This window comes from Dunckerocampus dactyliophorus, chromosome 17 (assembly GCF_027744805.1).
Source record: "Dunckerocampus dactyliophorus isolate RoL2022-P2 chromosome 17, RoL_Ddac_1.1, whole genome shotgun sequence".
Lineage (NCBI taxonomy): Eukaryota > Metazoa > Chordata > Actinopteri > Syngnathiformes > Syngnathidae > Dunckerocampus > Dunckerocampus dactyliophorus.
Window position 1 is genome coordinate 4,746,499 of NC_072835.1, and position 281,537 is coordinate 5,028,035.

Below are 281,537 nucleotides of genomic sequence, written 5' to 3' on the forward strand. Positions count from 1 at the left end.
TGGAAACACAATCCCTCCTACTATGTGTTCTTCTTGTCTGGAATTCTATTCTCGTCTATAAAAAGCAGAGTTAGGATGCCATCGACTGTACAAAGGTGGAACGACAGTTGTGTTTATGACTGAGGGCCAACAGCGAGGGAACCATTCATTCTCTTACTGACTATGTTTGGTCAGTTAAGCCGACGCTTCTTATTTTGGTCTCACGTTTCCGCTGCCGAGCGTCTCATCTCTCCCTTTCCCCGTGGCGCCAATCAGAGATGAGACGAGCCCCTGCCCCCCACACACGTAATGGCGAGTCGCTGCTCGATGGTTAGACCCGCCACAAGTTCTCCTTTTTTCTTTTACTCAGATGATGTGGGACGGCGACAATGACTCAGCAGCACGCAGGCCGCTGTGTCAGCAAAAAGACAAAAGGCTTTATGTGAACACTCTCAAATGAATATTAATGCAACGCTACACTTTGTGACGGTGACTGCCGTGCCTTCGGGTCACACTTTCAACTCCAAATCCACTTCCTTTTTTTTTTAACACCAAACTTGCTGAAACGCCACCTGACATTTCTTCTAATCATCTTCTCGCCCTGCACTCGATGCTCAAACCCTGCAGGCGGAACGGCGCCGTCACCCACATTAAGATCCAGAACACGGGAGACTACTATGACCTCTACGGCGGGGAGAAGTTTGCCACGCTGGCTGAGCTGGTGCAGTATTACATGGAACACCACGGGCAGCTGAAGGAGAAAAACGGGGACGTCATTGAGCTCAAGTATCCTCTCAACTGTGCCGACCCGACCTCAGAGAGGTGAGCTCGGCTGGCCATGTAAAAGTGAGGCCGACGTATTCATCGGTATGGTCTCATTGGCCACTTCATTAAGGACACCAGTGAATGCCCATACAGAGATAATAATGCTTGTTTTATATCAGATAATATTAATTGTATTTAATTCTGGCTGATCTGTTCTTGCGTCTGTCCTAAGGTGGTTTCACGGTCACTTGTCGGGTCGCGAGGCAGAGAAGCTGCTGACGGAGAAAGGGAAGAACGGCAGCTTCCTGGTCCGGGAGAGTCAGAGCCATCCCGGGGACTTTGTCCTGTCGGTGCGCACGGGCGATGACAAGACGGACACCAGTGACAGCAAACCCAAAGTCACACACGTCATGATCCGCTGCCAGGTGAGCGCACGCCTAATTCCTGCTATACATGTTCTTCCCCGGTCACAACCGCCCTAAAGGCTGATGAACGAGTTAATGAACACCTTCACCAGCGCAGTGAAATGAATCAACAAGCGCCCCCTATTTATCCACCCCCCACACACCCCACCCCCACCACAGACACACACACACACACACACACACACACGTTGTATCGCAACACTGACTATGTACATGACAAAAGTGACATCCCACACCCGATCAGATGCAGCTCATTAGCGTCATTCTGCCTTCTGAAGCATGCGTCTGTTCCCTGCATGCAGCTGCTCATTGCTCACACCAAGATTGTCTGTCTGTTTGTGACAAGATGCATCACTGTAGCCACCGGACAGTCTCACAGATCATTTGGGATTCGGCCCCAGTCATTGGTGTGCATTGTACAGGGTGTCCCTAAAGTCTGTATACAAAGGAAAAAGATACTGTAGATAGTTAATGTATTAATCTCCAAGAGAAGTGTACCGAATTGAAATGTGGAGTTATTGCATGTAGTTCACAGAAATCTTGCAAAGCGCGTCAACAGTGTTTCCCAAAGGACTGTACAGTAGTCCCTCATCACTTCGCACTTTTTGTCACAATTTTCTGGCTTCATTCACTTCAGTTTTAAAAAAAAATATGTTAATAATAGTTAGTGGTTGAATACGGCCTACTAGTAAGAAAAAAAATGCATATTTAAGCAAATTTAATGTATTATTATTATTATTATTATTATTATTATTATTATTATTTTTTTTTACTTTAAGTAATTAAGCATTTTCAAGCATCCATTCATCCATCTTTCACTGCTTTTCCGAGGTCGGTTTGTGGCAGCAGCAGCCTAAGCAGGGAAGCCCAGACTTCACTCTCCCTGGCTACTTTGTCCAGCTCCTCCTGGCGGATCCCGAGGTGTTCCCAGGCCAGTTGAGGGACATAGTCTCTCCAGCATGTCCTGGGTCATCCCCGAAGTCTCCTACTGGTCGGATGTACCCTGACCACCTCCCCAGGGAGGCGTCCGGGAGGCATCCTGACCAGATGCCCGAGCCACCTCATCTGGCTCCTCTCAATGCGGAGAAGTGGTTCTACTCCCAAGTTTCTCCCGGGTGACAGTGCTTCTCACCTTATCTCCTAAGGGAGAGCCCAGCCACCCTATGGAGAAAACAAATTTCGGCTGCTTATACTCACAATCTTGTCCATTCCTTCACTACCCAAAGCCCATGATCATACGTGAGGGTAGGAGCGTAGGTAGATACAATTCTAGGGCGCTATGAGTTTCGGAATGGCGGACAGAATCGCGGAATTGCCCGAAAAAAACATAATCTACTGTTAAACGCAGACTCTCGCATAAATTCACATAAAGTAAATGAAATGCTGTCATCAAGGGAAAGAACATTTATGTGGGGAAGTATTTCCCTGGCGGACCCCTCAATCAGGACAGAATCTCATCACAAACGCTAACCATCCTCCCGAACTAAACATGCTGATACGGCGGCCTGAAACACCGGCGAAAGTTGGCAAAAAATCTTTGAAACTCCTTTCTTACAGAGCGTGAATGGAAGCTAGCGGGGTCAGCCTAGTTTAGCAGAGCATGCAAGCGCGGCTGTGTGTGTGTGTGTGTGTGTGTGTGTGTGTGCGCGTGTGTGCACGCGCTCGTCTCAGTTTGTATGAGGTGTTTACACCGTGTTCGTGTTTTACCGCTTGTTAATCTAATCTTTTACGATGTCCGCTGACATCGTACAAGTCCTGATTGAAATAAGGACGAGAGGCACGTTTATTCTTGCACCCAGCTCATCTTAACCGTCAACAGACATTCTCTACACACACAACACACTTCCGGCCTTCAAAATAAGAGTGCTGTTTGCCACATGCTCTCTGATTGTGTAAACAAAATGAATCTGTCATAAAAATACATCACATTAATGACGCAATTGGAATTGCATTCCTGACTGCGTCTTCCTTAACCACGAGGGATTTTGTAGCGATGTGAGCAGAGGCTGATATCCTATTAGAAAAGTTAGCCAAGCTACATCTGTCTCTGAATCACTGTGCAAAATTGGCCCATGATGTATATTGCATTAATAAATGTAGGAGTTTATGTGCATTTAATGTAGACATTTTATTCACTAACCCAAAACGCACGCACTCTTTGCTGGTAAAACAAGTGTAAAAGGTAAAAAAACGGAACTCTAAAAAATGTAAATGCAATTTAGGAAAAAATAAAACAGATTTCATAGGGCGATATAATTATAGTTGCCCCTCGCTAGATGGTGTTTTTCCAAAAGTTATTTAATAAATCATCGTTGTTTTGTGGAAGAATACAACCTATTATTAGTACAAAATGCATTTTTAAGCAAATTGTACTTATTGGCCTAAATTAAGCATTTTCAAGTATAAAAATGGCTAAATGATTTAACGAATTGAACGAAAATACAAATACAAGGCATAAGAAGCATTCTTTAATTGTGAATGTAGTATTTCTACATTGGCCACTAAGTGTCAGTGTTCAGTGAGACAGGCACTAGAATCCTCACTAAGGTTCCGTCAGGAACACATTTACTGTGACACTGCTCAAGCAGGAGTTTTATTTACGTCTTACATGGCTTATTTACTGTTATTTTTTCCACTATATTGTGTAAAACGAGTGTTAAGTCATTTAAAGCCGCAAGGAAATACGCTGCAAGTACACTGTCCAGGAAAAAATGTATCTTGTTATCGCAAATATGTCTTATTTTTGCTGATTATGTCTATTATTTGGGGTAATACAAATCTAAAGGTGACTATAGGAGTGTTATTTCATATCTTGGGTGCTCTAATAATGTTTAAAACCATATTGAGAAGATTGTAAACAGGTTTTCTACGCCATAACTACGAAAATAATAATATGAAAATAATATTTATTAATATTGAATCATACTTTGCGGAAATTCACTTATCGGGGTCGGGTCTGGAACAATAAACCATGATAGATGAGGGATGACTGTATAAGGCATTCAGAAGATTCATGAAAAGACATCTGGGTGATATATATAGTAAAGTATTCTACACTGGTCACTGGGTATCCATGTTGCTAAAAGTGAATCAAGGAAGTGTACAGTATATACAATTGAGCTGCATTGACGCACAATGTGAACTTCGAAGTATTTGCGGGTTCTTTTCCAGTTTTTTTTTGTGTGTGTGTCAATAATCTCGCCTCATTGGAACGTTTTTTGAAATTATTGGTTACCTGCGCTATTTTTAATGTTATCGGTATGACGTCGTAATTCCTCTCTTATTGGTCCGATAATTATTGTATCGATAATGTGCACCCTTATTAATACTGTTGAGAAATTAAAGTTTATTGCTTTTGATATGGTGTACTCGAATTATTATGGCATATATTGTCATTACATTAATGGAATAAATGGTCTCAAAATAATGTTTACAGTAACATTGTTTATATATAATTAATTTGTAAGACAATTATCATCCAGCAAAATTTGTTATTGTGACAGGCCTAGGTGAGACACACAAGCACCAGACTTAATCGCCGGAACAACAGGCTTTTATTGCAGGTTTGAGGTATCTCACAACAGGCACAATAATCCCAAACACGGACTGCTGTTGACGTAACTTCCTGTCCTGAATGGGACACTGATGGAGATAATCGTGGTACACTGAAATACCAAGTAGAGCACTTTGAACTCAGGATGTTATGTATTTTTGTATTATATATGAGCTCCCACATTGACCTTGATGTGTCCTCCTCCAGCATGACCTCAAGTACGATGTGGGCGGGGGCGAGAAGTTTGACTCCCTCACGGACCTGGTGGAGCACTACAAGAAGAACCCCATGGTGGAGACACTCGGCACCGTGCTCCAGCTCAAGCAGGTACTTTTTGTTTGAGGCGTTTTGAGTCCCCCTAGGGACTTCCCAGTGGGTTCAGTGTCCTCCTTCCCGCCCTCGCAGCCCCTCAACACTACTCGCATCAACGCCGCAGAGATCGAAAGTCGAGTTCGGGAGCTGAGCAAGCTGGCAGAGGCCACAGACAAGGTCAAGCAAGGCTTTTGGGAAGAATTTGAGGTGAGTTTATTCTGATTAAGTCTCTCTGGCGTGTCTGTGAATGTCTTTGACTGTCCTGTCCACTCCCACACAGACCTTACAGCAGCAGGAGTGCAAGCTACTCTACAGCCGCAAAGAAGGCCAGAGGGCCGAGAACAAGAACAAGAACAGATACAAGAACATTCTGCCTTGTAAGTCTGACAATCAGGACTCATTCTGAATTGTTTTTTTTTTTTTTTTTAATGGCTCCTGATCGTTTCCTCCCCCCAGTCGACCACACGCGGGCGGTACTGAACGACGGCGACCCCAACGAGCCCGGCTCTGACTACATCAACGCCAATATCATCATGGTAGTATCGACTAGCATGGTAAACGACCTTCAGCCCCACGACACACACACGATCGCTACCATTGACCGCAAAGGCATCAATGGTGTGCTTTTTCTTAAGCCGGACCTGGACTCCAAGTGTAACACCACCAAGGTGAAGAAGTCCTACATCGCCACTCAGGGCTGCCTGCAGAACACCATCAGTGACTTCTGGAGGATGGTGTTCCAGGAGAACTCTCGAGTCATCGTCATGACCACCAAGGAGGTGGAGAGAGGAAAGGTGAGAGAACTAGTTTGGACCCTGGACAGGTTCTACAGTGTCAGTGTTTCCCATACATTGATTTATCTGTGGCGGCCCACCACAAATAGATTGGGCGCTACCTGTTTGCCCTCATATTGACATTATAACGTGAATGTAGCTCTGTCATACGAGGAGTGTTCCAACTTTTCACTTCTGATACAATGCCGATGTCAACCTGATCTGATATCAACATGAATCATACATACTTTCATTACTCATTTTGTATGAGGTATGAGGAAAAAGTCACTTTGTCACTCACAGGCAGTTCCATCTTGTTTGTGACATTAAAAAAAAAAAAGCGTCTTTTTTGCTCACTCTTTGTCTCCCACAGTGTCCATAAAAATGACATGCACATGCACCCTGGTCTGTTATGCCAATTAGACGGCATCATCTCACCCCCGCTACCACAGATAGATTGCAGTCCTGTGGGCAACACTGAGTGTGCACCTCCAACATATGACAAGCTAATTGGAATGTTCTCTCTGCTAGAGGAAAAAAACGTTTATTTTGCGCTTGATGTTGCGTCCCAACAGAGTAAATGCGTCAAGTACTGGCCCGACATGTCGGCTCTGAAGGAGTACGGCGCCATGCGTGTTCGCAACGTCAGAGAGACGGCGGCACATGACTACATCCTCCGAGAGCTCAAACTGTCTAAAGTAGGCCAGGTAACTTCTTCGGGTTTTTTATTTTTATATATATATATATATATATATATATAAACATCACCACTGAGATTTTGATGACGTTTGCAGGGCAACACAGAGCGTACAGTCTGGCAGTACCACTTCAGGGCGTGGCCCGACCACGGCGTCCCGACGGACCCCGGCGGCGTTCTGGACTTCCTGGAGGAGGTCAACCTGAAGCAGGAGAGCATCCTGGATGCGGGGCCCATAGCGGTTCACTGCAGGTACACAACAAACACACACTTGACCCACCCGGACGCCACACGGCGGGCGCACTAACATGCCGTGCTTCTGCCGGTCAGCGCTGGGATCGGGCGGACGGGGACGTTCATCGTGATCGACATCCTCATCGACGTCATCAGGGAAAAAGGTGAGTCTCGTGCGGGCATCAGGCACGACGGCTTGGGTGTGAGGCGTGACACGGTGTTGTCTGTGTTGTGCAGGGGTGGACTGTGACATCGACGTGCCCAAGACCATCCAGATGGTGCGCTCACAGCGCTCGGGGATGGTGCAGACGGAGGCGCAGTACCGCTTCATCTACATGGCTGTGCAGCACTACATCGAGACGCTGCAGAGGCGCATCGTGGAGGAGCAGGTGTGTCACCTTTACAAATACCACAATGACTTGATTTCAAAGAAGCCATTTACCCAGCTAAGGTCCACAACTTTCTGAATTGGTAATTGAGTATCGCACAGGCTCCCTTCAAGAGTCTTGTCACATGACACTGGTGTCATTCATCTTTGTTTGGATGCAGAAAAGTAAAATCAAAGGTCGCGAGTACACCAACATCAAGTACTCGTTGTCTGACCTGACGGGAGGAGAGCAGAGCCCGTTGCCTCCGTGCACGCCTCTTCCAACGCCCACCTGCACAGAGTAAGTCACCTCCTGTCCGCACGTTCCCCCGTTCTTCACGCTTTGCTGACGGGCGTATCCTTATGTGTGGATAGGATGAGGGAGGACAACTCCCGAGTGTACGAGAATGTGGGCCTGATGCAGCAGCAGAAGAGCTTCAGATGAGACTCGCCTTCGACCCTTTCCCGGTCCTTCTGCTGGTTCCACGTGAGTGCTGCCGTCGATGCCGCCGCTCTTGCAGGACATTTCGCAGCCGCCGTGACTGACCGGATTCTCCTCGTAGGACCCTGACGCCCCGACCGTTTCTTCGATAGTGACGGAACAACGGACAAACACGACAACAGTACAACGCCGGAGAGCGCCTCGTCCCGTTCTCGCTCTCGCCAAACCACTGTGATCCTCACGCCGGCCTCTGAGAGGCGCCAAATCCCCAACGAAAGAAAGCGCAGTCTGGATTTAGCTGTAGTCAGCGCTGGGAAGACCAAGCGCCGAAACATCAACTTCATCCTCCATTTTTTTCCCCCTTTTTTTACGAATTAACTAAAGCTAAATATGTAGATTGTAGAGTGACCAGAGAAAGTTTTGTGCCAACATCTCATCGTCCACTTAAAAGGTCAATGCGGGTGCTGAGGGAGACGTTTCCGAGGCAAAAGTTTGATTATTGGCGTCGTAGAACGTAAAAACACGCGTACGCTTTCACTGACATCGCCGCAACTGCCTTGACGAGAAACATGCGTCCTCTCGCAACGTCGCCGCCTCAACTCGAATGTCCTTCATGTCGCAGCGGTCACGCCTCGCCTGATTGCCTGCGCTCATCGTCCAATTAAGAGTTCTGAGATGTCCACATTGAGATTCCTCCTCGTGGCTGCCAAAACAGCACAAACAAAACAAAACAAGTTTCATGTTAACTTTGAAGTGCAGAATACATGTGTCTTGTGTTAAACAACAATTGCCTTTCGTGAACTGTTGCCTCCTTTGAGCACCGCCGCGTGGTCGTCACAGGCGGGGTCAAAGGTGAACGAGAAGCCTGATATCACTGGCGATTAGCTTAGCTTAGCATAAGCCCGAGAGATAACCGTTTTGAAGATAACATGAACATGGTTGCAGTGTGCTGCAGGCGTCGTCCATTAGCCGCAATGCTGTTACCATGGAGATGTTTACTGCCCCGGAAAAACACTAACCCTATAAGACCATGAACACTATTTTTAATAAACTCTATCAAGTGTGTCATGTTCAAAGGGAGACTGGAATATTCACTCCAGGAAGCGTGGAGAAATCTCTGTGGAATGTAAAATGAAAGGTTGTCTTGTTGGCGTCTGAGCATAGCCAGACAGACGAGGGATGCAAACTCTGCATTTCCTGTTTCACAATAAAAGCCCAGTGTCTTCTAATGCGACGCTGCAGCTGCCATGTAGCTCCATGGCTCACCGGTGCCTCTTAAGGAACTTCATGGTATTACAAGATGTGGCAATCAGGCTAAAATACCTGTACATGGTGGGGGGGGTGCAGAACTGCTTTATGCTAAGCTAATTTAACTGGTGCTGTCAGTTTTCTCCTGTAAAGGTCTGACCAGACTGATGGCTTGGACTTCCCGTCCGCCATCTGATGTTTCCGCTCATTTCAAACGTGGCCTCAAGATTTCTCATGTCGAGCCTTTGCGACGTGCTCACGTCCGCTCACCGTCACCGCACCTTGGAGTGCGGCTGAAGCGCCCCCTCCCCACCGCCGCCGTACGTTCTAACCCCCATCAACGGGGATGATTACACGTGTCGCGGCGTGCTATAGCTTGTAGATCATGATAGGCCCCGCCCACATTAACCATAACACGTCGGTGCACAGACGTGCCTTTTGTGCGACCACACTTGTCTTTAGTGCCCCCTCCGCCCAACCCCCATTCCATCACTCGGGCGTGACTCTTTGACCCCCAGAAGCAAACAAAAGTCTATTTTTGAAGGTGTATATTGTACATGAGCAGAATGTACTTAGCAGAAATAACATATCTACTTGCCAATAAGATAAAGTGTATGTATATGCATCGTGTCCTCTCTTGGCGGCACGAAACAGAGTTTATAAAAAAAAAAAAAATGCAGTTAACCACGTTAACGTCCTCACTAAGAATAAATGGCGAGCTCATGCCTCATTTCACTACTGTGTCTTTTATTTTGTTGTTAGCAGCAGGAAGATTTCTTAATAAAACAATGCAGTGTATTCCAAAGGTGGTGTAATGATGACATTGTCTAATGTGGATAACTAACTGGCCATGATGCGTTTGCGTGTAGTTGGAATGGACGCCGTAGGAGAGAGGAGTCACGTTGTGGGAGACACAAAGTGAGTAAAAAAAAAAAAAAAACAAGAAAAGCACAACAAATACAGTCGTCCCTCTCTACATCGCGCCCTCACTTTGCGTTTTTTCAAAAATGAATTACTAAATGATCGCTGCTTTGTGGTTGAATAAGGCCTATTCGTACAAAAAATATGCATGTTGAAGCAAATTGTACTTATTCTTGGTCGACAGTAAGCATTTTCAAGCATGAAAATGTCTAAATGAACTAAAATACAAATACAAGGCAGAAGAGGCGTTCTAATTGTGAATGTAGTATTCTACATTGGCCTCTAGGTGTCAGTAATTGTTCGGTGAGACGAGCACCACCAGACGTGATCGCCAGAAAAGGCATTTATTGCAGGTTTAAATGATCTCACAACAGGCACAATAAGAACGTAATCACAATAATAACATGGGCTACTGTACTGTACCATAACTCATGACAACCTAAAACTCAACGACGTCACTTCCTATTCTCCACACATCTGTCTGCCCGCCACTAAGATCCCCAACCTTTTTTGACCCACAGACCAGCTTGTGTTCCCACAAATCTCCCGCGGACGGGGGGTCCGCACATTATAGCTATCTACTTTATCTTATTTATGATGTATTGTGTAAAACTAAGACATGAATAACATCAAATTAAAAGCACAGAATGAATGCCGACCCACCATCCACCAGTTCAAGTTCCAGCCAAGTTTTTCCAGAGAGATGATTACATCGTGTTTGACGTGTGTGGTAAGAGGCAGTGTTGCTAGCATGAATTAACTTGAGACAAATGTGCACATTAGCACTCAATAAGTCATCAAAACTTACCTTTATGCATTCCCACATAGTATCAGCATTTGACACCAAATATGAGGTGAAAGAAAAATGGTAAAAATACAGTAGTAGTCTATCTGTGCGGCATGAGATAAAGTTAGCACACGCACAATGGACATGCGTCAAGTGAGACGGATGTAACAGAGAGAATCCGGCCACTTTTCAAAATAAAACTAAATTAAAAAATGAAATAATGGAATTATCTTTTCTTTCTGTGCGGCCCGGTACCAAATGACCCACGGCCCAGGGGTTGGGGACCACTACCCTAGGGAACACATTTTGATGGCTTAAATGGCTTACAGTATTCACCCTTATTATGTCTACTATAATGGTTAATAAGAGTGTACAGCCATTTAAAGCAGCCATTACAATACATTGATGAGGCGGTAGCCACTGCAGGAAGTACACTGTCCAGAAAAAAACAACACGGAACTGCTAACTGTTGTCTTATTTATGTCAAATATGTCTTATTTTCTCTTATTTTGTCTACTATATTGGGTAATAGGAGTGTAAAGGTAATATAGGGGTGTTATTTATTGTCTAGAGGGCTTTAATGTTTAACATTACGAAAATATTTCATATATTAATATTGAATCCTACTTGACTCATCACCAGTTAACCGCGATAAACGAGGGACGACTGTATGTTTACAAGTACAAATAAGCTTTCTTCTGCTGCTTCTTTTTGTGCGTATGAGGTGTTAACAAGCCAACTGTCCTGTTATGTGTTTATGAGTGATGTGGCGGTCCAAATGTATTTGTGGCGAGCCGCCACAAATAAATAAATGAATGTATGGGAAAACAATGCAAGGAGAGCAGATGTCGCAGCACTAAATCCTATTTTGTGTTCCCCTCCTAATGCCGTTATCTTCATGAAAAGGTCTCGCCCGCGTCGCTGCTGGCCATGTCTCCTCTTGTCCAGTCACCCGGCGCCCCCAACCACCCCCTCGCTTGTTATTTCTACCCGACAGCTTCCTTTGCAACAATGTCAAACTTAAATCTAACATGAGCTCTCTTTGCTTGTTTGTTTTTGCTTCCACTGGGAGCTCATTTCAGCTCTCAGGTCCTCCAGGGAGGACACACGGAAGTGACGCTTCACCAATTACATACAAATATTGGTATAGGAAATAATGTAAGTCAAAATCATCTGTTCCAGTGTCAAGCTGTGGCCTTCATAAAAGCAAAGAGCAATGTTTTCAGTCACATTTTAAGATGAAGTGTCTGTTAATAGTAGAAAAATGTGTAACAAGTGAATTCATGTATGAACTCTGCTATGTTGACGTATTTCTAATATTGTCATTGTGCATGTGTAATCTGGTGGCCAGTGCTTGGTTTGCTGCCCCCGGGTGGCCAAAAGAGGAAGTCTGTTTTTAAATCCGCTGCATTTAATTCTTCCCGTCCTTGCACTGGTCTCGAAAGGCCCCCCAGGAGAGTTTTTGTTGGATCGGCCAAAGGACAGTGGCAGGCCAACACCACGGCCAGCCGAGATACGACTTGATGTGTTGTGACATCCGCGCAGTCCACACACACACACACACGTGACTGACCTCCCGCTGGGCGTGCACGTCATTAATTTGGCATTTATCCGTCATTTGTCATCAGCTGCGCTACCCGTCTCTGTCACTTTTCCGTCTTTTTGAAATGCTGAAAATGGCGTTTGCTGAGCTGCAGCGAATAAAGACGTCAGCACCTTTTCGCTAATGGCCTCTATTGATGACTTGATTGACTGATTGATGTGCCAGCTGATCAATACGTCCTGGTGCGGCGAGACAGCAGCAGGCTTTTGTTGTACTTGCTTGTTGTGCTAATGCTAACCAGCCCAATTTTGTGTTTAGTTACGCATCTAACAGTGTTCCGCTTCTCTTTATACTTGTATGACATTTAAGAGTATTTGCAAAGTAAAGCAATGTAAGAATTTCCCTTATTTTTCATCAAAATGTCCCTTGTTTAAAATGCAAACGTCAACATAGACATGTCCGTGCCGCTAGGGGGCAGCAGCAGCAGTCTTTGGTGGTGACCGTCAAGTGTTTTTCATGTTTGCTCAAGCTTTAATGGCCTGCTGGGTCACGTTAAAGTTCACTTCATGCATCAAAGTGCTGCTCTTAGTCTTTTTTAGGGACCCAACATAAAGACTAACAGCTCGTGTCTTTGTTGCTCCACTGACCCTCATTGAAGTTGGCTTCAGGTGAACTCGGCGATTTGCTGAATAGCAACAATGACATCATGGTTAAGACCAATTGGATTTGTATTGTACTGCACATAATACTCACACGCAGCTGTTCGCCTTGGGGCGCCAACACGAAGCAAAAATAGACGAGGGGAAAAGTATTGGTGTGCGCACGCACTGGACACTCCATTAGGTACACCTTTGACAGACAGACACTAAAAATAATGACAACTTTTGATTGACACTCTTTTTATTGTGCTTGTACAAGTACTCTATCACTCGCACAGATGGTAGGTGGCCGCACCATTTCATTACAGTACTTGTGTATTCGCAGTGTATTACTCGTGGAGTGGCTGTGTACTAATTATTCAGGAACTGTATACTACTTGTGTAGTTGCGCTGTGTAATAGCTATTTACTACTTGTGTAGTAGTGGCTGTGTGCTACTCATGTAGTCGCTGTGTACTACTTGTGTAGTTCAATGTGTAATAGCTGTTTACTACTTAGGAAGTAGCTGTGTACTACTTGTGTAGTTGCTATACGGAATAGTTATTTACTATTTAGGTGGTAGCTGTGTACTGCTTATGTAGTGGCTGTGTACTGTTTGTACAATCGCTGCGTACTACTTGTCATTGCGATGTATAATAGCTACTTACTACTTGTGTAGTCGCTGTGTACTACTTGCATACTAGTAGGCTGTGTACTTGCGCACTGGCAGTGTGAATACTTGTGTAGTGGCTGTGTACTACTCGTGTAGTCGCTGTGTACTACTTGTGTAATAGCTATTTACTACTTAGGTAGTAGCTGTGTACTACTTGCATACTAGTGGCTGTGTACTTGGGCACTGGCATTGTACTACTTGTGTAGTGGCAATGTAGTACTTGTGTAGTGGCTGTGTACTACTCGTGTAGTTGCTGTGTATTACTTGTGTAGTGCTATGTGTAATAGGTATTTAATACTTGGGTAGTAGCAATGTACTACTTGTGTAGTAGCAATGTAGTACTTGTGTAGTGGCTGTGTATTACTTGTGTAGTGCTATGTGTAATAGGTATATAATACTTGGGTAGTAGCGATGTACTACTTGTGCAGTAGCAATGTAGCACTTGTTTAATGGCTGTGTACTACCTGGTAGTAGTGGCGGTGTAGTACTTGTGTCATTACTATCTGTAATAGCTAATTACTACTTGTGCAGTAGCAGTGTACTACTTGTGTAGTGGCTGTGTAGTACATGTGTAGTCGTAGCTGTGTACTACTGTACTTATGTCGTGGCTTTTTAACTGCGTGTGTATCGGGTATGTACAAATGTACTACAGTATTTGTATAGTGGCTGTGTAGTACATGTGGAATAGCTGTTTTTGAAGCGGCTGTGTAGTACTTCTGGTGGCTTGAAAACATGAATATATTTTTATTTAAAACATTTCTCAATTATGATTGGACATTTTAACATATTTAAGTTTTCATGAACATAATTAATAGTTAATTATGTTTTTATGATTTGTGTTTGTTTGTTTATGCTCTCCCGTGTAAATAAAATATTAGAAAGTGCTGTCAGTGTGCTACAGTGTTTTGTCCAAGCACAATAATCCACATATTTTTGCACAACTATGAATAGTGATCTTTGTAAAGGCAGCATATAGTTTGCGTCATGTACAGTAACATATCAGAAATGTCTTATTGATAAGCCGGTTGGTGTGAAAAGGACGAAGATGGAGGCGGATCGCTGAGAAAGAGACGCTCCTCATCGCCTCGTCCGCTGATGAGATGTGAGCGGACACGTTCGGTGAAAGTGAGCGTGAGACTCGGAGGAGGAGGAGGAGGAGGAGGAGGAGCCAGGATGCTACTACGGCGAGAGATGCGAGGAGGATGCGAGCACACGGCAGCGAGCGCAGGATGCTGACAGCATCACACTGAAGCCAGCAGACGTCATCTCTTTTTGACAGGTGAGCCAAGCTTTCATCGTTTCGGACGTTTCCCCCTCATTTTCTGACGCCAACCCGTCAATATTTCATTTCTTCTCACTTTTTAGCGGGGTGGTGGGGATTGCAAACTTTTTCCAGCGAGGGATGCATGCTTAAAAATTAAATACAAAGTGATACTTTTTGTACAATCTAATTGGTTGAATATCCAATGTGTGTCATTAATAATCAATGCACTTTATGTTTACAATATGCAGAGGGACAAAAAAAAAAAAAAAAAAAGCCGTAGGCTGTAAGTCGCCCCAGGGCCACACTTTGGACACCCTTACAAAAAGCATATGAGATGACAATAAATGATCACAAGAGCAGCTTTTGAATGAAATGGAATGATGCTAATTATAGTACAGTAATTAGTTGTGAGCATAGCATGTAATGACTTTTATTGATCGTTATTTGTGTAATTATATTTCAGAACACAGAACATCAGTCAACGTCTTACAATTCTAGTAAAACTATCAGCACGCTTTATTTACAACATAAAAGTGTCGTTGCACTCTACTGCTTTTGATTGATTAGGCAACATTAGATGAAAGTGCAGGTATTTATGAGCCATAAAAATGCTTGATATTTACACTGTAATTGTAGAAGAACGTTTAACATTTAAAGTACTGTGCGTGTGTGTGTGTCTGTGTGTGTGTGTGTGTGTGTGATGAGTGAGCTTTATCGATGCTGTCAGCCGCATTCAACCGCCTCTACAGTACATCTTTATGCTAAGCTACGTTAACGACAAAACAAACCAAACTCTTTTGTGCCATTAGGGAGCAAAAAAGGCGACGAGGAGGCGTTGTGTCACCTCCTTGGCCTCCTCGTTGGGGTCACTGACTGCCTAACGAGCTGTGGCAGCACTGAGGAGGAGGAAGGGCTTAGTGGTATCAATTAGCAATAGTGACTTTTTCTTCTTCTTCCAACAGAATCACCTTTATTGACTTCTTTGTCTTTCCCATGCTCCTTTAATCCGCCTCTTTGCCCTCAACACTGCATGCACACTACAATACACACTCTACTACTCACATACCTGTACTGCATGTCTACTACTTGGGCACTGGCTGACTACTACTTGTGTAGTGGCTGTGTAACTATGTAATACTTGTGCATTGGCTGTGTAGTACTTGTGTAGCGGCTGTGTAACTATGTAATACTTGTGCATTGGCTGTGTAGCACTTGTGTAGCGGCTGTGTAACTATGTACTACTTGTGCATTGGCTGTGTAACTATGTAATACTTTTGCATTGGCTGTGTAGTACTTGTGTAGTGGCTGTGTAACTACGTAGTACTTGTGCATTGGCTGTGTAGTACTTGTGTATTGGCTGTGTAATTATGTAGTACTTGTGTAGTGGTTGTGTAACTGTGTAGTGGTTGTGTTACTATGCAGTACTTCTCTATTGGCTGTGTAGTACTTGTGTAGCAGCTGTATACTACTTGCGTAGTGGCTGTGTACTCTGTAGTACTTGTGTAGTGGCTGTTGTATACTACCCATGTAGTGTTTGTGCATTACTTGTGTAGTGGCTGTGTACTGTGTACGTGCTTGTGTACTACTTGTTGTGTAATGATTTTGCACTGTTCTGTAGTATTTGTGCATTGGTTATATAGTACTTGTGTAGTGGTTGTGTAACTATGTAACACTTGTGTATTGACTGTGTAGTACTTGTGTAGCGACTGTGTACTAGTTGTGTAGTGGCTGTATACTACTTGTGTAGTGGCTGTGTACTCTGTAGTACTTGTGTAGTGGCTGTGTACTCTGTAGTACTTGTGTAGTGGTTATGTATTAGTTGTGTACTGTGTAGTACTTGTGTAGTGGTTGTTGTGTACCACTTTTGTAGTGTTATGTAGTACTTGTGTAGTGACTGTGTGCTACGTAGTACTTGAGTATTTGTTGTTGTGTACTGCTGTTGTAGTACTTGTGTAGGGTCTTTGGTAAAGGACATTACATGTTGGTGCAGATCCAGATACAAGGTCCAAGGTACAAATGGAGAAGTGATTGTTACTTTTGGTGGTTACAGTCTGCTTGCATGGTGGCCAAGTGGGGCAGTGACCCAAAAAGCAAGTTGTGTACCGTATGCCAGTGTGCAATGTGTATTACTGCCACGGAGAGGACAGGAGTGGAATATGTCATGACTTGGAATGAAATGGGTCAGATGGACATGTTTAGGATTGTTGGGCCTTGGTGGAGGTCTTCGTTCTTTCTATCTTGGCAGACAGAAAGATGAACCAGCTCTCTCATTGGATCTCATGAGATGTTGGACCTCATGAAGTTTCTTTGTGGCTTTTTTGGGGGTCACATTTGTAGGAGTGGTCTCTGGTCCCAAGCAGGTCCGTGTGGGGGTTGAGCAGGATCAGATGCGCGTGTCATAAGTGGGCCGTGTTCTCCGTGGGAGCGTTCAGTGAAGCGCCGGAAATGCACACACAGCTGAGGCTTCCTCGCTTACCTCCTTTGGGAACGTCTCCATGCGGCAACAACAGCAATCTGCTGGAGCCACAAATGTTTGTCTCCCCGTGCATCATGGGAAGTCTCGCATCCTTAGTCTCGCAGTGCATCACGGGAAGTCTTTGTCTCGCCGAGCATCATGAGAAGTCTCGCATCCTTAGTCTCGCAGTGCATCTCGCATCTTTTGTCTCGCCGCACATCATGGGAAGTCTCGCATCGTTTCTCTCGCTGTACATCACGAGAGGTCTCGGGAGGTCTTGTATCCTTAGTCTCGCCATGCATCGTAGGATGTCGCGCATCCTTTGTCTTGCCGTGCATTAAGGGAAGTTTCGCATTGTTTGCCTCGACGTGCGTCATGGGAAGTCTTGCATCCTTTGTCTCGCTGTGCATCACAAATCTTTTGTCTCTCCGTGCATCATGCGAAGTCTCGTATCCTTTGTCACGCCGCGCATCATGAGAAGTCTCGCATCCTTAGTCTCGCCGCCATCGTGGGAAGTCTTGCATCTTTTGTCTCACCATGCATCATGGTCTTGTACTTTCAGTCTCGTCATACATCATGGGAAGTCTTGTATCTTTAGTCTCGCCATGCATCTTGGGAAGTCTTTGTCTCGCCGCGCATCATGGGAAGTCTTGCATCCTTAGTCTCGACGCGCATCAACGGAAGTTTCACATTGTTAGTGTTGCCGCAGTCAAGCATCTTTGGTCTCACCGCACATCATAGGAAGTCTCGTATCCTTAGTCTCGCCATGCATCTCGTATCTTTTGTCTCATCTTTCGTCTCATGTGACCTGCATGGCCTCGGGACAAACATGGCTGTGGACCAAGCCTTCTTTTTTGGGTACCGAGTCCAGTGGTAGGGTACCTAAAGGGATGGAGCTAGACAGTGCAGCGTGGCGATTGGTGGACAGAGAATGGTCACTTCCTGAATGGGAAGAAGACAAACAGGAAAAGACAACCAAGGAGAAGAAGGTGCCTGTTTTTAACAGGAAGTTACTTTGGAAGGACACAGACAGCCGCTCGTCACAACCCAGACATGAAATCACGCACTGTGTCTTTAATGTTTACGTCCTTCAAAAAAAAATCCATGTTGGTTTCCCTCCATCACTCCTCTGAAGGATTTTCCAAAATAAAAGGATCTGACGTTCAAAGCTGTCGCGCCCACGTGCGGCACAGAAGATGAGGAGAAAGTGGGCGCTCCAAAGCGCCTTTAACCAGCCAGGTGACTGACAGGCAGGAGGCGGGGCTTAGGAGTGATGGCTGAAGATGGATCTATTGGACAGATGTGTGCGCAACTCCAGGTTACACCTACAGGAGGCTTTACGGCATCCCATAATAATCCACAGGAATGAAAACAGCTATTAATATGGCTCCACCCCCTCCTCGAGACGCTTGTTTTTCTTGGACTTCAAGTCAATTTGCAACGCTTGCGTCTGATTGTGTTTGACAATCAGACCCCCCACACCCCCCACCTCACTAGTGTGTGTGTGTGTGTGTGTGTGTGTGTGTGTGTGTGTGTGTGTGTGTGTGTGTGCATGTCAGTGTGCATCAGTGTTAATTACACAGCAGGTCCCTAGCCCTTTCTAGTGCACGCTGAAATAATGGCACATGTCAAACCTGTAGACCTCATGTGTCAAACTCCGGCCCGCGGAACTGTGCTGCCAATGTTTTGCACGATCAAGTGAATCTTTTAGTTTGAACTATTACTACGGCATTCGTGAATTAGAAGTGGCCACACTGTTACAGGAATCCCTCGTTTATCACGGTTAATTGGTTAATTGGTGAAAAGTGAATTTCTGCCAAGAAGGATTTCTTCTTTATAAATAAAACGGTTTGGCATAGAAAACCTGCTTACAATCTTCTAAATACAGTTTTTAACATTATTAGAACCTTCAAGACATGAAATAACACCCCGGAAGTCACCTTTGCATTCGTATCACCCAATATAGTAACGATAATAAGAGAGAATAAGCCATAATAAAGACCATAAAACCTGTGCTTGTGTGTCGCAGTAAATGTGCTCCAGTGCTGTTAGGGGAAGCAGAATGGGTGGCGGACAGGAAGTGATGTCGGGTGTTCAGAGTTGGGTTTTAGCTTGTCATTGGTTATGGTCGTGTTATTATGACGATGATGATTATTTTATTAATATTGTGCCCGTTGTGACATAATTTAAACCTGCAATAAAATCATGTTGTTCTGCCGATCAAGTCTGGTGCTTGTCTCACCGAACAATTACTGACCAATGTATTATAGTACATTCACAATTTGAATTGTTTTCTTACTGGCTTAAATTTGTGTTTTAGTTTTATGCTTGAAAATGCTTAATTTAGGCAAAAAATACATACAAATAGCTTAAATATGCCTATTTCTTCACGAATAATAGGCCATATTCAACCATGAAACGGCATGATTTATTAATTAGTTTATGTTTGAAAAACCGTGATAGAATGACGCCACAAACGGGGCGGACTTACCATTTGGTGAAAGCAGGCAATTGCCTGGTGCCCCGTGATGTCATCAAAAGGCATAATCGATCATAAAAGTGCATAATAAAAATCCACATTTCACTGTCTGTAGCTGTTTGATCATTTGATTACCCGTCCCTGGAAAACAATCGTTAGTTACGTTATTTTTACGCTGTTACTCCCCATACAACAGAAGTAAGAGGACGACCTTACAGGTGGCCCCCTGCCTCCATGACGGCTCCGATGCTACTTCAGAAGCCAGAAAATTGACAGGTAGACGCTCTCTCTTAGCTAGCGTAATATGCATGCCAGGCCACTAGGTGACGATGTCGCCTTGTAAAGAAACACGGCACATGCACGAGTCAACGACAACGTTGCTCAATTTTGGTGCAGATCCAGATAAAAAGTGCAAATTAAAGAGAAACGTTTCACATTTTGGTTGTTACAGTCAGCTGGTATTGGGTCGGGGCCATGTGGGGCAGTGCCCTGCCAGATACGGCTGATGGAGCTGTGTTGCAAAAAAAAAAAAAAAAAAACCTTGTGCATTACCGCCACCTGCAGGATTGGAGTGCAACACACCGTCATCGCAAACAAGCCAGATGATATTTCGGACCTTTTCCCACACTTGACGCTTGCTCGTTGTATTTTTCTTGCGTGTGCTCGTCACCTTTTCACGGGAAAGACGTGATGACAGATGTACTTTTGATGACAGCAGCGGCGCCGTGATGCCCTTAATGCTGATGGATTTACAACAAGTGTAAGTGGGCGCAAGCAAAGCGCTCCCGTGCTCGCCACAATCATCTCTCAGAGCCGTTTGGAAGTAATGACCTGTAATCTCACACACACACACACACACACACACGCGCACACACCCACACACACACACGCGCACACACACACACACACACGCACAGAACATGTAGGAGGTCGCCGCGTCCCCTCAGTCAAGTGCAGCCATATGAAGCATGTAAATCACGCCGTGATGAGATGATGACGCGTCCTTGGCGGCGTTTGTGGAAGTTCACGGCCTTCAGGGCGGAGCATCATGTTTGGAACATGTGACCACTTTAAGGATCAGTCTTCTGGGAAAAGGGTCATAATGGAACATGTTGGCTTGCTTTTATGCTAAGGCTTTAAAAAAGCAACACGACTGGTAGATTATGATGGCGGCCTACACGGGAATAATCCAACATCTATTTGTTTTAATGGTGTCATTTAGCAGCACAAAACACAACCAAGTATGCTAATATTTGAGTAATTCTAGTCAATCTATGTTTCTTTTAAAGGTAGGATTCTTTCAGGGTGTCCAAAGTGTATCTCGGGTGCCACTTGCCACCCACAGCTTGTTTTTTTTAATTTATTTTATTTTTTTATTCTAAGTATTAAATTAAACATTATGAAGCAGGATTAGGGGAGAAAAGCAATAAAAATCATAAGAGAAAAAGCCAAAATGATCAATGCTCTAATGTGGGGGACGGAGCGTGCCGCAGGTTGGATCCCAAGATGCGGGAGGCGACGTGGGATTTGGACAGATGTTTTATTTCCAAATCAGCAAAGAGTGTAACAAAAGCAAAAGTACAACAAAGATGCAAAGGGACAACTAAAGAAGTAGCAACAAAAGGAGACCCGGATACTACACGGGAAAAAAGGGTAGAACGGAAAGAGCTACCAAAAGGGTAGGACGATAAACAAAAAACACTGCTGAATAATCAAAGCAGGAAGGCACAGAAAATCGCTAACGCTACCGGAGTGGCCGGGCAGGTAATAAGGTAGGCAGAATGACGAGCAGACAGAGGGTTACTGCTGAGCGATAGGAGCCTGAGTCGGGAAGCGAAGGGCAACGATCTGGCAACGGCGGAAGGTGTGCTTGCTTCTTAAGTGCTGCAGTTGCCCATTAGTCCCAGGTGTTGCTCATCTGCTCATTAGGGTGGTGTAGAGCGTGTACTGCAACAGAAACACAGGAGAGGGCAGTATCGCAGCACACGAGACACCACAGTATCCCCCCCTCTTATAAAGCGCCCCCTGGCAGTGTACCTGGCTTGGTGGGGTGAGACGAGTGGAAGTCACGAAGGAGTTGTGGGTCGAGGATACAGGAGCGAGCCACCCAAGAGCGTTCCTCAGGCCCATAACCCTCCCAGTCCACCAGGTACTGCACCCCCCTCCCCCTCTTTCTCGCGTCCAAGGTGGCTCTCACTGTGTAGGCTGGCTGGCCATCGACGATGCGGGGCGGAGGTGGGGCCACAGCTGGCGGACACAGCGGACTGGTGTTGACTGGCTTGAGGCAGGACACGTGGAAGACGGGGTGTACTTTGAGGGATGATGGCAGTTTAAGTCTGACTGCGGACTGGTTGATGATAGGCTCCACCTTGAATGGCCCCACGAATCTCGGCGCCAATTTCCTACGTGTGCCAGCCAGAGGGAGGTCCCGGGAAGAAAGCCAAACCTCCTGTCCTGGTTGGAATGAGGGTGCAGGGATGCGGTGACGGTCTGCCAGTAGTTTGTTGCGGGCCGCCGTGCGGTTGAGGGCGGCGCGGGTGTCCCGCCAGACACGATGGGCTCGTCTGAGGTGCGACTTGACGCTGGGTATGGCGATCTCCGTCTCCTGTGAGGGGAATAGGGGGGGCTGGTAGCCGTACGCTGCTTTAAACGGGGACATACCTGTGGCCGTGCTGACGAGGGAGTTGTGGGCGTACTCTACCCATGGGAGGTGCGCCGACCAGGAGGAGGGGTGTCTGTGGCAAACGCAGCGGAGCGCTGCTTCCAGGTCCTGGTTGGCCCGCTCTGTCTGGCCGTTGGATTGGGGGTGGTATCCGGATGAAAGGCTGGCTTGGGCGCCCAATGCCCGACAGAAGGCTTTCCACACCCGGGATGTAAATTGGGGGCCCCGGTCCGACACAATATCCATGGGGATGCCGTGGATGCGGTACACGTGTCTGACCAGCAGGCGTGCGGTGTCAAGTGCTGAGGGTAGTCCTTGTAAGGCAATAAAATGAACCATTTTAGAAAAGCGGTCTATAATATTCAAAATTGTAGTGTAACCATGGGATGAAGGTAGTCCGGTAACAAAGTCCAAAGCAATGTGGGACCAGGGCCTGGATGGTACCGGGAGTGGCTGAAGCAAGCCCGCAGGAGGTCGGTGAGATGATTTACTCCTGGCACAGACAGAGCAGGCCGCCACGAATTCCTTGACGTTGGAGGCCATGGACGGCCACCAGAACCGCTGCGACACCAGGAACAAGGTACGTCGAAGACCCGGATGGCGCAAGACTTTGGCCGTGTGGGCCCACTGTAAGACTTCAGACCTGAGATTAGGGGGAACGAACAGTCTACCTTTGGGGCATCCCTCCGGGATGTCGGTGTCTCTTAGTGCTTTCGTGACGTGCTCCTCCACCTCCCACAGGACCGCACCCAGCACCTTGGCCACAGGTACAATGGATTCCGGGCTTGTGTCCTCCTCTGCTGGGCCGTGGATCCGGGATAGGGCGTCAGGCTTAGTATTCCTCGACCCGGGTCCGTAGGTAATGGCAAACTCAAAACGGGTGAGACCAACGTGCCTGCCGTGAATTTAGCCTTTGTGCTGAGCGTATGTATGAGAGGTTCTTGTGGTCAGTGATAACGAGGAAGGGCTGGGCTGCGCCCTCCAGCCAGTGCCTCCACTCCCGCAAAGCCAGGACGATGGCCAGCAGCTCCCGATTCCCCACGTCGTAGTTCCTTTCAGGTGGTGTGAGGCGGCGCGAGAAGAATGCGCATGGGTGCAGTCTCTGGTCGACCGGGGACCTCTGGGAGAGGACGGCGCCCACTCCTGTATTCGACGCATCAACCTCCACTATGAACTGTAAAGATGGGTCGGGGTGAGTGAGTACAGGTGCAGAAGTAAAAAGTCTTTTAAGTCTTACGAACGCCCGCTCCGCCTCCGGTGTCCATATAAATGGTAATTTAGTGGATGTGAGCCTTGTCAGAGGTTCCGCTTTAATGCTAAAGTCGCGAATGAACCTGCGGTAGAAGTTGGCGAAGCCCAGGAACCTCTGCAAGTGCTTCTTTGATGTGGGAGAAGGCCAATCGACCACCGCCTGAATCTTGGCGGGATCGGCTCGCAGTTTGCCCTTCTCCACTATGTAGCCCAGAAAGGTGACGGAGGCGGAGTGGAATTCGCACTTCTCGGCTTTCACAAACAATTTATTTTCCAGGAGCCGCTGGAGAACCTGTCTAACGTGTTGCACGTGTTCCTGCGGAGAATTAGAAAAAATCAAAATGTCATCCAAATAAACGAAACAGTATTGTCCAATCATGTCGCGCAAAACGTCGTTGATGAGTGATTGGAACACGGCGGGGGCGTTAGTAAGCCTGAACGGCATAACCAAATACTCGTAATGCCCCATGGGTGTGTTGAAGGCCGTCTTCCACTCGTCTCCCTCCCGAATGCGGACCAAGTGGTACGCGCTTCTAAGGTCCAGCTTGGTAAAAATGCTGGCGGTGTGTAAGGAGGAGAATGCGGAGTACATTAAGGGAAGTGGGTATTTATTTTTAACAGTGATGTCATTAAGGCCCCGATAGTCAATGCACGGGCGAAGGGAGCCATCCTTCTTAGAGACAAAAAAGAAACCGGCTCCCAGGGGAGAGGACGAGGGTCCAATAAGACCCGCGGCGAGCGATGAGATATAGTCCCGCAGCGCATTTTGCTCGGGCTTAGATATATTATAAAGTTTAGCGCTGGGGAGTGACGCATCAGGGACAAGTTTGATGGCGCAGTCATAAGGTCGGTTCGGGGGAAGGCTTAACGCGGAATCCTTGCTAAACACGGCCTCAAGGTCGTGATAAGCTCGGGGAACCCCCGAGAGGTCGATATCAATAGTGCGCCTCTTAGGTGGAGAGCTCTGGGGCACCGCGGAGCATAAACAGCGAGCGTAACAGTTACTTCCCCAGTTAATTACTGTATTAGCTGTATTAGTTGAAAGTGGGGTTGTGGAGGCGCAACCAGGGAAGCCCTAACACGACCGGGGCAGATTGTGAAGGAATGACGTAGAATCTAATGTGCTCGTGGTGGTTGCCGGACAGCTGTAAAGATAGTGATTCAGTTTGGTGAGCAACTATGGCTAATAACTTCCCATCCAATGAGTAAACCTCCTTGGGCTTAGGTAGCCGAATAGTAGTTAGCCCGTGCTTCTTCACGAGGTCTGCATCTAAAAAATTGTCGTCGGCACCCGAATCTACAAGCGCGACCACGGAAATGCGCCGCCCCTGCCCTGTTATGATCCCCGCCAATTGGAGCCGTAGCTGACCCGAGGAAGGCGTCTTATTGGCTGGCGCCCTCTCCACATACTCACGCAGCGGCGATTTGGATCGATCCCCTCCCACAGATCGATCCTGCGGGGATATTGGACTCTCGGAGCTCACTGAGCCCGGGGGTGAGTCGGGTCGGCGTCTCGGCCTGTCAGGGCACCTGGACAGCTGGTGATCCGTTCCGGCGCAGTAGAGGCAGAGTTGGAGGCGTCGTCGGCGTGAGCGTTCCGCCGAGGAGAGGCGTCGTCCCCCAAGCTGCATCGGTTCCTTGGTGGAGGAGGAGTCCCAACCTGAGTCCGTCGCGCTCCGGGCGTCCCTCTCGAGGGGGGTAATCCTGGTCCGGCGTAGCGTAGTGGCGGTGGATCCTTCGTGGGAGGTCCGTTCCCGATGTTGGCGGTCCCTCTCTCGGAAGCGCTCATCCAGGCGGATAGCGAGGTCGATTAGTTCATCGAGGGAAGTGGTATCGTCTCTAATGACCAGCTCGTCACTGACACGGACATTCAGTGCCTTGCGGAATATGCCGCGGAGGGCGTGGTCATCGTAGCCGCTCTCTGCCGCCAATACACGGAAGTCTACTGAGAACGCAGCCACCGATTGGCTTCGCTGTCTGAGATCCAAGAGACGGCTACCCGCCTCACGGTCCCGTACAGGATGTTCAAATACCTTGCGTAAGTCAGCCAAAAATAGTGGCAGGGAGGAGCGTATTGCTGGCTTAGCCCTACTCAGTGCAATCGCCCACGCCGCTGCCTTGCCAACCAATAGGCTCATGATAAAAGCCACCTTTGCTTGGTCTGAGTAGTAGGTTTGGGGCTGCTGGTCAAACACCAAAGGAACATTGGTGGACGAACTGGTCACAGGAGGCCTCGTCACCTGAGAAGCGTGGTGGTGGAGGAATGTTTGGCTCTCGACGTGAGGCGGGAGGTGAGCGTGTGGGCGAGGTCTCGCCGGCAGAGGTAGTGTCGGGGGAGGGGCTGGCATTCCCGGCACCGGTGGCAGCGAGCACCTGCTCCATGCGTTGGTCCAGTGATTGGAGGTTGGCGGACATGGCGGCCAGTGCCTCCATGATCTCCCTAAGGGATCGAGAGTGTTCCCCTACGAGCTTTCCCTGCTGTGCAAGGGCGGCTCGGACACGGTCGAACTCCGCGGGATCCATTTCTTTGGCCAGATCGTTCTGTGAGGGACGGAGCGTGCCGCGGGTTGGATCCCAAGATGCGGGAGGCGACGTGGGATTTGGACAGATGTTTTATTTCCAAATCAGCAATGAGTGTAACAAAAGCAAAAGTACAACAAAGATGCAAAGGGACAACTAAAGAAGTAGCAACAAAAGGAGACCCGGATACTACACGGGAAAAAAGGGTAGAACGGAAAGAGCTACCAAAAGGGTAGGACGATAAACAAAAAACACTGCTGAATAATCAAAACAGGAAGGCACAGAAAATCGCTAACGCTACCGGAGTGGCCGGGCAGGTAATAAGGTAGGCAGAATGACGAGCAGACAGAGGGTTACTGCTGAGCGATAGGAGCCTGAGTCGGGAAGGGAAGGGCAACGATCTGGCAACGGCGGAAGGTGTGCTTGCTTCTTAAGTGCTGCCGTTGCCCATTAGTCCCAGGTGTTGCTCATCTGCTCATTAGGGTGGTGTAGAGCGTGTACTGCAACAGAAACACAGGAGAGGGCAGTATCGCAGCACACGAGACACCACATCTAATACGTTATCAGACTTTGATGAAGGGTTTTTTTTTTTTGAGAACTACAGTGTATCTCCACACGTTTGTTTTGACGCAGCATATTTGGCCCTGCAAATTTGCAGATTTTTGGTCAAAAATTTTTTTTTTTTCTCAGAAAATAGGCCTTTTTTCATCTCATTCACCCTAAATCGGTAATAATTTATAAATATGTGGTAATATATGTGCTACTGCCAAAAAAAAAGCCGTCAATTTTTACGTGTTTATGTCTTCATGCTTCGCTAATGTTTTTTTCTCAAGTGTTGCGATTTCGTATTTTATTTGGCTGTCCTTCAACATGCTGTAGCTGCTGTGACACGCAACAGTGAAACAATTTTAAGACCAGTTAGAAAATGGCAGGATTGTACATTTTGCACTGTTGGATCTTAAGGAGGTTCTAAGCAGAGCTTCAAAATGCAAAAAGAAGAAATGGGAGTGAGATTTCAAAAACAATTTATGTGTAAACAATTTATTGCAAACAAGCATTAAAGTGTTCATCAGCTGATCAAAACTTGACGAGCACAGCCTTTAAAATCCAAAATCTTGCCAAAAATGTGGAGTCAACGTCATTTTCTGTCAGGTATTCTCACTGCCGTGATCTCTTGATGGCAAAGGCAAAAAAGCTTTCTCTCTTTGAAGGCGGTGCGATTGTTGAGCTGCATAAGCAAGGCCTCTCGCAGCGCGCCATTGCCGCTGAGGTTGGACACTGTAAGACAGCCATTTGAAACTTCTTCAAAGATTCTGAGGGTTATGGAACAAAAAAAATCAAGTGGTCGACCCAAAAAAATGTCACCGGCCCTGAGGCGGAACATCTAATTGGCTGTCCATCAAGACACGGGATCATCCTCAGCCCAAATGAAAGATGTTACTGGTGCCAACTGCATCAGTGGACATCTGCAAGAGAAGTATTTTGAAAAGAACAACAAGAATGGCGCAGCTCCTCGTCACTGAATATTTTATTTCTCTTGTAGAGGGGGGTTAAAATGTAAATTCTTGCCATTTTTCAGCTGATTTTAAGATTTTGATCAGGCGTGGAGAACAATCCGGCCTCACACCTGCAGCCAGGTGAACACAAGTTAATATGCGACAGGTAGAGTAAGTCGTAAGCAGTGTGGATTACTTGAAGAAACTCCGTCTCTGGCCTGCTCGGCTGCTGATCTGACAACCAAGCTAAAGGCTAGAGCGTGACTCTGATTCCGTTTTGTACTTTATTTATTTTATTTTGTACTTTAAATGCTTTCCATAAGTGTGTGAGGCATATTTAGGGCTTAAACCTGGATTTTGTCGCAAGTGAACAACGGCAATTGAAGAGAGAAGAGGAGGGTTCTGGAGCTGAATCTGATCTAGTAATTCCAGCACTCCCTTGTAGTGTAAATGGTGATCTGAAATCGGAGGAAAACATCAACATCAAGCTAGCAGGAGGGTTTGGCTTAAAAATCAATCAAAAAGTGGGGATCTCCTGTGCGTCGGATTCATTTTAAAAAGCTGAAATACATCAACAAAATTGATCATCCTATTGTGTTTGTACAACTGCACTGCATCACTGATTGTTTGTCATATTTCGAGCCTCTCGTGCGTCTAAATAAGCCGTCAGTGCGTTCACATTCATGCACCACGTGACTGACGGCGAGGTAGCGAGCAGCTGGTGCTCGCTGACGGCTCACGTTAGTTCTGCCGCGTCTGCCGCGGCCTTCCAGACATTTCCCTGGAAACACAAAAGCACCTTTTCATCATTAATTATAACACGGTGGTCAGCGGTTAGCTTCCCAAAGACGGTCAGCGTCATTCTTTTGACTTTTTTGTTTTATTGGCTGCGAGCCTCCAAAGACACAAATTCTGTGCTTGTGTGTGCGTGTGTGTGTGTGTGTGTGTGTGGGGGTGTGTGTGTGTGTGTGTGTGTGTGTGTGTGCGTGCGTGTCCATGAAGTGGTGACTCACGGACATCTCTGAACCTTTTCTTTCCCGCTGACCCTACCTTCCCCTGCAAAGCCTTCGAGGCGCACGCACACACACACACACACACACACACGCACACATCAGTCTGTCAAGTTGCCGCAGCGACAGCAAGCTCCTGACATTTCCAGCGAGGAGGCGGGAAAAAGATGAAGGTCACCGAGCCGCTAACGTAGCGAGGCTCTAAAGTATTTCTCGTCAGCAGGCGCCCCCTGACGGTTAGCGGGCGGCGGAGGGTCGGGCGACACCTCCCGTGCGCGGGTGACAGAAGCAGGCCGAGCGGCTTCTTGAGGATCAGAGTGAAGCGGGCTGTGTCGTCGCTGACAGCCAGCAGGCAAGCCCATCCTTCCTTTTAACAAGGATCCTGTCAAAAAGCTAACGAGCAGACGCCGACGCTCCATTGTCAGCGGCCGGGGGGCGGGGCCACGCAGATGTCTGCGGATTTCATCGAAAGGCCGCCGCCAGCAGCAGAAGAGGAATAAATGAGTCCTGTCTAATGAGCTCCTCTCAGACCTTTACCAGGAGTCGAGGGGGTCCAGCTTGTCTCATGGAGGTTGTTAGAGTGAAATATGTCACGTCTGCTTTCCATTCATCATGTCACTCGAAAGACTGAAGACCTCCACCAAGGCCGAACTGTCCGAAACGTGTCTGACCTGTTCCATGACTCCCGTCCCGTAGGTGACACTCATGCACATTAAACACACACCTAGCTTTTGTCACCACAGCTCCACCTGCTGGAGCCTGTGGGTCACTGCCCTCATGTCTTTTTTTTACTCACGGCTCACACCTCCCCCTCCAAACTCTCCTGCTGTCTTGATATTGACGTTTTCCTTCGATTTGTGCTCGTGTGTGTGCTGCATTCAGGGTCCACCACATCCCTTGGACGATGAGCAGGTCTGGCTGCCCCCCAGGGGATGAGCTCACCGATGAGGAGAAGGAGATCATCAATGGCGTGTTGGCCCGTGCCGCCAAGATGGAGGCCGCGGAGCAGCAGCGCATCGAGTGAGACGTCCATCACGTCGGAGACGTCGGACATGTGTCTCATGTGTTTGTGTTTGCTGCAGTCGCCTCTCCAGCCGCCTGGACGACATCAGGAGGACGGCGTGCGGGGACGGGCGCTCTCGCTGTTTTCTCTGCAGCTCGTCTTTCGGGATGGGGGGGGTCACAGCCGTTCTCTGTGTGCACTGCACAAAAGTACGTGCATGAATGTTTTATTCCTGCGTAAATGCTCGCAGCGAAAGCTCAGCGCTCGTTTGGACACAGAGTAGATCACATGACGAGGACGCACATTCATGGATGGAGTCATCATTAACTTAATGATGCGTGGAAATTCAACGTAAAATGAATTGTAAAAACACAAATTAGAAGAGTTGATTAACAAATAAATAAAATGCAACCAATTAAGAAAATAATTGAAATGTTTTTTTAATTTAAAATGTAAATATTTTAAAAATAATTTCACTAAATAATTAATTATAATTAATTAAAAGTATTAATTTAAAAACAAAATTTAAGGTGATCATGATCTTTTAAAATGATTTTTTTAATTTTTAAATTAAATAATGACATATATAATTTCATTTAATTTATAAATTAAAAATGCAATTTAATAAGTTTTTTATCTTTAAAACTTAATAATTAAACAATTACTTTAAAATTAAAGCTATTAATCAAAAAATGTATTAACTAATTAAATTTTTAAATATCATTGTGTTTTATTTTGAAATTAAATAATGAATTACACAATTAATAGTCAATGTGTTAATTAAAATTGTATTAATGAAACAATTAATAATGTAAAAAAAAAAATAAATTAATTAAATACATCTTAAAATATAAATATGTTATTACATTATTAAACAATTTAATATGAATTTAAAACTATTATTCCAAAAATACAATTTATGAATTACTTAATTATTAAAACATGAAAATATATTTTTTATTTCAAGATTAAATAATTCATTTAAAATTAAATTAAAAGGAAATTCATCAAACTTTTACGAAAGATCAAACTGTTACATTTTATAAAAATGTCTCCTCATCGGTTTATTGCGCTTCTCTTTGCAGCAAGTTTGTCGTCCCTGCGGCGTCCAAAGCAACAGCGGCTCGGGTTCAGTGTGGCTGTGCAGAATCTGCAGCGAGCATCAAGAAGTGAGTCGCGCGTCGACCAGAACCGCAAACAGAACCCAATCTCCATCTGGCTGACTGTGTGCGTGCGTGCGTGCTCCCGCAGGTCCAGAGGCGTTCGGGGGCGTGGTTCTTCAAGGGGAGAGGGCAGCATCTCCTTCCCGCCCCTCTGCCTCTATCCAGACTTCCATGCTCCGGCGCTGAGAACAGTTCTGATGGACTGGTGGCGCCTACACAAGCTCCTCAGCAGCTTGGTAGATCAGTACTACAGACATTTATTGTGAAAGAACATGTTATTAATGCAATCATATCTACGATAATAACATACAGATCCTTAACAAGGGTTTTTATTTCAAATAGATACAGTTAAAACACTAAATACTTTCATTATTTGGTAAGTAAATGTCAGTGGTGCTTCTAGCTATGGGCCGTATGGGCAATTGCCCAGGGCGGCATTCTCTTGGGGGCCCTGCGAGGAGGGTGGGGGTCCCATTGTGTTCATCCCTCATCAAGTCAGGATGTGGCAGATGTGCGCCCTCTACAGGCGGGATACTTACGCCCCCACACGGTCATTTCACTGTGCCTCATGCCTGGCTGGGGTGAATTATACACTTAAAAAAAAAAAAAAGTAAATTACAACAGTAATTGCTCAAAAATTAAACCTATTTCATTCTCCACGCTATATTATATTCATTATATCAAAGACCAAGAGTCTCAAACATGCTATGTCGGTACAAAAGTCTGACATAAAAAGAGGCAATCGTGAGTCAGTGTGAGTTGGATTGGCCTTGACTGCGAGTTGAGTGACGGTGGGAGATTGCAATTAAGTGTCGTTATTTTTGGAAGGGACTGGAAAAGAGAAAGTCAAGGCCATCAGGTGCACAATTTAGAAAGAAGAAGAGGAAAACCAGGGGCCAAAGATAAAGGTATAACTTAATATAGTTACAAAAAAATAGTTTTTGGAAAGAAAAACTAGTAGTGTAAATGTGTAAAAAATACATTTTAAAAAATTGGTGAGGGGGGCGCCACAGCGTCGGTCCGCCCAGGGCATCTTTCAAGCCAGAACCGCCATTTTGTATACTGTAATAGAATAAATACATACTGTAATCATTCAACGTTATTTGAGAACAGAAAGGGGCTAAGAATGGCGCCTTGTGGGACACTGCAGCTGAACCGGTAGCCCAGATTTATGTTTTTGTGTGCTTTTCTGTGTCAGAATCGCAAAGGATTCCAAAAAGTGGACCACAGAGCAGCCAAACAGCAGCAGCCAATCAGGTTGTGTCCAGTGGAAGCTCCTCAGGTGAAGCCTCCCCTGACATTTTGACAACATGTCAATCAGAGATTCACCATCACGTTGCTCTGCCGTAGACCACATCGCCACCTCTGGGGATGAGACCACGCCCCCTCATCCGGCGGCTGTCCAAATGTCTGCCAGTGGTATCGAACCAGCAGCCAATCTTCCCCCGGGACCCCCCGCTGATGGAACACAGCAGCAGGAGGAGGACGACTCCGATGACGCCAGTGAGATGGATCGTTTCAACAGCCGATATCCCACACTGAGCGTCTTGAGACGACTGTCCTTGTCTTAAAACTTGTCTTTATGCTTTTATTGTGAAAGCCACGCTGGGGTGTCTGGAGTTCAGCGTCGTGTACGAGCAGGAACGTCATGAGCTCCACTGTTGCATCATCAGGGCGAAGGTCTAGCAAACATCAGTGGACACAACAACACAACAACACAACTTATTTTCTTCTTCTGCTTCCTGTCTCAGGGCCTGAAGCCGATGGACTCCAACGGGCTGGCTGACCCGTACGTGAAACTCCACCTACTGCCTGGCGCCAGTAAGGTACTACCATTGTTGCCATAGCAACCATTGATTGTGGCTCTGCAGGATGTGTATGTAATTAGCAGGCAATAACTTTTAACAATGCATGTACTCGTGATGGGAAACCCGATTCCTTTTCCAAACTCCAGTTTTTATGAGTCACTCACTGAAGTGAATCGAGTACTCAAGGCACTCATCACTCGTCATGTCGAGCACCTGCGAGTCAGTGAAAGTTTACTCTTCACTGAGTACCTGTGATTCAGCAGAATTCAAGTCTTCGTTGAGTACCCATGAGTCGTGAAACTTGAGTCTTTGCTAACCTGTGAGTCAGTGAAACTTGAATCTTCATCAACCAGTGAGTCAGTGAAACTCGACTCTTTGTTGCGCACCCATGAGTCAGTGAAACTTGAATCTTTGTCAAATGCCCGTGAGTCAGTTAAACTGTTAAAGTGTTTGTCAACAGCATCTGTGAATCAATGAAAGTTTTAATTGAGTACCTATGAGTCGTGGAACTCGAGTCTTCTCCAATCTGTGAGTCAGTGAAACTTGAGTCGTCATCAACCAGTGATCATCTGTGAGTCAGTGTAACTCGAGTCTTCATCGAGCACCTGTCAAGTCAGTAAAGCTCGAGTCTTCGCCGAGCACGTGTCAGTCAGTGAAGCTCGAGTCTTTGTCAAGGGCCTCTGACTCAGTGGAAAGCTGAGTCTTCATTAAACACCAATGAGTCAGTGAAACTCAAGTCTTTATTGAGCACCTGTGAGTAAGTGAAACTCGAATCTTTGTCGAGTCCCCATGAACCAGTGAAACTTGAGTTTTTTGTCAAGCACCTGAGATTCAATGAAACCTGAGTCTTTGTCGAAAACCCGCAAGTCAGTGAAACCCGGGTCTGAGTCAAACCGTGAGTCAAAGAAACTTGAGTCTTCATCAACCACAGAGTCAGTGAAACTCGAGTCTTTGTCGAGCACCCGTGAGTCAGTGAAACTCAAACTTTGAGTACACATTAGCCAGCGAAACTCGAGGTTGTTGAGCACCTGTGAGTCAGTGTAATTCGAGTCTTCGTCGAGTACGTCTGTGTCGGTGAAATTTATTGAGGACCCATGAGTCAGCGATACCTGAGTGTTTGTCGAGCCCCCCTGATTCAGTAAAACTCAAATCTTCATCGAGTCAGTGAAACTCGAGTTTTTGTGGAGTATGTGAGTTAGTGACACTTGAGTACTCTTCGAGCACCCATGAGTTGGTGAAATTTGAGTCTTTGTCAACTCGTGAGTCAGTCATATTCAAGTCTTCGTCAAGTACCCATGCGTAGGGTTGGACAGCGTTTGAATTTGAACGATTCCGGTTCTGATTCCGGTTCCTCTTTTCGATTCAGATGCTTTTAAAAGGCAGGGTCTTAAAAGTTTGAGAGCGCTAACCAGAGTTCTTTTTGGATGAAATGTCTAAACTTCTCAATGAATTTGAATATGAATTTCAAGCAGTAGATTTATCAAACCATTCATCTTGAATATAAATGTTCTGGACTTTCTTTTTACAGGAGAACACTAGAACACGAGCTATTTTCTATGTGTTGTGTGAGGTGAGAAGGTCCCTTGGCTGTTGCTAACAGAGACGGAATGATTCATTTGCCTCGCCGTAGCCCAGTGTTGCCATCTTCTTTTCTCCATTTAGCGAGTGATAGTGATTAATGAGTGAATGACGGCGAGTACTCGTGAATCGCACTTCAGTAAAAAAAAAAAAAAACTCGCACATTTCTAGCTGTACCACCAGATGGTGCTGCTGTTTTCTTTCCACACTGTGTTTTCTATTGTATACAGAGTGGTGTTGCTTTTGCTGTCCTCGTGTCCTTTAGTCCAACAAGCTTCGCACCAAAACCCTAAAGAACACCCTGAATCCAGTGTGGAATGAGACGCTGGTCTATCACGGTATCACCGATGAAGAAATGTCCAGAAAGACTTTACGGTACCGTCCCAAGTTTCTCACTGCCAAGCTATTTCCGATTGGTCTTTGGCTTTAAACAGCAGGGTGTGTCTTCAGGCTGTCCGTGAACGACGAGGACACATTCGGGCACAACGAGTTCATCGGAGAGACGCGGGTGGCGCTGAAGAAGCTCAAGTTCAACCAGGAGAAGAAGTACAATGTTTGCTTGGAGAGGGTCGTACCGGTAAGAACACTTCAGCATCACTCAAACCACCTCAAACAATCTCAAATATCTTTGAAATTGGACTTGACTGCCACAGATAGATTGAAGTCTTGTGGGAAACACTGTAATTCATGTTAGCACACAACTGTGTCTGCCCACCTGTCCTTTTATGAGCGCTCATTTTTTTATGGTGTAATGACATTTCTGGCCACTGTGGGGCAGTGGAAACAAGTGGACGCTCTACTAAGGGACAAAAAAACGGTCAAATAATGCGGTGGGGGCTTTTTTGATATGTTCTTTTTTTTGCAAAAAGGCTAAAACCAACCCAATATGGTGAAAAAATATTTAAATATTATTAAATATATAAAAAAAAACAGCTTTGTTAGCGGCATCAGCATTTGAACCTTTTTCTAATTTGGTATTATTATTATTATTACTTTGTCTTTTCCCCCCATTTTTTTTTTTTTTACCATTTTTACCAATGTGCCATTGGCCCAGAAAAATGAGCTGCAGGCCACACTTTGGACACCCTTGTCTTAAATTGCTTGCAAGAAACTCGCCATGCTTTCCATTTGCTTTTCTTTTAAGTAAGTATAATGTTGTGAAATATTCTATCATAATATTTGTTATATTTGTTATTGTTTTTTTATTGTATTATTAAATATATTTAATGTTAATAAAATATAGAACATGTGATTAAAAAAAGTAAAATACAATAATATACATACAGTATAAATATACTTAAATCTAAAATAATATTGTTGAGGAACTTTGTGCTTCAGATGAAGGATTTCTTAGTGTAAATGTTTATAGAATTAAACAAGTGAGAGCTAACTTGGTTTGTAAACTTTGAATTTTGTTTGATTAGCAGGTGAAAAAAGCAGTGGGGGGTCAAACACGAGGAATGGCTCTCTATGAGGATGATGTGAGAATCTTCTCATTTTCTCAACACTTTCATCTTAAAAATACAAAAAAAAGTGTCTTTTAATTTAAGGAAAGCCATAATCGGACACGCATGACCTGTGCTAGCGTGTGCGTTAGCCTCCATTGGGGTTCTGTTTGCCTGCAGTTAAATGGGGACGAGGACTCCGAGGAGAGAGGTCGCATCCTGGTGTCGCTGACATACGACAGCCAGCAGGGGCGTCTCATCGTGGGCGTGGTCCGCTGTGCCCACCTGGCCGCCATGGACTCCAACGGATATTCGGACCCTTTTGTCAAAGTGTACGTGCGCTGCTGGAACCATCACTTGGACCTCCTTCACCCTCTCATCTTCACCCTCTCATCTTCATCAGATGTCTGAAACCTGACATGGGAAAGAAAGCCAAGAACAAGACGCAGATCAAGAAGAAGACCCTCAATCCAGAGTTCCAGGAGGTGTGTACCTCACGTTCACGTTGACGTTTTTACATCAGTGACGTCATCACGGTGTCGTTTCCAGGAGTTCAGCTACGAAATAAAGCACGGAGAACTGGCCAAGAAGACGCTGGACATCTCCGTGTGGGACTACGACATGGGAAAGTCCAATGACTTCATTGGTGAGAAGTCCTCCACATCCATGCTTGGCTAGCGTGCATGGCTAGCATCCAGCAAGAGAAATTGATGTGCTTGTTCACTGTTTAGGAGGCTGCCAGCTGGGCATCCAAGCTAAAGGCGAGTGTCTGAAGCACTGGTACGAATGCCTGAAGAACAAAGACAAGAAGATCGAGCGCTGGCACGTGCTGCTCAACGACAACAGCGTCCAGTTTGACGACTAGTGGCGTCCCGGACGTGTAGCGCTACTTGTGTCTTCTTCTCTTCCTGCGCTTACTTCTTTGTTGTCTTCCTGGGACACTTTTTGGTGATGTGATGACACTGTTTGAAGCACTCAATTATTGTACTCATTTTGTCATCCATGTTATGTCCAAAATGTTAGCAAATCCTCAGCTTTTTCCAGCAAATAACGAGTTAGTTATGGTAAGTTAGTTTTAAATAGTAGTCTTTAGTCCGTTCTGTTTCTGTTGGAGCTAGCAGCTTGATTGACAGCCAGCCAGCCAATCCGTACACTCCATCCTGTGCTTCTCACGGTGGAATCACACGTGTTGCCAAGGAGACGGCCACGAGGGGGCACTGTTGTTGTTGCCACGAGGGAATCCCCACTTTGACCCGTGTCACATGACATCACATTGATTGGTCCATTATTAGCAGGAGCGCGCACGTGTCCATGCATGTGTTGTTGTGAATAAATGACTGACACGAAAACGCCTGACTGTGTTGTCACGTGATATTAGCTCTCCGCCAATGAGCTGGCAGAGAGGTGAAGTTTGACCTCCTCCGATAAAAGTTCCCGCCCCTCCAGGTAGGTCAAAGTTTCAAACAGTCGTGTGGGACAAATGAACTTGACCTCGTGTCCCAACATCTTCTCAGATGTCTCCTGCTGTTGTCCTTCACTTCTCCCGCCACTGGGGGCGTCTGTAAAATCAAATGGTGGGAAGTTTGATTCTGATGAGCAGAAATCAATGTGTCATGTCCTCCACTAGTGGGTGTGCGTGTTAGTCAGGTCACATGATTTAATTTGGGCTGTGGCCCCGCCCCTGCCCTCCTTTAAAGCCGGTCATCTCCATCAGTCCATCATTGAAGCGCGTGTACGATGACCCGCGCGATTGCCCTGCTCGTACTCACGTCGTCTCTCCTGAGATGGACTATGGCGGGAGAATCCAGGTCTCCGTGCGCGCGGGCAACACTCCTACCTGGCGGGGGCGTTCACGTCACGTTCGTGTCCTCTGCGCCCGCCCCCGCGCGCCTCTACCACAGCGCGTGGTCGCGGGAGCGCGCGCTGCTCGCCTGCGCGTGGACAGACGGCGCGGAGGCGGTGCGCGAGCACGTTTCCGCGTGCGAGCGGGAGCGCCACCAGCTTCTTCGTCCTCCTCCCCGCGCGCTTGTCGAGGCCGTGCTCTCACGCGCTGATGCGTGCGTGTCTCCACGGGTCTCGAGGTGGTCGCCGGAGGTGAAAGGTCACCAGCGTGTCAAGAGGGGCTTCATCGTTCCGGGAACTCTTTGGTGTGGATCAGGAAACAAGGCGCCCTCTTATGACGACTTAGGTACTTACAACTGCTATACCTACTACTTTACTACTACTAGAAGTATTACTACTTCTACACTAGCTCATGGAACCTTTCATGGAGCCACAGTTTGACCCTGGAATGGATCATTTGTGGTTCCGTTGTTCCCCATGGGGAAAGTCTTAGAAATGATCATGATCGATTATGACATTTTTCATCGTGTTCAACTTTAGAGGTTTGACTGTACTGCAGAGTTGAGCTATGAAGGCAATGTTTACATGGCAAGCGCGTGCCAAAGTAGCAGATGGCGCCGTCGCTACCATGAAGTCCAGTGTAGCCTTTCAGAAGGAAGCCATTCCCCATGAAGGAGTGTGAGCGTGTGGAAAGGATAAGTCGTATGTCACGAGTGAGTCGTGTGACTTCCGTGTCGTCCCCAGGTGTCTTTTCGGACACGGACAGCTGCTGCCGTGAGCACGACCAATGCAAGCACACCATCCTGTCCTTTCACTCCCAGTTTGGCGTCTTCAACTCCAACATCTTCACCATGTCCCACTGCGACTGCGACAGCAAGTAGGCCATCCTGCATCCTGCCTCCTAGCTACGAGCTCCCAGTCACTAGACCCTACCGCCCTCCTTCTGTCTTCTTCCTTATCTCCTAGTTCCTAGCTCCTAGCCACTTGGTCCGAGCTTCTATCTCCTGGTTTCTAGCTGCTGTATCCTAGTTTCTAGCCCCTATCTCCTAGTTTCTAGCTGCTACACACTACAACCGAGCTCTCATTTCCTAGTTCCTAGCTGCTACACACTACAAGCAAGCTCTCATTTCCTAGTTCCTAGCTACTGGATTATAGTTCCTATAGCTCATATCTGTAGTTCCTACGACCTAGCCACTACCATAGTACTGGCGCCTAACCATTAGATCCTACGTCCTAGTTCCTTTCTCATAGTTCCTAGCTCTTAGCCACTACATCCTACCAGCTAGTCCTTCCCTCCTAGCCACTATATCCTCGTTGCTATCACCTAATTCCTAGCTTCTTAGCACTAAATCCTAGCTCCTAGTTCCTAGCTGTAAGCCACTGGCTCCTACTTCCTAGCTCCTAGCCAATAGGTCCTTGCTCCTAGTCCTTCACGCTTAACCTGTAGACCCTAGCTCCTAGCTCCTACTTCCTAGCTCCTAGCCACTTGTTCCTAACTCCTAGTTCCAAGCTGTTAGCAACTAGGTCCTAGCTCCTAATTTCCATCTCCTAGTTCATTTCTCCTAGTTCCTAGCTCCTAGCCACTTGGTCCTAGCTTCTAGTTCCAAGCTCTTAGCAACTAGGTCCTAGTTCCTAGTTCTTATCGCCTAGTTTGTTGCTCCTAGTTCCTAGTTCCTAGCTCCTGGCCACTAACTCCTGGCTCCTAGCTCCCCGTTCCTAGGTCCTAGCTCCTAGCCAATAACTCCTTGCCACTAGCTCCTAGTTCCTAGCCCCTTGCCATTAGCTCCCAGCTTCTAGTTCCTAGCTGCTAAATCCTTGACACTAGCACCTAGCTCCTAGTTCCTAACTCCTAGCCATAAGTATTATCTCCTAGTTTTTCACTCCTAGCCATAAATCCTAGTCCCTAGCTCATATCTCCTAGTTTGTAGCTCCCACATCCTAGTTCCTAGCTCCTAGCCACCCAGCTTCTAGATCTTAGCTCCTAGCTCCTAGCCTAACTCCTCGCCACTAGCACAAATCTCCTACTCCCTAGCTCCTGCCACCCAGCTTCTCGTGCTTAGCTCCTAGCTCCTAGCCTAACTCCTCACCACTAGCACCTAGCTCCTACTTCCTAGTTTTTGCTCCTCACCGCTAGTTCCTAGTTCCTAGTTCCTATCTCCTGGTTTGTCGCTCCCAGCTCCTAGTTCATTGTTCCTAGCTCCTAACGGCTAGCCCCTTGCCACATGCCCCTAGCTCCTAGCTCACAGCGTGTCTCGTCTGTGCGTCTTGTCTGACCTTTGACACGCTGCCACAAGGTTCCGCCACTGCCTGCAGGAGGCCAAGGACGGCATGGCTGACGTGGTTGGCTACACCTTCTTCAACCTGCTCAGCATGCACTGCTTCTCCTTGTCTCACAGGCTGCAGTGTGCACAGAGGAACTGGTTTGGAATGTGAGCACGCGTCATGCTAGCTAGTTTTTAGCCTTTTTAAGCTAACCATCTTGCGTCTTCCGTGACAGGTGCAAGGAAAGCAAAATGGCGTTGTACGCCGAGGTCCACCCACCCACGCTCTACCAGTCGACCAGCGCAACAGCACCGAGCGTCAACATCTCTAACGTGTCCTTACTCATGGAGGACATGCCCTCAGCCATGATGTCACTCACCACGCCCCCCTCAGCTTCGCGTTTGCCGGCTGTATCGTTCCCCGCGCCAGACAACACCAGCAGGCGGCAAGCGGACCTCCTCGGTGCGTTACGTCCGCCGTTTTGGTTTAGTTTTTCCACATTTGAGAAACAGCTTTGACTCCCCCTGCAGGCCAGAACGGGTCCTGCAGCGCCTTCAAGATCCTGGATGAGTGCAGGGAGAAAATCCCGCCCAAGATGACGAGGTTTGGACTCTTCAACTCCGAGTCCAAGACCGTGTACCACTGCAGCTGCACCAGCAGGTACCGCTACCTCCTTCAGAGCACTGTTAGCATTTGTAGCTTAGCATAGGTGCCCAAGAGCCCCTCATGGTGGGTGGCGCATTCCTGCATTCTTTGACATGTCCACCAGATGGTGGCCACACTCCGAGGAAGTCTTTCTCTTCATAACTCGACAATTGTTACCAATTTTGCAAGGTTATATGTAAAAAAGAAAGTTATTTGTATTTGTTTATGTGCATGACCGCCACCTACAGGCCTGGAGTAGAACACGTTTGTATTGCACACGTCAGGCGGCCATGTTTAGTGTTCCAGCAGCTGCTCAGCTGTGACATAATAGTGCACGCTGCAAACAGAGCAAACATTTCATAACACAAAAGTAGGACACGGCTTGCATAACGATGTGCATCTGTGACATGTTTGTCTTTGTTCGTTTCTGCTGACTCACACGTTTGTCTGCTGCCGGCTCTTCTAGAACCTTCCACACCTTGACTCAGCAGCACCAGCCACTGACCCCGGTGCAGAACATCTTGCTGGACCTCATGTCCCAATCGTGCTTCCTGCAGAAGAACTGCACACGAGACCAAACGTCAGTACAAAGGCACACACACGCACACACACGCACACACACGCACACACACACAGGCGCGCACGCAGTAACAGTGGTTCCTGTCACTGTCTGGGCCCAGCAGCTGCGGGTCACCTGCAGTCTTGCTGGAAGCAGAACTTCCCAGGCTGCGATCCAGCGCAGATGCGGAGGAGCAGCGCCGCCTAGAGGCCGTGCTTGAGAAGGTCAGGAGGTCTAGGAGAAGACAAGGCGAGGTCAAAGTTCACAAAGTTTGCGTGAGGATGCTGAGGCACAGAGTCAACACGGCAGGAACTCACACATGAAGGAAGGACACATTTTATGATATTTATTTTATTCATAATAAAGATTAAAGCTCAGAAACATCGACTACATAAACATTTTGATGTGGTTCTGCATGAATTCACGTGCTTTGATAGTATTGTTAGAGTAAATGAATTGTTGTTTATGTAAATATTTGTACATAAGCACATTTTTTTGTTTCCAGGAATGACATGGCAGAGTGAGTTGAATTTTTTTGATACGACATGATTTGTGTATGCAAATGAAAAATGACAAATCAGATCAATAAATTGCCTACTTGTCCTGACAAAAAAATGTTGTAGTGGTGTTATTACACATGATAATAATATTAACATTGATAATAAATTAATAATACATTATTTTATTAATTAGTACATTAATACATTTATATATTATGGTGTGACAGTTCGTGCTTCTGTATCAAACCGTTCATTGATAATAAATGAATTAAAATAATTTTTGCGTTAATTTTTTATAATCTGTGTGGACGATGCCGCCATCTGTTGGACACTAAAAAGAATGCAGCGGCTGCTTCTCGTATATACTGTACATTGTACATCAATGTAATGTATTTATATTTATTGCTGTTGATGAATGAATGAATTAAACCTTTTTAATGGGAACTGTAATAAATAATATATGATATATTATTAATATTATGTCATATATTGTATTGACGACCAGTCCAGGGCGTACCCCGCCTGTCGCCCGAAGTCAGCTGGGATAGGCTCCAGCATGCCCCCGCGACCCTAATGAGGATGAAGCGGTATAGAAAATGGATGGATGGATATTGTACTGAACATTGCTTTGTATTTGTTTTCTGTGGGCTGCGTGGGCGATGTCGCCATCTAGTGGACACTACAAAGAATGCGGCAGCTACCTATGATTATATTTTTACATAAATGTAACTTATTTATGCTTACTCCTGTTGGTGTATAAATATATTTAGAGCCCATTTTTATTTATTGCTGCTGTTTGCTGACCACACCCAATGAAAAGTTTTGTGTTTTAATCAGTTTTAACTCGTCTGTGACGTCATAAGAACTGGGTCTGAGAGGCTCCGGATGCCGAGTGGACCGCCGCCGTACCGGATCTCCATGCCCCTCCGCCCCCCTCGGCCACAAGCACCTTCCTTTAGCGGGACAGGAGGAGGAGGTGAGCTCCTGGAAACATGGCGTGCTGGTTCCGGATGGACTTTTGTGCCGGAGAAAAGGACTCGAACCTCTTCGAACTCTTTGCCGTGCTGCGTCACTTGTTTGACGAGACATGAAAGTTGTGATGGAGAAGAACCGGGCTTCCAGGGAGAAGGTGAGTGACGCTGGAGTGCTTTTACACGTGAAAAAGTTCATATTGAGGATTCTTTTCACCATGTTCTTGCATGCCAGCAGAACATTCTAGAACTTTGAAGTTGTTGTTGTTTCCTGCTGGCAACTGCAAGTGTGCTCAAGCTGGATTTGTGACGTCACCGGTGGCTTGTTGTTGTAGAAAGTTGACAATGGACTGTTTGAGTGTTTGGCTCAACCCAACACAACACAACGCAACACAACGCAACAAAAAGCATCTTGTTTAAACCGGCCATTTCATTAGGTACACCTGCACTTTGGTCTTTTTTTCTGATTTGCTAAAATGAAAAACAAACAAATGCGTTTTATTTTTAATTTATTTTTCAATATTTTTGAATTTAATACGTAATATTTTTACACGTTTTTATTACACTATATTCATAAACACACATTAAAAAAATAGTTGAAAGTCCTCCAGGCCACTAGGAGGCGTCATCTCTACCTTCTCCTTCCACCTCAGTTCTCTTTGTCGGGCTCTCGCTCCACCGCTCCATCCTGCTCAGCCATGATGGCCCAAAAAAGGGCGGGGTTTCCATCGGGGTCCAAACCCGGTTCCAACAAAGCCGAGTTCTTGGAGCGGGTGCGCTGCAGTAACCAGGCCTGCCAGCAGGGGGACTTCGCCCTGGCAGTGCGTCTCTACACGGAAGCCTTGACCTTGGACCCCCAGAACTGCGTCCTGTACAGCAACCGCTCGGCGGCCCACCTCAGGCTGGGTCGGTACAGCTCGGCGCTGGAGGATGCCAACAAGGCGCGAGACCTCAACCCCAAATGGACCAAGGTAGGACATGCTACTGACACGTTTAAATTCAATAAAGAATTTACGTTTCTATCGTTAGCGTCACCATCATTGGAATAATTAGACACAAGAAGTGTGTTCACATGATAAACTGGAGCAATTTTCCACTTTAAGAACTGAAATTGTCTTCTGTATTTTCTTAAAAACAAATTTCCCTGCAAAAAAAAAGTTCCAAAAAGTGATTTATGAGGTTTGCGGCTAATTTAGCGCTAGCATTAGCGCTGACAAAGTGGTGCACCTTACACTTGGTCAGCACGTTTGATGCTAAGCTCATTAGCCTGTGTGCTGTGGTGTCAATCACAAGGTAGCCCCGCCCTAAAAGAAGTAACACACGTGTGTTGTTTTTCTGTAGCCAAGCGTACAAGATGGCGCTCGCTGGGAAGCGAAGGATGGCGAGGGCAAGAACAGCCTCTTTTGTGTGTGTGTGTGTGTGTGTGTGTGTGTGTGTGTGTGACTTCCTCCTGCCTCTGTAAGAGAGAATGGACGGAAGTTTGTGTGTGTGTGTGTGTGTGTGTGTGGTAGCTTTGCACTGCTCTTAGTTTTTTTATACGCTGGTGTTCGGCCTTGGCCTCCGTTTGGCTCAACAACAGAAGCTGTGTGTGTGTGTGCATGTGTGTGTGTGTGTGTGTGTGCAGCGTGAGAGTGTGGCCTGGCCTCCTGATTGGCTATGGGTTTGCCGCTGAGGTCAGACAAGAAGAAAAGGTCCAAAGAAGAACTTTTTGACATTTTTATTTCTGCTTCACTTCCTCCTCCACGCTGCCACTGACACACACACGCATGCACACACACAGCTGGTCATGGGAAGAGATGGGCGTGGCCGCTTTAAACTGGTTAGTGTGTGTTTTTTGTGCTTTATTGTCTTTTGGATGTCTCCATTGAGATTTTAATGTGAATGTGTGTTGGCTCAATTAGCTACTGAAGCTAGCGTAGCATCGTTTAAGTGATAAACAAGACTTTTGTTGTTTGATTTCTTTATTTATTTTATATTTACACATTCCAAAACGGAGATGAAATGTGATGTACAAAGCGGACGCAGCAATGTGGAGCAACATGCTTCTTGTCTTGTTGCTAGGCAGAGTTCATAGGGCGCAGTCATGACTGCCCCACAGGCTAATGGCAACATTCTTGGAAGGCCATGTCCACTCTAGTATTTTTAAAACACGCATTTTTCTATGCATTTCCGCAAACGTAGGTTTGTGTCCTTGAAATGCACGTTTTTTAAAATTTGTTTGCCTTAGTTAGACTCGGGGCAGAAGGTGCTCTGCCCCTGATGTCCATGCATGTGTTGGTTCTTTAAAGAAGCTAAGTTAGCAGCAGATGTCTTCAAGCTGCAAGGCCTTGTGGGTTCGGCCCTGTCATTACCAGCGGACCAGTACCAGAATGGCTGGCTTCGTCAGGAAGGTGGCCCACATGAGATTAGAGAGCGTTGGGTTTCCTCCCCTTGAGGAGAACCAACATGGCAGGCTGCGGCTCAGACCTCAGTCTGGGTCACTGGGCTAATCCTGGACCTGGTGCCATGGACCATGTGAGGGGAACCACCTTGTACACATGAAACACTCTTAGACACTCATGAAAGATTCACTTTAAGCGCAGTAATTTGATTTATTCGCAGTCATTTTTAAATGACGAAAGATAGAAATTTTCAGTGCGGCCACTAGAGGTCAGCATTTCGCTCCCTTTAGACTTTGCACCCACGGAAGAAGAAAAAGAAAGATGAATGTAGATGCACAGGTGGTCCTCAGTTTACGTACGCACTCCCATAAATAAATAAATAAGAAACAACTCGAGACTCGCTCTAGAACTGGTTACAGTGCGGCGCGGAAGGATACAATTTGTGAGGTTTGCACGCAGCCAGGCTCTGATCAACAGTCGACAGCTGTCAACATAATTAAGGGTAAAGGTGGTATTTTAACGTCTACCCGGACGTTGTAAGGGTGACAAGGAGATGGTCTCTCTTCAGATCTCTTCAGTGCAAAAACTCAACTGTCCTCCAACTCCCGCAGCCACATACAAGCGTCAGGACTTATGTCACATTCAAAGATGCTCGGAGATCACAGAAGCGGCAGGTCGTTGACCCTCTGAAAGCGACAATGATAACAAGTGTAGGGGTTTTAAAACGGCTGCTAGTGCTTTGCCTTTTTAAAATGTATTTTATGAATTATTTTATTATTAATTCTGTTTTATTTTGTTTTACTACTATGTTTTATGTCCTTACATGCGTGTGAGCGTGTGAGTGACCTAGGAGTTCATTTAGGTATAAACGCCACTCACGTCACAGTAGGACCACCTGTAAATATGTCCAGTCTTTCTACTTTCACTTTTACACGTCAACAGCAATGACAGCAGACTTCTATGGAAGCAAAGAGGTGATGACATCATCATCCAGTCAGCCTATCAGCACTCACCACCGCCTCAGAAGCCTCCTGTGTCACACACAGCTGGCCAGATGTGATAGCTCAATAGCGTCCTCCTCGTGACGTTCACTTTGACCTCTACCTACCCCCCCATGATCGCTAACATGACCTCTGACCCTGTGAGGATGAGCGTGAACGTGTGTGACCTTTAGTTTATGAGGCCAGAGCACGCAGGCCGGGTTCAGAGGTCAAATGCGCGTGTTGTTGCATGTCCTTTTATGGCAGAGCTTGTAACATGAGCACGCTGCCACCTGCTGGTGTGATGCGGTACTGCTTCTCGGTGCTGCAATAAATAAAAGGTCAAAGTTGATATACTGCTTTTTGGAGGTAACTAGGTGTGATTACACATGAACTGATAGTTTGTGTTGCTGTGGACGGACAAGTGTGGTGTGTGTGTGTGTGTGTGTGTGTGTGTGAGTGCATGTGTGAGAAGAAGTGGAGGACAGGGGGAGGGGTCAGAGTATCAATGCAGCCTATCATGTGTCAGCGTCGTTCTCAGTGAGCGGTCAAAGCCTGTGAGGCTGATGAGTGAGCAGGTGATGCTGTGATGTCAGGACGACGCTCAGGGACGTCCCGGTGGCGTTGGAGGCGGATGGCGAGCGTGCAGGCCAGCTGACGTGTTGTAAAGTTGTTGTTGTTGATGAAGCTGCTGTGTGGTTGGTCAACATGATGAAATGGCAGCCTCGCAGGAAGGTGAGTCAACGTGTACTCTCAGGAGTTGGTGTACTGCAAATATACATAATATGCAGTGTTTCCCACAGGACTGCAATCTATTTGTGGGGGCTCTAGGTGACATCATTGCCTAATTTGCATTTATGAGAGAGCCCAAACAGGGAAACACAAATGAATGTAAGGGAACCCTTATATATGTAGATGCAATTTAAGCATGTAGGGTTATTTATTGTTATTTGTGCGTGTCCACCCTGCTGAAAAAAACAGCACAGACCAGCATGGAAATTATGCTGGTCTATGCTGGTTTGTTGCTGATTTAGCTGGTGGACTTTGCTGGTCTATGCTGGTGGGCCATGCCGTTATGCTGGTTACCAGCACCAGCATACCAGCATACCACAACATATGCTGGTCTATGCTGGTCATGCGGGTAGCTGGTCTATGCTGGTCATGCGGGTAGCTGGTCTATGCTAGTCATGCGGGTAGCTGGTCTATGCTGGTTTTTCCAGCAGGGCAGGTGAATATCTGTGCGATTGACAGTAGCCGAAGGGGCGTGTCAGCGTTTAATGAAGACGTGTCTGTGAGTGACAGCAGCTGGCGTGTGAAGCGCGAGCTGTCAGTAAAAAGTGTCTGCACTTCTCGTCGCGATGCTAACGTTAGCATGGGGCTGAACCAAAAAAAGTATGGAAACATGGGAAAACAAAACATTTCATGTTAAAATATATTTTTGTGTGGGAAGATGAAGTTTCAGAAGTTCAGAAAAGTAAAGTTAATGCAAGCTAACTAGGTAGCTTAACGTCTACTGTCACTGCGCAATACGTACCGGGAACGCAATTGGTTCAACTGGGTTCAAGGCATGTGCAGAATGCGTCTCCATCCGGTCGGCCTATTTTCCCGCAGTCACATGTTAGACATGTGTCATCTACGCCATCCGTCAATCTATTTTACAGCAGCAAGCAATATATGCCACCCCCTACTCCCAAAAGCGTTGGTAAGATAGATCATAACATCATCGATCATTTTTTTTCTTCCATCATATCCATGGTGCAAGTGGAACATTTATAAGCTCTCTGTTCTTTGTTCCATAAATTATTTTAAACATTTTTTTCGCCATTTCTCCGTTTAGAAAAAAAAACTTGATCTAGATGAATCCATCATTGCACACTGCTTATGGTTGTTTACACTGAAATATCACTGCATTTTATGTGTTTTATTCTATTTATTCATGTGTGTTGTACGTAACCGGATATGACGTTTACGTCTGCGCTAAGTGCATTGCGTATGTTTTTACATAGCTCAGTCTTGGTGGATGTCATAAGACGATAAAAACATCCGCACGCTAACAAAGTATTTTAACAACAGTCACTTATAAAATAACATCCCAATAGATTACATATACAAAGTATGGTTATTGACCATTTATGTTCATACGTTTAAAAAATAATAACTACCACAGCATGTGACGTAGTCCTCGGCGTTCCGGGCACGTATTGCGTAGTGGCAGTCACTGTGTCTAAGTAGAGGCAGCATGGTCTCATCCCCCACAACACAAGTCATGTCGCCTTTGTGTGCCGCGTGTCTGAAACACATTCATCTCCATGACGTCCACTTTACGTTGGCATCGCCATCTGTCCTCCATCAGTGTGACGTCACCATTGCTAATCGAAGCATCTGCTCTTGCTAATAACACACTACTGCGCATCATTTATATCCTAATTTCAGGTTAACTTCAATTACTTGCGACCCACCTTGAACTTTGACCGTCTAGCTTGTGCTTGACAAAGGAAGTGTCAGGCGGGACAAGTAATCTGATTACTGTCATTCACTATCATGGCAGATAATTGGTAAAAAATGAGGAGAAAAGACACATTAGCACGCTGTCAGGTGAAAGAAAATCTGGCCAACAGGGGGTGCTATAACCCCAGACCACTGAAGAAACTCATTTTAGAGAGTGGAGAATAACAACAAACAATAAATAAGACACAAAAAAGTTTCCAAAACCTTTTTTTCCCACCATCTTTAGGCATACTTTCGTCAGGCGGTGGCTCTGCAGTACCTCGGTCGCCATGGAGACGCCCTGGCAGCGTTCGCCTCGGGCCTGGCTCAGGACCCAAAGAGTCTGCAGCTGCTGTCGGGCATGGTGGAGGCCACCATGAAGTCCCCCCTCAGAGGTAATAAGCTCATCTTGTCATTGAAAGTTTCAGTCCAACATGGCCGCCTGCTCATCACCTGTGTTGGCCCCACCCCCAGACACCCTGAAGCCCACCTACCAGCAGCTCCGTTCCATGAAGCTAGACAGGAGCCCCTTCATGGTGGTGTCGGTCATCGGCCAGGAGCTGCTGACTCACGGCTTCCACGCCGCCGCCGCCGCAGCGCTGGAGGCGGCGCTGAAGATCGGCACGTGCTCGCTGAAGCTGCGTGGCTCCGTCTTCAGCGCCCTCAGCGCCGCGTACTGGTCGCTAGGCAACACGGAGAAGAGCCTGGCCTACATGCAGCAGGACCTGGAGGTGGCCCGGACTCTAGGTGGGTCAGCTTTGTAAGAGATTTGGAAAAGATGAAGAATGAATCAATGCTTCATCTGATCCGCAGGCGACCAATCAGGTGAATGCCGCACCCATGGCAACCTTGGCTCCGCCCTGTTCTCCAAAGGCCGTTATCGAGAAGCGTTGGCCAATCACAGGCAGCAACTTGTCCTGTCCATCAAGCTCAAGGACAAAGAGGTTTGAATGCCACGTCATGCTGGAGCACCAATATGGCCGCCGCCTCGCTGTCATGGCCGCGTTTCCCTTCTAAATACAAATAGTAATGCTATTGTGCATCAAAAATTTCTTTTCTTAGTGTTTGAAAGAAAAATGAGAAACAAAAACTTAACATTTGACAGCTGTGATATGCTAAAAATGGTTGTTAAAATGTTACCTTACGTTAGCCGATTAGCATCCTGCTAGTTTAGCTGCTCAGGTTTGTTTAGAATGTTTCCTCAGTGTGGATTCAATATCTAAAGATTCAAATCAAAGACATGTGAGTCAGTAGAAGACTAGGACGTAGCTGAGCAAACACGCTAGTGTGTCCTCCTAACCTGAGTGAGAGATCATGACTTGTAAAGTTACAAACGTGTGTCCTGACCTCAGGCTGCGTCCGACGCCCTCAGCAGTTTGGGCCACGTCTACACGGCCATCGGCGACTATCCCAATGCGCTAATGAGCCACAAGCAGTGCGTTGCGCTAGCAACACAAATCGGATGCCGGCTCTCGGAAGCACGTCAGCTAGGGAACATGGGCGCCGTCTACATCGCACTGGGAGACTTCGTCAGTGCGGTCCAGTGCCACGAGCAGCACTTGGACATCGCCAAGGTGTGGCGCTGCTTCACAAGCCGTCGTCTTGAATGCAGTTGTTGCAGCTTCTGACGTCACCATGTCTCTTGTCAGGCTTTGGAGAACCGCCACGAGGAGGCTCGGGCCTACAGCAACCTGGGCAGCGCCTACCACTCTCAGCGGGACTACGACAAGGCCGTGTCCTACCACACCCGAGTCCTGGAGCTCGCCCAGGAACTGGTGGACCGAACCATCGAGATGAGGGCCTTTGCCGGGCTGGGCCACGCGGCTCGATGCACGCAGGTCGCTGTTTGAACAATTGTACCACCAAAGTTCTCAAGAACATTCGTTCATGTGTATGCCTGGTCTGATCCTCAGGACCTGGAGAGGGCGCTGCAGTACCACCAACACCAGATGGACATTGCTGAGGAGCTGCAAGACGTGGCAGCTCAAGGCCGAGCCTCCTCCAACCTGGGTAGATGCATCTTGAAGATAATACGAGAACTTTGCAGTGCACGGACCTTCACTAAGATGACTTTGCTGGCACAGTCTTGAAACCTGACTTGAAGTGGTGAACCAAGATCACCTTACCACATGATTGCTGCTGTGCCTCTCCAGCCAATCAGCACTCATCTTTTATTAATTAAGGTTTAAGTTTCTGCCGTCACTGCGATATCGAAGAACCAGTCAACATGACACCATCGCTGAGTGTACATTGTGTGTATGTAGGTGAGGTTGTTGTAAAAGAAGTGGACATAACTTACTGTATAGAGTAGCCACCAATAGCCAGTAGGGGGCAATAGCTGCTCAAGAGACTTCTCTCAGGACATTGAATCAATTACAACTGGACTATTCAGGTTGTCTTAGAAGATGTTTCGCCTCACATCTGAGCATGCCTCATCAGTTCATTCTCAAAGAATAGATAGGACAGCTCTAGTCCTATTCTAGTCCATGGAAGACAAAATGTCTTCTAAGATAACTTGAACAATTCATTTGTTAGCTAGGACAGCTCAAGTCCAAGTACTGTCTAGTCTTTGAGCATGAACTGATGAAGCCTGCTTGGATGAGAGGCAAAACTTCTGTTTATAGTCAATGACTACTAGAAAGGACAGCTTGAGTCATATCCTAGTTCTAAGACAGCTCTAGTCTTATCAGCTCAGAGACTAGTCAGGGCAGCTCTAGATTCAGATTCAAGATTCAAGAGTTTTATTGTCATATGCATAGTAAAACAGGCAGTTATACTATGCAATGAAATTCTTATTCTGTTCATTCTCCCAAGAAAAGAAAGAAAACACAAGAAAAAGAATAAGAACATAATAAACATAAATACCATCATAAGAAACATAAATACCAATAAATTAAGCAACAACAACAGAAGAGACATTAATACAGATAAATAATACAAATAAATGAATAAATAAATAAGTAAATAAATAAAAGTGCTATGAGTGTGTGCGTGGGTTGCGTGCGGCGTGTGTGAGTGCTTCGTTGAGAAGCCTGATGGCCTGTGGGTAAAAGCTGTTTGCCAGCCTTGTGGTCCTGGACTTCAAACTCCTGTAGCGTCTGCCTGACGGTAGGAGTGTGAATAATGAGTGTTGTGGATGTGTGCTGTCCTTGATGAGGTTGTGTGTTCTGCGTAGGACTCGAGATGTATAAATGTCTTGCAGTGAGGGGAGGGCTGCCCCAACAATGTTCTGTGAGGTCTTGATCACCCGCTGGAGTGCCTTCCTATCACGTGTTGTACAGTTACCGTACCAAACAGTGATGGAGGCGGTAGTCTAGTCCTATCCTGGGACAGCTCTAGTCCAATCCTAGTCCGATCTACTCTTTAAGCATGAACTGATGAAAACTGCTTTGATGAGAGGCGAAAAGACAACTTGAATAGCCCAATTGCGATTGGTTCAGTGCCTTGAGTATACAATGACTTGGATGAAGGAGAATACTGACAGGCCTATTTGTCTCCAGTGTTTAGCAAAAAACATACATTAGCTTCATCAGGTAGCATCCCCGCACAGGATGTGGTATAGAGCTTTCTGCATGGAGATCTGTCTGTTAAAGCTCAGTGTTTCTTCTCATTGTTCCACCTCAGGCATCATCCACCAGCTAAAGGGTGACTATGAGAAAGCTCTGAAGCTCCACAAGGCTCATCTGACCTTGTCCCAGGAGCTGGGTGACTACGCCGCCCAGGGGAGAGCTTATGGCAACATGGGCAACGCCTATCACGCTCTGGGCCTCTATGACCAAGCTGTGCATTACCACCGCCAAGAACTGCACATCTCACTGGAGGTGAATCTCCTTTTAGCGTCTCTTGCTGAGGACAGGAGCATTGTGGGAATGTCTGATGTGTTTCAGGTGAATGACCGATCCTCCCAGGCCTCCACGCATGGCAACCTGGCAGTGGCCTACCAGGCACTGGGTGCTCTGGACCGAGCCCTCCAGCACTACTTGCACCACCTGACCATCTCACGGGAGCTTCATGATGCTCAAAGTGAAGCTCGAGCTTTAGGCAAGCCAGACCAAAGAGAACAAGACACTAAGTTTGTGTTTGTACTGACAAATATAATGCCTTCTTCCATTCTCTAGCAAACCTGGGCAACTTCCACAGCTATAGAGGTGAATACTCCCAGGCTTTACAGTACTATCAGCAGTACTTGGTCCTGGCTCCTAGCCTTCAGGACCTGGAGGAAGAGGGCAAAGTTTGCCACAACCTCGGCTACGCCCACTTCTGCCTGGGACAGTACCAGGACGCTGTCAGGTCAGAACTTCAGCTCACAAAAGTCAATAAAGATTTGCCTCAGATCAATAACACACTTCTTATGAGCTGTCTTGTACTTGCCAGATACTATCAGCAAGACCTGGCCTTGGCCAAAGACCTGCAGGACAAGTTGGCCCAGACTAAAGCCTACTGTAACCTGGGCTTAGCCCACAAAGCCTTGGGGGAGTTCAGCAGAGCAGAAGAGTGTTACAGTTACCTTCTCTTGCTAGCACAAGCTTTAGACAATACACAGGTAGACGTCCATGTTGGCCAAACGGGCCGTGGAGTCTTCACAGTTGAAGACATTGATGAAAGACTAAAGAATGTGCTGTTGTGTTTGCAGGCAGTCTTCAGGGCTTTGGGGAACCTTGGAGATATCAGTGTTTGTCAGGGGGATCTTCCAAGAGCAGTCAGCTTCTACCAGCAGCAATTATCTCTAGCTCAGGAGATCTCAGATCAGAAGATGGAGGCTGACGCCTACTCTGCTCTAGGATCAGTTCACAGGTAAGGTCAGTTAAGCTTGAATTATTCTCCTGGTCAGATCTTACTCTCCATCCCCCTGACAGGATGCTTGGCCAGCTGGACGCTTCCTTGTCCTTCCACAGCCAGGAGCTCACCCTGCGAAAAGATCTGGGCGACCCTCAGGGAGAATGCCACGCCCTGGGTCACCTGGCTGCCGTGCACATGGCCCTGGGAGACTACAGCACGACCCTGCAGTGCTACGAGGCTCAGCTGGGCCTGGCTCAGAGGCTCCACGATGCCCGTCTGGAGGCCCAGGTTCACGGGAACATGGGCATCACCAAGATAAACATGGGGCTCTTTGAGGAGGCCATTGGCTTCTTTGAGCAGCAGCTGGCCACACTGCAACAGCTGAGTGCGAGGGAGGGCGTGTCAGATCGAGGAAGGGCTTACGGGAACCTAGCTGACTGCTACAATGCCCTGGGAGACTTTGAGGAAGCCATTCAGTGTTACGACAAGTCCCTGACCGTGGCTCAAAATTTCAACCATGTCCAGGACCAGGAAAAAGCCTACAGAGGACTTGGCAATGCTCACAGGTACTGATGGTTCACCATGTTATTCGTTAGGGTTCAGTTCAGTTGGGAAGGTTAACCGTTGCTATTTTTTCCTGCTCATCTGTGCAGGTCTGTCGGCAACCTCCAGCAAGCGTTGGTGTGCTTTGAGAAGAGGCTGGTGGTGGCCCACCAGCTGGGCGGGGCAGCGGGAGGCAAGGCGCAGGCTTATAGCGAGCTGGGCGCTCTGCACAGCCAGCTGGGAAACTACGAGCAGGCCCTGTCCTGCCTGGAACATCAGCTCAACATCGCCCGCTCAGCTGGGGTGAGCACTTGACTTTCTTGGTGCAGAAACACTTCAGTCAGATGTCAACAATCCTGCTTCTCCTGTTAGGATAAATCCCTGGAAGCAGAGGCCAGCGATGCACTTGGTGGCGTTTATCAGCTGATGGCTGACTACGAGACGGCAAGACAGGTGTGTAAGGTTTTTCATTGACACACAAACAAGTCCAATGTTAATCAAGCTCTCCCTCCACAGTGGCATCAAAGAGCTTTGGACATAGCAGAGCAGACAGGCTGCATGAAGAACCAGGCCCGAGCCTACGGGAACCTGGGCCTGACCTATGAAGCGATGGGGAACTACGAAAGGGCCCTGGTCTTCCAGGAGCAGCACCTGAGTGTGGCAGCGCAAAACAACAACCTGGCAGCCAAAACGCTGGCCTATGCAAGCCTGGGAAGGATCCACCATGCTCTGCACAACTACACACAGGCTGTCATGTACCTGCAAGAAGGTCAGGAGCTCGCAGATCTGTATTAAGTAATCAGGTCGGACTAGAGCCCTTACTTGTCTCAGCATTGCAGGTCTGCGCCTGGCTGAGCAGTTAGCTCACAAAGAAGATGAAGCCAAGATACGCCATCGCCTTGGCTTGTCTTTGTGGGCTGCTGGAAACATGGACGAGGCCCAGCACCAGGTGTGTGCACGTGTGTGTTTGCTTTGTTTGTACTGCCCCCAGTGGTGAGTGCTGTAACAGCATGTGTCAGCTCAACATTACATTATGATTTATTGTGTGAACGCTGCTAATGCTATTGTAGTGGATTTCCACATATTCGTGATTCAGCATTCAAATTTGAGGGTTTTTGGTTAAAAGAATATTTTGTTTCATTTTTTCTCCAAAAAATAGGCTGTTTTTTTTTCCTACAGAGAACACACTCATACACCATAAGTCAGTAATAATTTATCAATGCATGGTAATACAGGTAACATGTACAGCATACACTGATTAGAAAGCAACTGGTCACATGTCCCAATGGGCGTAGTACCTAAAGGGTGTATCCAATGTATGCGACCAAATATCCGGTTTGACAAGCAAAAGGTGTGGCTGCATTGGTAGCAGCCTCTTGGATTGATAAGAATCAGCCATACATCCTTAGTTTAATCGATTAACATGCATCGGGTATCGCAAGACTAGCAACCGGTTGATAGCCCATCTCTTAAACAACGCGAGAGCGAGAGCCGAAATGATTGTCGCACATGCCCTGTAATTAATTGGCAACTAAAGACGAGAATGGATCTAAATAGCATTAGCAGCGCTAGCATTAGCAGCGCACTAGCTCGTCAAGATTTTCAACACTTTAGAAAAATATACATATATAATTAATATAATTGATCTAATTTATTATGTATTGTCTAAAACTAACACATGAACAACATCAAATAAAATGTATTAAATGAATACAGAGCCATCATCCACCAGTACGAACCTGGAGTTTGTTTTTCAGAGATGTGCTGCAACAAATATGCACATTAGCACTCTAAGGTCATCAAATCTTACCTTTATGCATTCCCACATATGAGGCGAAAGAGAAACGAGAAAAACACAGTATAGTAGTCTATCTGTGCAAGTTAGATGGTGTGTTCAGGGACCGTCGAACAAAGTGGGACAACTTAAACATGCAAAAATGGTGGGATTTCTATCTGTATATTATTTTTTGAATAAAATAATGGGCCATATTTCCAAAATTGATATAATTTATGTGAAATGTTATGTAGTTATGTAGTTACATTTTTTAAAACTATTATTATTATTATTATTTATTTATTATAATTGCGCCTGAATGTTTTCTGTAGCCCGGTGGTTGCGGAATGTGGCCTTACAGCATGCTTGGGGATAGGATGTGCTCTTTTGCACGTTTGAAAATACTGTAAGAATGACACTTTTATAAAACTGGCATCTTTATTTTAAGATTACATCAACAAATGTAACTTTTGAATTGTTTTGAATTGAATTGTATCGTTTGTACACTATATCGAATCATATCAAATCGTTCTGATTTTAAAATGTATGATTTTTTTGGATGTATGATCGTATCGTAACCTGTGTAAAACGTAGAGATTCTCAGCTTGGTGGGATATCTCCAAAGATGCGCTGGTTTAGAGCGGTCAAAGGTATAAATGTGTGTTCAAGTCAAAGCACACGGCAGGTTGTCCTCTGTTTGGTGGATTTATTTCAATCAGTGGTAACAAGCGCTGGTAAACTGCTCTTTATAAGGCTTTCTGCTGTGGTACTGGTACAACATACAAAGAATACAAAAAAAGTCACTGAATAAATAATCAGTAAATGAATGTTACTGATGTTACACATAAGCATAATGATTAGCCAGTGGCACATCAAATACAGAATTCAATGAAGAAATTAAGTCAATATGATGTTTATTAGTATAATAAATCGCCATAGAGTTAGCTTGAATGCTAATGTTAGCCTTGATGAACACAAGAATTACACTGAAAAAAAAAAGTGTACAATAGAACTCACACAGCTCTAAAAACAGAATTAAAACCTCACCTTTATGCATTCACGCACAGCATTAACTTGGGGAAACAAGGATGAAACACTACTGCATTGCATTCATTGACGAACACAAAACAACGGCCAAAGCCAAACATCAGTGGAGCATAAACTACACAAAACATGTTAAATCATAGGCTTTCTAACACGGTGTATCCAGATGCGTATTGAATCGTCTACCACAAAGAGATTTACATCTCTAGTAAATATGATGTGTGTGTGTTTCAGTTGTACAGAGCGTCAGTTTTATTTGAGACAATCCGCCACGAGACGCAGCACAGTTCAGACTACAAACTCTCGCTGTTTGATCTTCAAACCAGCTCCTACCAGTCTCTCCAGAGAGTCCTTGTCAGCCTGGGTAGATCATCTCCTTTGCCAGTCACTGATCTTCACCATATTGACCAAATGTTTATAGTTTGCTTCCTGTGCCGCCACAGGCCGCCAAGAGGAGGCGCTGGCCATAGCGGAGCGAGGGCGAACGCGGGCCTTCGCAGACCTACTGGTAGAGCGTCAGAAAGGACGGCAGCCGGCGGCGGGCTCAGACCCATACACCCCCGTCACAGTGGAGCACATCCTGCAGACCGTCAATTCCCAGAAGGCCATGGTGCTGTACTTCTCTCTGGCGGGGGGCTTCCTTTACAGTTGGCTCATGTCTCCTGGTGCAGGTACCAGAATAATCACACTTACTGGCCCGGGGCCGTTTCAAGCGTCTCACCCTGCTGCAATGTTATGACAGGTATCATCAAGTTCCACCAGGTTTGTCTCGGAGAGGCCGGAGCTGACACGTCAGAGTTCCAAGATGGCGGTCTGAGCCCGCAGGGTGGTGGTCCGTTTTCTCTGGATCAGTACGTCTTCAACGTCAGAGAGGTTCTGGGTGTTGATGGACATCTCAGCAGGTGCCACTGACCACACACTGCAATTCATACATGTGACCTAATAAGTAGACATGATTGACATTGGCTTTCTTACCAGTATCCAATACTGATATCAGTTGATACCGATGGTAATGGGTCGGTCGATAATATCCAACATCCCTAGTTGTAACGAATTAAATCACTTAATCAATCTGAAACCTGTGTCTTCTTTGCAGGCTTCATCAAGGCAGCGAGACTGAGAGTGAAGCAGGAGATGTTCTGGATCAACACTTTGATGATCTGAACATGAAAAAGAGTGAAGATGACGACCCCAAAGGCTACCTGCGCATGGTGTCACGGAACAACGTCTTTAACAGGTTCCTGCTAGCAGACTAGAACCAACGTAGTAACTTAGAGATCATTCTAGCAGACGCTATAGCAGTAGCAGATGCTTTCCACTTCCTGTTGTGTTGCTGACATGAATGTTTGTGACGTGTTGGCAAACAGAAGCTGTCGGAGCGTGAGCAGCCTAAACTCAGTGTCTTCATTGAAGGATGGATCATCTTCTCCTTCCTGCTGGCTGGCAATCAAATCTCCTCTGCGGGCCCTTTACGACTTACTCATCGCACCGATGGAGGCGGTACGTGTGTGTGTGTTGGTAAATGCATTTCCTCCTTGGATAACTCCACCCCCTTATGTCCGACTCCAGGCCCTGATGCACGGCGGCGGGCCTGTGGGCCGACACAGGCAGCTGGTTCTAGTCCTGGAGGGAGACTTGTACCTGGTGCCCTTTGCCTTGCTCAAAGGCAGCTCCTCTAACGAGTATCTCTATGAGATGTTTAGTCTCGTTTGCGTGCCGTCGTTGGCGAGTCTGCAAGGCTCCATGAAGGTGAGACCTGGAAGAAATGCTTTTATGTCTGCTAGCAGCTCATATCCCTTGTACTTGTTGTACTGTAGCCACGCCCACGCCTTGAAGGCCCCTTGTCATGCTGCGATGGCGGTTCAGTGGCCGCCGTGGTGGGGGCACCACGCCTGCCCCCTGGCCTGATGAGGCGCTGGCTGTGGGGGCCGCTACCTTCCGCCCAGGACGAGGCTCTGTGGCTGGGGGAGCAGCTAGGGTGTCGCCCGCTCACCGGAGTCAACGCCACAAAGGAGAGGGCCCTCGCCGCTCTGACGCGGGCAGAGTGCGTTCACTTGGCCACTCACGTCTCCTGGAAGCTCGCCGCCTTGGTCCTCGCGCCCAGCAGGGAACACAACACTCAGCAAGAGCTGAAGATGGCGTCAGCTGGAGGCCAAGATGGAGGCTCGTACGTGGTGAGAGACGAGGAGAGCGTCTGTGAGAGTACGCCGCTTCAAGACATCCTCCTCACGGCAGCAGACATCTTGGAGCTCAACCTCAACGTCAAACTGGTGGTCCTCAGGTTGGTACTTTCCACTTTCAAACCGTCCTCCTGATCTTCAACCTCGACTCCCCTCTCTCTCAGGTCGTACCCCGAGTCCAGTGGCAGAGTGACAGCAGATGGCGTGGTGGGCCTGACGCGAGCTTTCCTGACGGCGGGGGTCCACTGCGTTTGCGTGTCGCTGTGGCCTACGCCGGCCGCTGCCTCCAAGCTGTTCACACAAACCTTCTACGCTGCCCTCCTCAATGGGACCACAGCCAGCATCGCTTTGAGTGAGGCCATGAGGACGCTCCAGACCTCCAAGAGCTTCTCGCACCCTTCCAACTGGGCAGGTGAGCAAACAGAATACATCTTACACAAAATATCTGCACTTTATGGAATCTAACCACTGGAGGAAACAAGTGTAACACCACTAGTGCTTGGGCGCCCTCTGGTGGTTTGTTTCACTAATATAATATGTAATACAGTGGTACCTCGCTTAACGTCCGCCCTGATTAGCTCGTTTTTCGGTTAACAGCCATAATTTTTGCTAAAACTTTGTCTTGGCTTGCGTTCACCCGCTTGTTCAGCATCCAAAATACAATTACACCACCATCTTGGATCACGCATACGAGACGAAATCTTGTGATACTTGCATGTGATTACGCAATGCATTGTGGGTGCCATTTTAGGATGTTTGCAACAGAGTTGTAGAGAGATACACAACATAACAAACACATGGACCGTACAAAACAGAAAAGTGATGGACCATACTGAGACAAGGGTGCAGGTCCTTCGAATTTTACGCCTTAAAGAGAAAACCATTGTCGCTTCAGGTATGTAGATGTGACGGCGAGGCTCAGTCATGGGCTGCGTGCACACGCACACACACACACACACACATACACACACACACACATTCATGCATACACAGCGTCTCGCGTACCAACCCGACAGCGCATCGAGGGTGACATTTGGTGTTTCTGTCTCATTTTAGACCCATAACACTAATGTCTGCTTCCAACAATAAAACATAACGTCGTACATGTTTATTGGTTCTGGAATGTTGATATTTAGTTTGATATATTTTTTACATTTTTGCAAATTGTGGTTGCAGCAGGATAATGTGGTTATTTTGTGTTATTTTGTTAATTGATGGTTTTGTGGGGGGGGGTTTCAACAAAACTAGGTAAAAGTTCAGTGGTCCATTCATTTGTCATTTATAATTATATTTGCACCATGTAAAACTATAATTATTGTTTATAAAATGTGTTTTGCGTTAACATTTTTGGGTGTCTGGAAGGGATTAATTGGGTTGACATTATTTTTTATGGGAACATTTGCTTTGGTTAGAGTCCGTTTTGGTTTGAGTCAGACCTTCTGAAACGGATTAAGGATGTTAACCAAGGCACCACTGTATATATAATATATACAGTGGTTATATATCAAATCATAATATGCATCCATTTTCTGTGCCGCTTTTCCGCACTAGGGTCACGGGGGTATGCTGGAGCCTATCCCAGGTGACTTTGGGCGAGAGGCGGGGTACACCCTGGACTTGTCGCCAGCCAATCGCAGAAGCCATTAAACTTTTAACGAAAACTTTATTCGCAATTTATGTTTATGGGTTTAATACAATATAACAATTATATAAAAATAAAAAATTAATAAGAATAAAATTATAAGTATTATATTTTTATATTATATATTTGATAATAATCAAAAGATCAATAATAAAAAGAATAATAATTTATATATGTCTTATATTGTTAATAATACAATTAATTAGATGACTATATAAATACGTAAATTAAAAATATGTAATAATAACAGTAATATATAATTCACTGCCTGCACCTGTCTCAGTCTTCTATTTACACTAAATGAAATGAAAAACGACAATATTTGTGTGTTCTTCAGGCTACCTTCTGATTGGCAGCGACGTCAAAGTGAATAGTCCCATGTCTTTGGTCAGACAAGCCCTGGCAGAGATCCTCCAGCACACAGAACGAGCCAGGGACGCCCTCAGAGTGCTCCTCCACCTAGTGAGATGCCTTGAACAGTTTTAGAAGTGCACCACATCACGCTAAGAGCGCTTTCTAATACTGCAGAGTGGATATTGATGTTCCTCTTCAGTCTTAATGGTTTCTTTCTTTGCAGGTGGAGAAATCTTTGCAGCGTATTCACAACGGCCAGTCCAACCCAATGTACACATCACAGCAGAGTGTGGACAACAAAGTGTGTTTGTGTGTGGGTGTGTGTGTGTGTCTGTCTCTCTGGACAACCTTCATGGCTCCCTCTGCTCATGTCCTTGTGTCTGCTCTGTGTCAATTAAGGTGGGGGGAGTGCCCGGGTGGCGAGCCCTGCTGTCTGCAGTAGGCTTCCGCTTGGACCTGGGCAGCGCTGGTCTCCCTGCAGCTGTGTTCTTCCCCACATCAGACCCAGGAGAGCGTCTTCAGCAATGCAGTATCACTCTGCAGTCCCTGCTCGGTACCAGCACTCTGCTTCCTTATACAGTGGATCCCCGCATATTCACGTTTCAGCATTCGCGACCCTGCAAATTTGCTGATTTTTGGTGAAAAAAATATGTTTTTCTCCAAAAAATAGGCCTTATTCCTCTCAATGAAACGCTGAGATTTCACGCATTATTCAGTGGTCCTTGAACGCACCATAGTCGTGTGCTGAGATGCAAAAGTGAAACTTAAACTGTATACACCAGGTCCCCAACTTACGAACACCCGACTAGCGAAAATTCGCAGATACGAACACAAGCCGACTGGTCTATATTTTATTTTATTTTGCCTTGTAGTCGCTCAATCAGTATTTATACTGCTACTGTACATGCTTGACCAGTAGAGGGCACTGTGACACTGCTAATGGGACCAACAGAGGCAGCGTTAGAGCTAATGGGACCAACAGAGGAAGAGTTAGAAGCTGGGGAAATAAATCTAAATGGAAAGCTAAATTATACAACCCAGACAGAGCGTGTGATTAAAGTTTATGAAGAGTTAATAGGCCTGCTTAATTCTACACCACCCACAGAACACTACCTCTTTTAGAAGAGTCTAATGACGATGACGATTTGTTCTTTTTTTCAATATCTCCTCCTCCAACTCCACCGCAACGTATGCTCGACCACTTCTTCAAAGGTAAATAACATTTATCATTACGTATTATTATATCATTTTTATTATTGTTTTTTTCATTAATTATCCTCGTTTAATATTACTACTGCATCCAAACTCATATTTACATACATACACATATACTGTATATGTATACACGTACATGTAGTACCTATATCACTGGTGATATTACCTTTTCCCCTACTTAAGAACAATTCGACATAAGAACGGTCGTCTGGAACCAATTGTGTTCGTAAGTTGGGGACCTCGTGTATAACTTTCTCAGATGCTGCCCGAGCCTAATAAATTCACCAAATAGAGGTGGTGAGGACCTATACATTTTATTCTTTAAATCAGAGGTCACCAACGTGGTGCCTGCGGGCACCAGGTAGCCCCCCACGACCACATGAGGTGCCCGCAAGCCTGCTTTTCATTCAGGTTTTCAGTTAATAATGAAAGAACAGTAGAAAGAAATGCATTCTGAAATACAAAATGTGAGTTGTGGACACCAGCATTTTGCTCATGTTCTGGTAAAACAAGCATATTCGCTTTGTTTGGGTTTAAAATAAGCTCTGAAAATAAATGTTACAAAATTAGTAGCCCTTGGCCATTTTCATTTGGTAAAAGTAGCTCTCACAAGGAAAAACGTTGGTGACCCCTGCTTTAAATAGTAAGTGAGGCCACCTAATCTAATCATCACAACAGTCCTGGAAGGCAACTGCTGCGAATAGCCAAGCTTTCTGGTAGTTCCCATTAGAGCAGGGGTCGCCAACCTGTCGATCGTGAGCTACTACCGGTAGTCGATCTTTGGTACTTTGCCGGTCGATCGTGAGAACATTTTGAAAAAAAATTATTATCATATCAGTGACCTCACCTCCCGGAGAGCGACCAAAAGGCACGCATTTTGTCCACTGAACACGCCCGTACGCCTCGCTGCTATCCAGGTAGCAACCCGTGAGCCCCAGCAAGGAGCCCATTCCCCAAAACCCGTCCGGAAGTACACTAGTCCACCGCCTCGCCTCCTACACCGACTCAAACTCCCGCACTAGCAAAACGGTCGAGCGAGAGAGGGGGGGAGTGACAGCGCTTCAGCGATGTGCTTGCGCACACAACAGTAATTATTGCACATTAATATGGCTCAAAGTCTGCCTTTACTACTTCAAAGTTAAGGCACAAATATAAACCCACAGACGTGCACCTCCAAAAAATCTTTGAGCCACGACGACGCCGCTCGTTAAGGGCTGACTACTGTAGCGCATTGACCAGCCCGTCTCTCCTCAATCTGCATCGCTCGTCCACTACCTGAGCCAACAAGCCAAATAGTTGTGTTTTTTGTCATGAAGCCGACGCCACAAGCCCAACCCAGACCAACAGCCACAAAAGTAGGGTGCCCAAAGCGCGGCTTAGGGGCCATCTGCAACCCGTGGATCATTCCATCACTGCAGAAACAAAATAAAAATTTTAAAAAAGAGCAAAAATGATTAAAAAAAAAAAAAATACAGCAAAAGGGACAATTAGAAAAAGCTGAAATGTTGAAACCAACAACTAATAATTACGCAAAGCGTATATTATATGTATATATATATGTATGTACAGTATATATACACAGTATATATATATATATATATATATATATATATATATATATGTATGTATGTATGTACAGTATATATGTAACAGATGCCAGCCTGTGAGGCTGTGCGAGTATACGTTGGTAAACTTCACTCCCTCTGCATCAAGAGCTGCGCTGAACACACGGCCGGCTGTCTGGGCTTTTAGTCGCATGGTCAATGCCCTCGCCTCCCATTACGAAGGTCCTGTGTTCGAGCCCCGGTGGGGGCAGGTGCGAAACAGGGTGGGTTACATATATATACTGTGTATATATATATATATGTATATATACTGTATATATATATATATATACAGTATATATGAAATTTTCTCTGCATATATATATCATATATATATATATCCCGCTTGCTTGGGGGTTCGGGGGGGGTATATCTTGTGCAGGTTCACCACCGAGACCAGGGATCTTGGTCCCCAAAAGTGACCACTACATTAGAGTTACTAGAGGGAGCTATGTGACACATCACCTCTAGTGAAGTCAATACAAGCAAAACAAGGCAAAAGTGTTATTCACTCATGTTTGTGTTTTCAGGACTCGGTCCTGCAGCTCTCCAGGCTCTCTGCAAAGTGGTGACAGCACCTGAAGCTGGAGAGCAGCTCATACACAAGGTAGCTAAAATTGTATTGTATTGTATTGTATTGTACTTTATTAATCCCACAACAGGGAAATTCACTTGTTACAGCATACTTAGCAACTTATCTTACGAGGCGAAGTCATTGCGTTTATGTTTTTGTACATGCATACAGTGTAGAGTACATTTATTTGTCGTGCATGGATGACAGTTCCGTGGCTCAGACTTAGAGTTGGGAAAGATGACTGAGTGTGTTTATCCGAGCATCGTTCTTGTCTGTGCTCTGCACAGCTTCACCAAGTGCTGGTACAGCTGCAGTCAGCTGACAAGGAGCACGACTTCTCATTGGCTCCCATCCAAGTGTCCATCAGCGTGCAACTGTGGAGGCTGCCGGGCTGCCACGAGTTCCTCGCTGCACTTGGTGGGTCTGCAAACAGCATGCAAACATTTTGGTTGAACGCTGTGTGATATTATTCTTGTCTGGCAGGTTTTGACCTTTGCGAAGTGGGTCAGGAGGAGGTCGTGCTGAAGACGGGGAAGCAGGCCAGCAGGAGGGTCATGCACTTTGCCCTCCAGGCTCTGCTGGCTCTCTTTGGTAAGTAAAACTTTAGCGTTTCACCGTGTCCCAAAGGACATTTGTATGTTAATGATGACAAAGGTTCTTCATAGCCTACAAATGAGGCCCAGTGAGCTGCTGCAATGTGTAGACTACATAGGACTGGTCCTGCAGAGAATGCAGCCCCTCAGTTAGTACATTCAACATGAGGTATTAGTCTATGACAGTGGTGTTCCAAGTGTGGTCGGGGGGCTGTTTGCAGATCTGAGCTCATTTTTTATTGGCATGTGGCTTATTCCTAATCTTAAAATTAAACATGACCCACATAAGAACATGATACAGGAAAAGGTTGTAAAAGCTTGATCAAACAAGAAGCTCGACTCATACGAACACAGCATTTGTGCCCTGCACATATTGATGGATTGTAAATAATATGTTTTTTTTTAATGGTGACTTAAATAGAAGGTGATTTGCTTGCTCAAGTTTCAGTGAAAAATTAGTGCTGCAGCTATAAATCAAGCAGAGGGTGCTGTTTCACAAGTCAATTCAATCAATACTTTCCAGCAGGAAGATGCTTTGACAAAACGTGACTGCACATTTTATACACTATATGCATGCAATTGTTTTTTAATGTGAACCACTCAATTTAAAATGTGTGTAATAACTGTGAGAGGCACATTATAGGGTTGAGAGCAGGACTCTCAAACTCTCAATCTCAAACAATATACAGCTCATGAAGCAGCTCGAGAAGAGGCTCTAGCAATAGACGACACTGTAGTTGCAGTGAGTTTGTCACTCAGTGAAATGAACAGAGGTGGTCACTAGACCTGAGTAAACACACTGCACACAGGGCAACTACTACGACTATGGGGAGTAATAAACAACACGTAACTTTAGCAGCTTTTTACAAAACAAGTGCAGCAAGACATGCTAGAAACCGGAAGTACAGTAAGAGGAGGCAAGAGAAGCTTATGTTCTGAAGAACCGTTCATGTTCTGAGCTCTTATTCATTAATAAAGATTGAGAAGATTGGAACCCTTGAAACACTTGAAACCCTTTATATGTGAAATACTAAAATGTATTATTCCTGCAGCTTTCAGACTCCATAACAAAAACTGCTCCAGAAATCCTGTACAATAACCATGTAATAAACCATGCAATAACCGTGCCGTAACCATGCAATAAACTGTGCAATAATCCGTGCAATAAACCTGTGGATTGATCAACATGTACACAGCTGTAAATAGTGTTTTCCCCTTGTGGGACTAATAAAGGCATATTTTATCTTATCTTAATATAAAATGATAAAAGTGACCCTTGATATCTGACATTATTGTTGTGTGTCGTGGTTCAGACTCCACAGAGCTTTCCAAGCGTCTAAGCATGGACAGCTCCTCCTCTCTGGAGTCCCTCTCCTCCTCTTCGCAGTCGACGCCCCAGCCTCCATCTTTCCCCGCCTCCCTCAGCTGCTCCCCGCCTCGGCCCTCCTTGCCGCCTCCGGTTTGCCCGGACGCGCTGTCCTCTGACGCCATCTCAGTCTACAGCCTCAGCTCGCTCACCTCCTCCCTCAGCTTCCTATCGCGGCCCGAGCCTGCAGGAAGTGACATCATCAGCCAGCGCTCGCATCCACAGGAGTCGGTGGAGGGGCCTCGTGGAGGGGCGGGGCTCTGCCCCTCACACCGTCGCCCAGGAGGCCAAGCGAGGCAGCTGACCAATCACGGCAAAGGAGAGGCGGGCAACGACAGCTATGAGGGATACTCCATTATCAGCAGCGAGCCTCTGAGGCGAGGGGGAATGGAATGTGACACTCTGCCGCCACCTGCAGGGCACCACCAAGGCAGAGGTGGCGCTGGGGGAGGCTCCATCACAACGTCCTCCAGGGGAAGCGCCAGCATGCCAACATCTCCAAAAAAGGCTCCTCCACCTCCAGTTCCCACCAAACCCAAACAGGAATTGTGAGTTTTGGCGTTTGAAAGGACATTTTAGTCATTCATTACTACTCTCTCACATGTTGCTGTTCCCTCCTGCTCATCTCTTCACAGGATGGGTAAAGCCAAGATGAGCAGCTCTGAGTCGGAGCACTCCAGTACGGAGACAGACAGTACCATCAAGTCCCAGGAGGAAAGACGCGGGCCTGCAGGGCAACTGGACCCACAGGAACTAGCACGAAAGATCCTTGAGGAGACCCAGAGCCACATGAAAGCTGTGGAGAACCTGCAGAGAGCTCCAGGGAGGGCCCCCAGAAGGGACGAGGGGAGGCAGCACTCTCTGTCCACCCCCACCACCCCGATCCTCACAAGGGGGGCACGGACCTTTCAGGCCTCTGAGACCAGCGCCTTCAGCAGACCTCCGAGCAGGGCGAGTCTAACAGTTCTGTCCTCCCCTCATCCCCGCCGAAGTCCGCTCTCGCCCAAAGCGTCCCGGCCAAAGCCGCCAACCCGCTCCTCCTCCCTGCAGAAGCTCGCACCTTCCTCGTCACCTGTCACAGCGTCTCAGCTCAGACTTCAAGACGCTACCTCACCTTGCAACACCAAAGGACCCGCTCCCAGCCCAGCAAAAACGTCCAAAGTGAAGCAAGATGGTAACGTTCCTCAGTCAAAAAGTTTCAAGATGGTCCACAAACAGGAGGGGGCTTGCCCTGCTTGCGTACTTCCTGGTGGGGGGAAGAAAATGAGCACAGTGCAGAAAGATGTTTTGGGTTTGTTGAACCTCTCGCCCCGACAGGACCCATTCGAGCGTGGCAACGAGGCCAAACCTCCTCCTGCCTCCAAAACTCCACCAAACACTAAGTTTCCTTCTGGAAAAAACTTGAAGTTTCTAGCAGGACATTTTTTCCCTTCTTCTAAATGTTGACACTTCATTATACAAGTCCTTCCTCTTCGGTTCCTGTGGTGATGCTGGTAGGACCTAATGGGCTGAGAAGGGTTAGAGTAGAAGGTTCTTCTAAAATACCTTGGAGAGATGTGATGAGGATGTAGCTTTGGTTGTAACGAATGTTAAGCGTGTCTTAAAGGGGAAGTAAGACAACACAGAATGCTGAAGTTAGACTTTATACCCTCTGCTTTTATAAAATACAAACTCTGTCATGAACTGTAACGTGAACTGTAATGAACTGTAATATTTCATATTAAGTCTTTATACTTTGATCATACTTTGATTTAAACTATCCGACGCCTGCTGAGACCACAATAAAGATTTATATTTCATTTTTTCACTTGTCTGTGAATGACAACTGCTGAGAATCATATAAACAGTAAATGTATTTCATTTATTGCGTGTCCATGTTTGCTCATGACATTTTCCAGCCATTACCGTATTATTATTATTACATATAACAGTGAAGAACAAATTGAATTATTTGGATATTTTTTATATTATCTATAACTGTGATAATGTGTACTCTTTATTGAATTTGCATATTTGAATGACGGTGAGTAAAATGTTCATAAAGAATTGCGAACATTGTCAGCTTTGACGGTAATGATTGACTAGTTGACGAAAGGTAGTGATTGATTGACAACTCTAGCCAATCAGATTTGGCTAGGAGGGCGGGGTCAACATGTTGATCGTGCTCAGTGGTGTTGCCAAACACTGCGCAGGCGCAGACCGGCGGATGAAGATGGTGCTCATCAAGGAATAGTGAGTCTGACGTGTTTCTATAAATTATCTTTTTGGCGCTTTTCGTGGCGTATTTTCATCCAATTCAGGTGTTATTACAAAGCACGAAATACGCATCGTATTTTAATAAGTGTCGCTGGCTGGATTTCCCTGTTCGTAGTCCACAAAAGGATAGCTTTAGAGCGGGGTGTATAACGGGACACCGGTCTTTCTAAGGCGTTGCTAGTGGAAGCTGGCTGGCTAGCTAGCAGGGTGGATAATTAGCCTCGTAATGAATAGTAAAATAAAAAGACACACTTCACATTTAGTATGTTTAACTAACACCGCTGCTTGCAAGTGGTCTTCCATTAGGTGTAGCTAGCCAGTTAGTGTCCTGTTATAGCCACAAAGTGTCGTAATGTTAAGCTTTGAGTGACAGATTAAGGTTCCGTCGGATTTAGCCGTAATGCTAACAAGCTAAGTTAGCTGTAGCAGCCGCCTTGCCGCTAGTAGGACACTTCCCTAGCTCGACACAGGCTTTTCGCAATAGCTGACAATGTTATTAACGCACGAAAGTTTAGGCCTGGAGCCCGAAGCCGTAAAGAAATGTTGACGCTGTGGAAGAAAGACGTACGCCTTTGCTGCTATAATGCCCGGACTAGCGTGACACTTAATTGGGCTGTTAATAATACCAACTGTTAGCATGCTGGACCAGGTCATCTTTAATTAAGCACGACGACGAAGCGTTCAAACTGACATTTTGGTTGATTATCCCTGTTGTCGCCATGGTTTGTGTCACGAGTTCAAATAACTGCTTTTTAACACTACATATTGCTTATAGAGAAATGTAAAGCAGATTCTACATGTTACTGTCACTTCTGTACTGTAATTTTAAAAAGTGTCATACAGAGATTGCTAGTCTTTTTGCTACCTCCTGGCCCCAAGTAAACATATTTTAATGCAGCCCATACAAATAATAATCACTGCCATGTAAAGAGCATCTTCTCATCATGTCATCTGCCCCCACTCCCCTCTTGTTTTCCCTACTCTAGCCGTGTGGTGTTGCCCATTTCAGTTGAAGAGGTGAGTACTTAACCAGTTTTTGTATCGGGGGCTTTTTGGTGTGACTTATGCGGCGTTCCATGAAAACCTGGAGATTTTAAGTGATGTATTCTCTACATCTCCGCTGTCCTAAAAGCAGCAACGAGTAATAATCAACATGACATTTACGTGTTTTTAACCCCCCCCCCCCTCTTTTTTTTTTTTTTTTTTTAACTCCCTGCCACCGCCCATCCCAAACAGATCACATGCTAAGTGTTCCCTCAAGATGTATAGCCTGAAGCAGTGTGGGCTTAACAAGCTTTAATTGTCACACTGAGCTTGTTTTGGTAGCGTGAGAGCATGAATAGGAGCCCAGCAAGGTGGGATTTTTTCCCCCAAAAAACCATCAAGGCAAGAGCTTTATCAACTGGGTTGCCTAAATTGAAATTGGTGTGATCAATTTGAGCAAAGATGCACTCTTGTAGAAAGTTGTTCAAGCTGCTAAGGAGGGTATGGATTTTTTGTCGCTATATATTTAGCGAGTATTCAGACACTTCCAGGTGCTAGCGACTTTTTCGGGACTTTTTGGAGACTTTGACATGCATGGAAGCACGCATTGCTCTTCTCAGCAGGGCTGTGGGTCCCTCTTCCATCTAAAAGCTCTCACAGGCGGCTCCGTCCTGTTTGTGACATTTAAAAAAAACAGACAGAAGAAAGTTCATTTGTATTTTTCCACATATTTTTACAGCATCCATTGCAATTATGTGCACATGTATCATCGCAAATTATGCAAATCACATAATGATGTCATGTAGACCCCTACCACCAAGACTTAATCCCTGAGTCTTTTTGAGCTTTTTATGGATGCACGTTGATTGCGTCTCGCTTGTCTTCCTGCCAGTACCAAGTGGGCCAGCTATACTCAGTGGCCGAGGCCAGCAAGAACGAGACGGGCGGGGGTGAAGGCATCGAGGTGCTGAAGAACGAACCCTACGAGAAGGATGGCGAGAAGGGACAGTACACACACAAAATCTACCACTTAAAGAGGCGAGTGTCTCTGCTCACTTTGACACAACTGAATGAAAGGGTTTATACTCACTGGACTCTTACTTGTTGCCCCCGACAGTAAAGTCCCAGGATACGTGAAGATGATAGCGCCAGAGGGAGCGTTTGTTTTTCACGAAAAGGCCTGGAATGCCTACCCCTACTGTCGCACCAGTGAGTTCTGCTGCAGTCAAACTGTCACACGCGCGCACACGCACACACACACACATACACACAAACACACACACACACACACACACACAGAGTTCATACGATGGCGTCGGGATGTAACCATATAAAAAATTAATGTCACGATTGAGACCAAAATTATCATGGTTATCATTATTATCACCGTATTGTGATAATATGTTTTTAAAAAGTACTGATACACACAACCCACACTAAAGTCTAACAAAGTTTTATTTAAAAAAAAAACAAAAAAAACATACAACACACACAATATACTTTCATTGGCCAAGCACAACATTGCCAACTGCGCTTGTGCACCCTCTTCTGAGTGCTCGCCGCTGAAAGGGCTTGAAAGGGCACGTGATCGCACAATGCATTGTGGGCGGCGGGCGCCACTTTTGAGAGCAAGAGCTTTTGTTTACATCAGAGTTTGTGCTTTGAGAGAGATGCAACGGAATTAATGGCTGCTTCTCCAGGAAACAAGCTGTGTCGCTGGTCCATGAGTCTATCAAAGTACGGTTATCAGTCATGGTTTTAGGATTATTTTAATTTGAAACGGTAATACTAACCATCAGGGGCTTTATCGTGGTTAATCATGAATACCAGTAATCGTTAGATCCCTACAATGCCGCTTGCTGATCTGAGCGCTCATCTGCTGAGAGCAAACTTTTTCCACAGGGGGCCGGATACTGAAAAATATAATGCGGGAGCCACTTTTACATTTTGTAAACCAAGATCGATATGCAAGGCTGTTTATGTTTCAAGAAGAAGAAAAAACGGCCTACATCTCAGCTTAGTGTTATTGGTGACAAAGCATATTATTAGTATGAACGAACGTTTTCTTCTTGCGTTGCATTTTTTTGCATTTTGCGTTGCATTTTTTTGCTTGCTTTTCCATTTTTGCTGTGTTTATTTTATTTTTGCAAATATTTCAACTTGTACATTTTTTGCTGTTACACACGCACACACACAATTATTTTATTATTGCAATTATGTAACTTTTACCCAATCTAATTTTCCTAAAATTGCAACTTTATTCATTGTTTGGATTGTTTCTCATAATATCTCATAATATTTTTTTAAATTCTATGTTTTAGTCTTTAATATTTCAACTTTATGCTTTTTTTTTTTTTTAGTATTATGACCTTGTTCTCGTAATATTGCTGCTCCCCCCCCCCTGGGGGCCTATAAATGGCCCCCAGGCCACAGTTTGGACAGCCCTGGCTTACATCGTGCATGGCGCTGGTTTTATCTTTGAAGTTTTGTCGGTGTATTTCTTTCAAATTTAGGTCAGATAATGATTATGATGCGGTTTCACTGTACTGTTAATACAATATCTATAAAGCAGTGTTTCCCATGCTTTCATTTATTTGTGGGACCCTACTCTTATATAAAGGCCTAACACATATAAAGGCCTAACGCAAAGGCCCATGCGATCTGTATATAATTTTTTTCATGTCAGTATGAACACTACAATTCAGATTTTTTTTAAATGCGACTCAGGCCTCATGCGTGTGTAGATATAAATCCGATATGTATCCGATCTACTGCAGTTGAACGGTCGGTCGTATATGTCCGACCTATACTTCATTGAAAGGCGTAGTTTTGGAACACTTTTTTTGGATAAAGGTACTCACTGATGTAGGTTGTTCCTGTCATCTGAAAATTATTTTGAAAAAGTGTCAGTGAAGGGGCTCCACCACTCCTGCCACCCACACACTCCTCGGAACAGACGTCCCCACAAGTCCCCCACGAACTGCCATAGCCAAAATTCCTGCCCTCTTTGTTCGTAATCTCCCATGCAGAATCATTTGGTTCAGAAATTCTTGACTCCTGTTGCACAAAATTCTTGAAACTGCCCCCAACGCGTTTAAGAGCGCACACTAGTGATGTGCGATACTATACCAGTCCATTCTCAAATCAAAATATTGATATTTTTGATACCTCATTTTTGTCCTCTGTTTTTTGTGTTGCTTTATATTAGCTTGGCTATATTGTAAATCATCCAGCTACCTCAATATGCTTCAGGGTTTCAAATGAATCAATGAATTATACTATGATCGCTTGTATTTTTGTATGCCATAATCTAACACAGCTTTTTAAAATTTACCAGACACATTAGCTGTGTTTGCACAAAGTGTCAGTATCGGATCATTATCGCTGATAACAGCCTGAATTTTACCCAGTTTCTTATCAGAAATGAAATCAGTGGCACCACTGCAACAATCTTTACTTCGTAAACACATGGAAAAGCATTTGACGTCCTGCTTTTGGTGCATGCACGTCCCGGACACTTTGCGTTCACATTAACAAGTTGCATTTTTTTGGTAATGTAAATGACCACAGAAAATCAGATTTTAACAAAAAATCCGAACTTGGGAATCATACCCTGTAGTGTGAATGTAGTGTTAGTTTGTCTTCTATTTGGGGGCTTTATTAAGCTGAAGCAGACTCTCATAGTACATAACTGTGGTGCGTTGAAGGATTGCCGAACAAAGTGTGAAATCTTAATGCTTGAAGAAAAACATTATCAATGAAACAAAGACAAACATGTAAAAATGGTGGGCTTCCTAACACAGACGGACATGACGGCACGTGTCTCTCTTCTCAACGACCAGGGGGTGCTGCTGTGGGCTCCCGCCCCCCCATCCCAAAGCACTCACAGGTGGCTCAGTATTTGTAAACATATTTGTTTCGTGTTTTTTTTTTTTTTTTTTACTTTTTACGTCACCCCCTGCAGCACCCCACCGCCACAAATTGATCGCACTCCTGCAGAAAACACTGAAGAATTTTTTTGTGAAGACGTGTGCTTTGAAAAGTGTTTATGATGAATGACGCTAACATGAGTTGTCTCTTATGTTTGCTTTCCTCCCTCCTGCCTGCTTGCTGGCCGCCGCAGTTGTGACGGTGAGTTTCAGTCTTCTCTGTGCACCACGCATGTTCATGATAGCGCCGTCTGCCTTCCGGCGAGTGTTAGTGCAGGCTCACAGTGTTTGGAAGCAGAAAGGCTGCTATCTAAACGTCTGATTGGTTTATTGGATTTAGCGCTGAGCGCAGGCCTCCATTCATGGTGCGCACACTAAATCACTTGGCTGGGATCATCTGCACCTGTCAGCGCTGATTTGGGAATAATAACTCACCCGTGCTCCTCTCCTGCTTCTCAGAATGAATACATGAAAGATGACTTCATGATTAAGATCGAGACGTGGCACAAGCCTGATATGGGAACAGTGGAAAACGTAAGTGTGACTTTTTTGTCGGAACACTGACAATTTCCAGAGTCACCACTGGAGCCTACATTTTCCATAATTCATCACTAAAAGCTCTCTTGTTGCCCCCCCTTTGCCTGGCTGTACTGTTTTATGTCTTTATGCTGGAGCTCCAAAATGTCACAAACGAATTCCTTTACTGTCTCATGGATGTACTACTCTCCTGCATGCAGGTGCACGACCTGGATGAGCAGACGTGGAGGAGTGTGGAGGTGGTTCCCATAGATATCGCAAACAAAGATGAAGTGGCGCCAAGTGTAAGTCCTAAACCTCTTTAAAAAAAAAAGTTCAAACCTTTTTTGTTTGTCGTTGCCGAATGTCAAGGATGATCCTGCAACACCTGCAGTCATCAATGTCACGTGACGCTGCAGAAGCGCTTATTTGTGTCTCTTGTGGCTTTCAAGATGCACAGCGAGACTGACTTACACACACTTTCACCCTATCCTCTAGTCTCCTACCTACCATCTAAGCTTGCTTACTAGGCCTGTCACGATAATCAATAAATTGATGAACCGCATGATTAATAAAAAAATAACAAGGTGATTTTGCTGGCCGCGATAAATTGGCATGTGCATGCGTGTTTGTCGTGAGGAGTAGCGAGCAAGCAAACGCAAAAGTGTGAGTCTCCTGAGGGGGCTACCAGCGAATAAGAGAGTTCACAGGCGTACTTAGCAACGGTGCACTGAATTTCGAGTGTCATGACCCACAGACTACAGTGATTTGAAGCCATAGTCATGTGAAAATATACTACAAACATATTGAATAAACAGAGGAAACAATATGGAATACTTTCTTCATGCCGGTTATAAAACCCCATCTGATGTCAAGTTCAGCCCGTTTGCGCATCGTCATTTTGTGACATGAAAAGGTTTGTGACAAAGACAATGAAATAAATAATACAAAACGCTGGAACTTGCGTTTCAGCTGCCGTGATTCCTGAAGTATAACACCTCGCTGTGCACAAACGCCTTTTGGTGCATCCAAAATATTTACTTTGATCAAACTCCTACAAAACGTTACACCTCATTAAACGTAAACAGCATATTCCACACACAATTGTGTATGCAAATGAGCTGACATCTGCATTGACACACAATGTCAACTTCAGACTATTTCCGGGTTATTTCTCCGTTTTTCTTTTCAATATTCAGACTATAATAAAAGTGACACTTTCAAAACCAGAAATACTGTGAGTGATTATGATTTTTATTTAAGTGCAATTTGCTAAAAGAGACACTTAATTTCATTGGGGTGATTTTGTCTTTTTTGTTGTTACTTATTTTATGTTTTATTTAAAAGCGCTTGACATTCCAATTACAATGTTAAATACTCTTCAGAAATTAAAGTTTGTTTTTGATACGGTGCACTCATTATTATGCCATACTGTATATTTACATTCATGAAAAATATTGTCTTAAAATACTGTAAACAATGATACCGTTTATTGGCAATAATTTGTAGGACAATTGTCGTCCAGCAAATTGTGTTATCGTGACAGGCCTACCTGCAGTCATCAATGTCACGTGATGCTGCAGAAGCGCTTATTTGCGCCCTGTGTGGCTTTGAAGACGCACAGCGAGACTGACTTACACGCACTTCCACTATCCTCCGGCATCCTACCTACCTTCTATGCTCGCTTACTGTGGACCACCAGCACTGAAAGCATCACATCCGTGCTGGTTGAAATGCTACAATGAGGCATGATTGTGGTGACTCCCACTTCTCCCAGTTTCTCACACAAGCTTCTGTACAATAATGACTTAAGTGGATCAGCAGGGAGGCCTGGCCTTAAGCTGAAAGTCCATCTGCTCCAGGTGCTCGCCTCCCACCCCCCACTGACCTGCCGGATTAAAACGGCACCGCACGGCGCTTCGGGGCGGGGGGGTTGTAAGAATACACCCTTATATCTTTCTTCATCTTTCTCTTTTCTTCTTTGAGTCTGCAAGCTTTTAAAAAGCTTGAGTTGAAAGTGCAAAGTCGTCAGTAAGTTTTTGACTTTTGCTGCCGTGAGGTTGATCGTTCATGCAAAGAAGAAAGAAACAGGAAGTGAACCTAAATCGGGACACTTTGGTTTAGACTTGATTGGCTTGAGAGGTCGCAGCAGTTGATGTTCTGGTCATAAGTCAGGTGCTTGCATGCTAATTATATCCTGTCGCCAAACATTGGACATCACAGCCGTGTATTTGTGAAAGGCAGTTTTTGTATAGTCGTCCCTTGCTACATCGCGGTTTTTAAAAAATTAATAATTGGTCGCTGTTTCGCAGTTGACAATGTCCCATTACACTACGTCCCCAACTTACGAACACAATTGGTTCCAGACGACCATTCTTATGTCGAATTGTTCTTAAGTAGGGGAAAAGGTAATATTACCAATGATATAGGTACTACATATACGTGTATACATATACAGTATATGTGTATGTATGTAAATATGAGTTTGGATGCAGTAGTAATATTAAACGAGGATAATGAATGAAAAAACCAATAATAAAAGTGATATAATAATGCGTAATGATAAATGTTATTTACCTTTGAAGAGGAGTGGCCGAGCATACGTCGTTGTGGTGGAGTTGTAGGTGGAGATATTGAAAAAAAGGACAAATGGTCGTCGTCGTTAGACTCTTTTAAAAGAGGTAGTGTTCTGTGGGTGGTGTAGAATTAAGCAGGTCTATTAACTCTTCATAAACTTTAATTACACGCTCTCTCCGGGTTGTATAATTTAGCTTTTCATTTAGCTTTATCTCCCCAGCGTCTAACTCTTCCTCTAATGCTGCCTCTGTTGGTCCCATTAGCAGTGTCACAGTGCCCTCTACGGGTCAAGCATGTACAGTAGCAGTATAAATACTGATTGAGCGACTACAAGGCAAAATAAAATAAAATATAGACCATTCGGCTTGTGTTCGTATCCGCGAGTGTTTGCTAGTTGGGTGTTCGTAAGTTGGGGACCTAGTGTATTCTAAAGGACTGAAAGACAAGTGATATGTAGTATTCTGGCCACTAGACTGTCAGTAATGACACAAAACATTGATGAGACATGACATGACATGACATTATTACAGAATAACAGATTTTGCTGGTTGATAATTGTGGTAAAAATGATCGTCAATAAACGATTTTATCAGCATTTTTTAGACCATTTTTTCATTAATTATATAGCATAATATATGCCTGTGTGTGTGTGTGTGTGTGGCATCACCCCCTCAGCTCACTGTGATCAGCTTTATCTTTGTATTGTTTGTTGTGAGGACTCTTACCTGGCAGCCATAGTTCCTGCTGCGGGGAGTGCCATTTCTTCCCAGGAAAACATAGACGCAGAAGTGGTAGACTTGGGAAGCTCAAAGCCTGGCTGGCACATTATCCCGAGGTGGTGCGGTTCCCACATAATGTTCGGCAGGACTACGAGGATTGTTTTTGCCGCTTAGTCTCTCGGCGCAAGGTGGTCGTGTTCCCCTTTTTCCTCGTCATTACTTTTGAACAAATGCGCTCATCTTGTTCATTCTGTTTAAAACTAGGGTTGTCAAAAATAACGCATTAAAGGTAGTAACTGATTTTCATTCATTAAGTTAAATTTTTTGGTGTAATTAACACCAGAGCAAGCGTGCTCTGTTATGACGGCAGACGGGTCCGTCGCGATAAGCACAATGGAGCGTCCTCACACAGTCACACAGAGCCTGACACTGTTTTATAACTTCATTCTGACCTGAACAAACACAGCAGTACAATTCCAACACCATATAGAGTATGTATCTCCAACTCACACACGTCTCTAGGTCATTCAGTAGTTCTCATTCTCATTACAAGAACTCGAGATGCATTCAGGGACACTCCCAACATCACAAAAACGGCTTCATAATGCGCGCGTGTGTATAAATAAACAGGAAGATGAAGAGAAAACATGAATTGGATATTCTTAGCACTCACTTCGTAACTCCTAAGGAGTTTAATTAGTTTGAAGTGCCGCTACACGGCTGCTAGAGGCAGCGCGTCTGCCAGCTGTGACAGTCCACAAAGCAGCACATTTTGGAGCTTCACTGCGGGGGTCACAGGAGGTGACACCCCAGAGGATCCATATGTTTCTCAGAAAAGACGGTGCATGTAGGACGGGTGGTCAAAACACCACTATGTGACGGGAGGTAGCGGGAATGTAAAAAAAAAAAAAGAAAAAAGGCGGAAATAGGGATAGTCGCGTCCACTTCTAATAGCGGCAAAGGCAGCAATGGTGTTCCCACTGCAAATGATGATGATGATGGCTGTGTTTGCATGAATTGAGGAAGAGTATCACAAGTTTGGTTTGGTTTGGTTTAATTTAATTTGAACATGCATGAAGGTTACCCTGGAATACAGGTCATGAATCATCATTTCACAGTTCCACACAGTTCCAAAGCTTATGTGGATTAGACATTTTGATGAGCTTGTTGGGTATCGTGGAGACGGGGATCTGACAATTTCTGATCCTGGTGATGTCGTCATATGCAAATTAGATGAGTGAATTTAATCCCATCACAAACTTTGGGTCATTTTGATGATTTTTTCACTGACAGTATGCCTTTATCTCTAACCATTTTCAAGCTACAACCGTTTGAAACAGTGATATCAAAACTGAATATTGTCTTGGGGTTCATTCAGATGTACAATTGCTTCATTTAAGTATGCTGGAAATTACACTGAAAAAATTTAATTGACCTTAAATTACATGATGTCTTTGAACACAACCCCTCATTGCTCATCATAACATGGTTTTAAGTGTGATTCAAATGTTCTACTACTATTAAAGACACTAGTGTTCGACAAATAGAATTTTTTTTTGGTGGTATCTTTTAGCTTGACATATTCAGTTCATTTGGAGCTGTTAATACATACAAATATATATTATCCTGCCCTGTCATTGATCTTCATTAAATACAGTAAAAAAAAATTATATTTCACACATAGTTGTGAATGGTGATTAATCATGATTAATAAATTAAACTGTGATAAATCTGATTTAAAAAATTAATCCTTTGACAGCCCTATTTAAAACCGAAATATTCCCACACTGGAGCTGTTGCGTTCGCCTTACAAACCATCGCTTCTGTGCATGCATTCATGTTAGCATATGTTTTCTCAAAAGGCTTGTTTTCTCCAAGGTTTGTTGCTAGCACCCTTGGTCCGCTCACTAGTAGCCCCGCCCCCGCAAAGAGGCTGAATGAGACGACAGGAGCGTTCACTCTCTCCGTTCATTCCACTGTAGAACCGATGCGCACAGACAGCGGAGTGAACCCTCATGTCATCCAGCCTGTGTGGAAAAGCAACGAGCAGTTGAAACGCATACGCATACATACACGTCAATTTGAGGGCTCATAGTTATCAACTTTTTTTTTTTTTTGATCCTTCAATAAATTGATTTATCTATTATCATGGCAGGCCTAATTATTACCTTAAAGGTATAGTTTGGATTTTTTTGACATGATGTTGTACGGCATCCCCATTGTCAGTGTAGTACATAAACAGTGATTTACCCCCACACTTGGTCCCGCGATTTCCGTGACGTGACGAGGAATGTAGTTCCGTTTAGTTGCTGGGGCCATTTAAGTAAAGAGTTTGGCTTTTCAAAACGATATGCGTTCAAAGGAGTAATACATTTGAATCACAAAAATGCCTCCTCGAAAAAATCAGACCTCCCCTCTCTGGAGTATTACTCTTTTGAACCCATTGTTTTGAGAAGCCAAACTCCTTTTGGCGACAAATCTAGCGACTCAACTTTTTCTGGTCTTGTTGGACACTTTTAGAGACTCTAGCATGAAAGCATGCATTGAGAACATTCTAAAGATGTCTGGTAGGATACATTGTGGTCATCTATACAGTCATCGCGCATTCCTAGTATGCTGGTATTTTCATCTAATTTCAGATATTATGGAGTGCATAAACCAGGGGTGTCCAAAGGGCGGCCGGGGGTTATTTGCGGCCCACAGATTGTTTTTTTTATTGGCCTGCTGCACATTGTATAAATAAAATTACCCCCCCCCCCCCCCCCCCCAAAAAAAAAAAAAACAACAAAAATTGGTAAAAATTGAGTAAAAAGTGGAAAGAGAACGAAGAAGCTGGAATGTTGATAGTAATATCTAATATTTAAACAAAGCTTTGTCTTTAAATATTTAGTGCGGCCCTAGGTGGAAAAGGTTTGGACACCCCTGGCATAAACCTTTGGACTGACTGACTGACGATCTTTTGATGCCTTTCAGGACTACAAACAAGAAGAAGATCCTGCACTATTCCAGTCAGCCAAGACAGGAAGAGGGCCTCTCGGCCCCGAGTGGAAGGTACGTGACATGAGCGGCAGTGATTGAGGCTTTTGCTCGCCTTTTCTTACATTTTCTTTTCTTACGTTTTCTTACATTTGGTCCTCCACAGAACGAGCTGAAGACAGACTGTCCGTACATGTGCGCATACAAACTGGTCACGGTCAAGTTCCGATGGTGGGGTCTTCAAACCAAAGTGGAGAACTTCATCCACAGGGTAAGGTGTCTCACGTCCGTGTGGCTCATACGCACAAGGCTGCCGTTGACTGTCGTCCTTCCCTCCCCAGCAAGAAAAGCGCATCTTCACCAACTTCCACCGCCAGCTCTTCTGCTGGGTGGACAGGTGGGTGGGTCTGACCATGGAGGACATCAGGCGTATGGAGGAGGAGACTCAGAAAGAGCTGGAGGAGGTAAAGAACCCCAGAGGATTTGCCACTTTGTCCCACCCCCGTGCTCCACAAAAGACACCACTAGCAGAGTTGTGGACGTTCTCTGCAGGCTCAACAGAGCATGAGCACCACCAACGTGATTTAACCCTTTACTCCTGGATGTCACATTAGATGCGTCAGAAGGGCGACGTGCGAGGCACCTCAGCAACAGACGAGTAGAGGCCGTCGCTGTAGTCAAACACTAGAGGCAGGCTGAGTAAGTCAACCGTGGAGACGCAATCACCTGCATGGACCCGTCACCATGCGCCTCCGCCGTCCGTCCCCCCCCCCCCTCATAATCATCTCAGGCTTTCTTCTTCTTCAACCTCTTTCACTCCTCCATGCTAACACGACACTTGTTTACGTCCCACTGGGACACTTGTGGGATTTATAGCAGAACAAAGGTCACAGTGTTATTTGCTAACACAGGATGTCTGCAGTGCAGCCTGGGGGCCATTTTCAGCCAGCAGCTCTTTTTTTTAAATTTGGTTTTTTTCCCCATAATTAAAAAAATTATAATTTTTAAAGTTAGTTTTATTTATTTAGTTTTACTTTTATAGTTTGTATTATTTATTTTTGGTAAAAAAAATAAGAATTATTACTGAGATGAAAGTTATTAGCTATTATTAGATAATAGCTAGTTATTAGATAATCAAATGTGTAATAATATCATAAGGTGATGATAGTTGATTTCCCGAGTGACAGGTGGCCCTCTGAGGGTAACCGTAACTGCGATGTGGCCCACGGAGAAAACGTTTTTGACACCCATGTTCTGCATGAGAGCATATTGTGAGAACTTTGAATGAGCTGTCCTCTGTTATCATTCTAATTCATTCACTTTCACTCATTTGTTTCTTTTCCAGCTCCTCCACGCTGTTTTCTTTATTTCACCACCTTGTGCTGAAACCGTTCCCCTGCATGTCCCTTGCATGTCGCTAATACTTATTGTTGCCAGCATTTTGAAATTTCATGTTCAATGTTTGCACACAGGACTACAATCTGTGGGTGGTGGGTTGTGGGCGATTGAGGGAATGACGTATTAGTCAAATTTTAATAATTGGTCATTACTCATTTGTAAAAAGTGAGTTAAAAAAAATATATGGAAAGGAAAACAAAAATGGACTTTCTTCTGTTACTACTTTTTGACATTTTTTTTATGCCCTGCTTTACGGGCACCGTCCCGCACATTTTAATAGCTTTCCGTATTTTTAACTTTCATGGGAAAAAAAAATCCTCTTAGGTTCTGTGGAGCAGCACAGCTTCCGGTCCGCTCTGCCGCTCTCTGGTAACCTTGGCATGCTACATCCTGTAGCCCAGTTATTCTCAACTGTTTGGTTGCAGCTCTTTGCCTGGGTCAAAAAAAAAAAAGTGTAATGACTCGATGTCCGTGAATGCACCTCATGTTTTTGTCTGCGTTATTCACTTGCTACACCGCCACGAGGTGTGCGCCTAGGCGGCTCTGTTTCTATTGCGAGCAGTCCATTTTAAATGTAAGATATTTGAGAAGTTTGAAAACCCAGTTGAGAACCTCTGCTGTAGCCTGTGTAAAGCCAGGACTTCAAAATAAAAGTAAACACGGTTGCACCACAGAGTCGCTAAGTTGGCAAAATTAACCATCCTGCTACATTTGTGGCAGTCCAAATTTGTTTTTTGATGTTTTTTTTTTTCCCTTCTTCCTGTCCCTCCCCCAGCTGCGTAAGACGGGTCCCATTCGAGGTACCAGTGCTGCTCATGAGCAGTGAGTCAAATCAACCCAACCCTGTCTTGATGATGTCATCGGAGACACGCCCACCACCACCACCACCACCACCACCACCACTACCACCGCTGGAGGAAGTGGCCGTGACGTCGCCTCCTCTCTTCCTGTCTCACATGATTAATTTGGGGGCAAAGGGGGGCGGGGTTTGACACGATTGGATCCCACTGTACATACCCCTCTCCACCACTCTGCTCAAACAACAACCTGGTTTTGCATAAATGTATATCTACACAGAAAGAAAAACTCTTTGCACAGATGTAATTTGCCTGAAATGTAAATGATAGTCGATTACGTTGGATGGGCATTGTTTGGTTTCAGCTGTGTCAGCAGTGACTCCAATGCCGTTTGAAATTGGTTATAATTAGAAGAATGTGCTTTTTAGACTTAAAGGTCCCCAACAAATCGGTTGACTTAGCAGCTGTCGGACCATTTCTTATGAACTCCCCGTGTATTATATTGTCTATCTGTATCTGTCTTATCTGTATTTGTCCCTCCCCCACCCCGCCTCACCGTCTCCTCTGCCTGGCACGCTGCAGCGTTAACCACCGGGGCCACTTGGCGCTCGCGCATGACACGCTCACTTGCATGCGTTTAGAGCCTCACAGGCAAGACCTGATGCGGGCGGTGCGGTGCGGCGGGAGTGCGTCTTTTACGTCGCCGCCGCTTGCTTGTCTTCGCGTAGCTCCTTCACCGTCTGCTGTGCGAATGATCTTAGAGCGTGGCCCGCATTGTTGTTTTTTTTTTATCACGTATACTTTGATGGGCTTTTAAGAGAAACGACTGCAGTGTGTGTGTGTGTGTGCGCGCACACCCGGATGGTTGCTGCAGCACGGCGGTGTTCACTAACTAAAGACTTTTTTGAGGGTTTTTTCATGTTTGTGTCGAGTTCTAAGTGTACTTTCTCGTCAGCCCGTCGTAGGAACTCGAATGGGCTGCTAGCGTTTTTAACATCTGTGGTTTTATACTGTATTGCATTAATGAAGTACATGATGTATTCACGTGTGTGTGTGTGTGTGTTTATGTTCATTCATGCTTTGGCTGTCTAAACACTGCAGGGCTTTTTTTGTTTTTCAACCTGTTCAAACCTCACACGGCGACATAACGGCATTTTAGGGATATTTGGATCAGCATGCGCGGTATTTTCTCAGCTGCTTCCCAGTTTTGTCTCTTTTTTTTCCGAGTCTGATGAACTTCATCAGACTGGAAGGAAATCCTTTTCATGGCGTCTCTTCCTCAGCGTCTCACTGCACTCAGTTCCACCTCTGACGAGTCAAGTCTGAGTTATTGTGGTGATGATGGCGATGATGGGGGTCACCCTCCAGACTGGACCTGACCTATTTTGTGTGAGTGAGTGTGCGTGTGTGATGCCAGCCAGAGTGTGACTGTGAGGGGAGGAATAGAAGCTTAGACGACAAAATCCCAAATTGTCTGGTTTCTTCTTGATTGTCTTCATGAAGAAGCGCTTTGGAAAGATGGAAGGACTCAAGTTTGTCTCATCATGAAGACAACATTCAGGGGTATCAGTAGTGAATGTACAATTAGTTTTTTTTCTTGTTCACAGTTTGCAAGCTGTGACTGAAGGTCTAGACAATGGAACACAACAGAATATCTAATAAATTTGAACAAAAAAAAATCTGCCCACTGCTGCTTGTTTTCTTCCTTTTTGCTTTATGTTCACATGAAAACTGTTTTGTTGTAATGTTGGAATTTTGTCAGTGTTGTCACATACATTCATTTGTGGCAACCTGTTTGTCCTTGCTCATTAGCAATACAGTTGGTCCTCGCTTTGTGGTTACGCCCATAAATTAATAATTTTACTCAAATGTATTTTTAAAAAATGGTTAAAGAATAATTTTAAAATGTCGCTCAAGAGAGAGGGTGGTCCTCATTTTGTGGTTAAAAATAAATTAGAAATGACCTTTTATTACAGTTAAACTTATTTTTTTAAAGTTTTTTTTTGTCAATGTCTCTAAGAGAGAACAGCTTGCGCCTGTCACTTAAATCTTGGTTAGGTTTGCAGTAAAGGCAAGGTGGTTGTAAATGTTTTATTTAACTGTACGATACACTGTTTCAATATGTGCACGTGTAAAAGTTTGCCTGCAATATGGTTTTAATATGTGTTGTTGCCACTTGGGGGCCGCACGGTGGCCTAGTGTTTAGCATGTTGGCCACACAGCCAGGAGATTGGGAAGATACGGGTTCCAAGATATGGGTTTGGGCGTGTTCTCCCAAAAATATCCATGTTAGGTTAGTTGAAGACGCTAAATTGCCGATAGGTATGAATGTGAGTGTCAATGGTTGCTTGTCTATATGTGCCTTGCGATTGGCTGGCGACCAGGGTGAACCCTGCCTCTCACCAAAGTCAGCTGGGTAGGCTCCAGCATACCCTCGTTACCGTAGTGAGGACAAACAGCATAGAGACGGATGGATGCTGCCACTTGGCCCAGGTCGTGATAGAGATTTTGAATCTCGATGAGTTTTAACCTGCTTAAATAAAGGTAAAAAAAAAAAAAAAACAGTTTACAGCACGTGCCGGCGGAAGATGCGGTTTGTGCCTTTTGCTGCAAGGAAAAATATAATTTGTTCCTGCGTAGCCACACTGAAGCGATAAATAATATATAAACAATATAATAAAATGTAATTTTCTAATCATGCTTACACGAACAAGGAATTTGACTCCAGTTAAATTAGCTGTCACTGTTCACAAACACTTAAGAAATACACAAATCGTGAAAAAGTAAGTAATGGATAAATAAAATAAAATAAATAAAAAAATCATGTGATATATTTAAATATACAACAAAATATATATAACATTAGTTAATTACACTTCATTATGTCTCCCAAGGGCAGTGTGCCAAAGAAAAGGAACGCCATCACTGTAGAAATGACAACGTCATAAAAAGGTCACAGAGAGGAGAAACGCCGACCAATATTGGCCGCTCTTTTGGACCCAACCCCTCGACTGTCGACCATCATTAAGAATACTTGTAGAAGAGGAGGTTATCCTTCCAAACCAGACTATATAAAGAACCGCAGGGGGGAAAAGTAAGGAATGTTTTTCTTTGTATTACTCTTTTATTTCATATTACTTATTCGTTTCAGTGTGACATTACCAAATAACATCAAATTAAGATCCATTTGTTTTCTATGCCGCCTATCCTCACTAGGGTCGCGGGGGTATGCTGGAGCCTAAATAAATAAATAAATAAGCACAAAGTAAAATTAAGATTCGAAAGATGTTTTGAAGTGTACTTTGGTCGTATTTTGCACTGAATGATCTTGCAGCGTTCAGCAGTGCTGCTGGAGTTACTGGAGCATAGTGCGCATGCGTGCACACTTCCCATAGCAGGTAAACTCCACCATGGCGGCGAGAGGCCATGTGCAAGACCCCAACGACCGGAGACTCAGACCCATATATGGTGAGCGCTCGTCTGCGGGGTGACTTATTGAGTCCACTTCGAGACTATGGACCACATTGTGGTTCCGTATATCCGCCCATCTTCTTAAACTTGACTGGGTCCGAGCTGGAAGGCAGCTTTGCGGCCCCTCCATCAGTAACCACGGGCTCTGCTGTCTGCTGCGCCCTATGACAGTGCACCTTCCCCGAGCTGCCCACAGCCGGGGATGCGCTGAGCGGCACCGGTTCTCTGATCGTACCATCCCAGTGATTTGGCGGACGTTGTCGGTTATGTTGGCTCAGAGAACAGTCTAGAAGGTGATGTGAGGAGGCTCATTGTCACCGCTGAGCTGTTTTCTCCTTCGCTAACGGCGGCTGTTTGACAGCTAGCTTCCAGGCTAACGTGCCAGCTAGCATGCCTTTCAATGGAACCGCTGGCAACTCTTGGCTTGTTTTCAAGAAAAGTTGCAAATTTGTGTGTTTCTTCCTTTGTGAGGCTGACGACTTTCATGATAGTCCTCGCACTTGCATTGTGAAAGTGTCAGGAGTGCAATGCTAACCTTTTAGCCTCTAGCTAGCATTCAGAGCAGGTTGAGGACAATGCTCCATGCTAACCCCGGCGTATTGGTGCTAGCTGCTTAGCTAGCATGGTGCTGTCACAGCTTTTTAACGCCCTCAGACTCTTGCATATCTACAGCATAAGCACTTAATAACTTCAATAGAAAACTTGGATTTATGTCACTACTGGAGACCTTTGGTTTAGCAGCTCTTTCAGTGATGCCACAGCTCGCTCACTCAGAATGAACACTTATTCATCTTCCGTGCGTGTAAACAAAGTTTATACATAGTTGAATTTAAGTGCAGATTAAATATTTTGTTTGTGAGCTTATTGTTGATGACGGTCAGGACTTGTTCAATAAAGTTACCTTGACAGGTTTTGCCCATTCATGGCTTGTTTGATTACATCTTGTAACATGTAACATTCCATCTTGAAATGTCAAGGTTAGATCGGGACTTTCTTCCTCACAACGTTTTAGTTCATATTTGCTCCTCAAACCGAGAGAAGAGACATGACACAATCACTGTCTGCTACAGTTAATTTTGGCAACCAGCTGTCCCCGAGAGGCTCGCCTGTTTGTGTACACACACACACACACACACACACACACACACACACACACAATGTAATGTCATTCCCTGTACAGTCATAGTGACACACATCTTCAGTAGTCGTTGACTTCTAAATTGAAGTTTATAAGGATAATCCTCATGATGTGCTTTTTTTGACCCTCAGATTACCTTGATAATGGCAACAACAAAATGGCCATACAGCAGGCTGATAAACTTCTGAAGAAACACAAAGACCTGCACTGTGCTAAGGTACGTCCCTCTTGGCTAAATATCCTGCCAATGTTCCCCTTGTTGAAGCCGCCCTGCCGTAAAAAAAAAAAAAAAAAAAAGCCAAAGAGAAAGCTTGCATGCACAGTTAATCCTTTGTTGCTCACAGAACTGCGGTCAAAGTTTGATGTGACTTTAGAGGTGTATCCTCCCCAAAATGTGTTCGCATTCTTATCGGCCGGGAGGGTTTGATTGGGGGTGATGTCAATATAGATTTTTATTTGATGATGTCCTGTGTAGCTTTTGTTTGTTTTTATATATTTAACTTCCCCCTCACTCGTCTTCACCCTTCCCTTCCTCATCCCTGCAGGTGTTAAAGGCCATCGGCCTCCAGCGGACAGGAAAGCAGGATGAAGCCTTCTCATTGGCCCAGGAGGTAACCTCTCTGGAACCCACCGATGACAACTCTTTACAAGCCCTCACCATCCTCTACAGAGAGATGCATCGGCGTCAGTAGAAACACACACACACACACGCGCACAGTGGAGTGGTGGGGGCTACATGTTAACTGGTGTGTGTGCTCGTTACAGCCGAGTTGGTCACCAAACTCTACGAAGCTGCCGTCAAGAAGGTTCCGCTCAGCGAGGAGTACCACTCTCACCTTTTCATGGCGTACGCTCGCATTGGAGAGTACAAGAAGATGCAGCAGGTCTCACACACGCTCATATGCACACAATACAAGACGTACCGTCCCGTGCAAACGTGTTAGTACACCTCTAGTTTTGTTGTTCTAATGAGTCATGCTGACATAATACTACAGTGCGGCCGCCACAAATAAATTGGAACCGCCACAATGCATTTTCAAACATAAAAATGTTCTTAATGAACTACAATATAAATCCAGTTTAAGGCATTGTCGATGAATGTCTAGGTGTCACGAGTAGCACGCACCAGACTGGATTGCCAACCACAGGCTTTTATTATTTGATCTCAACACAGGCACAATGATATCATCGTAGTCATCATCATCATGATCATCATAATAACATGGGCTACTGTTGTGGCCGTACTCCAGCTAAAACTCAACTCTGAGTCCCCGAAGTCACTTTATGTCCACACAAGACAGGGCATTTGTTGAAACACACACAAGCAAGAGTTTTATGTAGGTCTTAAATGGCTTATTTTCTCTGATTTATATCTACTATATTGGGTAATAGGAGTGTAAAGGTGACTACGGGGGTGTTATTTCATGTCGAGAAGGCTGTAATAATGGTAAAAATTTTATTTAGAAGAAAGTGAACAGTTTTTTATGCTCTAACTACGAATATATTTCTATTTTTTAATACTGAATCCTACTTTGTGGAAATTGACTTATCGCTTTCGGGTGTGGAACCAGTTTACTGTGATAAACAAGGGATTACTGTCTAACGCGCAAGGGCATCAAACTTATTTTTACTGTGGGCCACATTGCAGTTATGGTTACCCTCAGAGGTTCACCTTTTAACAGTGAAACAATATTCATGTATAATTGCCTCATGATATTTGATTATCATCACTTTCACCTTGTATTGTTTTACCAACAAGCTTATGTTGATACAAGTGAAGGTGCCAAGTGCAAATGTGAATATACAGCTATTCTATAATTCTGATAATAGTTTTATTAGTAATTATTATATTAATTATTCATTAATGAATTATAAACAATTAAAATTGTATTTGACACCAAAAAACAAGATCTTTTCTGTTAAAATTGATAACAAATACATTTAGCTAGAAAGATTCTTTATTTTATTATTATTTTTTTTTAACTTAATATAATATGAATATATTTTAATAAAAATTTTTATAAAAAAATAAATTCATAAAAACTTTAGCAGTAATGTTAAAAATAATAAATAAAATTTAAAAATATTACTATGTTTAAAGTTAATAAATTATTTTATTAATAAAATATTTTAGAATAATAAATTAAAGTATATTTACAAATATTTTTCAAAATAATATTAAAATAAGTTTCTTTTTTTACGTGCATTATTTCCCGGCTTTCTGGGCCACATAAAATGATATAGCGGGCCTAATCCGGCCCCCGGGCCTTCAATTTGACACCTGTGGTGTAACAGGACTGTGACTTGAGCTTGTCCTTCTATGTCCGTACAACTCTGCTTCTTACCACACCTCACACACACCTGGTCTGCCAGAGAATAAGTAGTCAAAACACTCATCCGTTCATCGCCACGAGCCGGGAAGCAATTCCGCTAGCCAAAACTTGTGTATTCATGATAGCAATGCTAAAACAACTTTAGTGCTGGACTAAGACTGTAGTGTACGTATGAATAAAGCTGATGTTGTTGTTTGCATTTCTCCAGGCGGGAATGGCCTTGTATAAAATTGTTCCCAAGAATCCGTACTACTTCTGGTCTGTCATGAGTCTGGTGATGCAGGTATGTCATCATCTTTACACACACACACACACACACACACACACCCATGTCCCATAAACTACGTTGAGAATCCCACGTAAACTCATTATGACCGGACTGTCTGTGAATGTAGCTTGTCGTTCTAACGCTCTACAGTAGGTGCTCTGCTTCTTAACACATCATATGCGTCTGGTCTGCCAGGAAATGAGCCAGGGTAGTCCAACGTTTTTTATTGGCCTGTGCCACATAAAATTGAACAAAAAAACCCAGCAAAAATGGGGAAAAAAACAAAGCAAAAATGCACAATGTAAAGCGAAAAATCTGAAATGGTGATACTTGTACATCAAAATAACATATACGTAGATTTACATGCACGTGAGTCATGGCCAGTTATGCAAATTAGATGGTGACTCTCCCACCACAAATAGATTGCAGTTCTGTGGCAAACACTGCCTGGCCTAATGTGTCATGTACTGTGTGATGTTGTCCAGGCCATTTCAGCACAAGATGAAAAGCTTTCCCAAACCATGTTCCTGCCCCTGGCCGAGCGCATGGTGGAAAAGATGGTCAAAGAGGACAAGATTGAAGCAGAAGCTGAGGTGATTTTGATTACACTCAAAGTACACACGGCTCTTTATCAGCGAATGAATGCATCAAGCAGAATTGTGGAAGATGTTTGCTGTAAATATGTCCACTTTTCACTTCCTGTAGCTATCCCAAAATTATTGCTGCGTCGTTGTCAGTCCTAATGGCTTCTCATTGTAGGTCCAGCTGTACTTTATGATCCTGGAGCGTTTGGGAAAGTGCGAGGAGGCTTTGGATGTGATCAAGGGCCCACTAGGAGGTGAATGCACACAAACAGGCAAACAGGTCTTGTTCCCTCTTCCTGCCCGCTTGTCCTCACTGTGGCTGCGTGACGTCCTGACAGAAAAGCTGACCAGCGAGCTCCAAAGTCGAGAAAGCAAGTGTATGATGCTCTACAGGCGACTGCAGCGCTGGCCCGAGTGCAACGCTCTGGCCCACAATCTGCTGCTGAAAAAGTGAGGCTGAGGGCTCACGTCAGCGTGTGCCGTTTGGATTTAACTGCATGCAAGTTTACATGTCATCTCTGTGTGTGCAGTCCTGATGATTGGCAATTCTACCTGGCCTACTTTGATTCTCTATTTCACCTCATGGATCAATCGTGGAGTCCGCCAGAGGAGGGCGAACAGTGAGTAGAAACGCTTTCAAGACTGTTACGTCATACAATAGAACAGGAGTCCCCAAGCATGTACCGGTCCATGGGCTGGGCCGAACGGGGCCACGGGAAACTTTTTTTAGGTGCAATGATAAAAAAAACTTCATAAAAAAAAGCGGTGACCCCGTCCCAATTTGTTCGACGGTCCTTGAACACACCATAGCTGCGTGCGTGTGCTAACTTTCTCCCACGCTGCACAGATAGACTACTACTGTATTTTTCCTGTTTTTCTTGCACCTCATTTGTTCCCAAATGCTGATACTATGTGGGAAGGCATAAAGCTATGGTTTGATGACATTTTTGAGGGCATATTTGTTCGATGCACAACCTCCGCTTAATTCATGCTTGCATGTTACCACAGATCAAACAGTGATGCTCTAATCTCTCTGAAAAATAACCTCCAGGCTCATAGTGGTGGATGATGGGTCTGTATTCATTTTGTGCTTTTAATTTTGTGCTGTTCCTTTTCCGCAATACATAATAAATAGCATTAGATTGTTAGAATGCACGACCCTCCCCGGGTTTGGGCACCACTGCAAGAGAACACCTCAGAGAAGCATTGTTGTAATTCCCAACATAGAGCACAAGGGGGCAGGCTTGTCCGATGTTTCTTTTGCAAGAAACTCACAGTACAATATACAGTAAGCCAGGGGTCACCAACACAGTGCCCGTGGGCACCAGGTAGCCCCCCACGACCACATGAGGCGCCTGCAGGTCTGCTTTTCATTCAGGTTTTCAGTTAATAATGTGAGAACACTAGAAAGAAAAGTATTCTGAAATATAAAATGTGAGTTGTGGATACCAGCATTTTGTGAATGTTTTGGCAAAACAAGCATATTTGATTTGTTTGGGTTGAAATAAGGTATGAAAATCATTTCTACAAAAATGAGTAGTTCGTGGCCATTTTCATTTTCTAAAAGTAGCTCTCACAAGAAAAAACGTTGGTGACCCCTGCAGTAAGCACATTAAATACACAAAGAAAAACTAGGTCTAAGTTGTACAACTGGACTGTACTGTATTATACTGAGAGATGTTTCTAATAATTTGGCTCCCATCATTGAGGTTTTTTTTTTTTTTTTTGTCTTTTCATCAAACAACCTGGTCTGGTCAAACAACTACAACAAATATGTTTGTGTGTGTGTAGCTGCTCCGAAGGCACGGTGCATCACACGGTGGCTGAAGTGGTGAGGTTTGTGGAGGATCGGATCAAGGGCGAGGACGGCAAAGATTCACGCTCACTGCGGGGTCCTTACTTGGCTCGCTTGGAGCTGATGCACAGGCTGCGCGAGAGGGGCTGCCCTGAAGAAAGCCTGCTGGGTAAATAACAAACACACATTTTAAAAGACATCCAGTGTTTCTCACAGGACGAGGGTGGGGGGGACTAGATTATGTCGCTCATTTGCATAATTGGACACGAGGAGAAACAAAATGTAAGCAAAAAACATATGTTTAGAAATTAGCTTTCTTCTGTTGCATCTTTTTGTGTACAGTCAAACCTGTCTTAGCGGCCACCTTTATAGAACGGCCACCTGCCTATAGCAGCCACTGAAAAATCCCCCCCAGCAAATTTACATGTTATAGACCCTGTGTATAGCAGTCACCTGTCCAACACGGCCAGCGGCCACCCATTTTGTCTCCCTTGGTCAATATCTGACTGCATATAGCGGCCAAATTACCAACTCAAGTAGAAGCTTCATGCACGAAAAAGTTTTGTTTTTCAATCAATGAAGCCGTCGTGTGTAGACTTTAATTACTGAGTCCTAGCTCAGTCACAATCATTCACAAGATCCACACAAACTGTCAGTTGTTCCACATAAAAAATCCGTCTTCTTTTGAGCTTGCTATTTCCTGGTCAAACATGTAACTTTAAGAGCATTTGCACCAAAACATTACCGCAAATAAGGCTGGGAACAGGACGTGCTCCCAGCGATGCTACAATAATAAAAAAAAAAAAACATACGCTAGCATGCATGCGGCAGCGGGAGCAAAACTGAGTTCGGTTGTACATAACTGAAGTATTTCAGAATGTACTCACGTTATTTTTCATCAATCCTCATCCACAAATCCATCAAAGTCCTCATCTTCTGTGTTCGACACAAAAAAAGCCGTCTTCGTTTCCGTTCGCTACTAGTCTGTTAACTTGTCAGTGTTATTCAGCTCCGAAGCAAAGAAGGAAACTTCTCCTGTTGCTTCTGCCAACTTTATTTATTGAACACGGCCACCAGACAGCAGCTCAGAACACACACACATCTCTCAGCATCGTCTCTCCTTCCTGCTTGCCCACAAGGCAAAGGTTAAACAAGCCCCAACAAGACATAACTGTCCAGCCAATGCCTGTAAGAAATGACACCGTTTATTTCCTGGTGTGCACTGGTCAATACTGTAATGCCGCTTGTTGTGGGGAAGGAGAGACTCACGTCGCCGATGCACTTTAATGGCTTTATTAACAGCGGAGAACACTGCAGGACTTTACATCCACGCCAACATAAACACACTTCCCAACTCTCTCCAAACTCACAGCTAGCACTGAGCCTAGCTCTCCTGCTCGGGACGCTGATCGTCACTTCCTGTCACTTCCTGATGAACTAAAGCTGTAAAAAGTAAAATATTAAAAACAAGCGTAAGACATTACTAGCACAGCTTTGTTCTGTGGGTCGTGGATATATTCTATCAGTTATTATTAAGCCTCTAGCTTCCTTTTAGTAAGTAAAAACCTTGACTATGATTGCACTACATTGTCATGTAGACCTACAAAGTACACTTGGAAGAACAAGAGGTGAATAAATGTATTGCAACTGATGTGAAACTGATGAGGGGTAGGATTAAATAAGCTTTGCTTCTTCCTACTCCTTTTTGGACATGCAAAATTGTGAATTGTACTATGTGATGTGCTACTGTTTGACTCATGCATGTTCAGGATTAAAACCATGAACCATGATAATAACAAGCCTAGTAGTGCTGTACAACTTTTATCCGCAGTCCGCAGTGCCCTCTACTGGTCAACATTATTATTATTATTATTATTTTTTTTCCCCCTTTTTTGTTATTTTTTTTTCTCTACTGGTCAACAATCAAACTGGACGCCAACCTGTCTATAGCGGCCACTTTCGCAGACTCCCTCTAGTGGCCGCTATAGAGCAAGTTTGACTGTATGTGCTTTCTTTAAGTGTCATAAGCAAGACAGCGCCACCTGTGAGTGCTTTTATAGCAACACCGGTTGCTTGTTGAGGAGAGCAATACGTACTTTCATGGCAGTCTCCAGAAGTGTCCAGTACGACCAGAAAATGTTGCTATATTTGTCGCTCTGAAAAAGAGAATCTAAAGGGGTCTGAGTACTTGCTAAATATAGCAGCATTGGTCCCTCCTGCTACGTCTTTTTATTCTCTGGCAGAACAGGTGCGTATGACGTGTGTTAAGAAGCAGAGTTACGATGCCATCTACTGTACGGAGTTGGAACGACACGCTGCATTCACAGACAGTGCCATTATAATGTGTTTTTGAGCGATGGCGAACAGGTAGCGGTAAATTTGGCTCGCCACAAATAAATGAATGAATGAATGTATGGGAAACACTGGCATCTTGACATCCTCCTCATCCTCATGTTGTTGTTTTGTTGTCCAGGAGATCCTTTAGAGCTGATGGTGCAGTTTTTTGGCAAGTTTGGAGACAAGCCTTGCTGCATCACCGACCTGAACATTTACCTCCACCTGCTCTCTCAAGACCAACACGTGCAGGTGAGTGACAGCTCCGACGCCATTTTGTTGGCCCACCGAGCCGCCCATCAATCACGTTTCTTCCCCCCCCCCGCTTTGCAGTTCATCAACCGCCTGAGCGAGGCTGCCCCACTGGGCCAGCCGGGCCCCGAAGGCTTCGCCTTCCCCGACGACACCAAAGCGCTGCAGAGACATTTGTGCCTGTGTCAGCTGGGCCGAGCGCTCGGCCTGCATCACGCACTCGATGCCGCCGGAAAGCTGCGACTCATCACAGAGCTGAAGGCTCATTATCGCCACGGTCTCAAGTTTGGTGAGAACTCCTCAACTGAAATGTATTCGATTTGTGCATGCTGACCCATCGACGTGCACCACAGACAGTCGTAACTTTTTTGCTTGTGCTCTCACAGGGAAGAACTCTCTGAAGACGGAGCTCCAGTTTTCTGACATGTATTGTCTGATGGCGGCTCACGTTTATGTGGACTTGTGGACAGAAAGCGGTGAGTCAGCACCCCCATGTCTGTTTTCTCTGTGTGAGTTGTGACGTGTGGCCGTGTGGCGTGCAGGGGACGAGGACATGGTGTGGCAGTGTCTGGGCCTCCTGCAGGAGGGCTTGTCCAACAGTCCCTCCAATGCTCAGTTCAAGCTGCTGCTGCTGCTCCTCTACTGTCGCCTCGGCGCCTTTGAGCCCGTGGTGGACCTCTACGCCAGCCTGGACGCCAAACACGTCCAGCACGACACCATCGGGTTTCTCCTGACACGTTACGCAGAGTCATTGGGACAGTTTGCAGCAGCATCCCAAGCCTGCAACTTCTCTCTCAGGTTTTTCCACTCCAACCAGAAAGATGTGAGTCAGCCTCGTAGCTTTCTTCTTTCCGGGCGTCCTCGTCCACTAAATCGTCTAACTGGTCTCCTTTCCACAGACCTCAGAGTACATCATCCAGGCATACAAGTATGGAGCCTTTGAGAAGATCCCGGAGTTCATCGCCCTCAGGAACAGGTTGAACCAGTCGCTGCACTTCGCCCAGGTCCGCACAGAGAGGATGCTGCTGGATTTGTTCCTGGAGGCCGACATGTGAGAGAACATTCTTCACTCAAGCAAGCACACACATGCTCACCAAACAATGCACCCGCACAGTTGTGATGCCTTGTTTTAAAATGTTGTTTTCCAGTGTATTGAGTCTGGAGGAGAGTGTGAAGGCCATGTGTTTGTCTGCAGAGGAGGATGACATTCCCTGGGACAACATGAGGGACAACAGAGACCTCACAGTTTTCACCTGCTGGGACCCCAAAGAGCGGTACAGCAAATGCACATGCACACACCCTCACACGCTCACGATCCCTACATGCTTGTTCAGCTGACCTCTCGTGAGGTATGCTGATGTGTCACTTAAGGGTGTCCCGATCCGATATTGGTATCGCATATCGGTCTGAATCAGCAAAAAAAACAGTGTCTGATTACATCTGTCAGTATCTAAAATCTCGTTACAAGCAGGCCATTCCAGACTCCACTCCCAGATAGAGCCCATGTGATCACAACAACAGTGTGTGCTAACCTAGCACAAGCATCACGAGCAACGTCGCAGCCAAGTGCAAATCCCGCCATGCACAAGTCTCCCGCGGTGGCACAGAACCAAAGAAGTGCAACATGATCAACTGCACCGAGCATTTGAAGCAGCACGACAAAAAAGGATTGTTGCATAACAAATAGGGATGTCCCCATCCGATATTGATATCGGCTATCGGGCCGGTAACAGCAAAAAAAAACAAAACAATATTGGACTACATCGGCCTTCATCTCAAACCTCTGATATTGGCACTCTGATACAAGCAGTCCATTCCAGTCTCCGCCCCAGCACGTCTAGCAGCAACCGAATAGAGACCACGTGACCACAAAAACTGTTTACTAGCGTGCTAACGGAGTAGCAACGAGCAGGACTCATGTCAACCGTGTGGCAGTAGAAAGAAGTTGCAGCTGAGTGCAAAACTTGTCATGTACAAGTTTCCCGCGGTGGCACAGGACCGGGGAAGTATGACCAACCTCATCATGGGACAGCAAAAACTCATTAGCTATTACAGAAAAGAGAGCGCATGAATAATGTCTGGTTTAAACGCCGCATTGAGCACCTCAAACCTTGCTATATTATGCCTAGCTGCCACTACATTGTGGATAAAACTATACCCCACATGCTTAAAGTGAATGATTCACTTTTTCTTCATACCTACTGTTGCTGACTATTCTTTGTTTGAATAGTATCACTTGATCAGGCCTTTTCAAACATTCCACACTACAAAATAAGTCGAAAAAGCATGTCTAAATCCTGCTTTTCTTACATTCCACACTACAAAATAAGTCATAAAAGTATGCAATGATTTGTGTTAATATTGGCTCCGTATCAGTATATTCAAGGTTGCAATATTGATATCGTATGCAAGAAAAGCAAAGCAAATACATTTAGAACTACAAACAAGCTGCTCTGCTGTCGCTCCCTGATTTTCCTTGAAATTAAATATTGCTCATATATAGGCGTGACAGTAATGTTTAACATGGGATATTTACACAAAGACGCACTATAAAACTTGCAGTCCTCCCTCCACTCTGTGTCCCTCGCTACCTTTGATGAGTGAGACAGGAGATGCTTTTTTTTTGTTGGCGTTTGAGTTCTTCCGTGGTCCAAGCAGAAGCTGTAGTAATTCTACACTTGATCAAACTTACTTAAGATTTGTCAGATCAAAACACGATCGCTACATGAGACTTAAAAACGTGATATTAGCGTTATTTACTCTAAGCATCATGGGAACTGTAGTTATTTTAGCCACAAATGAACAGCATCATTGTTTAAGCCGCAGGGTTCAAAGCATGTGGAAAAAGTAGCGGCTTGTAGTCGGGAAGTGACGGTATTTATTAGTATCGGCATTTTTTTTGTTTGTTTTATTTTATTTCTACAATGTAGTATGTGCTCGTTAAAAAACGGTGGACCCCGGGCTGCACTTAGTTGACTTATTTCACCGGGATGGCCAAGTGTTACCAAACTATATCACTCCCGCTAATCAAAGGCTGTGCTGCACGCTTGTGGATACCGTTTCATGTTTGACAGACTCACAGCGCTAAGCTATGTAAACGAGTCATTTGTATTTCATCTTGCCGTCACAGGCGGTTAACTGATGAGCACCGGCAGCACTCCCTGGAGGAAGAGTGCATCTGGCTGAGGATACGCTCCCTCACGCTCCGCCTCCTCGCCGCACTGGCGGCGTTGGGACACAAACCCTCGCCACAAAACTCCGAGCTGGCCACCGAGAACGGCGTGGGGGACAAGGTGTCGAGCCTGGCCGGCCTCTTGGCGCAGCTCCACCAGACGCTGCAGACGGCCTCTCAGCTGGTGGAGAGACGCACGCAGGTGTGTACGGGAGACGTGTGGTCACCTGATGATGTCATGACGCCAACACGTCTTCTCCTTCAGTATCCCTTGCTGGGACCCCCCTCCACCCGTCTGGCCACCGCCCTGTCGAGTGGGAGCTGCCACTGCCAGGCGGCGACGCTCCAGCTGTCGGCCCACATACATGAGTTGGATGGTGTCGGAATCGGTAAGCACTCGCTCCTTGAACGCCTTGGCGCCATCTTGTCCTGTCGGCTGCATTTTAACGCTTTTCTGCCTCCTCCCAGACGAGTCGTCGGAGCTCCAAACACAGATGTGCAACACCTTCAAGTCAATAGCTGTTCAACTTCAAGGTGAGCACTGTCGGCCGCAATTCTTCTGTGACCAAATGAGCCGATTTTTGATGTCCTCCTCCTGTCTGCAGAAATGCTGACAAAATGCAAAGGAGATTTACTGGAAATGAAAGATGGCAAATTAAAAACGAGGCCACCTTTATTAGAAAACCTAATCTTTTTTGTGGAGGTGAGCGCCGTCTGTTCTCATTGTTGTCCAGCCTTGTGGTCGCTCTCCTTTATGTTCACCTTGTGGTTGCATGCAGACGGTGTGCGTGGTCTTTTGGGTTGCTACCTACTGTGCTAAGATTCTGCGACCGCTCAAGACCAGCCTACAGAAGAAAAAGAAGAAGAAAAAGGATGCGAGCACTGTTCAGGTGTAGTTTTTATTTATTCATTAAAAAAAACAAAAACATGACAACACAGCCAACGCTGACGTCCCACTGTGGTTTGCAGCCGCCGGTCATGTGCGGCTTCCAGGAGCTGACGGCGAGCTTGCAGGACCTGCTGGCACAGGCCTTGGAGCACATAAAAGGACAGGAAGTTGTATTAACGGCCATCAAAATGTCCACTTTAAGCTTGGAAGGATCCACACAGGTCAGTCAATGACACTCTGTTAGACAAGGTATCATTACAGTGTTTACCACGGGACTAATTTGCGTACAGCCGTCCCTCGTTTACGACGGTTAATTGGTTCCAGGCCTGACCGCGATCAGTGAATTTCCACCAAGTAGGATTCAATATTAATAAACAAAATATTTTTGTAGTTGGAGCATAGAAAACCTGTTTATGAGTTTCTAAATACTAGTTTTAACATGATTAGCGCCCTGTGGACATGAAAGACACAGACGGCTGCTGCTAGCATAGCAAGCTACCATGTTAACTAGTTAGCCTCTCCAATTTAGTTATTCTAAACTTAAAGTGTTTCAAACGGAGTTGAGAAGGACAAAGAAGCCCAAAACTTACCACTTCCACACAGAATGAGAGGAGAACCTTTTTTCTTCCCCCCACTCGACCCCAGCCATGGCATGTCTGCTCATCTCTGCTGGCTCAGTAGCCAATCTCCACGCAGTGTGAAAGGTCATGTAATCGATTGTCATGACTCATAACATTACTGATGCATAGTGACCACAATGCTGCATACAACTTGTCTTTCAATATTTTTTGGCTAATAGGCTATAGTCAACCACGAAAAAGCGGCTGTTAATTAGTTATTTTTGAAAAAACGCAATATAGTGAGGGAGCAATAGTCAAACCGCGATCTAGCGAGGGATGACTGTAATTGGCCATGAAAAACTATTTGTGGCGGGCCGCACAAATATGTGATACACTGCATTGTTAGCTTCTCACTGAAAGTGTACTACACGCTGCACAAGTCAAATGGACAACCTGTAGGCATGAATGTAAGCTGTAGCGGAACATGCGAGCTCACGTGACAGACGCGTACTTCTTGTCTCTGCAGGAGGAATGGTCGTTTACGAAGGCTGCTATGGACAAGCTGCAGAGCAGTCACCTGCGCTCGCTGCAGGAGGCGGGAGACCTGCTCAAGAAGAGGGCGGAAACGCTAAAGAACCTCAAGATCTGAACGCCATCACGTTCACCCACCCACCCCTGCCCCCCCAGTGGCTTTTTTTCCCCCCCTCTCACCTGGATTCTTTTTGTGTCCTGTCAGCACATTTCTGGAACAGTTTCAACTCACACACACGCTTTACGCCTATCATGAACTCATACTGTGACGTGAGACGTTCAGATGCTAATTAGGCCCTTTTAGACGAACTAGTAAATTATTGTACATAGCTAAGAGCAAGCCAATATGAAACACACAATAAACCACTATGCTTTTTGTCGGTTAGTCACCTTCCCTCGCTTTGTGTGCAACAAACCTCATAAGTCGTCTTCATCAGACTGAAGATTCCGTTGGACATTTATTTAGTTGATGTTTTTGTTCATCTTTTGTGTGTCAGTATTATGAAGGAGTTGGGTTTATTCAGTTGCAAGCAGGATCAACTCCCAAGGTGGAGTGGTCACACGACATCCTCACCAACCAGCAGATTGTTTTACGTCTGGAAAACAATCCTCAAACCGTGTTTTTGTTTGTAGCCTGACAGCTGCACCGTTTTAAAATGATGCAGCATTTTTTAACATGAGCCGCTTGTGAGTGAGCGTGTGTGTGTGTGTGTGTGTGTGTGTGTGTGTGTGTGTGTGTGTGTGTGTGTGTCTGTATAATCTGTGAGTGGGCCCTGATGGCACTGAAGTTTATGCTGTCCCATCGTCTGTGCAGTGTCCACACTTCTTGTCTCTTACAAACATACACTTTGGACCTAATTGTAAATAACGCAGGACGCTGCCGTTCCAAGGGTGTGTGTGTATGCGTGCGAGTGTGTGCATGTACTGTATGTGTGAAGGTTGCTGCAGTAGATTCTGTTAGAGCTGTGCTGTGTTTGCGTTCCATCATTCCCTCTCACCTCACAATCGGTCAATCCAAACTCCTGACACAAGTCAACATGTTGACCAGTACGATGGACGTTTAGAACACAACCAGCTGTTAAAACACTATATTGAACTTATCTCTCCATAGATGTACAATGAATAAAGCATTTGAATGGAGTTTATCTGGAAACCCTCCGCCTCGCCCCCCAAAAATGTTATCGTGGTTTTGATCACACAGCGCCCTGAACTTTGACGAGAAATAAGACAAATCTTCTAGTTTTACAGTAAAAGAGCTGTTTTATTCCATGAATACAATCATATATACTGGAAGTTATTTCACGCGTTCATCTTTTCATCCGAGTGGCTGCAAAGTGTTTGAGCGCAATGATTGACAATCTGGAGTGTCATCTCATCATCCTCTTTTGTTAGAAAATGGGAAAAACAGAAACACTGGAATGTCAAAGCTTTTTTTTTTAAGAAAAAAAATAAAATAGTAAATGTAAGTGTTTTGAGTTTTGAATTGTGGTTCAAGCACGTTTAAAGGGAATCTTGCTGCTGTTCCACCTCCAGTCCAGTAGGGGGCGAGAGTGCTTGGTTGAGTCATCAGTATTCAACGATTAAGAAATAGTGTAAACAGCTTCGGATATTTCCTGAAGTTTTTTTCAACTCCCGAGTATTACACTTAAAAACAAATATGTAATATTTATGTTTATGAGTGGCTATATTGCCAGGTTTGTGTCTCTGGCGTCGGTGTGATCGCACATCCTTTCGCGGCCCGTTGTGTTTGCACGCACGCTAGTCGGCTAACTAGTTAGCTGTTAGCTAGCCGTCGCTAGGCTTGTTTTGGTTTTGTGTAAAAGTCGACATTTCCTCAGGAAAGACACATGAGTGTGTCTCTGGTTGTCATCCGTCTGGAAATAGCTGACCAGTCTCCATCCCCGCAAGGCTTCCAGTACTCTGCTGGTGAGTTCATAAAAGCGGTTATGTTGTTCATGAAAGAATGTTGTTAGCCGGCTAGCTAACTAGCAGTGACGAAGAACCATCAGCTGTCATTGACTGTCCAGGATTTTTTATACTGTGTATACCAGCCTATTCTCTGTCCACCGATTGGTAATGCGTTGTATTGTCTGTCGCTGTTTCTGTTGAATGTCACTTATTGTTTCTTGCGTCCAGTGGAGGGCATGTCAGAGGAGCAGCTGCAGGACAAATGTTTGGGTCTGGCCAGGCTGGCTCTAAGTGGAAAGACGGAGCTGGAGAGAAGTGCAGTGTTGCACCAACACATGGGAAGCAGAGCCATGGGCGACATGGTCATTGAGACCTTTGAGCCCAGTCCGGGTAAGAATATACACACACATGTGCTTATGACAAGTTAAGCAAACCGGCCAATCAGAGATGAGCTGACAGTCAAAGGCTCAACCATGAGGCAGAACGTCCCAGTGAGAGAATTCCAGTGTCTTCCTAAAGCTGTGTGTCAATGTAGACAAAGGTGGGGGTGAAAACCCGGGAGGTTCTACGGAGCACAAAAGGAGCGATGCGGACACTGAGGGCAGCGCCGCAATGGCCCCCGATTCTCCCTCCAAACAGCTGCCAGAGCAGATATCCTTCTTCAGCGGGAACCCCTCTGTGGAGGTGGTCCACGGAATCATGCACCTCTACAAAACCAAGTGAGGATCATCGTTAACCCCCTGCCCACATTTTCTCCACCCTCACCCTTAACATCTTCTTCTTGTAGCAAAATGACGTCGCTGACGGAGGACGTTCGCCGCAGCGCCATGGTGTGCATCCTGACCGTGCCGGCCACCATGACCAGCCACGACCTCATGAAGCTCATGGCGCCCTTCAACGACGTCATGGAGCACATGAAGATCATTCGAGACTCCACCCCCAACCAGTACATGGTGCTCATCAAGTTCAGCACGCAGGTCAGAGTCACCTAACGCCGCTTTGTTACCTCCGCCAAGTTTGTCTGACAATTAGCTAGCCGTTAGGAGGATTATACGTGAGGGGGGAAAAAGTATTAGTTAAATGTATTTCCACATACATTTGCAGTATCTCACAAAAATGAGATAACGTAGAGTCTTATAACTTAGAGAAGAGAGACAGTGTACAGCTTTTATAGCAGTATAGATGTACTATCCACTGAAAATGAGTCAACACAGAGCCCTTTTTGTCACAATTACCTTGATACCCACTTGTGTTGCGAGATATTTAGGCAATCACGGCGTGTTGATAGTAAATATACTGCTATGAAAGCTGTACACAGACTACTCTGAAGTGCATCCAAGTTTCACTGCTTAGCGGCTTAGCGTGATCACGTTTTTTTTTCAAAAATATTCATCAATAAATCATGCTGTTTTGTTGTTGAATACGCTCTGTCATTAGTCAAAAACATGCATATTCTTGCAAGTGTTAAGTATGTTTTGCCTAAATGAAGCATTTCCAAGCATAAAAATGGCTAAATGAAGTAAAATACAAATATAAGGCATTCACAACACATTTAAAGACGTTGCGATGATATGTAGTATTCTACACTAGTCACTCGGTGTCACTAATGTTACTGTAATATTGGGTGAGACACACAAGCACCAGACTTGGTCACCGGAACAACAGGCTTTTATGTCAGTTTTGAATTGTCTCACAATAATCCCTAACACGAGCGACTGCTGCGCCCGTAACCCACGCCAAGCTAAAACTCAACTCAGAACCCCTGACGTCACTTTGCCAGAGGAATACAGTCAAACCTGTCTTAGCGGCCACCTGCCTATAGCGGCCGCTGAAAAATCCCCCACAGAAAATTTCCGTGTTATAGGCCCTGTGTATAGCGGTCACCTGTCTAACACGGCCAGCGGCCACCCATTTTGTATCCCTTGGTCAATATCTGACCACATATAGCGGCCAAAATGCTGACTCAAGCAGAACCTTCATGCATGAAAAAGTTTCATTTTTTAAGCAATGAAGCCGTCGTGTGTAGACTTTAATTACTGAGTCCTAGCTCAGTCACAATCATTCACAAGATCCACACAAACTGTCAGTTGTTCCACATTAAAAAAAAGACGTTTTCTTTGGAGCTTGTTGCACACAGTGACACCGTTTATTTCCTGGTGTGAGACAAGCCTAGTAGTTCTTCACAACTTTTATCCGCAGTCCCACAGTGCCCTCTACTGGTCAACATGTAACAGTATAAGTACTGTATATGTATCTGCAAACACAAGCTTCTCATCACAGACATGTTAATGTGTGTGCGCACAAATTCAAAATGGCCGCCAACCTGTCTATAGCGGCCACTTTTGCCGTTTCCCTTTAGTGGCCGCTATAGACAGGTTTGCCTTATTTTCTCTTATGTCTACTGTACTGGGTAGTAGGTGACTATTGGGGTGTTATTTCATGTCTTGAGGGATCTAATAATGTCTCAGCATATTTAGAAGGTCGTAAACAGGTTTTCTAAGCTTTAGCTACTAAAATGTGTTTTTTTATAAATAAGGAATCCTACTTTGCGGAAATGTACCTACGACGGTCGGGTCTGGGTCGGGTCTATAAACAAGGGGTTGCTGTAGTAGTTAAAAAATGGTGAAATGTGAGGGGTTCACTCACTTTTATGAGGTATTCTATACTTGTCGAGTTGACACAAAAAGTGCCAAACAGATTCTCGTGAAACTTTGAAACGGTAATGAAGCTTCAGTGTTCCCCGTGGGAAACCCAAATATGTTTAAAAGTTGAAATGAACTTTCTTTTTTTATGTTTTTTAACATTACAAACCAGAGAGCCGCATATGTGTGCTTTTATTTTTAATGCGAGCTAAGGCCTATTAAGAGCGTTGAGCCTTGGGGGAGCCTCTGCGTTCTACGAGTATCCTTGTCGTGGTACAAATGTGACGCACGTGTGTGTCGCGTTCAGGCGGACGCCGACAGCTTCTACACGACGTGCAATGGCCGCCAGTTCAACTCCATCGAAGAGGCCGTGTGTCAGCTGGTGTACGTGGAGCGAGCTGAGGTCATCAAGTCGGAGGAGGGCGCCAGTTTGCCAGTGATGGAGCTGACGGAGCTTCCCAAGTGCACTGTGTGTCTGGAGAGAATGGACGAGTCGGTGAACGGCGTCCTGACCACGCTGTGCAACCACAGCTTCCACAGCCAGTGTCTGCAGCGCTGGGAGGACGCCTCGTGAGTCTCGCACCTTTTAGATGCCAACGTGTTTCCCATACATTTGTAAACACTCACAGGTGGCTCCGTCTTGTTTGTGACATTGGAAAAAAAACAACAAAAAAGAGACGACAGGAGAGAGTCCATTGTTTTAAATGTATTTGTTTTGCTTTTCATGTTTTGTGCTTACTTTTTTCGAACGTTTCGTGTCCAATTATGCCCACCCCCGCATCCCACCACCACCACAAATAGATCACAGTCCTGTGGGAAACACTGACGTGTGTACCTCCACTCCATCGAGCCACTTTGTCTATAAATGCAAATGAAAGTGTCTTCATCTGACTGAAGGAATCAACGTGTGTTTGAATGGCAGGTGCCCCGTGTGTCGCTACTGTCAGACTCCAGAGCCCGTGGAGGAGAACAAGTGCTTTGAGTGCGGCGTGCAGGAGGTAAGGCGGGCGCCATCTTGCGTGTACATCTCACTCCCTGTGTCAATTTAACCAACATTTCATCGCCCTCAGAACCTTTGGATCTGTCTGATCTGCGGCCACATCGGCTGTGGGCGCTACGTGAGCCGCCATGCGTACAAACACTTTGAGGAGACACAGCACACCTACGCAATGCAACTCACCAACCACCGCGTGTGGGACTACGCCGGAGGTACATCGTGTCTCTTCTTTGGGCTTTCAGTGAGCCACGTTAGCGGCTAATGTTAGCATGTGCCGCCAGACAACTACGTGCACCGGCTGGTGGCGAGCAAGACGGACGGCAAGATGGTGCAGTACGAGTGCGAGGGCGACACCTGCCAGGCCGAGAAGATCGACGCCCTCCAGCTGGAAGTAAGCCTGTGTGTTGCTCACTAACCTCCTGTTACGCCACGGCACTAACGAGTGTCCTGCTCTGCTTCCTCAGTACTCGTACCTGCTGACCAGCCAGCTGGAGTCGCAGCGCATCTACTGGGAGAACAAGATTGTCCACCTGGAGAAGGAGACGGCCGAGGAGGTGCTCGCCGCTGTGATGTCATGTTTCTGTGGCTCATCATGTACTCACTCAGGTGTGTGTGTGTGTGAGACAGATAAGCAACATGAAGGCCAAGTTTAAGGAGACCTTGGAGCGCTGTGACAACCTGGAACGCCGACTTGGAGACATCAGCAAAGACAAGCAGGGCGTGGAGAAAAAGTAAGTTGAAAAAGACTCCATTTCATCAACATTCATGGGTCCTTCTCAGAGAAATGAAGGAAAATGTCTGGAAAACGTGTACTCCATGTCTACTCCATGTCTACTCCATGTCTACTCCATGTCTACTCCATGTCTACTCCATGTCTACTCCATGTCTACTCCATGTCTACTCCATGTATACTCCATGTATACTCCATGTATACTCCATGTATACTCCATGTATACTCCATGTATACTCCATGTATACTCCATACTCCACTCAAATCAATGCTTGTGTCATCCCGCTAACTTACAAACTGCTCACAGCAGCGCTGTTCCACTCCGGTTCCAAACAATTGACATGTCTGTCCTGTCTCAAATGGAATACAGTCGTCCCTTGCGACATTGCGGTTTGAACATCGCTCGCTCGCTCTATTATGTTTCTTCAAAAATTAATAAATGATCACTGTTTCGTGGTTGACTATGGTCTATTAGTAGTAAAAAAATATTGAAAGACAGTAGTATGTTGGTCACTACAGGGTGTATCCAAAAAAAGGTAACCACCAAAGTTACAATTGAATATAATCGTGACATTTCTTTCTTTGCATATGTTAATCCTTTGGTCCATACCAAGATTTATTGCATCATTGCATGCAGGACTGAACGCAGACCCGTTTTCCTGTGGGCAAAAGGAACGGTCTTAAACTGTGATGCAAAATGAGAATGTTTGTTCTTCTACGCTGCCATACCCAGATTAACCCTTAGTTTCACGCTATTTGCACTGGGGTAATAGATGTACGTTTTTGTCAACTTAGTCGTCAATATAACCCCCATTTCTTTGGACGCATGCTTCACTCTCCTCCACATGTCCTGCACTGCTCGCCTGATCAATCCCCTGTCCCTCAGGAGGATGTTAACTTCAGCTCTGATTCACTGCTCAGTGTCGTCAAGGTCATGTGTCATGTAAAAGAAAAACGTAATAATTTCTCATAATATTAAGTTATTCTCATAAAACAACACCTTTTTCTTTTATTACAACTTTTATTACAACCTTTTTCTCAATATTAATGACTTTATTCTTGTAGGATTACTGCTGATTTTTCCATTTTTGCTGTTTTTCTAATTTTCTTGTCGAATGATATTTTCAGAATCTGTGCCGCGGGCGCAAAAAAAAATAACCGCGGGCCGCAAATGGCCCCCGGGCCACACTTTGGACACCCCTGTTCTCAACCTTCTGGTTTTCAACATTAGAGTCCTCCAGATATGAAGTAGCACCCCTATAGTCACCTTTACACTCATATCATCCAATATAGTAGACATCATAAGAGAAAACAAGCCATTAAACACATAAATATGGCTTGTGTGTGTGGGTTGCTGTAAATGTGTTCCAGTGCTAGTGGAGCTGGACAAAAAGTGACGTCTGGGGTTCAGAGTTGAGTTTTAGCTTGGCGTGGGTCACGGCCGCCTGTGATAGGGATTATTCAAGCCTGCAATAACAGCCGATTGTTCCACAATCAAGTCCGGTGCTTGTGTGTCTCACCCAACATTACAATAACATTACTGACACTTAGTGACCAGTGTAAAGTACTACAATAATCACAACATCTTTAAATGTGTCTTTTCAATGCCTTATATTTGTATTTTACTTCATTTAGCCAATTTTATGCTTGAAAATGCTTAATTTTGGCAAAAAAAATGTAACATTTGCTTAAATATGCACCTTTTGTAACTAATCAGCCTTATTCATCCACGAAACAGCGTGATTTATTATAATATTTTTGAAAGCGCGCGAAGGTGTAGTCGTGAAATAGGAGGCATGAAGTGGCGAGGGATTACTGTCATTGCAAAGGTTCAAGCAAGCAAATTGTGTAATCATACAACAATTGAATTGGCAATTGTGTAATCTAAAAATACGTTATCGGCACCAATGCTGATAACAACAAGCAATCAAACGAGCGCATGATCCTACCTTACGCCCACACACCAACCGCAAGTTGAGACCTGGTGAGCTCATTTCTGTGAAGTCTTTTTTTTTTTTTTTCCAAGCAGGCAGCCTTCACACCTGCGGGCTGACACATTAAAGGTGTGTCTGCGCCGACGGCCATCTTTAATTAGCACACGCCTGCTGACAAGACGATCAATCAAAAATAACGTAAGAAATGTTGAGCGAGTTCATGTTGTTGTGATCTCCCCGAGGTGCACACAGCTGAACAGTCGGGTGCTGAAGCTCGGCCAGGAGCTGAAGGAGGAGCAGGAAATGAACCGCTGCCTGAGAGCAAATCAGGTACAGCTTCAGACCCAACTCGCCGACGAGGAGCGCAAAGCCAAAGAAAATGGTGAGAAGGTCACAAACACATTGCATAACAATGCTTCTTCATACCTATGTGGCCCCAATGTAAGCAGACTGTAACCACTGGTAGTTTATCGTTAAGAATGAGTTGGTGTGAAATTAAATGTTGAAGCGATGAACTCGAAATGCAACCAGGAGAGGTGAGGGGTATACTGTGGATTTTGCCACTGATTTTTGATCAACATTGTTTTTTATTTGTGGGAAAAGCCACCATTTTGTGTTTAGAATCTCTATAATTTGGCAGTTTATTTGTAGAAAACATATTTCATTTGCTCTACGTTGGTAAAATATATAAGTTGCAAAGAAAGAACCCAAATGCCTGCTTCACTCAAGGTGCAACCAAAAATAACAAATGTGGAACACACTATGTTACATGTTATGTACACCACATGGACAATGCAGGTATCGAAATTGACTCTTACAGTTGTCCCTCATTTGTCCCGGTTAATTGGTTCCAGACCCGGCCGCAATGAGTGGGTTTCCGCGAAGTAGGATTCAATATGAAATGAAATATTTTTGTAGTTGGAGCATAGAAAATCTGTTTATGACCTTTTTAGATATGGTTTTTACCATTATTACAGCCCTGTAGACAAGAAATAACACCCCTATAGTCACCTTTACACTTATATTACCCAATGTAGTAGACATAATAACAGAAAATAAGCCATGATAATAAATAAAACATAACTATTGTCTCATCAATGTAATGTTACGGACACCTAGATAGGGCTGCACGGTGGCCTAGTGGTTAGCATTTTTGCCACACAGTCAAGAGATTGGGAAGATCTGGGTTTGAATCTCCTTTGGGCATCTGTGTTTGCATGTTCTCCCCGTGCATGCGTGTGTTTTCTCCAGTACCCCGGTTTCCTCCCACCTTCCAAAAACATGCATGTAAGGTTAATTGGCGACTCTAAATTGTCCATAGGTATGAATGTGAGTGTGTTTGTCTATATGTGCCCTGCGATTGGCTGGAGACCAGTACAGGGTGTACCCCGCCTCTCGCCGAAGTCAGCTGGGATAGGCTCCGGGATAAGCGGCATAGGAGGTGGATGGATGACACCTAGATACCAGTGTAGAATACTACACTACTGCCACTGTTTGTGGTTAAGAAGAGACTCAAGATGCAATTCAATGGCTTTATTAAGAAGCAGAGAACACATGCAATGAACATTCACACAGGAGCTGCTGTCGGCCACTCTGTGCACTGATAACCTGCTGCTAGCACTCAGCTAACAGTCAACTCTAGCTAGCTGACGTCACACACACCCAACAAGACACAGATACTTTTACACTTCATATCATGTGTCATGTGAATGCCTAATATTTGTATTTTTGTTCATTTAGCCATTTTTATGCTTGAAAATGCTGAATTTAGGCCATTAATACTTACAATTTGTTTAGATATGCATATATTTGTATATTTTTTATGAATAATAGCCCATATTCAACCCCGAAACAGAGATAATTTATTAATTAAATGATTTATTAATTTTTGAACAACCGTGAAAGAGTGAGGGGTTGATGGTCGAATCACAATGTAGCGAAGGATGATTGTCCACGCGACCTCAGGATATACAGGATATAATGCGATTTTATACTCATGTAAAACCCTCAAGGCAAGCTGGGAAGCCCATGCGCCTTCTTTCCCAGACGGAAATCACCCAGCATAACTTGCGGGTTACACAGTAATATAAAATAATATTGTTTTGCATGTGTACTAGTGTGTAAGCGTTGATTTCAATACCCGGATAGTCCGCGTGGTGCAGTTGCATTGCGTGTTCTGCTGTGTTATTTTTGGTCGCACCGTGAGAGAGGACAACCTCCTGTTGGTTTGAGTTGGCGCATCAAAAATAGACATTTGTGTCATTGTGTTTTTTGCCACTTGCGGGTGGTCTTATAAAGCAGCCCCTGCAAGAAGCAAGGATGTACCGTGTTCATATGAAAAATGTGGTTATGATTGATGACATCAAGGAAATTTAGTCGATTGGCCAGCTGCAATAGAGACAAATACCTTACGCCGCACCTTTTATCTGGATCTGCACCAAAAATGTGATAATTACTTGGCCCACGCACCCCCAGGTTGCGTCATTCAATCAATCAAAAGTCATCCTGATCTTTGTCAAAGCAGATTGTTTGATAAGGGTGATGAGGTGTTTCTAATGAAGTGTCCAGTCGTAACACTGTAGTCACATGACATTTTGGTGCAGGAGAGCACAAAGACGAGACCATCAGCGAGCTGCAGGAGCAGTTGCGCGACGTCATGTTCTACCTGGAGACGCAGCAGCACATCCAGCACCTTCCGCCTGACGCCCGCAGTGAAATCCAGGAAGGTCACATCAACATCGCCGCCGCCGACCCCCCGGACGACACGGGCTCTGACGCCGCCACGTACGGCGCCGCCGCCTCCATCAGGGGCAGGAGGGGGCGGGGCAGGAAGAGGAAGTAGGTGGCCTCTTGTTTCACTGTTGAACGTAAAGACTTGACAAGAACAGAAACGTGTCACTGAAGGCACAGCCGGTACGTACACGATGTAACTCACGTCTGTTGCTGTAAATAAATTATTTGTCACAGCTCATCATTATTTACATTATTTAGACTCCTCCCCCTTCTACCATCCGCCAACCACAGCTTTCATGACCCCGAAACACAAATACCCTCCAATAACATTTAGTGGTTAGTTGTAACTTTTAAGGAAAACTGCACTTTTGGGGGGTTTTGCCCATCTACAATCCTTATGTGAGACACAACAGTGGCCAGTTCTATAGAATGAGACAATCTTTGAGGGGGGGTGTCAGGGCATTGTTGTAAACCTAAACAGAGGAAGTAGTTTGTGCCATCACCTACCATCTGCTTACAATATTCTGACATCACTCCCTTCCAAAGATGGTCTTATTCCACAGGACTGGCCACTGTTTTTTTACCACCAGGAGGGGGAACACCTTATTTTTATGCACAACAGCCACACCTGGCCATCACCACCACAGCAGCAACCCTATTGTGACCACCCCCTGGGGGCAGGCCCAATAGGGACATAAATAGGGAAACGCTACACCCAGTGTTTAGAACTGAAGAAGCCATTTGGATGAAAGGTGAAACCTTTTCAACAATCAAGCAGAGCCTCGTTAGGTTTTTGATTTTGAAGGGAAGGTGCCAGAGATTTGCCACCCACACAACCCCTGCTAAACTGGGGATGGGCTTTCCAACGGTACCAAGCTGGTCTTTCTACACCCACTGGAAGTTGGCATTACTTTTGAAGTTGCGGCATAACACAACTCTTTTTATTGCCTTATTGCCCCATAAGTCTGCAACAGAACGTCCGACCTTTTTCCATCGAGGGCCGCATACTGAAAAATCAAAGAATGGATGGGCCACTTTGATATTTTGTTTTGTGAACACATGTAGGTATGCTAAGAAGTTATACTCTACACCGCTCAAAAAAATAAAGGGAAGACTTAAACAACACAATGGCGTTGTAGGGAGGTCATGTGGAGGTCACACACACTGCTGAGCCTCATTTTGACTTGTTCTAAGGACATTACATCAAAGTTGGAACGGCCTGGAGCGTTTTATTCCACCTTCATTTTGAGTATGAGTCCAAATTCAGACCTCCATGGGTTAACAAGTTTGATTTCCATTGATAACTTTAGTGTGATTTTGTTGTCAGCACATGCATCTATGTAAAGAACAAAGTATTTTATAAGAATATTTCATTCAACAGATCTACGATGTCTTATTTTAGTCTTCCCTTTACTTTTTTGAGCAGTACACTAAGTCCCCAACTTACGAACATCCGACTAGCAAACATTCGGAGATACGAACACAAGCCGACTGGTCTATTTTTTTATGTGTTTTGCCTTATAAGTCCATATTTATTTATATTTAAGTCCATATTTCACATGCTTGACCAGTAGAGGGCACTGTGACACTGCTAATGGGACCAGGCGATGAAGACCGGGGGGAGGAGACGTGAAGAAAAGCTAAGTTGTAGCTGTACGATACAACCCGGCACAGCGTGTGATTAAAGTTTATGAAGAGTTAATAGGCCTGCTTAATTCTACACCACCCACAGAACACTACCTCTTTTAGAAGAGTCTAACGACGACGACCATTTGTCCTTTTTTACAATAACTCCTCCTCCAACTCCTCCACAACGACGTATGCTCGGCCACTCCTCTTCAAAGGTAAATAACATTTATCATTACGTATTATTATATCACTTTTATTATTGTTTTTTTCATTAATTATCCTCGTTTAATATTACTACTGCATCCAAACTCATATTTACATACATACACATATACTGTATATGTATACACGTACATGTAGTACCTATATCATTGGTAATATTACCTTTTACCCTACTTAAGAACGGTCGTCTGGAACCAATTGTGTTCGTTAGTTGGGGACTTCGTGTATATACACTATTTCCAGACAAAAGTGAAGAAGTCTTATTTTTAGGAACAACTTTTTCTCCTGAAATTACACTTTTTTTGCACGTATTTCCGTATAACATTTATTCCCATAATATTTGCACTTTTTTTCTAATATTATAACTTTTTGCCAAAATTTGCGACTCTCATATATTGTATAATATGATGACTTTGGCAACTAACATCTTTTTTTTAAAATAATATTCCAACTTTATGATTGTAAACATTAAATGTTTTTCCCTCAGAATATTCCATCTTTATTCTCAAAACATTTTTTTCCCGTAAGATGATTTTTTTTTTGTCATGTAATATTATGACCCTATTCTCATACATATTTCCCAACCTAATTTTCCAAAATTTGCAACTTCAATCTTTGTTTTATTTTGTCTCTCATGTATAATATGCCGACTTTAGAAAATAACATCTTTTTTCTTTAATATTTCAACTTTATGCTTCTTAACATGCTTGTTATTTTCCTCAGAGTATTCCAACTTTTTTTTTCCTCATAGGATGATTTTTAAAAATATTATTTTTGTCAATATTGTGACTTCATTATCCTAATATCATAACTTTTTCCCAACCTAAATTTGCAACTTTATTCTTTCTTTTGTCGCTCATAATATTGTGACTTTCGAAATAACATCTTTTTTCTTTCAACAAGGCCGCACGGTGGCCTAGTGGTTAGCATGTTGGCCACACAGTCAGGCAGATCTGGGTTCGAATGTCTGTTGGGCATCTCTGTGTGGAGTTTGCATGTTCTCCCCGTGCGTGTGTGGGTTTTCTCCGGGTACTCCGGTTTCCTCCCACATTCCAAAAACATGCATGTTAGGTTCATTGGTGACTCTAAATTGTCCATAGGTATGAATGTGAGTGTGAATGGTTGTTTGTCTATACGTGCCCTGCCATTGGCTGGCGACCAGTCCAGGGTGTACCCCGCCTGAAGTCAGCTGGGATAGGCTCCAGCATACCCGCGACCCTCGTGAGGATAAGCGGCATAGAAGATGGATGGTTGTTTTTCAACAATATTGGCAAGTTTTTCCTGATAATGTTATGACTTTATTCTCGTAAAATTATGACCTTTTTGTCTATAAGATGACAATTTTTTTCATTTACTTCCCTGATATTTCAACTTCGTTCTCGTAAAATTACAGAATGTGCTGCTGGACAGGATTTTTTTTTCTTCCAAGTTAAAATATGGGAATCTTAATTTTTAAAGAAAAGGAAGGAAAACAGGAGGGTTGGCAGCTGTGAGTGTACACCCTTAAAAGTCACCTGTATGGGGCTGTAATTCGGGGTCAGGGTACACACCTTAGTTGGAACAAAGTGTCTACAACCTTCTGTTCTGGTCATACGGCTGTTCTAACATTTTTGTTACGGGTTTGAGTCGCTCCCTTAGTCGTAGCCGTAGTCATATGAATGGAAGTTGGTTCCGAGTCTCTATGACCTTGCGTTCGAGAGATACCGTCCTCCCTCGCAATATCGCATTTCGATTATCACTCCCTCACTGTATTGCGTTTTTTCAGACATTAATTCATTGATAAATGATGGCTGTTTTCTATTATTAGTCAAAACATAGAGATATTAGTGATATGTATTATTTTGGTCACTAGGCGGCAGTAATGACACGGAACATTGAGACATTACATTACCTTACATTACATTACCTTAACACTGCATGAAGTCAGCCATGGCATGATAGAGTGAAAAAAAGTTCTCCCAGTCCGTGTGGAAGTGGTCAGTTTTTGGCTTAATTTTAGAAGAAATAAAATTGAGGCTTAGTGGTTAGCTTGCTTACTCGCTACCTAGCGGCTGCCTCGAGTCCCTGCAGCAATGTGTTGTAAACAAAGAATAATAAGAGTGTAAAGGTGACGATATGGATGTTATTTAACGTCTACAGGGTTCTAATAATGTTTTTAATAAAAAGCTTTTTTAGAAAGTCTTCTATGCTCTAACTACGAAAATATTGACATTGAATCTAATGTCACAGAAATGAATTTATTGCATTAGCGTCTGGAACCAATTAACTGATATAAATGAGGGACGACTGCAAACATGGAGAATTTACATCGTCTTCATCCTTGACGTCCTCCGTGGTGATTGAAGGGTTGAGTTCTGGTGCACAAAGCAGCTCCTGGGCTGCATGAAACAAGACTCTAAGGACAGACCAGACCTTGTTTTGTAAACTTTGGATGCTCAGAGGGTCCAAACAGGAAGTGGACTCTTCTCAAGGACCGTCACGTACCTCATGGAAGAACTTGAAAGGATGATTTTCTTCAGTTCATGATGGGCACTTCTTCTCATGCGTAAGCACCTGTTCATTGTTTCCCAGTGACACCCAAAACATTTACGGCAGGGGTGTCCAATGTGCGGCACGGGGCCATTTTTAGGAAACAACTCCTTTTTTTATTGGCCCTCGGCACATTTACATCCAGTTTAGTTGATCAACCACAGATGACCAAAGTGCTGTACACAGCACCTGCACGGCAGCTAGATATAATGCAATTCACTCATTGCCAATGGAGTGTTAATGAGATGTGTTATTAGATATTACACTGATTAGAACTCAAAGCTAAGATGATAGCTTAGCATTTTTTGTACACAGCCCTCACCGGAAAAAGTTTGGACACCCCTGCTGTTAAGTCTGAAAGTACTCCCACGGCACACATGATGTACTTTTTACCGCGTGTGTTCCACTGTAGAGTACATCTGAGCGTGTGAATGCTTGGCAGTCGAACATGCAAATCATCATCTTCCTCCTATTTCCATGAATGAGGGGCAGGAGTTCACCCAGTGGACGTGTGTCGGTCAAGCCCTGATGATCTTTTAGTGTGTGTGAATGGTTTTTTTCCAGCAGAGAAGAAAAGGGAAGTGGAGCTGGCTGTGGTGTCATGGAGGAGGAGGAGGAGCCTCAGAGAGAGCGAAGCCTTGCCGGAGGTGCGGCACACAATGAGCACAACGCCGCGCACGCTACGACAGCAGAGGTGAGACGCTCTTTGTTGTTTTCTCACGCACGTTCCTCCTCAGCTGCAGATCACTGCTTCCTTCCTCCGCTTCTTGTTGTGGTAGAAGGTGGCATGTTTCGTTTAGCTTTCATTGCTCACCAACAGGAAGAGCTGTGAAATGTTTGGAATGCGGCCGCCTCGTCAGGTCTGTGCTTGCGAGGCGGGAACTGGAGGGATCATGTTTGAATTCTTTACTGCTCTAGTCTTTACTGCCTCATGCCTTTCTTTTCCTTCTCATCGATCTCAGCGCCTCACACGGCACACCAGTGGTTCTCAGCTGGTTTGGCTGTGGGACCCCCAAATTGCGTACATTTTTGGACGTAAACTTCCCAAATATCTTATTCACATACAGTATGTAAAAAGATTGTTCACGGCGGTTCAGTGGCTCCTTCGAGGGTGCTAACTTTTGAACGTGTTATATATCCCGCCCTCTTCCTGTAAGGAAGCATGTAAGCTGCGCCCCAGGTAACCACACGTGCAGGAGCCTTTGCCAAGATGGCGGTGTCTCTTTGAGACCGTTGCAAACAGTTTCAGAGTTCATGACTTTTTGTCTCGTAAATTAGAATGTTATTCTTATGAAATCACAACTTTTTTAGTCATAACAGTTGGACTTTTTTCTCCTAAAATTGTGACTTTTATTCTTGTGAAATTTAGACTTTTATTCTTGTAAAATCACAACTTTTTCTCATAATAGTTGGACTTTTTTTTCTTGTAGAAGTATGACTGCTATTCTTCTCAAATTCAGGCTTTTATTCTTGCAATAGTTGGACCTCTTTCTGGTAAAATAATGACGTCTATTCTTGTGAAATTCAGACTTTTATTCTTGTAAGATCACATTTTTCTTGTAATAGTTAGGTCTTTTTTCTAGTAAAAAGTATGACTTTTATGACATTTTTTTTTTGTAATATGACTTTTTCCTTGTACAATAATGATTTTTTAAATCAGAAACTACAGTTACTTTATTCTTGGAAATTTTTTGTCAGAAATTGCTATTTTATTTTTGTAAAATGACAGCAGCTTTCTTGCAATCTTGCCCCACATTCTGGTCAAAGTAGGACCTTTTTTCTCATATTAGGACATTTTATTCTTGTAAAATTACAACAGTTTTCTCGTAAATGACCACCTTATTTTATGACTTTTTTTCTTGAAAATTACAAAATTACAAAAATGTTGACTTCTTTGTAACATCGTGACTTTATTTTGGTCAAATTTTAGCTCACAAGCATTCGTCCTTGTTTGTGTAAAAAAAAAAAAAAAAAAAAAAAGAAGTCAACATTAGATTTGGTGGTATTTTCATGACATTATGGTGGCGTCTAAAGGCAATATTCTAGTACATTCTATGTCATGTATTCTATACATACAGTATATGATACATTCTATATAATATATTCTATATATACAGTATATGATACATTCTATGTCATATATTCTATATATACAGTATATGATACATTCTATATAACATATTCTATATATACAGTATATGATACATTCTATGTCATATATTCTATATATACAGTATATGATACATTCTATAGAATATATTCTATATATACAGTATATGATACATTCTATATAACATATTCTATATATACAGTATATGATATATTCTATATAATATATTCTATATATACAGTATATGATATATTCTATATAACATATTCTATATATACAGTATATGATATATTCTATATAAAATATTCTATATATACAGTATATGATATATTCTATATAATATATTCTATATATACAGTATATGATACATTCTATATAACATATTCTATATATACAGTATATGATATATTCTATATAATATATTCTATATATACAGTATATGATATATTCTATATAATATATTCTATATATACAGTATATGATATATTCTATATATACAGTATATGATATATTCTATATAACATATTGTATATATACAGTATATGATATATTCTATGTATTATATTCTATATATATACAGTATATGATATATTCTATATATACAGTATTTGATATATTCTATATAACATATTCTATCTATACAGTATATGATATATTCTATGTATTATATTCTATATATATACAGTATATGATATATTCTATATAACATATTCTATATATACAGTATATGATATATTCTATATATACAGTATATGATATATTCTATATAACATATTCTATATAACATATTCTATATATACAGTATATGATATATTCTATATATACAGTATATGATATATTCTATATATACAGTATTTGATATATTCTATATAACATATTCTATATATACAGTATATGATATATTCTATATATACAGTATATGATATATTCTATATAACATATTCTATATATACAGTATATGATACATTCTATATAACATATTCTATATATACAGTATATAACATATTCTATATATACAGTATATGATATATTCTATAGAATATATTCTATATATACAGTATATGATATATTCTATATAACATATTCTATATATACAGTATATGATATATTCTATATAAAATATTCTATATATACAGTATATGATATATTCTATATAATATATTCTATATATACAGTATATGATACATTCTATATAACATATTCTATATATACAGTATATGATATATTCTATATAATATATTCTATATATACAGTATATGATATATTCTATATAATATATTCTATATATACAGTATATGATATATTCTATATATACAGTATATGATATATTCTATATAACATATTGTATATATACAGTATATGATATATTCTATGTATTATATTCTATATATATACAGTATATGATATATTCTATATATACAGTATTTGATATATTCTATATAACATATTCTATCTATACAGTATATGATATATTCTATGTATTATATTCTATATATATACAGTATATGATATATTCTATATAACATATTCTATATATACAGTATATGATATATTCTATATATACAGTATATGATATATTCTATATAACATATTCTATATAACATATTCTATATATACAGTATATGATATATTCTATATATACAGTATATGATATATTCTATATATACAGTATTTGATATATTCTATATAACATATTCTATATATACAGTATATGATATATTCTATATATACAGTATATGATATATTCTATATAACATATTCTATATATACAGTATATGATACATTCTATATAACATATTCTATATATACAGTATATAACATATTCTATATATACAGTATATGATATATTCTATAGAATATATTCTATATATACAGTATATGATATATTCTATATAACATATTCTATATATACAGTATACTGTATGATATATTCTAGTCCCCTAACTGCATGTAAATATTTGTTTCTAATATAAAACATGAAATGTTTGTACTCTCGTGCGACACAAAACAAGTTTCATCCACAAATCCCAGAATGCTGTAGAAAAAAGAGTGTGAGTAAAGTGTCGCATCCGGGGAGGTGAATCCGAGTGTTTGCACAAGGACACGGATGACAAGTCAAACAAGAGGTTACAAATCAGGCGAGTCCAGTCGCTGTGATTCAGCAGTCAGTAGTTCAGGTCCATCATAGTCGGAGGACCATTGCTTCTGTAGACCAGCCCTCTGCCTGCACCAGCAGCTCGACGTGAGCATGAAACAGGACCGCCGTGCTGCAGCTGCTGGTCTCCATTTCCCCCACGGGCAAAGACCCAGCGACCCACCGGAAACGGCTCCAGGTCGCGACCCACTAGTTGAGAATCAGTGTCATCCAGCGTGGCCTCATGTATTCATGTATGCTCTTATGCACTGTGGCCTCAGTGTCTCATGGACTGGAGTCTCAATATCTTATGAACTGGGGTCTCATGCGGCGTGGGGGTTATTGTCTCATGCAGTGTGGTTTTAAGGTCTCATCTACTGTTTTTAGTGTCTCGGTGTCTAATCAACTGGAATCTAATTTTCTCCTACTGTTATCTCATGCACCGTGTTGCTAGTGTCTCATAACTTTGGCCTTAATGTCTCATGCACCATGGAGGGCTCAGTATGTGGTGAACCGGTGTCTGTGTCTCATGTACTGTGACTTTTATGTTTAATGCTGTTTTCGGTGTTCTCATGACTTAGGCCTCAGTGTCTCATGCACTGGGGTCTCAATGTCTTGTGAACTAGAGTCTCATGTACTTTGGCATCTGCGTCTCACGCAGCATGGTTGTATAGTCTCATGCAATGTTTTCAGTGTCTCATAACTTTGGCCGTAGTGTCTCATGCAGTGTGGTTTAAGGTCTCATGCAGAGTTTTCAGTGTCTCATGACTTTGGCCTCAGTGTCTCATGCACTGTGGTTTCAGTATTTCATGATGTTGAGCCTCTCACACGCCGTGGCATCTGCGTCTCATGCAGTGTGGTTTTAATTTGTCATGCACTGTTTTCACTATCTCATAACTTTGACCTCAGCTTCTCAAGTTCTCGATCTAATCTTCTCATGCTGTGGCCAGAATGTCTCATGCAGTGTCTTCAGTGCCTCATGACATTGGCTTCAGTGTCGGTTGCACTGTGGTGGTCTCAATATGTGGAGAACTGGAGTCTCAGTGTCTTTGAATGTCTCATGCAGTGTTGTCATGACTTTGGCGTCATTGTCTCATGCACTGTGGTTTCCATATTTCAAGTGCGTACTCTCATGTACCGTGGCATCTGTGTCTCATGCAGAAGGTCTCATGAACTGTTTACACTGTCTCAGAACTTTGGCCACGGCTTCTCATTTTCTCTCGGTGTCTAATCGACTCCAGTCTCGTTTTCACATGCTGTCGTCAGTGTCTCATGCACTGTCTTGAGTGGTCTCATGACTTTGGCCTCAGTCTCTCATGGACTATAGTGACAGTGTCTCATCCGGTCTGGTTTTAAGGTCTCATGCACTGCCTTCAGTGTCTCTCATTGTCTCACGATGTGGTCAGAATGTCTCATGCATTGTGTCGTATAACTTTTGGCCTCAGTGTCTCATGGGCACCGTGGAGGTCTCCGTATGTCTTGACCTGGAGTCTCAGCGTCTGGTGTGTCCTCCACATGGTGGTGATGTGTGTAGTGAGCAACAATGTTGTCATTGTAGTTTGATGAGAAAGCTTATCAGGCAGGAAAGGCATGTTTTTGTTTTCCGGAAGCCGAAGTTTACGCCTTCCTCCAAAAAAAACCAAACTAATACTTTAAGTGTTAACAGGCAAAGTTTCTATGCTTCTAAAATTACATTAAATGTCCTCATATTATGAGTTAATCTCATGAAATTTCGACCTTACTTCTCATTGTGATACAAACGTTATTCTCGTAATGTTTTGACTTTATTCTGGTAAAATTACGGCTGTTTTTTTCCATTTCTGATATGTTTTTATCCATCCATTCATTTTCTATGCCGCTTATCCTCATTAGGGTCGCGGGCATGCTGGAGCCTATCCCAGCTGGCGACAGGCGGGGTACACCCTGGACTGGTGGCCAGCCAATGGCAGGGCACATATAGACAAACAAGCATTCACACTCACATTCATACCTATGGACAATTTAGAGTCTCCAATTAACCTAACATGCATGTTTTTGGAATGTGGGAGGAAACCGGAGTACCCGGAGAAAACTCACGCACGCACGGGGAGAACATGCAAACTCCACACAGATGAACCCAGATCTTCCTGATCTCCTGACTCTGTGGCCAACATGCTAACCACTCGGCCACCGTGCGGCCTGATATGTTTTTATGTTCTTGTAAATTTCCTTCTCATAATTATGAAATTCTTGTAACATATCGTTTTCCGCAACCTAACCTTCCAAAAATTACAACTTTGTTGTTTTTTTTGTTTGTTTCTCATGATTTTTATGTTGTTATTTTTTTGTCTTTTCTTTAATAATCAAACTTTCTGCAGCTAAAATCGTTATTTTTCCTCACAATATTACAACCATATTCTTGTAAAATTGTGACTTTTTCCCGTTAGATTACTATTTTTCCTCTTAATATTTTGACTTTATTCCGGTAAAATTGGTGATTTTTTTTTTTCATTTTTGCTGCTGTTTTTTTTTTTTTTCTTGTTAAATTATATTTTCAGAATGAGCCGAATGCAATCAAGTGTTGAATAATTCATGAATAATAATGTTTTATTTGTGTGCTGCCTTCGCAAAGTAAACCGTCTTCAAACCTCAACTTTCGGTCAAAAATGCTCATCCTTTATGATTCGTCTAACTTAACTCTGCCAGTACGTGTGTGTGTGTGTGTGTGTGTGTGTGTGTGTGTGTGTGTGTGTGTGTGTGTGTGCGCGTGCGTGCGTGCGTGTGAGCGTGAGGAAGTTGATGTCGCAATGTTGGAAGTGGAGAGGCCACGTTTTCAAGTGTTTGTTTTGAAGTTTTGAAGCGTTGAAATTGCCCTTCAGTCAGTGAGAACCATCATCGTCATCATCACGTTATGATTTGACGGCATTCCTGTCGGTGATCGTGACTGGCAGGCCAGAAAGGCAGAGGGCAGCAGAAAGGACAATGCTTGCGTTGACCAATGAGAGACGACAGCATGTTCATCTGGCCTCACGGAGGGTCCGCCCCGCCAGAGCAGAGGAAATAAGTTACATGAGCTGATGATTACGCAACGTCCTCAATGTCACGTGACCCGGCTCATGAGCACATTATCATCACTTTTCTTATTATAGTGTATAATAACATTTCATAATTCATTTGATATGAAGTTTGTTGTAGTAATTGATTCGTACTGAATATGAATCTACCATGTTGACAGAAATGGACAACATGTCTGTCTTCTTGTCCTCTACAGATGAGCGACCAGGACAGCAGCTCGTCAGCCTCCCACACAGAGGAGGAGGAGGAGGAAGAGGAGGAAAAAGACATGAAGGGTCCGCCCCCCAGCATGTCCAACTTGTCGACCACGCTGAGCACCGTCATCCGCATCAAGCAGAAGTACCAGGCCTTGAAGAAGCGGCGCCAGGAGATGGCACTGGTGATGGGGGGCTTGACGGGGGCCCCGGCCCGCGCCAGTCCCAAAATCTTCACCTTTGACATCACGACCTCCTCACTGGCGATGTCTTCCGCCCCGTGTCAGCGCAAGAAGAAGAAGAGGAAGAGGAGGGTGTTGTTCCCCGACAGGAAGAGTCGGAGCCGAGTGCCCACACGGGAGCACAGTCCTGCCGAGTATTGTCTCTGCCTGCTCAGCGTCATCGTCTTCTTCCAGGTCAGCACCGCAACAGCTCATCACATATCAAAGCACATACTTGTTAAAGACATGACATCACAGCAATCTGATTGGATGCTTGGGAAGTGCTTTCTTGAAAGGTCCAAAACCTCAGAACCAAAAATTGTTGAAAAAATAGCAACTCAGTCCTGAACAAGCTACACATTTCCTTCTTGGCTGAGGTGGAATCCGATGAAACGCGCCGTTCAGTTTTGACTCTTTGCTGTAAAATAAGTGAGAATGTGACTGACTGATGGAAGCCTCTTGTGGTCTAAGGTGGTATTACATGTTACCTGACCAGGGCTCCCTCTTGTGGTGTAAGGTGGTATTACATGTTATCTGGCCAGGGCTCCCTCTTGTGGTGTAAGGTGGCATTACATGTTACCTGGCCAGGGCTACCTCTTGTGGTGTAAGGTGGCATTACATGTTACCTGGCCAGGGCTCCCTCTTGTGGTGTAAGGTGGCATTACATGTTACCTGGCCAGGGCTCCCTCTTGTGGTGTAAGGTGGTATTACATGTTACCTGGCCAGGGCTCCCTCTTGTGGTGTAAGGTGGCATTACATGTTACCTGGCCAGGGCTCCCTCTTGTGGTCTAAAGTGGTATTACATGTTACCTGGCCAGGGCTACCTCTTGTGGTGAAAGGTGGTATTACATGTTATCTGGCCAGGGCTTTCTCTTGTGGTGTAAGGTGGCATTACATGTTACCTGGCCAGGGCTCCCTCTTGTGGTGTAAGGTGGCATTACATGTTACCTGGCCAGTGCTAGCTGTAAATATGTGAAGGAATAAGTCATATATTTGCATGTTAACATATAATACACTTGATAAAAATAATATATAGATTTTTTTTCACAATGTTTTTGGTGGATATTTATTACATACTGTAGTACTTAGGATACAATAGTACAGTCGTAGACTGGGGTGCCTGTACTAACCCATAGGTCATGTAAGTCAGGGATCTCGCAAGGCCAGGAACAGAGACTGTGAATCTGGTTTATTCATCCTTAAATAAAAGTTGGGGGAGTCACGTTATTGCAGAAAATTCCAGAATAAGAACGAGGAGATGAAAGGATACCCCCTCTTCCTGCCCTGGGGGGTACCAGGACTATAATTGCATGGAAACAAGAGGAGGTAGACCCTTTTGAGCTCAACCATGATGCGCCAAGATGTCTCCCCTTCTGATAAAGCAGCTTGAGATTGTACCGTTTTGATTGCTTCGATTGGTCACGTGGTGAATCTGATAGTGGCTTGTTGAGTCTTTATTAGATGTTTAATGTGTTGTTTGTGTCAGGTGTACAACGCCATCGAGAACCTGGACGACCACGTGCTGCGATATGACCTGGAGGGTCTGGAGAAGACCTTGAGGAGGGAGGTGTTTGGCCAGCAAGGGGCGGTGGAGGATCTGCTGTCCCAGCTCAAGGACTACCTGTCGACGTACGTGCACAACAAGCCTCTGGTTCTTTCATTGCACGGGCCCAGCGGGGTGGGCAAGAGCCACCTGGGGCGTCTCCTGGCGGGACACTTCCGCTCGGTGGTGGGCGAGCCTCTGGTCCTGCAGTACTACGTGCTGCACCACTGCCCCCAGGAGGCCGACGCCCTGCAGTGCGCCCAAGACCTCCACGCCCTCATCTCGGCCTTGGTAGAGCGAGCGGAGGAGGAGGAGAAGATCCCTCTGTTGGTGTTTGACGAGGTGGAGCACATGCAAGGGGACCTCCTGGATGTTCTGCACGGCCTGGTGGCGTCCAAGCAGTCCAACCAGTTCCTCAACGCCGTCTACGTCTTCCTCAGCAACCTGGGCCATCAGCACGTCACCAAGCATGTGCTGCACAACGTCTCCACGGCCACCGCCACTTCCTGTTGTAACGAAAACCCGCTCAGAGACCTGACCCCCATCTTGCGGAAGTCTCTGGAGGAGCTTCACGCTCTGTGGACGCAGGCGGACATCTTGCCTCTGGGCCTCTTGGAGAAAAGTCACGTGATGAAGTGCTTCCTGGATGAGATGACCCAGGAGGGCTTCTACCCCGACCGCACGCACGTGGAGAGGCTCGCCAGCGAGGTGGAGTACTACCCCACCGCGGGAGGGCGGGAATATTCCGTGACAGGCTGTAAGCAGGTGGTGGCCAAGGTCAACCTGCTGTGAAGGTCAACAAGAAACTTGATGCTCACAAAAACATGGAGACCAGGACACATCTCAATACCACAAAAACATCTTTTGAGACTTCCTCCAGCAGCTTCGTTCCCTTCACAAACGGAGATCTGAGCTCAGAGAACTGGACTAGAGATCATGGAGTCGTCATGCTTCCACTCAGCACCACATGTTCAGATAATGTTCATTTCACTTCATCAGGCTGCTCCACCTAATCGTGACTTTAAGGCAATCTGAAGAACACAACTTTTACAAGTTAGCAAATTAGCTTGCAGCCTGGCTAACAAGCTAGCTCAGTGCATGTATATGTTTTTAAATCATTTTGTAATTACTCCACCTCTACATGCAGGCTCTGTCCACACGGAAACTTTCCTGGGAGTTTGTTTTTTTTTTGGCCAGGTTGAAAAAAATTGGCGTCCACACTGTGCCGGATGAGTAAATAGCCGCATCCAGACGGGAACGGATCACTGGGTGAAAAGCATGGCACACCTACGCCTGCCGCTGTGAACAGACACGCCGACAGACCCAACGACACACCAAACTATCGAAGAACAAAGAATGAATGCGCATAAGTCCGTCGTCTTTCTCTTTCCGAGGCTCGTCGAAGGATAAAATGAACTTTGGCCAACAAAATATCAGAAGAATTGTCGACTGGGGTGAGTCATGCCAATGGAAATATTCAGTTGTTATGCTCACTTCACCGTTTTCAGAGAGAAGAGGGTTGCTTGTCGACACGGAAACAACAAGCCTGCATTTTCAGATTTTCCCCAGGCTGGAAGGTGTTTTAAAATAAATAAATAAGTAAAATACAGTTTCAGGTCACCCAGAAAGCCATTTCTGTGTGGATGACAGGCTAAAATACTTTGCTATTTTGACCTAACAATGTTTCCGTGTGGATAGCCCCTCAAGGAACACGAGACAGTGTTTCTCACAGGACTGCAATCTATTTGTGGCAGTGGTGGTGCGGGAGAAAGGCGTAATGACGTAATGGAATTTGCAAAATGACTAAATCAGACATGCAATATGTGCTTTCATGTGAGAGTCGCCAAAAGTCTCTTTGCTAGAATTGTCGTTGGGCGCTGTTAGAGAATTGGGCCGCCACAAATAAATGAATGTATGGGAAACACTGCAAATTTAAGGGACGTTTTTCTGTGGCATTAAAGCATTTGAAAGGAATGAATGAGCTTGTCTTGACTTCCTGTGCTGACAGTCAAGCATTCACCAAAAGAACTCATTTTAGGGATGCACTGATCCACAGCTCTGTTTGCTTTAACATGCAAAATGTAGTTAGAAGAGTATCAGCGGACGGAGCCGTCTCCACATATGCACGCACACAAGCGCTGAGCTTCAACCTACAAAAAAAAAAATCGGACAACACGGAACTTCTGTGTAGTGTTCAGTGTAGTTTGTGTCAACTGCCATGAACGCATCAGGTGCTGCATGTGTGGACAATGCTACGCTTACCGACACATTTGAACACAGATGTGGCTCAGAATTTTCTGCAGGTGATCTCGTCAATTTCTGGTATGCGAATTACGCTGGTGTCAAAACCCAATACAGTTACTGGATGGTATCTACCCCATCCCTAACGCATTTCTCTACAAATTCACTTGTTGGGAAGAGGAAACGTATGATTCAGACTCACGTTTAAGACACTCATCGGTCTGAAACGGGGGGGGAAAAAAAGACGGGGAAGAAAAAGACAACCTTGTAGGCTTTAATTTAAATATTTAATCTTAGAATGGTCCTAGTTGACATTGTAAAATGAGGTGATGAGTCTAGATGAGAAAGGAAGGAGTGCAGCGATGGACACACAAAAAGAGGAAAGCTGTTAGGACAACCAGGAGATGTTTTGGATGAAAAGAATCGTGTAGAAAAGCAAAGAGTCGAACTGGAGGATTCCACCCCGGCGACACGACGCGCTCTCACCTTTTGAATGTCCTACCTTTGGTCGGCACGGCAACCCTCAACATTGAAACTTAAAAACACACACACAGCTCAGAGTGTTCAGAACACGCTAGAACGCCGCTGTCAATGTGCTCGCGTGACGTGGGGGAGGAGCTACATGATGATGGTGGTGGTGGTGGTGGCTGTGTCTTTTCTTCTCGTCCTCTTCACGCCTCCAGCTCGAAGCCCATCCCCACTTTGTGACCGCCGGCGTTGAAGTTCTTCCCGTCGATCAGCGCCGACAGCGTGACCTTGACACCTGCAAGGATGCCGGGATGTCTTAACAACATGCTACGCTAATCGTCAATCAGACATGAATATGGAGGATAAAGCATTGCCACATGGTACTGCAGCGCAGGTGTGACCAAGGTAAGAACTTCTGTTCATCATATTCCATGCATGGATGGACCCACCTGGTCGGAGGCTCTGAGTGTAGCCGACGCCGATCAGACTGGCGTTGTTGACTTTGGCCTGCAGGATGGGACACGAGGCACCATGAGGACATGGGAGGACAGTGGTATCAGGAAGTCCTACGGACCAGCCACTTACAGACAGAGACGTCTCCGAGTCTACTTTGTACTTGGCGGCGATGCCGAAGCGAGTGTTGTTGCTGCCGGCGGTCCACGCCAGAGTGACGGCCGTCTCCAGCTGATTGTTCACCTTCTGGTAGATGGAGCCGCCGAACTCTGTGCCGTCGTTGCTGAGATGCAAATCACAACAATCGGCATCGATGGACTGGGAGGTGTTTCCCATCCGTTTAACCACGGTGGCCCCACTAACGCATTTTGACCACCACAGATGGATTAGGTGCTACAAAGTCAACCTTGCTCAAAAACACGTAACGCACTTGGTCTGCCAGAGAAGAAGACTGGCACAAAAGCACATATCGCTCTTCCGCCCCTCCCCCATCTAAAAGCACTCACAGGTGGCTCTGTCTTGTTTGTGACATTGCAAAAAGAAGTAACAGAAGAAGGTTTGTATTTCTAAATATATTAGATTTGGTTTTAGTCAAGTTTCTGCTATTGCGTCATTACGTGAAGCAATCCGCCCGCTGCCACAAATGGATTGTGGTCCTGTGGGAAAACTGTACGGTCTGATTGGCCGAGTGTGAGTACCAGCTTTCATGGCCACCGGAACCACTGATCTGCACCACTTTTTGGAAGCCCCCATAAAATGACCAACACAGTGGTAGGGTCGTTAAAGGGGTGGAGCTAGACACAGTGCCGTGTGTCGATTGGTGCATGGAGAATGGTTACTTCCTCCATCGTTCACTGTGTACAATTTAGGGGGTCGGGTTTCCAGAGTGTAGCTTGGAGGACTCACACATTGGTGTGCAGCTGGAAGTCTCCGGCTTTGTACCCCAGCGCAAAGTTGTTCTGGGCCAGTTTGGACTTGGCGGTGTCAAACGCCATCTGGTATCCTGCCAGCCAGCCCTCGTAGCCCAACACGGCGGCGGCGTGGATGATGGGGCCCTCGAAGTCCACGTCACAGCCCAGGTTGATGTAGTCGCGCTTGTAGGCAGTCTTCAGCTTGCCGCTCTTCTTGCTGAAAGAGGGCACGATGGCGTTACGGTGTGTGTGTGTGTGTGTGTGAGACATCATGACGCCGCTATCACATGTCAACAAGCTGACGTGCTCTCACCCCGTGTTTGGAACAAAGGACGTGTCCAAGGCCACCTTCAGTCCCTGAGTCAGCTGCAGGTGAAGAAAACCTAAGTCAACACTTGTCACCATATGCATACGCACGCACACACACACACACACTGACCTGGTCCTCCAGCGTGACCTCAGTAGCCAGCGTGTTGTCCGTGTTCCATTTCTGGTTGACACTCAGACCCAACTCCTTCATCTTGTATTTGGTCTCCAGGCTGCCCGAGGCCTTGCCTGTGTCCGTGTTGCTCGAGCCTGACGTGTTGAACTCCTGTGCACGCACACACACACGACACACTTTAAAGCCGTGTGTAGCTAAAAGACAACAAGTATCATACAAATTGTAATTGTCAAAAGTTTGGACCCAACTTCTCACTCAATAGCATGACAAAGTTTCTCCAAACTTTTGACTGGTACTGCATGTGTGCAGCAGTGCACTCCCTTTATTGCTTTTTGATCATTTGCTGCCACAATTGACATTTAAAAAGAGAATTATACAGTAAAACAAACATAATGCCTGAATATTATGTATAAAAAATGCTTGAAGAACAGGATGAACACAAAGGTGAAGCATGAAGGCAACAGAAAATGAAGACGATGCAACGAGAAGGACAAGAAAAAATGATGGCACACGAAAATAAGAGCGGAAGCAAAGGAGCAGACGAAGATGTGGCGATGGCGGCCTCACGCTCGTCTTACCATCTACGCCAGCGCCAGACGTCCGCGGCAGCACGGAGGTTCGAGGGGACGGAGTCAAGGAAGGTCAAGAAGGGGCGTTAAAGGGTAGGGGACAGAGAGACAGACACCCTCAGACATTCATGCACGTTGGAAGTGCTGAGTGACAGCAGGAGGTCACAGGTCATTGACTCATTGATTGGTTGCTTAGCAGGAGGGCGGAGTCACTTGTTAGAAAAGATGAAGCTAAGCAAAGAAGAAGATGCTCACCACTCCACTTTGTGATTTGGTCTTCAAGTCCAGCTTCACAAGTCCAAAGCCTGGAGGGGAGGGGTTTAGATGTACAGTAAGATAATATTTAACATGAAAGTAGTTAGCGGTTAGCTAGCTTCTTTATTTGAGTTCTGCTTCCTGTTTGTCACGTTAAGTCACCCTGACCATGTAGAATGATTGACTCACCGTAGCCTTTGCTGAAAATGTCCTTGGCAGCTTTGCCCAGGTCTGCGTATGAGGGGGGGACAGCCATGATGCTGCAGAACACAACACAAACAGTAAGCACCAACACCATTTATATTCTCTCACACCGGAAGTACAGATATAGCTGATCCAAATACTGCAAATAATCAAAGGGGTCTAAGGTGTACTTTGACAAAAGATGTGTGGTTCGCTGTAAACATAACGGATTCCACGTTAAGCCAAATGCATTGTCTACTTTGAACAAATGCTTGATGCAGCATCTTTAATTGTGGACAAAGGACACAAAGGGACAAAGGTATGTGTGGGGGTGACAGCTGGGCTGCACTAACAAGCTATCGCGGTAACGTACATTATTTTACAAGTATCCACATCCACCTCCGGCAGGCTGATAAATATGCTCTTTGTGGTGAGAAGAAGACGATAAAAGCCGGGATTAAACTATGCATACAAGGCTAACCATCATTATATAATGCCAGCTACCGTTAGCTAAAACCCTCGACATGCTAGCTGGCCGGGGGTCCAACCTTGGACGGACATACTATCGAAGTGGAGTTAACGCAGTTAATAAATGCACAGCAGCAGATGTTTGTGCCTACGAAGACGTTAAAGCGCCTCACCTATGCAAAGCAGCGTCTGTGGGGTCTGGAGTGATGTTAGCGTGATGCTGCTGAAAGGATTGACAGCTAGCTTATTTTAGCGCTGTCACCGAGCAGGCAGGACACAACCAAGGAGACTCAGTGCGCATGCGCGGCTGGCCAGGGCAGCAACAGCGGAGAGTAACAGTACGTCAAGAGACAAGCCCTCCCAAACCTCGTCATAAGTCTGGCGAACGTTTCCGGAAGTACTGCACAGGAAGTAAAGACAGATTGATAGCTTGTTAGCTTGTTGTCACTTTAAATGAGGTTTTTATTTATTATTAACCTTATTCAGCTGCACAATTGCATTTACTATTATAAAAGTTATAAGTGTGAACAAAAGGTATATCATAAATACTTTGATATGTACATAAAGTAAACTTAAAGTGCATTTTTGCACAAGTTTACTTTACTTTTAAGTACAATTGTTAGGTTCCACATAAACTACTGTACAGGTTGCTGAGCTGGCCCTCCTTAAATATTTGTGTAAACGTTTTGAAAGGGGTGAGGGATGGTGTGAGGGTGCCACGCCACGCCCCGCCCCGCCCCGCAAGAACCCGACTCGACGTTATCAGCCTGCAAGCACTGCCGAGCCAACTTTTGACTGTCAAAAGTCCACAACGAGAGCGATACAAGTCCAATGGTCAGGACCGCCTGCAAGTCCGGACGTCACAGTGTGGACCTCGCCTGGTGCACAAAGCTGCGGGACCGCATGAAGCTTCATCCAACTCCTGCGTACTGAGCACAGCAGCGAGGCCGGGGGGAACCGCAGTCATGTCAGGACAGTCGAGCTTTGTCAACCCGTTCCACAGGACCCACAGCCTGGCTGCAGCCGCCCCTGCAGGCAAAGCTAAACTGACGCACCCCGGCAAGGCCATCCTGGCAGGTAACAAAACTTCTGTGTGAACTCTGTTTGACTACCAGACTCTTTGTATGGCGCTCCAAATGTTCACGAAAGCAAACTTAAGCGCAGATCATCAAAAGCTTCACGCAAAGAGAAACAGAAGTGACTATTTATGGAGATTGGCTCAGTCAGTTAAATACGTTTTAAAATACAGATGTGTGTAGCATTATTCATCTTGCATGTGTGTGACCAAGGCCAATGATGTCATGTCATTAAATTGCCATTTAAAAAAACAAATGTTTGTCCTCCTCCAGTCCACGAGATGGCGCTGACAGACAATGATACATCCGTGAAGGCACCCACTTCGTACATTCTTCATATCATCTTCATTCTTTTGCTTCTTGTTCTACAGCCACAAGCATCAGCACGGATTAAATTGTATATTTGTATTTTTAAAACCATACCTTAGTCATACCCTGTTTTTTGTATTATTATCTTGTACACGTGTAAACATTAGCACTCTTGGCTCAGTCATTACTACAATGTCATTATGGCGTCACACACGCGCACAAACAGTCCAAAAGTTCGTAGCCTACTCGTTTCATCTGTGGTCTCCATGACCTTTGCGCTGTGTGCTTAGAGGCCCCTAACGTCTGTCAAACACACACACACACACACACACACAGTAAATGTTTGAGCAGCAGCAGGTTTCCTAAGTGGAATACAGCGGCATTTGTTTAATGGTGTCATAGTAGAATTGTCACGTGTGTAAAACGTCCACATGGGACGTGGTAAAATGCTTCTTGTGTCTTCTCAGCTGTGTGTGGTGTGGACCAGGATGCAGGTCACTGATGTTCAGGTGTGTCCTCTCTCTCCAAATCCCAAGTGTGGAGTGGAGTTGTGGGATGGACGCATGCACGAGCGTCTTGAGTTTGCATGAGCGAGTGTCATCAAACGTGTTGACTGTCTCAGCATGGGGTAATAATATATTACATTAACACACCGACATCATCATGTCCTTTTAAGTTGAACTTTAACGAACTTGACAACATTGTTCACTGTCAAAGACCCACACCCACCCCTTCCCCAGTTGAATGGGGCCAGGGGGCGTGTCTTCAGGCCACCATGCGGCCATCTGCTGAACCAATCAGCTGCAGGGCAGCTTGTCGCTGCTCAACTGAAGCGGAGGGGTTTAAGGTGGTACTGGGTGAGGCGAGGGATCGAGTTCAGAGGATGATGTTGACTTAAAAAAAACAACAAAAAAACCCCCCACCTCCTCTACCTAAATGCATAGGGACTCATAATCAAATGTTTGATTTTGCCTTTATTTTTCATGCTCACTGAACACTTCACGAGATACACGTGCAGAGAGAACGCGATTGTCGCTTGCACTGCATCGCACTCACAACTGTTTGTAATGTTGTGACCCTGTCGTTTTTGGGTCTCGTGAGTCCAGGAGTGTCCAAACTTTTACTAGTGCGGGCCACCTTGAAACATTCGATGCTGAAAGCAATCCACAGTAGGTCAATATACAGTGTTTCCCACCACAAAGACATTTGGGGAGCTGCCCGTTTGCATCATTATTTATATATATATATATATATATATATATATATATTCAAGAGAGACAATAAAACTCTCTTGAATATATATATTAGTAATTAATTAGATTTTTACAATATGCCGGGAGCCGGTAAAAAATGAAAATGGACCCTGGGCCGCACTTTGGACACCCCTGCATTAGACTTTGGAGGTGTACCTAATGAAGTTATGACAAGCTGCTTGATAATTCTTCCTTCTCCCTGTGAAGTGTTTGTTGTGTTTGATGTTTCAGGCGGGATCGCAGGCGGCATCGAGATCTGCATCACCTTCCCCACAGAGTATGTGAAAACACAACTGCAGCTGGACGAGAAGGCCAACCCCCCCAAGTACAAAGGCATCGGTCAGCTGTTCACTTGCTTTTTTTCCCCCCCAAAGCAAATCTTTATGTGTATGTTTCCTCATCTGAAGCTCTGCATGCTTTTTGCCGGTTCCTTAGCTGACTGCGTGAAGCAGACGGTCCACAGTCATGGCGTGAGAGGTCTTTATCGAGGACTCAGCTCGCTGCTCTACGGCTCCATTCCCAAAGCTGCCGTCAGGTACTAGCCTCTCTGCACATCAACCAAAAGCCAACGATATCAAATAGAGGAAAAATATCAACTTTTGGGGCAAAGCTGGAGTTTACAGCGGATCCCCGTATAGTCGCAATTCTGCATTCACAACCGCGCAAATTCCCTTGATTTTTTTAAAAATCCAAACAATGTTTTGATTGTGGGATAACCCACCCATTTGTGTTTTTCTCTCCAAAAATAGGCATGTTTTGTGCAGAAAACACATCTCACTAATCTGAAATTGTTATAATTTTTAAACACAATTTTTAAAAACTTCATTCAGCAGAATCGACCACGCGTTGGTGACTGGGTCTCTATGAAGAGTGGATAGTGGTTCTTTTAGAGTTTGCACACTACAGGCAGATTCCAGGCAGGAATCATATTTATTATGTGTGTGGGTGGCTTATTTGGTCATAGCACGCGCACAGAACGATGAACAACTCTGTATCAATCTCCTTTCTACCTTCTATTAAGTGCTGTGCATCTAGTGCTGATGAGGTGTTCAAGTGCTGGAGTGTTAGACGAGTAGGCTTTCAGGTTGCCCGTGTCTGCGTTTATCTGTTCTAAGCCATCTAATCGCAAGGATCTACTGTATTCCGTTTTTTTACCGCCTAACTGCCAATAAATATAAATGCTGATTTGCCATGTTTGGTTAGCATTAGCTGACGTGAGTGCGACTCAAAATCATTGAAGCAGGGGTGTCTACAGTGCAGCCCGGGGGGGCCATTTGTAGCTCCTGGTTGTTTTTTTATTGGCTCACGACACACTAAAATAATTCTAAATATTATGAAAAGAAAAACTTACGATGATTACCGTAGTAAAGGAAAATGTTGAAATATTTGGAAAATAAAATTAAAAAAGCTAAAAGGGGGGGGGGGGGCAAAGCGTGAAGTTGATATTAATACAGCAGTCCCTCGTTTATCGTGGGGGTTAGGTTCTAAAAATAAAAGTTGACCACTTTGTGGATTTCACCTGTTTTTTTACAACTATTATACTGTATATGTTTTGAGGCTGTAAAACCCCTCACGATACACTTCATACACATTCCTCAGACAGCCATTAACATTTTCTTACATTTCTCTCTTGTTTAAAGACTCTCAAAGCTCAAACCTTTGTTTGAATTTTAATGATCAACCTACGAGGAAAAAAAAGATTGACTCACGCGTATTTCACTGCTGACCGTGCCTCTTTGTCCTGGCGCCACACCGCTGTAGCGCTTTTGCATCCTTGTTAAAATGTATTGTTGCTGTCGTCCTGTAACGAACCTAAGATTAATTTATTCCGTAATGGCGCCCTACAGCCGCGTAACTTCTACCCTCCATCAGCGTGTCCAGAAGTCCAACTTTTTGTGTGATGGTTAGCATCTTCCTCTGTCTTTTGGGTGCGACTGCAGGTGCCTTTGTTGGTGCAGACAGTTTCATCGACATTGTGGATTTTGTCGGGGAGAAAACTTGCAAACATACGGCACCTCAGAGCCACACTGCTAGCCAGCGAACACAACGGCACGGAGGAGTTTGATTAACAATGGTCTACGGTCCCTTAGCCAATCAGAACGCAAAACACAATGGCCAGGTTCTCCCTTAGCCGATAAGGACGCAGCACACAATGCTGTAAAAAAAAAACAGCATACGGTACAAAATTGCACAAAAAAAAGCCTGTGAAACAGCGAGGCTGCGAAAGGTGAACCGCGATGTAGTGAGGGACGACTGTAATACACTTTTTCACCGATATCACAAGGCGGAGATGCAGTTTTTTCTTGAAATGTGTATAACTTCTTAGCATATCTACATGTGTTGCTTTAGAAAATACCAAAAAGTGTTTTTTCACTATGGCTCTCGCTGGAAGAACGCTTGGACACCCCTGAATTGAAGTATCGTCAGACAAGTTTTCTCTCTTCTTCCTTCTTTGAAAAACAGATTTGGAGTGTTTGAGTTCCTGAGCAACAAGATGCGCGACGAGAGCGGGAAGCTGGACAGCAAGCGCGGATTCTTGTGCGGCCTCGGCGCCGGCGTGGCCGAGGCCGTGGTGGTCGTGTGTCCTATGGAGACGGTCAAGGTCAGAAGCGCCGTAGCGGCCTTTTATCAACACCACCATCACATCTTCTGTCTTCTTTGCTCTGCCAGTTTTGGACACACGCATGTTGTCGTTTTTAGGTCAAATTCATCCATGATCAGACGTCAGCAAACCCCAAGTACAGAGGATTCTTCCATGGCGTGCGGGAGATCATCAGATCTGAAGGTGTGGCACACAGATCTACTTCAGGGGTGTCGCGTTAACCTTTTCAGTTAAATTTGAATTTATTAAACATGCATAATCATAAATATTTCTGCAACTAAATTGCCCTTGTCAGGGCTTTAACATGTTTTTTTATATATGGTGCAATTATTATTATTCAGATTTTCATATATTTAATTATTATTCTTTATAAATATTTTTTTACTACATTTTTGCAATACAATTCTGACAAAAAATTGGCATATTTTAGGCATACCTGTCCACATTTACATTTGAAAATGAGGTAAATTCTGTTTTTTCACCAGCACAAATGATAAAATGGGGAAAAAATACGGGAAACTATTAAAACAGGAAGATGCCTTGTTTAATTTTGTCAGTCGAATATGCTAAAAGATGAACTGCGCGGGTCACAAGTGGCCTCTGGGCCTCACTTTGGACACCCCTGATCTACTTGAATCGTAAACGTTAGCTTATTCCTTGAAAGTCCTGTTCGGATTGAAATATTTTCCACTCTGTTCTGGATGGGTACTGCCACATGTATGTATCTATCTAGGCACCCTGTTCTAGTTTCTAGTTTCGCTGTAAGTCAGCCTTATGTCTCCTGGCTGGGACGCCAGGAGACATTGGTTGAAACCAGATCTGACCAATACACCAGCAAAACAGTTACGCGAGGTTTCCTGATCATTGGGACTGCCTCCACAGCAGGCATATGTGGAGGAGGAACTCGGATTCACTTTAGAGACTGCTTGGACCTTGCTAGACCTTGGCTGGGGGGCTGACGGTTCTCTCCAGTGCTGGCATTGCAATTGTTTGTATCTACTCCTTTTTAATATAACATTGTAAATGTTTAGCATTATTTCACAGCTGGTAGAAGATAAGAATCTGCTAAAAGGGCAGCTCCTAACAGTCCTCTCCTGAAAGTCTGATAAAGATGAACAATGCGTGCAGGACTCAGAGGGACCTATCAGGGTCTGACGGCCACCGTGTTGAAGCAAGGATCCAACCAGGCCATCCGCTTTTACGTGATGACCTCGCTCAGGAACTGGTACAAAGGTAACCGCATGATTATGTACAGTAGTGGAGCTTTTCTATTGGATCTCAGCAGTGCCTAATATTATGGGAGTGTACGGTAGAGGTCATTTGAAACGGTGACTTTCGTGCACCAAGGTGACGACCCAAACAAAGCCATTAACCCTTTGATAACGGGGCTGTTTGGAGCTGTGGCCGGCGCTACCAGCGTGTTTGGGAACACTCCGCTGGACGTCATCAAAACCAGAATGCAGGTCAGTTAATCACTTGAAGCATTCCAAATATGAATAATGATGTAGTCGACACCTTTTGTGTGATGCAACAGGGTCTGGAAGCACACAAGTACAAAAGCACATTGGACTGCGCCGTCAAGATCATGAAGCACGAGGGTCCCATGGCGTAAGAACTCTGACTCATTTACTACGTTTTGCATTATTTTACTTGCATCAAACTGCTTTCTATTGAGGATTTGAAGTTGACAAACGTGTCTACAGCTTGATGAGCACTGTGGGATACCTCAGGGTACCACCCTAGAACCACCTGTCTTCTCTTTATTGTTTATTGTAATGAACTTTACCATGCAAATACAAAGACTATTAGTTTGTAGGCTTTTCTGTGCATTCATTTCATAAACACATTTGCATTGGGACTCTCTGTGTGGCTACACATGTTAACACACCTCATACGCACCTGCGTCTGCTCAACTTAGCCACCAGTTTAGAGAGTAATCAGACCCCTTAAGATTTTCTTAAAAAATAATAATAATAGTTTGCGACAAATATCTGTCTTCTATTTAGTGGATTTATTAAGCTGTGGCAGCGTCACTTTTCATATTCTGACCTGAAAGCATGTACATTATTTCATAAATCAGCACTGTTATGTGGTTGAATACAGATGATTTGTGAAAAACATCTGCATATTTAAGCAAATTGTATGTACTTTTTGCCTAAAGTAAGCATTGTCAAGTATAAAAATGACTACATGAACTAAAATACAAATATAAAGCATTCAGAAGATGCATTCAAAGACGTTGCGGGGTATATTGGGGTAATAAGAGTGGAAAGGTGACTATAGGGGTGTTATTTTATGTTTAGAGGGCTGCGATAATGTTAAAAAGCCTATTTAGAAGGCCGTAAACAGGTTTTCTATGCACTCCAAAAATATTGCTCTTCTCAATGAGCAGCAGGTGCTGCTGTGGGCCCCATTCCCCATCTCAACTCTTTGTGAAATTTAAAAAAACAACAAAAAGAGGCGACGCTTTTCATCCCCCACAGTGTTATTCTTCTCGCCTACGATTGCATGCAACTACGTCATGGCCAGTTATGCAAATTAGCGCCACCACCTGTAGACTGCAGTCCTGTGGGAAACACTGCTTGCTAAGCAGGAGAACAATGTTTTAGTCAAAGTGGGACTTGAAAGCCAATCAGATGACATTTCTCACTGCCTTTGTGTCATCCAGGTTCTACAAAGGTACCGTGCCCCGTCTGGGTCGGGTGTGCATGGACGTGGCCATCGTCTTCATCATCTACGAGGAGGTGGTCAAGGTCCTCAACATGGTCTGGAAGACGGACTGAAATTCGCCGCCCGCATTCTGCACAGGGGAGACGAGTCTGGACAGGCGGTGGGCTCTCTCCCTTGAGTTCCAAACTGGATTGCTCGTGATTTTATTTAAGCTCCATCAAGCAGAAGCACTATGTTTTTTTCCATGAAAGGGGCTCACGCGAGACTAGGGTGTGGAATTCTGCAAGGAAGGGAAGCAATCTTCTTAACGTGTTCTAGAAAAATAACTGATTCAATCATGACAACAAAATACTTGAAGATGAGGATGAAAATGTTTTACAGCCTTTACTTATCACTTATGCAATTCTAACTTCGCTTTTACCTTAATGATACGCTGCCACGGTACTCCAACTTATTGAAATAGCTGTTTTTATGCTACCCATTTTATGCTGAAATATGCTAAACCTCAAGACAAATGCTATAAAAAGTGCCTACGTATGTTATGAGTGGGTTTTTTGGGTTAAAGAATAATGTTCTTTAAAGGATTACTTTAAAAATATATATTCCATTAACAGTGCCTTCCATGTCATTCCACAAAAGACGATGCTTTGACATAGATTTTATATCAGATGAACTATATAATTTCTTCTCTGAAGACTGTATGCAATGTGCCATGCCAGAGGGTGAAATATGCAGCTTGTGATGACATGCAAGATGTTCAGTGTTTACTTGATGCTCTCAGCACCACCGTGCACGTGTAAATTCATTTATGTCATAACAGATTTTATTTTCCCTCCTGTGCCTTCAGGGTAACCGATTTTAATGTGAAAGTAAACATCAATGTGACTGGAAACCTCGTTTGTGTGTGTGATCTTTGCTTCGTGACCTTGCTGCGCTCTCCTTGCACCTTCTCGCTTGCCGTAGATGTCAGCGCGTCAGCTTGTTCGGGCCAAACTCAAAGATGCTCGTCGCCTTCTTCCTGCTGGTGCTGCTCTAAACGTGGAAGTGGAAACATGTCTCTCAGTGGAGAAGGCAGCCGGGGCTTCTACTTCAGCACTGTCTTGTCTCTGGCTCGCTCGCTGGCGGCTCACCGGCAGGCGCCGCTCGACAAGGTAGCTCTCCGGCTAGCATAGCGGAAGAAGCTAGCTGTCAACAGCGGCGATTGTTAGCTCAGGATTTTGGCTTCTCATTTACTTTGTGTCACGAATGTGGACGACCTCTAGACTTGTTCACACAAAGTACTACGGTGTTAGTTTGTACATCGTTGGCGATATAATGTCGTAGGTGGAAGGCTAATGTCGCCGAAAGAGAGTTAGCCGTTAACCCCTAATCCGCCACCTACCTACCTGGGTGTATGTCGAGTTTGACGTATGATTTCAGGCTTGTATGTCAAAAAACCGGCAATAGTTTATAAATACATGACAATACAGGTAAAATGCACAGCTTAGATGTACCACATGTTTATTTCTTTATGCTTTGCTGATGTTTTTTGTTAAACATTGAGATTTCGCACTTTGTTTGATGGTCCATCAACGCACCACAGTGCAAAAGTGAATGTTATACATAACTTCCACACTTCTGACTTAAATTCCATCTGTTCATTGACAATCTTACATGACCATGTATTACTGATAAGTACCTATATACTGTATAAATTGCATTAATAAGTGCGTGAGCAGCCTGCATTGTGTTTCTATATGCATTTAGCTTGTTAGCTTCCATTGCTATAGTGAACAATGACAATTTACGAGAGGAGAGGAGGGTTCTGGAGCTGAATCTAACCCGATGTAATAATGCCAACAGTTGCTTTTACTGCAATTCGACTCAGCTTGTGTGTCTCACTGAACATTACAATAACATTACTGACCCCTAGTGACCAGTGTAGAATACTGCACATCACGTCTTTGAATGCATCTTCTGAATGCCTTATAGTTGTGTATTATTTCATTTAACCATTTTTATGCTTGAAAATGCTTAATTTAGGCAACAAATATGTACTTTTGCTTCAGGCTGAATTTAACTACAAAACAGCATATTTCTTAATCTAGTTCTGAAAAACGGATAAGAGTGAAGCCGTGAAATTTGAAGTGGTGAGAACAAGCAGAGATTCTCCACACAGAGATGCCCAACGGAGATTCAAACCCAGATCTTCCCGATCTCCTGACTGTGTGGCCAACATGCTAACCACTATGCCACACTGATCTGTACTAATAAGTCTGGATAGCTCATACGTCGCACGCCGCCGTGGAAGCCGCTGAAGCCACAGAGACGCCATCTTACCACTCACATCTCGACTACATTGGCACAGCGTACATAGGCACACATAGGCTCGCAGAACATCTGTATTTTAAATTAAAAAGCGGGGAGATTCTCCCATTCCTTCAAGTAACGCAACCTTCGTCCCTTAAAAACGATTTGATACGTTAAATGTACTTTTTCCCCTTTCAATTCGCATTGCCTTTGGGACAAAATTCTACTCTGCACCCTGGCTCAGCACTCCCCTATAGCAATGATAGTTCTACTTGCTAACTGCACTGTATACAATGCCTGGTAAGCATCATGGAAGCACTGAGATTCTCCCATTCCTTCAAGTAACGCAACCTTTGTCCCTTAAAGAAATACATATATCATGATATAACAAAAAAGTACATACATTTCCTCTTAGTTATTATAGAGCTATATAAACGTATCAATTGTGGACATACATTTAATCAGAGGAATTTTACATGATTGAAAATATCTGAGAGATCAACAGTGCAAAACCCTTAAATGATCAATCATAAATCTACATTTCAATCTTACTTACAGGTGAAATGTTCGTCCACAGTCTTTGAACTGGCGATTTGTGCAGTTAATAGCTGCACATGCAGGCATCTTAAGGCAAAATTTGTGTCCAATCCGAATTAATAAAAGAAGTTCACTACGAATGCAAAAGCTTGTCCGAGAAGTGTTTCTTGTGAGTGGCAATATGGCGGCCGTGTGCCTTCACAAGTCATCGCCAATGAGCTATCCAGATATATAATACAGATCATTTTGAGTAGCTCACCAAGGAATATTTCCTTCAAATCTTAGCATATTTATAACTCTTAAATTCAGACATTATGCCTGTATTTAATGACAAATGAGCACAAAATAGCATAAAGACGATGAGCACACTTATGAAATGTTGGCAGTCACATAAAACACAAAAAGTGCACCTCTACTTTCTTTATGTCACAGAGCTGTAGGAGACACGTTATAAGTTTGTGTGTTGTACTTGCGCACACGAAAGCCATAAAAGGCGCACTCTTGCTTGTTCTGGAGGGGAGGAGAGAGGAAAGGCTGTTGACCATTTTGTTATGCATTTAGTTGTCACGTCCCATACAGTGCTGCACGGCATCTGCCATCACTTCACATATCTGTTATGCCACGCCAAATGCTATCCTGCGTCCCCGTACAAGCGCGTCATCAAGACAGAGGACCCATTCCGACCCTCTCAGCGGCTAAAAGGTACAAGGGGGCCGCAATAGTACTTTTAATAGTGCTGGAAGTTGGATACACCTGCGCTATCATAAACCTGCACACTCAATATGTATGAGAAATGTGATATGAGAAAGATACTTAAATAGTTATTTTTAGGGATGCTCCAATCAGGGTTACGATACGATTATCCATGAATGCAGTTGGCCGATACCGATCACATAGATTAAGGGTACATTTTCTAATTTACTTATGAGTGCTATAGGGCAGGGGTGCCTTACAAGGGGGTAAAGTTAGGACAAAATAGGTAACTAGTAAAAAATAAAAAGGAGGGTGTCCAATGTGATTTTTTTCCTTTCATGGGGCCCAGAATTCCTGCTATTGGCTATATGATATGAAAAAGGGAACCATAAAATTACCTTCCTTTAGACAAAAACTTATTTGACTTACTTTTTCCAAGAGAACATACTGTATATCACTGGTGAAACGTATACAGGATGAGACGCCTTCTTTAAGGAGAGTTTGGATGAGTTTGGATGGAGTACATAGTTTGATGGCGTTCTAGCAGGACTTCCAATTATCATTTAACGGGGCTCCAGGTGAGAGAGCAGTCGGCAAACCCGGTGTCTTCCACCGCTGAGAGAGGCTGGTCATCTTGTCCGATTTATTCAATTATTTTTGGGGTTATTTCCTTTAGAGTTCTGACTGTCAAGTACATACAGGCGAGTGTTCCGCGTTGTGGTTACTGTACATTAGCTGCCGTTTGACTGATGATCAAAAACTCACCATACTGGGTCAAGTGTTTGTTCTTCAAATGCCGTGTTAAATTAAAGCTTTTTAACGTGCTACCTCGGCGAGATATTTTTCATGGCATGTTTTGCAGGGTGCAACATTTATATCACTCACAAACGACAGCTAAGTTCCACACGACAGATGTGATTGTTTTGGGTTTGGCACGCCTGCGCAGTCTAAAGGAAAGTGGGCGATAGTACAAGCCGTGTTCGGCGTTGAAAGGCATTTATCGCCATATACCAATCGCATGCTTTTTCACAGAATTCAGACAATTTTGATTGGTGGCTGAGCATCCTTACTTATTTTATTCTGTTAATTTTGTTATTTTTAACCAAAAAAAGCTATTACTGAACAATTAATTTCCCATGTAGTAGTATTACTCTAAAACAGGCATCAAATGAAATTCGGGTTTGTTTCAAATAGTACAGATGAGCTAGTTTGCCAACCAACATTGACTCTTGGAGAGTAAGAAGAAGAAGGCGGGCTGATGTGTGTGAAAAGAGGCAGGTGTTGGAGGTAATAGTATTTATCAATAATGCAGTGAAAATGAGAGGAAATGTGAATGTTTACTTTGCAAGTCGATTTTGATGTGCGCCCCTACATTTTCTGCTTGCGCTCCTAAAATTTTAAATTGGGGGCTACTGTGCTCCTAGTAAAAAAAAGTTAGCCTGGAACCCCGAATTGGAGGAAAATGTCAATCTAGCAGGGGGTTTTGAAGGGGGAGGAGCGAGCCATGTGTTAAGAATAGACAGCTTTATGAGCGTTCACTCTGGTGGGCCTAAAATGTAAAGCCGAATCTACTGTACGTAGAGTATACACAACATATCATATGTTGTATTCACAGGTGCAGAAGTTGCAATGCATGTGTCCCGTGGATGTGAGAGGAGTGTTCCAGCTGGATGAGAGGCGGCGAGATGCTGTGGTTGCTCTCGGCATCTTCTTGGTGGAGTCCAACCTGCAGGTGCACGTAACAACTGCTCGCTTCTTCTCCGTCAATCTGACTTTGACTGATCTAAAAAGTATTAACGCTGCTACGCTTGTTTCAGCACAAGGATGCCATTGTTCCATACCTTCTCGGACTTCTCAAGGGACTTCCTCGAGTTCAGTGGATCGAGGAGAGCTCGGAGCGCAAAGGACGAGGTAACGACCCAAGAGTTTTCAGCGAGGCTGAAATGAAGTACGAAGCCAGATCTGAATCCAGAAGCTTCTAGCGATCCTAAGCGCTTTCCCACTGTGCTGTCATGAGTTATTCACAACACTTCCCTCTCCACAGCAACACTTCCTGTTGCAGAGAACTTCAGCTTCTGTCTCGTGACGCTTCTCTCGGACGTTGCCCAGCGAGATGAAACATTACGTGGACAGGTGTGTGTCTTAGTTTGTGTGAGTTGCTGTTAGTTTAATGTGATGATGTCATACTTTTGTCAGATCCTGGAGGCCATCATGGATGTCATGCAGGTCCTGCAGGAGGTCTGCAAGAATCCTGAGGCTCATGATAAAGGTGCGTGATGTACTTCGTGTTCCTCATTCAGTTTCTCTGTATATTTCCTTTATATTGCTCTTATTTCCTGCCCTAAGAGTACCTGTGTCGCTACACGGTCCCCACCCTGTTGGGTGTGGCCAGAGCTTTCGGCCGATACAGTAACACAGACGAGCCGCTCCTGACCAAGCTCTTTCCTCGGCCGGTGGCGCCGCCTCTTGCTGCCGTGGATGACAGTGACGCGGCACGCCGGCGCTCCTTCAACGACTTCCGCTCCATCCTTCCCAGCTCCTTCCTCACCGTGTGCCAGGCGGACACGCTGAGGCGTAAGAGCTCCTCCGTGTCGTCCGTGTCCCAGCAGGTATTTGACCTCGCTACCGGTCAGCGAACATGTTGCCCAGATGTTCTCACACGCAGCCCTTGTTGTTGTCAGGCCAGTCCAGAGAGGACGGGTCTGACCCCCAGCTCCCCCGCTGACCCCTCAACACCGTACTTTGAAGGTGAGTAAAATGTGTAGAAAAGAACATGTGTGGGGTATCCTGCAATGAGGCTTCCGGATGTCGGGCGGTCAACCATGGTGTGTGTGTGTGTGTGTGTGTGTGTGTGTGCTGGTGTGTGTGCGTGCGTGCATGCTTATATTTATCTGTTTATTGATTTTATTTTATTCCTTTTTAAATGGGGATACACAGGGGTTTGCTCTATGGGGGCTGGTGCTGGGTGTTACATCTCTGCCACTGTGGCCGGGGGTGTCGTGGGGGGCTGGCGCTTCTGCCGTGGGCGGGCTCCTTTCTGGTTGCCGGGGGCATCTCTGGGCCTGCTGTCTGATTGCTCGTTAAATATAGCAACACAGTCACTGAGTCGGCAACAGTGATCCCTCCTGCTGCATCTTCTTTTTCTCTGGCTGTACGTATGAGGTGTGTTAACAAGCGAATTTACAGACAGTCCCATTATGGTCATCCTTCGCTACATCGCGGTTCGAACATCGCTTCCACTTATAATGAAGAAATCCTACTTCGCGGCAATTCACTTATCACGGTCGGGTCTGGAACTAATTAACTAATTTGTGCTCTTATTGTGACATGTGTGTCTGTTGTCCAGGCTCGTACCTTCCTGACGGCAGCTCCGTGGACCCCGACTACTACTTCTCCACCATCAGCTCCAGCTTCTCCGTGTCGCCTCTCTTCACCGGCAGCAGCTGTGGAGAGTTCCATGTCCCGCTGGACACGCTCAGACAACTGCTCCACATGGTCGGCACGCGCCACGCTCCGCTTTGGACCACGCGCCATGTCAGCGTGTCACATTTGTTTTCTTCCAACAGGTTGAACAAATTGTGTTGGAATCTTTTTTAAAGTCACTGGATGAGACCTTGGCAGAACTGTTAGAGGTAAGACTGGTGCTTTACTGTTAATACCACCATCACCAAGTAAAAACTGCACTTGAACTTTATGTGTGTCTTCTGGTTTTAAGCAAAGTCCAGGTCTTCATTTGTACTACAAAACCTTCAGTGACTCCCTGTATGTAGCCGTGTTTAAAATGCTCAGAGACACCCTGTACAACCTGAAAGGTACAGTAAGTCGTCTTCACCTGATCCACCTCCTACCGTGAAGGTCTGTCATTCATCTTCTACCCCGCTTCCTCCCAACCAGAACTCCAGACTGACTTTGTCAAGGAGGTCCACGACTTTGTGCTGGAGCAGTTTAGCAGCAGCCAGTCGGAGCTGCAGAGGATCCTGCACGACGTGGAGTACCTGCAGAGCGAGCTGAGCCCGCTCAAACTGCGCTGCCAGGCCAACGCCGCCTGTGTGGACCTCATGGTGTGGGCAGTCACCGAGGAGCAGGGTGAGCCTTCAACAGGCCAAGACGGACGTGCAACACTTTATGACATGTAACGCCGCATCCTTTTCCCTTTCTGCAGGAGCGGAGAACCTATGCAGCAAATTGTCAGAGAAGCTGCAGTCCAAGACCTCCAGTAAAGTCATTATCGCTCACATGCCCCTCCTCATCTGTTGCCTGCAGGTATCAAGTTTTACCCGCCCCCCCTTGTAAAGATAACATTCTTTATTTCACATGCCTAATGTGCCATGTTCAAACATTGTGTGTGTCCAGGGCTTGGGTCGCCTGTGTGAGCGCTTCCCGGTGGTGGCCCACTCCGTCACCACATCGCTGAGGGACTTCCTGGTGGTTCCCTCTCCGGTCCTGGTCAAGCTGTACAAATACCACAGCCAGTGCACGCCAGCAGGCAGTGAGATCAAGATCCACGTGACCAACGAGTACTCCCAGTCCACCCTCAGCACCAACCCGAACAAGAAGAGTCAGCCCTCCATGTATGAACAGCTGAGGGACATCTCCATAGATAACATCTGCAGGTGATGGCACACGCGCACATTTACGCACAGTACATGCCAAAAGTTTGGACACACACAATACAACCCCATCGTCCCAACCCATTTAATAAGGCAAGAAATTCTACTAAGTAACCCTGACAAGGCACACCTGTGAAGTGAAAACCATTTCAGGTTACTACTTCATGAACACCATTGAGAGAACACCAAGGGTTTGCAGCACTATCAAATAAATTATAAGACATAAGATATACAGTATACAGTTATTCCACACTTTTTTGCTAAGTACAGAATTCCACATGTGTTCATTCATAGGTTTGAGCATCTACAATGTAAATAGTCATAAAAATAAAGAAAACACACTGAATGAGAAGGTGTGTCCAAACTTTTGGCCTGTACTGTATGCGTCATTTCTACTCTGTCATTTCTCTCCCAGGTGCCTGAAGGCGGGGCTGACTATGGATAATGTCATCGTAGAAGCTTTCCTCGCCAGTCTATCCAATCGTCTCTACATCTCACAGGAAAATGACAAGTATGTGAAGAGCAGCTAGTTTTTTGGTATCATTTCATTTGAGGAATCTCAACTCATGTTCTCCTGTGTCGCTCAGAGATGCTCACTTGATCCCGGATCACACCATCCGGGCGCTGGGCCACATCGCCGTGGCCCTGCGGGACACCCCCAGAGTGATGGAGCCCATCCTGCAGATCCTGCAGCAGAAGTTCTGCCAGCCTCCTTCTCAGCTGGACGTTCTCATCATTGACCAGTTGGGCTGCATGGTCATCACGGGCAACGTAAGCACTTTCACCTGGCAATGCGACGCTTCGTCAGAGAGCTAAAAACACGCTAACATGCTACATTCACTGTTGTTCCCCCGCAGCAATACATCTACCAGGAAGTGTGGAATTTATTCCAGCAGATCAGCGTGAAGGCCAGCTCCATGGTCTACTCCACTAAGGACTACAAGGACCATGGATACAGGTTGGTGTCACTCTTTAGCCCTGTGGGACACTATTAGCTTTAAGTGTTCGCTGTCCTGTGTGCAGACACTGCTCGCTGGCCGTCATCAACGCTCTGGGCAACATCGCAGCCAACTTGCAGGCCGAGCAGATGGTGGACGAGCTGCTTGTCAACCTGCTGGAGCTCTTCGTCCAGCTGGGCCTGGAGGGGAAAAGGGCCAGCGAGCGGGCGGCGGACAAAGGCCCGGCTCTGAAGGTCTAATACAATGGATTATTTAAATATTCAACAGTTAATGCAAAGAACAGACATGTGAACTACTGATAATTACCAATATTGATTATTTTCTTGCTTAGGTGTTAGTAAATTGTGTTTATTTGTGTACCTGTGTGTGTGCAGGCATCGAGTAGTGCCGGCAACCTAGGAGTTCTCATTCCTGTCATTGCAGTGGTGAGATGTTAAAATATTATGAATAGATGGATAATACCAAATAAATGTTGACCATTGTTGCTAATTAATTTTTTTTGTGCTCAGCTGACTAAAAGGTTGCCACCCATCAAGGAGGCCAAACCTCGCCTGCAAAAGCTCTTCAGAGACTTCTGGCTCTACTCAGTAGTCATGGGCTTTGCAGTGGAAGGTTCAGGTAGAGTCGTCTTTATTTCTCTTTGGGGTGGCTTCCTTAGAGCACGTCACACACGGGGCTGTCGACGCTGCAGGTCTGTGGCCCGAAGAATGGTATGAGGGCGTTTGCGAGATCGCCACCAAATCTCCGCTGCTGACGTTCCCGAGCGGAGAGCCTCTCCGCTCCGAGCTGCAGTACAACTCCGCTCTCAAGAACGACACCGTCACGCCGGTACGACCACACACAAACACGCAACCGTTGTACCCTTCTGATTTACGCTTCGGTGTCGCATCTCAGGCGGAGCTGAACGACCTCCGCAGCACCATCATCAACCTGCTGGACCCGCCGCCAGAGGGCGCCGCGCTCATCAACAAACTGGACTTTGCCATGTCCACATATTTGCTGTCCGTCTATAGACTGGAGTACATGAGGTGGGCAACATGATGCTGCAGAGATGTCGTCAGCCTCACTCTGATGGTCACTGATGGTCTTTAACGCTTGTCACTCAGGATGCTGCGTTCCCTGGACTCGGATCGTTTTCAGGTCATGTTCCGTTACTTTGAAGACCGAGCCATCCAGAAAGACAAATCTGGTATGCGGGGTTAAAAAAGTATGAAACATTTGCGCAGACGGTCTTTATTTGTTTTTATCGTGTACAGGCATGATGCAGTGTGTGATCGCTGTCAGCGACAAGGTCTTTGAGGTCTTCCTACAAATGATGATCGAGAAAGTAAGCACACAGAATATTTGCAGACCTGCCAACATGTACGCATTTTGTTGCATTTCGCTGGTTTCAGTTTCGTGGTCAGTCTTGTGCACGTGCAACTCCAGAAAAATCCTTGAGCTGCGGTAATGCGCACCTTTATGGCTGTGAATGGTCGGCTTGCAGAACACTTTCCTGTGTGTATACGACTCAGATTTCAGACCAACATTTGCAATAAAAATGACTGCATGAACACATTGATTAGTTCCAGCTGCAATAACACTCCCCATCTCTCTTTAATGACCATCGTTTGCTCACAACATAGGAAGCTAACAAGCTAAACAGTCGAGGAGAGTTGTTTGTTCAACCCTGACGAAGAACTATAGCCCATGGCTTGTTTTTTTATTGGCCCGGAAAAGAAATAAACAAAAAAAAACTGGAAAAAAGGCAAAATGAGCAAAAGGGATAATGTAACGCAAAAGAAATGAAATGTTGACAAAACTGACTAATTCGACTCAGTGTTAACTAAAAGCAACACAGCTTGTGTGTCTCACTGAACATTACAGTAACATTACTGACCCCTAGTGACCAGTGTAGAATACTACATATCACATCTTTGATTGGGTCTTCTGAATGCCTTATAGTTGTGTATTGTTTCATTTAACCATTTTTATGCTTGAAAATGCTTAATCTAGGCGACAAATGTGTACTTTTGCTTCAGTATGCTTTTTTAGTACTAAAATTAGGCTGAATTTAACTACAAAAGCATACAGAATAATTTCTTCATCTATTTCTGAGTGAAGCCGTGAAATTTGAAGTATGAAGTGATGAGGGATCCTTTGATTTTTCAAGTTGGAGGGAGTGGTGGGTACCCATAAAATGTAAAATTTGTACAAGGTTGCCAGGTCTGCTTCAACCTTCTCATGAAGCTAATTCAGGTAATGTGCAGGTGCAGGTCACGTCTACTGCACTGATCTTTATAAATGTTGCCCTGTCAGGCAAAAACCAAAGCGCACGAGGAGGAGCTGGAACGCCACGCTCAGTTCCTGCTGGTCAATTTCAATCATATCCACAAAAGGATCCGCAGAGTGGCTGATAAATATTTGTCTGGCCTGGCGGAAACGTGAGCATCACCGCACTGACTTCTTTGTTAACTCGCCGCCTGCGCTAACAACCTTCTCGCTCCATCATCATCAGCTTCCCTCACTTGCTGTGGAGCGGCCGAGTGTTGAAGACCATGTTGGACATCCTGCAGACACTGTCGCTCTCGCTCAGCGCAGTAAGTGATGACCACTGAGGACACTAACACGTTGCCATGTTGCATCACACTCACTTTCACATCCATGCTGCAGGACATCCACAAAGACCAACCTTACTACGACATTCCCGACACCCCTTATAGGATAACGGTCCCGGATACATACGAAGCCAGAGAGGTGAGCTTCTCCCCGTCACCTTTTCACTCATTCACCGCTTTCCTCCTGATGTTTGTTTCTTATTGTAGAGCATAGTGAAGGATTTTGCTGCTCGTTGTGGGGAAATCCTCAAGGAAGCAATGAAATGGGCTCCGTCTGTGACCAAATCCCACCTCCAGGTAAGAATATGGACTTGTGATCAGATGTTCAGCACCGAATGTTTTATTTTCTCATCTAAAGTTGGTACAACCGTCGCCCACATTATCTCTTTTCAGGAGTATCTGAACAAACATCAGAACTGGGTGTCGGGTCTCTCGCAGCACACGGGCCTGGCCATGGCCACGGAGAGCATCCTGCACTTTGCTGGCTACAACCGACAGAGCACCACGCTGGGGGTGGGTCGCCAGCCGAGTACTTTTCAATTGCACACTAAACTATACACGGCGTTCCAAATTATTATGCAAAAGGCTTTAGTATCGTCAACAATTCCGTTTTTTTCAATGAAACTTAAGGATGGCATTGTGTCTCAGGGCTCAATCTTGGACACCTGTCATGATTAGTTTTCCAGGCAAGCACAATTAAAGGAAAACTACTTAAAAATGATGTTCCACATTATTAAGCATGCCATAGTTCTCAAGCAATATGTGAAAGAAAAAGTATCTCTCTGCTGCCAAAAAGCGTCAAATACTGTAGTGCAATGCCTTGGACACTGTTGCCAAATCCTCAGTCATAAAAGTAGCTAATAGCTGTCTTAAAAATCACTTGTTGATGTCATCAGCTAATTAGCATATTATTTGTATATGATGTAACTGTAGGAAAAAAGCATAACCTCGTAGGCCATCACTTCATCAAAATAAAATAATTTCAATATCACCAACGTTTTTCCTTGTGAGAGCTACTTACAAAATTGAAATGGCCAAGAACTACTCATTTTTGTAACATTTATTTTCAGAGCTTATATTAAACCCAAACAAAGCGAATATGCTTGTTTTACCAGAACATGAACAAAATGCTGGTGTCCACAACTCACATTTTGTATTTCAGAATGCATTTCTTTCTACTGTTCTTTCATTATTAACTGAAAACCTGAATGAAAAGCAGGCTTGCGGGCACCTCATGTGGTCGTGGGGGGCTACCTGGTGCCCGTGGGTACCACGTTGGTGACCCCTGGTCTAGACAGCTTAATAATTACATCCGGACTCGCCTCCAGCCTCCACCCTCCACCCTTTATCTTGCCGTTAGGCCAACTTTATCATTTATCACACATCGTTTTCCCATTACACATTCTGACGCACAGGTAAGTGACCAAGTCCAAATGATGCTTGAGTGTAATTAGCAGCAATTTTAGATCCCGCTCTGTAAAAGTGAGATCCACCCCTACAGCAACATGCCTCACGCAAGCGTGATTCATGGGTGCGTAGGGTTCCACTATGCTCTCAGTGTGCTGCGGGAGCTGACTGTGCAGTGACTGGTTTGGGGCGGACCTCTCAGCACCACCCGCTGCTGCTCAGTGAGAACAGAAACTGCAGAACGTGCTTTCTCTTTTAAGTCCCCCAAATGTCAGAAAACTATTCAGCGACGCCAGAAAAAGTGGCTAGATTTGTCGCTAGTTGGCAACGCTGGCCTTGGACAAGGAATGAAAACATTTGATATTTCACAAAAACATCAACATGTTTATCTTACTGTGAAGAAATTTGGGGCTGATTCAGAGCACAGCCAGGATTGCTCTGAAGGCATAATGAGGATGGTTTCTGCCAGACAAAGTCATCAGATCAAGAGAGGAGCTCCTAAAAATACGCTAAAAAGCAGCAAACAGGTATTTTGAAGCTTCTGGTACCTATGGCATCCCAAGAACCTCAAAGTGTAGGATCTTCCAGAGGCTTGCAGTTATGTGTAAACCTGCTATATGGCCATCCAAATAACCACAAGCAGAAATGGCAAATACATGAAGATTCATTTTCAAACAATCTGGTTTACTTGTGAGGGCCGTGCAACCCTGGATGTTCCCGATGGATGGAGTAGTGGATGGTTGGTGGATGGCCACCATGTCCCAACAAGGCTGTCAGCAAGGAGGTGGTGGAGTCATGTTTTGGTTCAGAATCATTGGGAGAGAGTTGGCAGTTTCTGACTGACCTCTCTTATAAAGAATACCTCCTTGTCATTTGCTGCTATGGGCATAAAATTTATGTGTGGACCCCATTTTCCCCTGACCTCAACTCAACTAAGAACCTATAGAGGATCGGCAACCAAAAAAGCTATGAAGTTGGGAGGCTATTCTGACATCTTGCAAAGAAATTCAAGCAGAAAGTCTTCAAAAACTCACAAGTTCAATGGATGCAAGACTTGTTTATATCAGAGAAGGGATCTTATGTTAACATGTAACTTGGCCTGTCAAGGTTGTTTTTGATTGAAGTAGCTTTTGCTTACAGTAAGTATGACCTCCTAATGCTGCAAATTCAAATGACCATTTTCGCTTCTTTACAACCAGGGAAATGTTTTGAAACTAATGTGCATTTTCAGTTTTTTATTTTTGGAAAAAAAAAGTTGTTGGGAAGTTTGTTCAGTAAAATTTGCATTATACTTTAACGATTTATGACTTGAAAATTCTACTGGTTGTCATTTGCATCAACTATGTAGGAAAATCAGCGACAAATATCATTTGCGTAATAATATGCAACGTGGTGTGACTGCTCAAGAAGAGAGCCCTGTGGGGCGCCACACATGGCAGTTCAATGTAATGTCCATAAAGCTCCTCAAAGGGCTACTTCTTAATTGTTTGGGCGCCCTCAACTGTTTCAGTGGCCCATGCTGGTCCAGCATGACTTTACTTTTTTTCCAGTAGTACTTTTGACCGGAAATGTTATTGTCATGTTCGTTTTAAATCCGATTCCTCATATCCTCATGTCTGCCTGCAGTCCACTCAGCTGACTGAGAGGCCAGCCTGCGTGAAGAAGGATTACTCTAACTTCATGGCTTCCCTCAACCTGAGGAACAGATACGCAGGAGAAGTAAGCGGCCACCCACGGTGACAATTAATGTTCTACGTGAAACAACACAGCACAGCTTGTTCCTTATTTCCTGTCTGTAGGTGTCAGGCATGATCCACTTTGCCCAGGCAGTGCGGGGCCAGTCGGATTTGGGCCGGCTAATGATCCAGCAGATGGGGGAGGCTTTGGACTTGGCCCAGCCTGAGGGATTCACTGAGGCCATGTTCAAACTGGCCGCCTTGCTCATCAGCACCAAAGGTACCGTACACGCAGGGGCGATGTATGTTCTTCCAGTGTGTATTAGTAAGTGTTATTGCGTTTGTGTCCAGAGTACGACCCTCAGCTGCTTCACCACCTCTGCTGGTCTCCTCTCAAAATGTTCACTGAGCACGGCATGGAGACGGCCATCGCCTGCTGGGAATGGCTGCTGGCCGCACGAGCTGGCATGGAAGTGCCGGTAAAAACATCGTCTGTGTGTCTTGTGCTGGTCCTCGTGCGTGTTTATTTTTCACGCAGGCTGTGCCTCTCCATGTGTTCAGTTCATGCGGGAGATGGCGGGAGCGTGGCAGATGACAGTGGAGCTCAAAATGGGCTTGTTCTCCAACGCACAGCAAGAGGCAGACCCCCTGGCGGCGTCCGAAGAGAGTCAGCCCATCCCCTGCCCGCCAGACGTCACACCTCACCACATCTGGATCGAGGTCGGTCGCAAGTGTCTTTATCACTCAGGTTCTGCACTCACCTAAAGCCTCACCTCACACGCCTGACACTTTCTTTCCAGTTTCTGGTGCAGAGGTTTGAGATAGCCAAGTACTCCAGTGCAGATCAGGTAGAGATCTTCTGCAGTTTGCTGCAACGCTCGCTGTCCCTCAACGTGGGCGGGACTAAGGGTAGCCTTAATCGCCACGTAGCCGCCATCGGACCTCGCTTCAGGTACATTCGGACAAAATCACCTGACGATTTCTGCTGAAAAGCTGCCATGTGCAGTGAACCTTTTTTTTGCGAGCGCAGGCTGCTGACGCTGGGCCTCGCTCTGCTCCACTCTGACGTTATCATCAACGCCACTGCAAGAAACGTACTAAGAGAGAAGATCTACTCCACGGCCTTTGATTACTTCAGGTACACAAACACGCAGTGCAGACAAGCTAGTTTGCTGGTACTCTTCATTCATCCATGTTTTATCAGCAACAACCACACAAATACAGTAATCCCTCACCACTTTGTGTTTTGAATATTGCAGCTTCACTCAATCGCGTTTTTTCAAAAATATATCAATAAATCATTTTCTTTTGTGGTTGAATACGACCTATTTGTCAAAAAAGCAGATACATATTTTTTTACTTAAATTATGCATTTTCAGTCATACAAACGGCTAAATGAACTAAAATTTTTAAAAAGTAGTATTTTACATTGGTCACTAGGTGTCAGTAATGTTTCTGTAATGTACGATGAGACAAACAAGCAACAGAATTGTTCGCAGTAACAACAGGCTTTTATTGCAGGTTTGAATGATCTCACAACAATAATCCCTAACACGGGCTACTGTTGCAGACATAACCTATGCCAGGCTGGAAGTCAACTCTGAATCCCCGACGTCACTTCCTGTCAGCACCACACTCAACTCCCCTAGCAACGGAACACATTTGCAGCAACACACACAAGCGCAAGTCTTATTTATTCTTTATATGTCTTATTTTCTCTTATTATGGATAATATGAGTATAAAGGTGATGATAGGAGTGTTACTTTATGGCTATAATAATGTTAAGAATTGTATTTAAAAGGTGGTAAACAGGTTTTCTATGAAAATATTCCATTTATAAATAAAGAATTCTACTTCATGGAAATTCACGTATCACGGTTGGGTCTGGAACCAATTAACCGCGATAAGTGAGGGATTACTGTATGTGCACAATGAAGAAGATAACTCACCATTTGCTCCTGTCTGCGGTGCCGTCTGCAGCGTGTCTCCAAAGTTTCCCACCCAAGGTGACAAGCGTCTGCGTGAGGACATCAGCATCATGATCCGCTTCTACGCCAGCATCCTGTCGGACAAGAAGTACCTGGCAGCATGCCATCTGGTCCCTCCCGGTGAGCTTGGTACCACCCCGGCCCCGAGCACGCTCTCAGCCGGGATATTTGGATCGCTTATCGTGTCCAGCACTTCTCCAATATCGATCTTAAGTAAGCCTAAAGCGGCGGAGCCCGGTGTGCACTGCAGCAGGTGCACGCTTGTACGCGTGGCAAATTTGTGGCTTTATTCAAACCTCGCCGTGCTGCTCATAGATCTACAGTATGTAGACTTCTACATTGTTCTGCCTGTCTTTTGGTTCTTTTTCTCATGACAATACAGCAGACGGCTACATCACATTTCTTTCATGTAATGCATGCACAAATCTAAATTGATGTACCATTACGCCTAAGCGCCTTCTCTCTTTCTTCTTTCACGTTATTCTTTAAAAACCTTTAATCAAATCCAGCAGTCATGAGGAAGAAAGCACAAATTTGCCACTAGAGTTGAGATGCACTACTCCTCATCATGTCAGCCCACCCTTCAGCCCCCTTTTCCTCTATTGATAATTTGCAAAGCAGACATTGAACTACTACTTTCCCTCCACCCGGAATATCCTTTTATCATTCTCGATGACTCCAAGGGAGACCTCATCGTTTCACACATCAGACCGCTTGAGGGAGACGAGTCCCAGAACCGCACATCCTGCCTCTGAGCCTGCATGTGTGGTTTCGGACAGGTTCTGCCAACATGTAAACCCTTGCTGGGGTTGCATGACATCACAGCCGCCAATGACCGTCTGACGCAGCTCATCCCGGTCTTCCCGAGACGCCATCGTCATCTCCATCATCATTCATGTTCATGTTCAACTACTCCTAGTGTGTTGTTATTTTGTGTTGTCTAAATGTGTGTGCGCGTGTCCACAGACAATCAAGACCCGTCCTTGAACAGTCTGTCTGTGATGAACGCCGCCGACCTCCGGAGCAACGTGGACTCCAGCACTCGCTCCCAGCAGAGCGGCCAGGGATGGATCAACACCTACCCACTGTCCAGCGGCATGTCCACCGCCTCCAAGAAATCTGGTATCATGATACTGAAGTAAAAATATTAGAGGGTCTGCTTTGGAAGTAAGTAAATTAAGTCAAAGTGACTCCACTTGTCTTGTAGGTGTGTCCAAGAAGAGCAACAGAGGGACACAGCTTCACAAGTACTACATGAAGCGCAGGACTCTCTTGTTGGCTCTGCTGGTGAGTGTCCACCTTCACACTTACCCAAAGCGCTAATCGTTTTCTTCATGTGTCCGTTTCATGTCTTCAGGCGAGCGAGATTGAGCGCCTGACCACGTGGTACAACCCGCTGTCCACTCAGGAGCTGGCCATCGCCATGGAGCAGTCGGTGGAGACCAGCATCGCCAACTGGAGGTCCAAGTACATCAGCCTGACGGAGAAGCAGTGGAAGGACAACGTCAACCTGGCCTGGAACATTGCTCCTTACCTCGCCATGCAGATGCCAAGCAGGTTTGCTTGATGAAAACAACTTAAAAAAAAAAAAAACACCCTGGTTCATTCGTTCCTTTTCCAGGTTCAAGAACGACGCCATCACTGCTGAGGTGACCAGGCTGGTTCGTTTGGACCCCGGGGCCGTTAGCGATGTTCCAGAAGCTGTGAAGGTCTAAACACATCTTCCACTTGAGTCCACTTGTGTTCAAACTGTGTTGCTGTCTTGACTTCGTAGTTCCTAGTGACGTGGCACACCATTGATGCCGACTCTCCAGAACTGAGCCACATCCTTTGCTGGGCCCCAGCAGACCCACCCACCGGCCTGTCCTACTTCAGCAGCATGTACCCGCCCCACCCGCTCACCGCTCAGTACGGCGTGAAGGTGCTACGCTCCTTCCCCCCGGTAAGTCGCAGCAGCTCACCGAGGACATCCACACAACCACCTCCTCGTCATCGTCATTGTTTCTTCTCTCCCTGCAGGACGCCATCTTGTTCTACATCCCTCAGATTGTACAAGCCCTGCGCTATGATAAGGTCATTAGCAGCATCCTTTTGTAGTTGAAGCTTTTATAAAAGTACATCCGATGCACACTCAAGTTGTTGTGACACTCAGATGGGCTACGTGAGAGAGTACATCCTGTGGGCGGCCCAGAAGTCTCAGCTCCTCGCCCACCAGTTCATCTGGAACATGAAGACCAACATCTTCATGGACGAGGAGGGACACCAGAAGGACCGTGAGTATCATCATTTATGATGCTCATCTTCAACAGGCTGATTGATTATTGATTGATTATACTACCTCAGTACATTCCACCAAATCGGTGCCATTTGCTTGCAAATCATGTATTTTCTTTTTTCCACTGTAAATCTGATAATACACATATTGAACTACTCATAGTGTGTATTGTCCATCTCAGGCAAGCTTTATTTCATATTTGTGTATATTTCCTAAGGAAAGATGACTCATTTAAGTAACAGGACAAAGTAACAGGAGTGAGTTTTTAAGCATAGTTTAGTTTTTTTGTTTAGTTTAGTTTAGTTTATTTGAACATGAAGGTTACAATGGAATACATCTCATGAATCATTTTCACAGTTCCACATGTCCAAAAGGAGTAGGAAGAAGCAGAGCTTATTTAATCCTACCCCCCATCTATTCTACATCTAGTACAGTGCATATTGTTCACTTCCTGCATTCCATATCATGTTTTCTGTGATAGTCAGAATATTACATAATCCATATCAGTAAGTCCCAGAAATAAGTAAATAAGTAATAATAGTAATAATAAGTGATAATAAATAAATAATTAGATAAATATGAGTAAAGATTTTTTTTTTTCTTTAAACAAAACAAAACAAGAAATAGCAAACCTGACAGAACAATCATTGTGATAATCAAGACTCTTCTGCCTTGTATTTAGCAAACACCAACTGCTTGTATTGTTTTTTGAATTTGCTCATCTCTGTACTTTGTTTGAGTTCCTTACTCAATCCATTCCATAGTTTAATTCCACACACGGAAATGCTGTGGGTTTTCAGCGTAGATTCTTGCATATAAGTGTTTTAAGTTTTGTTTTCCTCTAAGATCATATTTCTCCTCTCTGATTGAGAAATACTGTATGAGGTTTTTTGGTAATGAGTTATTATTAACTTTCTGCATTATTCTAGCGGTTTGAAAATGAACTAAATCTGCAAATTTTAATATCTGTGATTTTAAAAGTAAAGGGTTTGTATGTTCTCTATACTTGGCATTATGAATAATCCTCACCGATCTTTTTTGTAATACAGTGAGTGAGTGAAGATTACTTTTGTAATTATTACATAGAATTAGCAACTAAGCACTTTAAAGCGATTCAACAAAAAAATGTATTTCAAAACAAATAAAATCAAAAAAAGAATTTAGGTAACAAGACTGTGCTGAGATTGCAACCCCCCAGTCATAGAAAAAAAAGTAAATGAGTGAACTTAATTTTGGCCTTCCTATGGCCTGCAGAGGATCTGAGGGGTGCAACTTCTTGTGGACCATGTGACCATGTGACCATGTGAGAGGGGCTACTGTGTTAGGGTTGGGCATCGTTTGAATTTGAACGATTCCAGTTCCGAATGACTCTCGATTCCAATGATTTTATGAGGCAGAGTCATAAAAGTTTGTATGGTTTAAATGACGGCGTTAACGAGAGGTTCTTTTTGGATTATCAACTTTACTATGAATTTCTCACTGATTTTCACAGGAGTACACTTTCACAAAAGATGTTTCCGTTTAAAAAGCTCATGACAAAAACATTTCCTCATATGTTTATGTGTGAGTGTGTGATGCTGCAGGCACTTAAACATACACTAACCTGGGTATAGAATATCAAACAAGTTGTAAAAGGTTTGTCTGTGAGCTATGAGTCTTCAGCTGCCATGTTAGCTCTAGTATACTTTGCTGCCTCAATGTTTGTGTAAGCTATTCTCTTTGACACCCTTATTGTGTGAGCACAAGTAAACAAGATGTAGTATTTTGAAGGCCGGAAGTGTGTTGTGTGGTTTGAGAAGGTGTCTTGACTTTTTCTAAAAGAGACGTGCTGTGTACATGAATAAACCTTGCAGCCGTGGCTCCCATGCTTTATTTACACCAGACGTCTTTATCAGCGGGCTGCCTCGGTTACATTGGCATGAGTCAGATGTATTTTATTGTTTCACTTCCACGATCCTGATTTCTTAGAGGAAGTACGACATAGCGTGTCGAAGAAGGGGCACTTTGTTATTTCTACACCATGAATCTGGAGGTGTTTACACATGTTGGTTGTGCACTCTCCTCGCAAATGGCACCGACGGGGTGGAGTGGTCCATCAGCCTAACATGAACATGATTCATATAGCTCTCTTGAAACAAACAAGCTGTCCTTCCTTACAATGATATTGGTTCATCAATGTGTCAGCTGACATTGGGGAGCTGCTGGAGCAGATGGTGGAGGAGATCACAGGATCACTGTCGGGTCCGGCCAAAGACTTCTACCAGCGCGAGTTTGACTTTTTCAACAAGATCACCAACGTGTCGGCCATCATCAAGTAACCACGGAACAGGTGCCTGGAGGCCTCGGAAGGCACATTTTCCACCACTCTGTCTTTTGTGTTTTTTAGGCCGGTTCCCAAGGGAGATGAGAGGAAACGGGCCTGCTTGAAGGCTCTGTCAGACATCAAAGTTCAGCCAGGTAAATCCAGTGGTGTCACTCCCTGCTGGCCTTCAGGGAAGCTCCACCATGATAGTGACAAGTGTCCCTGTGTGCTAGGTTGTTACCTGCCCAGTAACCCTGAGGCCATAGTTCTGGACATTGACTACAAGTCTGGCACCCCCATGCAGAGGTAAGAACTCTCTCTCCTGATAAATCAACTTCCTGCATGAGTCACTTCTGTGCATGTTGCGCCCCCTGTTGGCCGCAGTGCCGCCAAGGCACCCTACCTGGCCAAGTTCAAGGTAAAGCGCTGCGGCGTGAGCGAACTGGAGAGGGAGGGGCTACGCTGCCCCTCTGACTCCCTGGACGACGGCGAGGACAATCCTGATGGGTCTCGTCGGGTCTGTTGGCAGGCGGCCATCTTCAAAGTGGGAGACGACTGTCGGCAGGTAACTGTCACTTTCACACGAACAAAAGAAAAAAACATGCCTGGCTGCTCTGACGCGTTCTTGTGTGCAGGACATGTTGGCGCTGCAGATCATCGGACTCTTCAAGAACATCTTCCAGCTGGTGGGTCTGGATCTGTTTGTCTTCCCATATCGGGTGGTGGCCACTGCTCCCGGGGTGAGACTTCAGTGCTCCTTGCCTCCGTGTTTGCCATCCATGTGTGTCGTTTAGCCTTTACTGACCTCCTCATGTTCCTCAGTGCGGCGTGATCGAGTGCATTCCAGACTGCAAGTCCCGGGACCAGCTGGGCAGGCAGACGGACTTTGGCATGTACGACTACTTCCGAAACCAGTACGGCGATGAGTCCACGCTCGCCTTCCAGAAGGTGCAGCATTTTACATGAACTCATGGAAATGCTTTCACTTTAGAGTAGGCGTGTGCAAACTTTTTTTTACCTGATTGGTGGCCCGCATACTGAAAAATAAAGGCGGTACAAATAATTCATGTCTCTCGCCACTTCACGCTTCATATTTCGTGGCTTCACTCTTATCAAAGTTTTTCAAAAATACATTAATGGTTGAACACAGCTTATTGCTAAAAAGAATGCATATTTAAGCGAATTTTATGTATTTTTGGCCTACATTAAGCATTTTCAGGCATAAAAATGGCTTAATGGACTAAAATACAAATTAATAAGGCATTCAGAAGAAAATAGCCACTGCAGGAAATACTGTCCGAAACAGGAAGTAAAAAAACAAAAAAGTCCCAATGCTAACGTATGAGTCTATATTACGTCTTATTTATATCTAATGTGTCTTATTTTCTCTTATTATGTCTATTATATTGGGTAACGGGAGTGACCTTCATGTCTAGAGGGTTTTAATCATGTTAAAAATGTGCTTACAAGGTCAAACAGGTTTTCCATGCTCTAGCTACAAAAATATTAGATTTATAAATAAGGAATCCTACTTCCCAGAAATTCACTTATCACTGGAACCAATTAACTACTATAAACAAGGGATTACTGTACTGTACTGTCATTAGCATCAACATTTGAAGTTTTTCTTGTTACATGTTGCCTTTTTGTTAATTTTTTTATAGTTTTGCTGTTGTTTTTTGTTGAATTCTATTTCTGCAATGTGCCACGGGGCAATGCACCCCTAACTTTAGTGTTTACTGTTGGCGTGTTTGTGTACTTCCTGGTTTTAATTGCTGTCAATGCTCGTCAGGCTCGCTACAACTTCATTCGCAGCATGGCGGCGTACAGCCTCCTGCTCTTCCTGCTGCAGATTAAAGACCGACACAACGGCAACATCATGCTGGACAGCAAAGGGCACCTCATCCACATCGGTAAGGAAGCAGCATCACAACTCATATGATAAGTTACATAATAAAATATACATACATTTTTTTGTCCAGACTTTGGCTTCATGTTCGAGAGCTCTCCTGGCGGCAACCTGGGTTGGGAGCCGGACATCAAGCTGACGGATGAGATGGTGATGATAATGGGAGGCAAGATGGAGGCCACGCCCTTCAAGTGGTTCATGGAAATGTGCGTCAGAGGATATCTGGCTGTAAGGTAAGAAAGCACACCAGGAAGTGTTCATACCGGCAGTGAGACTTTGCAACTTGAACTTGGGTTTTCCCCCCTTTTTGACATGCAGGCCCTACATGGATGCCGTGGTCTCTTTAGTCACGCTTATGCTGGACACGGGACTGCCGTGCTTCCGAGGACAAACCATCAAACTCCTCAAGTAAGACATAACAGTCTTGCCCACAGGACTATGGGCAGTCTATCTGTGAGATGTCAAATTTTCACAATTGGCCGTGACACAAATCTCTGGCTAGAGTGGACATTTTCATTTGGCTTCTGTCATAAGTATATTATGTCATGTTTTTATACCTTATTTCATAACAAAACATGAAGCTAAGAGTGTTTCATTTTGTGCAGCGGTAGATGGGTATGTGTGCGTCTTATAAGACACACGCTGTTAAAAAACAGACATTCATGGTGTTTTCTGGGCTCCATGTAAGTAAGTGTGTGCTGATTTGAAAGAAAATGTACACGTCTTTGTACATCTCATATATACAGTATCTATATTGATGAACAGATGAGTAATGTACGACCAAGTCAGTTGTGGTATGTGTGTATGTGTGTATATATGTATGAGATGTGTTAAACAGCCATTTTTCCAAAATTCAACCCCTTCAGTCCCGGCCATTTTAGACGATTGTAACAGATTTTTCAAGGCACAGAATATTGTGTTCCATGGCTATATAAACATGGACCCTACCAAAAGAAAGATTAGACTTTCATCAGCAAAATAAGTTTGTTTCTCCCTTTTTCCATTCTGTAGTAAGTAGCAGTAGAACATAGGTAAGTTTCAGGAAAATATCAGTTGTCATCAAAAAAAAAAAAAGGAGAAAAACTGCTTTTTGTGAAAAGATACATTTCAAGCGTAACTTTCACTTTGACACAATGTTTTTGCTCTTGTGACAGCTCAAATATCTAAACAACTGCACCACAACATAAACAACACAAAAAAGGGTTGTTTTACATCCAAATAACAATTTGTTTACAAATATAAGACCATCAACTATTTACAATTTTCACATTTTAAATGAAACTGTGTGCTGTGTGCGCATGTGTTAAATTTTCCCTACAATGTGTAACCTTCTACACGCTATCCTCTTTGCTGTCAAGCATGTTAATACATGGAAAAGAGCCATGCTGAACTCTTATCAAAATGCACTTCTGCCATCTTGTGGGCGTTTTTATGGCTTAAAACTGCATGAAACGTGACCTTTTATTGTGCAGTTGCGTCATCACCTTTTTTTGCCTCTCGCACAGAAATGTATGTCTTTGGGAGCGAGCATTTGGGTTTAAAAGAACAAATAAATACGTCTTTGGTATTGAATGAGTTAAAAAGCAAGATTTACTATGCCATCTGCTTTACGAAGACAGTCTCATTACAGGCGTCCCTTGCCATATTGCGTTTTTCAGAAATTAATTAATACATGATAGCTGTTGAATGGTAGACTATGGCCTATTATTAGTCAAAACATATTGAAATACAAGTGATATGTAGTATTCTGGTCACTTGGCAGCAGTAATAACACAAACTATTGATGAGACATTACCTTACATTACATTACTTTAACACTGCATGAAGTCAGCGATGGCATGTCCGACATGATAGAGTGGGAAAAAAAGTTCTCCTCCCATTCTGTGTGGAAGTGGTATGTGTTTGGTCTACGTTTACAATAAATAAATTTGAGGCTAACTGGTTAGCTCGGTAGCTAGTGGCTGTCTCGAGTCCCTGCAGTATAAGAGCTGCACAATGTGTGTAAACAATAATATTTCATGTCTACAGGGATCTAATAATGTAAAAAAAAAAGTTGTAAAAAGGTTTTCTATGCTCTAACAATGAAAATATTTAATTTATTAACAATCCTAATTAGGGTCGCATACAGTGAATCCTATGTCACGGAAATTAATTTATCACGCTCCTGTCTGGAACCAGTTTAACCACTATAAACGAGGGACGGCTGTATAATGTGTTGTGTGAGCAGGGGTGAACAGGTAGTGCCAAATCTAAAAAAGGTTGCGCCAAATGTATCTGTGGCGGTCCAATATATGGGAAACACTGTATCACTTACCATGACTTTCCCCTGCATGTATCCACTTGCACATCACTATCCCCCAGTGGGCAAAAGCGTAATGACTGCGGCTTTCAACATGAATTTGTGTTGTTTTTCCACCCTCAGAGGAAGGTTTAATCCTCAGATGAGTGAGAAAGAAGCAGCGGCGTTCATCATCAAGGTGATCCAAAGCTGCTTCCTCAGTAGCAGGTACGGCTGAAAGTACAAGATGAGAGGAAATGTCCCGTTCTCCTTTCTTGACATCGCGTTAACTCATCTTCTTTCACTTCCGACAGGAGCAAGACGTACGACATGCTGCAATACTACCAGAACCAAATTCCCTACTGAGGTTTTTCCTACGGTGCGAGTCCAGTACGAATGCTAATCCCAGACGAAATGGCGGAGCTACTTTCCCTCTGAGAGCAATAACTCCAGTTTTATCCAACATAGGGTTTAAGCAGTGAACCACTTTTACCAAAAGAGCTCTTTGAAATCACCCTTTAAAGTATTTGTTAGCAACACTCGAGTGGCGATGCATAAAGAGCCATATTCACCCTCTTTGTGTCGTCATCATCGTCATCGTTTACATGCTGCTCCTCACTTCCAGTGCACTTTATTTCTGGCAGTATTCACACATCACATCCGAGAAGATCGTATTGGTGTGATATTCAAACAATCTGCAGTGTTTTTAAATGTTTTAACCAATGTTGCTGTAGACTGAAAGACACATTTTATGGTGCGACAAGGACAAATGGTCATTCAGTATTCCAGTTACATTCCAGCGGCAGCGGGATGCATTCTGGGAACTTTTAGATTGTCAGCGTCAAAGAATCAGGAGACGTGTAGTGGAAATGACAAGCTGCAGCTCTCCGTGCACACCAAATCCTACACGTTGTTTGTGTGTGCAAACCTGTTTGGAAACATTCCTTGTGTGTGTGTCATGTGACCTCGCTGCCGCTTAGGACAACTTGACCTAAAAAGCCATTTCTGCGACCCTCAATATGCAATATTCCCGTGTACTGATGCTGTATTTGTGTTTTCACGTCCACTCCAGTGTGTCGTGTTGTCATCACACAGCTGAGACTGCTCTGGTTTTAAACTTGAAGGGGCTTTTATTGTGTGATTGTTAATTATTCTCACCCCTCATATCCACTTTTAACTGTAAAGCAAACACGCTGGTTAAAGGTTCAATTTGTAGATAATTGAGCATACTGCATTTGAAACTCCAGCCAGTAGGGGGCAGTATATTATAAAGGCATTTTAAGCATGAGGGTGAAACTAGCATACTAACAACCTCTTCGTAAACAGGCTTTGGATTGTGACGTGTTGTTTAATTCCACATTAAATTGCCATTTGTACCACGTTGTCTCACTGTTGCCCGTGGAGGAAAAAAGTACTACAATATGGCGTGTTAGCAGTTAGCATGTCAGGCTAAAACTCTCCTATTACAAGTTGTACCTTTAACCACAGAGGATAAGATTGTTAGTGTTTTTGTTTGTAAGTTTCATCAGAGTCAAATGTATTTATTTTTGAATGTTTTGGCTCATTATACAGTCAGCTGTACACAACACCCTGGTTAATTTTCAAAATAAAAGCCTAATCTCAGTCAGCCAAATGTTTCTAGATGCTTTTGTTGACGTCCGTTAATTGCAAGAGTTTGCAAGTTTCGAGTGCTTCCGCCTACAGGTAGGTTCTTCCACCGGGAGGTGACGTCACAGGGATGGGCAGGTCACGTGGTGTCTCGGAGGACGGGGGAAACCTGTGGTGTAAAGTTTCTGCTATGGCAGGAAGAACAAGAGGAGGAAAAAAGGACAAGACCTTACGGTAGGACCGATTTCACCCATCCGTCACGATCGAAGAGGTTCGGTTCGGGACCGGTGGGTGGAATCAACTCTGTGGTCGTCGTCGCTCAAGCGGCTAAGCCAGGAACAAACCAGTCAAACTGGACAAGTGCGATTTAATAATTTAACTATTGTTGGCTTTCACGTTACTGCTGTCTTCCTTTTAAATTGTTCAAGCTACAGCCTCCAACGGCGTTCTCATGTTTTTGAAAGGCTAACGTCTAACTTGTAGACTCAATATGTTTGTTCGTGTCCTAGAAGTACGGAACACCTTACTAGCACATACACATTCACTTACCTAGTGTGACGGGGAGGGTGAGGGAATAATGAAGCTAAGGCACCCAGGTAAGCTTACCTTGAATGAGGCGACAGAGACACTGGCTCCATTTACAATATTTATTATGCTTATTATAAATCCTTAAAACAGACGTTTATTTCAACTTGATTAAAATAGTGGCTCTTGTCTTCTAAAACATTTGGCGCCAATAAACTCACACGCACACACCCACATACACTCACCCTCAAAGAGCCAGGGAGCTGGAGTTAGGCTGGACGGATGGAGCGAACTAAAATGGGGCAACCTAAATAAAGCAACAAAACACAACAAAACCACTACAAAACCAAAATCAACTGAAAGTGCTTTGCAAATATATACAAACAAAGTTACCACCACCGAACGACCACCACCACCACCACCACCATTTGACCCGCAGCTCCTGGGAAATAAAACACAATTTTTACAACATAAACATTTTGGTGCAACGTAGAGCAACAGTTCAGTCAGTTCTGACTTCACTCAAGTCAACGCGAGCGGCACAGTTCGTGGTTTGGTGAGGGGAAAAGCGTTCCGTAGAGGGGAGTGGGGTAGCTCCCGCAGAAAGCCCCAAACGTAGCCCCCAGCTAGTTGTCGACACTGGAGGGTCGCTCGCATCTACCAAGCGTGCCGTAGCCGCGGTAGAAAAGTGGCATTTACAGCAAGCAGATGGGACCGGCGGACATGCAGAACCGGCACAACAAACATGCAATATATGTCAGCTCGAAACTTTGCACACGGGCAAGACGGCAGCGTCACCAGACATCAAGCTTGTCGCTCATTGAGAGGCGAGAGGCGCAGACACGGGAGCCTTAAGTTCAGTTGCATGCGGCATGGGTCCGCGAGCGGCATTAACCCCGTTTGCGCAGCAGCTGTCTGTGCTGCCGAGAGGCACGAAGCGGACGCGGAAGTGAACGCCGAAGGGCACCCAGCGAGAGGTCAAAGGGCAAAAGACAAAGCAGCAGGCACTCTTATAGGACGCCACCTAGCGCTATCAACCAATAAGAATCGGTCCAACAAGCAGTGCACGCGTCTTCTCATATCACCACACTAGTATGCACCCTACACCATTATACATATACGCTGTGAGTCAACTACTTTTACACTACCACTCAGTTACCCCTTACACTAGTAGTCTCGTGCACGAGTGAACACCTTACAGTAGTATACACCTTACATGAGTAGTCTACACTTTACACTCGTAGTTATTTACACCCTACGGTAGTAGTCTCGGTGAATGGTTGTTTGTCTCTATGTGCCCTGCAATTGGCTGGCGACCAGTCCAGGGAGTACCCTGCCTCTCGCCTGAAGTCAGCTGGGATAGTCTCCAGCATACCCGCGACCCTAGTGAGGATAAGCGGCGTAGAATATGGATGGATGGATGGAGTAGTAGTCTTGTACGCTAGTTTTCGCTTACAATTTACCCTAGTAGTTAATTACACTTTATACAAGAAGTGACGTAAACCCTACCCCAGTAGTCTCTTAGGCTACTAGATCACTTACGCTAGTACAGAGCCAATTACTCTTTACACTAGTAGTCACCTGCCTGAATTAGTCCCTAAGTACTTGAGCCTATCTCAGTGGTCTCAAACTCGCGGCCTGCGAGCGACTGGCATCAAAGAGTAGTGTAACTGCAGCCCGCAACATCCAGGCAAGCTCAGTGTTACTTACATACTTACAGGGGCAAGTAAACACCAACACTAAACTAACAGTGGTGTTATCACATGGGTGTATCGTGAGGTGCCCTGAGATTCCCAGCCCTACTCCCAATACTTGATGCGGCCCAGCCTCACCCAGCCTCTACCTCCACTGGCCCCAATAAAATTGAGTTTGAGACCCCTGGCCTATCTCCACACTATTGTTATTTTACTGTTTTTTTTTAGCTTCTTTCACTTTACAATATTCTTCCTTAATGTTCTTAATTTTGTTTCTTATTAATGAGATTCAGTCCAACAAAATTATCTGCAAGTATGTATTGGTGATGTTTAATTAGCATGTTAATGAGCACCATAATAACAGCATGATGTAAACAGATGTTATGAATGTGTTATAGAACTGTAGCATGTCTGCATGATGTTTATTTTACAGTTAATAATTTATATATGATCCTCAGTGGGATCATTTTATTCACAAGCATCCTACTGCTTTTGACTGCAAATTTTCACCATGTAGCTGCAGTGTTCCCCACGGGACGGCCATTTGTTTGTGACATGGCATGGGCGGTGAAATGGCGTATCTAATCGTTGAGTTTGCATCATTTTAATAATTCATTGAAAAAAGTGAGGAAAAAAAGCATGAAATGCAAAGCAAATATGTTTAGAACTACAAATGAACTTGTTGTTGCTAAACAAACAAGATGGTGCCCACTGTGAATGCTTTTAGATGGGGGAGGAGCCCACAGCAGCACCCGCTGCTTGTTGAGAGGAGCAATACACGCTTTCATGTCAGACACTCTCACTAGATATGAAAAAGAGTATCTAGAAGGGTCTGATTACTTGCTAAATAATTTGGCAACACTGATCACTCCCACTCTTATTGTCGGTTATAATGTGTTTATGAGCGGGGGCGAACAGGTAGTGCCACATCTATTTGTGGCAGAATGTATGGGAAACACGGAGCTGTCATTTTGTGTGTTTTGTCATTTTCTGCAAATTATACATTTTGATACATTTAGCATGCTTGTGTCGTCCACGCAGGAAAGAACAATGACTACGTGACAGGAAGTGGTTGTTGTGTTTGTGTGGCAGGTGACTGTTGGCGTCCAGCAAGCGAGGTTAGCATAGCGCCAAGCTGCAGGTCAGTGTATGTGCTGCGGAGTGACTGCGTGTCAAACAGGTATTTAAGCACATTTCCTGTTTTCTTTCACTCCTCGACATCACCTGCTGGGCTGATTGGCTGACCACAGTCCGACTCTGCGCCGCCACCTGCCGGACAGGCGCCTCAGCGATAGGAGCACTTGATGGTTGCGGCGCGGAGACGCACTGTGGATTCAGCTAGCATGGAGAATTCTGGGTAACATCTTCTGTGGTGACTTTGGCTTTGTGGTGTGTGTCCCTTCTGGTGTTGGTGTGAAGGTGTTGCGTCCCCTTTTTAAAATAATGAATCACAAATTTCATCTTTTTGTCTTTCGTTTTCCTGGTTTGTGACCTTATTGCTAATCCAACATGTCTGCCCACTAACTGTTGACATGTGTCTCAGTGACCACCACCAGACTCATGTCCTATGGGGCAGACTTTTACGGACGCACTGAGCGTGTCCGCCAGGCGCCGTACTACGACCAGGTTCCGGCTGGCTCGTTACCGCGGCTCGACTCTTACAATCCACACCCTCTGACGGAGCAGACAGCACCTAATCTGGCCCACAGCGCCGACCCGCTTCCGCCTCCGCCTCTGCCCAACCAGCCCCCCGTCGGGCCCGAGTTCGACCGCAACGGCAGCGAGGACGCCGCAGACACCGAGCCTGATCTTGACCCCGCCCTCGACATCAAACCGGTCCACCGCTTCATCCCTGACTCGTGGAAGAACTTTTTCCGGACAAGCAACCGCAGCAGCAACAAGGGGTGGCCCGACGCGGCCTCGTCATGTAACAACAACAACACCACCAGCGAGGGCGTTCGCTGCTCGCCGCCGCACACGCCATCCGTTCCCGATTCCTACCGCGACCCCTATGGGGGCTCGGCTGGCAGCTACAACTCCGGCAAGGAGCTCCTGGAACTGGCCGACATCCAATCTGTGTCAGGCCGCACGTACCGCACGGCGCTGACGTACAGTGAGCGCGTGGAGGAGTACAATCAGCGCTACGCCTTCATGAAGTCCTGGGCGGGGCTGCTGAGGATTCTAGGCTGCGTGGAGCTCCTGCTGGGGGCCGCCGTCTTCGCCTGCGTCTGCGCATACATCCACAAGGACAACGAGTGGTTCAACATGTTCGCCTACTCGTCTCCCGGAGCTGGTTTCTACGGCCCCGGCACAGGCGCGTCTTACTACACGGGCCCCAAGACGCCGTTTGTGTTGGTGGTGGCGGGCCTGGCCTGGTTGGTGACGGTCATCGTGTTGGTGCTGGGCATGACCATGTACTACCGCACCATCCTGCTCGACTCCAGCTGGTGGCCGCTGACAGAGTTCACCATCAACCTGGCGCTGGCCGTGCTCTACATGGCCGCAGGTAGGAGGCGGCGGTGGCATCCTAACCACAGAGTGTCCTCTTTCCTCACTTGTGTGCTCTGTGTCTCGCCAGGCATTGTGTACGTGCGTGACACGACGCGCGGGGGGCTCTGCTCCTCCCCCTTCTTCAACAACGGCCCCAGCGCCGCTTTCTGCAGAACGGACGCGGGCCAGACCGCCGCCATCATCTTCCTCTTCCTCAACATGGTCATCTACCTGATTGGAGCTGGCGTGTGTCTCAAGCTGTGGAGGCACGAAGCGGCACGTCGATACCGCGAGCAGAATAGCAGAGAGGTCAGAGGTCCCCTGGTCACATGATCTTTTCTGTTGTTCCTGTAACTCAGAGACTGTTAGCTTTGCATAGCTACACCACAGTCGGTACAGTAGATCCCTGCTATTCACAGGAGTTGCCTTCAAAGACCCCTCGACAATGGCGAAAAACTATGAATAATAATACTCTACAGCCTATAATATATCTTTCACGGTTATTAAACACATTTTATTTTTTGTTGTACACATTAAGAAGCATATTACAGGCATACCGTAGGGTTTCCCACAGGACTGCCATCTATTTGTTGCGGTGGTGGGATGCAGGGATAATTGGCCATGATGCATTTGCAAAAAGTCATTAAAAAACAGGAAGGTCAGAAATACAAACTTAATTTGTTTCTGTCACTTCTTTTTGTCTTTTTTTAATGTCACAAACAGGATGGAACCGTTTGTGAGCGATATGTGCTTTCATGTCAGAGTCTGTAGATTTGTTGCTCGTCTCTTTTTTTGAAAAAGAGTATCTAGAGGGGTCTGTGTACTCGCTAAATATAGCGACAAAATTGCCAAGTTGGCAACACTGATCCCTCCTGCTACGTCCTCTTATTCTCTGGCTGGTGCGTTATAATGTGTATGAGCGACAGGACAGGTAGAGCCAAATCTACAAGTATTTATGGCGGTCCAAAACAGCTGCAAAACGTTACACATCGTCACATCTTGTCAATGCTTCTTCCTACTGGAAAATGTTGAGTGAATTCGCTTGTGAGATGGCGCCCTCTGCTGGATTCATATCTTTTGCCCTGCTGATAGCGCCATCACACCACTTTCTATTTAAATTACCATTAAAAAAGTATTAACAATTTGAAGCAGAGAAAAGAAATCAGCGAATATGCAGGCAACAAATGCCGATCCGTGAATGGGCGGGGAGCTACTGTAGTCACATGACAAGATGTTTTCTTGCAGATGCAACAGTCAGAGTTCGGAGCGGTCCAGTCGCTGGTGAGTGTCCTGCTTTACCTCGTACAACATAACAAGACTGCCCTTCATGGACCGCCTCCATAGTTTATGTGTTGTTGTTTTTGTGTCATCAGCTGGTTCCTGCTACAGCTGCCGAGGCCAAAACTCCTCGACAGGAATCGTCTGTCGTGTCCTTGCAAGACGCCCACATTGCTGTCGCTCCAAAGATTCTGCAGGGGGCGATACCGTCTGGACACATTCCCAAACCTGTCATCGTGCCTGACTACATCGCGTACGTGCCTCACAGTCACAACTAGGGATGTCCTGATCCGATCTTCAGCATCGGGATCGCTGCCGATCTGCTGTATTTTGAAGATCGGATAATATTGGCTTCCGTCACGAGATCGGGCCGATCCGGTTGCCGTGTAACGTTGGTTTACTCTGGGCCACACTCCAACAGGGTAGGTGCAGTAATGCGCCTCAAAGCTGGGTGCCACTCGACTCCCGCGACCCACGAGAAGAAACGTAACACCACCACGGTAGTTCCCCCTCACTGTGCCTGCACAGCTGTGTCAGTGGCAGAGCTACGTGGTGGCCACCCTTGGTCACTCTCCGGTCACCCCACTGGCAATCTAGGCATTTCAGGTATCAACTTATTGCCACCCCTATGTGAGTAATGGTCTCACCTTGGCCACTCCAATGAAAAATTTCTCCCTCTGCCACTGCTGGCATGGGAAGTGCTGCTCTAACCGCTTGTTGTTTATACTAGGGACCATCAATAAATTACTATTGTGCTGAAGAGAGTTTGTTAAAAAAAAAAAAAAAGTCCATCCATCCATTTTCTATACCGCTTCATCCTCATTAGGGTCGCGGGGGCATGCTGGAGCCTATCCCAGCTGACTTCGGGCGACAGGCGGGGTACACCCTGGACTGGTTGCCAGCCAATCGCAGGGCACATATAGACAAACAACAATTCACACTCACATTCATACCTATGGGCAATTTAGAGTTGCCAATTAACCTCACCTGCATGTTTTTGGGAATGTGGGAGGAAGCCGGAGTGCCCGGAGAAAACCCACACGCACACGGGGAGAACATGCAAACTCCACACAGAAATGCCCAGGGGAGAATCGAACCCAGGTCTTCCCGATCTCCAGGCTGTTCCTGTATTGGCCAACGTGCTAACCACTAGACCACCGTGTGGCCCCACCCCCCCCAAAAAAAAAAAAAAAAAAAAAATATATATATATATATATATATTTTAAATCACACCACAAGTTGATCTATAACCATGTCAAATGATTAGTCCTACCCTAAAAGTATTTTGCGCGCCCATTTTTTCCAATTTGATCTTTCATTGGATTTTTTATTGGATTAGGGACCTGACTCACAGAGGTTTGTGAAAAAAGCCAAACTACATTGTTGGTCAAGCTGTGCAATAAAAAAATTTGCAATACTTTGGTAGCATTATTTTTTAATGCTTTGAAGAGCTATTTTCATAACCATATTCAATACCACAAATTCATGTTTGTAACAGAGCTTAATCATATATATAAAAAAAGGATTGGTACCGGATTGGATAGGGACATCCTTAGTCACGACTAAATATTAACACTCAATCCAGCTTGTTGAAGTTAACAACCTCCCTCCAACAGGAAGTACCCGACCATCCGCTCAGACGAGGAGCGCGACCAGTACCGAGCTGTGTTCAACGACCAGTACGCCGAGTACAAGGAGCTGCATGCCGAGGTGCAGGCCGCCTGCAAGAAGTTTGACGAGATGGACGGGATGATGCGCAACCTTCCTCAGCACCCCAGCAGCCAGATGGTGATGTCACATGACCTCTTATTCACCCTCTGGAATGCTCACACCCCCACATCCTGCAGCTTCCTGTTTGCCCTTCCTGACTCCACCTCCTTCCCTCCCTTTGTGTGCTATCAGCAGTGTTTGTCTCAACGTCAACGTGACTTTTCATCTTTTCTCGCAGGAGGTAGAGCGCATCAACAGAATCCTGCAGGAATACCAGAGGAAGAAAAATGTAAGTTTTGCTACCTCCTCCAAGGAGCGTGTGACTTCCTGTCCACTATTTTAAGATGACTTACAGTACCCCTCAAAAATGAGTGCATTGGATGCCCGCACATTCACGTGGGTGAAAAAATTGTAACATTTTTCTTCAAAACCAGGCCCTTATTTCCACAGAAAACACATCTCATTCACCATAAGCCAGTAATAATTTCGAAGTACGTGATAATAAAGGTAAAATGTACAGCATACATGTAAAAACAGAATCTAGAGCAGGGGTTGCCAACCCGTTGATCGTGAGCTACTAGTCGATCTTTGAGACTTTGCTGGTCAATCGCAAGAACAAAAAATGAAGACAAAAATGTATTATCATATCAGTGCCTTCACGTCCTGAAGAGCGACCAACAGGCACGCATTTTGTCCACTGAACACGCCCATTTGGCTCGCCGCGCTATCTATGAAGCAACCCGCCAGCCCCAGCAAGGAGCCAGTTCCCAAAACCCGGCCGGAGGTACACTAGTACACCAGCTCACCTTGTACACCGACACACCCCCCTGCACTAGCAAAAAGGTCAAGCGAGAGAGGGAGGGAGTGACAGAGCGCTGCAGCGATGTGCCAGCACACACAACAGTAATATTGCACGTTAATAGGGCTCAAAGTCTGCCTTTGCTACCTCAAAGTTAGGGCACAAAAGGGGGTTTCTGGCGTACACAGCCTTTTAGTCAGCTTTCTACGCAGTTTTATAGATGAGGCCCCAGGTGCGTATGAGCCGTGTTAAGGAGCGGTCAGTACCGATGCCACCTACGGTACGGAGTTGGAACGACAAGCTTCTTTCACAGACAGTCTTGTTATAATGTCTTTATGAGCACGGGTAAACGGCTAGTGCCAAATGTATTTATTTCTGGTGGGGCGTACTCACTTTTGTGTGGTACTGTAAATCTGTACAGTTTGAAGAATCTTATCAGCTCAGCTTGTGTTTACGTAGAATTACCATTAGCATCTTATGCATGATGTTAACTTGCATCCACAAGGCCTGTTAAAGTCCTAGATGTTCCCTCGAAGCTCTGTGCCCTGCTGAATGGTATTGTTGTTTTATGCTTGTTGTTTTCACCGTGATTCTTCCGCCAGGACCCGACGTTCCTGGAGAAGAAGGAGCGCTGCGACTACCTGAAAAACAAACTGTCGCACATCAAACAGAAGATTCAGGAATACGACAAAGTCATGGAGTGGAACGACGGCTTCAGTTGAAAGACTAACTCCTGCTTTTGTTTTTTTAACGTGTAAACCTGACGTGGAGCTGAAAACCAAACGTCTTTGGGGTCTTTTGTCTTCTTGTTCTACACAATGTTTGTCTTTTTCGACCCTTTGTTCTACCATTTCACACACTTTACACGCAAAGATCTCAGTGCCTTCAGATGTGTCTGCAGCGTCGTCCACTCATCTTCTTTTGTGTTGTTGCGTGCTTTGTGAAGTCAACATGAAACATAAACCACTTTACATTCACCCAGGTGATAACAGACATAATTGTATTTTTAATTTCAGCTCCACTAATGTGATGATTTGATGCTTTCCTATCATGCGTATGAAGCTAATGTTTTTTCACTTTTTATATGGATGTATGGAATCTTAACTCTGAATAAAGCTTGCTATACTAAACACATCTGAAACATTCCTGGTGTGATTGATTCATTGTGTATTTCGTTTCATCCGTTTATTCAAGAGGAACTTCATTGCATGAGTCAAACCGGTCCTTCAGCCGTACCTGTCAACCCTCCTGTTTTGCACAGGAAACGCACGCATTTTGCCCTTCTTTGCTATTGCCATCTCATAGAAGTACTGTAAAATTAAAAAATGGATGCGCTGTTAATTGAATTTTGCCTGGCAACCTTATCAAGCTTGCTACTGCTTCCACACGTAGAAAACACCCCCTTGATTGACCATAAGCTAGAGCCAGTTAGATGCATACACATAGTCACACACACACTGATCCACTCAGGAAAGGGTAACTGCCCTGTGTGGGCAGGACTCAAGAATAGCATATCAAGGTAGGCACTTCGTAGTTAGAGACTTCCTGCTTGATGGGCGGAGGTCCAGCGCTGTACTTTGTGACATCTTCCAGACAATTTTTTCACAAAAAAATTGAAAATACAGAATAGTGTGTCTGACTGATCTCTTCTCGGGAAAAACGAACTTGAACGCCCTTATTTTGGTCTTCTTTCCCTCCTCTGCTTTCCCCTACATTTCCCATATTTAAATTTATTTAATTTCATTAAAAAACTGCAGGTAACAAAGGTGACATCCACACTTGAACCACAGCAGTCTGTAACCCATTGGCACTGGGGACTTGGTTGAGGTGGAGCGAGAATTGCTGTAATTAGCTAAAAAAAAAATCTGAGTAGGTCATCAATGATGGTAAAAGTATAAACAGAACATTTGATTGTTGTCAAATTCAAATTTTGTGTGTGAAAGTTTTTTTTCCAGCAGAAACACTCTCAAGTAAAGGCCGCTTTTCGTCTCGCATTTGGAGTTTTCCTTTCTTTCCTTTGCCTAAGCGCTTCCGGTGTCGCCAAGTAAGGAGACACCTGTGAGGGGGCGTGGCCAAGCCAATGCAGTCCGACTTGGCAAGGTGTGGTTCTGCAGCTTGTTTATCGCTTTCAGCAGCACTTTCAGGAACCATCAGCGGCCGAGTGGACTCCTCTCAGGTGAGTAGCTCGATGTTTTGGGGTTTTTTTAACTTTATTGTCTTTAATTCAACATTTTCCTTTGTTTTTTGTTTTTCTTTTGTTGTTTGTGTTCTGTATTTTGCGGTCGTGCAGGCGTTGTAGCTAGCAAGAACACAGAAGAAGAAATAAAATTATTGTATTGTTTCCTCCAAACTAATCTGCTAGTATTTATTTAAATCATCTTAATTAGGCCGCAATTTGAAGTTCAATGACGTCACGAGCTCAGGTTTTTACGTACTTAATGAGTGATTACTGGCGCTTGCCCCTAGCTTAAATTGAATGTCTATTAGCTGTGTCTGTAGTTAAGCTACAGCAGTTCTATTAGTTTATTAGCTGCTACAGTAGAAATGTTCTTGTGTCACAGAGCAGGTCCATTAGAACCCAACAGAACCGGCAAAGATGTCCAGCAGGCCCAACGGGAGTCCGCCTCCATATGAGTCAGATGGCTAGTAAGTGTCCTTCTCATCAACTTTATTAGTTTGTCCTCACGTCAACATTCTGTGTCGATTCTCTTCCAACTTTATTTGTATGAGTGGACTTTCTGGGGCAGCCTCGAGCACAACGCTGAGATGCATTTTTTGACCATGTGGTCCTTTGCAGCAATGCTCCTGCTCAGCCAGCGTACTCGTACTACCCGGACGATGAGTTTCAGCACTTCTACCGCTGGACGTCGCCACCGGGCATCCTGAAGATCATGTCCATCATCACCATCGTGCTGTGTGTCGCCATCTTCGCCTGCGTGGCGTCCACCTTGGCGTGGGACTCACAGGGGGCGCTGTCCGGCTTTGGGGGCCTCGGAGGAGGTTTCGCCGGTGGGGTTGGGGGGGGATTCGGCGGAGGCTTCGGCAGCTTTGGCAGTGGCGGCGTTTACGGGCCCGGGAACAACTATGGCTACGCGGGAATTGGCGGGAACTACAACGACCCCCGCACCGGCAAAGGCTTCATCATTGCCATGGCAGCCATCACCTTCATTGCCGCGCTGGCCATCTTCATCATCATCGTGTCTCACCAGAGCATATCAGAAAGCAGAAAGTTCTACCTGGCCGTCATCATCATCTGCGCCATCTTGGCTCTGCTGATGCTGATCGCCGCCATCTGCTACCTGATGGCCGTCAACCCCATGGCGCAGTCCCAAGGCTCCGCTTACGGCAGCCAGATCGCCGGCCTGTGCGCTCAGTACCAGCGGCCGCAGCCCTCAGGTGTCTTCGTCAACCAGTACCTGTACCACTACTGCGTGGTGGAGCCGCAGGAGGTCAGCGCACCGTGTCGCCATATTTGACAACGATGATGTTCAGCTGCTAAGTGTGCTCTCCTCACAGGCCATCGCCGTGGTGTTTGGCTTCCTGGTGGTCGTCGCCCTCATCATCATGCTGGTGTTTGCGCTGAAGACGCGCAAGAAGATCAGCAACTTCGGCAAGAGCAACATCCTGTGGAAGCGCGTCAAGATGGTGGACGACGACGGCGAGCCGCCACAGGACGTGGAGGCCTGGGTGAGGACCTCACATACACGCGCACGCACGCACACACACCCTCACTAAGTTACTCTGCAGCAACAACACACACGTTCAGTTAAAAGCATCCAACGACAGTAACATTTTGGCAGGTATTAAAGGTATTATTTCTCAGGTATGAAAGTAACGACTGTGCTTGTAGTTTTGGTGTAACGAGAAGCTTTCCTAATATTTTGACCCTCTCGCGTCGCTACATAAGTAAGTAGTAAACATTGTAAACACTGCTCATTGGGAAAATGGATGATTTGATATGACAAAACATCGTCATCCAATGAAAAACATGTATGTTTCTAAAAATCCATCTATCTTCTATGCCGCTTCTCCTCAGTAGGGTCGCGGGTATGCTGGAGCCTATCCCAGCTGACTTCGGGCGAGACCAGCCAGCCAATGGCAGGGCACATATAGACAAACAAGCATTCACACTCACATTCATAGCTATGGACAATTTAGAGTCGCCAATTAACCTAACATGCATGTTTTTGGAATGTGGGAGGAAAGCGGAGTACTTGGCGAAAACCCCTGCACGCACGTGGAGAACATGCAAACCCCACACAGAAATGTCCAACGGAGATTCGAATCCGATCTTCCCGATCTTGTGACTGTGTGGCCAACATGCTAACCACTAGGCCACTGTGCGGCCCCTGTGTAAAAAACCTCACCAAAATTTGAAGAGATGTTTTCCATGGCTATGAATACTGACAGTGACGGTACACACAGATTTACTTTATGAACAAAGACCGTATAGCAGGGGTGGATAAAGTGCGGCAAAGGGCCATTTTTGGCCCTCAGCTTGTTCTTATTGTAAAATAAATTGATTAATGCAATATTATTAGATGGATGGATCGATTATTAGATATACTAATTATCTTTGTCGCCTATCACAAAAAGATAAGATGATAGCTAAGAGTTATTTACCTACATTGGATTGATTTTTGCATCTTTATTGTGCAAAATGGCCTTTTAATGGTTTTATATGCGACCCTCACTGGAAAAAGTGTACTTTATACACAAAAGACTCCTCGTAGATACTACAGTATATGTATACTTGAGGTGACGGAACTGTTTGCTGAGGCGGTTTAACCTGTTTGGCGGCTGTCAGCATTCACAGCGGGGAGGGGGAAGGCGGGATGAGGCGGGGGTAGGGTTGACAGGTGAGTGTGAGCGAGTGTGTATTTGGTTTCAAGGTGTGTCACCGTCTTGTCGTACGGTTTCAGTGTCATGGTGACAATAAAAAGTCCCCCCCAGATTCCTGCGTGCGTGTTTGGGTCACTCTCGGAGTGTGTGAGTCATTCACATTATATTATACACACACGTACACGCACGCACATGGTGTGTGTGATGCTGGGCTAACAGCTAAACCTCAGAATTGTGAGAACGTGTTACAAAAGTGCGCACTCATGATGCTGTTTTTATCCAGGTCACATAACCTGACATGACTGTGCACGCCTGTCATTCCAGCGCACATCCGCATCCATCCGTTTTGTTTCGAGAAGCTGGAGGGCGCCAATTAATTCAATCATACATCATTTATACTTTTATCGTGTACCCCTGTAGCCCGTCTCCTGTTTTCATGACAAAGCTGGGATGTTTCAGCGCCCCCTGTTTGCTTGCATAGGCGTGTCATACATAATTGGAAAACTTAGTTTAGTTTTGTGATTGGAATGATATGCATCATTCCAGGATACAATCATAACTGCAGGCTCAGTAAACACAGACCAGTTACTAACATAAACTCATAGTATTTAAAGGGGACCTATGCTTTTCCTCTTTTCTGACCTATAAATGTTGTATTCTCGTGTTGAACGATGCCAACGGGTCAGATAATGAGGTTTGTGCATTTGGATGTGAGACCTGAAAGCAGTTTTGGACGACTCTGCGCTCTGTGTTTTACAGAGGTTTGTTTTTTGTTTTTTTTTACACTGAGTTCCATTGACGTCAGTGCAACCCGGACTTCCTTATATGTGCATGCCCCTGCTCCCCCTGCTCTGCTCTGCTTCGCTCTGCTCTGTTCACTGTTAGCACGTATGGCTCCCAGTAAATGTTTGTTCAGTTGTGCCTAAAGAGACAAGCATCAGGCAGAAGTGGTTGGATTCCCGGCCAGCAAGAGAACGTCAACGGCACCTCACACGTGACTGTTTTGTGAACATGGGCCAATAGGAAGCTGGACTATCCGCCAAACTGTTGCTGAAGTCCGACACCTTTCCAACGTTACTTGGTTAAGCTCTAAGTAAGAATTTATCAGTGTACAAACTGTGTTTCTTTTGTGTAAGTAATCGGACAAAAGGGGTTTGGCAGCTGTCTGTAAGTCCTCGGGAGCGCTTGGGAGTGTGACCAGTCACGGCAGAGTGGGCTCGACGGGAGGCATACCTGGAGGAGAGCCGGGGGTGGAGTAAATTACACAGACCGTTTGGGTGGGAGACAGGAAACACCGCAGGAAAAGGTACAGCGTCTGTAAGAGCTATAAAGCTATAAAGTCTATCGAGTATTTTATCGTTCAGCCTCTCATCCACGCGGCAACGGTGTTCTGGGTGACCTGAAACAGTGCTTTTTGAAAATGGCTTCCAGAGTGGGAAAATCTACAAACGCCGGCTTGTCGTTGCCGTATAGACAGCTCTACACAAGAACGATGACGTCACCGACCCACTGCCGGCTTGTGGCCATCACGTGACCAGAATCTCTCACGATAAGCCAACATAATATCTGAATATATCGATGGACATGACACACCTCAGTGATATTTTGTTGTCTTATACTCCATCATGACTCGTAGAAGCAATTCCACTTCTCGTAAGCCTAGACGAGCCTTGTAAAGCGGAAGGCGATGGACTTATGCGCATGCGTTCTTTCTTCTTCTATGGTTTGGTGTGTCACATGGTTCCGTCTGCGTGTGTTCACAGCGCCACACAATGGTGTGCCCTGTGTATTACATCGTTTTCACTGTTATCCGTTCCCGTCTGGATGCAACTATTTACTAATCCAGCACAGTGTGGATGAGACTTTTTTTTTTTTTTTTACCCGCAAAAAAAAAAAATCCCAAGAACATTCCCGTGTGGACAGGGCCTGATAACTTTCCAGTCCATACCTCCCAAACTATTTAGTTTTAGTTGTTTTCATTATATCTTATTCGATCTTACCCTGTTCTTATTTGCTATAACTTGTTTTTACTATTGTGACGCACATTGGGCACTATTGGGATGTTGTAAGGTGCTATACAAATATTTACACTCCCAATTTGTGAATATGAGTAGCACTTAGACTCATTCTGTTTTGGGGGGATCAAAATTAATCAGGTTAGCTTTCAAAAGAGCCCAAAGCCATGCCTCTACTCTGAGTGGTTGAAAGACGGCTTCACATTCACGTTGGGTAGGACATTTTTTTTTGGCATTTGCGGTCTTTTGAGTTTCTAAACATATTGTCAGGGTGTACGACTTTAAACGTGTCATTTCTGCAGGTCAACAACGTGTCCGTCCCGCCTGAGGACCTCCCCATGTCCGACTTTCCCGAGAAGATGAGAAGCTCCAGGAACCACCTGGACGACGAGAGCACCAACTACAGCAAACCTCACTACAGCTACACGCCCCCGTCAGTACCTCCCAACGTTTATACTTATTCTCCTCAGTCGTCCCTCCATCTTCATCCTTCATCTTAAGACATTTTGGACAATTATATGGGAACACTTTGGTTGCTTGTGCACAAAGCAAGCTCTACAAAGGCATACTTGGATGAGTTTGGTGTGGAGGAACTACAAAAACACCCACAGACACACCATAATCTTGTAGAAAGCCTTCTCAGAAGAGGAAGCTGTTCTAGTTGCACATTTTCCACTTCCTGGATGTGTCCCGATACTTTTGTTCATGTGGCTTGTTATGATGTCATTCATATGCAATGCTGTCACATGGCCTGATGATTCATTCATTCAAAGCAAAACAAACAGTGAAATTTCATGTGATGTAACTGTTAGTGTCATGTTGTGATGTGTGTTTGTGTGTGTGTCAGGCCCGTGGAGGACGAGCAGCCTCTTAACAACGGTGCTCCCTACAGCGCCAACTCAGATGTTCCCAGCTCAGCCGGCAGATCCAATATGCGGCGTCCGGGTCGGGACCGCGACGCCGACTACGCCTCCTCAGGAGACGAGCTGGATGATGACGACGACTTCTACAGGTGAGCATACCCCCATGCTTCACAGGCTCATGCTTGTTCCTGGTCATCATCTCTTCTTCTTCTTCAGTGAATTCCCTCCCATCGCCAACGAGCAGGAGCGCAACGAATACAAGCGCGAGTTTGATCGCGACCACCAGGAATACAAGGACCTCCAGGCCGATTTGGATGCCATCAACAAGAAGCTGTCTGAAGTGGACAGAGAGCTGGATGACCTACAGGAAGGCAGCCCCCAGTACTTGGTCAGTCTGCACTCACTTTTGTACTAAACATTGCCCCCTTGTGGACAGCTTGATTATAAACTATGCTAAAAGCAATCCAATGTAGATCAATACACTAAGTCTCAACCAACGAACACAATTGGTTCCAGACGACCGTTCTTAAGTCAAATTGTTCTAAGTAGGGGAAAAGGTAATATTACCAATGATATAGGTACTACATGTACGTGTATACATATACTGTATATGTGTATGTATGTAAATATGAGTTTGGATGCAGCAGTAATATTAAACGAGGATAATTAATGAAAAAAAACAATAATAAAAGTGATATAATAATACGTAATGATAAATGTTATTTACCTTTGAAGAGGAGTGGTCGAGCGTACGTCATTGGTAGTGGTGGAGGAGGAGGTATTGGGGAAAAAAAGGACGACAAGTCGTCGTCGTTAGACTCTTCTAAAAGAGGTAGTGTTCTGTGGGTGGTGTAGAATTAAGCAGGCCTATTAACTCTTCATAAACTTTAATCACATGCTCTGTCCGGGTTGTCTCATACAGCTACAAACAATGTAGCTTTCCCTTTAGCTTTCTCGGCCCAGCGTCTAACTCTTCCTCTGTTGGTCTCATTAGTGTCACAGTGCCCTCTACTGGTCAAGCATGTAGCAGTATAAATAATGGAGTTACAGTACTACATGGCAAAATACATTAAAAAATAGACCAGTCGGCTTGTGTTCGTGTCTCCGAAAGTTCGCATGTCGGATGTTCGTAAGTTGGGGACTTAGTGTACATGCTAAGCTATCTGAACAAAACATCGATATCTTAGCTTTGTGTTATACCTGACCAAGCAAGTGTAATATTGAATGATACATCTCAATATAATACTTTTTTTTTTGCTTTGGGCAAAAAAATGGCCCCAAAGCCGCACTTTGGACACCCGGTTTAATTGTTTTTATTTTCACCAGGATGCTTTGGACGAGTACAACAGGATTAAGGACTTGAAAAAGGTGAGTGATGTTGACGGAAGTGAGCGTCAGTGTCGGGTTGTAAGAGTGGCTAAAGACTACCGGCCAATGATGTGTTGGAGGTTTTTGATGTGTCTGCAGACTGTCGTGCAAGGTCGTGGTTGGAAATAGAACCCAATGACCAGTAATCAATGATGGCCAATGACCATTAGTGTCCAATGACCAATGCCGGCCAGTGAGGGTCAATAATGCCGTATAATGACATTTCTGATGTGTTGTCAGTCGGCAGACTATCGCGCGAGGAAGCGACGCAGCAAGTCCTTGAAGGCCAAACTGAACCACATCAAGAAGATGGTGAGCGACTACGACCGTCGAGCCTGAGACGCTCTGACCGTGACGCCGACCCTCGGACTCGCCACAGTCCGCTTCTATCGTCACTGCAGGTGACCTTATGACATCATCTTAGGACCGCTGTCATTTGTGTTTTGAACACACGCCGAACAAATGAACGAAAGGTGTTGGCCGACTTGTATTTATTTAGTCCAACACCGTCAGAATCTGGAAGCCTGCACCAATGAACTCTTCTAACATAAACTTAACAAGCTTTATTTTTTCAGATGTTTTTAACATGTTTTAATGCACATTTTTATCAGCATGTATAAAACACTTAACTTTTTTAGCATTGTCAGCTAAATTCATGTGTATTTTAGGTGGGTTTTTATGACACAGTGATGTACTTTTGCAATGATTTGTCTTACATTTTTATCGTAATAATAATAAAAAGTCTACGCAACATGTTTTTGCTGTTCCTCAACATTCTTCTACTTTTTGCAGCACATTAAATTACTTTTATAATCTTTACCGAATCAAACAATACACTTCACACTTTCAAAAGTGATGATGTACAATTTTGGGATTTGAAGAAAATATTGAAGACAAATCTTTGTAGTTTTACTGTTAACAGTGGTTCGCTTCTTTTTACACTTGTGTGTCAAACACAAATTGAAAACATTTTGAGCTGTCACTTTACTGTAGTGGGCCGAGTGGTTGACATGTTGGCCACACAGTCAGGAAATCGGGAAGACCTGGGTTGGAATCTCCACTTGGGCATCTCTGTGTGGAGTTTGCATGTTCGCACCGGCCGTGGGTTTTCTCTGTGTACTCCAGTTTCCTCCCACATTCCAAAAACATGTATGTTAAGTTAATTGGTGACTCTAAAATTGTCCATAGGTATGAATGTTTGTCTATATGTGCCCTGTGATTGGCTGGCGACCAGTCCAGGGTGTACCCCGCCTCTTGCCCGAAGTCAGCTGGGATAGGCTCCAGCACACCCCGGACCCTAATTAGGATAAGCGGCATAGAAAATGGTTGGATGGATGGACTTCACTGTAGTCTCCATTGATGGAAATGCTGCCAAATTATCTACAGTCATCGCTGGACCGCCAGGTGGCAGCATTGGTCGTCAGTAAGTCTCTTATTGAGGTTTCTTTAGCATATAAAAGAAGTGCAAAATATATTCCTACTTCTGGACGGTGTAGTAGTAATAATAGTAGTGTGTATGCTGAACGAATGCTTATAATTAATCTTTAATCAAGCCTCTAATACCCCCATGAGGCTTTAGGAGCGTCTGGCGGTGGGCTGCCATCCAACACGCCGGCGTCCTTGACCTCTCCTTAAACCTCAGATTGCACCCCCCCCCCCCTCCTTTTAAGCTCATGACAGGACGAACATGATCTCACTCTAGACTTGGTCGTTGCCCCTTACCTTACCTTACCCACCACAATAAAAGCATATGCATCTTGTCCTGTCTTGTTGCATTAATTTCCTGTGCTTCAGTCACGTAAAGTGAGACCTCTGAGGACTCCTACCTGATGGGCCCATGGACACGAGCCAGGGTTCTGCTGGACCCTCAAAGAACTTCACGTATGTACAGTATATGTGCGTGTGTGTGTGTGTGTGTTCATCACAGCGACAAAGCAGCCTAACAGATTAGTGTGTGTGTCTGTCACATTGTGTGTTTGATGGCGCTCTTGTGTGTTAAAGTGATATCAGGATCTTTACTGACATGCTCCTTCTCATGAGACACACCCCCTCAATATGACACACCCCTTGAGGTCAAAGCAGGCTTCTCACTAACATATTAACCCCCCCCCAACACCCCCACTCCCAACTGCTCCTCTAATCAACACTGAGGCCAGAAGTGAGAGACACACACATCTGTTCATACACGCGCACACACAGCAACATCTGTTTGTCCTTTCAGGCTGGATGAGTTTCAGAAAAAAACATCACTCAGTGGACGATTCATTAGGGACAACATCCAGTGATCATTTTTGATTGACACTGTCAAAGGATATCCGTAGGGATAAAAATGTTTTTTGTATTGTTGTAAAGGTACAATGCATGAGCCATGTACCTAATGAAGTGTCCACTGAAACGTCCTACTTCTTAGATGTTTTCATTTATTTTTTACATTTTTAACTACAGATTCTTAAATGGCAACAATTAAAAGTAAAAAGTTTGACGCCGCAATTCAAACTATGGAGCTGCAGTCACGTGATTCCACAGCCCGCCTGTGATTTGACGCGCTGGTGCTCACCTGTCCCCCCGCCCCCCTTATCGGGCGCCCAAACGTGCTGCTGTCTCTTTAAGTGGACGTCAAAGCCGATTAGCGCTCATCTCCGCCGTCTGTCCACGAACATCATTCTCTTCATTTTGTCCCCACAGAAGTCATCTGTCCTCCAGTCCAAAAGTTGGGAGGACCAAAGCTCGCCGACCCGGTTCGCGCGTGAGAGTGATGCGCGTGCACGGCGGAGCAACTTTCTGTCCCGCGCCAAACCCGGATTAGTTTCGCCCTGCGAACGGAGCCATGACGCGCCATCTCCGCGGCGCGCCTCTGCTCCGAGCCTCGCCGGCGTACAGGCGGGGGGTGTGACGCGCGTAGGTGCTCGAAGCCTCCAGGCGGACATGCAGAAGAGCGTGCGCTACAACGAGGGCCACGCGCTCTATCTGTCGCTGGTGGCGCGGAAGGAGGGCGCCAAGCGCGGCTTCCTGAGCAAGAAGAGCGCAGAGAACAGCCGCTGGACTGACAAGTTCTTCGCGCTCCACCAGAACGTTCTGTTCTACTTCGAGAGCGAACAGAGCGCACGACCCTCGGGCTTGTACCTGCTGGAGGGGTGTACATGCGAGCGTGTCACCGCGCCCAAAGTGACGTCACTGAGCAGCAGAGAAACTCCTGACAAGCAGCAGGTGGGTCCTCTTGTCAGTAGTGGCAGTGATTGGTTTGTGTCAGTGACGTCATCACCATCTCTTAAATGAACATTTTAGATACTTTATTCATATATGTTGACCACTCGTGTGTTTCCCGATGCCTTTAGACCTCAGTGATGGGAAGACAACTTTATACTTAATACAGAGACATTTCATGTTGTCCCAAAATGTGTGAAGGGTGCTTTTAGGAGAAATAACCTAAAAGAAAGTGACATCATCACATGGTGTTGTATGAAAACATCCCACTGTGGGACGAGAGGAGGCTAGACCAGCGTCCATCTTGTCGTCTTCTACGGAGGACTGACGCTGATGTTGTTTGAGTCCCGTTGCTGCTTGCCAGTTGACAAGATGCGGCGTTTACTCACAGCTACGGAAAGGCATGCTTGGAAGAGTTTGGTGTTGAAGAGCTAGAGCAGGGCCAACATCAGTGACCTCCGATCTTCCCAGTGGACAACATCTTCGCAGAAGACTAACTCTTCACTTCCTGTTTGTGGAGTCAGTGTGGATGATGTTTCCATAGTGACCAGCTTGGACACACAGATTGCTGTGTAAAGTTTTAAGAAAGTGACAGCTAACGTTGTTGTAGTTGTTACAGACTCATTAGTGTCATGTGACTTGTTTGGCAAAGTGTGTTCCTGGCAGACATCAGCTTAGCAAAGGGGGGTGGGTGGGTGTGGCCAAGCAACGAGCAGGGGCGTGACCTGTGACCGCTGCCGGTGTGAGTGTGTGTGTCATTGTTGTCCTCCAGCTTAAATCCAGCCGGCTGCCAGGGAAGCCGCATTAGCGAAGCAAAGGAGCTGTACAAGCCTTGTTGGTTATGTAAGCACAACACACACACACACACACACACACACACACACACACACACAAACAAGCCTTTAAGCCTCCCGCTGGTCCGACGCCGGCACACGCTAGCAAGTGTCTCCTGCTTATTTATGGTTATATCATTACTACACTTTACTACTGTCTTCATGCACATAGCATCATCTGAAGTGCTGTAAAGTGTGGCAAAATGCTGTAAAGCGCTGCAAAGTTCGAAGTGTGTTTGCCTTCCCTAATTCCAACCTTGTTAAGTTCCCTTTTTTCCTCCTATATGCCGTCTTCACCTCCTCACATCCTACTATATACCCTAAACGTCCTACATTCTTCTTGACTAACATGCTGCTCCGTACACGCATTGATATACAGCTTGTATGATGTTGATAAACTTACTGTAGCTGTTAGCGATCCATAAACGTGTGCAGATGATAAGATGGTTTGCTAGTATGTAAATAATGCATTGTGTCATTTCATGTGTGGGAAAATGACTTCCTCTTGTTTGGTCTCCATTGAAAGTGTCACTCATTCATATTTGATGGAGACATCAGCAGATGAACAGCATGCAGGTCCTGACGGAGGTCTCTGTAGACCTCATCGAGCAGTTAGTGTGTGTGTGTGTGTGTGTGTGTGTGTTGCTACTTTGTCAACATTGTTGTTCCTGTGCTCCAAGCAGATGAGAGGCTGTCACATGAAGTCATATGACTGACTTCGTTCGGTGGAATGATATTGACTTGGCGAGGTTGCAGGGGCTCGAACACACAGCGATACGGCGTTCATAGAGCTTAATTATTATCATTTTTTTAACACGGTGGCAGGACAACGGCGACTTTCAAGGTCATGACCCTGACGTGTTCAATGCCGTCCACCTGCAGCAAGGTTGTATCATACAGGAAGTGATTGTGATCGTGATACTGGAAACCAAGTATGAAATGGAAAGTGATAGTGACACAGGAATCAGATGTGATACGGGACGTGATAGTGATACATGAAGTCAGGTGTGATATGGGAAGTGACAGTGATTCAGGAAGTCAGGTTTGATACAAGAAGTGTTTGTGATACAGGAAGTGATAATTATCTCGGAAGTCAGATGTGATATCGCAAATGATAGTGATATGGAAAGTGAAAGTCAGGTGCGATACAGTAAATATACAGTAAATCAGATTTGATACAGGAAGTGATAGTGATACTTTAAACCAGGCGTGATAAAGGAAGTGATGAGGTGAAGTGATTGTGCTATTGGACGAAAGGTGTGATACAGGAAGTGATTCTCATACAGGAAGTCTGGTATGATACAGAAAATGATTGGGATACAAAAAGTCGTGCGATGCAAGAAGTGATTGTGCTACAGGAGGTGATTATGATATTAGAAGCCAGATGTGATATGGGGAGTGATAGTGATACAGGAAGTCAGGTGTAATACAGGAAGTGATTGTGATACTGAAAGTCAGATGTGATACAGAATGCCAGGTTTGATGCAGCAAGTGATTGTGACACTGGAAGTGTTGGTGTTACTGGACGTCAGGTGAGACACAGGAAGTGATGATGATAAAGGGAGTCAGACGTGATACAGGAAGTAAGACGTGATACAAGAAGTAAGGTGTGATACAGGCAGTCTGGTGTGATACATCATGGTCTTTGAGGATGCAGTGAGGTGAAGCCATCATGTGACTTCAGAGTTCAGATGTAATTTATTTAGAAAGGAAAAACAAAAATGAATAAACATCCATCCATCCATCCATTTTCTATACCGCTTCTTCCTCATTCGGGTCGCGGGGGCATGCTGGAGCCTATCCCAGCTGACTTCGGGCGACAGGCGGGGTACACCCTGGACTGGTCGCCAGCCAATCACAGGGCATGAATAAACATTTGACATGTAAATATGTGAGATTGTGAATGTGTCACATGACCTCTCTGTCTCTGCAGCACTACTTCCTGGTGGTGTTCGGCCATGATGGTCAGAAACCTCTGGAGCTACGCACTGAGGAGGAGTCCGACTGTAACGAGTGGGTGGAGTGCATCCAGCAGGCCAGGTGACACACCCCCTGATTTGAAATACTGTTGATCAACTGATAACATCTATCCATTTATCCGTGCTGGACAGACCGAACTCAAAACTGAAACCAGCGAAATGCGACAAAATGGAGAGCAGTGAAACACACGAGCATATTCAAGAGTCAAAATTGCATCCGGAGTACAACAAATTCATACATGTTGGCAAGTCTGCACTCATATTGAGGGTCCTCCCTGCCTCTCACGCCCGTTATATCAAGGCGTGCACAATTATTAAACCTCCTCCTTTCTTCAGGTTAAATGGACAAAAAAATACAGGTAAATGGTAAAATGTTTGTTTTTGTATGTCGTTACATAACAACTGTGTACATTAATAGTGGTCCGATAATGGTGCACACAAGTATTCTCCTCAGTAAGAGAAAATGTGACTTTGACTGTCTTGAATATTGATTCCATTCAGGCTTGACTAAAGAGGGCGCCGTACTTGTTCATAACCTTCGTCATCGTTATGCACACACCGAATTAACATTCATTCTATGTTTGTCTTCGTCTCCTGTTTTATGCTGACATACATTCTGCGCAAACACGGCAGTGTTTTTTTTTTTTTTTTAAAGCGTGCATGGCCGTGCGTGTGTGCACGTGTGCGTGTGTGTGTGTGTTCCGCTCGCAGCAGTTGACATTTAGGTCACGCTGGTGCTTTACAGCCACTCTGCTTACATCACACACTGAAGCTGGCCTTCTGTCGCTGCCTCTCCTGTTTTCATCTCCTCATTCTGCAACCTTTTTGTTTTGCTCCTCTTTACGTTTAGCACATTTATGAGCAAATCCCTTTTTTGTAAATTTATATTTCCATTTCAACATTGTCATTGGATGAAACCGGCGCTTATTTGAAAATATCAGTAAAATGTACTTGGATTTATGTCTCTATAAAGTGAAGAGTGTTTCCCGCACGACTGCAATCTATCTGTGGCGCTGGGTTGCGACGGGGGATGATGTCGTTGTCTAATTTGCATAAATTGGCCATTACGCAAAAGGTTTAGTTGTGGGTGAGGGTGCACAGGTACCCCTGAATCTAAAAAAACAAACAAAAGTTGTGCCATTTCATATCTGTGGCGGTCCCAATGTATCTATGGTGAGCTGCCACAAATAAATGAATGTATGGTAAACACTGGAAGAAACATCTTTAAAATTTAATGACATCAACAATAACAGCAACACTTGCCTTTTTTTTGGAAACAAAACATGTCTCACAAAGCAAGCAATGTAGAAATAGTCTGTTCCAGGGTCAAACTGTGTCAATCATCATTTGTAAGTGTCATACAAGTGTCAAAAGGAGTTACTGAGACGTGTCTCCCTGTCCCTCTGTCCAGCTATTCTGACATCATCGTGGAGCGTGAGATCCTCATGCAGAAGTACATCCACCTGGTCCAGATCATGGAGACCGAGAAGATCGCAGCCAATCAGCTTCGCACTCAGCTGGAGGACCAGGACACTGAGATCGAGAGGCTGAAGGCGGAGGTACGCCGCAGCGCGCTGAAGCTAATGCTCAAGCTAATGCTCATGTCTTGTGTCCAGATCGTGCTGCTGAACAGGACCAAGGAGCGTCTTTTGCCCAACCAGAACAACCAGGACGAGGAGGACCCGGACATCAAAAAAATCAAGAAGGTAAGTTGTGGGTGTCGTGTGATGGGTGTGGGTGGAGTCAGACGTGTTGCGTGTGCGCAGGTGCAGAGCTTCATGCGCGGCTGGCTGTGCCGCCGGAAGTGGAAGATCATCGTGCAGGACTACATCTGCTCGCCGCACGCCGAGAGCATGAGGAAGAGGAACCAGATCGTCTTCAACATGGTGGAGGCCGAGACGGAATACGTCCACCAGCTCTCCATCCTGGTCAACTGCTTCCTCAGGCCGCTGCGCATGGCCGCCAGCTCCAAGAAGCCGCCCATCAGCCACGATGATGTCAGCAGCATCTTCCTCAACAGGTACCGCCGCCACGCTCACCTCCACGCCAGCAACGGGAAGCTCATCCCCCGCCTCGTCGTTTGCAGTGAGACCATCATGTTCCTGCACGAGATCTTCCACCAGGGCCTCAAAGCTCGCATCGCCAACTGGCCCACGCTGGTTCTAGGTAAGAACTTTTTCACGTAACGTCGCTGCTTCATCCGGCTTCATCTTGTGCTCTTTGTCCTCCAGCCGACCTCTTTGACATCCTGCTGCCCATGCTGAACATCTACCAGGAGTTTGTGCGCAACCACCAGTACAGCCTGCAGGTTCTGGCCAACTGCAAACAGAACCGGGACTTTGACAAGCTGCTCAAACAGTACGAGTCCAACGCCGCCTGCGAGGGACGCATGCTGGAGACCTTCCTCACCTATCCCATGTTCCAGGTGTCGTAAAAACATCTGCTCTTACCTAAGAAATGTGTCTGAGAGTCGTCCCTCGCCACATCACGTGTTCAAACATCGCTCCCTCAGTCTAATGCATTTTTTCACAAATTTAATATAAATGATAGCTGATTTGTGGTTGACTACAGCCTATTATTAGTCAAATATGCATATTTAAGCAAATTGTACATCGTTTTCCCCCAAAATTGAGCATTTTAAAGCTTAAACATGGCTAAATGAACTAAAATACAAATACAGTGAGGCCTGTCATGACAATCGATAATACGATTAATCAAATGATAGAAAAAAACAAGGTTGATAATATTGACGCCTCGATAAAGTGACATGTGCGACATGTACGTATGCCCGTTCCGTTTCCTCGTCTTGCTGTAGCACACAGGCTGGATGACAGGAGGGTTCACTCTGCTTGTGTCTCAGCGCATTGGTTGTATAGTCAAATTAATGGAAAGAGTGAGCCTCCTGTAGGCTATTCAGCGTGTTTGTCACAGTACGTGGAGGCGGGGGCTAGCTACTTAGGAATACACTGAGTGCTAGCTAGCAGTTAGCAAGCAAACGCTAATATGAACGAAAGCACAAAAGCGATAGTTTCTAAGCTGAATGCCACAGTTCCAGTGTAGATGTGCTGTGGGGCATTCATCCAAGCGGTTGGAAATCCAGGGGCGCTAGGCAATCGCCTGTTTTTTGCCTAATGGTAAGTCCGCCCCTGAGTACAGCCCATTAAAACCACCATTCAACTTGTGAATGTAGTATTCTACATTGGTCACTAGGTGTCAGTAATTTTTTGGTGAGACAAGCACCAGACTTGATCAGCGGAACAACAAGCTTTGATGACAGGTTGAAATGTTCTTACAACAGGCACAATAATAACATAATAATAACAGCACAATCATCATCATAATTCTAATAATAACCATCGTTACTGTGGCCACTATAGTCCACAACAAGCTAAAACTCAACTCTGAAACCATGACATCACTTCCTGTCCGCCACCGATTCTGCTCCGCTACAACGTAAACTTTCTTAAATGGCTTATTTTCTACTATATTAGGTAATGGGAGTGTAAAGGTGACTATAGGGGTGTTATTTCATGTCTAGATGGCTCTAATAACGTTATTAGAGCCGGTGTATTATTAGAGAAAGTGTATTTAGAAGATTGGAAACAGGTTTTTTATGCCATTACTACAAAAATAATCCATTTATGAAGAAGTGAACCCTACTTGTCACAGGCGGGTGAGGAAACAATTAACCGCGATAAACGAGGGGTTACTGTACTGCCACCTACAGGACGGGGGTGGAACATCTTTGTATTTGTTCAGTGACCACATTCCTGTTGCAGATCCCTCGCTACATCATCACACTCCACGAGCTGCTGGCTCACACGCCTCACGAGCACGTGGAGCGAAAGAGTCTGGAGTTTGCTAAATCCAAACTGGAGGAGCTGTCCAAGTAAGCCGCAGAAGGTCTGGGGGTGTGGCGGGGTGACGGCGACAGTGACGGGTGGCTGTGTTGTCAGGATGATGCACGACGAGGTGAGCGACACCGAGAACATCCGCAAAAACCTGGCCATCGAGAGGATGATCGTGGAGGGCTGCGACATCCTGCTGGACACCAGCCAGACCTTTGTCAGACAAGGTGGAAAGCATCATCGTCCATCGTGGTTTTCGCTCGCCACCTAACTGTGCCCCCTAGTGGCTGTGCGCAGCATATAGTAGTCGGGAAGCTCAAGATGGTTTCTCACCGACAGGGTCTCTCATCCAGCTGCCGTCCAGCAGCGAGCGAGGGATGCTCAGCAAAGTTCGCCTGGGCTCGCTCTCGCTCAGGAAGGAAGGAGAGCGGCAGTGCTTCCTCTTCACCAAACACTTCCTCATCTGCACCAGAACATCTGGAGGGAAACTTCACCTCCTCAAGGTGGGACCCCACGCTCCTCCAGCCCAAACTAACATTTGTACCGGCAAGTGTTCTCTGAGGAAGCTCTCGCTCTCACACACGTTTGTGTCCGCAGCAAGGAGGAGCGTTGTCCCTCATGGAGTGTACGCTCATTGAAGAACTGGATGCCAGCGATGAAGACTGTGAGCATCTTCACCAAACGTCATTTTTAAACGTCTTCGCTTCGCCTCTTGACGCGTTTGTGTTTTGCAGACAACGCGGCAGGTCAAGGCTTCAGCCACCTGGAGTTTAAAATCGTTGTGGAGCCTCCCGATGGCCAGACCTTCTCCGTGGTGCTCCTGGCTCCTTCCCGTCAGGAGAAGGCGGCCTGGACCAGCGACATCAGTCAGGTGAGCAAACATGTGGAATGCAGACGCCAGCAGAATCCTCATGGTGTATTTTTGTCGCAGTGCATCGATAACATCCGCTGTAATGGCCTGATGACTAGCGTCTTTGAGGAGAACTCCAAAGTTTCTGTGCCTCACATGATCAAGTAAGACGTCTCTTTCAGTCGTGCAATCATTTCATCCAATCAAGATCGTGTCGCTTCATCTGCCATGAATGAACCTGACCAGGTCGGACGCCCGACTGCACAAGGACGACGTGGACATCTGCTTCAGCAAGACACTCAACTCGTGCAAGGTGCCGCAGATCCGCTACGCCAGCGTGGAACGTCTGCTGGAGCGCCTCACCGACCTGCGCTTCCTGTCCATCGACTTCCTCAACACTTTCCTGCACACCTACAGGATCTTCACCACCGCCGCCGTGGTCATCGACAAGCTGGCCGACATCTACAAGAAGCCCTTCACCTCCATACCCGTCAGGTAGCGGCTCCCCTCTCCCCCCCCCCGAGTAGTGGCGGAGCCAGAAATTTTTCACTAGGTGGCCAAGGTGAGACCATTGCTCACATAGGGGTGGCAATAAGTTCATACCTGAATTAGATGGCCAGTGGGGTGGCCGGAGAGTGACCAGGGTTGGCCAGCCCGTAGCTCTGCCACTGCTTTTGGACGTCTATTAGAGCAATTCATAGCTTAGCAGTGTGCCAGGACACGTTTCAATGCATACTTTCTGGATTCTGCCCCCCATCATCAACATAATACAGAAGTGGATGCCGATCGGCACTCCTGTTTATGACATCCACCAAGACTGAGGTATGTAAAAGCTTACGTGCAAAGCACGTAGCGCAGACGTAAACGTCAATCCGGTTACGTGTAACGTACATTAATAAATAGAATAAAACACATAAAATGCATTTATATTTCAATGGAAACAATCATAAGTAGAGTGTAATGATGGATTGATCTAGAGGATTACGCTTTTTCAGCCGCGTTTGTCAAAATTGTCCCCCAGCTGTGGGGGTGGCCGGAGAGTGACCAAGACCCTGGCCACCCCGTAGGTCCGCCACTGCTCCCGAGGCTGCGTTTGCACGAGAAGGGAAGCACAGAGCTGCAAGAGTCAAAGCAGTGTAGTGTGCATGACAAGCCGGTAGGGAGCGATGTTACGCAACCTTGAAGCAATTACATCAGGGGTGTCCAAACTTTTTCCACCAAGGGCCACAAATGAAAGGGTGAAAGGGGCCACTTTGATATTTTGTATTACATATATTTCAAGAAAAAACAGCATGTCAGCGTTGTGATATAAGCAGGTGAACAATCATATTATTAGTATCAACTTCACTTCGGTCAATTCTCTCTTTTTTTCCCCATTTTTGCAGTTTTCTTTCTTAATTTTCCAAATATTTCAACTTCCCAGTCCAGGGTGTACCCTGCCTCAGCATACCCCCGCAAACCTAGTGAGGACAAGCGCCATAGAAAACGAATGAATGAATGAATTTCAACTTTCTTCTGAAATAATAATAATAATAACTTTGTTGCCCTATTTGAACATTATTCCTATAATATAATATTCTAACATTTTCCCCAACCTCATGTTCCAAAAATTATGTTTTTGTTTGTTTCTCATAATGTGACTTAAAAAAATGATAATGTATTTTCTCTTAATATTTCAAGTCTATACTACTAAACTGGCATTATATTCCCTCATATTATGAGTTTATTATCGTAAAATTGTGGCTTTTCCCCGTAATATTTGACTTTTTTTTTCCATTTCTGCTGCTGTTTTTTCTAATATTTTCCAACTATTTCAACGACTTCATTCCCATAACATAACTTTTAACGCAACCTCATTTCCCCGAATTACAACTTTAATTGTTTTGTTTCTCATAATATTATGACTTTTAAAGAATAATGTAGTTTTTCTTTAATATTTCAAGTCTATGCTAATAAAATGACATTACTTTTCCTCACAATATTATTAGTTTATTCTCGTATAAAGTCAACAATTTTTCCTCCTAATATTTTGAATTTATTCTGGTAAAATTGCATTTTTTTCTTTTGGTATTCATGACTTTATTCCCATAATATTTTGACTTTATCCTCATAACATTATGAGTTTTTCAGCAACCTAATTTTCCGAAAATTACAGTATAACTTTATTTGTTGTTTTCTTTGTTTCTCATATTACGATTTTTTTCTTTAATATTTCAACTTTATGCAACTACAATTTTCCTCATAATATTAATGTTATGAATATAGAATTAATATATAATGTTGCTCTCGTAAAATGATGACTTTTTCTTGTTACATGGCAAGACTTGTCGTTATATTTTGAATTTGTTCTTGTAGAATTACAGATTTTTCCATTTTTGCCATTGTTGATTCAAAAATTAAATGTTGTTAAATGATATTTTTAGAATGTAGCCGCGGGCCAATAAGAACCCGCCTTGGACACCCCCGCCCTGCATTCCACGATGGCAGTGTTGTTTTTAAAAGCATCCACGGTGAGGCACGTTCCCCAACGCGGTGTTCTTTGAGTTGAGTGGAAGTCGTGTAAACATCCGTCAGTTCCCGTTTGGTCCTCGTGTCTATCACCATCCTCATCATCATCATCATCCTCATGTTGTGTCCCCTGGCCATGGCCGGTGTCCTCGTCCCCCTCAGGATTGAGCAGCACTCATGTGACCGTCTGTCCGTCATGTCCCTCTGTCCCGACTACAGTTTGAAGATCACTCAGCTGGCTCTGGATCAGTCCAAGTAAACACACCTCGCTCCTGACCCCCCAGGGAAATTCCCTTGTCCGCCAGTCACACGTTGTCTTGTGTCCCTCAGGTCTCTGGAGCTCTTCTTCGCCACCAACCAGGGCTCGTGGGGGATGGACCCCCTCAACAACAAATCCCCCAGGCTGTGCCGCAAGTTCTCCTCGCCTCCCCCGCTCTCCATCCCCTCCCGCACATCCTCCCCCGTCCACTGCCGCAAACTGTCCCTCAGCTCCCCCATCGGCTCCAAGGCCCTGGATCTGTCCGCCACCCCGTCCTCCTCCGCCGCCAGCTCTCCCACCTCCACTCACGGCCCCGCCCTCTCCTTCTCCCCGCCCCCCAGCAACACCCGCCCGCTCTCGGGGTTCTTCTCCCCGCCGCCCACCGCCACCCGCTCGCCCAGCCTGCCCCACGCCTCAGGGATGTCTTCTCCGCCCCCTTTCACCACCAAGGCCCCCCTGGACCTCAGTCGGGGTCCCAGCTCGCCCGAACTGAGCCCGGGGCCCGGCGAGGATGTCAGCGGCGAGCTGCCTCGCATCGACGCCTTCTGTGGGAAACTGAGGCGCAGCATCCGCAGAGGTGGGTCCAAAAGTATTGGGTCACACCGCTTCAAGCAGTCAAGTGTTCTCATGGTTACATGGCTAAGATGTGGCTCCTCCTCCGTTTCTGTCGCGTCACAGCCGTCCTGGAGACCGTATCTCTGGACAAGTTCATCCCAGAAGCTCCATCCAGCGGCGAGTCAGGAGAGATCTCACCGTGTCGCTCGCCGTCCACGCCCAGGCACATGCGATACCGGCAAGCAGGAGGTATCACTTCAAGGTTTTATTTCCTGGTTACTCCAGGAAGTTCCTCTCGGCTGAGTTTTTTGTCAAAGGCACAAGATGGAGTCGTGTCCTGCAGAGGTTTATTCCCGTCTTCGTGTCCTCGCAGCGTCTTCTTCAGGGGACAACTCCCGCTGCGCCATGTCGCCCGCCTCGGCCTTTGCCATCGCCACGGCTGCCGCGGGCCACGGCAGCTCCCAGGGTGAGTGGGACGTGACGGAGGGCACACGGGGAGGGGCGGACAGCAAACGCTGACGTCTGGTCTTTGTCTCGTAGCTTTCAGCAGCTCAGAGAAATCCTGCGACAAGGAGTTCATCATCCGCAGGGCGGCCACCAACAGAGTCCTCAACGTGCTGCGTCACTGGGTCTCCAAGCACTCGCAGGTGAGCCCCGCCCACCTGTCTGGACCCTTCAATAAGTCAATACAAATGGGAAGTCACCATCCTCTGTTCAGTGCACTCCGTCCAGTGCACTCAGACGGTGGGCTCGGCTGCGCACTTAAGAGAGGAGAGATTTGCCGCAGCCTCAGCCTGCTCCGTGTTTCTCCATCGTGAGTCTACGTGGAAATTCAGGAAAATGTTAACGATTGGAATAATTAAAAAATACATTTAGAACAGTTGACTGGACAAATATTAATATTTGTTTTGTCATCTTTTTTTCATTATGACGCCTCCACTGAGCGTATGTCACTGTTGTCAACCCTCCTGTACTGCCCTTTTTCTCCACGCCCTCCTGTTTTAGTAGCTTCCTGTAAATGCAAAATAACTAGGGATGTCCGATACTATCGGCCCACCGATAACATCGGCACGATATTGCATAAAAATGTGACATCGGTATCAGATATTTTCCCGATAATGAGAAACGATCTTAAAAAAGTGCTGTATAGATGGACATTTTAATGTTCGCATGGCCAGGATGACACCGCAGTTTGGTGACATACAGTACACGTCCACCTCCTTTGCGCTTTCCACAGGCTCTCGTGTTCCTGGCTGCTCTGACTGTACTGAAGTCGGCTAGCTCCTTACGTTAGCCTCCGGGGCGCTAGCAAGCCACTCGTGGCGGCGGGGTTAATTCCATGACATCTGAGAGAAATTCACATTTCCAGCAGCTAAAAAAAATAGGCTCCCGTATTTGCCGGCGCGCAAAAGATGACCTCATCAAACCGCCTCTCGAGCGTGTAAACAAACGTGGGTGGCTAGCAGCAAACTAGCTTACTCCTTCCATCCATTTTCTCGATATGCCGCCTATCCTCACTAGTAAGAAGGAAACAATTCCCACAAGTAAACGGCGATAAAATCTAACGTGTGTGCGCGCTCGATTAGGCGAGTCCGTGAAGACGCCCGTGAAAATGTTGCTTTTTAATATGACAGCGGGCGTAGTTTCAGTGCTAGATTACTTTTACTCTCACTTTACTCTTTTTTCGCATCGGATTTACACTGTTGGATCACATCTAGTCGTACGACGGCTGCGAATGTTAAGTCCAACTTGAAGCCTTTCCAACTCATGGATCGCAGTTTCAGACAAGATAAAAGGTATGTAGGATATAGATGACCTTTAATATCTATCTGTAATATGGTCAGGTCTGGAACCAATTAACCGCCATAAACGAGGGATCATGTCCATGGAAAAGGTCAGAGGTGGAAGGACCACAATTTCCCTCATTTTCCCTTATTTTGAAATGCAAATGTTGACAGAAATGCTGTAAGTATAATGTGTGTACTGCGTACTTAGTGTGGAGAGTGTCGTGTAGTGCTGTCCCAAATCCATTATCGTCCATGAGGGGGAGGGGGCAGAATTAGGACAATTCCAAGGGCCCCCTGACTGACAGGGGGGGCAGTGTCATTTTGTTTTTTCCATGGGGTGCACTCCTGAAGTGCACACTTACCGGAAATGGCCGTCACAATATTTACCTTCTTCTTCTTCTCTCCTTTTTAACGATTAATTGCAACCACTCATGTCAGTGCCTCCCTTTCTGCTAATTAGCCAACATGCTGACCGTTGCAACATCCGGGTGTCCACAGTGTACCGAATTTTGCTGTACTTCTCATTGAGTACGCACTTAGGTACTCAAAAGTATAAGTACGCGAGTGCACCAGCTGAGGCACAGCATAAGTGTGTTTCTGACGGGAAGAAGAAATTAAAGGAAAGGTCAGTCTCCCCCTCAGGGACAACAAACCCCCTTTTAAGATGCTATTCTTAGACGTGCACAGGACAAAATCAAACGAAGGGCAATAAATGAATGTTTTATTAGGATGAGGATATTTCAACGCTCCTCGGGTTGGAAGAAAAAGTCTTCTGTCATCTGCAGGACTTCGACAGCAACAGTGACCTGAAGGTGGGCGTGGTGAGCCTCCTGGAGGAGGTGCTGCGAGATCCGGACCTGCTGCCCCAGGAGAGGAAAGCCACCACTAACATCCTAAGGTTCGTATCCTCGTCGGCTGTTTTCTTTGATTATTATTATTTTATTATTCACCTTTTATTTAACCAGATAAATCCCATTGAGATCAAGATCTCATTTGCAAGGGAGACCTGGCCAGGAGGTCAGCAGCACACGTCATAGTAAATACAGAAACAAAATCAAGAAAGTTTGAGATAATAAATTACAACCGGGGCAAGCGAGGAGGAGCGGCAATAAATTAGTAAACATGACGGAAGACTCCTTTCTCTCTTTCAGTGCTCTTTCTCAAGAAGAACAAGACGACGCGCAGCTGAAGATCGAAGACATTTTGCAAATGGTGGGTGTCCGCTTCACATCACGACACCCACAACTTGAAAGGGTCCCTGACATGATTTGTCAACTTTGTTTAAATATGTTCCATATTTTTTGTCATTATGATCTACATTGTTCCACGAAAACTCTGTTCATAGTTCACGACGAGCTAAGCTCTCACTGTTCTCTCTCATTTACCGTTGTGACGCCATCGGGCTGACACCTCTCAGCTAAAGCAGAGTAAACAAACGCTTCTCGAGGTAGATCGTCAACTTGGTTCAGTCTATTTTTCATCCAAATAGTAGTCGTGCCAAAAGGTTGTGTTGCTGCTGGATGTTCACGGTATCCGAATGATACTGTAAGTTAGTTTTCTTTTCCAAAAGAGGAAGGTTTAAGGCAACAATGGATGACGCAAGAGCAACGAGCGAGAGACAAATGGACGCCTACCTCGAGTTCTCTCCTTTGCGGCGATCATTTCACTGATGACTGCGATGGACCTTTACAAGACGCATTTGGCTTGAAAGTATGGTATAAACTCGTTTTGAAAAAGGATGCTATTTCCGGCAGTACACAGGGGAAAAAAAAAAAAAAAAAGACGAGAAGAACGACGTCAAAGTTGCCACAGAACACAGTAAGCCATGTCTTGTTTACATAGTGTCTTCTAAACACTATTCCATGATAGCGACAAGGTTGTAAAGCATTATACATGTCACATAAACATCTTTTCACAGCGATATGTATGCTTACTGTGGGCGGCGGAGACGGGGGCGGTGGGTATCAGGATATAAAGACCCCGTCACCCCTTTATAGACCTCAGAGACTTCAACCTTATGAACACATTACCCCTCTGCTTGCTTCACTCCACTGGCTACCTGTTACTTTTAGGATTCATTTTAACATTTTATTGCTGGTTTTTAAATGCCTAAATGGTCTAGCCCCCTCCTATTTAAGTGATTTGCTGACTTTGCACACTTCCAGAAGAACACTGAGGTCTTGTAACTGGTCTGTTTTACTTTGTCCCAGGACCAGACTGAAAACAAGAGGTGACAGAGCTTTTGCAGCTGTCGGCCCTTTTAAAACGCACTTTTATTCACAAGCTAATTCAGACATTTTTATCTGTTTTAGTTTAAGTTTTGTCTTTGTATGTAATGTTTTAATTGTTCTACAATTTGTTGTTATTGATTTTTATTCTGTTTGAATACTTGTCACATGTATTTTTTTCTATCGTTTTATTTTCTTGATCTGTGCAGCACTTTGGGGCAGCATGATCTGTTTTTATAAATAAACCTTCACCTTGACGCTCGTTAATAAGCTGATTTAAAACAATCATTGAAGGATAAGCAACTCCAGAGTCATTTGCACTTACCAATCTGTGTCTTTGTCTCCCTCTAGTGCTCGTACTGTGTATTACATCACTTCATGCCCCATTCTCATGTTCTCTATTTCATCGCCACATGTTTCTCACTTCTTTACTCGTCGAAAGCTACTGACACATCGCTGAAATATTCGCTCTAATCACTGTAAACACCGCTATGTTTATGTGGCAGAGTGACGCTACTCCGACGCGTCACTTTCGGAAATGAGACTGAACTGCGAGAGCTAGCTCGTCATGGCTGGCGCCATCAAGTATAAATGTAAATGTTCGCTTTCACAACTTGAACAATGTAGAACATAATTGCAAGCAATATAGAACATACTTAAGCAAAGTTGATGCATCATGTCAGGGAGCCTTGAATACGCACAGTCATGTCCAACAAGCTAATAACTCCATGTTCTCATGAACAGAAAAGTTGTCCACTTCTTCACTTCATTGCGGTAAGAAGACCATCATTTTAACATCAACCCCCTTTTAATAATGCTTATTTATTGTGTGCGCATCATTTTTGCTGTGTGTGTGTGTAGACGGAGAATCCAAAGTCCGAGTGTTTTGAGTCGCTGTCCGCCATGGAGCTCGCAGAGCAGATCACCTTACTGGACCACATCGTCTTCAGGAGTATTCCTTATGAGTACGTAATATTACAGAACGTCATCAACCGCTTCATTACGGACTTAGGTACTCTGCTGCTCTCTGGTGGTCACTAGAGAGAATGCGGTCCTAACTTTTTGAGCTCAGACACGTATGACATAAACATATGACATGATTATAAATAACACAGCAAGTAATGAGTTGTGTCTGCTTACCACTGAATCAAGTAGCTTACAGCATTTTATTTTTATAGTCTGCGGCTAACCCGGGATGCATTGATTGTGTTCCCTCAGGGAGTTTCTGGGTCAAGGCTGGATGAAGGTGGACAAGACAGAGAAGACTCCTTACATCATGAAAACCAGCCAGCACTTTAACAATGTGAGTTCAATTCAACATGTACATATTTATAATATATATATATATATATATATATATATAAATAAAAAAACAGATTGCTTTGTCTCCCTCTAGTGCTCATACTGCCAATTACACCGCTTTATGCACCATTCTCATTCTTTGCTTTTTTTCAAGTTTTGCTCTTGTGTTTTTTTGTTTGATTGTGTTTATAGAACTTGGTCAACAAAGATCATTTTCATAACAATAACTTTTTTTTAAAACTTTTACAAGCATTTAAAACAATTGATCATTTGTATGTTTCTTCAATTAAAAAAAGAGCTCCACTTAATGGTTCCTTTGTCTCCCTCTAGTGTTCATACTGTGTATTACACCACTTTGTGCCCCATTCTCATTCTTTGCTTTTTTTTTTTCAACTTTTGCTGTTGTGTGTTTTTGTTTAATTATTTATGGAATGTGCTCCACAAAAAAAATCAATCTGCACGCCACAAATGGCGCCCGGGCTGCACTTTGTACACCCCTGGAATAGAACATTCACCTTAAAGTATAAATAGTACACATATTACATCGTCATAGCAAATACTATCGGACAAGAAAACGATTTCCCGTAAAATATTTTATTGTTAATTAATGTAATTTAGTTTGTTCATAAAAAATAAATCAAATGTGATGCCCCGCCCCCTCCTCAGATGAGCAACCTGGTGGCGTCGCAGATCATGACCCAGGCTGACGTCGGCTCTCGGGCCGGCGCCATCGAGAAGTGGCTGGCGGTGGCCGACATCTGCCGCTGCCTCAACAACTACAACGGCGTGCTGGAGATCACCTCCGCCCTCAACCGCAGCGCCATCTACAGGCTCAAGAAGACGTGGGCCAAAGTCTGCAAACAGGTCCGCACATATGCTCACTGGTCACTTCATTAGGTACACTGCAGATGATGTAATCGTCTAATTTGCATAATTGGTCATGATGCACGTCAATTTCATGGGCGCTGTAGGAAGGCGATGGCAAACAGGTAGCGCCACGTCTATTTGTGGCGGTCCAAATGTATCCGTGGCGGGCCACCACAAATGATGAGACGTATGCATGGGAAACACTGCAATGTTCATCATGTCTTCTGCCGCAGACGAGGGCGCTGATGGAGCGTCTGCAGAGGACCGTCTCGTCTGAGGGACGCTTCAAGAACCTCAGAGAGACGCTGAAAAAGTAAACGCTGCCAACGCAACATTAGCATGCTCGACCTGTCCGCGGAGTTCTCACGTGCGTGCGTGCGTGTGTGTGCAGCTGTAACCCCCCGTGCGTCCCCTACCTGGGCATGTACCTGACTGACCTGGCCTTCATCGAGGAGGGAACGCCTAACTTCACGCAGGACGGCCTGGTCAACTTCTCCAAGATGAGGATGGTAAAGCCGTTGAGTGTTGCTAGGCAACCGTGCAGGTGTTTTTAAGGTGTGTGTGGTCATGTTTGCGTGTCAGATCTGTCACATCATCCGCGAGATCCGTCAGTTCCAGCAAGCTCCTTACAGGATCGAGCACCAGGCCAAGGTGAGATCGTCACTGTTGCTTTTCAGGACTTTGATTGATGCCTTCCTTACTTCCCGCCTCCAGGTGACCCACTTCCTGCTGGACAAGACGCAGGTGATGGACGAGGACACGCTCTACGAGCTGTCGCTCAAGATAGAGCCGCGAGTACCACCCGGCTAGCTCGCTTCCTGTCCGGGTCCACAGCGGTGCCTTTGCTAGACTGTTAGCCACCCGACACGGAACCAGAACCAGGGATGCCCTAGAACGGCTCGGATCAGGTTTGGATCCAACATCAGCTTTGATGCGTTACCTAGCAACCAGCGTTCCTATCCTCCACGCCCAAAGAAGGAAAGGAGGTACGGCGGTTCTGGTCGTCAGTTCACTTGGAGAAACGTTTGTGTGTGAGTGGACAAATCCAGTTCTGGTTACCGCGGTTACGTCAACGTAGTGGTACCAGAGAGTTCTGGTCCTGTGGTCCGACCTGAATCAAGACTAGCTCGAGTGTCAAACATAAACATCCCTCGCTGTGATGTCACTTCCTGCCCACGTGCACACTGAAGCTGCACAGTGCACGTGATCCAACATTTGTTACTTTTCTACACTAAACTCACTGACGTTTGCTCTTTTTTTTTTTTTAAAGAAGAGAATCCGCCTAAATTTTTTTTTTACATCTAATAATCATATTGTTACATTTGAATATTATTATTATTCATATTATTCATATTATTATTATTATTATTATTAGCTCCTGGCCATCATTCTTCCAGTATGTGAAAGTGTATTAGCATTAGCACGCTGTTGTAAAGAATGTTTACATGCTAATCCTCACCAGTTTATTTCTAATATTGATTTCATATTAGAGCCTTTTCTCCTTGCTTTGCTTTTTTTCCAGCACACCAATAAAAGACCAAAAAAATGCATCATGACAACGAGCATCAGTCTTTTCTTGACGTGTTTGCATGAAGATTCATTTCTTCATTTATTTCCAAAGCTTTTTTTTTTTTTTTTTTTAGATACTGAATTTGTAACTGAATTTTTTTTTGCGTTTGAAATTTTGTCCATCCATCCATTTTCTATACCGCTTCTTCCTCATTAGGGTTGCGGGGGTATGCTGGAGCCTATCCCAGCTGACTTCGGGCGACAGGCGGGGTACACCCTGGACTGGTCGCCAGCCAATCGCAGTGAAATTTTGTGAATAAAATAATTTTTATTTACATTAAATTATGCGGAAAATTTAATTGAGAAATTTTTCTGAAGGAAAATCATGTGTTTAAAAATTCTTTTTCTTAAAATACAGCTTTAAGATTCAACTCATAACAAATGAAGCTTGTGAAAAAATTCAGTTATAAAAAATGGTTCATAAAAATCACTTTAGAAAAAAAAATCACCTCATAAAAATTCAGTTATAACAATTCACTGAATTAAAAAATGATTTTTATAAAAAACAGCTCATAAAAATTCAGTTATAACAATTCACTTAATAAAAAATGATTTTAATAAAAAAACAGCTCATAAAAATTTATAACAATTCACTTAATAAAAAATGATTTTTATAAAAAAAAGCTCAAAAAAATTCAGTTATAACAATTCGCTGAATAAAAAATGATTTTTATAAAAAAACAGCTCAAAAATTCAGTTACAACAACTCAATGAATAAAAAATGATTTTTATAAAAAAAAACAGCTAAAAAAATTCAGTTATAACAATTCGCTGAATAAAAAATGATTTTTATAAAAAAAACAGCTCAAAAATTCAGTTACAACAACTCAATTAATAAAAAATGATTTTAATAAAAAAACAGCTCATAAAAATTCATTTATAACAATTCACTTAATAAAAAATGATTTTTATAAAAAACAGCTCATAAAAATTCAGTTATAACAATTCACTTAATAAAAAATGATTTTAATAAAAAAACAGCTCATAAAAATTTATAACAATTCACTTAATAAAAAATGATTTTTATAAAAAAAAACAGCTCAAAAAAATTCAGTTATAACAATTTGCTGAATAAAAAATGATTTTTACAAAAAAACAGCTCAAAAATTCAGTTACAACAACTCAATGAATAAAAAATGATTTTTATAAAAAAAAAAACAGCTCAAAAAAATTCAGTTATAACAATTCGCTGAATAAAAATTGATTTTTATAAAAAAAACAGCTCAAAAATTCAGTTACAACAACTCAATTAATAAAAAATGATTTTAATAAAAAAAACAGCTCATAAAAATTCATTTATAACAATTCACTTAATAAAAAATGATTTTTATAAAAAAAAACCAGCTCATAAAAATTCAGTTATAACAATTCGCTGAATAAAAAATTATTTTCATTAAAAAAAAAAACAGCTCAAAAATTCAGTTATAACAATTCACTTCATAAAAAAACAATCAGCTCATAAGAATTCAGGTATAAAAATTCACTTTGGTGCCTCCTAAAACTTATGTTTCAAAACGCACACATAAACCTCCAGGTTTTGTAAGACCCGTGTCACGTGACCACACACTTTATACATGAATTACTGCTTGTGGGACACGATCGATTGGTTCAGTCTTGATTTACCGGAAGTCTATCTGTGAGTTTTGCAGTGACACGTGGTCTCGGAAGACTGGTGATACTTAACAGCAACAGTAACAAAAACAAACAATAACATTGGACTGTATTATGAAAATATTTTTCAATCGTAAGTAAAGTAAAGTAAAAATCGCTTCATTCCGGATCAAATACAGGACTGAAACCTAAGATGGGGCCACCGTGAGCGTGGCTTCTCGGCTTTGTGCGCAAGCCTCGTCTACTGTCTGAGTGCACACTGAGTTGGATCACGTTTGCCAGCATGTGGCCAATGATACCATGTTGCAGAAACATTGTGTGTAATTGCATGTGTCATGTATTTAATGTAAGCATGACATTATTCTTGCTAATAAGACAAAAAAATACACAGAAACGGGAGGCACTCGTAGCACCGATGCCTCCCGAAGGGGTCAGGCGTTCTTGACCCGGAAGGTCTTTCACAGATCCACAGAGGAAAAGCCGAAGCAGTGCCAGCTAGAGCTAGATTTACAAACCAGTCAAATGCATTAAAGATATTTTTATGCTCTGCTGAATGAATGAATAAGTTGACGGCCAAGATGGAGCATTATATACTCAAACTCACCAGGATGGGATCAGACTTTTACAACAAAGCATCAGACCTTAATAGGCTGCATGTACTTCACATACAGATAAGACGCTAAGAACACAAATGTTTTTCAGTTAATAAAGAAAATAAATACATGGGACTAAGAAGCATCTAAAAACAACCAAAGTGAATTATTCCGTTTTTTTTTTGTTGTCAACCTCTTCATGAGCAACCTGTATAAGCATTTAAAAAAAATAAAAATCCACAGGAGTCGGTACGTCATCACACGTCACTGGTGTTCTGAAACATCACCTTTTATTTGCACAGAATTTTTAGAAACTTTTTTTTTGTTTTTTAATGAATTGTAAAACACTATTTCACCACACTTTTAGCAAATTTTGGTTAGAATTGTATTTTAGCACTTTTTTAAACGCTGTATGGAATTCCAAAACGCATGCATTTTGCTTCCAAATGTTTAGTCAATGAAATTTTCACCATCATTTGATAACAAAAACAAAAAAAGTGAAGCTTTGGCAATAAAGAACCAACTTAACCTTCATAAACGTGTGTGTGTGTGTGCGTGTGTGTGTGTGTGTGTGTGTGTGTGTGTGCGTGTGTGTGTGTGAGACACAACTTGTGACAGCGAGTGTGTGAACTTATGATTGGCCCCCCAGTTTAAATCCGGCGTGAGGGGGCGGAGCCTGATGCGAGGCTCGCGTGTAAAGCTCATTAAGCCACGACGTTCCAGACAGAGCAGCGTCTCCACAGGTAACGTACCTCCTCCTCCTCCTCCTCCTCCTCCTCTGCTTGCCAGGACACGTTTGTTGTAGATGTAGTGCTCCTAGAGTTGATGTCGAGGAGATTTATTTGCAGGTCTTTGCAGTGGTGAAAGTTTGATGGTGTCCTTTGCAGAGGACAAAGCTGCTGTCGGTGTGCATGGACGTGCTGGGAGTTAAAAGGTCACCAGCCTGGGGGGCATTAAGAGGCTACTTAGTGGTCAAGTCTACTCTTTTTTTGTTCCTGTTTTGTCTTTGTGACCTTTTCTAGTCCATAGTGGTGCTGCTGGTCAGGTCCAGTCTGGTCTTGTGACCGGAATGTCCCATGCAGAGCTGACACCCTCGCATGGCTCCGGGCCAGCCTTGGCACGGCATGGTGGCACAATGGTGCTGGGGCTGATCTAAAAATAGCACCAAGGAGTCAGACAAATATAGACGGCACGTATCCGTCCTCGCATGAAGACCACCTCCATGACGTCCACGCTCCTGTCGACGAGCTCGCATCCCTCCTGATGCTGCGATAAGATGCTAAGCGGCTAAGGGCGTCTGTCACAGCTTCCACTAAGCTCGTTAGCAAAGCTCGTTTGACCGCTTCAGGTGACAAATTCCCAGCAGGAGAGTCCACCTGTCAAGTAAAAGTCTGAGCAAGGCCGTCTAGTCCCCCGAGGGACGCGTACTGAAGAGTCAAATATTAAAATTGATATTTTGTTTATTTCATGAAAAAGGCTGAAAACAATCCAGTATTAAAGTGTTTAGAACTTTTTCTCCTCACATTAATGTCTTTTTGCTGTTTTTGACCTATTTTTAGGTTTTCAGGCTAATAACACATGAACTTTGTTCCCCCCCCCCCCATCACTTAGATTTAAACTTGACACAAAGATGGCAAACACCTTCACACGCCTGGTGACCGGCCGCAACACCGCCGCCCTGCTGGCCACCTTGGGGGCGGGCAGCGTGGCCACAGGCTTCCTGTTGAGCGACAGCAGCTCTCTGGCGGCCGAGGCGAAGAAGAAGCTCTTTCCTGCCAGGTGAGGGCCTCCGCTTTGAAGGGGGGGCCATTCCATCTGCGCCCCCAGGAAATAAAATAAGAATCTAAATAATACGTACGTTTCGTGTGCCTAATGAAGTGTCTGTGTTGAGTCCAAAGTGCTGCTGTGACCCTCTCATGTTTCATCTCCGTCACATGTGACCAGTTTAAAAAACTTCACACCCCCCCTTCACGCCCCCACCCCCCCTCCTGTAGCTCGGACTTCCCCGACCTTCGCAAACACAACAACTGCATGGCGTCGGCGCTGACGCCCGCCATTTACGCCAGGCTGAGGGACAAGGTGACCCCCAACAACTGGACCTTGGACCAGTGCATCCAGACGGGGGTGGACAACCCCGGGCATCCTTTCATCAAGACGGTGGGCTGCGTGGCGGGAGACGAGGAGAGCTACGAGGTAGGGCGGTGAAAGGTGTGCTTCCTGCTTCACGCCGGCGGTTCATGACGTTCTCCCGCAGGTTTTTGGTGAGCTCTTCGACCCCGTCATCAAGGACCGCCACAATGGCTACGACCCCAGAACCATGACCCACCCCACCGACCTGGACGCCTCCAAGGTGCCCACACCCCTGCACGCCGCCGTGGCCCCGCTTCCTGCTCACGACGACGCTCTCGTCTCTTCCAGCTGACTCACGGCATGTTCGACGAGAACTACGTGCTGTCGTCGCGCGTCCGCACGGGGCGCAGCATTCGCGGCCTCAGCCTGCCGCCCGCCTGCACCAGGGCGGAGCGTCGCGAGGTGGAGCGCGTGGTGGTGACGGCGCTGGGCGGCCTCAAGGGCGACCTGGCGGGGCGCTACTACAGCCTGGGGGAGATGACGGAGCGCGAGCAGCAGCAGCTCATCGACGTAAGACTATGACCTTTTACTCGACCTTTACGCGATGCTTAAACTAATGACACTTTTAGCCACTTGGGGGCAGTAGACACTACTCCTACACCCCTAATACAATGTGCAGTGCCGGTCAAAAGTTTAGGCACACTTCCCCATTCTATTGAATGGGTAGGTGTCTCTAAACTTTTATAAATCGATATATACTACAGAAAATGAGTATAATATCTCATATTATATCTTATTATTCACCAATTTTAGTTTAAAAAGATGCCAAGGGCCAAGAAAAAATGAGTTGCCAAAAGTCCTAATTTAGGATCTAAATCTTCATGACCACCTCCTGTCCACATCCAAGTCCAAGTCCAAGTCCAAGTTATTTTAATGAAGTAAAATCAAAAGGAAAGCACGTGTTTGACTTTGGTGTTCTGATCCAATGCCGCCACGTCCCATCAGGACCACTTCCTGTTTGACAAGCCCGTGTCTCCTTTACTCACCTCGGCCTTCATGGCCCGAGACTGGCCCGATGCCAGGGGGATCTGGTAAGGCCGACCCAGTTCGCAGACACCCCATGTAGAGGATTAGGACACTAGGGATTTGCCTTCATGTGCGACTCCTTCCCAGTCCTTCTTCTTCTGTCCTCCACGTGTTCCTGTGTTCTTCTTCCTCTGTCCCTCCCCCCCGACAAACCCTGTAGGACCACTTCCTGTTTGACAAGCCAGTGTCTCCCTTGTTGACATGTGCCTTCATGGCCCGGGACTGGCCTGACGCCAGGGGCATCTGGTAGGACGCATGTCTGCTGCGTGCTGCATCCTGGTCCACGTGACCTCAGGACATGGCGTTCTTGACTGCTCCCCCTGCATGCGCTGACCTCTACCTTGTCCCTCCCCAGGCACAACAATGAGAAGACCTTCCTGATCTGGATCAATGAGGAGGACCACACCAGAGTCATCTCCATGGAGAAGGGGGGCAACATGAAGAGAGTCTTTGAGAGGTTCTGCAGAGGACTCAAACAGGTCCACCCTTAGGCTTCCTTCCAGCAGCGTTTCCCATACGTTCCCGCCACAAATAAACAAGGCGCTACCTGTTTGCCGTCGCTCACGCACCCGGGGCCTCACTTATAAAGCTTGCGTACGCACAAAACGGGGCCAAAAAGTTGCGTACGCCGTTTTCTTCGCAAAGCACGGTACCTGTGAAAACACAACCTGTGCGTGAGGTGTGCGCACCGCTACGCCACCTGTCTAGCTGGCGTACGCACCTTTTGGAGACGTGGCACAAAGACGACGCACATTTGAAGTCAAACCAATACACGGGTCACTTTGATATCGGACATTTTGTAAACCAACCCATGTAGATATGTTTTGTTTAGTATTTTAAGGTTACTAAAAATGTTGTTTTGTTTATGCTGTAAAACAATTTTTTCTGCTAATATTATGACTTTATTGTAATATTTTGTAAAATGAATGCACTTTCTTACACTTGTCTTATTGTTTTTGTTAGTTTTCTTGTTTAATTGTATTTTTTAAATGTGTCGAGGGACGATAAAAACACAGCCGCCGGTCGCAAACGGCCCCCGGGCCGCACTCTGGACACCCCTGTTGTAAGTGGTGCAGTGAAATCATATTTAGAAATAAACATGCGGTGGAAGCCGATAAAGATTTATCCATCATTGCATGAAAACACGCCGTTACTGACTTCAAACATTCGGGGAAAGTGTTGTTATTTGGCATTTGTCATTGATCATGAACACCGTTACGCACCAGCGTATCGCATCCCCACTAAAAGATACAAGAAAACACAACGCAGCGCTTGAATACTTCAATTAATATTAATCATAACAAACATCAGGTGGTCAATTAAATAATTCTAGTGATTAAGTTTACAAGGCACAGAGCTAATATGTCCTCAGTGCTCCATTTCTTGCTGTTTTTTGGACAATTTATCACAAAAAGAAGGCAGTTTTTCGTTGCGTATGTCAAGTATGTCATCAATAGCAACATTTATTTACCATGCACAGCCTTTATTTGTGTGGATAGTGTCAGGGCCGTGTGCGGAAACTTTCTCTTTCATTTTCCATGAATGATGGGCTTTTCTTTTGTTGTGCTTTGAAATAACACACATTAGTTCCGCACAAAATAATGACAACATCCCTCATATATTGATGGTGTTAATGCCATCATGAAGTTAAATACTTTTAAACTATCCGTGTGGAATTACAGCAATTAATTTTCAATACAACTTCATGCTCGTTTTTGAGTCATTGCATCCACCTTTAAATGAAAAATGTTTTTTTGCTAAGCTTATGCTCATCTAGCATGTGGTATCAACTAGGAAAAATGTAGAAACATGCTCACTAAAAACCGTACGGTGGCTGAGTGGTTAGCATATTGGCCACACAGTCAGGAGATCTGAGTTCGGATCTCCGCTTGGGCATCTGTGTGGGGTTTACATGTTGTCTCCGTGCATGGGTTTCCTCCCACATTCCAAAAACATGCAGGTTAGGTTAATTGGCGACTCTAAATTGTCCATAGGGATGAATGTGAGTGTGAATGCTTGTTTGTTTATATGTGCCCTGCCATTGGCATAGAAGCGGCATAGAAAACGGATGGCGGCTCACTAAAAGTGGAAATGCGTGCCTTGATGTCCGACCACTGTTTTTATTTACAGTAGTTCTACCACCGTGCGCTCCGTTCCACTTCCTCGTGTTATGCCACTGCTGTGTCCTCCAAATATGATGTTTTTACGGGCCCCCAGCTCTCCAACTAAGATTTCCACCTCAGTTTCGGTGAAGTTCCGCATCTTCGTCTTCGGCTTCTCAGCAGCCGTGATTCAGAAGAACCCAGCGAGATGCAATCAAGGGTCATTAAGTATGGACGCCGCATTCATGAGTCACTTTGCGTTGACCATTTATGGTGAATTGAAGGTGTGGAGAGGGCGTGACGTGGGGCGGAGTTGCAGGTGAAGCACAAATGGCGTGAAAGTGCGCGTACGCCACTTTTTTTTAGGTCTGAATATTTTTGTCCGTACGCACATTTTGGGTTTCTGGCGTACGCAAACTTTTAGTCAGATTTCCACGCACAGTTTTATAGGCGAGGCCCCTGGTACGCCACGGAATAAGAAGATGTAGCAAGAGCAATCAGTGTTGCTAACTTAGTGATAGTTTGCAGCCCTGTGGAAACTGTGGCGAGCTAGCAAGGTGCAGCAAGTTAGATAATCACAGTCACGTCTGCGTGGCGACTTGTTGCTCAGAAGAATTCATGGGGCACCGATGCTTGTGCCCCAAAGTCCATTCATTCATTTTGTATGCCGCTTGTCCTCACTAGGGTCACGGGGGCATGCTGGGTGAGAGACGGGGACTGGACGAGACCGGTAGCCAGCCAATCGCAGGGCACATATAGACAAACAACCATTCACACTGGACAATTTAGAGTCGGCCATTGTTTTCGTCCAACAGGGGTTCGAACCTAGATCTTCCAGATCTCCAGACTGTGTGGCCGGCATGCTAACCACTAGGCCACCGTGCATCCTCCCCCACCCCAAAAAAGCCACACAGCTACACAGTCGCTTGTTGCTAGGCAGACTATCAGGCCATCTTGGTGTCTTCTAAGACGAGACTGCTGTGGTGTCCTGCAGGTGGAACATCTGATTCACGAGAGAGGCTGGGAGTTCATGTGGAATGAACGTCTGGGCTATATCCTCACGTGCCCCTCCAACCTGGGCACGGGCCTCAGGGCGGGCGTGCACGTGCGCCTGCCCAAACTCAGCAAGGTAACACACACACACACTCACAAACACACACCTGTTAGCGACAGTGTTGTCAGCATTCCGTGTAGTTCACCATGTGACTCGAGGAATGTTGTTCAGGGATTTTGAGAAGGTGTTCAAATCCTCCTGCAGGATCCACGCTTCTCTAGAATCCTGGACAACCTGCGGCTGCAGAAGAGGGGGACAGGGGGCGTGGACACGGCGGCCACGGGGGACACGTTTGACATCTCCAACAATGACCGTCTGGGCAAATCTGAGGTGAGCGTCCATCGCGAGATCACGCGTCTTCGGCTTGTGGCAGAAGTTTGGACCTGTTTTTGGTTGCGGTTCAGGTGGAGCTGGTCCAGCTGGTGGTGGACGGCGTCAACTACCTGATCGAGTGCGAGAAGAGGCTGGAGAAGGGCCAGGAAATCAAGGTCCCGCCTCCCGTGGCGCAGTTTCGCAGATAAAAGATGTTTGCTTTAGATTAGCACTGAGGGGACACTTCTACCTCACGTAAGATCTCCACTGTAACTGACAGCAGTAAAATCATCTTCAACATCTTGTTGTGCTTCTCTTGTCTTGTTCAAAAAGAAAATACTAGTCAAGGCTTCATTGCATGCTGCTACTTCATCCTGTTATAGTTCTTCAGCAGGAGCTGAGCATGTGACTTGCATTTCCCTGCCAAACCGCTAGGGGCAGTGTTTTCCTGAGCGTGGGCAACCACAACTCTGGTTGACTAGCTTTTTAGCTTCCTGTGCAGTAGTTATGAACAATAGCGACTGAAGCGTATTTTTTGGCAATTTCCCTCCATGAATTCACCTGGTAATCCTTGTAATGGGTTGAGGAAGTATTTGCCCCCTTCCTGATTTCGTATTTTTTTGTTTGTCACACTTAAATGTTTCAGATCATCAAACAAATTGAAATATTAGTCAACGACAACACAACTGAACACAAAATGCGTTTTTTAAATGAAACTTTTTATTATTAAGGGAGAAAAAAAGTCCAAAGCTACATGGCCCTGTGTGAAAAAGTGATTGCCCCCTAAACCTAATAACTGGTTGGCTCCCCTTAGCAGCAACAACTGCAATCAAGCGTTTGTGATAACTTGCAATGAGTCTCTTACGGCGCTGTGGAGGAATTTTGGCCCACTCATCTTTGCAGAATTGTTGTAATTCAGCCACATTGGAGGGTTTTCCAGCACGAAGCACCTTTTTAAGGTCATGCCACATCATCTCAATAGGATTCAGGTCAGGACTTTGACTAGGCCACTCCAAAGTCTTCATTTGTTTTTCTTCAGCCATTCAGAGGTGGACTTGCTGGTGTGTTTTGGATCATTGTCCTGCTGCAGAACCCAACTTGGTTTCAGCTTGAGGTCACCAACAGATGGCTGGACATTCTCCTTCACAAATTTTGTTAGACAGCAGAATTCATGGTTCCATTTATCACAGCAAGTCTTCCAGGTCCTGAAGCAGCAAAACAGCCCCAGACCATCACACCACCACCACCACCATATTTTACTGTTGGTATGATGTTCTTTTTTTGAAATGCGGCATTACTTTTACACCAGATGTAATGGGACATACACCTTCCATAAAGTTCAACTTTTGTCTCATCAGACCACAGAGTATTTTCCCAAAGGTCTTGGGGATCATCAAGACTTTTTCTGGCAAAATTGAGACAAGCCTTAATGTTCTTGTTCTTCTAGGTTTGGATTTGTTTTCTCCTTTAATAATAAAAACTTTAATTTAAAAACTGCATTTTGTGTGTTATGGACTAATATTTAAATACAATATTTAAATATTTAAAATACAAACACAAGGCAGAAGAACCATTCTAATTGTGAATGTAGTATTCTACATTGGCCACCAGGTGTCAGTAATTGTTCCGTGAAACAGGCACGAGACGTGATCGCCAGAACAGGCATTCATTCATCCATCCATCCATCCGTCTTCTTCCGCTTATCCAATGTCGGGTCACGGGGGCAGCGGCCTAAGTAGGGAAGCCCAGACTTCCCTCTCACCAGCTACTTCGTCCAGCTCCTCCCGGCGGATCCCGAGGCGTTCCTTGGCCAGTTGAGAGGCATAGTCTCTCCAACGTGTCCTGGGTCTTCCTCGAGGCCTCCTACCAGTTGGATGTGCCCTGAACACCTTCCCTGGCAGGTGTCCGGGGGGCATTCTGACCAGATGCCCGAGCCACCTCTTCTGAGTTTCTCCCGGATGACAGTGCAGGAGTTCTCACCTTATCTCTAAGGGAGAGCGCAGCCATCCTAAGGGGAAAACTCACTACCCAAAGCTCATGAACATAGGTGAGGGTAGGAACGTAGATTGACCGGTAAATTGAGAGCTTTGCCTTTCGGCTCAGGTCCCTCTTCACCACAACGGGCCAATGCAGAGTCCGCATCACTGCAGACACTGCAGTCAATCCGCCTGTCAAGCTATCGTTCCATCCTTCCCTCACTCGTGAACAAGACCCCGAGGTACTTAAACTCTTCTACTTGGGGCAGGATCTCATCTTCAACCCTGAGATGGCACTCCACCCTTTTCCGGGTGAGAACCATGGACTCCGACTTGGAGGTGCTGATTCACATCCCAGCCGCTACACACTCAGCTGCGAACCAATCCAGTTAAGAGTTGAAGGTCACGGCTTGATGAAGCCAGCAGGACCACATCATCTGCAAAAAGCAGAGACCCAATCCTGCAGCCACCAAACTTCTCAACACCCTGGCTGCGCCTAGAAATTCTGTCCAAAAAAATAATGAACAAAATCGGTGACAAAAGGCAGCCCTGGCGGAGTCCAACCCTCACTGGAAACGGGTCCGACTTATTGGTCCGGCAATGCGAACCAAACTCTGACACCGGTCATACAGGGAACTTAACGCCTGAATTAGGTTCATGTTCCCGGAGTACTCCCCACAGAATTCCTCGAGGAACACGGTTGAATGCCTTCTCCAAGTCCACAAAACACATGTAGGCTGGTTGAGCAAACTCCCATGCACCCTTAAGGACCCTGCTGAGAGTGTAGAGCTGCTCCACAGTTCCACGACCAGGATGAAAACCACACTGCTCCTCCTGAATCTGAGATTCAACTATCTGACGGATCCTCCTCTCCACAATCCCATAAAAAGGGGGACCACCACCCCGGTCTGCCAATCCAGAAGCACTGCCCCCGATGTCCACGCAACGCTGCAGAGTCATGTCAACGAACTGCGGCCCAGGGTGTCCTGGTGCCAGGTGCACATGTGAACACCCTTACGCTTGAACATGGTGTTCGTTATGGACAATCTGTGATGAGCACAGAAGTCCAATGACAAAACACTGCTCGGGTTCAGATCAGGGGGACCGTTCCTCCCAATCCCACCTCTCCAGGTCTCACTGTTGCTGCCAACGTGAGCGTTGAAGTCCCCCAGCAGAAATGACGATAAGCGACATAGAAGAAGGATGTATGCACCTTACTTTATGGAAGGAAACGTTTCTTAGAAACCATTTCATTATCTCATCTGCCGATGTCACAGCCAGCAAGCAGTGAAGGGTGATGACGTAATAAGAATCAAGTGGTGTCCCATTTCTTAGTGGCTTCTTCCCCTTGGCCCTAGGTTTTAAGGGGTAGGGGAAGGGGGAATGGGAAGGGGAAGGGCTGGGAAGGGGTAGATTTGGGATTCAGCCTAAGTCAAATGCAATTGAAGGGAAGCTTGTGAAATATTTTGGAGCACCTTTCTGTAGTTGTGAAAAAACATTTGTTAACAAACATTTGTTAACAACAGTTGTGGGAGTGCAGTTGTCCTTGAAGAATTTCCATCCATCCATTTTCTATACCGCTTCATCCTCATTAGGGTCGCGGGGGCATGCTGGAGCCTATCCCAGCTGACTTCGGGCGACAGGCGGGGTACACCCTGGACTGGTCGCCAGCCAATCGCAGCCTTGAAGAATTTGTGCACTGCAAAAAAATATTTTTCATTCTATTTGTATTGTGTTTAACTATTTTTGTTTGTTTATTTATTAATGTATTTTGTAGGCATTTGTGTCAAATTAATACATATTTTCATTCTCATATTTTTAATAAAAAATAATTTGTCTAGTACTGGGAATTTGTGTGGGTGGGGGGTGGGGGAGCGGTGGTTTTGGGGGCGGCACAGCTTCGGTCGGCCCAGGGCATCATTCAAGCCAGAACCGGCACTGAACAGCGATGTAATAATCTTGTCACAGAAAAACAAACTCCAGGCTCGTACTGGTGGATAGTGGGTCTGTATTCCTTTTGGGTTGATGTTGTTAGTTTTACACAATACATAACAAATAAGATGAAGTAGATCGCTATAATGTACGACCACAAAATGGGACACAGCTACTGTCCCCCAGCTCGGCCATCCGTGTATGACATCATCAGCACTTGACTCTGTAGTTCTTTGCTAACTAACATCGTTACGCCACAAGTCTCTGCTTTTCTTATTGATCACGGCTGCAAAATAAGCCACCGTGGAGCCAAAGAAAGTTGCAAGTGGCAGCATTTTGAAAAAAGAAGGTGAGACTCACTATGGAATTCAAGAAATAACTCACATCAAAACACAAAAATGGCGTCCTCATCGCCAAATTTCTCAACAATCACGTCTTAGTCGAAGGCAAAAGTGATGTTCAGTGTTCATTTCTCCCTGTGTAAAGATGTGATGTACTGCTATGTCATTTTGTTACGCATGATCTAAATAAAGTCAAACCTCGACTCGTGTTCTTGTTGACTTGTGTTTGCTTGCAGGCTAACATCTTTTTAAAAGCATGCGCCACATGTGCTCACTTCATTGCTTTCTATTGGCTCTTTTCCCTCATGTCAATACGCAGTTTTATGTTTGTTTACTATATTTTCATTCATGTCGTGTTTCATTTTAACAGCAGGTTTGCTTGGCATTGCGGCCTCCACGCTAAATTTAAACTCTACTGACGTAGAGTACTGAAATAGCAAGGAGGGAGACGTTCCACACCGCTCACGTTCTAGACAGACTGAGTCTGCACTTGCTGACGGCTTAAACGTTGGACCCAAACAGTATTCAACCTTCATTCACAGGAAGGCAGCGCTTACAATTGATTTAACTGACTAGACAAAAGACAGCAGGTAAGTTGGGAGTGTTTTTAACGTATGTTCGTCTGTAATTCTCAGTATACTGTATGTCCTACTTTAAACAGTATATAACTTGTGTTACACAGACCAAGGGCAACTTATGGGCAAATCCATCCAAGCCAAGCTCTGCGGTCAAACATGACATCAACTCAAATTGTTTGTTAAAAAATAATGTGACTTTCGGCAGTACCTACAACACACCTCATCCTGTTTGGCAAACCATTAAAAAATACATTTTACCAAGCAACACAATAGTGAGAGGATACAGTGTTATATGTCATTTTCTTAGTTTTGTTAGATGTAAAATATAGGTTAATATTGTCATTTGTAGTGGAGTGGAGTCTTTGTGCGTCTTTTAGTGTGTCTCTGTTGTGTCACGTTTAGGCCTGTGGGCAGGGGTGCCACCAGGGATTTTGGGCACCATCAAAAAAAATCATCTTGGGCAGCTGTGCTCACTACATCTCTAGGATGCAATTTGACCCATTAAACGCTATTTTTAGGCTATTTGACTGAAACCTGAATTCATTTAGATGCATGTTTTGGAGTACAGTCGTCCCTCGCTGCATCGCCGTTTGAGTTTTGTGGCATCACTCCCATCAGTTTTTCAAAAATATTGTAATTAATACATCAAGCAATTTTATGGTTAAATAAAAAAGTAAAAAAAAATATGCATACTGAAGCAAATTCTATGTATTTTTTTTTATATATATTAAGAATTTTCAAGCATAAAAATAACTACATGAACTGAAGTACAGATGCATTCAAAGACGCTGCGAATACGTAGTGTTCTACACTGGTCACTAGGTGTAGTACACTCATGTTCTCCAGATGCCAGACTTCATCGCCGGAACAATAGGCTTTTATTGAAGGGTTGGATGATCTCACAACAGGCACAATAATCCCTAATAAAAACATCACTCAACCTTGAACCCCTGACATCACTTCCTGTCCGCCGGCCACTCAGCTCCCCTGAGGGGAACACATTTATAGTAACACACGAGCACAAGTCTTATTTATGTCTTAAATGGCTTATTTACGTTTATTATGTCTACTATATTGGGTAAAGGAGTGTAAAGGTGACTATAGGGGTGTTAGTTCATGTCTAGAGGGCTCTAATAATGTTAAAAACCGTATTTAGAAAGTCATAAACAGGTTTTCTATGCTCTAATTACGAAAATATTTCACAATATATGTAATTTAATAGATGTATATAATACTGTATATATAAATAAGGATTTCTTTCTTCGCGGGAATTCACGTATCATCAATTAACCGCAATAATCGAGGGATTACTGTACTATGATACAATGGAATGCAAATTGATCAATAATTTATTTTTAGTACAAAATAACGGTAAAAATTTGTCGTAGCCTGGACTCAAGCACAGGCCCTTTGTAGGTAAAATAATAGGCTGTAAAACCACCATGGCTTTGTAGGTGAGCAAGTGGATTTGTTGATTATATTCCCTCATTGGTGACAGTTGGTGACTATTTTTGATTGTCGAGGTAATAAGGGTGTCAAAAGTGTGTTTGTTTGAACTCATGGTCATGGGACATGTACTTTTATTTCTACCTACAGGTTTTTTCAAGGGACAGTTGGCAACCGTATTGTACTATCCGATCTCCTTTCTCGCTTTCCACTTTGAAAAACGGATTTCATTTTAGTACTTGGAAACATTGGATCACTCTGGCGGCTGTGAAACACCGGCACCGTATTCAAGGCCGTATTCAACCACAAAACAGCCATCGTTTATTAATTCATTACTTTGTGAAAAACTGTGATAGAGTGAGGGTGCGATGTTTGAACCACGATGTAGCGAGGGACGACTGTAGGCCAAAAGGAGCCGGGAAGACCATTTTTCATCATGCACTGCAACTTGGTGGTACAGCTGCTTGCAAGGTCAGTGCTTGAGTAGAACTTTGCACCACATACACGCGTGGGAATGCGTCACGCCTGGTTTTTGAGTTCAGCTGTCTGTGATCTACATACAGTCGTCCCGTACCACGTTGCGGTTCGAATTTCGTGGCTTCACCCATCAAGAATACATCATTACTCATGCTTTTTTGTAGTTGAATACGGTCTATTAGTAAAAAAAAATCATATTTAAGCACATTTGATGTTTTTTTTTAAGCATTTTAAGCATAAAAATGGCTAAATGAAGTAAAATACAAATACAAGTAATTAAGAAGATACATTGAAATTGTGAATGTAGTATTCTACACTGGTCACTAGGTATTAGTACCATAATTGTTGGGTGAGACAAGCACCAGACGTGATGGCCGGAACAACAGGCTTTTATTGCAGGTTTAAATGATCTCACATCAGGCACAATAATCACTGCCACCACCATCATCATCATCATCATCATCATCATAATAGCATGGGCTAGTGTTGTGGCTGTAACCCATGACAAGCCAAAACTCAGCTCTGAACCGCGACACCACTTCCTGTCCCCGACACATCCAGGGCATTTATAGTACAGTTCAATTGGCATATATTAATATTTATTTTATGTTATTATTATTATTTTTTTTTTATTTTCACCCTTGCCTCCCCCTGACCGTCACCGCTTGATTTTGTTGTACTTCGTCTTTTTGTATTTTTGGTACAGCCAAGGTCCAACCAGGCACACAGTCGTGACAATTTCCACTCATCTGCACATTGGCAAATATTTACTGCCATGCATATTTTTTACTTGCACTACCACGGTACATATTTGAACAGTATCACATAGGAAAAAAATCCAGTTTACGACTCCCTAATCTTCTATTTTTCAATAAACATCAGAAAATCTACAGACTAAACTGATCATGTTGTTTATTAAGGTCTCAAAGTGTGGATTTCTTCCTGGAAACAGGATGTTGTCAAAGAAGGCGGAGCAGAGGTCATTCAGCAACGGGCGTCTGAGAGACCAATGGGAGAAGAGAGCGCAGACAATAGCAGACCAGTGCAAACAGGAAGAACAACTGAAGGAGAAAAGTTCCCTGAAATTGTGAGCAATTTACACAATGAACACAACTGGCATCAGCCATAACTTTACTGCAGAAAGAGCAGTTATACAGTACAGTAGTATAAGTACAAGGCCAAGCCAGCATGACGGCTCATTTCAATCTTATTCGTTGATCAGATCACATTCTTAAAGCTTTCACTATACACGATATCAAACTGCAGATACAAAGTGTTCATCCACACTCAAAGTGACTTTATAGTCAGAGGTTTGGCAAAGTAGTGCTACTTACTGTAATAGTGGTAGTTACAGTAGTAGTAGTAGTGGGCCGGCATGGCTCAGATGGTAGAGTTATCATCTCCCGACCTGATGGTGGTGGGTTGGATCCTCTGGATCCTCACTTCCCGCCTGTGACCATGCCTAAATATTTTTCAGCAAGATACGGAACCCCCAGTTGCTCCTGATGCAGTCAACACTATGCCAATGAGGTGACAAAGTGCTTTCATTACCTTGAAGGGAGACAAGTGCTCTAGAAATACCGTTTATTGCATGTACAATGTGTACAGGGGTGTGAAAAAGTGTTTGCCCCCTTCTTGATTTCTTATTTTTTTGCATGTTTGTCACACTTAAGTGTTTCAGATCATCAAAGAAATTAAAATATTAGTCAGTGACAACACAACTGAACACAAAATGCAGTTTTTAAATGAAACTTTTTATTATTCAGGGAGAAAAAAAGTCTACATGACCCTGTGTGAAAAAGTGATTTCCCCGTAAACCTAATAAGTAGTTGGGCCCCCCTGAGCAGCAACAACTGCAATCAAGCGTTTGTGATAACTTGCAATGAGTCTCTTACAGCGCTGGGGAGGAATTTTGGCCCACTCAGCTTTGCAGAATTGTTGTAATTCAGCCACATTGGAGGGTTTTCCAGCATGAAGCGCCTTTTTAAGGTCATGCCACAGCATCTCAATAGGATTCAGGTCAGGACTTGGACTAGACCACTCCAAAGTCTTCATTTTGTTTTTCTTCAGCCATTCAGAGGTGGACTTGCTGGTGTGTTTTGGATCATTGTCCTGCTGCAGAACCCAACTTGGTTTTAGCTTGAGGTCACCAACAGATGGCTGGACATTCTCATTAATTTTTTGGTAGACAGCAGAATTCATGGTTCCATTTATCATAGCAAGTCTTTCAGGCCCTGAAGCAGCAAAACAGCCCCAGACCATCACACTACCACCACCATATTTTACCATTACTTTTACACTAGATGTAACGGGACACACACCTTCCAAAAAGTTAAACTTTTGTCTCGTCAGACCACAGAGTATTTTCTCAAAGGTCTTGGGGATCATCAAGATGTTTTCTGGCAAAATTGAGATGAGCCTTAATGTTCTTTTTGTTCAACAGTGGTTTTGGTCTTGGAACTCTGCCATGCAGGCCGTTTTTGCCCAGTGCCTTTCTTATGGTGGAGTCGCTGCGCCCTTGGGGTAATTCTGGTTGGCCGGCCAGTCCTGGGAAGGCTCACCACTGTTCCATGTTTTCACCATTTATGGATAATGGCTCTCACTGTGGCTCGCTGGAGTCCCAAAGCTTTATAAATGGCTTTATAACCTTTTCCACACTGATAGATCTCAATTTATCTCAGTTAAGTTATGTTTTACAGGACAATGTAGGTTTGGATTTGTTTTTCTCCCTCTATAACTAAAAGTTTCATTTAAAAACTGCATTTTGTGTTCATTTGTGTTGTCATTGACTAATGTTTAAATTTGTTTGATGATCTGAAACATTTAAGTGTGACAAGCATGCAAAAAAAAAAAAAAAAAAATCAGGAAGGGTGCAAACACTTTTTCACCTCACTGTATATTGTCATTTCCAGTTGACATGTAAGTGTGATTTAAACAAGAATAGCAACCAAATAGAATAGAATAGCAACCCGGTGCCCGCGGGCACTCTGTTGGTGACCCCTGTGATAGGCTATACACTCAACGATAGCTAATGTTAGTAGCTAAACTTTGCCAAATTGTTATTAGCTGACAACAATATAAAGCTTGCAGTATGTTGGAAAGTTAGCATCCTGTAGGACAGTGATTCGCAACTGGTGGGTTGAGACCCAAAAGTGGGTCTCGGAGCCATTTTCAGTGGGTCGCGGTCTATGCCTGTGCAAAAAAAAAAATGATGTAATGACCTGATGTCTGTGAATGCACCTCACAGTCTTGTCTATGCTATTCACTTGCTATACCGCCACGGGGTGCGTACCATGTTTATGGGCGACTTTGGCAAGCTTGAGCGGGAGAGGAAGGACATTGAGTGAGGACTTAATGTGCCGTCCGTCTGACACACAGCTGCAGATATCTGCTGGAGAAGAGCGCGCCATAAAGAGAGGACATCATCTCACCGCTGCAACTCACGTTGTGTTGCAAACAGTCCCTTTAAATATAAGATTTATGAGACGTTTGACTTAAAAATATTCACATTTTGGGTCTCCGCTTGTCATTGAGCAATGATGATGGGTGCCGCAGTCAAAACTGATGAGAACCACTGGTGTAGGCAGCTGCTCTTGGTGACATAGAGCAGCTTGAACTGTATTATAGAAAACAATTAAGAATAAATCCGCTAATTTATCCACCACTGCTTTGTTTGCTTGCAGGCTTTTCTCAAAGTGGAATTATCACTGGTCTCTGGTGGCCAATGGAGACAAAACCAAAGGCGACACCTCTGACTTCAGGAGGGTCACCAGCTCGGAGGAAGCAGAAAAAACCAAGCCAAAAATCAAATTCAAAATTGTACCCCCTCCTCCTCCCAAACCCAAAACTACAGCTCCTCCAGCCCCTCCTCCCAGGAGGGCCCCGTCTCCCAAACGTCTTATCCTGAAGCGTAAAGTGGAAGTGGATGTATTCAGGTTATGCTGGAAAGAGTCCTGGATGAGCGTGAAAGCACCAAAGTATCTTTTTCTCAAGGCCAAAGAGTCCAAAGCAATCATACCGGGATTTACAACCATAGACTCGGTCAACAACAAGGCTTACAAACTTGTGGGATACGCTTCGCAGCCTGAGAGCAGGTCCTTTGATGGCTGGGGTCAGGCGTGGAAGCAGGTATGGAAACCTGCTACAAACCTTTGCTTTGGTTTTCTGTTTCATTTCAGCCATCTGCTAGCAGGACGCAGCAAATAAAATTGGTTACGTTCATTAATTATGAGACTACAATATATTCAAATACAGTAAGTAAATACACGGTATGCCCAATTATTAGGTAAGTGAGTGTTTTCACCATATCATAATTTTTATTCATATTAACAATAGTGCTGTCAAGACACTAAAACAATTGAGAGATTAATTAATTATTATCTGTAATTAATTGATCAAATTGATCTTTTTTTGAACCTCACGTAAAATTGTTGAGAAAAGCCCTCACCTTGAGGTGTTTTCATTTCAGTTCATTACCTTATTGTGGCTGATAATGTATAACAAAAAAGTGGCTTTATAAATTTGTTTACTGTTTTTAACAAAGTCGAACAGATGCCGTCCTAGCCATTTCATAGTCACAGAATAGAAAACCTGTTTATGACTTTCTAAATATGATTTTTTTTTTACCATTTTTAGAGCCCTGTAGACATGAAATGACACCTCTATAGTCACCTTTAAACTTCTATTATTCTTTTTTTACACCGCATTGCTTAACAATAACGCGCAGGCTGTGGAATCACTGTAGGGACACAAGAGACAGCTGCCGCTTTAAACCCAGCTAACTAATTAGTCTTGAATTTATTTATTCTAAAATTAAGAAAGAGTTCCAAGTGGGGAAGAAGGATAAAATAAGAAGCCAAAAACTTACCACTTCCACATGGAATGGGAGGAGAACTTTTTTTTCCCTCTATCATGTTGGACATGCCGTGGCTGACTTCATGCAGTGTGAAGGTAACTAATGTAATGTCTTGTCTCATCAATGTAACATTACTGATGACCAGAAAACTATACATGACTTGTCTCTCAATGTATTTTGACTAATAATAATCCATAGTCAACCACGAAACAGTGGTCATTTATTCATTCATTCATTCATCTTCTATGCCGCTTATCCTCACTAGGGTCGCGGGTGTGCTGGAGCCTATCCCAGCTGACTTCGGGGAAGAGGCGAGCTGGACTGGTTGCCAGCCAATGGCAGGGCACATAGAGACAAACAACCATTCACTCTCACATTCATACCTATGAACTTTCAGTTACGACCACCAGGGGGGAATATTGCTGTGTTGTCAATCTCCAAATAATTAGAAAATGAAAATAAAATAAAACATCCATATCATAAACGTCTGTATAATCTCCAGTAACAGCAACACGGTTAGGCAAATCCTCCACCAAAATATTGTGAGTTTTTCTTTTTGTCGTCGTACATCTTGCTGATTTTGGTGGTCACTGTAGTCCTGCACGGTGGTTTGTGTGATGGCTCATTGGACGCAGTTTGCAACACCTCTGTTAACCCCTCGTCTTCCACTATGCTTATGGGCCTGCAGTTCATCGTTATCCACTCGGCAAGAACATTCGTCAGCCTGTCGGTCGCAGACTTGCTCATACGTGGGGTGTTCTCCTTGCGTTGAGTTTGCAGAAGAGCTTTGCTATGGTTCGCTAAATTGCTAATGTCTTTCTTTGCTGGTAACGTTAGCAGTGGCGGCACTCACGACTGGGTGCTTTGCTTTGATGTGGTAGGCTGAACTCGAGCTGCTTCGTTGGTAAGCAAACTCCTCCTTACAAAGAAGGCATGCCAGTCTGCCTTTATCACTGGTTCCTGTTCACTTGACCGACTGTATTTTCACGTTTCCTCTCCACTACTCACCGCTCCTCACCTTACCCTCCCAACTCCAACGCTGTTCATCAGCTGATCAAAAAGACCACAGCCTTTAAAAACATAAATGTGGCTTTATTCTGTCTTTGAATGTGGTGTGATTGTTGAGCCGCATAAGCAAGGCCTCTCGCTGCGCACCATTGCTGCTGAGGTTAGACACAGTAAGACAGTCAATTGAAACTCCTTCTTCTTCTTCTTTAGGTCAGTGGTAACCAACCTTTTTTGACCCACGGACCGGCTTGCGTTCCCAGAAATCTCCCGCAGACTGGGGGGGTGGGGTGTCGTACATTATAGCGATCTAATTTATCTTATTTATGATGTATTGTGTAAAACTAAGACATGAATAACATCAAAAAGCACAAAATGAATGCCCACCCACCATCCACCAGTTTTTCCAGAGAGATTATTACATCGTGTTTGACGTGTGTGGTAAAAGGCAGTGTTGCTAGCATGAATTAACTTGAGACAAATGTACACATTAGCACTCAATAAGTCATCAAAACTTACCTTTATGCATTCCCACATAGTATCAGCATTTGTCACCAAATATGAGGTGAAAGAAAAATGGTAAAAATACAGTAGTAGTCTATCTGTGCGGCATGAGATAAAGTTAGCACACGCCCAATGGACATGCGTCAAGTGAGACGGATGTAACAGAGACAATCCAGCCACTTTTCAAAATAAAACAACAACAAAAAAAAATAATGGAAATTATTTTTTTTTCTGTGCAGCCCGGTACCAAATGGGGTTGGGGACCACTGGCTTAGGTGACTAACAAGAATGTCACAGCTACTCATTACTGAGTACTTTTTTGAATATTTTATGTCTATTTTACAGGGGTTTCGGGTTTTTTGGAGCTATGGTCTTAAACTTTTGATCATTTGATGAACAGCTTATTTCAGCTCAATGGCTAACAGATGAACAAATGAATCAAGTGATGTGGGAACGTTTTCATTTTTCAGTTGTAGAATAATTGTGCAAATTACAAGTTGCCCCATCATTTTGCTTACCCAGATATTCTCCAAAGAAAAAGAAAACCTGACATATTCCCCGTTTAGTAGAAGTAGTATTGTGTCATATTATTTTCTAATAGCTTCATGCGTGTTTGCAGGTGAAAGTTACAACCCTGTCGGAGCGTTGTGAGGAGAAACCATTCCAATGGGATCTTCTTTTCGACAGAGATATGATCCCAAGTCCACAAATGGAAGAATATGCACTTCCTGTGTGGGCTGGCACATGGAAAATAATGAACTTTGCCTTCAGACAACAGAAAAAAACGTGGGATTGCGTTTGGCCTGATCTCCAACAAAGTCACAGCGACGCTTTCGACAAAGTACACAAACTGTTGGAGGAGGTGGGGCCAATCATCAACAGACACATTTCTTCCAGTGAAGTAGAAAACTAATAAGAAATTGACTGTTTTTGTCAGGACGAGCCCCTCGGGTGGGAAGACTCATGGAGGCTTTCCAAGGCTGCAGTTACTGCTGAAGCCTGTACACTCACTGAGCTCACCGCTGAAATGATGAAGATCAACGACGTCTTCCTGCCCGGCTGGGGCCGGTCCTGGCTCGTCTCTGCAGCGCCTCTGCAGGAAGGAGAAGAGCGTGAGAAGAGCTGGAGATGTTGCTGGAGTTACAGGCAGCAGATCAGGTGGGTCATAACTATTATGCAAGAAAAAATCAAATAGATGATGTTTGATGAACACAAATCTCTAAATCCTTACCAACACAAAGTATGTTTGGCTGCGTACTGTGTACTCTCAGTTTTCCCAGTACTTGGAAAACTGTAATGTACAGTATTATGTTCACTTCATTCAAGACTGACGGTGTGGGGATGGCGTAAGGGAACATGAACAGTTCAGTCAAGGAAGTCTAATCACATAAACATTCACGATTCTGCATTTTTGATCCTGCAAATTAATGGATTTTCTGGGAAAAAAATAATGTTTTATTTATTTACTTTCCCCCTTGAAAATAGGCCATTTTTTCTGTAGAAAACACATCTCATTCACCCTAAGTCAAGGGTGTCCAAAGTGTGGCCCGGGGGCCATTTGCGGCCCACGGTTGTTTTTTGATTGGCACATTCTAAAAACAGAATTTAACAGGAAAACTAAAAGAAAACAAAACAAACACCGACAGTAAAAGTGGGAAAAAACGGCAGTAATTGTACAAGAATAAAGTCAAAATATGAATAGAAAGAAGTTGTAACCTTACAAGAGCAATGTCTTAATGTTATGATGAAAAAGAGCTCCATTTTGGTAGCATAAAGTTGAAGGATTAAAGAAAAACGATGAGAAATGAAGGAGAATAAGTTCATATTATTAATAATATGCTTTGTCACCGATAACTCAAAGCTTCAGACGGAGGCTGTTTTTTCTTGAAATACAGTACATATAACATGGTTGGTTTACAAAATGCTAAATATCAATGTGCCCCCCGCAGTCTTTGATTTTTCACTCTTTTTTACTCTTATCTTATTGAATCCTGCCCTGTCATTTATCTTTCTTTCAATAATATACAGTAAAAATGGGCATATTTCACACATATTTGGAAGTGGTGATTATTCATGATTCATTCGTTTAACTGTGATAAATCTGATTCATCATTTCACAGACCTAAAAAAAAAACTAGGGATGTCCGATATTGGCTTTTTTGCTGATAACTGATATGCCGATATTCTCCAACTCTTAATTTCTGATTCCGATATCAACCGATACCGATATGTGTAATCTCTTGTCATGGAGTTAACATATTGTGGTGACCCACAATATTGGTTTATCTATCTATCTATCTATCTATCTATCTATCTATCTATCTATCTATCTATCTATCTATCTATCTATCTATCTATCTATCTATCTATCTATCTATCTATCTATCTATCTATCTATCTATCTATCTATCTATGCCTGATGCCACTGACCTCGACTCCTGTCTCGTTGTGAATCACAACTCCACACTTTTCGACGTAGGTAAAAATGTCAACTGACGACGACATCGTGCCGGCGGCGCTGCAAGCTAACGAGTTAGCTAACGTCGGTGCTATCTGCGGCACACCCACGCCCGTGGTTTCAAGCCCAGTTCCGACTGCGAGGAATAACACAGGACGTTACGAAGTATTTCCATGTATTGGCGCCGCAGGATATCTCTATGACAGCAAGTACGGGAGCCCGAAGGCATATATATACAGCAGTTTTCTGTTATCGGTTTTCATTATAGGGAAAAACCTGATACGGATGCCAACATTGGGCCGATATTATCGGATATTTCCCAAAAAAAACCCCATGCTGATCTGAACGTGACATTTTTATTCCATATTTTGTCCTTTTGATTTGAAAACAAGCGGGACAACTTTTCTTGCTTGTCACAAATGATGACGTGTGCTCCATTTGTACTTTTTCAAACGTCAACAATCTCACACACACACACACACACACACACACACACACACACACACACACACACACACACACACACACACACACACACACACACACACACACACACACGTACATTTACACTAACCCATGCTAGACATGCCCTGTCTAAGCCTTCCTGGTCTTCTGCCCACAGGTGGTGCATGACTTCACTGCAAAGCCAAACCAAGCACAACAACATGCTGATGAGGAGACGTGACCTCCTCAACCTCCTCCTCACAGCAAAACTGCAACATGGCGTGAAGGACGCCACTGAATGGTCAGACTCCTGGAGGAGCCTGAAAAGATGGATCCCACCTGACCAGCACGACCTGGATGAGAGCCAGCACGACAAAGATGACACAGAGGACGAGGAAAGCGTGGACGATGGATGGTTAGATGATGAGGAAGAAGAGGATGACGAATCAGAGGAGAAAATGCTGGAAGAAGAGGAGGAGAGCAACGAAGAAGAAGATGAGGGAGTTCATGATGACAACAGTGAAGAGGAAGTAAAGTTTGAAAAAGATGATCATGAAGATGAGGAGAGGGACGAGGAGGAGGAGGACGATGATCAAGTAGATGGAGAAGAGGTTGATGAAGAGGAGGAAGGAGATGAAGAGCTTGAAGTGGAAAATGAAACACACAAGGAAGAAGATGAGAAGAAGCATCGTGAGGACAGTGGAATTCCTGAGGAGGAGAAGAAGGTTCATGACAAAGACAACAAGGAGATGGAGGATGAGGACGTCCATGATCTGGAGAAACCATGCATGGATGAGGAGGTAGAGGAGAAGGAAAACGGAGATGAGCAAATATTTGAGAAGGACACCAATGATGGCGTGAAGGATGAGGAACAGGGCAATAAAATGCACATGGAGGAGAAGAAGACGCAACTACAAGGGGATGAGGTTCAGAAGCTCAGGAGGAGAGCGACTGAGGAGGAGGAAGAAGAAGAAAAGGAGGAGGTTGGGGTAGTCGAGGAGGAGGAAGAAGAAGTCAATAATGACGAGGTTGAGAAGGACAGGAGGGGAGAGACTGAGGAGGAGGAAGATGAAGTTGAGGAAGAGGAGGTTGACACGGACAAGAGGGAAGAAACTGAGGAGGAAGACGATGAAGTCGAGGGGGAGGAGCTTGAGAAGCACAAGGAGGAAGAGGCTGAAGAGGAGGACGCTGCTGATGAGGAGGAGAAAGAGGAGGTCAAGGAGGTTGAGGAGGACAAGAGGGAAGAGACTGAGGAGGAGGAGGACAAGAGGGAAGACACTGAGGAGGAGGAGGAAGAGGAAGAGGAAGAGCAGGTGAAGGAGGTCGAGGAGGACAAGAGGGAAGAGACTGAGCAGGAAGAAGATGAAGTCGAGGAAGAGGAGGAGGAGAAGGACGAGAGGGAAGAGACTGAGGAGGAGGAGGAAGAGGAGATTAAGGAGGACAAGAGGGAAACGACTGAGGAGGAGGAGGCTGTTGAAGAGGAGGAAAAAGAAGACGTCGAGGAGGAGGTTGAGAAATACAAGAGGGAATGCACGAAGGTGGAGGAGGAAGAGAAAGTGGAAGAGGAGTTTGAGGAGGAGGAAGTCAAGGATGAGGCGGTTGAGGAGGATAAGGAAGCGGAGGATGAGGAGGGTGAGCAGGAAGGCACGCAGGACCAAAAGAAAAACGAAGAGGACGTAGAAGGTGATGAAGAACGTGAGAGTGAAGAAGAATACCAGGATGCAACGATGGGGTCAAATGCAGAAGAAGATGAAGAGCGTGGCATCAAACAAGCAGACAAAGTGGAGTTTGAAGACGAAGATGAGGAGGTCGAGGAGAATAATGATGATGATAATGAAGAAGAGGATGAAGAGAGTGATGAAAAAGAAGTAAACAAAGAAGTAGATGAACAGGATGAGGATGGTGATGATGAAAATGAGGAAGACGCAGAGATAACAGATGCAAAGCATGAGGAGGAAGATGACGGAGACTCCAACGTAGATTTAGAAAGAACAGAGCACAAGTCCTCAAAAGCGACCAAACGCAAAGCGAAGACTCCGCTGCATCTGCAGTTCCACAAAGTCAACACCTCCTTCTCCTCCTGGAAGAAGTCTTGGATGGTGGCGATGGCTCACAGGGTAGGCGACGAAGATCAGGAAAACGAGGACGAGGCGGAGGAGCAAGAGGCGGTGCGAGCTTGGCGAGAGTCATGGAGGATCTGCCGCCGGAAGAAGCCAGATGAGGATGAAGTCGTGTGTTTCTCTAGCAAGCATCGCAGTGTGAGGAACAAAAGACTGATGCATGAAGGAGACCACCTGCTGAAGAAGGAATGGACTCTCAGTTGGAAGACCACCAAGAAGAGGAATGACACTCAACAAAAAAGATAAGGACGTTTGATGAGTATCGTGCAGATTTTGCAGTCCACTAATTCTCATCAAGTTCTTGCAGTGTCCCAAGTTTAGCCACAGCGGGACAGTTCAGTTCCACCACGCTTTAGTTTGAAACAGTAAACAGTCATTTGCAACGAGCATGTGTACCGAAAGTCAGCACAGTCGTCCTTCATTTGTTGAGGGTATTTGCTTCCAGACCCGACCACGATAGATGTTCCACCATGTAGGACTCACTGTTAATAAATGCAATATCTTCGTAGTTAGAGCATAGAAAACCTGTTTATACAGATTTTAGCATTATTAGAGCCCTGTAGACATGAAATAACACCCCTATAGTCACCTTTACACTTCTATTATTCGTTGTTTACAACACGTTGTGCAATGTTATGCTGCAGGGACTCGAGATGGCAGCTAGCTAGCGAGCTAACAAGCTAGCAAGCCAGCGAGCTAACCAGTTAGCCTTGAATTTATTTCTTCTAAACTTAAGAAGCCAAAAACCTTTTTCACTCAATCACATCAGACATGCCGTGGGTGACTTAATCCAGTGTTAAGGTAATGTAATATAAGCTAATGTCTCAATGTTTTGTGTCATTACTCCCGCCTAGTGACCAGAATACGACATCTCACTTGTATTTCAAATTGTTTTGACTAAGAATAGACCTTAGTCTACCACAAAGCAGCGGTCATTTAGTAATCAAAGCGTCATATTGCAAGGGACGGACTGTATTATAATGGCACCGGGCTGATCTAAATGGTAGTAACCACACTGACACTAATGATGTAATCAGCATGTAATTGTGTAATAATGCAGACTAATGCACTTACAACAAGAGCTTGAAGGCAGTGTCGAGCGGTGAATCTGGTACATGGGCCTTCAGTGGAGACTTAACCATCCAGGATTTTTCTTGGCAGATATCACTGTCAGGGCCAGTACTGTTAAAAAATAATGCTAATAATAATACTGTATATATTGCCATATGTTGCCACATGCCCTGACTGCGATTCCAGCCACAGTCCCCTGTGCCCAGTCGCAATGTCGTTACCCAATGTCGTTATGTTATGTTATGTTATGTTATATTATGTTGTTATGTTATGTTATGTTGTTATGTTATGTTATATTATGTTGTTATGTTATGTTATGTTATGTTATATTATGTTGTTATGTTATGTTATGTTGTTATGTTATGTTATATTATGTTATGTTATGTTGTTATGTCATGTCATGTTATGTTATGTTATGTTATGTTATGTTATGTTATGTTATGTTATGGTATGTTATGTTATGTTATGTTATGTTATGTTATATTATGTTGTTATGTTATGTTATGTTATGTTGTTATGTTATGTTATGTTATATTATGTTATGTTTTTATGTCATGTCATGTCATGTTATGTTATGTTATGTTGTTATGTTACGTTATGTTATGTTATGTTATGTTATGTCATGTTATGTTATGTTATGTTATGTTATATTATCTTATGTTATGTTGTTATGTCATGTCATGTTATGTTATGTTATGTTATGTTATATTATGTTATGTTATAAAGTTATGTTATGTTATGTCATGTCATGTTATGTCATGTTATGTTATGTTATGTCATGTTATGTTACGTTATGTTACGTTATGTTATGTTATATTATGTTATGTTATGTCATGTTATGTTATGTCATGTTATGTTATGTCATGTTATGTTACGTTATGTTACGTTATGTTATGTTCCAAAGGGTGTGTCTATGACTGAATTGCACAAAAACTGAAACATATTTTCCAATAGGAAATCATGTAAATCCAATTAATATTAATACACAAGACTTTAAATTTAGATAGAGTTTTAATACAGTTTCAGATGCAAAAAAAACAATGTGAAATACATAGAAATGGTGACGGAAATGGATGGATGACCATTTACCGTCACTATTATGTATAATTGTTGGCCAGGATGGGGGAGGAGAGAGCCACACAGACGCCACCTTTGCTACGTTGCTATTTTTTTTGTTATTTATTGAATTGAATACTGTTTCTCCCTTCAAAGTACTAGCGCTTTCTTTGGCCCCATGATGGGTTATTTTGCACTCGTGATCGATAAAAAAAGCAGAGGCTTGTGTAGGAGTGTCTTAGAATAGACTACTATTCAACGATTCGACTCGAAGGAGTCTGGTTCGACTGTCAATGTGACGCGTGTACGGTATTGTGTAGTTGTGACCTGCCCTTCAAGGTGTGGGATATAGATGGCACTGACGTTGTGCATGCTGGGTTAGAGCAAGCTTTAGGAAATGAGTTAGGAAAGGAAAGCGGTAGGAAGTGTTGACGACTGCACAATGCCGTCTGCCTGCGAGGCCCCCATGTCTATTTCTAACAAAAGGCTGACTTTTCCACAGCCTTCCTGCTGTTGTGTCATTCGGTCATCATTGCAGTATGAAACTGTCATGTGATCAAAATTGTACCAATCTGTTTTTGTTATAGCCTATTTTGATACAAAATCAGCCTAATTTGTGCAAATAAAGAATGGAAAATGACGTGTGTTTTTAACAAAATGCCGATACTTACCACGCATTAATAAAATCAGCCGCTTCCAAGGAGCTGAGGCGAGCAGTAAGCTTGAACGTCTACGGGACGGAAAAAAATCATCCAACGTGTGGAAGTGTTTTCAAAAGGAAGATGATGAAGAAGTAAAGTGCAGCTTGTGTCAGCAGCTTCTTACATACCACACCATAACAAATAGGTGAGGCTGTTACGCTGTTCCAGGCCGAGCCTGGCCCTTTAAGAAGAACTGCATTGTGGGAAGTTGAGTGCTGTAGTTCTGTGCTTTAGCAGAGGCGGTGTTGTCGCTTTCAATTCTCTTGTCTTCTGTCTGCACCGCCCATTGTCTTCTGCGTCCTGATTGGTTGTAGACCATTGTCAATCAATCTTCTTTGTGCCGTCTTCCGTTGTGGTCATGGCTAGCAAGCTAGATAACCGTGTGAGCTGCTTGCTAACCGCCACTACTGTAAACAATAGTAGAAACAGAAGAAGCTAACCGCGTGTGTTTGCAAGGTTTCTCCCCAACAAAACCCACAATGTGGACTACGTAAACTTTCTGCACCCAAAAGGCAGAGGAAGCCAGCCATCACACAAAAAGTTGGACTTCTGGACATGATGAAGGAAGGCAGAAGTTACACGGCTGTAGGTCACCATCGTGGAATACTGTAAATGAATCTTTGGTTCATGGAGGACGAGGAGGAGGAGTAAAATACAACAACAGGAGCAATATGTCTTAACAAGATGTCTGAACAAGGATGAAGAGGACGGAGAGGCACAGTCAGAGGAGGGACTTAATAATTTCTTGTGTCCAACCTAGTAGGTTGATCATTAAAATTCAAACGGAATTTGAACTTTAAGAGTGTTTAAAATGTGAGAAAATGTTAATGTGAGAATCTGAGAAAGTGTATAAAGTGTATGGTGAGGGGTTTTACAGCCTTAAAACATATATAATTGTTAAAAAATAAAGTTGGCTACTTTGCGGATTTCACTTATTGGAGGCTATTTTGGGAACCTATCCCCCGCGATAAACGAGGGAACACTATATCCCCACTGGATTTTATTCCAAGAAATGAAGTTGCTAACTGAGAGTTTTAGAAAGTTGTTGTTTTGCAAGCCGTGTTGTTCCTACAGTACTTCGTATGCACTTGTCTGCTGTGTAGTACGTCCACTTGCACAGACAGAATGCGCCCACTTGCCGACAGCGATTGTTGAGTTTGGTTTTGTTCATCTTGCTTTCCGTGTCACTAAATAAATTAAGGCACACCTGTCATGTTTATTTGTTTATGTGAGTGTTTTTCCCTTTTATTTGTAGGGAACGCGTTTAGCTCTGCTTGAAAAAAAACACCCAAACGCCAACATTCGACGATTAATCAACTATGGACAAAATCTAAGTTGGAACCTGCTTTAGGGACAAATCCTCCAGTCCGAAGTGTCTGATGGTCCTATTTACCAAGAACTCCGCAAACCTGGCCAGTGTGAATAGGGGACCATTGTCCATTGTGGTGTGAATAGCCTGTCCAGGTGGTCGGTAATGGTGGGTGTGGTGGCGGAGCTTAGCTCGAACACCTCAGGCCAATTGGAGTGCAAGTCATGCCCGACCGAGACCTGGGAATACGCAGGCACTCCCTGAAGTTTGCTGCAGAGGCCGACCTCCACACGCTCCCATGGCGCTGCAGGCCAAGGAGTTTGCGTGTGAGACACAGTGGCAGGCTGACCCGTGTTCCCACTCAAGAAGCAACAGGCACCGTGACACACTAGATCCCCCATGGCAGTATCAATGCACGGCCACCACACCGTCTTCACCACGCCGAGGTGCCCCTTGTGTGCCGTGCGCAGTACTTTCTAGCCCATCTTGCAGTCGATCTGTCAGTTTCAGTAAGTAAATACATTTTTAATGTGAGTTCATGGCTGCGTGTGTTTGCATCTGGTTCCCTGAACGTAGTCTGGCAGTGACGTCACCACCAAGATGGCGTCGGTTCAGAAAAGGTGTCAAACTCACCACTTCATTTCACGCCTATTTCATACTTGTTTATTTATCCAACACTTTATCCAAGACAGCAGTAGGACAAAAAATGTTTTATTAAGTGAGTCATTTCATTTTGTAATTGATTTTTTAAAAAACTTCTTTTGGTGTCATGAGCACTTTAAGGGTCATTATGTTACATTGATGAAACAATAGCCACAGCAAAAAGTACTGTACACAACTGGATGTGAGAACAAGGAACTCTCCAGTGTATTATGTATAATTTATGTATTAACGGGCTTATTTTCTCTTATGTCTACTAGCCTTTCCTCTCTCTTCCTCCCTGACGCCGACGAGCACGGGCCTTTTTGTTACTTCTGTACACACACACCTACTGTACCTCTGCATCTGTGCAGACAGATACACACAGTGCTTCCCACCTACCTGTAAGCCTAGCTGTTTCCAACAGAAATGCATCTGGTATTAAAATTTGTAGTAATATCAATTGGGCGTTGGTTTACTTCTGAATCAATGTGAGCTTTCCCATTCAAAGGCGAATTTTTGGATGTTGTGGCGCCCCCTGGCGGCCGCGCCCTTAGTCCGTTAAACAGATTTATTAATTCCTTAATAGAGCATAACTTGCCTTGCTAATTGTCTCATTTTCCTTTTTATTTCTCATTTCCAAGTGTCAAAGTAAAAATGTATGCTAACATTACATAAGTATTTTCTATAAATGCTAATGTATTGCGGTATTATGTATTATATTTACTTTAAATGTGGTGATTGTGTGATTAAAGCCAGGAATGACACGTTAGCTTACTACTAGCTCGTGGATTTTATATATGTACTTGTATATAAAACATATATAAAACATGTTTTATAAAGCATATAAGAAATGTGCACCTGGCTGTACATATGTAAGACATTTGAGATTCCAGAAAAGTGACTGTAATGAACACTATGGCCACATGGGGGCACTACAGCAGTAACCTGCCAGACCAGGAAAGCGTCAACAGCGTCAACCCCCACAAAATTAGGTACACCTGCGCGGTGAACGCATCATGGTGTGAAAAAAATCCATACATTATTATTATTATTATTATTCAACCACATATTTCCAACATGAATTGAAAGACGAGAAAACAAGAAAACGTCATCGTGTGCCTCGTGAATAATTCATGAGGAGAGACAAGTTGGAGCGTGCGTGCTCGTGCGTGTGTGAGTGGAGATCCGTGTTGGGAAGGAAACGATTGGATTTTTTTTGGTCTGCTCTCATATTCAACATCTCTGCTGTCCTCCACGTGAGTACTCGCATTCTTTGACTTTTTACAAGCGCGTCATCAACATCACACAGCAAGATTTCATTTCGATGTATTCTTAGATTACGCATGCAACACTCACCACTTCACATTGTGAGGAAGATGCTTTTACACTCATCATGTTTGGTGCAGCATGGCGCTTGATCACACGCTGCTTCTCTGGCACTCATCAACGTGTTCCAGACTTCATATGCCATTTTTGGAAAAAACTACTTTAACAGCGGCATTTCATACTTTACAGGACATTTTTAACAACTACTTTAATATACTTAACACTTCACATGGCATGCATTTTTAGCAAGTACTTTCATATACATAATAATACTTCATATGGCATTATTTAACAAATGCTTTGATGTACATTATGTAATAATACTTTAATATGACGTTTTTAACAACTATTTTCATGTGCTTACATTACATATACATTACTTATTAGTTAATATGCCATTTTGAACAACTACTTAAAAAAACTATTTTATTATTATTTATTATTATTATTTATTTATTATTTATTGTATTATTTTACTATTTTATTTATTTATATTTCATATGCCATTGAAAAAAAAAAGGCACAATAATAACGACATAATAATCGTAATACTAATAATCAATAATAACACAGGCTGGGCTTTGCATTCATGTGGTCGGTTAAACTTGAGGTGCTTGGGTGGTCAGAAAACTCCTCCTAGCTAAGAAGGCATATCACGCTACCTTCATCAATGGTGTCGTCGAGGCACATTTGAACTGTAACTTCCCATTCATTGGACCAATCCAACCCACTTTATTTATATGGCACCTTTTAGAAACACTGTTTCCAGAGTTCTGCACTGACTAGTAAACCATAAATAATAAGAAGTAAAAGTAGAAATGACCACAGTAAAAACTAATAAATCAAATAAAAACAAAGAGAGTTAAAACATTACAATATTTCAAACAAGACGTAAAACAATAAAAGCAATAAATACAAGAAGCAGGTAAAAATAAAAATTAAAAAAAAGAAAAAGTAATAAAAGGCAGAGAGGACCACACAACTCACGCCGAGAGTAAAAGTGGGTCTTAGACGAGACTTTTACATGAGGGGGGAGAGTGTTCCACAGCTTTGGGCCGACTACAGAAAAGGCCGGCTATCCCCTGGTCTTAAGTCTCGTCTTGGGCGCCACTAGTTGGAGATGACCTTCGGACCTCAAAGTGTGTGCTGGAGTGTAAATTTGGATGAGGTCTGAGATGTATTGAGGAGCCAGTCTGTTCAACGCCTTAAAAACAAACAATAAAATCTTAAAGTCAATTCTAAAATGCACAGGCAGGGAGGCTAGAATTGGGCTGATGTGCTCCATTTTGTTGGTTCCTGTTAAAAGCCGCGCCGCAGAGTTCTGGTCTAACCGTATTCCAGAATAAAGTCCGTTACAGTAGCCCAGACGTGCATGACTTGTTCGAAATGTCGCAAAGATAAAAATGATTTAATTTTAGTTAAAAGCCGAAGATGATAAAAACAGGATTTTACAACGGCGTTGATGTGTTTATTAAGTTTATCGATTATGACGCCAAGGCTGGTGGCTGTGGGACGTACATGGTTCTGGAGGGGCCCAAGTCCAAAAGGGTACCTGTGTGACTGAGCAGGATAACTTTCGTCTTCCCCTCATTGAGCTTTAGGAAATTTTGAGCCAACCAGATCTTGATGTCAAGTACAGTACTCGAGAAGCGGAGTCAGAAGGGCATGGTCATTTTTTGTAAGTACAAAGTCAATTTGGCAGTCATCTGCATAAAAATGATAGGAGATGCCATGTTTAATGAATATTGCACTAAGTGGGACCGACAGCACATGCGCCTCCATTTTCACATCTTCCCCTCCGCTCCTCACCTTGCCCTCCCAAATACAATGGGAGCCTTTTAGCTGATGCGAAACAAGCCCAAACACAATGACAGACAATCAGTGTCCACTTCAGGGTGTGACTGACCATTGCTTTCCATCCGCAACTGCTCAAGCACAAGAAGCCAAAGGCATAGAAACAGATTTGATAAAAAGGCAACTCGCATACTGAAACTGCAAAGTTAGACATAAAAAAATGTAATTAACATGATAAAAAAAAACTTAAATATGACTAATTTCACACCCCAGCTTTAATACACGTACTAATCGTTAGTATGCCATTTTTAACAAGTACTTAATAATATTTCATGTGGCTTTTTAACTAGGGTAGGGCATTGTTTGAATTTGAACGATTCCGGTTCCGATTCCTCGTTTCGATTCCGCTTCCTAACTATTCTTTTTACAGTTTCTTTTCACAGGAGGACACAGTTTTTTTTTTTACTTGAAAACAATTTAAAGTAATATTTAGTCTTTGTATTTATGCAAATATTTGCCACAATTAGTTTGAAAACAAGTTAAAATATATAAAATATATAAAAATGTACATGAAAATGTTTCACTGCGCTTTATTTTGATGAGCATGCACCGGAATCGCCTGTCTGCCTTGCGCATGTGTGACCAGATGCGCGACACGTATTGTGCCGACTTTCACTTTGTTTCTTATTATGGGGAGAATGAACAATAGTCAAATGTGTTGACGACAGCTTTCACGTGCTAAGCCTATCTATGCCAGTGTGATCACTCACTTTTCAATCTCATTCCACTTTCGTTTACACACTTTGCCTGGCTGCCGGCATCTAGCTAGCTCGTTTTTGTCCCACGAGTGGCTATTACGTTCACGGGATACATCAATCATCGACCATCATCACAACTTACTTTTTTAAAGTGTCACTTAACAATCTTGCGCTCTTGTCATCATTTGTCTTCAAAACAGTAGTTGTGTGTCCAATCAGTTGCACATAAACACGTAGTGTGTGCAGCTTTAAGACAGTGATGCTATCACAGGGGTTGCCAACAGGTAGCTCGTATGCTAGCAGTCACTCCCAGCTGATGTTGAGTATTCACCAAAGAAGATTTGCTTCACCTACGCCTCTCACGATAACAAATTTTGCTGGTCGATAATAGTGATATAAATTATTGACAGTAATTGATAATTTTGACCTTTTTTTTTGACCATATTATCATTAAGTTTATCATTCAACGATCACCGTGTCATGTCACTTTTGAGCCACTAGATGGTACCCAAGTGTAGTGTATCTGTGTGAGGCACAGAAGATGCCTGCTATCGCACTTACGAATCGCGGGGCGTCACCACTTCACATACCCTCGTTATCGCGGGCTTGCGCTGCCCGGCACTATACATTCACTTCGCCGATCAAACGCCCCAGCAAGCCCCAGCCGCGGGGATTGAATGCCGACCATTCAGCTTAGAAACTATCGCTTTTGTGCTTTCATTGATATTCGAATTTGATTGCTAACTGCTAGCTCGCACTCTGTGTATTCAATCACTACATAGCTAGGCCCCGCCTCCACGTACTGACGCTGAATAGCAGACAGGAGGCTCACTCTTTCCCTTAATTTGATGATACAACCAATGCGCTCAGACACAAACAGAGTAAACCCTCCTGTCATCCAGCCTGTGCGCATCAAGACGAGGAAAAGGAACAGGCATCAAAATTATCAACCTAGTTTTTTTCTATCGTTCGATTAATCGTATTATCGATTATCACGACAGGCCAGCTTCACCTCTTAGTATTTTTATAAGTGTTGTAGTCAAACATGACGCCTGCATTTAATGCCAAATGAGCACACTGAGTGGAGATGTGCTTGTAAATAAAGTGCAACTGAAATGCTGGCAGTCACGTAAACCACAAATAGCTCAACTCTCCTTTCTTTTTGTCAGAGTAGCTTAAATAGTTCTGCAAGTTGGATGCGCATGTGCTATCATAACCCTGGACTCTCAATGTATACTCTTTATACAGGACCCATTTCTAAAACAAAAACATTTAAATTGCTATTTTGTTAATTGTGTTATTTAGAACTAAAAAATATATGATTTAACAATTCATTTCCCATGTATTCCTATTACTCTGAAACTAGGTTTGTGTCAAATAGTACAAAATGTTGTACTTTTGTACTCGTCACATAGCACTATTGGACTAAAGAGGTCAGGTAACAAAAGGAGGCTCAACATTTTAGACTCTCACTTTACTGTAAGTGCTCTGCCATTAAAGAAACAGTTTTGCAATGTTCTCCGTTCCTGTTCTGCTGGTTGTTGCAAAAAGTTAAACAAATAAGTTCATAAATAAAGAAGTCATAAAAAAATGGCTATTTGTCATAAAAAAAAAAAAAATTAAATTGCAGCCGCAGCAGCGGCATAACACAGCGGCGGCCTCCTTCTCATGCAGCCCACCACCACCCTGCTTATTAATATTTCACGTCATTTTTTAACAACAGTCAACATAAGTTAATATAAGTACTTTTAAACAAGTACTTTAATATCCTAAGTATTAAGTATGAAGTATTTTCATACAGCGAATAAAAGTTGTGCATTATAGCTCAAATCATTTTTGGTGTGGAAAGTGAGTGGTTGTAATTTAGCAGAAATGTGTAATGGTAATATAAGAGAACATGTTTCGTTTTTGTCGTTTTTGTGTTATTGTGCGTTTAAGGTGTAATAAGAGGGCAGACATGTGATGTCTTTGTGTTAAGCCAAAAGGTGACATGTACTGTATTATGTTCCACTGATTGTTGCAATGGATTTGTAGTTGCAAAGTACATGTATTTGTCTTTGCGGTACAAGATGGACGTGCTGATGGTGTTGAATGAAAAAAAAAAAAAAAGAGTATGTCATCCAAATATACAAACATGAAACAGCCAGTCATGTTGTGGAGGATGTTATTAATAAGGCATTGAAACGTTAGTAAGGCCAAAGGGCGTAACACAATACTCAAAATGAGCACTCATGGGAGAGGGCAGAGTATGAGATGGGAGGCAGCCGAAATTGGGGACCTTGACAGTCCGATCCTCGGTTCCTCTAGGTATGTGGAATGCCACACCTCTGGTGGGGAAGGAGCCTGAGCCAGGGCGGGAAGTCCCGGCTGGATATAGTCGGACTCACCTCGACGCACGGCAAGGGGTTGGACTATGTTCCACTCTGGTGTTTGCAAGCTATGAGAGGCGATGGGCAGGGGTGGCAATGCTTGTTGTCAGCGTCTGTACGTTGGAAGATGGAGATTTACTCATCAAGATCACGTTGTTTGGGTTGAGAAATATTTTAAACCTGCGAGGAGGGGAGCAGCAACACCGGCACGGTGCAGTCATAAGCTAGTGTCTATGTCACATGTTGTGTTTATGTCATCCATCCATCCATCCATCCATCCATCCATCCATCCATCCATCCATCCATCCATCCATCGTCTTATGCTTATCTGAGGTTGGGTCGCTGGGGCAGCAGCCTAAGCAGTGAAGCCAGACTTCCCTCTCCGCAGCTACTTTGTCCGGCGCTCGTGGTTAAGGAAGACGTAGACACCAGTGCAATTCCACCTGCATAATTAATTTACAATATGTTTTATGACACCTCTATTCTGTTTACACAATTGCACAGTATGTAGTGAACGGCGCATTTATTTTGAAGCCCGGAAGTGTGTTGTGTGTGTTGAGAATGTCTGTTGCCGGTTAAGACGAGCTGGGAGCAAGAATAAATGTCTCTTGTCCTTATTTCCCTCAGAACTTGCACGCCGTCAGCGGGCATCGCAAAATGCTCGTTTGCATTAAGAAGCGGCAAACACACTCATATCACGCAGCTGCACTAGCGTGCTCTGCTAAACTAAGCTAACCCTGCTAGCTTCCATGCGAGAAGAGTTTGGAAGTTTTTTCGAAGTGTTTCAGGTTGCCGTTTCGACGTGTTTAGTTTGGCAGGGGGGGGCTAGCGTTTGTGATGACATTCCGCCTGCACGGGTAACGACTGCATTTACATTTACATATGAAAACTGACTGGTGAGGACTATCAACTTGTTAATCGAAATGCACAGGGCCATTTTGGCCCCTCTCTGGTATTTCTAGGGCGGGAGGTCAAATTGGCCCCTTCTTGGTAGTTCTAGTGTTAAGCAGTCCAGCGGGGAAATACATCCCCACACAAACGTTCCTTCTCCTCATGATGACTGCATTTCATTCACATGACATCAATTTCTGCAAGACTCCACTTTTAACAGTAGATTCTGTTTTTATTGTCCAATTCTGCGATTCCATTAACACAGGAGTCATAATCAATCACAGAGAGGACATGTAGGGCCCGACATGTCCTCTCTGTTCCCTCACCCTCCAGGACTACCTCCTTTTTATCTGCAGCAGTGTGTGTTGAGATAATGATTGTCTCCACAAAGTTCTGGTACTGTTACTGTGTGGAAGAGACTCCCAGCTTGTACCACTTGTACCACCACCAGCTGCAGCTCAACACCAGCAAGACAAAGGAGATGATCATTAACTTCCAGAGGAAAACATCTCACTTTACACCGGTGAACATCCAGGGAGCGGACATAGAGTTGGTAGACAGCTACAAATTCCTGGGTGTTCACCTTAACAACAAGCTGGACTGGTCCGTCAACACCCACGCCCTCTACAAGAAGGGCCAGAGTCGCCTTCACCTGCTGAGGAGACTGAGGTCCTTTGGTGTGTGCAGGACTCTTTTACGGACCTTTTATGACTCTGTGGTGGCCTCAGCCATCTTCTATGCTGTGGGCTGCTGGAGAGGGGGCAGCACGGACAGGGACAGGAGCAGGCTAAATATTCTGATCAGGCGAGCTAGCTCTGTCCTGGACGGTCCTCTGGACTCCGTGGAGGAAGTGGGGGAGAGAAGGATGTTGGCTAAGCTGACATCCATCATGAACAACACCTCTCACCCGCTACATGACACTGTTGTTTCCCTGAGCAGCTCCTTCAGCACCAGACTGTTACACCCACGGTGTAAGAAGGAGAGGTTCCGCAGGTCCTTCATACCGACCGCTGTCAGGCTCTACAACACCTGCACCACCTGAACCATGTTGTAGACACTATGCTTTCTTTACACTGTTCTCTTTACTTGTCTTGCTGCTGTAACAAGTAAATTTCCCCGCTGTGGGATAAATAAAGTACATACATACATACATACATACACTTGTGTCTTAAGCCCCTTTTCCACTGCATGGCAGCTACTTGTTGTACTCTCTGTTTCCATTATCCATAGTCAGTTGGGGCTCCAAGGGGGGATTTCAACTATGGTGGCATAAACCACCACTGGCTGCTCATTCTGTTTTGTTTTTAATTTTTTTTAATTTTCAAACACTGAGTGTGTATTTACAACAGTGATAGACATGTAAAGTGCATATTTACATACGTGGGGAAGTTAGGAAACAAAATAAGTAAGACGTAGAACAGGTAACAAGAGAAAAGGAGGGATGTGCGATGTTGAGAGATTTGTCACAGAATAAGAAGTGTACACCGACAAAAAGACTATTTATCAAATACTTTGCTGGCTGGTCATTGATTGGTGGAGCAGATCCTCCATGGTCACATCCAAGTATTCACAAGTACTGAAAGTGCTGTCCCCGTGGAGAATTAGGGAGGGCAGGGTGGCCGTAAAGGAAAACTGAGTTTGAAGCCATGGAGTTGGAGGTCTTGGTGGTGGAAGTAAATAAACACACTGGTGAACTCCAGCCGAGACATTGCATCATCACAATAACGCTATATTAGTCTATTTGCTCATTTCATAAACATGTTTTACACTGCATGTAGTGTAAATACACCAGTTACACACAACCTATTAAACCATGCAATTGTGTCTAAAGTGTACTTGCATGGTGTGATCTACTTCCACATTACTTCGATAGCTGCATAGTCAGGTAAAATCCACACGATTCCGCTAAGACACAGTTGAGGTGGCTCGGGCATCTAGTCTAGGCAAAAAAAAAAAAAAAATTACGAATAAAAATGAATGAGATGTATTGTTTGGCCTGATAAGGGGGATTGGGGTTAATGGCTGTCACTCACTGACGGCTTGCACACGTCCCCACACACACACACACACACACACACACACACACACACACACGCACACGAGGCGTTTGGTGGGCAAAGTAAATATAAACAAAGCAGCACACAATGGTGCACACTCCCAGACAGTGCCGTTCGCTGCATGTTAAGCCTTCCTGTTATGGAATAATACCCAATTATTATTATTAATTATTATTCATTCAAGTGAAATTTTCTTTACAAAGACTTGATACGCCATTTTATTTATTATTTTTATTGTTGTGTGTACTTTTTATTGGAGTCTTTTTTTTTTCTTAATAGAGACAGACAGGATCTATTGTTTTTATTGTTTTTGGTTATGATTGTGATTTTTATTGAAGTGCAATTTTTGCTAAATGAGACTAAATGAGACATTTTATTTTCATTGGGGCTTTTTTTTTGTCGAATGTAATTGTTTATTTATTTGTTTTATTTAAAAGCGATTGACATTCCAATTCCAATGTTAAATACTCTTGAGAAATGAACACAAACAGTCTCAGAGGAGCTACCGACAATTAGCAGTCATGCCTGAGGAGGAGGGTGGGATATACTGTAGTACGTTCCAACGCTAGCGCCCCCATTTGCAGTACCTAACCATGACAGACATGACGTGACATGACCAACACCTTTAATTCGGGCTTCAGCAAACCTGAAGGAAGTATGCATATTTCCATATCGATTATATCGGCATTCAAAAATGCCGTTCAACACAACAGTCTGACGGAAACAATATAATATATTAATGTATTTTTGGGGCTGGCAAATTTTTCAAATCAAATGAATCAGTTTTCAAATTATAGTAATTAATCAGGATTAATCACCATTTTGTCACGACGGGGGTTGCTGCTGTCGGAGACTTGACCCCCGGTATGCAGAGACGAGGCGGCAAAGTGCAGAAATAAAAATAATTTTATTGCACAAGGCAACAGGAACAAAACTAAAAGTGACAAAGGAAAAACAATTCAAAAAAGTAACTGATATGGTAAGTCTCGGTGACAGCACTGGCAGAGCAACGAGGTTCATCAACCATGACATAAACAATGAACCAGCGCCACACATACGCTGGCGCTGGCCTTTTAACCGCCGCTAATACAAATTGTCCGCAGGTGTGCGGACACCAGGCATGAAGCGGCTGTAACTTCCACCACACCGGAACTACACCTCGCCAAAATAAGGGCGCAGGACAGGAAACACTTGCTCCTGTCCTGCGAAACATGACACATTTGCTACATCAAGCCACAAGAGACCACACAGATATAGTCGTTGTAATCGTAGCAGAACATTTGAATCACGCTTTAGCTGTGTTAATATGAGCAATGAGGGGTTGCATTCAAAGACACCACATCCTTGAAGCTGAATCCACATGTTTTGAGTGTATTTTCTAAGATTTCCGAGCATACGCTTATTGTTTATCTTTGTGTTTGTGTTTATCTTGGCCGCATGCACGCATGATGAAGTTGATGTGGTGATGCTCGGAGTTCGGCGTGTGCGTGAATGCACCTCGCGATAGTGTGGTGAGAATGAGTAAGTCTGGTAGTGATGATGAAGGGACTAGATACGTGTTTGTGAGCTGGAGATCCATACACTGTATGGTGTTGGAAATGCACTGCTGTTGATGTGTTCCGGTAGGAACAGCGTTATAAAAGAGCGCCAGACTGTGTGTGTCTCTGTGGGGATGCTACACTGTGCTTCCATCTGACATCAGAGAGGTGTAGCTGGCCATGATGCGCATGTGTTAATAACACAAAAACGTTTAATTAATAAATGAGTTACCGCCATTAGAACATTATTTTTGACAGCCCTAGTAATAACTACTAATATCCTGCATCTATTTAATAAGGACTTTAGTTTTTAGGATAAGCCGTGGGCCAATAAAGAACAAGCTGCGTGCCAAAAATGGCCCTTGGGCCGCACTTCGGACACCCCTGGCTGAATGTTCCAGGAATCTCTGGGTTCAGCTTATCTTGATACTGGGGCCAGAAGGTAGGGGGGTCCAGCAGGCAGCGACAGAGATCTGCGTTCTCGGCATGCGCAGCACCGACACGGCTCTCCACTGCAATTGCCTTCTCACACGACCAGTGGGGCACCAGTGGGGCACCAGTGGGGCACCTCCGCGGCCACCCGCACGGCCACCTAGCTCTCCGCTTCCAATGCCGTATGTCCGCCATGTTTTGCTTGCTGTGCTAAACGTACAGTGCATTGTTTTTTTCTTCTTCGTCAGTTTGCCATTTTTTTCTTCTTCGTGTTTTCCTCCAAACTCTCAGTGTTCGGTAGTAGTCAGGTCGTTTTTCATTTTTATTCACGTATCCCCTACGGCAATCTGCATACCCCTAAGTGGGGTACCCGTACCCCACTTTGGGAACCTGGATTTAAGACATTCTAATGATATCATGCCATTTGAAATCCTGCTATACAAATGCACAATTACGGAAAATGCAATAAAACTGTTATTTTGCTCAATCCTGACACTTAAAAGCATCTAAGTGAATGACAACATGTAAGTAGGACTTTATAATAAACGTGTGTCAAATGCAGTGACGTGCGGTCTGGGGAGGCAGGTGAGGCATGAAAACATGAAAAAAAAACCAATAATAACATAAAATAAACATTAATATTTGTCCTTCCATATTATAGGCTCCAGCATACTTGCAACCCTTGTTTTTAAAATTGTCTGAAGTAAAAATGTGCAGATTTAGTGATCAAACACAGGGAAGAAAGCTAAGATGAGGCCACCGTGTGTGTGGCTTCTTGTTCTTGTTAGTGCGCAAGCCTGCCGTCTCACTGCACACAGAGTTGGGTCATGTGCCTGCCCGTTTCTGTTGGTCAGCATGTGGCCAATAATACAGCGTGTCCCAAAAAATCGGACACAAATTTTAAAAGCAATTATCTTGAAAACTACGAAGTCTAGCTAAATGAAATTGACAGTTTAGGTCTTGAACATTATGAGTTTATTATGGGAGTGATTTCATAAGTGTTGGATACGTCCACCGCCCGTGACACGGCTGCACAGTCTTGGGTGACTGTGTGCGAGCATATTCCAAGATGCAAAATGACTTCTCTTTGGGAGTGACCGGCACGGCTCTACCTGAAAACAGAAGAAAAATAAAACATTCAACCTTGATCTATTATTTCATGAGACCTCACAGCAGCATTTGACACAATTGATCACCAAATTCTAATCCGGAGATTAAAACTTTCCCTTTCGCATTAAAGGAACTGCATTAAAATGGTTTCCGTCCTATTTGTCAGATCGCCGGGGTTTGTACCCATTAGTAATAAATAATCCAGACATGTGAAGGGCAGTTGTGGTATCCCACAGGGGTGCTAAGACCCGTATTGTTAAGCCTTTATATGACACCCTACCATGAGAAAACACTCCATTAACTTCCACTGCTATGCAGATGACACACAACTGAACTTATCAATGAAACCTAATCAAACTAGTCAGCTGTGCAAACTCCAGGCGTGTCTTAATGACATAAAGAGCTGGGTGACCTCAAACCTTTTGCTATTAAATTCAGATAAAACTGAAATCCTAGTCCTTGGTTCCCAGCACCTCAGAGAAAAGATTGCAAACGATATCACTGCCCTAGATGGTCTTGCACTCACCCCCCACAATACAGTCAGAAACCTCGGCGTCCACTTCGATCAGGATCTTTCCTTTAGTTCCCAAGTATGACAACTGTCAAGAACAGCATTTTTTCATTTACGAAATATAAAAAAAAATCTGAAAATTCCTGCCACTATCAGATGCAGAAAACTTGTTAATGCTTTGGCGACCTCCAGGTTGGTCCAGGTTATTGTAACTCTCTGTTAATAGGTTGCCCGAAGAAACCTTTAAAGACCCTTCAGTTCGTCCAAGATGTTGCCGCACGAGTCTTAACAGGAACCAGAAGAAGAGATCAGATTTCACCCGTATGAGCCTCACTGCACTGGTTGCCTGTAAAACTTACAACTTGCATATGAAGCACTACACGGTGAGGCACCAGTATATCTTAAAGAGCTTCTAGAGCCCTATCAACCCAGCAGAACACTGCGCTCCTACAATTTACACTTATTTGCCACTCCTGGAATTCTTATAAGTAGAATGGCAGGTAGAGCCTTTAGTTTTCAGGGTTCTCTGTTATGCAATCATCTACCCGACTCAATCCAGGGGGAAGATACCGACTCTCTATTTAAAAGTCAAGTCTTTGTGCTAAAATTGTCAAAATTATTGGCCTGCGAAATTATGTATAATTTTTTGGGACACCCTGTATAATGTTGCAGAACCATTTATTATACACCATGACTTTCTACAGCATGGGTAATGTCTTTAATGTAAGTGTGATGTCATTATTCTTGATAATCAGTCAATAAATACGCCCTAACATGGGATATTTAGTACACAGAAAGATTTTTTTAAAAATGATTAATTAAATAAATGTTCTTGTCCAAACAGTGCTGAACTGTGGGTGTAATATGGCTAGTGAAACAGTAGCCCACCAGAAAAGTCGCTGTCATCGCCGTCTTCATTCTCCTCCTTCCGTACTAAAACCACTAAAGTCATCTTCTTCAGTGGGCTGTTCTTAACCGAACAGCCCACAATTCCCTCACCAACAACCCGCCAGTCTCTCTCCCTCTTTTGTTGTCGCTCCCAGCGCTACCCATCCTCCCCTAAACCAGCAACCAGTCCCCCCGAAACCCGCCAGTGATAGTGGACCTCCAGACATTGCTTCATGCTGCCAAGATCCACCGGCAGACTTGAGCAAAAGCCGCTCGATCAATCGCCTTCAACACTGGAAGCCGCCACATGTGCACCTGTCCACATGAGGGCGCGCACACAAAGGGCAAAATGACTTCTCCAAAGCACACGAGCACACAACAAATTAGCCACATGTGTGTATAAGCCGCAGGGTTCAAAGTGTGACAAAAAGCAGCAACTTATACACTGCAAATTACGGTACTTCAATTTGCTAATTATTATAAAAATTTGTATTTTTACTCCATCCTCTTGCTCATTTGTTTTAAACTTATTTGCCCCCCATGGACACCCATCACACAATTTTTTCAGAGAGGAAAGAAAAGGAATAGGAGTCCGTAGAGCTCTGTTGTAAGTAGTTAATGGTTTAATTAATTTGAACATGCATACAAGTTTCACTGGACTACATCCATCCATCCATTTTCTATGCCGTTTATCCTCATAAACGGTCGCGGGGAGCTGGAGCCTATCCCATGCGGACTTCGGGCAAGAGGTTACACCCTGGACTGGTAGCCATGTATATACCCAACCTTCATTGTTTATTCAAGTGCAATTTTCTTTACAGAGGCTTCCATTTTATTTATTGTTTTTATTGTTATGTGTGCTTTTTATTGGCGTGACAGAGAGAGTCTTTTCTTCACAGAGAGAAAGGGTCTTTTTGAAATTGTTTTTGGTTATGATTGTGAGTTTTATTTAAGTGCAATATTTGCTAAAAGAGAGTGGGTTTTTTTGTGTCTTTTTTTGTTTGTTTAATGTATTATGTTGTTTAATTTATTTGATTTTAAAGCTCTTGACATTCCAATTACGATGTTAAATACTCTTGAGAAATTACATTTATTTATTGCTTTTGATACTATGTACTCACATTATTATATAAATAATGAAAAAACTGCCTTAAAAAAATGTTGTCACAATATTGATTATTGACAATAATTTTCAGGACAAAAAGTTAGTTATCGTGACAGGCCTGTTTGGAACTGAACCACATGTGTGCATGTGTGTGCACACATTTGCATGTGCGTGTGCATGCGTTAAAATTTCCCTACAAAGCGTAACCTTCCGCTACACTCCTACACGCTCTCCCACTTCCTCCTTACTGTCACGTGTGATTCTTCCATTGAAGTGATCCCTGCTGAGCTCTTATTAAATGCTCTTCTGTTTTTATGACTTAAAAGTGCGCTGAAATGTTAATGCATTAGTGGAGAGTTGCATCGTCAGCTCTTTTTGCCTGTTGCACAAAAAAAAAATGTAAAAGATGTATAAAGACGTTGTTGGGATGGGGCGTTCGGGATTATAAAAAACGCCTTTGGTATTGAAAGACTTACGATCCAACAGTGAAAAATAAAATTCTTGCAATTTATGAATTGCTCTTAACATTTTGATTAGGCGTGTATTACTTGTATTTTAAACTGCATTTTAAATTTCTTACTGAACTAACTAGAATATCGCAATATACCAGCAAAATCAGAATATCGCAATACTGTATCGTATCATGACTGAAGTATCATGATACGCATCATATTGTGAAGTCCTTGCCAATACCCACCCCTAGTAATATCCATACAGCCATCCATTTTCTTCCACTTACCTGAGGTCGGGTCGTGGGGGCAAAAGCCCAGACATCTCTCTCTTCGGCTACTCCGTCCAGCTGAGAGACATAGTCTTTCCAACGTGTCCTGGGTCTTCCCTGAGGCCTCCTACTAGCATGCCCAGAACACCTCCCCAGGGAGGCGTCCGGGAGGCATCCCGACCAGATGCCCAAGCCCCCTCATCTGGCTCGTCTCAATGCGGAGCAGCGGTTCTACTCTGAGTCTCTCCCGGATGACAGTGCTTCTCAGCTTATCTCTCAGGGAGAGCCCATCCACCCTACGCAGAAAACTCATTTCAGCCTCTTGCACCCGCGATCTTGTCCAAAGCTCATGACCAGTGTGTGTAGGTGTGGAACGTGTAGGAACGTAGATCGAGCGGTAAATTGAGAGCTTTGTTTTTCGGCTCAGCTCCCTCTTCACCAAGGACTGATCAGTGGTTAGAAAATGAATGGGTAATTGTTAAAAAATACGTACAATTAGTCATTAGTGACAGCTCTCATGAGAAGTAACGTCAGTGAGTCTTCTAAACACCGTAGCACAGTATGAGTAGTAACATCAGTCAGCACTCTGTGATGTTAACAGACAGTACAATTTTTATATTATCATTTTCTTATCAACCTTTGCTTTTTCCTGTGTGTTTTCCTGCCAGGAGTCATTTTCTTCTTCTCCTCTTCTTCTCCTCGTTCTTCATCCTCCAGCCACTGACATCAGTGGAATGTTTCAATCTCTTTTGATATTGAGGTTAATCTGATTATGAAGATTACCGTCGCGAGACTTGCTCATCCATGACAACCAAGATGGAGACTCCTTTCTACCATGACGACTCCACCGCTGTCCCCAGCTTCAGCCACCCTGCAGAATATGAGCTTTACGCCGGAAACAAGATGTTCTTGACTAAGAAGACCATGTCCCTTGCAGGTAGCCATCATTTCCCAAGTGGAGGTAGTAGTGCAGCAGGAGGAAGAGCAACAAATCCCAACAACCTCGGACTCAACAACAACAGCTCCCTCATGACATCATCGGCTGACATGAACCAGCTAAAGCTGTCCTCCCCCGACCTGGAGCATCTGATCATCCAGTCCAACCAGGGTCTGGTCACCACCAGCCCTGTGTCCACCTCCACCAACCCTTTCATCTATCGCGGCCAGGCCACCAATGAGCAAGAAGGCTTTGCTGATGGCTTCGTCAAGGCCCTCGCAGACCTTCACAAGCAGAATCAGCTGGTAGGAGGCCCCATGTCTCCATCTTCTTCCTCCAACGTCTCCTTGCAGGCGTCCTACCAGAGAAACTTGGTGATGAGCACCAGCGACATGCCCATCTACACCAACCTCAGCAGCTACAACCCTGGACAGATGGCATATCCCAGCGGGCAGATGACATACAAGGGTGCTTCAGGCCATAATGCCAATGGAACCGCGCAAGCACACACTCGAGTTCTGGATGCCCCTCAGACGGTTCCTGAGGTTCCTGGAGACCCGACGTCCCCATCTTGCCTCTCCCCCATCGACCTGGAGATGCAAGAGAAAATCAAAGCAGAGCGCAAGAAGCTTCGCAACCGCATTGCGGCATCCAAATGCCGCAAGCGTAAACTGGAGCGAATCTCACGGCTCGAGGAGAAGGTAAAGATCCTGAAGAGTCAGAACTCGGACTTGGCCTCCACCGCTTCTATGCTGCGCGAGCAGGTCACTCAGCTGAAACAAAAGGTCATGAGTCATGTCACCAACGGGTGCCAGATTGCCGTCAGCTCTGCCGCCAAATCTGGAGGTGGAGGCAGTGCTGGAAGCAAGGACCCCGCCTGCTGAGGAGACATCAGGAGAAGAAGAAAATAAGCCAAGTTCACATTTTTTACAACGTCGGAATTTCATGAGTGCTCACAGTAAGACGAGCACCAATAGCCAAGTTGCAATTAAGGATGTTTTTTTAAGATTTACACCAACCAGGGGCAGGCATTAACAGCAGACAGGAGAGTTCCTGGACATGAACAAAGGTAACGGATTTGACACGAGTTTGAAACCCTTTAAACGGCTCAGTGATTATTTATTGAACTATTTGTGCACCGTGTTACTTGAGTGGAACTTGTCTTTCTGTGAAATGTTACCGTTCAGTTTCTTTAAGCTATTTTTGTAACAAGCACATTCGAGAAAGCCATCAGTGAAATAAGCCGTGTCATTCATAGAACTTGTCCAATGAATTTTACCCTGACTCATTTTGAAATGTTCCATTCTTTTACATGACTGACTTTGCTTTGTGTTACCTGATTTCATGACACGATGATGAACTTTGAACTTTTCTCACTTGTATTATCTTGCTGCTGATGGAAAAAGCACAACAAAAAACTTTATTGCACCTTTTTGTCTGACAATCAGTTTCACTTTCCTGCTTGAGGCTGATGGAAACTTTTCTAACTAGCTAGATCTGGGGTGTCCAAAGTGTGGCCTGGGGGCCTTTTAGAGGCCCAGGGCTTTTTATCCGCCCTCTGAACATTTTAAAAATAGAATCCAACCAGAAAACTAACAAAAAAAACAGAAACATGGAAAAAAAGAGCAGTACTTTTATGAGAATAAAAGATTAAAGTAAAGTCATAATATTAATATAATTTTTTGCTTAAAAACATGGCTTCGTTATGCTATGAGAAATTTTATTTTCACTATAATTTTCAAAATTTTTTGCTGTTGCACTGTTTTTTAGATTAGGTTGTGAAAAATTGTGATATTACGAGAATACAGTCAAAATGTTATGGCAATAAAGTCACAGTCTTATGAAAGAAATTGAAAGAAATATTTGTACAATTGAAAAACAGCAACACCAAAAATGGAAAAAGAGTAATAATACACTTTGTCACCTATAGCACAAAGCTGAGATGCAGTTAATTGGTTCCAGACCCAACCGCAATAAGTGAATTTTTGCCAAGTAGGATTCAGTATTAATAAATTCAATATTTTCGTAGTAGCATAGAAAACCTGTTTCCGACTTTCTAAATATGCCTTTTAACATTATTAGAGCCCTGTAGACATGAAATAACACCCCTATAGTCACCTTTACATGCCTATCATTCGTTGTTACAGCACACTGCTCAACTGTAATGCACAGGCTACGGGATCACTGCAGGGACACAAGAGACGGCCTCCGCTTTAAACATAGCATGCTACCGAGCTAACTAGTTAGCTTCCAATTTGTTTATTCTGAACTCAAGAGTTTCAAATAGAGTGGGGAAGAAGGACAAAGGAGCCAAAAACTTACCACTTCCACACAGAATGGGAGAACCTTTTTTTCACACGATCATGTCGGACATGCCGTGGCTGACTCCATGCAGTGTGAAGGTAATCTAATCTAATGTCATGTCTCATCAATGATTACTGATGCCTGATGCCTAGTGACCAGAATACTACATATAAGTTGTCTTTCAATATTTTGTGACTAATAATATCCCAGTCAACCACAAAGCAGCGGGTATTTATTAATTAATCTTTGAAAAACTGTGATGTAATGAGGGACGACTGTAACTCGTTAGCTTATCTACATGGGTGGGTTTGCAAGATGTAAAATATCAAAGTGGCACCAACGCCTTTGATTTTGCCGTGCGCGGTCCTCAACGGGAAGAATTTGGACCCCCCTGATCTAGATCTATATTGATAAAAAAATATGTTCATAAATAAAATCCCCAAAACATCTGGAATCAGCTCGGACCACACTGTTTAATTTGGAGGTGTCTGCTCATGAGTTGCAAAATAAATGAATACATTGGTAAATTAGTCAACTATTGTGAAAATACATTTGAAAAAGATAATTGTGATGTTTCTGTTAATAACATTTTCCTTGCTTCAACTGAAATATGACTGCCATGCAACTTTAAAACAATCAGAATAACATTAAACACGACAAATTCAGTAGTTGTGACCAACATTTGTTTTAAATTCATACATTATGTGAGTCGTTATTTAGAACAGTGGTCTCCAAGCCCCGGGCCGTGGGTCATTTGTACCGGGCCGTGGGTCATTTTGTACCGGGCCGCAGAGAAAGAAAAAATAATTTCCATTATTTCATTTTTTTAATGTTTTATTTTGAAAAATGTCCGGATTCTCTCTGTTACATCCTTCTCACTTGACGCATGTCCATTGGGCATGTGCTAACTTTATCTCATGCCGTACAGATAGACTACTACTGTATTTTTACCATTTTTCTTTCACGTCATATTTGGTGTCAAATGCTGATACTATGTGGGAATGCATAAAGGTAGGTTTTGATGACTTATTGAGTGCTAATGTGCACATTTGTCTCAAGTTAATTCATGCTAGCAACACTGCCTTTTACCACACACGTCAAACACGATGTAATCATCTCTCTGGAAAAACTTGGCTGGAAGTTGAACTGGTGGATGGTGGGTCGGCATTCATTTTGTGCTTTTAATTTGATCTTATTCATGTCTTAGTTTTACACAATGAATAAATAAGATAAATTAGATAGATATAATGTACGAAACAACCCCCCCGGTCCGCGGGAGTTTGTGGGAACACAAGCCGGTCCGTGGGTCAAAAAAGGTTGGGGACCACTGATTTAGAATACATTGTCATATAGTGTTTGGGATATTTGAATACTTGTAATTATAGATTTAAGAGTTAGGGATAGAGGTAGAGGTGGAGTTCAAGTTAGGGATGGGAGATAGAGGTAAAGTCAGAGAGAGTTAAGGATTGGGTTAAAGATAGAGTTAGAGAAAGTGATAGAGTTAAATTAGCAACAGACTTACCGATAAAGATAGAGATAGAGCTAAGAGTTAGGGATAGACATAAAGGTAGATTTAGCGATAGAGTTAGGGATTTAGTTAAAAATAAAGTTAGAGATAGTGATAGAGTTAAAATGACGAATAGCGTTTGCGATAAAGATAGAGTTATAGAGTTAGAGTTTGGGATAGAGAGATGTAGCGTTAGGGACTGAGCTAGAGTCAGAGATAGTTATAGAGTTAAAGTTACAGCTAGAGTTAGCGATAAAGATAGAGACAGAGTTAGAGTTAAGAGTTAGGGACAGAGTTAGAGATAGACTATCTAGAGATGGAGTTAGGATTGTAGCACCACATTATGTAGTAATGGTGCATGTCGTATTTTGTTATACAATTTTGAATGCATTTTGTAATAAACTTTTGCAATATGTAACAAGCTTATTACAAAATTGTATTCAAGAATTTGATTACATTTAAATATAACACCGTCATGACACATGTGGCGCTACAGGGATAGATACTATAAAGTTGGGGATAGAGTTACATTTAGAGATAGAATTCGGAGTATAGAGTTGCAAAGGCGTTGGTGTTCACTAGAGAGCAGACAGGCATTTCAGCACATGTTTTTATGATTTACCTGGGGATAGACAGGCAGCCCACCATGCACCTGAAAGGCCGACTCCCTGCCGCACCAGGCCAAGGATCACAGGTCAGCCCAGTTTTCAGCAGCAGGAACCGCACTCCAAGTGACACACACAATGGCAGCCCAAGAACGGAGCAGGCGCATGTGTCCACGAGCCCAAAGCAACAAGTTTTAACATTAGTTTTTAACATTTCCTTCAGCACAAATGTTGTTGAGTCGCATCATGGCGCCTGCCAGTTTGTGTTTTTCAGCATGTGGCCAATAATATAATTATACACCATGACTTTCTCCAGCCTGTGTAATGTCTTTAATGGCAGTGTGACACCATTGTTTTTACTAATCCCACCGTAAAATGCAGAGAAATGTCGTATGCGGAGGCGCTGCAGTGCTCGCTTCATTCTGAAGAGGTGGGGGCGAGTGTGAGTAGGAAGGTGCTTGTCACTGCTGTCCTTCCATAGAGTGGAAAACAGCAGCACCAGCAGCAGAGCAGCAAGTCAAGTGCAAGAATGCAAAAAGCTCAACAAAAGGTGATCAGACTTTTACAACAAAGTATCAGAGCTTTTCCTGGAGACGGATAGGGTGCAGGTACTTCAAATACAGACAAAAGGTAAGAACACAAATGTTTTTCACTTTATTAAAAAATAAATAAATGTGACTTATGGGAAGTATTTGAAAACACGTTTTACGTTTTCTTGTTATCCTCTTATGTTAATACAGGTTGCTCATTAAAAGGAGTCAGTGCATCGCCAGTACTGTCGTCCCTCTCATTTGATTATAGCTCCCTCGCTATGTCGCATTTTTTCAGACGATATTTAATAAATAAATGTTTGCTGTTTCGTGGTAGACTCTGATCTATTATTAGTCAAAACAGTGGCTACAGTAAAAATGATGATCTTGCCTAAGATCAATTAGCCTTTTTCAAGGAGGCCTGTGAGGGATTAGGATTGATACAATTAAAAGCGGGTATCAACCAATCAGGACTTCACATGGACACTCTGGTCGAGGAGGCTCAACAGCAGCTGTACTTTCTGAGGAGGCTGAGGAAGTTTGGCATGTCGACCAAGATCCTCAGCAACTTCTACAGTTGCTTCGTGGAGAGCATCTTGAGCAGCTGCATCACGCCAGCACTCCAGCCATGGACCGCAAACGCCTGCAGAGAGTGGTTAAGACTGCTCAGAAGATCATTAGGACTCCACTGCCCTCTCTGCAGAGCGTCAACCACCACAGAGTCCACAGGAGAGCTGCCTCCATCATCAAGGACCCCACCCACCCACAACATGGACTGTTCACACTTCAGGACGGAGGTACAGGAGGTACAGGAGTGTGAAATGCAGGACGACCCGCCTAAAGAACTCGTTCTACCCCACTGCCATCAGTCTCTTAAACAGATGATCAGAACATTGCACTACAGACACGTTAATAACATAACATCTATTTTTACACTATTTTTATACTACTTAAACTATTTTTTATGTTGGTATTTTGAGTGGACAGCAAAGTAAGAATTTCATTGTACAGGAAAACGTGTTTCTTTACTGTGCACATGACAGTCCCAGTCCAGCACCTACACAGTTCCACAGTTCCACAGTTCCAGTCTAACTCGTTTGACTGAGTTCAAGCGATCATCAGTCCTCATTTTGTAGCATGCTTGTGAATATTCTCGTTCATCCAGGTCACTGTATTCTCAGGTCAATGAATCGATCACAAATGGACCTTTCGCCTCTCATCCGAGCAGGCTTCATCAGTCCATGCTTGAAGACTAGGTAGGATAGCTATAGTCTGAGGGGTTGGTACAGCATCAAAAGTTTTCATCCTCCAAATGCCCTGACAAGAAAGGATGCAATCTTTTGTGGCGAAAAACAACAGTCGTAAAGATACAATGGAGTGCGGCCTCTGTCAGCCACCAACAGCCGTTTGGAAAGAAACAACAGTCCAGTTGCAACCCAGCTGCCATCAGTTCAGTGCCCTTTTAAAAAGCGTGCTCAAATTCTCAAAGTGATGAAGCGCAACACATTCTTGGGTCGCGGGAGGCCCTGATATCAGCTGAGAGATACAAAAGTTTGCTTTTGTAATTGTCAGATGATCACGATCACACAGGCAATCCCATCTAAATGCTCAAGCACACCTCCTCCCTCTAACTTTCCCACCCGTCAACAAGAAAAAACAGTTTGGGCCCACTTACGAGCGCATGTTGATGTGGATAATGTCTATCTGCCCACGCCTGAATAGAAGTGGAGGTACTGTGAGTCATGGACTTTGACTTCTTTGCAGTTTTCAGTAGCATCCAACCTTTCATGTTGAGTGACAAACTGCTTCAGATGGGTGTTACAGCATCCACCATCTCCTGCGTCACTGACTGCTTGTCTGACAGGCCCCAGTTTGTGTGCTTCATCCTGTCTCATGCTGTGGCCACTAACGTCAGAGCACCACGAGGAACTGTCTTGTCTTCTCTTATGTTCACGTCGTACACCTCAGACTTCCAATACAACTCTGGATCACAGTTCTGTGATGATTCTGCAGCGGTGGTGGAAGGACAAGAGAAGAAACACACAGAGCTGATGGACCGCTTTGTGGACCGATGCAGCAAGAATCATCTGGTCCTTAACACGAGCAAAACTAAGGAGCTCATTGTGGACTTTGGGAGGTCCAGGACCAGCATTAAGCTTGTTACTATCCTCGGGGAGGACATAGTAGAGCAGTACAAGTACACATGAGTACACAATGAACTGGACTGGAGTACTGGAAGGGAATGAACAGACCTCATAATCTTCAATGTGTGCAGCAAGATTATGGAGATTAGTGATGGTAAACTCGATTCCTTTTACTGTGAGTTTTTATGAGTCACTCGAATTGAGTACTCGATTCACTCGAGTCGGGTGTCACAGCGCACATGCACAGAAAAATAACCTCACACCGAGACTCCCAGAGACGTATCTTGGCACTAAACAAACACCTCGTTGAGATGGTTGGCCCATTGCAGCGATGTGTTTATATATAGTAGATCTGCTGCCCCTTCAAGGAAAACTGCCCTTTATTGGAATTTTGCCCATCATCCACAATCCTTATGTGAACACACGTTTTTCTCTTTTCTGTGCGTTCTAAAGATATAAAAACAGATAAAAAGAGGTAGCTCGTCAACACATGTAATGGGACACACCTATTCAGCCTAGAAAGCCCGTTAGCATTCTAGCATTTACATAAAAAAAAAACGCTCTAATTTGATTTACTTATCATTCTCATTATTTTTGGATAAATGCTTGATTTGCACTTTGTATGAGTAAATAAATGACGTGTTAAAAAAAAAGTTTTGACATTTGTACATGCGCTTCAGTGCTTCAGCCTCACTGTTTCTTTAGTTTTTCTGCGCATGCACACAGTCATGGAAAAATGATATTGTGCACTCTGTTTATTACAATCTATGATGCTGAAGGTTTCTGTGAAGTTTGGTGTTGGTGGGCTGACCAGGCCGTAACGTAATGGCGAGGTCATTTGACGTAACACAGAGACAGTAGATGGATCATGCTCCGAAAGCCTTGCAAAACGTTGATTGATGCTGAGTGCAGTCCAATAAGCATAAGAAAGAAAATAGAGATATGGGGATGTCGATGAGGGCTCCAGTCTGTGTGATGATGGCTGGTCTTTCAGCAGGACAGAAGGTTTGTGAGAAAAGGCTGATGTTCTTAAACTTTTGACAGCTTGTCCAACTCCTCTTTGATCCTTTTTTCCTCACGGTGCTCCAAGTTTGTTTTTTGTACCCATCCATGTGATTTCCTCTTCACACTGTGTTTACTAAAGACATTAGTTTTGTCCATGAACAATAAACTCAAATAACAAACCAAACCTGGATGGAAACATGAAGAAGCGCTTCAACAGCATGATAATGTGGGAGGAGTGAGGCCAGTTTAGACTTGGAAGGATTGATTCTGTCCAAAATATGGGAGTAAATGTTTTTTCTCCTTAAGTGTTTGCTTGAAATTGTTTTGCACTTTTTCCATATTCTGCTCCAGATGGAATGACCCACTTACTGACAGAGAGAGAAAGAGAGGGAGGCTATGTGCCATTTTGGTGACTAATACACCCTCCACCCACAACTCCACAGACACACACACACACACACACGCACACGCACGCACACACACACTGAACTGTGGCGATCTTTTTTGCCTTAAAAAAAATTCTTTTGACATTTGTGAATACAGTCGTCCCTCGCCACTTTGCGGTTCGAATTTCGCGGCTTCACTCTATCAAGGTTTTGCAAACATACTGTATATTAGTCATAAATCATACTGTGATTGTATATTCATATTTAACATTTAATTGAACTAAAATACAAATAAAAGGCATTCAGAAGGTGCAATTAAATTGTGAATGTAGTATTCTATATTGGACGAGCACCGGACGTGATGGTCGGAACAACAGCCTGGTGGTTGCAGGTTTGAATGATCTCACAATAGGTGCAATAATAATAATAATAATAACAATAATCATCATCATCATAATAACACAGGCTGCTGTTGCGGCCATTACCCATGACAAGCTAAAACTCAACTCTGAACGCCCGATGTCACTTCCGGTCCGCCACCTCCCCTACTAGCACCAGAACACATTTACTGCACAAGTTTTATTGATGTCTTAAGTGGCTTATTTTTTCTTATTATGTCTACGACATGAGGATGAAGCGGTATAGAATATGGATGGATGGATGTCTACGACAGTGGTTCCCAAACTTTTTACAGTGGCGAACCCCTTCAGACATTTGACCTGAAGCCATGTACCCCCTACTCCTGCACACTTCAAAAACATACACCTTTTTATCTTCATTAACTTGAAATATTGAACATAATTCATTGGTTCATTCATTTTATAGTAATTCCGGATCAAAAATGTGTAACATTTTGCTAAAGTTTCACACGAGCACTGCTAAATAGATCATCCTACATCTCTTTTAGAAATATTGAACATAGTTAATTGGTGAATTCATTTTATAGTAATTCCGGGTCAAAATGTCGTATTTTGCAAGGTTACATTGTGATCATTGTGATTTGACATGAGCACAGATAAATAGATAAGTAATCATCCTTTATTCACATCTTTTATTCCAGTCTGATGTTGGCATCCTTCCGTTTGAATGGCTTGAATTTGAGCATCACATTTTTTTGTCCACTCACGATGGCTGTGGTTTAAGTCTGCATCCTAATTTAATACCAAATTAAAGGGGAAGGTTTAATAATCATGATGACGCAGTATCTGAAGTACAAAAATACATTCAACCAACGATAAAGCCTCAATTTAGGGGGGAATCCCCACTCACAGTGACAGCTGGTTGTCACCGCTGTGCCGTGCGGGGATTGGAACACCAATATAGATGAAATCTTTAACATTAAAAACTGTAAATGTACAAAATAATCATCAAACTTACTTATTTGTTCATATGATGCACACAGGCCAATTACCAACTTCTCCTTGCGCCGTGACGCGTTCAGGCGCACTTGGAATTGTGAATGGTAGACGCTAATTGTTTTTCATTTTTATTCACGAACCCCCTATTACAATTGGCATACCCCACTTTGGGAACCTCGGGTCTACTATATTGTGTAATAAGAGTGTAAAAGTTACTATGGGGGTGTTATTATTTCATGTGTAGAGGGCATGAAATAATGTTAAAAAAAAACATATTTAGAAAGTCGTGAACAGGTTGTCTATGCTCTATACCACCACGTTGGTGACCCCTCAGTATTAACTGACCCCTCAGTTAATAATGAAAGAACAGTAGAAAGAAATGCATTCTGAAATACAACATGTGAGTTGTGGACACCAGCATTTTGTTCATGTTCTGGTAAAACAAGCATATTCGCTTTGTTTGGGTTTAAAATAAGCTCTGAAAATAAATGTTACAAAAATGAGTAGCTCTTGGCCATTTTCATTTTGTAAAAGTAGCTCTCACGAGGACAAACGTTGGTGACCCCTGATCTATACGATGAAATGATTCCATCTTTAAAGAAGGAATCGTACTTGTCAGAAATTCACTTATCACAGTTGGGAACCATGATGAACGAGGGATTACTATAAATTTTGTGTTGACAATCAGGGCATGTTGCTCTATTTTTTTTTAATACGTTTTCACTTCAAAACTCAAACATTTTGAAGAGAATATAGCGGAAGATGACTTCTTGTCTGTCCTATAGATTGTTTATCCATCATGGCCACCATGGCGTCTCCCCCTGAAAGACGATGCAAAAAATATAAAAAATAATATCATATCATACCATACCGTATCGTATGTCAGCCAAGTTGGCAACCAAAGCTTATGACTTCATTCACTCCAGCAAGAGCAAGTAGGATCTAGTACGACAAGCTAGTTGATGAAGGGGCTTTTCCCACACAGATGTACTAAGTAATAAAGTGGCGTAACTGTGTTAGTGGGCAAAGAACTACAGAGTCAGCCACTGATGACATCATAGACGGACAGCAGAAGTGACTTCCGCTTCTTGTTTCCATGTATGAGCAAGTTGCACCCACACAGTGTGTTAAAAACACAGCAAGACACGTGTCTTTTTGTACGCTAACCGGAAAATGTATGCAAAGCGAGGCAACGTTTTGCTGTAAAATTTCGTCGTTAGCTGAAAAACACGCTAGCCGGGGCGTACGCTAACCAAGGTTCCTCTTTATGTGGAAATGTTAAAAATTGCAAAGAAGCAAAAACTCTTTCCCGCATCTCCTGTGAACATAGCCAACATTTAAAAATGTCATGATGGTCTTTTTAAAATCAACACCATAGATCCAAAGATACATAGCGTTCCAATTTTTTTTTTGCAAAAACTTGTTGAAATCTAATGCTAAATTATTTTGTATTCATTACCATAGCAATTTTTTCCACTAGCAGTTAGGATTTATGTGAAGGAACCATTTATTCCTTATTGGACAAACTCAGGCCCGGAGGCCAAATTCGGCCTGCGCTGCAATTTCATCCGTCCTGTGGAACTGTTAGCATTGAGTTGGCTCACCTCAGGGACCTTATCAAAGAAAGTGCTTACAGCGATCCACGTAATTAAGCAATTCTCCGGAATAAACTACTGGAAACAATATTGTCTATAGCACGGAATTCACAACCATTCTTAATAAGGGTCAAGATTAATAAATAATAATAAATAATTGAACTGTACATGACTAAAAACGGCATCACTTTAACTATTACACCCTGTCTGTACAAAATAGCACATTAAAGAGGCATAAGACAGTCAAAACTGATCGTCAACTACAGCAAAGCATGCTGGGAAATGCGTAATCTGCCCATTCCACAGCTGCAAGCTCTTCCGGGCTACTCTCACAGACAGGGATGTTTTTGTGTTGATATAAAATACACGATAATTATCACGATAATAAACAAATCGATTAATTGAAGGATAAATAAAGACGTAGTCAATCATTTTTTGTTGTTTGTTTTCCTCTCTCTGCATCTTTCTGGGCACATTGGTTCTCTATTGGAATGAACTGAGAGAGTGAACCCTCCTCTCAGCCGTTCAACCTCTTTGTCCCTGTAGGTGAAGGCGGGGCTGCTAGTGAGTTGATACACAAAGAAGTCCGCCAACTTAGCGTTAGCACAAGTTAGCGTCCTGAGCTAACTTGAATATGAATGAAGGCACAAAGGCGATGGTTTCTAAGCCAAATGTCACAGCCCCAGTGTGGGAATATTTAATTTTTAAACAGAATGAACAGGGTGAGCGCATGAACACTGATGTACTGATACCGCTACCGCTGGAGGTGCAGCAGAGCCTCTGTCCCGACAGTCAACGCTTACTGAGGTGTTTGGTGGGCAAAGTAAATATAAACAAAAACAGCACAAAATGGTGCAGACTCACAGGCAGCGTCGGTGGCTGTTAAGGAATAATTCTCATTATTAATTATTATTTATTTAAGTGCAATTTTCTTTACAAAGACTTGATACGCCATTTCATTTCTTATTTTTCTTGTTGTGTGTGCTTTTTATCGGAGTGTTTTTTTTTCTTAATAGAGACAGACAGGATCTATTTTTTTTAATAGTTTTTGGTTATGATTGTAACTTTTATTTCAGTGCATTTTTTGCTGACTTAGAGTCCATTTTATTTTCATTGGGGCTTTTTTTTTTAGCTTTTTCTGTCAAATTTTATTTATTTTATTTAAAATGTATTTTATTTAAAAGCGATTGACATTCAAATTACAATGTTAAATACTCTTGAGAAACCAAAGTTTATTGCTTTTGATATAATGTACTCACATCATTATAAGTAATGAAAAAATGGTCTCCAACAAATGTTGTCGATAATATCGATTATCGACAATAATAGGACAATTATCATCCAGCAAAATTTGTTTGACAGGCCTATGCAGAAATATACAATTGTTAAAAATGTCAGAATAAATAATAAGAAAGATCAAAAGTTGGGTGGTGGGGGGTAATGTCCAGTTCGGCCCACAACCTAAAGTAGGCTTTGAGTTTTGGCCCCCTGATTTCTTCATTAGAAACTGCTCTGTGTCAAGATCAATTGTCAGAGAGAGTAGAAGAAGATCTGAGGGACAAATAGTGGATGGAAATTAGATTCATTTCCTCCTGATCTGATCTCTCAACCCTTCCCCCCACCCGCATCCCCACCCCCACCACCTGGAGGTAAGTCAGCATCTTCCTTCATTATATCTTTCTGCCTCATTAAGTATTCATGAGACTCACCTAAGGCGTCCTCACGCCGAACGCCCTAAGCTGTGATGTCACACTGAGGTGGCGGTGCTTGTCTTGATGGGTGGGGTGGGGGTGGGGAAGGGGTATCTCTGGGGGGAAATGACACAACACGGTGGATGTCAGCAAACATGATGGAAGACATCTGGTTGACAAAAGATGTCTGACAGCCGTCAGTCAGCACGTTGTACAGTACAACATAGATTGTAGTCAAAGGAACACATAGTTACATTTTGTTTAGGGTTGTCCTGATTAGATCGGATATTTGAGAGCTGATGTCGATCAGATATCAGCAAAAAAAAACAGAGGTACGTATTATATCAGCCTGCATCTAAACCCTCTGATATCAGCACTCCAATACAAGCAGTGCATTCCGTACTCCAGCAGCGCCGCATCCAGCATGCAGAGCCCACGTGATCAAAACAACACCGCGGTAACGGTTTAATTTATTTTGAACATGCATACAAGTTACATCACTTAGTACAATTCACAGTTCCACATGTCCAAAAAGGAGCAAAGATTATTTAATCCTCCCTCCTCTCTGTTTCACATCAATAGCAATACATTTGTTCACATGCCGTATATGTGAAATGTACTCTTTGCCAATTTTAGATACGTAGGAATATGATAAGGCAGTATAACAACGTGGTGCAACAAGAGTCAAGGTTTCTAATCACTTTAAATAACTTATATAACAGTCATAATAATCCACTACATTGTGGATAAAACTATACCCCACCTGCATGAAGAATGTCATTGCTGACTGTTCTCTGACTGATATCACCATTATCACTGGATCAAACCTTTTCTAACATTCCACACTACAAAATTAGTCATGTATGGATCAATATCGGTGTCTGCGGATATTCAAAATTGCAATATCGGTATTGTATGGGAAGTGAAAAAGTTGTATGCGCCCCTGATCAAATTTTACGACCAGTTGAAAAATTGCCAGAGTAGGTTTGAATAAATGTCTTACTTAGTGAAGGTCCATCCATCTATGGCGCTTATCCTCATTAGGGTCACGGGGGTATGCTGGAGCCTATCCCAGCTGACTTTGGGTACACCCTGGACTGGTCACCAGCCAATGGCAGGGCACATATAGACAAACAAGCATTCACACTCACATTCATACCTATGGACAAGAGGTCACCAATTAACCTCACATGCATGTTTTTGGAATGTGGGAGGAAACCGGAGTAAACCCACGCACGGGGACAACATGCAAACTCCACATTCGAGATTCGAACCCAGGTCTACCTGATCTCCTGACTGTGTGGCCAACATGCTAACAACTAGGCCACCGTGCAGTCCCGAAATCCAACAGCTTAAATTGCAAATTTTCGAGACTTTTCAACTGGTTGTAAAATTTTTATCAAGAGTACTGCTTCCACAAAACAACTCAGCTTTGTTGTTAGTGATTCCTGTTCCAAATTATGTCCCACATGTAATCATTGTTCTTCTTTTATGAGAACAAAAAAGGATTTTTTTAAATTTTTTATAGCAGGTACAATTCTCATATTTGGTTCTCCAAGTCCAAAACATCTACGTTGATGTGAGCTTTACGATGGATCACCTTTGACCTTTCTCTCTCTACGCCTCACTGCCGATGTTGACTTACTACAAGGCTTGCTCCATCTTACATAACCACGCACACACGCACACACGCACGCACGCACGCACACACACAGCTGTGTTTGGGTTGCATGTTGCTATGGTAAAGCAAAATCACAAAGAAAGCAAAAAGTGACACAAGGCGATAAAACACAGATGAAAATGTTCTCGAGATGAAACCCTAATTTATCCAAATGATTCGAATTGAGAGCACATGGAGCAAAATTCCACGTGGATGATTTCAAACGTACGGTATGTCTTAGCCGCTCCAACAAGAAGAAGAAAGCAAGTGTGGCTTCCTCATGCTGGAAAACAGCAGTCAGGTGCAAGTGATGTTTAGGTCATCTTCTCAACCTGATGGAGAGATGATGAAGATGGTGATGATGGAGGAATGTTTTACTGGCATGCTCGTTGTTGTACAGTGACTCAGATGCTCCGCCCACAGACATACTGAGTCACCAAGCACTCTGTATGTATGTGTGTGTGTGTGTGTGTGTGTGTGTGTGTGTGTGTGTGTACCTGATTTAAATGTCAGGAAAGTGAGAATCTGACTCAGTTTCGTCTTCTTCTGATTGGAGGATTCGAACCTTGCAGCAGGAGCACACACTTGAGTCATTGGAAACCAAATCATGGTCATACTTGTTATGTTGCTTCAAAGTGTACTAATTACTAACACAACTACAACATTTCATATACTGCTGAAAACACAATCAGATAATGATGATTATTGAGTGGTCCTCAGGTTACGCACGAGTTCCCTTCCTAGACGGTGATGTAAGTCAGCTGATATACGTAAATGAACTCCTCAGTCACCCACACTGTACAAAGAACACATGAGGAACGTGCATTACAGCAATAAAACACTAAATACAAGAATTAAATGAGCAGTAATGACAAAAAGCCACATCACGAGCAACCTTTCCGTGTCAATATTGAAGGAAAACAGCACTTTTTTTTGGATTTCTACACATCATCCACAATTTTGAGACATGAACACACGCTGGTGTGTTCTAAAGATATAAAAAGAGATAAAAAGAGAAAAAGAGATAGGTCATTACTGCACGTAATGGGACTCCTATATATATATATACAGTCAAACCTGTTTTAGTGGCCACCTGTCTATACTGGTCAACATTATTATTATTATTTTTTTCTCTTTTTTTTTCTTTTTTTTCCTCTACTGGTCAACATTCAAACTGGACGCCAACCTGTCTATAGAGGCCACCTGTCTATAGCGGCCACTTTTGCAGACTCCCTCTAGTGGCCGCTATAGACAAGTTTGACTGTATATATATATATATACACTAAAAATAATATTGTCCATGTATACAGTGGTGTGAAAAAGTGTTTGCCCCCGTCCTGATTTCTTATTTTTTTGCATGTTTGTCACATTTAAAGGTTTCAGATCATCAAAGAAATGTAAATATTAGTCAATGACAACACAACTGGTTTATTATTGGGGGGGGGGAGAACAAATCCAAACCTACCTCAACAGTTTTACATGGGCAAATCTCTTCTCACAGTTGGCAGTTAAACTTTGATACTGTGGAATGTATTTTGTTGCTCTTAAAGGCCAAATTGTTCCTGCGTACAGTATATACAGTAGTTTTATGAACTTGACAGACAGCTGCATGTTCCATCTACATGTGTCAATATTGTTAGATTCTTGATTTTGAGATGTGAAGTGAAACAGATTGTTAAAATGGTTTTGTTGGCATGTTGTACGATTAACTTTGCACGATGCACATGTCAAAAGTGTGGCGTTCTGGTGTTTTGATAGTTATTTTATTCACAAATGTGCCCGCTATTGGAGGCAATGGTAGCGGTAGTTGTATTTTTAAGTGGCAAACAGGGATTTATTCTGATGTTGCACTTTGTTGAAATGCTAACTTTGCTTCTCTCAAGTTAGCAATAAGTCGCAATGTGTGTGCGGTTCAGGGAAAAAAAACAAAACTGGTGGAATACTTAGAATTGTTCATAGAACATGTAATTAATATAAAAGCAGAAGGTCTTTGCAGCCTACAAGCATTCATTTTCAATCGATACATTCTGCGTACAGTAATACATAATTAAACAAATATATAATGTGGATTGCTGTAAAGTCAACATGATGATTAAAACCAACCAAAAGGTTGATCTGAGAAATCGATGAGTGCTTATGGAGAGCTCCTCGTTTGTTCTGTCTGCGCTTAGTATGAGACGCATGAACTGAAGCTGGGGTGAGAACAGATTTCGTTCATAGAGAGCTCTCTGATTTCTCTGCTTGAGATCACGGGGAGACACAAAAGACAAGAAAGGATTATAAAATTGATTATACTATAAAAAAGATTATATTCGAGCTTGCTGAGATCTCGTCTCAAACTTTAAGGGAGACCAAAGTGAGATTTAGTGCATCTTATTGTTCTGGAGAAAAAAAATAGAAACAGGAGAAATAAACCTTAGTCTCAGTTTGGTGTCACACAGATCTCAAAGTCGTCTAGGAGAAGTAAATGAAACATTTGTGAGATCTCTTTTTGAATTTTCTTTTCCTCTGGGTATGCAGCGCAACAATCTGACCGCGTTCAAAGAGAGAAAGCTGTTTTGCCTTCGCCATCGAGCGCCCATGACCGTGTAAATACATGACGGAAAATGACAGTGAATCCACATCTTGGCTTTTAAAGACTGTGGTCTTAAACTTCTGATCAGTGAGTGAACTTTTTCACTTTAATGCTTGTTTGCAATAAATTGCTTCGTCAAAAATGTTTTTGTCTCACTCCCATTTCTCCTTTTTGCATTTTGAAGCTCTACTTACAACCTCCTTAAGATCCAACAGTGCAAAATGTAAATTCTTGCAATTTTTTAATCTGGTCTTTACATTTTGATATATGCGGAGATTGTTTCAATTCACGGATAAGTGAATTTCCACAAAATAGGACTTCTTCTTTATAAATGGAATATTTTGGTAGTTAAAGCATAGAAAACCTGTTATTACGTGTTATTACGTGAAAAACGTGTTATTATTAGAGCCTTCTAGACATTAAATAAAACTTATATGGTCACCTTTACATTGATATTACCCAATATAGTAGACATTTAAGACAGGTGTCCCCCACCAGGCTGTGGCTCGGTTCGGCCCCGCCCACCGTAAACTTTCAGGCGATGACAAAAAAACAAGATATAAAAGATACACTTCAGACTGCGCTGCCTTTATTCTGATATGTTGTGTTTGATGGCTGTTGAAGATGACACCGTGAGTCAGACTGTTCTCTTGCGTTTTCCAATGGGTTGACAAGCTGGTTGTGAGTTTTTTCAGAGCTCATGATTGGCTCCTGTCAAATAAAGAGCTACCTGGTCCTCACGGACTCGTGCGTGCCACAGTGTGCCACTTTACGACGTGGACATGTGCGGCTTATAGACCGGCGCAGGTTATATATATTAACAAACCTGTTTTTCTCTCTAAATTTTGCGGGTGCAGCTTAAACGCTGATGCTTCTTATACACCGGAAAAGGTGATGGTAGATCTTGTGCAGGTTCGCGGCTGAGACCACTGCTGTAGAATATATTGCCTGATTAAAAATGTATTATCTATCAACCTGACCATCCAAGGCGTTGGTAGGATTTTGCTCCAAGGCGTGTCAGACACTGAAAAAGAGCGTTTCAGTGTTTCAGTACATCTCGATATGGAGACCAGCAGGTAGGAGGTCATGTGACTAGAGCACTGTTGACTCTTCTTCTTCGTCAACATGAATCACATCCTGCAGGCGTTTGCTTGACTTCTTTCCTCCAACCAACAACAGCAGCTCCTTCTTTTGTCCTCGGGGACGTCAGCCTGGATTCAACTGAGCCGCGGCCCAATCTTGTTTTAGCTCGGACCTCCGGGCGCCAGCACGAATCAGACATGCTTCCAAAACACCGAGCGTCCATTTTTTAGCAACTTCACCCTCAGGCAAACATAATTGCCTCCATCCCTGAAGACCAACTTATGAGATAAAAAGTGACATGTTATTTAAAGCTGCGACCTGAGGGCGTCTCACCTGCAATCCTCCAAAAAATGAATACAACATGCAGAATAGAATATATTTAGCGTTTATTTGCCCTGTTGCAATGATTCAGAGACTGACTGTGTGAGATTTAGATTTTTGGCATGCACCAACACACGTCAAAGTAACATTTCCAAAGATAAACCAAAATATATCAAATGTAATTTCTCTTCACCTTTTTAATGGAATGATAAAACAACAATATGCTTGCAAAATGTTAGCAAGTCCCTCAAAGGATGATCCGGAACTTTCCTCTTAAAAATTATAGAGAAAATCAGATGGGTTTTGCGGCCCAATCACGGCAAATTACTGTTAATATCTGCTCTGAATTGGCACGGTTGTTGTCGATGAACGATGATGTCATTTACCAAGCGACAGCTGATTGGTCAGTGGCCGAGGCTTTTATAGGATGTGATGTTTTATTGGTCAGTGTGTGTTTTAGTGTAACTGACTCTGATCTTGTATTGCCCGAAACTAACCTACTTGCGAGCGTGTAAGTTACCATGGTGATGTGTCCTGCTAAGACGTGAACCAGCTTCGTAGTACAGCATATCCCCAAACCTGCTTTGTAGTACAGGCTCTTGGAGCTGGACCTTGTGTTTGTTTGTATTTTGCTTCAGTTTTATTCAGCCAGCTTGCTTCCTGATCAGTGGCGGGGCTACGGGGTGGCCAGTGGTGGCCACCCCACGGGCCATCTCGACATTTGAGGTATCAACTTATTGCCACCCCTGTGTGAGGCCACCCAAATGAAAAATTTCTGTTCCTGATTGGCCATTGGTTCGCTCCAAATGATAATCACAGAGTCACAGCACAAGATAATCGGTCTGGATCACCTTTAGTGACCTCAGAAAGGACTTTGGTGGTGAGGATTATCTTTGTGTATGCAGTGGATCCGCGAACATGCGGCATTTAGGAATTGCCACCCCGCAAATTTGCAGATTTTTGTTGAAAAATATTATTTATTTATTTATTTATTCTCTCAAAATACGCCGTTTTTTTTCTGCAGAAATCACTCCTCATTCACCCTGTCTTTATGTGTCTTTATGCTTCACTGTTTTTTCCTCAAGACTCGAGATTTCGCACTTTGTTCGACAGTCCTTGAACGCACCGTAGTTGTGCGCGGAGACAAAAACCATCGCACCCTCACTCTATTGCAGTTTTTAAGTAATGAATAAATGATGGCTGTTTCATGGTTGAATACGGCCTGTCTATTATTAGTAAATAAATATGCATATTTAAGCAAACTGTACCTGTACTGGAAACTGTACTTTCTTGACCTAAATTAAGCATTTTAAAGTATAAAAATGGCTAATTGAACTAACTAAATCACAGGTGTCAAACTCAAGGCCCGGGGGCCAGATTCAGGCTGTCATATCATTTTATATGGCCTGACAAAGCCTGTAAATAACACACATCAAAAAGACACTTGTAGGTTTTATTTGACTATTTTTAGCATTATTTTTAGTATTATTAAAAAAAAAAAACTTTGACATGCAGTTACTGCATAATGTTTTCACCCCTCGCCCCATTTGAAATACTACTGAGAACTATCTACAGTATTTATTTATCTGTATCGTACTCGAAACTGAAACCAGGAAAATGCAACAAATGGGAGAGCTGTGAAGTGTTGAGTATGATAAATTTGCACACGTTGGCAGGTCTGCGCTAATATTGAAAGGACTCCTGCCTCTCACATCCCCACTGACAGTTCCCCGTGGCCCCAGGGCACTGAGAAGCACTGCAGTACACTAATGAAACATTAGCCACCGCAGGAAGTATGCGGTCCAGAAAAAAACAAGGAATTGCTAACATGTGAGTCTATGTTATCTTATTTATGTCTATTATGTCTTATGTTCTCTGATTATGTCTACTATATTGGGTAATAGGAGTGTAAAAGTGACTGTAGGGGTGTTATTTCATGTCGAGAGGGCTCTAATAATGTTGAAAACTGAATTTAGAAGATCGTAAACAGGTTTTCTATGCCAAAACTACAAAAATATACCATCTATTAATATTGAATCCTACTTTGCGGAAATTCACTTATCACGGCCGGGTCTGGAACCAATTAACCACCATAAACGAGGGATGACTGTATAACTTTTTCTGATGCTCATAATAAATTCATTTGTTCATGGATCATCTTACGTTATCATTCATTAGCGGTGAGTACCTTATAGAACTGAAATGTGTTTAATGATATTTAGGGATTAAACCTGGATCGTGTCATGAGGGAACAATGAATCTAATCTAATAATTACAGTTTTACTAGAAATGTTGATCCGAAATCTGAGTGGAACATGAACGTCAAGCCAGGGGGAGTGTTTTCTGGGCTTATCAATGACTCGCCACTCGCTGGCGGACATGGAACGGAAACCCTTCTGTAGCGGGCCTGACTTCCCGCCATGACATCCTCTCTGCTATCTTATTCATCGTCTTGTTTTGAGGAGGAATTCTACACAAAGTTTCTGATGTTGCTGTGAAGTCCAAACTCTGCTGTTTGCTCAGATCAAATCAAATCCCTGCAGGGAAAAGTGTATTTGGAGTCTCCTGTGCGGATGTGTGAGCTTTGTGTGTGTGTCTGTCATGAGCATTAGTGTCGCTTTGAGTGCAGCACATTAGTTACAGGTTTTACTGCGCTATAATTAATCCTCGTCACGCTCATCTATAATTCATGGAGGTGTTTTTTTCATGGATTTGGAGGAGCTTATTTAAATATTAAAACTACACTACACTATATTAAGTAGGTGGTACATGCATGACAGGAAATAAAACACTCATGTTTTATTCTGATTCTTCATCCCAAGATACTTTGGGTGAATGGTGGCATATGTCCTAAACTGGTCGTCCTGCTATCACAGGACAACCAAATCACTTTCTCATTTTAATCAGTCAACTGAATGGAAGTGGATCTTTCAAATCCATTTTTTATTAAAGATCCACAAAATGTGGAAGTACATTTCATTGCAATTTGCCAATGCACGCTTTGCCAACTAGAATTCACTGATCATCTTAACTACGGGGATGTCCGACATTACGTGCCGAAATTGGCGTAAGAAATGAGATATCGGTTCAAATCAGTATCAGCGCGTGAGCGATGACGGCAAGCTTGCTAGCTTAGTTTGTCTCCCGCAGCGTTCCCTCTAAGCGGCGCACGTGTCCAATCGCGCACTGATCTTGTATTCTCAGCGCACAGCAAATCCTTGCAGCACAACAAAATAAAATCCAACCAGAAATGCACGTAAAATAACCGCATAACAATTTATTCTCTACCATTTTGCAACGCAAGTCCATGAATGACAGGCGACAACAACAACATAGAACACAATGAAGAACACTGTCCAACCAACGATGACATCCTGTTAGTACGTATTTCCTGACAGAGCCAAGAGAGCTAAATGCTGCTTGCTAACCCCGTATTATTGTGAAACAAACAGGCAGTACCACATCCACTCACCAAGCTAAAGTAAAAAAAAAAGGTCTTTTAAGGTGGACTGGCTGTCAGAGTACGTGAGAACAGATGAACGAGAGTTGAATTTAGGTGAGATTTTTTCTTTTTTGAAAGAGAAAGAGCTGCTCTGAAAAGCACGCTGCAAAGCCAAAGTAGCAAGTTTTCGGAAAAGTGTGGACTGAGCGTGTGGCGTACTCGTGCATGTGGTCCTGGCATGCTTTTATTTTGAAAAGCATGCTGCAAAGCCAAAGTAGCAAGTTTTCGGAAAAGTGTGGACTGAGCATGTGGCGTACCCGTGCATGTGGTCCTGGCATGCTTTTATTTTGATGGCCGTACTGACTGAGTTTGCCCGAGTGATGCCGAAGGGCCCGGAAGGTGGATGTTTTTATGGCTGAGATTTTTTATTTGTATTTTTTGTTAAGACAAAAGTAAACAGATCCAGCAAATATGGCATCACTTTCAAGCACATTTCCAGAGTAAAATAGTGCCAGAACAGGCTGCTGCAAAACAGAAAGTCGGTAAACAATGGACAAAAATGCAAAATGAAATGATGTGCTAATTAATTGGATGAGACCACGACCACGACCATGAGTTCCACGACTAGTTTTGTTTGAGGTGGACACGCTTCAAAAGCTCAATTTCAAAGAAGTAAAAAAAAAATCCCATTTTAAGCAACCATTTCTTATTCTTTTCCTAAAAAGAAAAAATATCTCGTCTAGCAATTTCAAAGTATAGCCAGGAGATTCTTATGAAGATATTTTTTTGCCAGAAATTAGTTCTTTTTTCTAATAACAAGCTAAAAACCTTATTTTGATTATTCATCAACAGCAGATTAAGAATATTTGTCTTAAATTAACAATAAAACCGGTTTCTAAACTTTCTAAATTTAAGAACAGACTCACACACAGAAAATATATCTGAAGCTTTGCTGCTTTTGGACCAATGTGAAGGCTGCACAGCAAATTTCATATGTACCAATATTTATGATATCAAATCTGTAAATTATTATATTAAATCCATCTGGAAAAATTATTAAACTTGATTCAATAAAATATTACTGTCTTTGTATCTCGTCTATAAATCTAAAAACCAGTGAATTTACATGCATCGTACCGAAAAGTAATTCTGATATTTTTTTCCTAAATGAAGTGAATTTTAGATACAATCACACTTGCTTCTTTTGAACTAAAAAAGTTCCATTTTGCTTCATGCTTGGTGAAATGCTCAAACCGGTGAAGAAGTGACCAACATCACTAACATGCTAACAAAAAGAGCACATTGACCGAGTGGTTAGCATGTTGGCCCGGCAATCAGGCAACCTTGGTTCAAATACCTGTTATGATATCTCTGTGTGGAACTCCATGTTCTCACTGTGGGTGCACTCTGGCTTCTTTACACATTTTTTGCAGTGCAACAAAAGAAAGCTAGATTCTGAAATATGCCTTGCTGACCTTTTGAACCCACTTATACACAATATACCACAGACCGGAAGTTGGACTACCTCAGGTGCTCAGGTTTTGGACAGGTGTGATACTACAAATGTGCACGTCTGACGGCGCTCACAGACGTCGATGCTCAGGTCGTTTGTGTGTTTGCTCACTTGAAAAATTAGAGGGCACATTGGTTTGCAGTCTGGAATTATTTCCAAGATTGTCCTTTGGATTGTAAATATGTGTAAGCAAGGGTCTTAATCAGATGTCGGCTGGCGTTGTGCAAGCTCAACCCCAAGAAAGGATGGCAGCCGTGAATCTCGGAGGCGCAGTTGATTGGCACGTAGCATCTCTGCTCACCTTCACACCAGGACTCTGCTTCATACCATATCGTCAAGAGCCATAAGACAAAACAGCACACTTCTGGTCTTCAATATAAAAACTCAGACGGCATCTAAATAAATAAGGGGCTATCCACACGGAAACGTTTTCAGGCCAAAACGGCAAAGTATTTTATCGTTTCTGCCGCTTATCCACACGGAAACGGCGCTCTGGCCGGCCCGAAACAGTAGTTTTGAAAACGGCTTACAGAGTGGGAAAATCTGAGTCTGTTTCCGTGTAGACTAGCAATCCCCTCATTTTTTTAAAACGATGACGTCAGCGACCCGTCGCCGTCACGTGGGCAGAAATGAGCTTTGACGACAAGCCAACATAATAGCTGAATATTTCGAGTGTGATGACTCACCGCAGTCGACATTCTCCAGGTGTTTTCTTGCCTTATACTCCCAAAATGACCCACGTGTAATTCCACTTTGTCTTAAGTCTAGACGAGCCTTGGAAAGCAGAACACGATGGACTGTATATGCACAGGCGTACATTCTTCTTCTATGGTTTGGTGTGTCACGTGGTTCCGTCCGCGTGTCTGTTCACAGCGCCACACGTAGGTGTGCCTTGTGTATTGCGTTATTTTCATTCAGTTATCCGTTCCCGTCTGGATGCAACTATTTACTAATCCAACACAGAGTGGATGCGATGTTTTGTCAACATGCAAAAAAAAAAAAATCCCAAGATCGTTCCTGTGTGGACGGGGCATAAGGTCTCAAAATTTGCTTCAATTGGTACTCCGGTTTACTCCCACATTCCAAAAACATGATGCAGGTTAGGTTAATTGGTGACTCTAAATTGTCCATAGGTATGAATGTGAGTGTGAATGGTTGTTTGTCTATATGTGCCCTGCCATTGGCTGGCCACCAGTCCAGGGTGTACCCCGCCTCTAGCCTCCAGCATACCTGCGACCGCAACCCTAGTGAGGATAAGCGGCATAGGAGATGGATGGATGGATGTCTTACTGCTTAATGGTGCGCCGTGAGAGGCTCAACAATCCGACTGCGTTCAAAGAGACAATGTGTTTTACCTTTTGCGGTTCGATTTTCTCTCCCTCCACCCAGTCACTGTTGTTGTGTCCCTGGGTAAGACACTTCACCCACCTTGCCTCCAGTGCTGCCCACACTGGTGTATGAATGTGAATGAATGTTTGATGGTGGTCGGAGAGGCCGTAGGCACAAATTGGCAGCCATGTTTCTGTCAGTCTACCCCAGGGCAGCTGTGGCTACAGATGTATATTACCACGTCCAGATTGTGAAGCGCTTTGGGTGCCTTGAAAAGTGCTATATAAAATCTAATCCATTATCATTAGCCTATTTTAATGCCTGTCTGCAATAATTTACTTAATTTTTTTTTCTCCATTTCTCCTTTTTGCATTTTGAAGCTCTACTTAGAATGTACATGTACATTCTTGCAGTTTTTCAACTGGTCTCATAATTCTGACCAGGAGTGTCTGTGCCCTGTGATTGGCTGGTGACCCGTCCAGGGTGTAACCCATCTCTCACACAAAGATAGCTGGGATGGACTCCAGTTCACACATGACCCTGATCAGGACAAGCAGTAGAAAATGAATGGATGAACAAATGAATGGAAATCATGTATGTGGGAACTTTGGGGGCGCTAAAATGTGATTTTGTCATGAAAACCATGTAGAATTATTTCGACCTAAAATGACTGCATGATAAATGACACCCTTCTCATGTTTTTTCTTGCCAAGAGGAGAAGATCAGCACGGATATTTTAAAGAGTCCTTCTCACAAACGCTCCAACATCCTCCTGTTCAGTGTTACAGAGCCGTGAGTCACTCCAGTAAAGGAACCCACTGAGGGATGAAAGCGGTATTAGTGGCGCTTAATCCGTCCTGACAGTTGCAAATGTTAAATCCTGCAGGGGGCTCAGCTTAGCTCGTTCACTCTCTGCCTAAGTAGGTTAATACAAACCAGTGTGATCAATCTCGAGACGCTAATGACATCCAAATACTGTCTACAGGTTCTTGTAAGGAGTTAGAAGTGTCCAACCACCTACAATACTTATGAGGGCCTTGGAGGAACTAACTCGCCAGCTGGGGTGGACTGGGACAAAAATTCGGCGCTGGAATTTTTAGTTCAGACTGGCCTCACCGCCCATTACGAGCCTCCTCTTGTTTTTTAGAAAAACTGTCCAGGGTTGGGATCGAACTTGCTGCCTTCAAATGGAGCAGCGTGTACCGTTGCACCAACAGTGACAGCACATTGGGTGAATTCTGCTATTTTATTTTCCAATTGGTGGCAGAGCCTTGGACTGACTTGATGCTGCATGCACAAGAGATGTGCATCCTTTGTGCAAATGGGCCCCTTGCACAAAAAAATGAAAAGTATTTATTTTCTGCAAATAAATGTCATTTACATTAAGGGTTGTGTGCAACTGATTTTAGGACCTCAAAAGTGACCGGCTGGGATTCTGGAAGCATTTATTCTTTTGTCGACTTTGACGAGGAAAAGGAAACTTCTGTTGACATCCACATCCGCAACTGCAATTACAAGGGCGAAACCACAATACAGTCGTCCCTCTTTTATCGTGGTTAATTAGTTCCAGACCGTTGGTTGCCGGACCGTGATAAGTGAATTTCCATGAAGTAGGATACAATATTAATAAATTGCCCAAGCCTACGCAGGGGTGTTACCCTTTCCTGAGTGGATCAGTATGTGCGACTATGTGTCTGCATCTAACTGGCTCTAGCTTGTGTCAATCACGGGTGTGGGTGTGTGCATTCTACGTGTGCAAGCAGCGGCAAGCCTGACAAGGTTGCCAGGCAACCTGTCTGTGCATAATTCAAGTAAAAGTACAACCACTGTTTAAGTCTACAGTATTTCTATTGTCTAATTCTAGTCAACTCTAACATATTTCATGTCTACAAGGCAATGATGTTAAAAAAAAATGCATTTAGAAAGTCACAAACAGGCTTTCCATGCTCTAACTACAAAAATATTTCATTTATTAACATTGAATCCTCTATCGCGGAAATTAATTTATCGTGGCCGGGTCTGGAACCGATTAATCGCAATAAATGAGGGACGACTGTACAGTGCAACCTCTGTTTTCAAACGCCCCAGTTTTTGTATGACTCAGTTTTTGGTAAAAATGTTGTCCACTGTCCACTTGTACGCTGTCTCAGTTATCTTCCAATATTGCTCGTAACGCGTTGTATTTAACCTTTAGTGCGTTGAGTCTTGTAGTATTCATGAAGATGTGGACGATATGATACTGTACTCCCAGCATCACTTGTTTATTCAGCCGCATTGGATCACACACCCAAAACCAAATCTGGCAATACTTATTCTACGCAGCACTACGGCATCCTGCAAGGCACGGTCATTTGGCAAATGAGAAAGAGAAGGTTATATAAACTAGCCTGTTTGCCTGCGTATCATTCCATGGACTCGAGTCCAAAGAAAGAACACGAGTCCAACTGCGTGGGTAACCTGTCATTATTACAAAAAAATGCTTTTTAGACTGCTATCATCTACTGCCTGGAAGTCATTCAGTATGTTTCCATGCAATATATTTGTTAAATAAATGAAATAATTCGGTTTCTCCACTTGTCACACCTCAGCATGACGTGCCTGTTTGCATGAACTATGTCCATTGCGATTATTGGCCATATGCTGTGTGCCTCCCAAATGCTAGATGGCGCTTTAAGCTTTTTTCAGAGCAGTTAAATGCTTTTCCAGTTGACCTTTTTTGTCACATGTAAACAAGGCATCTCTGCTGCAAGTTGCAAACAGTGAACAACAAACGAAGACATGGATGGACTAGCAGCCCAGTACATGTTGTACATGTTGTACGCTTAACAAGGTTAACAACATTAGACGGTAACAACATCGAATGTTTGGATGTGCTATTAGAAGGTTTTCTGCAAGCCACATTGTACTAACAACGACCTCTCGGAATCCAAAGCAAAGACTGGTGGGAAAGAGTTGTGTTAAAGGAATTTCCTGATGCAGAATGGAGGGAGAACTTTCGAATGTCGCAAAATTCAGCCGACAAACTTTGTGGATTAATGGCAGGAGTTTTGAGCCCAGACGAAAAGACCTTTCGTTTCTCGATACCGCTTCAGATGAGGGTTGCTAATGTGCTGTACAAGCTTGCTAGCTGTGCACAATACAGAGTTGTTGCAAATGAGTTTGGCGTGCACCGTGTCCAAGTCCACCGTGAAGACGTTTGTGTACTCCTTCTGTAAGGGGATGACCTCCTCTGTGATACACAGCCTCATAAAAACATGGCCACAGTGGAGGAAGCGATCTGTATCGAATGTTGGTTCGAACAAAAATTCAACATTCCTCAGATCCTTGGCTGTATCGATGGGACTCACATTCTAGTTTTACCGCCAAGTGATGGCTACAAAGATTTGGTAAACCGCCAAGGATGGCCTTCATTTGTGCTCCATGAAGTGGTGGATGACATGTATCGGTGAGTTGGTATAATACGGTCGTCCCTTGCAATATTGCGGTTCGATTATCGTTCCCTCGCTAAAATTGTGTTTTTTTTCAGAAATGAATTAATAAATGGTCAGTGTTTCATAGTAGACTACGGTCTATTATTAGTGAAAACATATTGAAATACAAGTGATATGTAGTATTCCGGTCACTAGAGAGCCGTAATGACACAAATCATTGAGGCATTACCTTACATTACATTACCTTAACACTGCATGAAGTCATGAACACTGCCGCGTGCGCAGAACACCAGGTCCGCTCCAGTAGCGCAGACATACAAGAGGGAGAACTAGTTTCCAATCGTATAATCTAGGTATGTTAATCTGACAATTAAAAAGCCAAACACGATCTAATTAAAGTGTATACATGTGTGTTTCGAAGCTGGTTTTATGCCAATTCATGCAATAATGTGTTTTTTTTAAAGAGATAGTTTGGATTTACACATACCCATGAACGTACAGGCGACAGTATGCAGGGACACGGCGGGAGACAAATATAACGCTGAGCGTTTTGAGAGGTTTGATTTTTTTTTGTGATGCAAATGTATTAATCTTTGGAACGCACATTGTTTTGAGAAGCCAAACTCTTTACT

General features: G+C 44.1%; 17 protein-coding genes and 1 long non-coding RNA gene across 47 annotated transcripts in view; 16 read left to right on the top strand and 2 right to left on the bottom strand.

Moving 5' to 3' along the window:
- ptpn11a (protein tyrosine phosphatase non-receptor type 11a) overlaps window positions 1–9,593 on the top strand; it is an 11,766-nt gene extending 2,173 nt beyond the window's left edge. The window contains exons 3-16 of one of the 2 annotated variants that reach the window (XM_054757691.1): window positions 607–801; window positions 977–1,169; window positions 4,930–5,049; window positions 5,128–5,241; window positions 5,315–5,411; window positions 5,491–5,588; window positions 5,670–5,828; window positions 6,383–6,514; window positions 6,602–6,756; window positions 6,835–6,902; window positions 6,976–7,127; window positions 7,288–7,406; window positions 7,481–7,592; window positions 7,669–9,593. In XM_054757691.1, coding sequence (XP_054613666.1) covers window positions 607–801; window positions 977–1,169; window positions 4,930–5,049; window positions 5,128–5,241; window positions 5,315–5,411; window positions 5,491–5,588; window positions 5,670–5,828; window positions 6,383–6,514; window positions 6,602–6,756; window positions 6,835–6,902; window positions 6,976–7,127; window positions 7,288–7,406; window positions 7,481–7,550 — 1,672 coding nt within the window. In that variant the 3' untranslated portion in view covers window positions 7,551–7,592; window positions 7,669–9,593. Of the gene's footprint in view, window positions 1–606; window positions 802–976; window positions 1,170–4,929; window positions 5,050–5,127; window positions 5,242–5,314; window positions 5,412–5,490; window positions 5,829–6,382; window positions 6,515–6,601; window positions 6,757–6,834; window positions 6,903–6,975; window positions 7,128–7,287; window positions 7,407–7,480; window positions 7,593–7,668 lie in introns of both variants that reach the window. The other variant, XM_054757690.1, reaches the window with a different exon arrangement.
- A 4,906-nt stretch (window positions 9,594–14,499) lies between these two features.
- Window positions 14,500–36,366, top strand: rph3aa (rabphilin 3A homolog (mouse), a). Of its 3 annotated transcripts, none has more exons than XM_054757524.1 (16): window positions 14,500–14,635; window positions 29,376–29,513; window positions 29,576–29,705; window positions 30,582–30,665; window positions 30,748–30,895; window positions 31,858–31,941; window positions 32,010–32,162; window positions 32,260–32,339; window positions 32,411–32,485; window positions 34,311–34,420; window positions 34,496–34,622; window positions 35,470–35,526; window positions 35,671–35,822; window positions 35,894–35,975; window positions 36,040–36,136; window positions 36,222–36,366. In XM_054757524.1, the coding sequence occupies exons 2-16, from the start codon at window positions 29,398–29,400 to the stop codon at window positions 36,353–36,355; spliced, it is 1,629 nt and encodes a 542-aa protein (XP_054613499.1). In that variant the 5' UTR covers window positions 14,500–14,635; window positions 29,376–29,397; the 3' UTR covers window positions 36,356–36,366. The 3 variants fall into 3 exon arrangements, with proteins under 3 accessions (XP_054613499.1, XP_054613497.1, XP_054613498.1); XM_054757522.1 differs by lacking the exon at window positions 14,500–14,635 and adding an exon at window positions 28,717–29,185; XM_054757523.1 differs by lacking the exons at window positions 14,500–14,635; window positions 35,470–35,526 and adding an exon at window positions 28,717–29,185.
- Window positions 36,367–37,227: 861 nt separating this feature from the next.
- pla2g3 (phospholipase A2 group III) lies at window positions 37,228–41,644 on the top strand. 4 transcript variants are annotated; one of them, XM_054757528.1, is made up of 7 exons: window positions 37,228–37,678; window positions 38,077–38,209; window positions 39,729–39,761; window positions 39,830–40,056; window positions 40,125–40,254; window positions 40,706–40,819; window positions 40,920–41,644. In XM_054757528.1, exons 1-7 carry the CDS (start codon window positions 37,228–37,230, stop codon window positions 41,119–41,121), a joined length of 1,290 nt encoding a protein of 429 aa, XP_054613503.1. In that variant the 3' UTR covers window positions 41,122–41,644. The 4 variants fall into 4 exon arrangements, with proteins under 4 accessions (XP_054613503.1, XP_054613500.1, XP_054613502.1 ...); XM_054757525.1 differs by having other exon boundaries at window positions 39,627–39,761; window positions 40,920–41,642; XM_054757527.1 differs by having other exon boundaries at window positions 39,627–39,761; window positions 40,923–41,641.
- Window positions 41,645–42,194: 550 nt separating this feature from the next.
- On the top strand, window positions 42,195–67,594 carry ttc28 (tetratricopeptide repeat domain 28). 6 transcript variants are annotated; one of them, XM_054757648.1, is made up of 34 exons: window positions 42,195–42,427; window positions 42,923–43,240; window positions 48,365–48,512; window positions 48,592–48,864; window positions 48,931–49,061; window positions 49,470–49,691; window positions 49,767–49,955; window positions 50,031–50,127; window positions 51,742–51,938; window positions 52,005–52,158; window positions 52,236–52,407; window positions 52,492–52,660; window positions 52,751–52,911; window positions 52,974–53,462; window positions 53,550–53,742; window positions 53,812–53,892; window positions 53,956–54,208; window positions 54,279–54,388; window positions 56,492–56,621; window positions 56,701–56,928; window positions 57,000–57,159; window positions 57,354–57,494; window positions 57,625–57,757; window positions 57,827–58,006; window positions 58,075–58,538; window positions 58,602–58,849; window positions 60,417–60,541; window positions 60,657–60,734; window positions 60,833–60,986; window positions 63,783–63,859; window positions 64,114–64,243; window positions 64,310–64,417; window positions 65,733–66,333; window positions 66,421–67,593. In XM_054757648.1, the coding sequence occupies exons 1-34, from the start codon at window positions 42,386–42,388 to the stop codon at window positions 67,229–67,231; spliced, it is 7,167 nt and encodes a 2,388-aa protein (XP_054613623.1). In that variant the 5' UTR covers window positions 42,195–42,385; the 3' UTR covers window positions 67,232–67,593. The 6 variants fall into 6 exon arrangements, with proteins under 6 accessions (XP_054613623.1, XP_054613622.1, XP_054613624.1 ...); XM_054757647.1 differs by having other exon boundaries at window positions 52,236–52,660; window positions 66,421–67,594; XM_054757649.1 differs by lacking the exon at window positions 49,470–49,691 and having other exon boundaries at window positions 52,236–52,660; window positions 66,421–67,594.
- Window positions 67,595–67,947: 353 nt separating this feature from the next.
- pitpnb (phosphatidylinositol transfer protein, beta) lies at window positions 67,948–82,050 on the top strand. 2 transcript variants are annotated; one of them, XM_054757535.1, is made up of 12 exons: window positions 67,973–68,017; window positions 69,028–69,058; window positions 69,918–70,063; window positions 70,143–70,234; window positions 73,149–73,156; window positions 73,414–73,488; window positions 73,692–73,775; window positions 79,740–79,817; window positions 79,909–80,013; window positions 80,084–80,206; window positions 80,357–80,441; window positions 81,916–82,050. In XM_054757535.1, exons 1-11 carry the CDS (start codon window positions 67,992–67,994, stop codon window positions 80,402–80,404), a joined length of 816 nt encoding a protein of 271 aa, XP_054613510.1. In that variant the 5' UTR covers window positions 67,973–67,991; the 3' UTR covers window positions 80,405–80,441; window positions 81,916–82,050. The 2 variants fall into 2 exon arrangements, with proteins under 2 accessions (XP_054613509.1, XP_054613510.1); XM_054757534.1 differs by lacking the exon at window positions 80,357–80,441 and having other exon boundaries at window positions 67,948–68,017.
- Window positions 82,051–85,320: 3,270 nt separating this feature from the next.
- On the top strand, window positions 85,321–100,667 carry naa25 (N-alpha-acetyltransferase 25, NatB auxiliary subunit). 2 transcript variants are annotated; one of them, XM_054757578.1, is made up of 23 exons: window positions 85,321–85,405; window positions 86,678–86,763; window positions 87,092–87,230; window positions 87,312–87,430; window positions 89,088–89,162; window positions 89,633–89,740; window positions 89,907–89,985; window positions 90,070–90,181; window positions 90,262–90,351; window positions 91,523–91,695; window positions 94,000–94,112; window positions 94,194–94,401; window positions 94,499–94,588; window positions 94,655–94,935; window positions 95,012–95,163; window positions 95,261–95,386; window positions 97,243–97,486; window positions 97,550–97,673; window positions 97,753–97,818; window positions 97,890–97,987; window positions 98,064–98,174; window positions 98,254–98,394; window positions 99,260–100,664. In XM_054757578.1, the coding sequence occupies exons 1-23, from the start codon at window positions 85,348–85,350 to the stop codon at window positions 99,380–99,382; spliced, it is 2,916 nt and encodes a 971-aa protein (XP_054613553.1). In that variant the 5' UTR covers window positions 85,321–85,347; the 3' UTR covers window positions 99,383–100,664. The 2 variants fall into 2 exon arrangements, with proteins under 2 accessions (XP_054613553.1, XP_054613552.1); XM_054757577.1 differs by having other exon boundaries at window positions 97,243–97,673; window positions 99,260–100,667.
- A 168-nt stretch (window positions 100,668–100,835) lies between these two features.
- On the top strand, window positions 100,836–110,446 carry brap (BRCA1 associated protein). The gene is made up of 12 exons (XM_054757579.1): window positions 100,836–101,190; window positions 101,401–101,562; window positions 101,708–101,891; window positions 101,960–102,149; window positions 104,122–104,384; window positions 104,737–104,812; window positions 104,885–105,023; window positions 105,093–105,202; window positions 105,276–105,365; window positions 105,439–105,542; window positions 107,718–107,857; window positions 110,079–110,446. Exons 1-12 carry the CDS (start codon window positions 101,112–101,114, stop codon window positions 110,315–110,317), a joined length of 1,776 nt encoding a protein of 591 aa, XP_054613554.1. The 5' UTR covers window positions 100,836–101,111; the 3' UTR covers window positions 110,318–110,446.
- Window positions 110,447–114,309: 3,863 nt separating this feature from the next.
- tor4aa (torsin family 4, member Aa) lies at window positions 114,310–126,041 on the top strand. 3 transcript variants are annotated; one of them, XM_054756252.1, is made up of 3 exons: window positions 114,310–115,282; window positions 122,083–122,496; window positions 123,788–126,041. In XM_054756252.1, exons 1-3 carry the CDS (start codon window positions 115,190–115,192, stop codon window positions 124,634–124,636), a joined length of 1,356 nt encoding a protein of 451 aa, XP_054612227.1. In that variant the 5' UTR covers window positions 114,310–115,189; the 3' UTR covers window positions 124,637–126,041. The 3 variants fall into 3 exon arrangements, with proteins under 3 accessions (XP_054612227.1, XP_054612228.1, XP_054612229.1); XM_054756253.1 differs by lacking the exon at window positions 114,310–115,282 and adding an exon at window positions 115,328–115,448; XM_054756254.1 differs by lacking the exon at window positions 114,310–115,282 and adding an exon at window positions 121,642–121,961.
- A 291-nt stretch (window positions 126,042–126,332) lies between these two features.
- Window positions 126,333–130,172, bottom strand: zgc:56235 (Voltage-dependent anion-selective channel protein 2-like). Of its 2 annotated transcripts, XM_054756258.1 has the most exons (9): window positions 130,008–130,172; window positions 129,373–129,443; window positions 129,184–129,233; window positions 128,357–128,509; window positions 128,231–128,283; window positions 127,913–128,134; window positions 127,139–127,289; window positions 127,003–127,060; window positions 126,333–126,848 (listed from the first exon to the last, which is right to left on the bottom strand). In XM_054756258.1, exons 2-9 carry the CDS (start codon window positions 129,437–129,439, stop codon window positions 126,757–126,759), a joined length of 846 nt encoding a protein of 281 aa, XP_054612233.1. In that variant the 5' UTR covers window positions 129,440–129,443; window positions 130,008–130,172; the 3' UTR covers window positions 126,333–126,756. The 2 variants fall into 2 exon arrangements, with proteins under 2 accessions (XP_054612233.1, XP_054612234.1); XM_054756259.1 differs by lacking the exons at window positions 129,184–129,233; window positions 129,373–129,443; window positions 130,008–130,172 and adding an exon at window positions 128,938–129,100.
- A 249-nt stretch (window positions 130,173–130,421) lies between these two features.
- On the top strand, window positions 130,422–138,636 carry slc25a1b (slc25a1 solute carrier family 25 member 1b). 2 transcript variants are annotated; one of them, XM_054756255.1, is made up of 10 exons: window positions 130,422–130,911; window positions 131,687–131,847; window positions 132,704–132,811; window positions 132,908–133,007; window positions 134,936–135,074; window positions 135,173–135,257; window positions 136,203–136,307; window positions 136,422–136,537; window positions 136,609–136,682; window positions 137,743–138,636. In XM_054756255.1, the coding sequence occupies exons 2-10, from the start codon at window positions 131,721–131,723 to the stop codon at window positions 137,855–137,857; spliced, it is 969 nt and encodes a 322-aa protein (XP_054612230.1). In that variant the 5' UTR covers window positions 130,422–130,911; window positions 131,687–131,720; the 3' UTR covers window positions 137,858–138,636. The 2 variants fall into 2 exon arrangements, with proteins under 2 accessions (XP_054612230.1, XP_054612232.1); XM_054756257.1 differs by lacking the exon at window positions 131,687–131,847 and having other exon boundaries at window positions 130,437–130,911.
- Window positions 138,637–138,676: 40 nt separating this feature from the next.
- On the top strand, window positions 138,677–164,913 carry pi4kaa (phosphatidylinositol 4-kinase, catalytic, alpha a). Of its 2 annotated transcripts, none has more exons than XM_054756243.1 (53): window positions 138,677–138,895; window positions 142,879–142,995; window positions 143,081–143,174; window positions 143,308–143,396; window positions 143,460–143,532; window positions 143,610–143,872; window positions 143,945–144,011; window positions 144,610–144,758; window positions 144,830–144,895; window positions 144,979–145,075; window positions 145,158–145,349; window positions 145,426–145,526; window positions 145,617–145,876; window positions 146,289–146,384; window positions 146,461–146,644; window positions 146,731–146,831; window positions 146,897–147,065; window positions 147,207–147,257; window positions 147,342–147,450; window positions 147,524–147,660; window positions 147,727–147,860; window positions 147,939–148,021; window positions 148,089–148,159; window positions 149,131–149,255; window positions 149,330–149,411; window positions 149,485–149,568; window positions 149,637–149,726; window positions 149,823–149,942; window positions 152,463–152,555; window positions 152,636–152,792; window positions 152,864–152,991; window positions 153,074–153,232; window positions 153,313–153,464; window positions 153,543–153,650; window positions 154,494–154,714; window positions 155,468–155,623; window positions 155,709–155,788; window positions 155,859–156,058; window positions 156,123–156,210; window positions 156,276–156,443; window positions 156,521–156,574; window positions 156,654–156,774; window positions 158,961–159,090; window positions 159,163–159,233; window positions 159,312–159,384; window positions 159,463–159,643; window positions 159,714–159,818; window positions 159,901–160,026; window positions 160,871–160,991; window positions 161,061–161,220; window positions 161,306–161,395; window positions 163,410–163,493; window positions 163,580–164,913. In XM_054756243.1, the coding sequence occupies exons 1-53, from the start codon at window positions 138,797–138,799 to the stop codon at window positions 163,629–163,631; spliced, it is 6,381 nt and encodes a 2,126-aa protein (XP_054612218.1). In that variant the 5' UTR covers window positions 138,677–138,796; the 3' UTR covers window positions 163,632–164,913. The 2 variants fall into 2 exon arrangements, with proteins under 2 accessions (XP_054612218.1, XP_054612219.1); XM_054756244.1 differs by having other exon boundaries at window positions 154,494–154,621.
- A 95-nt stretch (window positions 164,914–165,008) lies between these two features.
- On the top strand, window positions 165,009–174,494 carry marveld2a (MARVEL domain containing 2a). Of its 4 annotated transcripts, XM_054756247.1 has the most exons (10): window positions 165,026–165,107; window positions 168,185–168,233; window positions 168,343–168,449; window positions 168,636–169,598; window positions 169,671–169,891; window positions 170,828–170,863; window positions 170,956–171,113; window positions 172,477–172,648; window positions 172,809–172,859; window positions 173,972–174,494. In XM_054756247.1, the coding sequence occupies exons 4-10, from the start codon at window positions 168,653–168,655 to the stop codon at window positions 174,089–174,091; spliced, it is 1,704 nt and encodes a 567-aa protein (XP_054612222.1). In that variant the 5' UTR covers window positions 165,026–165,107; window positions 168,185–168,233; window positions 168,343–168,449; window positions 168,636–168,652; the 3' UTR covers window positions 174,092–174,494. The 4 variants fall into 4 exon arrangements, with proteins under 4 accessions (XP_054612220.1, XP_054612222.1, XP_054612221.1 ...); XM_054756245.1 differs by lacking the exon at window positions 168,343–168,449 and having other exon boundaries at window positions 165,009–165,107; window positions 168,185–168,272; XM_054756246.1 differs by lacking the exon at window positions 168,343–168,449 and having other exon boundaries at window positions 165,036–165,107; window positions 168,134–168,272.
- A 992-nt stretch (window positions 174,495–175,486) lies between these two features.
- Window positions 175,487–183,218, top strand: oclna (occludin a). Of its 3 annotated transcripts, none has more exons than XM_054756250.1 (9): window positions 175,487–175,545; window positions 175,931–176,015; window positions 176,167–176,818; window positions 176,886–177,056; window positions 180,529–180,659; window positions 181,074–181,238; window positions 181,306–181,477; window positions 182,416–182,457; window positions 182,698–183,218. In XM_054756250.1, exons 2-9 carry the CDS (start codon window positions 175,966–175,968, stop codon window positions 182,794–182,796), a joined length of 1,482 nt encoding a protein of 493 aa, XP_054612225.1. In that variant the 5' UTR covers window positions 175,487–175,545; window positions 175,931–175,965; the 3' UTR covers window positions 182,797–183,218. The 3 variants fall into 3 exon arrangements, with proteins under 3 accessions (XP_054612225.1, XP_054612226.1, XP_054612224.1); XM_054756251.1 differs by having other exon boundaries at window positions 175,508–175,545; window positions 175,936–176,015; XM_054756249.1 differs by lacking the exon at window positions 175,487–175,545 and having other exon boundaries at window positions 175,559–176,015.
- A 1,874-nt stretch (window positions 183,219–185,092) lies between these two features.
- rasgrf2a (Ras protein-specific guanine nucleotide-releasing factor 2a) lies at window positions 185,093–204,233 on the top strand. 5 transcript variants are annotated; one of them, XM_054757644.1, is made up of 29 exons: window positions 185,093–185,664; window positions 188,428–188,534; window positions 189,885–190,032; window positions 190,090–190,179; window positions 190,240–190,493; window positions 190,560–190,639; window positions 190,705–190,898; window positions 192,253–192,362; window positions 192,430–192,548; window positions 192,661–192,824; window positions 192,919–192,985; window positions 193,056–193,192; window positions 193,253–193,335; window positions 193,418–193,666; window positions 195,842–195,934; window positions 196,010–196,515; window positions 196,617–196,742; window positions 196,867–196,959; window positions 197,034–197,140; window positions 199,066–199,178; window positions 199,432–199,492; window positions 201,253–201,282; window positions 201,370–201,473; window positions 201,727–201,811; window positions 202,477–202,674; window positions 202,911–202,990; window positions 203,069–203,186; window positions 203,260–203,328; window positions 203,392–204,233. In XM_054757644.1, the coding sequence occupies exons 1-29, from the start codon at window positions 185,383–185,385 to the stop codon at window positions 203,485–203,487; spliced, it is 3,963 nt and encodes a 1,320-aa protein (XP_054613619.1). In that variant the 5' UTR covers window positions 185,093–185,382; the 3' UTR covers window positions 203,488–204,233. The 5 variants fall into 5 exon arrangements, with proteins under 5 accessions (XP_054613619.1, XP_054613617.1, XP_054613618.1 ...); XM_054757642.1 differs by having other exon boundaries at window positions 203,260–204,233; XM_054757643.1 differs by having other exon boundaries at window positions 195,899–195,934; window positions 203,260–204,233.
- A 3,009-nt stretch (window positions 204,234–207,242) lies between these two features.
- ckmt2a (creatine kinase, mitochondrial 2a (sarcomeric)) lies at window positions 207,243–213,374 on the top strand. Its single transcript, XM_054757625.1, has 10 exons — window positions 207,243–207,384; window positions 208,062–208,229; window positions 208,445–208,643; window positions 208,705–208,800; window positions 208,869–209,090; window positions 209,526–209,611; window positions 209,962–210,085; window positions 212,703–212,837; window positions 212,967–213,092; window positions 213,167–213,374. The coding sequence occupies exons 1-10, from the start codon at window positions 207,362–207,364 to the stop codon at window positions 213,281–213,283; spliced, it is 1,296 nt and encodes a 431-aa protein (XP_054613600.1). The 5' UTR covers window positions 207,243–207,361; the 3' UTR covers window positions 213,284–213,374.
- A 4,446-nt stretch (window positions 213,375–217,820) lies between these two features.
- On the top strand, window positions 217,821–235,191 carry LOC129170571 (golgin subfamily A member 6-like protein 22). The gene is made up of 6 exons (XM_054758352.1): window positions 217,821–217,913; window positions 220,777–220,911; window positions 223,508–223,952; window positions 226,808–227,050; window positions 227,126–227,346; window positions 229,269–235,191. The coding sequence occupies exons 2-6, from the start codon at window positions 220,778–220,780 to the stop codon at window positions 231,454–231,456; spliced, it is 3,231 nt and encodes a 1,076-aa protein (XP_054614327.1). The 5' UTR covers window positions 217,821–217,913; window position 220,777; the 3' UTR covers window positions 231,457–235,191.
- Window positions 235,192–237,118: 1,927 nt separating this feature from the next.
- june (JunE proto-oncogene, AP-1 transcription factor subunit) lies at window positions 237,119–260,896 on the top strand. 3 transcript variants are annotated; one of them, XR_008566537.1, is made up of 3 exons: window positions 237,119–237,245; window positions 252,158–257,472; window positions 257,583–260,895. XR_008566537.1 is itself a non-coding variant. In XM_054757395.1 (2 exons), the coding sequence occupies exon 2, from the start codon at window positions 252,294–252,296 to the stop codon at window positions 253,308–253,310; it is 1,017 nt and encodes a 338-aa protein (XP_054613370.1). In that variant the 5' UTR covers window positions 237,119–237,245; window positions 252,158–252,293; the 3' UTR covers window positions 253,311–260,895. The 3 variants fall into 3 exon arrangements, 2 of the variants coding, with proteins under 2 accessions (XP_054613370.1, XP_054613371.1); XM_054757395.1 differs by having other exon boundaries at window positions 252,158–260,895; XM_054757396.1 differs by having other exon boundaries at window positions 237,159–237,245; window positions 252,207–260,896.
- LOC129170146 (uncharacterized) lies at window positions 247,847–252,497 on the bottom strand. The gene is made up of 3 exons (XR_008566538.1): window positions 252,127–252,497; window positions 251,508–251,785; window positions 247,847–248,266 (listed from the first exon to the last, which is right to left on the bottom strand). It is a non-coding gene; the product is annotated as an uncharacterized LOC129170146 (long non-coding RNA).
- Window positions 260,897–281,537: the final 20,641 nt, after the last annotated feature.

Coding starts and splice junctions, on each gene's coding strand:
- pla2g3 (XM_054757525.1), top strand. CDS start 37,228: ATGACCCGCGCGATTGCCCTGCTCGTACTCACGTCGTCTCTCCTGAGA. Junction 37,679..38,076: donor GCCCTCTTATGACGACTTAG/GTACTTACAACT, acceptor TGTCGTCCCCAG/GTGTCTTTTCGGACACGGAC. Junction 40,057..40,124: donor GCGGCAAGCGGACCTCCTCG/GTGCGTTACGTC, acceptor CTCCCCCTGCAG/GCCAGAACGGGTCCTGCAGC.
- slc25a1b (XM_054756255.1), top strand. CDS start 131,721: ATGTTCAGGTGTGTCCTCTCTCTCCAAATCCCAAGTGTGGAGTGGAGT. Junction 135,258..136,202: donor GGAGATCATCAGATCTGAAG/GTGTGGCACACA, acceptor CAATGCGTGCAG/GACTCAGAGGGACCTATCAG. Junction 136,538..136,608: donor TCATCAAAACCAGAATGCAG/GTCAGTTAATCA, acceptor GTGATGCAACAG/GGTCTGGAAGCACACAAGTA.
- zgc:56235 (XM_054756258.1), bottom strand. CDS start 129,439: ATGGCTGTCCCCCCCTCATACGCAGACCTGGGCAAAGCTGCCAAGGAC. Junction 129,234..129,372: donor CATTTTCAGCAAAGGCTACG/GTGAGTCAATCA, acceptor CCTCCCCTCCAG/GCTTTGGACTTGTGAAGCTG. Junction 128,135..128,230: donor TCCTTTGTTCCAAACACGGG/GTGAGAGCACGT, acceptor GCCCTCTTTCAG/CAAGAAGAGCGGCAAGCTGA.
- ttc28 (XM_054757647.1), top strand. CDS start 42,386: ATGAAAGTTGTGATGGAGAAGAACCGGGCTTCCAGGGAGAAG. Junction 48,865..48,930: donor GGAGGTGGCCCGGACTCTAG/GTGGGTCAGCTT, acceptor TCTGATCCGCAG/GCGACCAATCAGGTGAATGC. Junction 54,209..54,278: donor TGTCATGTACCTGCAAGAAG/GTCAGGAGCTCG, acceptor TCAGCATTGCAG/GTCTGCGCCTGGCTGAGCAG.
- pitpnb (XM_054757534.1), top strand. CDS start 67,992: ATGAAGATGGTGCTCATCAAGGAATA. Junction 68,018..69,027: donor ATGGTGCTCATCAAGGAATA/GTGAGTCTGACG, acceptor TCCCTACTCTAG/CCGTGTGGTGTTGCCCATTT. Junction 69,059..69,917: donor TGCCCATTTCAGTTGAAGAG/GTGAGTACTTAA, acceptor TCTTCCTGCCAG/TACCAAGTGGGCCAGCTATA.
- marveld2a (XM_054756245.1), top strand. CDS start 168,242: ATGTGCTGCGGAGTGACTGCGTGTCAAACAG. Junction 169,599..169,670: donor CGTGCTCTACATGGCCGCAG/GTAGGAGGCGGC, acceptor GTGTCTCGCCAG/GCATTGTGTACGTGCGTGAC. Junction 172,649..172,808: donor AGCACCCCAGCAGCCAGATG/GTGATGTCACAT, acceptor CTTTTCTCGCAG/GAGGTAGAGCGCATCAACAG.
- ckmt2a (XM_054757625.1), top strand. CDS start 207,362: ATGGACGTGCTGGGAGTTAAAAG. Junction 207,385..208,061: donor GACGTGCTGGGAGTTAAAAG/GTCACCAGCCTG, acceptor CCCATCACTTAG/ATTTAAACTTGACACAAAGA. Junction 208,230..208,444: donor AAGAAGCTCTTTCCTGCCAG/GTGAGGGCCTCC, acceptor CCCCTCCTGTAG/CTCGGACTTCCCCGACCTTC.
- rasgrf2a (XM_054757642.1), top strand. CDS start 185,383: ATGCAGAAGAGCGTGCGCTACAACGAGGGCCACGCGCTCTATCTGTCG. Junction 190,640..190,704: donor CTGGCCCACGCTGGTTCTAG/GTAAGAACTTTT, acceptor TTTGTCCTCCAG/CCGACCTCTTTGACATCCTG. Junction 201,812..202,476: donor CCAGCCAGCACTTTAACAAT/GTGAGTTCAATT, acceptor CCCCCTCCTCAG/ATGAGCAACCTGGTGGCGTC.
- rph3aa (XM_054757522.1), top strand. CDS start 29,106: ATGTCACTCGAAAGACTGAAGACCTCCACCAAGGCCGAACTGTCCGAA. Junction 34,623..35,469: donor GCTTGGAGAGGGTCGTACCG/GTAAGAACACTT, acceptor TTGTTTGATTAG/CAGGTGAAAAAAGCAGTGGG. Junction 36,137..36,221: donor AAAGTCCAATGACTTCATTG/GTGAGAAGTCCT, acceptor TTCACTGTTTAG/GAGGCTGCCAGCTGGGCATC.
- pi4kaa (XM_054756243.1), top strand. CDS start 138,797: ATGTCTCTCAGTGGAGAAGGCAGCCGGGGCTTCTACTTCAGCACTGTC. Junction 149,412..149,484: donor TGTCGCTCTCGCTCAGCGCA/GTAAGTGATGAC, acceptor TCCATGCTGCAG/GACATCCACAAAGACCAACC. Junction 153,233..153,312: donor CTCACCACATCTGGATCGAG/GTCGGTCGCAAG, acceptor CTTTCTTTCCAG/TTTCTGGTGCAGAGGTTTGA.
- brap (XM_054757579.1), top strand. CDS start 101,112: ATGAGTGTGTCTCTGGTTGTCATCCGTCTGGAAATAGCTGACCAGTCT. Junction 102,150..104,121: donor TCATCAAGTTCAGCACGCAG/GTCAGAGTCACC, acceptor TGTCGCGTTCAG/GCGGACGCCGACAGCTTCTA. Junction 104,385..104,736: donor CAGCGCTGGGAGGACGCCTC/GTGAGTCTCGCA, acceptor TTTGAATGGCAG/GTGCCCCGTGTGTCGCTACT.
- naa25 (XM_054757577.1), top strand. CDS start 85,348: ATGGCGGCGAGAGGCCATGTGCAAGACCCCAACGACCGGAGACTCAGA. Junction 90,182..90,261: donor CACAATCTGCTGCTGAAAAA/GTGAGGCTGAGG, acceptor CTGTGTGTGCAG/TCCTGATGATTGGCAATTCT. Junction 98,175..98,253: donor AGGATGCGAGCACTGTTCAG/GTGTAGTTTTTA, acceptor TGTGGTTTGCAG/CCGCCGGTCATGTGCGGCTT.
- june (XM_054757395.1), top strand. CDS start 252,294: ATGACAACCAAGATGGAGACTCCTTTCTACCATGACGACTCCACCGCT.
- oclna (XM_054756250.1), top strand. CDS start 175,966: ATGTCCAGCAGGCCCAACGGGAGTCCGCCTCCATATGAGTCAGATGGC. Junction 177,057..180,528: donor CACAGGACGTGGAGGCCTGG/GTGAGGACCTCA, acceptor TCATTTCTGCAG/GTCAACAACGTGTCCGTCCC. Junction 180,660..181,073: donor CACTACAGCTACACGCCCCC/GTCAGTACCTCC, acceptor TGTGTGTGTCAG/GCCCGTGGAGGACGAGCAGC.
- LOC129170571 (XM_054758352.1), top strand. CDS start 220,778: ATGTTGTCAAAGAAGGCGGAGCAGAGGTCATTCAGCAACGGGCGTCTG. Junction 223,953..226,807: donor GGGGTCAGGCGTGGAAGCAG/GTATGGAAACCT, acceptor GCGTGTTTGCAG/GTGAAAGTTACAACCCTGTC. Junction 227,051..227,125: donor TACACAAACTGTTGGAGGAG/GTGGGGCCAATC, acceptor TGTTTTTGTCAG/GACGAGCCCCTCGGGTGGGA.
- tor4aa (XM_054756252.1), top strand. CDS start 115,190: ATGGAGGAGGAGGAGGAGCCTCAGAGAGAGCGAAGCCTTGCCGGAGGT. Junction 115,283..122,082: donor CGCACGCTACGACAGCAGAG/GTGAGACGCTCT, acceptor TGTCCTCTACAG/ATGAGCGACCAGGACAGCAG. Junction 122,497..123,787: donor GCGTCATCGTCTTCTTCCAG/GTCAGCACCGCA, acceptor TGTTTGTGTCAG/GTGTACAACGCCATCGAGAA.